Source organism: Hemiscyllium ocellatum, chromosome 19 (genome assembly GCF_020745735.1).
Source record: "Hemiscyllium ocellatum isolate sHemOce1 chromosome 19, sHemOce1.pat.X.cur, whole genome shotgun sequence".
Taxonomy (NCBI): domain Eukaryota; kingdom Metazoa; phylum Chordata; class Chondrichthyes; order Orectolobiformes; family Hemiscylliidae; genus Hemiscyllium; species Hemiscyllium ocellatum.
The window spans coordinates 24,376,053-24,619,845 of record NC_083419.1 but is presented as its reverse complement, the minus strand read 5'-3'; the positions used below and the strand labels follow the sequence as shown (position 1 = coordinate 24,619,845).

The 243,793-nt window shown below is 39.0% G+C and overlaps 1 protein-coding gene across 1 annotated transcript; it reads left to right on the top strand.

The window, feature by feature from the left end:
* Window positions 1–2,742: 2,742 nt before the first annotated feature.
* Window positions 2,743–186,558, top strand: LOC132824664 (protein O-mannosyl-transferase TMTC2-like). The gene is made up of 12 exons (XM_060839302.1): window positions 2,743–3,099; window positions 68,816–69,386; window positions 117,804–118,632; window positions 118,738–118,852; window positions 141,508–141,593; window positions 142,533–142,717; window positions 152,847–152,925; window positions 154,902–155,023; window positions 159,314–159,395; window positions 166,551–166,665; window positions 176,543–176,606; window positions 184,547–186,558. Exons 1-12 carry the CDS (start codon window positions 3,017–3,019, stop codon window positions 184,730–184,732), a joined length of 2,517 nt encoding a protein of 838 aa, XP_060695285.1. The 5' UTR covers window positions 2,743–3,016; the 3' UTR covers window positions 184,733–186,558.
* The last annotated feature ends 57,235 nt before the right edge of the window (window positions 186,559–243,793 follow it).

The window sequence follows — 243,793 nt, the reverse complement described above, 5'->3', positions numbered from 1 at the left end:
GTTCAAGAAAAAGCAAACACACATTCTGAAAGATTGTCTGTTTCCTTTGTTATTTCCTGTTTTTGATGCTTTCCTGATGTTTAACACACACGCAGATCCTCGGTTAGCATGCATTCCTAATGTTTCTCACAGTTCACCCGTCAGTTAAGAAAGGGACCAGGAAGGGGAAATGTTTGCGTAGTTTAAAAAAAAACCCTTTGAAGTTTTAATTCCGGAGTTAGAAATGGTCAGCAGGCGAGAACCATTAGTCTTTTAAGTAATCCCAACGGAGAACATAAGAAAGATGTATCCCAACACCTCGTTGCTGGGTTGTATAGGGTAGAGCAGGTGTAACTTGTGTGTGTGTGTGTGACATGTAATCCTTAGGCACCACCAGAATGATTTCTCATTATGACTTCGGAGTCAATCCACCGAAGCGTCTTGGTAAACTTTGAATGACGGGGAGAAATACGTCGAATATTGTAAGCCAGAGACGTTTCCAGGTATTTTTCTCCATAGATGCTGCTATATATGCTAAGCAGCTCCAGCACATTACTTGCTTTCTTTGCAGACACTTTCCAAGGACACTGTATTAAGGGATTCCGTTACTGCAGTTGGCTGGTCAGCTGGTTTGTGATGTGGATTAATGCCAACACCGTGGGTTCAATTCCTACATTGGATGAGCTCACCAGGAAGAATTCTCCCCTCACCTGCGGCGTGGTAACCGTCAGGTTCAATCGCTATCAGTCGTCCCTCTCACTCTCTAGTGGGAGAGCAGCCCTATGATCCGGTAGGACCATAGTGACTTTACATTTCCTACTGTCGCAGTACTGATAGAAAAAAACAATTTTGCGAATGATAGGGATCGAAATTAAATAAGAGAAGCTTCTAGCAAAGCTCTACACGTCTACCCGCATCTGAAGTGAGAGAATAAAAATTAACCTTCCAGTTGGTGACCGTTCACTAATTGATGAAAAATATTGCGTTTTATAATGGATGAGTTCTAACGTTTATGATTAAGACAGTGAGTTAGAATGTTAGAATTAAGTATATAATCAATAAGTGTGAATATACTTATATGAGCATTCGGAAAACAATATCTCGCTGAATCTACATGCACACCAATGGAGTGTTATGGTACAATGGGAGTGTCCTTCCGGGAGGCTAAAGGTTCGAGTTGCACCTATCATGAAAGTGGAACATAACAAAAACGGTACCTTGGGGGGAAAAATACGTGGGAGACTGGGTTAATGTTCGGATTTAAGATACACAATCCCAATTTATTATTCCACTTTCGTTGTCTGTTACCATCTGTTACTGTTGGTTTCGACATTTCTGGCTCGTGCTTGCAAATTGGGCGATGCGTTCTCTTAGCAGAGTTGTATGCATATTTATAAAGAAAATGTAAATAAAAAGATATAATTGGAATCGAAGTAATTCCAAGAAGGCTGACTGGCCTGGTTCCTGGGGTGAAGGGATTATCCTCTGAGGCTGGGCCTGTATCCATTGTTCAGAAGAATGAGAAGTGACTTTATTGATCCTGGGAGAATGTTTACTCCAGTGGGGGAGACTAGAATTTAGAGACACAGTTTAAAAATGAGTCTCTCTTTCAGATGGGAAGGAGGAGATTTTCTTCTTTGAGTGTTGATAGTGTGCGTGCGAAGTTCTCTTTCCCGGCAAGTGGTGAAGGCTGTACTATTGAATTTACTCGAGACAGAGGTTTTTGATAGATAAAGGAATATGGGCTGTGGGGAAGGATAGGCAGGAACATGAGATTGAGATCACAACCAGATCAGTCATAATCTTATTGAATATTGGAGCGACCTCAAAGGGCTAAATGGCCTAACCTGACTTCTAAATCGATATATTCCTAAAGGCCTTACAATTTCTTTATATTGATGAAAACTTCAGCCCACAGCTCGAGATCTGCAATTCTGACTAACTCCAAGAAGAGAGTAGCAGAGATGATCTGTTTCTGGATTAGTGGTGCTGGATTAGTGGTGCTGGAAGAGCACAGCAGTTCAGGCAGCATCCCGTGTCAAGTCCCACATTTTCTGCTTTAACTGTGACAAACCACCTATCCCTTCGTTTTAACCTGATACTGCCTAAGTATGTTCAGGGTACGTTCATAAACTCCCTTTTGATGCTCATTTTAATAATATCGGGCTCAGTTATTCAGTTAATAATCAGGTTTTATCTTGCCCAGTGCACACGACAGACGGAAGTCTGCAAAGGGACACCCTCGAAGAAACAGATCGCAGATGCTGACGTGTGCTGAACTGCGGGCCGACAGTTGGGGCCATTCATCAACTGCAAATAATTGATGGTCCAGGGAAGCGTGTCCTTGCAAAAGCCGAATGAGCGGAGAATCTCTAACTCTCTTCGACAGCATCGCATCAAGAGTTAAGGCTGGGGCATGGCCTGAATCTCACGTTGTCGCATCTTACTGAGAGAATAGACCCTTTGGCAGGTTAAAGCGCTGCAATTTCATATGGAGAGGAAGGGATTTTTTTTATCCCCCCCGCCCTCGGAGCTAATGCACACGGTGCAGGTGCAGTGTTGTTGAGTGACAGTAGCACAGAGAGTCAGGACGGAGCAGAAGCTGCAGCGGAGCTGCCTGTCTGAAACTGAAATGAAACTGACAGGGGCGGGAGGAGGGGCAGGAGGGGGCGGGGCTATACGCATGCGCCCTATTGCCTGCGGGGGTCCCCACACGCGGCTCCGCTCTTACAAGCAGCAACACACACACACACTCATTCACTGTTTGCAGCCTTTATATATTTATATCCACACACACACACATGAAAAAGCGGATTGCTAAATGTAGCGGAGCGATTGCACAGCGAGTCTACGTCCCGGGGCCACCAGCAGCACCTTGCGGTCTGCTGTGAGGTTACAGACTTAAAAAAGGGGGGCCAAAGGAAGAGGAAAAGCAAAACAACAGCTATATATATATATATATATATATAAACAGCCCGAGGATGCGGATCCATGCCGGCGAGGTGAACAGAGGAATCGATGCGATACTGAAGTAGACATGATTTCTGAATGTGTGTGCAGCGCGGTTGCTATTGCCCTATATCTGAACACACTGCGTGCTGACTTCTGTTACGATGACAGGTAGGTATTGTTCTCTCTTCATACTTTCTGACTGGTCACTTGAAAAACTGCCGCCAGCCTGGGCCGGGACAGTTCACGCTATCCTGGTCTGGATCGGGATGTGAAAGGGATTCCTCTCCCAGGGAAGGGGAATGAGACCGAGGTTGAGGAGAAAACTCTTGGTTGAGTCCCGAGAGTCTGCAGATGCCGTTCCCAGTGAAGCTGTGAAATCTGGACAGGGGGCGGCTGCGGGGGTGGGGTGGGGAGAGCGATAAGATAAAGATGGCCCATCCCTGTCACCCGGTTAGGAATCAAACTGCACTGGCTCCGAGGAGAGAATCCTCCTTTACATTTTTGCGTTCACTATGATGACGGAAATCCGCACACTTGCCGGCATTGTTTGACAAATTTAAAAGAGAAATAATTTCCATTTAAATGCATTTATTTTTTTAAAGTGGTGTGACCTGGTAAGCAAGGCGTCAGTTGTGTTGTCTAAGAAACTGTGAAGCCTTGTTTAAACCTAACAGTTTTGCTGGTGTTCCATTGGAGGAAACCGCAGTATTGTTGGAAATTGATTAAAAGCGTCCCCACTATTGTGAATCTTGAGTTGAATTCAGTTTCCGGTGACTTAATCTGATTACCATTTAGTGGCTGCCTAATTGGAATATATGTGAAACAATCACGCGTGGGTAAACTTCAGTGTCTAGGGTTTTCACGCTCTATTGAAATTAAACCGACCTAGACCTGACGGTACATTGACTTGATCGGCTCTCATCAGGCTACTCTGTGAGGTTGGTGCTGCAATGTTCCCTTAAACGGGGGGAAAGAACCGATATTCAGTCAAGTAGGGACATTTTCCCGTGCTTCAGTTTTTAGAGGATTCGTCTGAGAAAGAGAGAGAGAGAGAGAGGGTATGGAACTGACAAAAGTGAAACCATTGCCAACAGCGAACGATGCAGGCAGCTCCAGGCAGCAGCGTGTTGGCGTTGTTTACACTGAGCTGCTCAGAGATAGGCTCAACCCAAAGAAAATGATGGTCAGGGAGTTTACACTAAAATTATGTGGTCTTTGATAGGCTCATTTTATCACGTCGAGTAATAGAATAAATAAGCCTCTATTCTTGCCAAAGAAACCCATTATTGTCAAAACAGTGTGACCGTCTTCTCTGAGGAGAGAGGCACATCTTGAGTGATTAGAAATTGAAATGACTGGTATGTATCTATGGTCCACCGTTCGACTGTTGCAAACAATGGAGAATTTCTTCCAATTAGGTAATAAACCAGCAGGACCAGCTTGATGCACTGTAGTCCGACAGAGGTCAAATAGAAAGAACAGAAATGTCAGCTCGGGAGTTGGCCTGAACTTCGCCAAGTACAATAAGCACGTGTGTTTGAAGACAACAGTTCAGTATAACCCCATAGAATGGACTCACCCCAGTCGCCGGCGCTGGGGGAAGGGTGGTGGGTAGTGTGTGTGTGTGTGTGTGTGTGAGAGAGAGAGAGAGAGTTCATATACCAGGAGAGTGACTGGCCCTTCGCCAAACTCTCAGCATTTTGAAGACAAGGTGCAAAAATATGGGCCCGGGAACTACTGCGTGGGATCCTGACATATCACTTTAATGTTCAATTCTCTGCTGTTGTATTGGCGACATTGATGGGTTTGGAATAAATTAACACTTTTTACAATAACTCATTTAAAACCAAATGGGTTGACGGTTCCACTGAAATAGCAGAAAGAAGAATTTCAAAGCGGCAGTTAAGTGTTTGTCAGCCGGTATCCCATGGAGTCATTTCAGGACCATGATGTTTTGTCACTTAAGCTTTTGCTGTCAGTACCTCCTGCTGAATATTGTTTTGAATAAACAGTAGGGAAAGTCGGGCACTGGAAGTTTGGACTAAAAGTTAACTGACTTGTTTTCTGTAACTATTTTCGGAAGTTTTATAAAGATGACAGTTCAATTCAGGTTATCAGATACCTCCTGAGGAGTTCTCTTTTTAAGTGGGGAGGGGGGGGGGGATGGTGGGAGCTGTAATTTTCGTTAGCTAATTTAGTGTTCATCTAACAGTCAAGGGCAAGTGTAGAGATTTTCCCCAGAATATTTTTTCAGACTATGAAAGCTGCGTAAGTAATTTGTAAATAGAATATTGTCCTCGAGCTGACATTCAACAGACCTGTCAAACATTATGAAAAAAGTGAATATGATATATTATAATTGCTTCAAGTCTGTGCTCAAATTTATGACTTCGACTTAACAGTAGACCTTTGTAATTGGTATATTGTATGATACTCATTTGTACAGCCAGACTACAGACTGTTTTCCAGTAAAGGTAGACTGTTGTAATAAACCCTGAACTTTAGTTTTGTTGTTATGGAGTTTTTAATGGGCATTGCCAACTTACATGTGAAAGTGAAAGAGATGAATGGTCATATCTTATGCAGCACTGTTAATATTTCACCACAATTCTCTGATTAAATAATATTTCATAGTTCAAAAGATAATCTCTTACATCAGAGTAATACCTGATTTCATATAAAATGAATGCACTTGACAATATATCAATAAAGTATTAAGTTCTCGATTAACTTATAATAGTAATTTAGTCCTATGATTCAAAAGGTGAACATTGGAGAAAAATGCTTTAATTTACACTGGGTGAGACAATGGCCTAGGGATTACTGCTGGACTGTTAGTCCAGAGACCCAGGTAATGTTCTGGGGAGCTGGGTTCAAATCCTGCCAAGGCAGCTGGTGGAATTTGAATTCGATAAGCATCTGAAATTGAGAGCCTAATGATGACCATGAATCCATTGTTGATTGTCAGGGAAAAAAAAACATTCTGGTGTCACTAATGTCCTTTAGGGAAGGAAACTGCCATCCTTACCTGGTCTGGTATGTGACTCCAGACCCACAGCAATGTGGTTGACTCATAACAGTTAGGGATGGCCGAGTGAGTGATGCCCTCATCCCATGAATAAATGTAAAAAAGGTCTGTAGTCTCGCTGTACAAATGAGTATCGTACAATATGCTGACAACAAAGATATACTGTTAAGTCAAAGTCATGAATTTGAGCACAGAGAGAATTCTGCAATGTTTGAGGTGCCATCTTCCAGATGAAGTGTTTAACTGAGTCCCTGTTAGGTAGATATAAGTGGTCTCATGGCATTATTGTAAAAGAGAGCAGGGTGTTTTTCTGTTTTTAAGTTAATATTTATCCTTCAATCAATGCTTAAACAAAAGATGATTGGGTCATTGTCCATGAGTTTATTGTGCACAAATTTGCATTTGTGTTTATTACATTATAACAGTGAATGCATTTCAAAAACATTTTATTGACTACAAAGTGCTTTGATATATCAGTGATTGTGAAAAATGCCACGTAAATACAAGTCTTATTATGTTTAGTTTTATAAATGTTAAAAAATTAAATGCCACCAGATGTTCTATTTCAAGTGTTTGACAAGATTTAAGTATTGCCCAGAACAGTGGCAACCCTCTCCCCACCCTCACCCCCCACCACCCCACCCCCCACTATACCACCACCGCGGAATTTCGGATGACACTATATTGAAGCTACTATTCTTAAAATGTTATATGCATCTGGCATGTTCAAGTTATGCCATCAGTTGCATTTCATAATGCCTCACATTGAAATCAGTGACAAAGCAGCTTTACACTCATTGAATCACAATGAAATTCTGGGTCTGCTGCATATTACAAGTTACTTTGTCTTCAAATTTTTCATGCTGTGCATCTTTGAATATACATACCAATTTGTTCTTTTTGGGTTCATTGTGACAAGCATGGAGAATAGCATTGTGGAAACACTCAGAGCTTTGGTTTCCAGGCAGCTTTTTTAATGCACTGAGACAGGAGAAGGCTGTGGCTACATTTGAATTATACACAGGTGATGCAATGCACAGAATGGTGTGGATTTCACAGTCACTGTTGAAGCAATGTCACTTGTTGCTGACCTCAGGGAAAGCTGCCCACACAAAAAAAAACTAGTGACAATAGATTTTTCCTTGCCCAATGTTCATTGGAATCAAATGCAAAGTCAAGGGGGTTTCCAAATGATCAGCAATAGAGATGTCATTTTGTAGGGTAAGCAGACAATGACATTGAAGTAGTCTGATAGATAGTGTGCCAGGAAGTATAGTACACCGACTTATTTTCACTTTTGACTAAATTTTATTGTCTCAGAATTTGTCTTCTTAAGAAAGTAGTGGAGGCTGGGTCATTGAATATATAACTGGTTGATTCAGACAAGAAATTCTGGGGTTATGAAGTCATACATAGGAAAGTGGAGTCAAGATCAGAAACAATTCAGCCATGATCTTAATAAATGATTTTGCAGGCTTGATGGGCTAAACGGCCTATTTATGCTCCTGCGTCTTCTAATCTGTTCTGACTTTATAAAGAGCAAAGTAAATATATGAAAAAATAAACACACGATCATGGTAGTAACTGAAATTTCATGAACAAACTTTTTGAAAATTAAGCTGTGTGAACGTTTGATGTCATAATGGAGAAACCTGACATTCCATAAATATATAAATCACTTTTCACAATAGTTTTCAGAACTGTTCCAGAATAATTATGTACTAAGTATGCAGTTAAGACCCCAGTTATGATTCTTCAACAAGATGCATTGCTTTCAATTTGTTTTGACAGTGAGACAGATAGGGTAAGAAGGTAAAGTTTAATCAGTAATTACTACTTGATTGCGGTCTCGGATAGCCTTTAGCAGCACATCCAAGGGGAAAGTATTGAATCAGTGAAGTCAGCTTCTGGATATTTACATTTCTCTGTGCATGGGCAAATTTGCTTCAATTTCAGAGAAGTGTTTACAGCAAATACCGACAGTTTTGCTCTCATTACTGCCTCAAAATCCAACCTAGGCATATTTTTAGAGGACTGAAGCTATATTACAACTTGTGAGTAGCCCAACCAATCTCAAATGTCCTTGTCTTCCTCTTGGATTTTCAATGTTCTCAAGAGTCAGACTGGAATCTGATTGGAGAGCATTAAACTGCTGTGTTCACATTGATATATATCCAACACCCTTTGTAACAATGCTGAACTGATAGTATACTGGCATTGATAAATGCATAAGCTTTATTCTCTTTGTGTTGTAACCTAAAGCCCTCAATTGTAACCTCCTGATAGTTATTCAGAGTATTTTCCTTGTGTAAAGAACTAGTCTCTCTCAATTTGTGGATTAAGCGTGCAAATCTTGTACAACAATCAATCGTGTGCCCATCTCTTGAATTGATAACAGTCCAATTCTTCCCAAAATGCTATTGTTTGCCACAAAGTATTCAAGTTTGTACAGCCTTATCTATATATAATGCCATGGGCAATGTTTTAAATATATTGCGACTTGCAAATTAGGGGTAGTCAATTAACTTGCTGCTGTTGCCTGTAAAGAGCAAATCCTATAATCCTTCTTGTGAAAGACATTCAAATAATGGATTATATGTTTATTTCTTGCAATACTCAACAACTATCCTTGATTTCTGAATCAAGATACTGCTGAAAGTTCCAATCTCTGAAATCTAGGAGCTACATTTAACTTCCATCACATATATTATAAATTCAGTTATTGGATATAATCAAGACATAATAATTTAGCTGTGTAACAATCACAAGACTTCGAACAATGCTTTATTTGAAATATTTAAAAGACTTACATTCCCCTCTCAAAAGTCTATTCAAAATTATATTGAATAAGATTATTCAGAGACTATTTGGTGACACCTTGTTAACAAGTAAACTGTTCATGATTCCTTAACATTTAATTCTTGCTTTCAATTATGTATTTTTGCTCTGCTGGCATGGTAGATTGAATTCTTTTCAGATTAGACTTTATGAAATTAATCCGATCATTCGAGCATTTTGAATCAGGGCATATATTGAGTTGTATCAAGCTGCCTACGTGTTTGCATGCTGTAGTTAAGAGTTTGACTAGCATGGAAGAGCAGGTCAGATTCAACAACACGGCCATCTGATTTGTATGAATTTGTATCAAAGCCAACTTTAAATTAGAAGTATATATTGAGATGTCTATCAACAGTCTAACAGTGATACAGATTAATTGTCAGTATTTTAAGGCTGAGCTCAGCATGGAGCTGCAGATGAAAAAGTAGGCTTCTGAACTATACCAATATGCAATCATTGCTAGGTCACCACATTGTGAAGGCATTTGCGTTGTGTAAAGCAAGATAATACTTGGTTATTTGCAGATACATTTTAAGCTGTATTCCATGTGATCTTTGCTAATCTGCAGTAATTGAAATTGTTGATAAAAGAATTAAAGGATAACATTTCTAAAAAGGAGTATTATGATAACATAAAACCTCAACATTTCTTTATATAATTAAAAGAGTTGTCATATTTAATTGCCACCCATTTAAATTTAAAGTTGAAATCTGGAAATGTGGATATGCTAAAAATATCAGCAAGCTGACAGTGTAAACTCCTGTCTGTTCTAGTGACCTGTAGAGCAAATTATTAGAGAATTATTGCGTGTTGATGCAATATTTTGTTATTCTCAAGCAACAGTTTTTTAGAAGCTTATGTTAAGTGATTTGTTATGTTTCTTCTAGATCAGACATCTTGGTAATAACCTTGGTACTTTGAAGCAAACATTTCAGCCACCTACAGAAATTAGATGGGTGCTTTATCAATATTCCTATCAGCTGTGATAATACAAGTAGTAAATTTTGATATAATTAGAAAGATTTTGTTATTTTTCTCATTTTCCTTCCATTTGTGATGCTGTTTCTTCTCTGGTTTCCCAGATGCTAGTGAAGTCATGCTAAAACATTGACAACATTTTTTCATATTTAATGCAAATAAATAGCAAAGTCAGTGCATCATTTCCTTTTAAAATTGCCCAACTGAATAGAGGATTAGCAAAATTTGAGAGGTTAGGGATATTTAATACTTAATCAACTGTAATGAATCCAGAGCTGTTGTTTGCTATTGTGCCCAATAAGCAACTTCTATGGTTGAACAAACCATTTAGTATATTGTAAATTCTTGATAATAACTACACTCCATTTCCAAAATATGTGAGAAAAATGGTCATGCATCTCACATTAGTCTGCCTTCCCTCTAAACTTGGAATTACTTTTAACATCTCTTTAGAAGTAGACAATATGATGTTTTTAATTAAGATCTCACTTCTTAAGGCAAGGGCTCAGCAATCTCTTTAGCCCAAATATTTTTCAAGCAATCACTTGTGAGAATAATTGGAAATTCCAGCAGGAAAAGTCCATTGAAGAATATATTAAACAGCTCAAGAAGTCTTTTTGATAGTTACGTTACTAATTGAGAACCACACATGTATTAAGAGCTGTTGGTAATATCATTTAGGAAGGCTGATAAAAGACAGGATGTAACAAATTATGTGTTCAGAATCATTTCTTTTAAGCTATTTGCAGACGCAAAGTTTATTTATATGAATTAAAAAGATATCTATTATTGGGCACATCAAAGGAACAATTATCTGAATCAAAATGTGCGTAATTCTATTCTTAACTCTTCCAATATCACATGTGGTTGGATTTGAAAACAATGATTTTAAAAACCTGAGTAAAATTTGGTTGGTTGAAGTATATAATTATATTTCAACACAGCATTACAACAAAGTTACAGCCAATTTTTTCAGTATAACCAAGGCCACTGGTAGCCACTTTTCATGGAAAAATGCATGGAATGCAATCCCTAAACACTGGTAAAAAATTTGGAATTCTCCATAATACAAACTGAATATAATTTACTGAATGACAGTAATTCAATGGATGGAAACGTGAATGCCTACCCCAAAACACCACTTAAAATCCCAGAATCTATCTAACAAAAAGGAACTTTGATTTATTCAGTCAATGTATTGTAGTAACCCTTTTCCATAATTATTCCACTCAAGGTATAGAGAAAGACAACTGGAAAGAGACTGCTTGTTCTCAGCTGTTCTTTACAGACCTAATGATTTTAACTGATGTTCCCAGGTGGATTGTTTGGATTCTGGAATAAAATCCACTGGCAATTGCTTTTGAAACAGTGGAACAGAGTAATGGGGATACAGTAGCACGGTAGTGCTCCAAAGAACTTGATGTTCATCAAATCGAGTGTATGATTGGTTGTTGAGCTCAATTATCCTTGCACTATCATAGATTAGCTCCTCAAGCCCACTTGTTAAGAGGACAAGCTTTTTCTAAAATCTAATTGAACAGGATGTGATTTATACACCTGCCACATTTATAGTTAAGGAAAGTATTTTGCTTCTGTGAATTATTGATAAAAATGAACTTGGCATGACAGTAGTGTTTTTAATCAAGAATCATCTTATATTCAGACAACTTCTATTATTCATTGGGTCTTAAAGTTAAGAATGTTAATGCTGGATAGGAGCAATCCTAGTTTAAGTGCGACCCAGATATATTCAAAAGAAGTTTCTAAGTTTCTGTCATATTATGTTATTACTGTACTGTGTAAATGTTCTAATTTTGTCCATTCTTGCACTACTTTTTTCTTAGGGCACAGTAAAACTACTAAAGTGACATGGAATGGATCCCCTTTCAGTCTGCTGTGGATTGGGAGCTCATTTACGTGAGCTCATTTGCCCTCTCCAGCAGGGGTAAAATGTCCTGTATCATTATTTTGATATGGAATAGGAAGTCTTCTCTAGTGTCCTGGATGATATTTATCTCTCAAAAGAACCTAAGAACAGGTTATCTGGCCACTATCATATTGCTGTTTGTGTGCCTTTCCTGTGCAGAAATTGGATGTCCATTCTCCAACATTATAACAATTGATGAGTTTTCAAAAATACTTTATTTGCTATAAAATACTTCAATGTGTCTTGAGATCCTGAACTCAAATTTTTATGAATATGTTTTTCTTTTACAAATAGACCTACAGAAAGTCCTCTGTGAAGTAATGAAATAGGAAATATGTGAAGGCTAAACATCTTCCACACTTTGATCAGTAATGTGGAGCTGGTAGATAAACCCCAGTTGGAAAACAAAACGTTAAAATGGACTCATCTGCTTTTGTTCCATAGATTATTATGTACGGACTTAGTAAAGAATTATTCATTTTGTGGAGGTATCCTAAAAATCAATTTAAGTTGTGATACTAAGCGATCATAATGCGCTACATGTAGGAAGAAATTGCAACGAGAAAATCCAGGCTGTTTCAGGCTTTTGTTTCATATATTTTAGCTTTCAACACTCAAGTTCCAAATTAAAAACAATGCAGACATTTCCATTCCCTTTTACTTGGCCTTAGTCTCAATGAGGAAAGGGCCATAACTTTCAGATGTGAATCCATCAACTATTGAGGTGATGGTTGGAGCCAGGGTATTGAATACATCGATGGGTGTGGTGCTCAGGTCCACTTCTGGGTCCAGTGCATCCTGAGAATCAGATACGAATGTGGTTCTACAGTTAAATTTCAACTGAAGACATTACAGTAAGATTAACATTGGTGCACCTTCTGAAAGACAGCCTTTTTATTGACTGTGGGTAGTGAAATTCTTGGACAGCCTAATAGTACGTGTGTGTTGCTGCTTGTCAGAGCTCATCTGCCGGAGAGTCTAGGATTAGTTGTCATACTTTCAGGATAAGGAGCCAACCATTTAGTGGGATGTGGAGCTAAGGAGATGACTATGAAGTTTCCGAATCTTTGCGGCTCTCTATTGCAGAGGCTTATGGATACTCAGTCATTAACTGCATTCAAGTTTGAGATTGATTGTGTTTTGGGAATTAAGTGAATCAAGAATGGGACAGCAGAGTAAAAGAAAAGATGGGCTTGCATTTATAGAGCATCTTTCAAAGTTAGCAAATATCCCAAACTGTTTTGCAACCATTGAGGAACAATCATTATTGTAATGTAGGAAATAGAGTAGACTGCTTGTACACAGCATACAACACAGCAATGATGATCAGATAATCTGTTGTTGCTTGAGGGATAAGTAATGAATATTTATTATCCCAGAACACCAGGTATATACTTCAGTGGTTCTTTTATGCCCACCAAGAGACACCTCCAATAGTATAGCAACACTGAATTTAATTATGTGTCCAAATTTTGGTTAGGAATTAAACCATCAACATTTTGACTTGGAGGTAATTGCATTACTAACTGAGCAACAGCTGATGCCCTAATTGAGTTGGTTAAGGTAGAAGATCAACTTTGATGTCATTGAATGGTGGAGAAGGGTCAAGTAGCTAAACGGCCTAGGCCTACTCCAAATTTGTATGTTTTCAAATCCCAGTTTATGTGAGCTGCTGGTCACCAATATTTGCCCAAATTGGTTTCACTTATACCCTTAACAATTGCATCATCCCAATTTACAAAATAATGAATATTTTGCCAAGAGAAAAGCACAAGAACGACTAAGTTAGGGCTAAGTTAATCAGACTTTCTTATGTGTACTTTAGCACATTTGACAATGTCAAAGAACACTTTTTTCTCTTTCAATGGAGATGTGACAAAGATTTTGAAATGCTCTATACTGTCGATATATTTGTACAAGAATGATGATTTAAAGAGAATTTACAGTGCTAAGGCTCACAACTTGACAATGAAAATTGATGCAATTTTGGCGTGATTAAAGTTTTAAACTTCATTATTACCTTACACAGCAATTTGCATTGTGTTTGTTCCTATCAGCTTTGCATTTTACACTTGCTGACTGCATATCAAGTCATTATATGGTTGCTCTCTCATTGGAGAGACACAACTGATGGTGATTTAACCAGAGGGCCACCATGTCTCAGGTGAGGGGAGAGGTTGAGAGTTCTTCATTGCAACCTTAGCTGGTGTGGAGATTGAACCCATGTTGTTGGTATCACACTGCTTCACAAATCAACCATCCAGTCAACTGAATTAAAGCAACCCCCAACCATTAGCACAAATGAACTGGAATTAAATGTAGTTCACACTATGGTTTCATTGTATAATTGTGTTTCTCCACACGATTAACTCCTGATGCATCTTTAATTTGTTAAAACAAAGTGAAGTGATTCAACCTGATGGCAAGAGTTAAAATTTCCAATCTTCTATATTGTGATTTTCATTTAGGCATTGGTAAAACCAGAATTTAAGAAGGAATCCTATTGCTGTGAGTGATGCTAGGTGCAGTGATGGAAGTAAAAGTGATTAGTAGAGGAAAATAAAATGTCTACTTATAGGATACCTTTAAGTGAAATAACTAAATTAAATTATATTTGTTTTGTTGGCTAAAGGAAAATTTTTAGGATGGAAGGCATTGTTCTTGATTTAATTTCATACCCATTGTATTTATAATGTAATGCAGTTAAAAGGATGAGGGCAAAGGAGTTTGAAAGCAGAAGATTAAAGGTGTTGGAAAAAGCTCACACCTGCACAATCTGGCATAACTTGCACCATCGTGGTTAATTGGCCAGCGAGTTTTATTTTGATGGTTGAATAAAATTAAGGTAACTTTAGAATTATGTTGGAGCCTGCAACTGCCAATCTACCACTGTATCATATTTTACAGCACAGAAGTGGACCATTCAGCCCAACTAGTTGATGTTATCCTGTATGTTGCACATGAGCCCCTTCCATTTTCTTAAACTTAAACAAAACATATCTTTCTACTTCTGTCTCCTTTATACATTAATCTAATATTCCCTTAGAGCATTGTATTCTGTTACATTGGATAAGAAAGAATGGATATTTTACCAGCATCAAAACATATTATACGGAATCCAGATAATGAACATGTGAATGATAGAGACTGGTTCTTCAAGTGGGCTGTCCATTTTGAGGTCCAAGCCTTTCAAAAACATTTTTGCAAGTGCTCCATTGTATACTACCAACTGGGTAGTGGGTAGGTAGATTTGAGGTTGACGATATTGTAAACCTTGGGATGGGTGGATTGGAAGATGAAAGGGAGAATCTGAGCTAGATATATCCCATAATTCTTTGACTACTTAGCTGTTTTGATCTCTTTGACTGTTCTACCAGGTTTTACTGAGGAAAGACAGCATGGTGCAAAATACTATTGTTAAACTTGCATTGACATCCTGTGTATGGACCTTGTTGTACATAGATTCGCAAGGTTCCCATCTGCTTATACTTACTTATCTTTATATTTTGTTATATAATTACTTAGATTACTATTACATTATATATATAGTTGACTGTTAGTCTGACAAGCAGGTTGATTATCAACTGAATGCACAGACAGTAAGATGGGTACCTTTCATTCCAGAGTTTCACATATTGTATTGTTATTTAGCTGTCTCAAAGGTATATTGGCTGGCTGCAATCTGTGCAATAATGCAGCATTCACATTTTTCTCCTTGAAGATAGGAAATGAGTTCTGATCAATATAAGCAAGGATATATGTCAATCTTTATACATTGAGATAAGGTTTTGATTGACGTACTACATGACCGGATCAAGTCCTTATATAATTACTAATTTTGTTGAGAATGTTGGATGATCTGCGCTGTAAACAATATTGTAGTATCTTTTCACAAACTCACGTATTTGAACAAAGAAAAAAGAAATCCAAAGCTTTGTCCTGATTCAAGTTGGGTTAAGTGTCCGTATGCAAGTTGATCATGCTCTGGCACTATTTTCTCCATTTTTTTCAAAAATGCATTACACACATGTGGTTGAATGGTCAGAGAATGTGATAAGAGAAATATGTGGATCTGTCTTACAAACATACTGGGAAGGATAAACCATTGCTTTGTGGAGTGGCTCATAGATTTGAAATAATTGCCTGAAAATCTTATCAAATAGCTTTGCATTTAATATTTCTTTGTTTCACTGTATGTGTTGTTTATTCTGCAATATCACTAGATTGAGAATAATGAGGAGAGGAATATTCTATTTCCTTCACACATCTTGGAAGATGCGGTGTGGGGACTACTCTTGCATAAAATTTGTTGAGGAACACCAAACAAGAGAAAATGATAGTTAATATACCAGCAATTATTGCTGCGGTCATAACTTTGATTTTTCTCACAAAAGGAAATCTGGTGAAATTGTCAGTCACCAGGTGTCTCCAACTGCTTGGTACTGGACTGACAAGTCAGTCTTGATTCTTTTGCTCATGTACTGGAGTAGGAATTGAATCCAGAAGCTTTTGCTTCACAGATGAGAGTATTACCAACTAATCATGAGTTGACAAATTTTGATTAAAATCTCTAACACGGTTTTAAATAAGAAACCTAAATTAGGTACAAAAGTTCCTCATTTCCTTTTTTTTATAAAAAAAGTTTTCAATGTATTTGAATGTTTGTTATCATACATGTCTGCCAAGATGAGTACAGGAGGACTGTTTCTTCTACCTGTGCTACTTAGAATCATCTAACACAATAGGTGCATTAGTATTAACTCATTTTTTAGTCATTATTCTGCACCTCTGTGTCTCTGCTTTGTGCCACTCCAGACAGCTTGGCTGCATTGAGAAATCCTTACATAAACAATCACAAAATAAATTTCATATGTTTCGATTCTGTGGTGCAACATGTCAGTGTGCTAATGCAGTGTGGCACCAGGCTAGTTACTTGATTACTTTCTTGAACTAAACAGTTGAATTGATTTAATAATTTAAACGTGGATCATTGAGCTAACGCCATACACAAAATGAAGAAAGTACAGGCTATCATAGGATTTTAAAAATTTCAAAATTACAGAATCAAAATTCTACCTCTAATTTAGCACCTTAGACTGATTAATTATACAATGATTAATAGAGAAAGCTAAATATTCAGTAAGCTCAATAACCAAAGACATATATTTTTTGTCTCACTCCAGCTAGGTATTGTTTGACTTTTGGGACTTTAAATTTATCACCGATTTTGCCACTCATGCAGTCATTTGGAGACCTTTACGTTAGGCGTGTGGCACACGTTAGTGCTTAGCTTTATGTTTAGCAGCTACATCATTTGTACGGCACAGTGGCGGCACGGTGGCACAGTGGTTGGCACTGCTGCCTCTCAGCGCCAGAGACCCGGGTTCAATTCCCGCCTCAGGCGACTGACTGTGTGGAGTTTGCACGTTCTCCCTGTGTCTGCATGGGTTTCCACCAGGTGCTCCAGTTTCCTCCCACAGTCACAAAGATGTGCAGGTCAGGGGAATTGGCCATGCTAAATTGCCCGTAGTATTAGGTGAAGGGGTGAATGTAAGGGTATGGGTGGGTTTCGCTTTGGCGGGTCGGTGTGGACTTGTTGGGCTGAAGGGCCTGTTTCCTCACTGTAAGTAATCTAATCTAATAAGCATTTATTAGTTTAAGTGACATTATCATGGCAAACAGTCTTCGTCAGCAATTACTCGCTAATGAGTATAACTGACAACCTAAGAAATTCCATATCACTGGTCATGAGCCTGATGCTAGAGCTGCATCTCTGACAAAAGCTTTGGAAAGTATCTCCAAAACGTGAATGTGGTCCTTGGCCTTAAGAGCATCGGCGTTCCTTTTCCATACTTCCTCTTGCCTGCAGATGTTCTTGAAGAATTGTGTCCCTTTGTAGAGGAGTCTCCTCCAAGTCAGTTTCTTTTGAATGAGGTTCTCCCATTCATTGACATCTATGTTGCAATTCTTGAGGGACACCTTCAGGGAGGTACTTCCTTAGTCCTCATCTCATTTGAGTACATTCCTTAAGTTGGGTGAAGAAGATTTGCTTTGGCAGTTGGAATTCAAACATCCTAAGAGTGTGGCTGGTCTAGGGTTGGTTTCAGATGATCATGGCCTCCACTAGTGTTATTAGCTACTCCAAGGATGCTGAGGTTAGTACACCTGTCCTCCCAGCTCTCAAAGTCTTAAAGGGATTCTGCTTCGACCTAAAATTAAGGTTAATTATGCTGAGATTTTTGTTTTGTTACTGAGCAATTTGTGCAATTTGTGCAATTGCATCTGTGCAATTTGTTTTGTCCCATTCATGAGGAATTTGTCTTGCACTATCATCTGTCTTCAATATTTCTGCATATAAGCATCCTCAATCTAGAATTGCGGCACCATAAGTACAATTAGATTAATATTGTTTCTCCAGTGGTAATGGAACTTTGGCCTTACTGTACTTTTAATAATCACATAAAATATTAATGGTATCTTATTAAAAGGCCACAAAATCAAATTTTTCAATAGCTAAATCTATGTAATGACATTATAACATGTTGCAACCAAGTTTTTAAATAATTATTGTTGTTAGTGTCTTGCATGTGAAATACATACATGAAGTCTGCATTCTAATTGTTTCCATGGAAAGTGCTCATCATAGCATTAAGACTATTATTCCATATGGTGTCTAGACAGTAATTGCATAAAGTCCTTCGTGATTTTCTTTCCCCCCATTTTAGACACAGCATTTTGGATATTCTGTATTGCTTTTGGAAGTTCTCTCAAAGAAATGATCAGAAAACCTATGTTCTTCCTACATACCCTTGATTAGAGCTTAATGCTGCAACTACCACAATGACGATATTTGGTCATTTAAGTTAGGAATTGATATGCTGGAGGAAACATATACTCTTATGGTTTTGGAGGTTGATTTATTTTCAAATGCATTTCTGTACAGGCAGAGGGGGTTGCAAATTATGGGTATCATTTTGCATAAAAATATAAGTTAGACTTGTGCGTTTTATGAAAATTTTTGTATAATTTTGAACAAAGCTGTCAAAACAGATCTGTTCACTTCTTTACAGTCAGGTCCTGCTGATGCCACAATCAAAAGTAAATCAGGCTTCTTACCAAATCAACTGATTGCACTGATTCTTTAAAGAACACCATTTCCTCAAACCCACCATCTGCAGATTGGAAAGCTTGTGGTTTTACAAAAGACTAGAGTTGGTCTTCGTTTGAAATTTCGAGCAGGCTGCTGATGGTGTCATGACTTTTTTTTAAATCAAGAAAGTACATGTACACTCACTGCATTAAAATAGAATATCAAAACACTATGAGATGAATTGCAAAAAAAAAATTATTGTTTAATTCCAAATCAGGGTCAATTCAAGTTAACTATCTCCTCACACGCCATAAAGGCCAACTGCCTTTGGGACAGTGACTTAAAAACCTTGATGTTCATTGTATATTCTTTGATTTTCAGATACTGAGGCTCGTGATTATTGTTTATGGCATTAGCATTAAATATTTCTATTATGTTATTTTCCATGATGTTTTAATGCAGATATTAGCCTGTTAAGATGAAATAACTCAGTATCTCTCTTTAAAATAACAAAGGTAAAAGATATATAAACTAAAGATCTAAAATATGTATTCACTATTATCACTGATGGTAATATCCACTCATAACTATGTGAAGAAGCATTGAATAAAGTGGTTGCTCAACTCATCAGGCAAGTTTCTTCCGTAGATAATCTAAACCTATTCTAAAATGGAATCTACGCAGTCCATCAAAACCACTCAGTTAAACACTTTACTACATCTGTCAAACGGCTTTAATGAGATTTGAGCTGATTACTGAGGTGATTCTTAGGTCTCTGTAAAATATTATTGTGCTTTGGTTCTTCATTACAATGCATCATCATCTGCTCTGCTAATTAACAGCTCAGACCTAAGAATATTGTGATTTGTAAAAGGAATTCATTACTTTCGATAATTTATTATAACTGTATTTCACTTTCTAAGTTTGGAGTTATCCTTTAAAAACTCAATTTGCTCTACTTGTTTATGCAAGTACTTCTCCAAGAGATTTTTTTTAATCTTCAAGAAGTTTGAGCTCTGTTAGCAGGAGGCTAAGTCCAATTTTCACCACTGTACATGCTATTTTGAGAAGGTTTGCTTGGTCTAATTTTGTTTTATAAAGCACAAAATCATTCAGACAAATTAACTTCTGATGGAGTCCACCAAGCTAAGAGAAGGCCTTTAAGAGAATTCTTCCCAGTTCCAGGGTTATTTTGCAATAAAATAGTGGCTCGATGGCATCATTAACAAAGCCTTCAAATGATCGAATTGAACCCTTAGGAACCATTGTTCTGGTGCTTGAACAAAAACAGAAAATAGAAATTGTTGGAAAGTTCAGCAGGTCTGGCCGCATCTGCGGAGAGAAATCAGAATTAATGTTTTGGGTTGAGTGACTCTTCCTCAGAACGCTTCACATCAGCCATTCAAATGTTTACTCGATTTACTTTACACTGCCTTCAATACTAGAACACTAAATAAAAGAAAGCATAGTACTGCAGATGTTGAGTTTTTCCAGCAATTTCTATTTTTGATGTTGATTGAAGTCTGCATTGCCTGAGTTACATCTACCTGATCATTTTAAGCCATTTTCATCGGACTTGATACATGCACTGCGAAAAACAAATAGCCCAGAGTATGTCCATCCCCATGATTGATTTATATAGTGCCTTTTGTCTAAGAAAGTCTTCTGTACCTTACAGAGGAGAGAATGCACTTAGCTGTGGTAGAACTATTAGGAGACTTGACCAATAACAAGTTTGAAAAGATAGGTTTTAATAATGCTACTAAAAGTGAGACAAAAATATAATTGAAGCAAAGTTACAGGAGTGGCCATTCACCCATTTGAACATCCTTTACGTACAAGGTCTGATCTATAACTCAACTTCATTTTATTTCTATTGCACCATGCCCCTTGATGGCCTTATTGAAATACTTCCATTGAACTCAATGTTGATCATTTTGACAAGCTCACTGATCATATCCGTTTTAATGAAGAGAATTTCAGATTTTCATTACCCTCTGGGTGAAAAAAGTGCTTCCTCATTTGACTGCTGAGTAGCTAACCTAAATTTGAAGACTATTGCCCTTTGCCCTAGTGCACACTCTCTCACCAGAGATACTGAGAAATTGTGATTATTTCATTTCAAACACCATATTTAGATCACCGCTTATAAATTCACAAAAATATAAATTAACTTGATGCAATCTAACCTCATAACCTCTTTAAGCCTTTCTAATAGTCGAATTAATTTCTGCTGTGCTCCCTTGAAAAGGCAAATTATCTTTCCTGAAATTCACTGCCCAACACTAAATGCAATACTCCACATGCGACTTGATCAGAACCAAAGCAAAAGGATTTGTTATAAATAAAAGGACTGCATTTGCTGATATCTGAACTAAAAACAGAAATTGTTGGAGAAACTCAGTGGGTCTGACTGCATCTGTGGAGAGAAAGTAGAGTTAATGTTTTGAGTCCAAGTAAAAGAATCTGAACTAGTTCTACAGAAAGGTCACTGGACGCAAAATGTTAATTCTGTTTCCTCATCACAGGTGCAGAATCGAAAACTGTTGTGCTGGAAAAGCACACCAAGTCAGGCAGCATCTGAGGAGCAGGGAACCGATGTGTCAGGCATAAGCCCTTCATCAGGATGCTGCCTGACTTGCTGTGCTTTTCCAGTGCCACACTTTTCGACTTTGATCTCCAGCATCTGCTGTCTTCACTGCCTCCTCTTCACAGATGCAGCCAGCCCAATGAGTATCTCCAGCAATTTCAGTGCTATTTCAAAAGTATTTGAGGAGAAGTTTCAGAGCGTGGGATAAGATGATTGAAATTTTTTCTCGTTGATGGGAGAGCAAGAAGGGTGGAGAGAGGGGGAGAATGATGGAGCAGGGAAATAGATCCAACAGGGCATCAAATTTGAAAATCTGCCAGTTTAGCTGGAATGTAGGGATAAAGGAGTTTGTAAAGATAGGAAGAGCCAGGTTATAGACATGCTTGGCAGCTCGGACAAAACATGGATTTCTGTGTCTAATTATGTAAAGAATGTTGCATTTTAAAACTTGTGTGGTTTCTATTAAATACTGTACCATCCTGGGGCAAAATTGTGAATTGTGGGCATACAACCCTATTCCCTCATGAAAATTTCAATACAGGGACCAATGTGCTGCACTCACGCATGCAGCTGTTCTGTGCCTGTGTTTGACCAAGACTAGCAGCTGGCTTTTGGATGGTGTGCTACCCCCTGCCATCTCCATGCCTATGGGCATATTGCAAATCATCTGGATTGAAAAATAATTTCAGACAATCTGAATCATAAGCCTGCTTAATGATGCTCAGTAGGAAATAAAGCCTTGAAAGATTGTTAAAGAAGTCTGGAAATCATTATTAGCCAATCAAGCAACAGTAGTTATTTCTTATTAGAGAATAATAGTGGCTCACATAAAAAAAGGAACTCAGAAACATTTTAAAGATATATACGTAGTCACAGAAAGGGTAGGGCTAAAGACGGTTCAAAGAGATCAGCTGCAAAGGCAGAACGGTTGAGATGCTAAATAGTTACATTGTATTTATCTTCACTAGAAAAGAAGATGTTAGTAATGTCGCTGTAAAAGAGGAAACGGTAGTGGAACTGCATAGAATAAAACAAATTAAGAGGATGTATTGTCACTTTTCAATGTAGAACTTCTCCAGATGGGATGCATCTGAGGCTGTTGTGAGAAGTAAGTATGGGAATTGTGACTTGCAGGCTTCCAATCCTGCTTGGATAATGCAGTGGTGTTGCAGGCTTGGAGAATTGCAAGCATTATATCCCTGTTGGAAAAAGAGGAAGACAGTTAAGGGACATAACTGCATGTAAGTCAAGCATTAACATTAGAACAGCAATCTGTTGCATAATGAATTAACAGTTGGACATATGTGGGCTTGTTAAAGACAACTAATATTTGACTAACTGATTAAGTTCTTTTGTAAAATAGAGAGTTGATGAGGGCAGTCTTTATGGAAGTTTCAAAGTCATTTGACAAGGAATGACATAATGCACTTCTTCACAAAATTAAAGCCCATGGGTGGAATCTTCTCATTCTGGGGGTGGAGAGCCTGAGGTGGGTTGGAAACCTAGTTAGATGAGATGGTGGTATCTCAGAATCTCACCACCTTCCTGCCTTTACTAGACATTAGGGTCAAGGTAGACCTTCCCACCCCAAAGCCAAGTGAGCCCCTTTAGTGGCCAAAATAAATTGAATTGAATTGAATTTATTGTCATGTGTACCGAGGCACAGTGAAAAGCTTTGTCTTGCGAGCAATGCGTGCATATCACTTAGTTAAGTAGCATAGATAAGTAAATAATAAGTAAACAGCGGCAGAAACAAAAACACAGGTAAAGGCGTATGTTAAGAGTTTGTGAGTCCAATCAGTATTCTCACAACAGTAGGATAGAAACTGTTTTGAAACCGACTGGTGCGTGTGTTCAGGCTTCAGTACCTTCTCCCTGATGGTAATGGTTGTAGGGTGGGATGGATCTTTGAGAATGCTGGCGACCTTTCCTTGACGGTGGGCCTGGTAGATGGATTCTTTCGATGGGAGATTGGCCTTTGTGATTGTCTGGGCCGAGTTCACCACTCTGTGTAACCGTCTTCAAACTTGAATTGTACTTTTGCCATACCAGGTAGTGATACATCCAAACAGAATGCTCTCGATGGTGCACCTATAAAAGTTAGCAAGGGTATTTGCCATCATGCCAAGTTTTCTCAGCTGCCTGAAGAAGAAGAGATGTTGTTTGGCCTTTGTAACCAATATGTCCACATGAAGAGTCCACAAAAGCTTATTGCTGATCACCACTCCCAGAACTTGACACTCTCCATTTGTTCCATCACTACGCTGTTAATGTGTAGGGGTGGCATGAGTAACGTACCGCCGAAAGTCAATAATGAGTTCCTTGGTTTTGCCAGCATTGAGAGCTAGGTTGTTCTCAGTGCATCATTTTTTCAGGTCTTCCACCTCCTGTCTGTAGTCTGTTTCATTGCCGTCTGAGATTTCATTAACGATGGTGCTCTATTTTGGTCCAAACTATGGTCTCTAGTTTGGATCGGTATTGGTCCTTGGCCGTCTAAAAGGCTCTGTGAAGGTCCTTGGATTCCTTATATTTGAGTGGGTCTCCTGATCTGAAGGCCTCAAGCCTGGTTTTTAGCAGGTTCCGTATGCCCTGATTCATCCAGGGTTTCCTGCTGGGGAACACCCAGATTGACTTCCTTGGTATGCAGTCCTCCACACACTTGCTGATAAAGTCTGTGACGGTGGTGGCGTACTCATCCAAGGTACCTGTGGACTGTTTGAACATGGCCCAGTCAGCTGATTCCAGACAGCACCGGAGTTGATCCTCTGCCTTATTCAACCAGCACTGGACCTCTATTCACGAGGGGGTCTCCTGCTTGAGCTTTTGCCTGTAGAAGAAACACAGCATTGTGGTTGGAGTTCCCAAAATGAGGGCGGGGATGGAGCAGTAGGCATCTTTCACAGTGGTATAGCAGTGGTCTAAAATGTAAATAATATTAAGTGAAGGATGAGAACATGTCAGCCCACCTGGCTGTAAGCCAATGTGGCTGAGCTATCAATTTTAGGGCTGGTTCCTCAATCTGCATGAATTCCTTCACACCATTGAGGGACTGGATGTAGGGAAGGGATGGTGGCTGCTTCATGCCATTCCCCTGCCTTGACCTGCTACTCATTGATCTCCTTTTCTCTCCTCACCTAACCCCAGAATCCCATTCCCAAACTAAAAGCATTTACCTGAGGATCTGATTCCTGGGTTTTGGATGTCCTTCTGGCAGTAAGCATGACCCTCACAGGGGTGCTGCCGAGTGTGAGATTTGCTGGCGTCAAATTGGCTGGCAGTTCTCGATAGAAGGCATTTCCACTTCTGGGGTCTGTTCCCTGCTGCTATCTAAACTGTCTAACTGAAGGATGCTGTGGCAGTAGTTGCTGTAAAAATCAGGCCTTGCCACCTTTTCAACAAATGTGTGATATACCCAATGACTCCATAAGATCCCAGCCCACAGAACCAAAGAGATTACTGCTGAACAATTGTCTTAGGAACAGAAAGCAGACAGGAGTTGTGAATGGTTGTTTCTCAGTCTGGAGGAAGAATACAGAAGTGTTCTTTGAGGATCAGTGTTAGAACCACAGTTCTTTTTGATCTCCATAATGACCCGGATCCAGGCATACAAGACTTATATTTAAAGTTGGCAGATGACCTGGAATTCAGAAATGTGTAAATGTTGTCAAGGGTAGTCACTATATTCAGGAGCATATAGACTGGAGAAATGGGCACGTGGCAGATCAAATTGAATGCAGAATATAGGACAAATCCAGAAAGACTAAATGAATTGAGGACAAGAGAGACCTGGAATTCTGTGCACACAAATGTTTGAAGGTGACAGAACAAGTTGCGAAGGCTGTTCCACAAAGAAACACATGGCTGAATCTTATGTTGCTTTGGCTCAGCTGCAGTTGTGTTGAGAGTTTTTTGAGGATTTTTTTGCTGCAAAGCCTGATGCATTTTCTCATTGTAACTTACAAAACTAGCCTCATTAACCAGCTACTCTGAAATTAAGGTATTCGGCTCATCTGATCTGTCCCCATCGTTTTTGCACACCATTCCCTGAACAATTTGCTACCGTGATAATATTGTGAAATCGACTGCCTTCCTTGGTACTGGAGCCATGTTTGAACCAGACAACCATTGGGTAGAGCTGCCACTGCACAGTACAAAACAATTGCGCTGGATCTGGGATACAAGGGGAATCTGGTGCCTCACATTATAGTTAAGAAGCTGGACTCCCTGCTGGATAGGGTGGTACACAACTGGGATGTACTTTTCCCTCAAAACCAGCAGTGGAGGTCATGGCACCAGGTCATGCCAACTTGGTTTAAGGTTGCCTGGGTAGGTGTTGTCTCACGTTGTCTGAAAGAAAGCTCAGCAATGTAGGAAGAAGCTTAAAGATCTCCTTGACTCTGCCAGTGTAAGTGCAGTCACCTTCTCTCTGATACCTCACACTCAGCTTACCCACATGCCACCAAGGTTCATGCTCTACCACTCTCAGTAATGCCAGCAACATCATCCCGCTCTGGCTCTCACCTCCCCAAACCACGATGCCATTACCCCACATGACTTTTGTGTGGTCTCTCTGGACACCTTCCCACCAACAGGTAACAGGTGTGCCATACGCTTTAATTTCTCATAATACCTACTTCTCTTTCATTCCAATAGGAAACAGCCCAAAATAAGGCAGAAAGAGTTAAGCCCACCATTTGACTACTCACCATTCAGCTCCTTACCCCTTTTGTCAAGATCATTCTGACACTGACTGTGTGCGTGGCTGACTGACAGTGTCCATACATCTGAACTGGTGTCAGAGGCTAGCCTTGACTTACTGTGCTGTGAATCTTTGAGCAAAGATTATCTCCCTTGACTTAACCAAGGCCTTCTAACAACCATGACAAGCTTTCTGGGAGTTTCTGTCATGTGAACAAACAGGAGATAATAGAGTTGTTCTCCTTAGAACGGAGAAGACAAAGAGCCAATTGTATAGAGGTATTAAGAATTATGAATTGGACTAATAGCACAAATAGGGAGAAAATGTTTCCAGTGGCAGAAAAGGAGATAACCAGAGGATTTAAGATGATTGGCCAAAAAAACACCAGCAAATGTGATAAAACAATATTTAAAGCAATTTTATTTTGATTTGAATTCATGGTCTGAAAAAATTGTCGAAACCGATTCAATAGTAACATTCAAAATAGAATTGGATAAGGACTTGAAATAAAATATTTGCATGACTATGGAGAAAGAACAGGGCATTTATTGTAGTGCTACCAAAAAGGTCAGCACAAATACAGTGGACTAATGAAACAAAAACAGAAATGGCTGGAAATGCTCAACAGGTCTGGCAGCATCTATGGAGAGAAATCAGAGTTAATGTTACAGGTCCAGTGACCCTTCCTCAGAACTGATGGTAGCTAGGAAAACTGAAAACAACAAATGCTGGAGATCACATCGGGTCAGACAGCATCCATGGAGAGCGAGCAAGCTAACATTTGAAAGCATTGGTTTTTATGTAGAAGATAGAGTGGGGGGGAGGAGTTAAGGAGTCAGTGATAGATGGAGATAGGACCCAAGCAGAGAGCAGAACAGTTGAACTGACAGAGGAGTGGGACAACACTTTTCATTTGAGGGATTGAGAAAAGCTATGGTGTACAAAAACTGAAATTTTGTCGAGGTTGCAGTGCAAGGCTTGTGTTATTTTATTGTAGGGATAACTACAAAAATTGAGAGTCAGATAAAGCAGAACAAATATCGTGTTCTTCAAAAATATAGCTCCTAAAATGAACCATGTACATAAATAGAGCCATCAATGAACAGATTAATCTTATGGAGTGGCTAAAGACGGTACAGCTTTTATTTCTATTGAATACTGCAGCAAATTAATCTTAATTTCGACTGCACAGCATAAATTGATTCAAACAAATGCAGTGCCTCATTCCTAGGTTGTCAGGTCAAGTTACTGCCTGAATCTTAATAAATTGGCATTGCATGTCTCTCTTTAAGCCGCAAGCGCAATCATCCTGGTCAAAGAGAGAGAGAAAAAGAGAGTTGCAGTGCATAAAATATGAATCTTCTACAGGATCAAATGAAAAGCACATAATAAAGCTTATTTTAACATGTTTGTGAATTACTTCCTGGTAATTCATTATTAAAGGTCATACATGCTGAGTGTAATATCCCAGTTGTCATATGCAGAAACCTGCAGGACCCACATGTCTATTTTCACAAAAACTGGGAGAAAAATGTTATTCTTCAAAAATCCCCAAATTCATGACTGAAAGCATATATTTCAAATATGTAATTTCTGGAAAGGCAATTTTGATAGAGTCAAACTGTAAGTGGCAACCAAGCAGGCCAGAGTTTAATTGTGATACTTAGTAATTCTTAGGCAGCTACCAAATTACTTAACCATATAATATTAAAGTTTGGTATAGTGTTAAGCAGCTGAAGAAAATGTATAATACTGAGCAGATAAAAGACAGTTTGCTAAATTGAGAGCAACATGTCAAGTTCAAAGAATAACAAGAATGACAGTATGTTTCAAATCTAGCCAGAGCTGTCTCTCCCACTCTTCAACAAACTGGCAAATGGCCCAGAAGAAGGTCCCTGCTTCAGTAAAAGCACAAAAGCAAGAAATGATGATTACTGTTAAACAGTTCATGCACAATATTTATGCAAATGAGGGAAGATTATAAAAGCTATAAATAAAAAAAAAACCTTGGCACAGTGTGGTATCTGCAACTGTCTGGCTGGTGAGGTTACTAGAAGTTTAAAAAAGCAGGATTATGCACATTGTTTTATATGCTGTATATCACGATCTTGATGGGAGTAAATAAAACACAATCAGAAGGAATTTCCATGAACCATGTGTCTTAATCCTTCATTGTTCTTGTGGGTGGAATCTTACAGGAGTCTGGTTGACATGGACTATGGTGAAACGTGTGACAGAAATCAGATTAGAAATCTGGTGGGGCCCGCCTTATTGTCAAGGTCATTTCACTCCATCCTTTCTGCTTTTTTGCAAGTGAAATAGCGAGATTCTTGCTAGGCAATGGTGAGAGGATGCCAGTTGATGGGGGTTAACACTTGCTAGCAGCTAGCATCGAAAGGCTGTACAAGGGACACTGTGCACAGGACAGGCAGCCAGCTTGTAGAGTAGACAACGCTATGCCTCAGGCATATAAGCAAAATACTGCGGACATTGGATATCTGAAGCACACTGATATGACTTTTGTTTGGAACTGAAGAAAAGCCATACTGGTCTGAAAACATTAGCTCTCTTTCAAGCTTCAAAGATGATGTCAGTCCTAAGTTTCTCCACCCCTTCAATAAAGGCAAAATACTCCAGATGCTCGAAATCTGAAATCAGTAAGAGAATGTTGGAGAAACTCAGCAGGTCTGGCAGCACTTGGGGTGAGAGAAACAGAGTTAACATTCTGAGTCTAGTATGACTCTTCTTCAGAACAGAAACTAAGAATTCTTACGGAAATAATCCTCACTAAGTCTATAAAGGCAGCCAGAAGTCAGTAAGTCAAGGGCAGCCTCTGGTATGACTCCAGGGGATTGGCGCATTTACACTGGTGCCTGGTTCACTTACGCCCTTTAGGGAAGGAAACTGCATTCGTTACCTAGCCTGGCCTACATGTGACTCCAAATCCACAGCAATGTGGTTGTCTCTTAACTGCTTTCTCGGCAATTAGGGATGGTCAACAAATGCTGCAAAGCCTCTGCCGGACAGCTCTTTGACAGCTGTAGCTTTGTGCATAGAGTAAGCCAAACACTGGGATGTTGAACAAGGAGGGACAAAGGTTTCACTATCCCATGTGCACACATTGCTTTCTCTGCTTCCAGATGGTACAGTAGGCTCTCAGCTGAGAGTTCCATCCATGGAGGCTTGCCTGTGGCAATGACATGCTGCTGCTTGGTGTGAAGGTGTATTTTACACCTATACACAGAAACTAACAAGAACCAGGAGTGCAGTCAAGGTTCTCCTCCTGTCACCATGCACTTGGTCTTGAGGATCGGTGCTGTGGTAATGCTCTGCAGGTGTGTGCAGCTTTCCAGAGAGCTGTGCATGACTCTCAATGGCAGCTGCCAGCCTGTCCATGGAGGCATCCAGATGGTCGCAGAATTCCCTACACTGATGTAGCTTCTGGACAATGAAGACCATTGCATCCCAGATACCTGTTTGCTGCTATTGTTCCTCCCTGTGTTTATGGATGGTGTCCTTGATTGCTGATACCACAGAGTCCTCTCCTGTCTGTGCTGAGCAGGTGCCCGCTCTCTGGCCAGTGGCCTACGGCCTTTCTTCCTCAGCCAGCGGCAGAACTGTCACGGTGAGATGCCACTAGAAAATGGATCCATGCTCCTATGTCTATGGTTTCTCAACAACAGTATAAGCCAGTTGTTTACCACTCTTTTAGGTGTTAAATGTTTTAATAATTTCCTTTGTTAAAAACGATTTGACAGTTCCTCCCACCACTCCACGTCAAATTGTGCCTTGGATTTGTTTTAAAATGAAGCCTTTTGTTGCTTTTGTTTCAGATTTCCAGCAATCACAATACTTTGTTTTTGTACTCATAAAGTGTTCATCAATGAGTAGAAAAGCTCGAGTTCAGGTCTCAAGATGCTTCACTTTAAATCTAAATTAAAACATTACTGCTTATCAACTTTGTATTCCAGCATTCACTATTGCATGAAGGGTTCACACCAGGCACACAGTCACTCTTCTATGCATTCACCTTCAGTTTACTTTGATGCCTAATCTGCTCAGATGATAATATGCTCCAATCAGAGGAGAAAAGATGTGACCCTCGATGTTTCCATGGAAGTGGCTCTGTGGTTCATTCTGGTTGGTGCCTATACAGTGTAGCAGAAATAACAATTAGCCTGACTACAAGCAACATTAATTATCTTTAACTGAATACAGAAAATGATGAAGTCATTCTTTTCATAGGTAGTGGGTCAGATAACTAGCAACCTGAAAATCAAACCACTTAACCTTTGAATTGATTAGAAAGGGACTGTGTTGTGTCAGTTATTTACTTATTGAATGTATTTTTATTTAGGGAATGATTTCACAGATACAAAGACAGATCCCAGCTGTCAGTGTTGTATATGAATGAGTTGAAAGGCTCCATTCCAAGGTTCCTGACTGATACCATGAACTTGAATCCTTGGGCTTTTAGCTCTTCTATTAGCGTCAATAATTTGGCAACTGATTTTAAGTGACTTTGCTTTCAGCAGGCAGCCCACCCCATTGGGCCATGTTTAATGTTAAGCCTGAAAGTTAAGTGATAATAATATGGACACATAGGATTAAGTTTTAAAAATTAATTTTATTTTTACAAGGTTGTTCTTGGTTTAATCCAGCTGAAAATGTTTTAATGTGAACTAAAAGGTGAAATCTTTTGGGTTCACCTGTAGTTTTTTAAAAAAAGGTAGGCAGTTGAATTTCTGGTAGGAGAAAATTCCATTTCTTGATGGCAGGTTAAAAAGTTTTCTCAAATTTTAGTAAACTTACAAACAGGTCAGCTTTAGCACTCATTAGCGTGCACCAAGTACTCACTAACACCCCAGCCAAACACAATCTGGTTTGCTAAAAATGGGAAATACGATATAGATGAGGCATATACTTTCCTATATTCAAGACAAGGCCCTTCAGAGAATGTGTGGTGCAAGTGGGAGAGGTCCCAGATCTGTTTGCATGTGTTACTGTATTGTATAGAACAATTTAATTTTCCAATAGTTTTGCACTGGGGGAAAGCACTCATTGCAGAATTACAGTAAATAAGCTCTTTCAGTTTCCAGCCATGTCCTGTGCAGGAGCATTCCCAGGATCATGTTTATAGAAGTTAAGGAAACGGAGATGAATCTATTTTGCGGTCATATATTCCAAGATTGTCAGGTAACAGCTCATGAAAACCACCAAGAGACAGATTGTGTTCATTGTCATATTGGTGGAAAATGATACAAAGATCAAGGCTACAAAAATCTTACACATGACAGCAGCAGGAAGGAGCAAACCAATCATGAGACATGGTGATTCCGCCTCACCATGTAGAGCTGGTTATAGGATAGAGATGTGCCAAAACTCTCAAGACTAGATAAATGCCAAAAAGTAGCTTATTTATATCAAGATCTCAGATGGCAAACAAATATTTCATTCCTGATACTTTTTCACAGGTCAGTGCTTGCATGCCTGGTGTTTCACCCTTTTAACCCAGCAGCTGTATTAACTTCACTAAGTTAAAAATCACACAACACTAGGTTACAGCTCAACAAGCTTATTTGGAAGCACTAGCTTTCAGCACCGCTCCTTATAGGTACCTATAATCTGGTGTTGTGTGATTTTTAACTTTGTCCACCCCAAATCCACACTGGCACTTCCACATCATAATTTCACTAAGGTTAAGACAAAGTAGGTAGTGGTGAAAAAGCGATGAATGATGACAGTACAGCCAGAGACACAAAGCTCAGGATTTGCAGCTGTAGCTGGGCAAACAGTGCATGAGGTAGAGAACCAGAGTATTTCATGTGTTCGAGCAGATTACTGGAAGAGGGGGTACCAAAGGCATTCTATTTGCCTGCAAATGAGTTGATGTCAATGGCAGAGGCACCTTTGCATGACAAAAGAAGCCATCCAAAGCAGTCAGCTACATCTGCTCCTGTTGCAGGCGAATCTACAGGCTTGGGAAACAGTGCTGTGTTTGTGGCACTGAAGATCACAACTGCAATGAACACCCTCAAAACTGGCTCCTTTCAAACCTCAACTAGTGGCATATGTGGTACCTCCCAACTGGCAGCTGTCAGGTGAGCTTGGGAGTTCACTGATGTCTTCCACAGGAAAGCAATACAATTTGTCCAATTCACTAGAACCAAGGGATCAGAGTTGTTGGATTTGCTGGGTTCCCTCAGACACAAGGGGCCTTTGACCATCACATGTGATATTCAGAGCTTCAAGGCATCATCCAGCCAAGTTCCTGATTAGGAAAGGAATACAGTCCCACTTGTGACCACAGACAACAATTTCTGCAGGTGTTCATTTGCTATCGAGGGAGCTGCACTGCTGCGTACATTCTACACAACAGCCAGCTTCCTTGAATGTCTTCTCTCCCCCCAACGACATCTCAAGCTAGCCAATGCATACAACTGGTATCCCTGAAAGCATGCCAGTGCACCTGCCAGTCAGCTTCCAGAAGCTATGTCCCTCCCAGAGGACAGCAGTGAATGAGAGCCTCATGCATTGCTCTACATGATGTGCATGTGAGCATCTAGTGCAATCAGCACCTCTCAAAGAAGTGTACAAAAATAACATAAATAGGTAGAAGCGTTAACAGATTGGCCCACTGGGGTATCTGCATAGTTGCAAGTGCAACCTCCTTTGCTTTAACTTGGTGGAGGCAATATTATTTGCAGAAAGGAAGTAGTAAGATAGGGCAGAGATGATGATTCCTGGGTCACTCCATCCTGTCAATGCACAATGCTACTCCTGTTACCCCTTGTGGGGATGGGAAACTGAGTGGGAGATCAAGTTCGCTCAACCTCCTCTCACCTAGCTAATGAATGGATGCATCCATGGTTTAAATGATAGAGTGAAAATCCTTGCTCATATCCAACAGGTATTGATCAGCCTGCTGGATCTGGCTGTTTATAATGGTTGTCCATGGAAGTGATCATTTGCTTGCATGCCAGAGTGATGACTTCAGATCAAATTTGGACAAAAGACTCTTCCTTTCACTCTAGTTGGTGCATGATCTCTGTCATCTCTCCCAGATGTTCTCCTGCACACCTCTGCACCTTCATCAGCTCATAAATGCCAAGTTCAGGGGCTTATCATCACCCGTTCTCCAGCAGTCCTCCAAGAGTCAGATATCTCTGCTGTTTGTTCCTCATGTAGCTTTGGACTTATGTCAGTTCCATGCTCACCAGAATATGACTCTGAGTCTACTGTAGATTGATTGTCCACTATGGTGATTGTCTCTATGCTCTGAAATGTGAGAGAGAAAGCCCTGCTGGTGTATCCTCTGAGCCTCACATCTCATTCAGAGACATGGTGCATATTGCTGAAAGTGATTGGCCTGGGAACTAGGACTCTTCTTGGTCCTGGTTTAAATCAAAGATTGCAAAGAAAACATAAAGATTTGTTAAATTCATGAATCCCCACCATTAACCAAGGTTATATTAAAGTGCTGATACTTAATGTGCAGCTAGGTGTAGCTGTGTGGAGGCTTTCTCAGAGATGGCTGCAGGTGTCAAGTCTCCCTTCAGAACAGAGAATGTGTTGCTGGAAAGGCGCAGCAGGTCAGGCAGCATCCAAGGAGCAGGAGAATCAACGTTTCGGGCATGAGCCCTTCTTCAGGAATGAGGAAAGTGTGTCCAGCAGGCTAAGATAAAAGGTAGGGAGGAGGGACTTGGGGGAGGGGCTTTGGAAATGCGATAGGTGGAAGGAGTCAAGGTGAGGGTGATAGGCCGGAGTGGGGGTAGGGGTGGAGACGTCAGAAGAAGGTTGCAGGTTAGGAGGGCGGTGCTGAGTTCGAGGGATTTGACTGAGACAAGGTGGGGGGAGGGGAAATGAGGAAACTGGAGAAATCTGAGTTCATCCCTTGTGGTTGGAGGGTTCCTAGGCGGAAGATGAGGCGCTCTTCCTCCAGCTGTCGTGTTGCCATGGTCTGGCGATGGAGGAGTCCAAAGACCTGCATGTCCTTGGTGGAGTGGGAGGGGGAGTTGAAGTGTTGAGCCACGGGGTGGTTGGGTTGGTTGATCCGGGTGTCCCAGAGATGTTCTCTGAATCGTTCCGCAAGTAGGCGGCCTATCTCCCCAATATAGAGGAGGTCACATCAGGTGCAGCGGATGCAGTAAATGATATGTGTGGAGGTGCAGGTGAATTTGTGGCGGATATGGAAGGATTCCTTGGGGCCTTGGAGGGAAGTAAGGGGGGAGGTGTGGGCGCAAGGTTTGCATTTCTTGTGGTTGCAGGGGAAGGTGCCGGGAGTGGAGGTTGGGTTGGTGGGGGTGTGGACCTGACGAGGGAGTCATGGAGGGAGTGGTCTTTTCGGAACGCTGATAGGGGAGGGGAGAGAAATATATCTCTGGTGGCGGGGTTCCCAAGGTTATGGAGCCTTATATGAGGTATCCCTACCCCTGTTACTCCTTACTAAAATAAAACAAAGAACTGCGGTAGCTAGAGATCTGATCAAAAACAGAAATTGTTGGTGAAACTCAGCAGGTTTGCTAATATATGTGGGAACAGAACCTAGTTAATATTTCGAGCCTGGGAACTTTCTCACTGGTTGTGATGTTGTTCTCCTGCAAAGAGAGAAGCATTAACAGACTCCAGCAGAAGTACATAGTTACTTTGCCTGCATTGACAGAAGTAGATGTCAATCCTCAAAGCTGTGATCATCTGTGTATTTTACGAGTAAGAAAGGTATGATCTGGGAGTAGTTAGGAGTTAAATGGTTTGATTAATAGGAGGTTCATTATCATCAAAGAGCTTGTGCTAATGAAAGCAAATAAAGCACTTTATCAGATGTTTGCCTGAGATACCTGTGGGGTGTTTATTCAATGTCACGTTTTCATGGTGGTGTCCTTGTCCCACACAAGCCTTTGGTGAAATGCCATTATACATGATCCATATTCTTCTAGTTGTGAGCAAAGGTCAATGAGTTGGTATTGTGTGAGTTGTTGAGTGTGTAGCTTGTTTGTATTTTAAGCGTAAACCCAGACATATGCTTAAGAATCAGTATCTCTGTGCTAGTAGTGCTGCAGTGGTAGCTACAATGAAGTTATAGACATTGATTGCATAGAAGGTATCTGTTGAATTGCCTGGCATCCACTCTTGTGTGTGCTGCTTATGTACAATGGCATTTATATGAGCATGAAGCATTGAATAGACAGTGGTACACCCTGTTACAGTGCAACAAGATCACAGGGCTTTTTGTATCACTGTCTTGAACCTCTCAGTATACTGACCTCCTCAGCTGCCTGTCTTATTGTTAGCGGGATAACATCTTGTTGTGACCTCTAGGGAAAATAACTTCCCTTCTTTCCTGGACAGCCTTTGGGAGAACTTCGAGAGAGATGTTGCTGAACAGTGACGTTGTTCTTTGTCAGGTCTCTGACATGGGTGGCATTGATGAGCAGAAGTTACGTGATGCTCCTGGTTCCAGACAGTGAAACTCAAACCCAGATGAACTTCCTGCCTGCCTTTCCATAAAATTTGCTGTTTTATCTGCACGTGAACATTTAAAAGGCTGGGAAGAACATAATTGTGTGAGAAAACCCGCCTTTGCTCTGAGTAGAAGTACTTCCCATCCTTCAGCCCACACCAAGACTTAGTGTCTAAAAGAAAAGAGGAGAAAGCAAGGACTGCAGATGCTGGAGATCAGAGCTGAAAATGTGTTGCTGGAAAAGCAACCTCCTTCCTTGACCTCCACCTTGACCTCCTTCCACCTATCGCATCTCCAACGCCCCTCCCCCAAGTCCCTCCTCCCTACCTTTTATCTTAGCCTGCTGGACACACTTTCCTCATTCCTGAAGAAGGGCTTATGCCCGAAATGTCGATTCTCCTGCTCTTTGGATGCTGCCTGACCTGCTTGCGCTTTTCCAGCACCACATTTTCAGCTCTAAAAGAAAGGACCCTGTTAAAGATTCCAGATTTTATCTGATTCCCTTTCACAGTGAATAATGTTGCAGACTATCTTCTCTTGAAAGATTTACTTCCAACCAAAAATTCTGAGTACAGTATACTACTTCTCATAGGTATCTATTGTTTTGAAAAACAATAGAAACTTTACGCAGCAAAAATAGAAAAAAAATCTTTTATAAGTTTAAAACCTAATTTTACTCATTTGTGTACCTGATGTTGAGCTTTGTAAAATTGAACCAAAAACCAGCTGATGGTATTGATCAGATTAACAATGCGATCACGTTTTCAGATGAATGGAATGAGTGGCTGTGTGGGACATGAGTTGAGTTCTTTGTTTCTCCCAGGACAGACTGCAGTCAGCTGTGGGTTCTGGAAATCACACTAGATGGAATCAGAGACAGAATCTCAATCCATATCCACTTATTTCATTTCATTTCTAGCTGGATGATGGTTAGCAGCATAATTAGCACCAGATCGAGAATCAATACAAAGAGAAAATCACTGACAGAAACTGATGCCTTTGGTTAGTGAAGCAGGAGTTGATCAGAGACTACCAGCAGTGCTTTCTGTCACTTGTGATGACGATGGTCACTGATCATTCTATGGGCAGGTGCTAGCCATCACCATTTGTAATGAAATGGTAATAACATCCACGGGACAATGATCAGAAGGTCTGCCGAATGATGTAAAGCTGCGGATTATGGATAACCTACAGTATTTGGTGTCATTTCATTATTAATTTAATAGATTGAGGTCACTTAAATTGCCAGACCAATGAGTAATTTGCATCAGTTCTGTTCTATATGCAATCTTTAAACGCTCAGTACCTCTCATTACATGTATCGCTACTCTGTAATGTCACTTGGAAAAAGTAAAATGTGAAAAGATAATTTATGATTGAACTCTTGCAACTATAGAGCCACATAACAAAGTAGATTCTATGGGTTGGATTTTATGTGCTCTCCATTGATCTTCAAACCCGCCAGTGAAGCAATGTAAAATATAGTCCTAAATAATCATTGTAGTTCTGAACTGAGCAGCGGTTGTGTACTGTTTAAAGGCAGTCTCCGGTGGCAAAGCTTGTAGATAGGGAATCATTTTTTCACAGTAAGGCTGATTTCTTAACAAAATAAATGTAATTCCAAACAAATCTGTCATAAAGTAAAAGAGCCTTTTTATAAGGCTGTCTTTCTGGTCTAATGTTGAAAGCATGAGATGTATAGGGAATTTCTATCAGCTGGGAGATACTATATGAACCAATGTATTTCCAAATCTGGAGAATCTGCAAGATGATCATGCATGTGGCTCCAAGCTTCAGTTACGGATTAACATTGGCATGGGTCTGACAGCAGGTTGTACTTCTGCTTTGTTAATCAGTAAATCCAGCTGGAAAAGGGAAAACAAAATAACGAGTAGAAGTGCACTGAATTATAACACTGCAAATTTTGCAAAGCAGAAATTAAAATCAAAAATGCTGAAATTACTCAACAAAGCAGGCAATTTCTGTGTAGTCAAAAACAAAGTTGACATGTCAGGTCATAACATGTATAGAGAGTTGTTCAGTTTTTTTATAATCTTGAACCTTTTCTATTGTATTTGTTTCTTATAAATCAAAATAAATGTTAGCCTGGATTTTATGGTCATCTTAAAATGACACTGTTTGCTATGGACTTCAAAGAAAGCTACTCCCAAATATCTAGAAATCCTATGGCATAAGTTTCCACTTCCGTAAAAATAGTTTGAATTTGGTGAGAAGTCGAGGAAATCTTAAGACATCTAAGTCCAGTGATATTATCAAGCAGAAGAAGTAGCCAATCATATTGAAATATTTTCATAAAAATGCACTGCAAGTTCTTTACTTTTCCATTTCATTTTACACAAGACAAAATAAATGATTGTGGCACACTTTGGAACTAAGGCAGATGTTATAATATCATAAAGAAAGTTCAATAAATTAACTATAATAATTTTTAATTTTTTTATCAACATAGAGAAATTTAAAAATTCTAAAATATGAAATTAATTCTTTGAAGCCAGAAAGGTTGTTTTGTGATAATTATGAATGTAGTACACCATTAAAATCCAGTTAACCTTCTTCCAACAAGGTATAATTTTTTAAGAGATTTCAAAGCAGGACTAATAGTTTATATTACAATAGAGCACACAGAAAGGTTCAAGGAAATCAGGCAGAGTCAACATTATTTCATGATAGTGAAATTATGTTTAACCAATTTATTGGAGTTCTTTGAGGTAGCAACATGTGCTGTGGAAAAAGGGGAACTTATGTGTATGCTGTACTTAGATTTCCAGAAGACAATTGATAAGGTGCCGCATCAGAGATTAATGGACGAAATAAAAATTCATCATGTAGGAGATAACCTATCGAGTTTGTAGAATATTGCCTGGCTAACAGGAAACAGAGAGTGGGAATATATGTGTTATTTTCAGGCTGGCAAGATGAAACCTGTAGTGTGCCACAAGCCTCAGCCCTTTACAACTTCTATAAATGACTTAGATGAAGGGGCCAACACACACACACACACACACACACACACACACCTGAATTGCTGCCAATTCCAAAATGTGCTGGCAGTTTGGCCATCATTGTTACTGCAATATTCAAGTCAATATCACTGCAAGTGACAGATGGGCTTTATTTTCTACTGCACCAGAGGGATATTTTTATGGTACTCTAGGCACCAGGAGTTTACATCTGAGAGATGCTTCATTAATTCCAATGAAGTATGGGTACTTTGTGCTTTGAACAATATTCTGAAGGACTTATTGGAGTTTGCATCAAAATTATGGCATCCACTTTTCTCTCTGGAAACTAGTATCCTTTTTTCTGTATCTTTAAAATCTAGTTCTGTGGTGCTATAAAGTATGAGAAATGACAGCGCACTATAAATTTCCTATGGTTTAAATCCTGGGCAGGCAATGGTTTGTTCAGCAGCTGGTGAGAGTTTGGATGGCATGGTGTAATAATGGTTGGTGAGATGACAGTACATCTAATTCATTTCCGTGCTTCATCTCATCTTAACATAGTTTCTATATTACACTTGAATTCTTCCGTTTCCGTTTTTGACAGACACCCATTTGTTCACTATTTTCATTGTTAATTTGACTGTCTCCAGTTCTAGTTGAATTGTGTTATTTTTTCTTAATTTCATTGATTTCCCTGCCCTGAAATTAGTGTTCCATTGCATTGACTGGCTGACAATTGGAAACCTAGGCAAAATGTTCCTTAAGAGAATGGAAGAGGGTTGGGCAAGTTGGTTAGCTGTGAGTAAGATAATAAGAATGTTCTAAAGTCTTATAGTATAGAAACAGACACTAAGGCTCACCGTGTCTATGCCAAGCAATGAAGAGCAAACTGTACAAATACCATTTACGTGGACTTGGTCCATACTCCACCTAAAATGATCTGCACTCTTACCAGTGCAATCATGACCTTCTGATAATGTGGTCATCAGAACTGAACACAGTATACCATCTGCTGCTAACCAATGTTTTATAAAGGTTCAATGAGAATTCCTTGCTCCTATATTTTATGCCCTGTCTAATGGAGGCAAGCATTCCATATGCCTTTTCCATCACCCTGAATACCTGTGCTGACATCTTCAGGAATCTATGGACTTTCACACCAAAGTCCCTCTGTTCCTCAGTACTCCCAAATGGCCTACTATTAACTATATATATTAGACTTCCCAAAATGCATCACCTTGCATTTATTGGAATTAAACTCCATCTTCCATTGCTCTGACCAATTTACCAGCTGATCAATACTTACTAATTATACCTTTTACATTCACACCCAAATAATTAATATATACACCAAACAGCAAGAGTCCCAGCATTGATTCCTGTGTACACCACTGGTCACCACTGGTCCGATTACAAAAGAACCCTCCACAATCATCCTTTGCCTCCTTTTCACAAGCCAATTTTTGATCCAGTTTGCCAACTTGCATTAGATTCCATGGGCTCTCACATTTTCGACCAGCCTTCCATGTGGGACCTTGTCAAAAGCCTTACTTAAGTCCATGTAAATCATATCAACTGCACTACTGTCATCAATGTATTTAGTCACCTAGAAAGGGTTCAGAAAAGATTTATAAGGATATTGCCAGGGTTGGAGGACTTGAGTTATAGGGAGAGGCTGAACAGGCGGCACGGTGGCACAGTGGTTAGCACTGCTGCCTCACAGCGCCAGGGACCTGGGTTCAATTCCCGCCTCAGGTGACTGACTGTGTGGAGTTTGCACGTTCTCCCTGTGTCTGTGTGGGTTTCCTCTGGGTGGTCCGGTTTCCTCCCACAGTCCAAAGATGTGCGGGTCAGGTGAATTGGCCATGCTAAATTTCCCGTAGTGTTAGGTAAGGGGTATATGTAGGGGTATGGGTGGGTTGCGCTTCGGCAGGTAGGTGTGGACTTGTTGGGCCGAAGGGCCTGTTTCCACACTGTAAGTAATCTAATCTAATCTAATCTAATCTAAGGCTGGGGCTGTTTTCTCTAGAGCATTGGAGGCTGAGGGGGGACCTTATAGAGGTTTACAAAACTATGAGGGGAATGGATAGGGTAAATAGACAAAGTCTTTTCCCTAGGGTGGGGGAATCCAGAACTAGACGACATAGGTTTAGGGTTCAGAGGGAAAGATATTAAAGATACCTGAGGGGCAACCTTTTCACTCAGAGGGTGGTACGTGTATGGAATGAGCTGTCAGAGGAAGTGGTGGAGGCTGGTGCAATTGCAACATTTAAAAGGCATTTGGATGGGTATATGATTAGGAAGGGTTTGTAGGGATGTGGGCCGGGTGCTGGCAGGTGGGACTAGATTGGGTTGGGATATCTGATCGGCATGGACGGATTGGTCCGAAAGGTCTGTTTCCATGCTGTTCATCTCTACGACTCTATGACTCTAAATCAATCAGACAGGATCTGCCTCCAACAAATCCATGATGACTATCTCTGATCAATCCCTGCCTTTCCACATGTTGTTTGATCTTGTCGCTTGGAATTTTTTTCCAATACGTTCCCTATCACTGATGTCAGACTAACTGGTCTGTAATTCCCTGCTGCCCTTCTTAAACAAAAGAACCACATTAGCTAACCTTCAGTCATCTGCATCTTCACCTGTGGAAAGCCAAGTATAAAATATCCCTGCCAGCCTATAGCAGCTTGGGATACATCTCATAGAGACAAATGAAAAATGCAGATGTTAGAATCCAAGGTAGACACAGAGGAGGATGGTAGATCACAGCAAGCCAGGCATGATTAGGAGGTGGAGAAGTCAATGTTTTGGGTATAATCCTTCTTTAGGGCAGTCCAATGTCCTGCCCGCTAAAACATCAAATACTGACTCCTTGGGGTTGATGTTGATAAAAAAGCTACGAGACATGTAGAACAAAAATAGGCATTTAACATAACTACAAAAAGAAATGGAAAGGGAGAAAAGGGGGAAAACGTGGAACTGAAACAAACTATGGCCCAGATGTTTGTTTCCCAAATGGGTGTGCAGAGTTGGCACAATACCTGACTCTCCAAATTCAACTTGTGAACAACTTCCCCAGAAGCTTCCTCAGGACTTTTGTTTGGGGAATGAATGTTAACTAAAATTGGGCCTGCTGTCCCTGGAAATAATGCAGAGCCATCCACAGGGCTGCTTCCAATGCATCTCCTCCTGAGTGAGGGACAAAGTTTCCTGCATCTCCCACAGGGTCTCCTACCATCTTGTCCCACTCGACCAGCATGTTCTCCATCAGCTGCTCGAAATTGGCATCCTCAGCACCGTTCTGGGAGCCTCACTGACAATGGACACATTGCAGTCCATCAGTGACCCGACTCCTCCTCCACACATACACACACACACCAAATAAGTTTCTGTTTTAAAAAAATGATATCAAGAATAAATATCTTGACAGCATAAACTAATCAATGTTAGTTGGTACTCATATGTACAATTCAAATACAATGGAAAATATAAAGAGAGTGCCTCTGTTTGTAATACAAGAGAGATTTGACTGGGATCACTCCTGTTCAGGGTCTGATGTCAATCTGCACAGAAAGTTTACCCCTTGCAATCCATTGTTTAAATAACTGGGATGTTATGTGAATCCTGAAACTAATTATAAGTACAAAACTTGCGTTTTGTAGAAACATTACATTCAAAATTTCCTTTGTGTCCACATATTAGTGATTCAGCACATATTTCAATTTAAAACTTACTCTCTGGGGTAGCTTGCTGAGGCAAACATGAACTGGATCAGTTCAAAGCTTTTTTGCAGCTTTTCTAGGGGTGACTTGAATTAGCAACATTATTTTGTGCAGGCCCTTGACCTCAACTTCAGCAAGCTGACCTCTGTTGTTTTGGACTTATCTGATGCTAATTAGGTATCCAGTGTTTTCATTTCTCCACATTAGTGGGTTCTGAAAAGTGGTGGCTGATCAAACCACATTGGTAGCCTTTTATTTAAAAAAAAAAGGAAGCTTATACAACAATGCTGAAAAAGTAAGAAAACCACAATATGGTTACGTTCGATGGCTCAACCATGAGTTATTTCAAGAATGTTATATTTGCTTCAGTGTCTACAGATTTCATTCATTGATGATACATGAATTGAGTTAAACTCAGTTATGTTAATGATACCACCTACCCTGTTAGCCATAATCGATTTAACCTTTATCCCTCATTCCTTGACCTAATAATTCATTTACCTCTTCAGTTGAAAATGACTTGGCAAGCTTTGTATATTTTCAACCTTGATTTCTTTGTTACAGCTGATGTCAGCTGGATAAAAGATTTCAAATATAGCTTCCAACAGAAATCAAGAAATTGGAGTTATCATAGTTGCTGGATTATTTAAGTCTGAGAATTGGAGTGTAATAATATGGAGTCTTCCCAGGTCAGTGTGGGGCTATGGCAAGAGATTCTGGGAGAATCATGTAAGGTGAACAGCACAGTCACCTCATGAATGTCTTTGTGTTATGTCACCCAGTGCTCTCTCAACAAATTTGCCTGCGGCTCCTGCATCTGCTTGTGTATTTTTTTGGAATCTCTAATTGTTGACACCATGGGGTCCTGCCCTGCTTGGGGCTGAGTAGGTGCCTGGTTGACAGCATTCCAATGAGCATTTCTTTCTCCACCAGATGTGGAAATATGGCAGTGACCAGAAGATGCTAAGATACTAATTTTTTTTGTATCTTTATAGATACTAATCTAGCTAAGATATGGAGAGATAATCGTGCAGGGCAGTTCCGCAATGTCAGTACGTAACAGTGTGCAACAGCATTTTATATGTTGGGCTCTCTGGGAGTGGTTGATACTTTTGGCATGCCAAAATGGAAGAGAGAAATGCCGTAGTGGTGGAGTAAGTAGATAATGAGTCGAGCTTGGAATGATTGCGCAGGAAGGCAAAGGAGGTGGTGTAACTTAGTAAAGGATACAATCAGTGCTGCTGTAAGAAATGATATCAGTACTGGAGTGCCAGACATAAAATGAGTCTGGGGAGAGATAAGAAATAAAAAGTCCTTTACAGAAATAGTAAAGATTAAAGATGAGAAGAAGTTAAAATATAGATGAGAAGTTACTTCTTACAAATGGTCGTGGATCTGTGGAATTCTCTACTTCAGAGTCTGTGAGGCAGAGTCAGAGAGTCATAGAGATGTCCAGCATGGAAACAGACCCTTCGGTCCAACTTATTTATGCTGACCAGATATCCCAACCCATCTAGTCCCACCAGCCAGCACCTGGCGCATATCCCTCCAAACCCTTCCTAGTCATATACCCATCCAAATGTCTTTTAAATGTTGCAATTGTACCAGCCTCCATCACTTCCTCTGACAGCTCATTCCATACACGTATCACCCTTTGAGGGAAAAAGTTGCCCCTTAGGTCTCTTTTACATCTTTCCCCTCTCACCCTGAACCTATGCCCTCTAGTTCTGAACTCCCCCACCCCAGGGAAAAGACTTTGTCTATTTACCCTATCCATGCCCCTCATGATTTTATAAACTTCTATAAGGTCACCCCTCAGCCTCCGACGCTCCAGGGAAAACTGCCCTAGCCTGTTCAACCTCTCTCTACAGCTCAAATTTTCCAACACTGGCAACATCCTTATAAGTCTTTTCTGAACCCTTTCAAGTTTCACAACAGGAAGGAGAACAGAATTGCATGCAATATTCCAACAGTGGCCTAACCAATGTTCTGTACAGCCGCAACATGACCTCCCAACTCCTGTACTCAATACTCGATAAAGAAAAACATACCAAACGCCTTCTTCACTATCCTATCTATCTGCAACTCCACTTTCAAGGAACTATGAACTTGCACCCCAAGGACTCTATGTTCAGCAATGCTCCCTAGTACCTTATCATAAGCGTATAAGTTCTGCTAAGATTTGCTTTCCCAAAATGCAGCATCTCACATTTACCTAAATTAAACTCCATCTGCCACTTCTTAGCCCATTGGCCCATCTGATCAAGATCCCAATGTAATCTGAGGTAACCTTCTTCGCTGTCCACTACACCTCCAATTTTGATGTCACCTGCAAACTTACTAACTATACCGCTCACATCCAAATCGTTTATATAAATGATGAAAAGTAATGGACCCAGCACCAATCATTGTGGAACTCCACTGGTCACGGGCCTCCAGTCTGAAAAACAACTCTCTACCACCACCTTCTGATTTCTTTGAGCGAGTTCTGTATCCAAATGGCTAGTTCTCCCTGTATTCCATGAGTTCTGACCTTGCAAACCAGTGTCCCATGGGGAACCTTGTCGAATGCCTTATGGAAGTCCATATAGGTTTAATCTACCGCTCTGCCCTCATCAATCTTCTTTGTTACTTCTTCAGAAAACTCAATCAAATTTGTGAGACATGATTTCCCACACACAAATCCATATTGACTATCCCTAATTAGTCCTTGCCTTTCCAAATATATGTACATCCTATCCCTCAGGATTCCCTCCTACCACCGACTTTAGGCTCACTGATCTATAGTTCCCTGGCTCGTCTTATCACCTTTCTTAAACAGTGGCACAATGATAGCCAACCTCCAGTATTCCAGCACCTCACCTGTGACTATCGATGATATAAATATCTTAGTAATAGGCCCAGCAATCACTTCTCTAGCTTCCCACAGAGTTCTAGTTCTGATCTGTTCCGAGGGATTTATCCACTTTTATGCATTTCAAGACATCCAGCACTTGCTCCTCTGTAATATGGACATTGTTCAAGATGTCACCATCCATTTCCCTACATTCTATATCTTCCATGTCCTTTTCCACAGTAAATGCTGATACAAAATGCTGGGACACTGAGTAAACTCAAGGAGGAGATGGACAAAGTTTTAATTAGTTGTGAGGTGAAGGCTTATGGAGAATGGGCAGGAAGCTGGTGTTGAAGCCAAAATGACATCAGCCATTATTGTATTAAATGGTGGTGCAATGAATTGATTTTATCTGTTCTGTTGCTGATCTAGGGTACTATATTCAACAGATGTGTTTATCTGTGTAGTAATTGTGAACGAAGGCAGCTTCCTTTTATCTCAAGGGGCTGAATTGCCGACTTCCTATATTCTAAAACTTGCTAAGTCTTGCCAAAAGAAATGCTCCATGAAACTAGATGAAAAAAACCAAAATATTGTAAGATTCAGCTCATGCTTAGCCTTTCTTGACTGCTCCTATCTGTTGATGGGTTTAACAGGGACAGCCTGTACAGCCTCCTTTTCCAGGAAGACCTGGGTCATTTTCCTTCCTCTCCCTTCCTCTCCCATATTTCATATTTTGTGCAATGTACGCAGTGTATATGTGGGAATAATTACTATCTTTGGCTTCTAATGCCTTCCTTCCAGTTTGTAAAGCAGGATTTGGTGTCTCAACACAGACTTCTATGTTCTTTACAAATAAACATGTGCTTCCTGGCTGTTATTTAAGAACCACACCAGCTGGTTGAAAATGAGTTTATTTTATCTGTTGTGATGCTGATCTAGGGTACTCTATTTAACAGATGTGTTTATCTGTGTAGTGATTGTGAATGATGGCAGCTTCCTTTTATCAAGAGCCTTTTAGGGTGGAAAGCTGGTGTAAAATTCTTCTCCTCTGAATTGCCATCCAGTCAATGAGTACCTCTGAATTTAGATTCTAGAAATGCTTAAAATGTCACAGGTACCTACCTCATTTTCAAACACTTCCCACCTCGTTTATGTTGGCTTTTTGCTACCAGGGACAGATATGTTATGGGTAGGAGGCAGGTAAACATAACATGAAAAGAGTTGAAGGGCATAGGTTAAGATTAAGGTTACCTTGCTTTGGGAGTAATCCTTTTTTCCCAGTTCCAACTGATTGTGCACCATATGCTTATAAAGTCCACTCCAGTTGTTGGTTAAGGAGAAGGTGTTTTAATTGTAACAAACCAGGAATTCTATGCCAAGAGTTGCACTTGAGTGGCTTGAGTGTTCACCTGTGTGTACCCAAAATCTTCACCTTGGTTTAGATCACAGCCAACCTTTAATACTTTGGGCTTCTTAATGAGCAAATATACAGTGATTTAGTCAGAATTTGCTGAAACAAAGGCGTTGGTTCTAAACCCCTACTGTGCACAAACATTAAACAACTAAAGCGTTGCATTTATTTATGTTTTCCATCATTCTCCCACGCTAAGGGATGACATCACCCATTAATAGTGTGTGTGGGGACAGCTCAGTCTCCTGTGTAATGAGTAAGTTGCTTCATGTTTTGTTTTGTACAAATTCATGGTTGGCGGGAACTGGGTTGAGCTACACATGTCTCCTTTAGAGAAGAAAGATGCCACAAACATTTTAGAGAAGGGTGTGAGCACTTTAAAACAAAATTTAAGGATTACAATTAAATCAGCAGTAAACTGTCCTCATTTGAGTGTGATCATTTTGCCAGTAGTCTGTAAGGCCAGTCAGCCGTGAAATAGATTGAGTGAATTGCCAAGCATATCCATACAGAAAGAAACGTAGTACATCTATGTATATTTTCCATCGGTCATCAAGAGCGAAGATGACATCATACATGAGCACTGGAAGGGGATAGCACATTCCCTTGTGACACCTGTGTATTCCTATTTGTAATCTGGTGGAAAATTACCCATTATTTTAAAACATGTACTGGCCATTGTGTAACAATTAATGTTGACTTGTACTCATTATAATAAGATATACATTAGTTTGAATTTAACTGTTTAAAAACATGACAGCTATAATGTGTTCTTATTTGGTTTATGCTAAACTTTTATGAGTATGCAGTAAGACTGAGCTAGAGTTGTGTATTTCCAGGACAAACAACTCTGTTCACATAGGAAACTTCCAAATTCAATAGGCTGTCATTATAATCTGCTTTAACCACCATATCAGATGGAGGGGAATCAGTGCTTTTTATAGTGTTCCTGTGTTATGACTAACAAAGATGGGGTTAGGAAGAACTCCTACTTTACATCAGTGCAAATACCATCTAAAAGTCTAACCAATTTCCATTGCTGTGGAATCATCTGCAACTTTCTATTATTTCATTCATGTGGTAAAGTCAAACATGAGAAACCAAGCCAAGAAATAAAATACAGGATTGCCTGCTAAACATTGATGTTCCTGTTGGAAGCCCTTTATTTTAAATGATTATTGTGCCCTCCACAACACAGCAAGCTATTATTTCAGCATGTATTGCATATTAATGTTGCCACCAATTATCAGCATAAATTATTCTTTGATCAAGAAAAGTAACTTCAAAGCAAAGGCATCTTTACTATGCCCATTAGGTGTAATTTCTTAAGCTGGTGGTACCTGTGGGGAATCTGGTCCTCCAGCAGTCTACATCAAAAAATGTGATTTCCCAACATGTGAATGAAAGGCAAAGTTCCTGGCAGTATGAATTAATATATCTTAATTTGGAAATCTGTGGTGTCCATTTCACCACCTGACTCCCCAAAGTTTGCCCACTATCTACCAGGCATAAATCAAAAGTATGATGGAATACTTCCCCTTTGTCAAGATGAATATAGCTATAATATGCTCCAGAAGCTTAATACCATCCAGTAAAAGCAGCCCCTGTGTCTGTGTGCTATGTACCATCTTAAACTCCTTCAACTACAAGCACATTGTGGTTGCAGTGTATGCATGAACATGATGTGCTGCAGCAACTTGCCAAGGCTCCTTTCCCATACCTGTAATCTCCATTGTCAGAAAAAACGTGTGTCAGATACATGGAAATGTTGTCAATAATACCCAATACATCTAGAAAGTATGTTGCTGTTTCTTCACTATCACTGGATCAAAATTCTGGTACTCTCCGCATAGTAGTTCAGTAGGTGCACCCACACCTCATAGACTTTAGCAGTTCCAACAGGTGAATGATGACCAGCTCTAAAAGATGACAGCCAGGTTATATGAAAAAATAATGAAAAGCTTTGGCCTCCTACATTGTCATATGAATTCTTATGAAGTCAGCCAGCTTTATGTCTTTTTATACCATGTTTCATTTCACTGTTGATTTTCTGCCCTTAGTCGTTCTCTCAGTGAAATGTCTTCTGCTGGAGAACATAGGTGACAACAACAGCTTGGAAGCTAAGGTTCAAGATGTCATTCCTCATTTGGGAATGTGGATAGTTTGCTTTTTGATACCCATGCCTGTGGACTTGTAATTGGTTCCTCACTTTTACTTATCACATCTCCATCGCCCCTCCCCCAAGTCCCTCCTCCCTACCTTTTATCTTAGCCTGCCTGGCACACTCTCCTCATTCCTGATGAAGGGCTCTGGCCTGAAACCTCGAATTTCCTGTTCCATGGATGCTGCCTAACCTGCTGTACTTTAACCAGCAACACATTTTCAGCTCCTCACTTATCATGTTGTCCAAAACCATTGTCATCAATCCACTCCTGAAGAAAATTGCCCCAATGCTTCTTTCCTCACTTTGGCATCTCATTTCTGATCCACATTTCCTTTCAAGACCTTTTTATACATTGTTACTGACTAAATATTTCTCCCAATCCCTGTTTGAGTTCCTTCAGTGAGCTTGCCATTCCTTCCACAGCTTTGAAAATGTCCTAGCAAAGTGATAAAATAAATTCCCTGAATATCCTTATTCTTCTTGATTCATCTTCAATCTCTGACATTGCAACACATGATATGCTCCTTAAATGCCTTTAATTCATTGTCTAGTTCAATGGAATTGACCCAATTTTAGTTTCACACTGACACATCAGGTTGAAGCATTCCATCTCAAATAAACACTTCTCTTTCCACTTCCCTGCATTGTAAAAGTAATCCCCTTTCCCATTTCCTTTCAACATCTACATGATACTCTTTGGAAAAATCATCTCCAAAAGTCTTGGTTAAGTAGATCATTGGTTTGCCCCTTCATCAATCCTCAACTGATTCTTGTGGTATCACAAGCAATCATGGATGAAACCACAACTTTCTTCAGCTAAGTCATTTGGAAGTAATTATCATTGGTTACGAAGGTGCACTCTCTATCTTGATTACCACTAACAGACACCAATGCAAGCTACGAAGTAGCATACTGTAATTTCTTTCCTAACACACTCTTTCATTTCGTTGCTTAATCCCTTCTTAAAATCGATTTATTTAACCATTAATATGGTTTCTGTCTCATCAACTCAATTACTCCATTGCGTTTTTGGTCAGCTTCCCATCCTCTTTATACTCCACGTATCCAATTATTTGCTCTCCATATCCTACCTTAAAACTTATTCTGTTTGTACAACACCCCTGTCTTTAGTGATCAGATTTGGCTTCCGGTATGCTGACGCCTTAAATTTAATACTTCTATTTTTATCTTTAAATACTTCTATGCCCTTGCTATTCTCATGGGCTGAATTATACACTGAGGGACCCCACTTGGGGATGAGGTCCTTAATTAGGCATTAATTGTCCAGAGGCCTCAACCCACCCTATCATTCTCCACTTGTAACATTGTGGTGTGATGGATAAAGGTGATTTGTTATTTGATTTGATTTACTATTGTCACATGTACCTAATTACAGAGAAAGGTTTTGTTTTGCATGCATTACAGGCAGATCATAATGTACAATGACACAAAGATCGTAGGGTGATTGAACAGAGTGAAGAATACAAAGTTACAGCTGTAAAGAAGGTGTACAAAAAGCAAGATGAACAGGAGATTTGAAATTTGAGAGGTCCATTCAGAAGTCTGATATCATCAGGGAAGAAGCTATTCTTGAAACTTTTGGTACTTGTGTTTAAACCTTTGTATCTTCTGCCTGGTAGAAAGGGTGCAAGAGATTATAACTGGGTCGGAGGGGGCTTTGATGATTTTGGCTGCCTTTCCATGATAATGAGAAGTCCAGATTTAATCAATGGTTGGAAAGTTGGCTGTGTTCACAACTTTATGTGGATTTTTGTGATCCTAAGTGGAGCAGTTGCTATTTCAAACATGATGCACCGAGATAGAATACTTTCAATGGTGCATCTGTGAAAGTTAATGAGAGTCCTTATGGACATGCTGAATTTCCTTAGCCTCCTGACCATCGCATCAACATGGGTGGACCAGGACAGATTGTCGGTGATTGTCACTCCTAAGAACTTGATGCTCTCTACCATCTCCATTTCAGCCCTGTTGATATGGATATTGGTGTGTCTTCCTTCTTGCTTCCTGAAGTTGATGATCAGCTCTTTAGTTTTGCTGACATTGAGGGAGAGATTGTTATTTTTGCGCTATGTTGTCAGCTGTGGCAATGAGCCTATAAAATTTAAGGCGTCTGCAAATCATAGTGTGATCCAATAACATTCCATCTGTGAGGAATATAACATGGTGAAAGCATGGATGCGATGCCCTAATCTTTAGTTAGATATAAGACGTAGGAGCATATGTAGGCCATTCAGCTCATCAAGTCTGCTTTGACATTCAGTGAAATCTTGGCTGATCTGACAATCCTCAACTCCACTTCCCTACCATTTCCCCATAACCCTTTATTCTGTTGCTGATTAAAAATATGTCAATCTCAAGTTTGAATATACTTTTTCTTTCAATTTGTTACTGTCCTTAATTGGTTTATCCCTTTTCTAGAAACCTTCTTCATCACTAGGATTTATCTTTGCTATGAGTCATGAGCTATTTTGCTAAATGTCTGCCATTGTTCCTTAAAGACTTTCTGCTAAACACGTCTCTTAGACCATTTTAGCCAACACTGACCTTATTCCTTACTTATTTTTAACACTGTTATGTTATTTCTCACTCTCAAACTGAATGCTTAATTCTGAAATGTGGTGCTGGAAAAACACAGCAGGCCAGGCAGCTTCCGATGAGCAGGAGAATCGACGTTTCGGGCATAAGCCCTTCTTCAGGAATGCCTGAAACGTCGATTCTCCTGCTCCTCGGATGCTGCCTGGCTTGCTGTGTTTTTCCAGCACCACATTTTTCAACTCTAGTCTCCAGCATCTGCAGTCCTCACTGTCTCCTGAATGCTTAATTCGACCAAGTTATGGCAGTTTCATAGGGAATCTTGGACTTTGAGATCATTTCTTAAATCTGCCACAGTAAACGTTGCCAGATCCAAAAAAACCTGATCGCTGGTAGGATCCAGGATATATTTTCTAGGTAACTGTCTCAAATACATTCAATGAACTTTTCTTTTCAGCTACCTCTGTCAAGATGATTTTCCCAATCAACATGAAGATTAAGGTTAACACCATCTTCTCAAGGGCAATTACAGATGGGCAAAGAATGCTGGCCAGAATCTGATGGATTGAGATAAAGACAGGAAAATGAATTTGAGAATAATCAGACCAGCCAGGGTCACATTGAATGGCAGAGTAGACTTGATAGATTGAATGGCCTACATCTGTTCCTATGTCTCATGGTCATATAATATTTCTGTTTAATATCTTAAAATGCATTTTACTACCTTAATACCTTTCATTACACTAAAGGTGCCATATAAATAAACATTTTGGTTCTCTGGGTTTGTGGTTATTTTGTCAGCAGACAAAGTGATGTTTGCATTGCTCTCATTCATTTACTTTACAAATAAATTGGTTAAGCAGACATTGAAGTTTATGACATTATAAAATATATCAGTTTGCTGATATGAATTAGGCGTTATTGTTAACTCTAATATCTACAAAATCAAATGTAAATTTTCCAGTTAAATACAAGATTTATGCCAGGATGAACATCTGCTTATTAAAACAAAGTGACAGCCAATTGACAAGATTTTTGAAACACTTCATGCAATTCTGTCTTAGTTTTGTTTCTTTATTGAATATACTGCATCTGGCACTGCCTGAGTTTAATGATAAATAGGGTGAAGTTTCACTAGTTCCTTGGAGTCATAGAATGATACAGCATAGAAAGAGGCCATTACCCCATTGCGCCTATATATCAACTCTTTAAAAGCACAATCCAATTAGTTCCATTCCTCTGCCGTTTCCCTAAAGTCCTGCAAATGTTTCCCCCTCAAGTAAATAACCAATTCCCTTTAAAAGGTATCATTGTACCTGCTTCCATTACACTTTCAGGCAGTGCATTCAAGGTCATAGTAACTCACTGTGTAAAAAGAACTCCTCATCTTGCCTCAGGTTCTTTTGCTAATTACCTAAATCTGTGTCATTTAGCTACTGACCCTTCAACTGCTGAAAACAGTTTCTCCTTATTTATGCTGTCAAAACCTTTCATGAGTTGAGTTCATGTAGCTCCATTGCATATACTGTTTCCCAAAGCTTTTTATTTGTACTCTCTTTAAAATCCAACTCCAAAGGCAAGACTGTGCTTCCCATGATCCCAAACATGACCTTCTTTGCAAAGTATCTGTAGTGAGCCAGGACTCAGAGTGCAACAGAATGTGCATGACAAGAAATTTGTTGAGATGTTAACAGAAAGACTTTAAGCTTCAGCTGGAGTTTTCTGTAAGTTTTGCACTGAAAGACAAGAAATGAATTCAGAATAGAAATCGGTCACAGTATTTTTTGATGAACGTTGTGCATCTGAAACATTGATCCAGATTTTGATTTTGAAATGATATTGAAACTGTCACATTTGCCGTCTCTCCATACAAAACCTCTGGCAAACTCACATGAACAGTATGTGGAAATCTGGAAATTTCTGTCAGGCCAACTTCTTTTCCATAAGGTATATAGTTACAATCATCACAGGTACAATCAGCATGTGATTCAGTAATTTGATGTGAACTTCAAATTCTACACTTTTTTTTCTGAAAAATACTAAAAATGTAACACCTTGTTGAATTAAATAAACCTGAATTTTAAGTCATAATTATCAAAGCACAACCACTCTGAATCTGAAAATCTAATTTATGAAATCTGGAGTGCCATTCCCTCAATAAACATCTCATAGACTTTCAACATCTTAGAAGATATTTATTTAAAATTAATAGTACTTTGGTTTCTACATTAATCCTATATGTACATCACAGTCTTTATTTCACAGTCTGTAAATTGGTTAAAATGTGAATGACAATGAGTGGCTTTTCTTTCTTCATTTTCTTTCAGAGAGAAGTCATCAATGGCTGTTCATCCTCTTGATGGATGCCAGAGATTCCACATAGCTATATCAGAATGAAATTCATGTTGTAATAGCGGAAAACAGGATCCTATTGTTTGCTCAGGTTTAATGGCAGTTTTCTTCAAGGTCAATTGCATGGTCCTTTTAACCACTGTTGTTAAAGTCGAAGCAGTTGATTTGTCCTGCTACCTCAGGTATCAGCTATGGCTCAGTATTAACATCTTGCCTCTGAACCAGAGGATTATGGGTTAAAACCATATTTCAGAGACTAAATAGACACATCATTATTGAAGGATTGCCTCACTGTTGAAATTACTGTCTGTTGGATGCAGTCTTACAAATGGCCAATATTTGTTTCTTATCTAATATCACAAATACCATCCCTGGCCTTCCAAACCCCAGATTATCTTGCTGATATTTTTGGCAGTTTTACAAATTGGTGGTTGATTTGCACCTTAAATAATACTGAGGTCTGTTAGCCTCACTTTTATGTTAATGAGTAGATCTGGGCTATTATCATTAGAAGCTTGTATTTTTCCTGTTATTAATTGGCATCTTCAACTCCAAGTCCCAATATAATTTAATTCAAGTCCTTTCTGCAGAGCTCAGCTCTATGGGCTTCCTAAAACACAAATTCCTTCAAATAATGTAAACTAAAGATTACAGCAATAGGCTGATCCAAACAGCAAGGAAATGCCATTAAACACAAGTGATTATGGCAATTGAAAAGTTATCATTGGCTTGAAACTGCATTAACAGTAACATGTTGCCAAGTTGAACTCTTAAATTATACTACATGTGTTTTCCTTCATAGCAGATAAACATTGTAAGTTTGGCATGTGATGTTTTTTAAAAGTTTGAATTAGGACGGAACAATCTGACAATATAAAATCCAAAAGCCTCTTAAAAGGAATTGTTACCATAAATGCTGATTTTGTGCTGCAGAAGCACAATGAATGATTCAAAATGGGATATACAGAGTCGTTGGAGCACCTAAATATCACCACTTGGATAGTTAAGTCTAGAAACTGAAAACAACCCTGTTATTCAGGCAGCACCAACGTTCTGTAAACAAACACCAATGGTGAAAAATCCTCAAATTAAATTGCATAAATATGTTATTCTGTTTTTGCATAAAATTAATGTTCCAGAGTTGCTCATCTGATATTTCACATATTATATCTGCCTTGTGCTTCTCAGCTGCTTTAGTTTTGCTTGTGAACAATTGATGCTTGCTTGATATGGATCCATATCATCAGTGGTAATTCATTCAATACTTTGGCTGAGAGACAAAATTCAATAGTTCCAGGAACAGATGTGAGATTGTGATGTTCAATTAATCTGTGCTTGTTGATTCCAGTGTTGGACATAAATTCATACTCCTGTTAAATTGCATGATTACTGTGCACGGCCAGTGCTGAACATGCTGTGGAGTGCCTGCACACCTCAGCAGGGGCTCACATTTGTGTGAGACTAAAACTACTTACATCTAATCTGCACTACATAAAGCTGACCTGCCTCTCTTAAAAGGGAGGTGCGTTGAGGCTGGAACAGGTGCTGAAACTGCTTGTGGAAGAGAATCTGAACAGCATAAGTGAATTATGCCGCTGCAGGGAGAGACTGTTTTCAAAGGTTCTTATTGCATTAGATGCCTTGTTGAAGAAAGGAAAAAGACTGTTATTCTCTCCCCTGGGGTGGCAGCAATATCCATGCCATATTGCCATTCCAACTGAACTTTTGCAAGTTTCCTTCAGAACTACCATCAGTTCTGTCCTTGCCCTGCTCTGAAGTTGCAGTTTTGGCTACAGCAGTGAATCACAATAAAGAACAAGGGGTAATTGTCCTTATACACGCTAATGCCAGGAAAGCCAGAAAAAGCTTTGGGCTTGTGGGGATTTTCAATTTTCCTGATATGAAGCTTGAGAATAGAAATTCCACTCCGCAAGATATATTCTTCACTATTTAATGGAATTCTCCGATCTGCTATTTCAAATGTACCAGAACAAGATCCCCAAGCCTCTCATATAATTGGAAAACAGTTTGACCATGACAAAGTATGACTGGATAAGGTACGCTGTGTGTCAATCAAATCTCAGGAGTAACACCATTACTTTTGTTTTTGCTGTTTTGTATCCATCAAGTTGTTTGAAAGATGATATGCTTTAATTTGTAATCAACTCTGACCCACAAAAATATAAACACACATATAATCACTTATAAAATCTGTTTAGAGAATTAGTGTGTTTTATTATCCTATCTTTGAAACTATATGTTGGTTTTCCTTTTCCTTCCTGGAATTTCAGTGTTGTTGACATGTTGACATTCGTGGCTCATCTCTAATTATCATCAAGAAGGTGATATTGAGTCACCTCTGTAATTCATTGTTTTTGTGCAGTTTGATACAATTGAATGGTTTACTATAACATTTTAATGGACAGTGAACAGTTAGCCACACTGCCATGGATTTGGAGTCATGTATTGGCCAGATCAGTAAAGGATGGCAGCTTTTCTCTTGTGAACCAGAAGGGTTTTTTAGAATAAGTCAATAGCTTAGTGATCATTATTAATGTGACTGGCACTTTAATACAGATCTTTTAATTCATTAAATTAGCTGCCACACCTTTTTAAGTAAATAAAGATGTGTTTGATTAACTATCTCCAAGAACCGATTCTGGGTTTCACCAGTAAACTATTTGTCAGTTTGACCTCTTTTGCATTTTGTCATGACTATAGGTGAGAACTCCAAAGTATAGTGGTCATTTTCAGCCTTTAATTCCAAAATATACATTTTTAAAAGAGGACTGTGGGTGTAAAAATACTCTTGCATAGGATTGATGGGACGTACCACCTAAAGCTGTCATCGAGACAAAGAAAAAACTCTTGTGACCACAAAAATAATGAGAGATAATGATCTCTTGCTCAACAACAAACCATCCCCTGCAGTTATGTCTGACTGCAGACAGAGTTTGTATTTTTTCCTTTTAAGGTCAAAATTAAAAGGTCAGATGTTTCTCCACTGGAGGACTAGTTGGACTGAACATCTACATGTGTACCTGTCTGTGCTCAAGTGTTAGCATCCAGTGAAGGTCACAGTAATAAAAAATGACTAATTGTCACCCCTGTATTGCAGGTAAAGATTTTTTTTCACTTTGTATTCTGCAAGTCAGCTAGCTAGCAGGACTACAGAAAGGAGACTGAGTGCAGTAAAACAATTTTTAAAAAGATTCAGGACAAAGGAACTTCAATAAGCCTTTAACACCAAGAATCTCAAAACACAGCTGTTCATTTACCAACTTCAATCTAATCAGTATCCTGCAATGAATGGCCACAACATTCAGTTATTGACTCTCTGTATTACTTCATAGATAATTTTAAAAAAACTTTTACGTTTTTGGAATCTCGTTTTATTTTTAACCTCTGCATTTTTGTGTTTCTTCTGATATGTAGTAATAAATACATCAATTCTTGTTATTTGATTCACACCTGGTTAACTTAGCTCCTTGGATCTGGAAGGAAGACATCCAGAAGGGAAGGGATTTTCTCTAAATTAACTTTGTTGCAACCAACTGATGGGATAGTTGAATAAAATGGCTGGCTGAGCAAAGGTGAGTCAATTCACCCCTGTTCACCCAGGAGCTTTACACTTAGGGATATCCTGTCTGGACTTATAATGAATTGAGGAACCATGTGTTGGATCTAGCTGTATCAATTGGAAGCAATTTATTTAGCCTTATGGCCTTTTTCAGATTTGTTTGACAGGTTTGTGCTGATTGTGATAAAAGTCAGAAAAGTCTTACATCACAAACTATGAAATTCAACTCTGGATCTGGTGTAAAATGGCTGGTTTTGGAGCTAGCAGATTTTCTATTCTATTGGGGTTGATTTTACATGTCTTTGTCAGGTGAGAAATTAATGACACTGGGTCGGCCATTCATTTTACACACTGCCTTATTTTTTTTCCCATTAAGAAATCAAATCAGTTGATGTACAAAATCAATTAAATGGAATGGAACTAGAATGGAGCCAAGATGTGTTAAATGAAGTGAGACAACAGTTACTATGTTAGCCAATATGGGCAAGGCCATGACAAGTTCAGCCATAAAATCAGTTTTATCTATTTATATAGGTACATTTCTCCTTGAAACCCAGAGCTGGATTTTCTGAGGAATGGCAATCACATTCTGATTGCTGCACTGTTCCTTTCTCACATTAAGAAAGAGTTCTGCATTTCTGATAGCTGATTTCAATCATAGTTCCTTCAAAAGCGTGGACTGGACTTTAAATCTGACAGGTTACTTGTTGTCAGGATAGCTGAGGGAATTCAAACCACACCTTTTTTCCACAGCACTCGTTGCCTATTATTCTGTGATTTAATGTCTGGCATCACAGACAGCCATTTTAGCAGCTCCTGTCAAAGGGTAAGGAAAGGTACGTGTGAGGTTACGTGTCAGGAGAGTAGGGTTGATATAGCGTGGTGCTGGAAAAAGCACAGCAGGTCAGCCAGCAACTGAAGAGTAGGAGAGTCAACGTTTCGAGTATAACCCTTCTTTGAAGAAGAGTCATGCCTGAAACATCGACGCGCTTGCTCCCCGGATGCTTCCTGATCTCGTGTGCTTTTTCTACTGCCATGTTTCATCAACTCTGATTCTCTAGTATCTGCAGTCTTCACTTTCTCCTAGGAGGGTAGGGTGCCAGGTGGGTAACGGGTAGGGTGCTAGGTGGGAAGGCTGTCACATAAATAGAGTGCCAGGTAGCTAGCATGTAGAAGGAAGGTGTTCTAGTGACAGAGTGTGTAGCGAAGGGTGGGCAAGGAATATTGGGTCAACAGGGGCTGATGTGTTGGATCTTTTGTGAGTGGGAAGGAGTTTTGAGTCTTTGCTGCTGCTGTACCTGGAAGGGTGGTGGATAATGAATCCCTGGGAGATGAAGGGTTGTTAGATCCTGGCGATGTTGGGTCAAGAGAGGAGAGCGTAGGTTTTCTGTTTCAGAGGGAAAGGAGTGTTTTGGGTCAGGAGGTGGTGGTGTTGTTGCATCCTGGGGGAGTCAGTGTTGTCAGGACTTAAGGAGGTGGAGAGTTATTAATTCCTGGGGAGAGAGGGGTTGTCATGTCCTGGAGGAAAAGGAGGCTGTCAAGCACTGGGGAGAGAGGGAGACAGGTGTTGGGTCCCGGGAGGAGAAGAGCAGATGTCAGTTCATGGGGATAGAGTGGAGTTTCAAGCCTGGTGGCAGGATGGGGGGGTGTCAGCTCCCAGTGTCAGGTTAGGATCTAGACAGTATCAGGTGCTCAAGATGTATAATTAGGGTATAGATGGTATGTTTGAGGTTGAGAATCATAGACCCCATACAGTGTGGAAGCAGGCCATTCAGCCCAGAGATTCCATACTGATCCTCCAAAGAGCATCCCACTCAGACCCACCCATTACCCTATCCTTGTAACCCTGCATTTCCCACGGCCAACCTTCCTAGCCTGCTCATCCCTGGACACTATGGGCAATTTAGCATGGCCAATCCACCTATCTTGCATATCTTTGGACTGTGGGAGGAAACAGGAGCATCCAGAAGAAACTGATGTAGGCACAGGGAGAATATGCAAACTCCACACTGTTGCCCAGGTGGTATCAACCCAGCTCCCTGCTATTGTCAGGCAGCAATGCTGTCCTGAATTTAATTTAATAGTTACCCTGGAGTTGCATTAGGTTTTAAATGTTCAATCTTTTCCTAGCTAACTGTGGATTTAACTGAATCAGAACTCTCCTAATTCTCTGACTCATTTGGACACTTTCAGAGGGTTCAAGGCTTGGTTCCAGGCTCATTGGAATCTTCAATTTCCCTAATGCCCTTTAGTATCTTCTGCACCATGGATTCCACCATGTTCTAGTGCACAACGCACATCTATGCTGCCAAAATGTCTATCTAGTCATCAAAAAACCTGGGCATAAAATTGAGCTACGATCACTGTATCTTTATTTGTGTAATCAACAACAATGGAAAGGAAATATTTACACTTCTCCTGACATTGAATTTTTCACAGGTAATCTTGCATTCACTGGGAGATACATTAACAATGCATAGTTAGCTTAGGTTCTACAATAACCATCAACAAAAGCAGATATGACCTGATTTTTGGGATGCGTTCTGAGTCCACGAAATGACAAATTGCCAACCAATTGCAGGAGGGGAAGAATATTCCAGTAGAAATATGTTTCTCTCACATTCATGTAATTTTTTAAAAAATAAGCTGATCCAGAAATTACTGTGGATGTAATGGAAAATAATTGAGTAGGAAGAATTTGCTTGATGAAAGCTGAATTATCATTTATGTACACAAAAGCTCCATGACTGAGCCAAAATATTTCCAGAAGACTGACATATTATTGGCAGAGTGATAATTAATTCATATATACTTGTAAAATACATCTTGTAAAGAAATGCAGAAATACAAGCTTGAGGCACAAATGGGCCTGGAGCCAAGTGGCACAGAATTTGATAGGGACTGTGCTCACCTTGTGATCCTTAAGGAAAATGTTAATAATTAACAGTGGGATGGCCAATGTCTCATTGGTGCAGTGCTTATCTCATATCTAAATTTTTGAATTTTTTTATGGCTAACATGAGTGGATTTTTAAAACAAGCACAAGGCTATTTAAATGTGCAAATTTGTAATCTAACACCTGTTCCACATCCCCACTGGGAAAACAAAATATCAGTAAATGTTAGGGCAGTTGTGGGACCTATCTCACCAAGGATCCTACTGAAACTCTTTGGTTGTCAAATCCAAGTAATTATTGCATTTTCTTTTGTAACAAAATCATATCATAGAGCCAGGAAGAGCAAGAGTGCTCTCATTACCCCCACAGAACTCATGATTAATCAAAGGAAAGAATCACAACATTGAAATGAATTGTGCTGGTCACACTAGTAATCCATTTTGCAGTATACACATTGAGTTGGACCAGTATATGCTCCTCACAGGTTTTACTGGCTTTGCCTTTGGAGAAGTCTTCCTTTCTTGTTGCTGGAATGATAGAAGGACCAATACTGAATACTGACATCAATCTTCTGAACTCGATGTGTTTGAACTCTGGTCAAGTCAAATCTTGAATTCATGTTGCTTTAAATACTTGACCCAGAATGGCTTATCACAGGAATCTTTTATCAAAATGGATTTGTGTGCCAGATCTTAAATGCACCCAGAAATATTGTCTGATATTGCAATATAGGTAGTGATTTCCAAAAGAGAAAAACAGACAATTGGACCAGAAATAGGCCATTTGGTCCTGTGAGTCTGCTCTGCCATTCAATGTGATCAAGGCTAATCATCCAATTCAGCACCATATTCCCACTTTCGCTCCATACCCTCTGATCTCTTTAACTCTATGAACTATATCTGCTCCTTCTTGAAAATATTCAATGTTTTGGCCTCAAATGTGTTTGTTGGCAGAGAATTCCACAGGCTTACCACTCGCTGGTTGAAAAGATTTCTCTTCATCTCAGTTGTAAATGGCTGACCCCATAATTTTAAACTAAAGAAATTGAAAGAACTGTGGATGTTGTAATTCAGAAACAACAACAAAAAAGAGGTTTCTGGAAAATCTCAGCAGGTTTGGGAGCAACTGTGAACAGAAATCAAAGTTAACATTTTGTGTCCGGTGACCCTTCCTCAGACAGATAGGGGCTAGGAAAATGTTGGTTTATATGCAGAAGATTGGGTGGGGGGAAAGGGTAAGTAGTTAGGAGTGGACCCTAATCATTACACATATTGGAAAATTAATTTTCACATCAACGTCTCATGTTTCAACAAACATATTCTGTGACACACTGCTTATTTACACATTAGCTTTGGTTCAACTCTACAATTTTTTCACTGGATCAGAAGATCATATGTTTAAATCTCAGTTAAGAATCTAGAGCACATAATCTGAGCTGGTACTTCCCTGCAGTAAGAAGGGAGAATGAGATGTCCTCTGAATAAGAAGTGACATGTGAATATTATGTGATAAAGAGTGAGTCTTCTCACATAGTTCTGGCTGGCAGTCATCTTTCAATCAACAAAAACAGATTACCGACTCACGTATCTTATTATTATTTTTTGGGTCTTTGCTGTACTTTGAAACATTCATTCATGGGATGTGTGTCACTGGTAAGCCAGACTTCATTGCCCATCCCTAGATGCCCCTGGGAAGGTGGTGGTAAGCTGATTTTTTTAAACCGTTGCAGTCATGTGCTCCTGGTAGACAGACAATGTCATGAAGGAGGGAGTTTCATGCTTTTGACATTCAGGATGGTGATTGGCTTGGGAGGAATGTGCAAATGGTGGCATGTTAAGGTCTCTGCCATCCTTGATGGGTTTGGAAAAAGATATCTAAAGAACCTTAGCGGATTTCTGCAGTATATGTTACACTGTGGCTACTGTGTGTTGGTGGCCATGGGCATGAATGTTTATGGATGTGATGCCAATCAAGTGAACCACTTTGTCCTGGATGATGTCAAGTTTCCAACAACTAAGGACACAATCTTGATTTGTGCCGTGTAGATGGTGGTTGGGCTATGTTTAATCAGGAGGTGAGTTACTCTTCACAGGACTCCTTGCTTCTGATCTATTCTTGTAGTTGCAGTATTTATATGACTAGTTCAGTTCAGTTTCCGATTAATGGTAACCCCAGAATGTAATAGTGGAGGATTCAATAATACTATTGAATGTGAAGTGGCAGTGGTTAGATTCACTCTTGTTGGAAATGGTCTTAACTTGGCACTTAGGCAGTGTGAATGTTATTTGCCACTTATCAGGTGAAACCAAGATTTGTTGCATATGGATGTGGAATGTTTCAGTGTCTGAGTAATCATGAATAGTGCTGAAATTGTGTAATCATCAGCAAATATCCCCATTTCTGTTTTAATAATGGAAGGAAGATCATTGATGAAGCAATTGAAGATGGTTAGGCTGAGAACATTAGCGTGAGGGACACCTGCAGAGTTGCCCTGGAGTAGAAATGATTGACTTCTAACAATCACAAGCATCTTCCTTTGTGCCAGTTATGACTCTAAAGAACAGAGAATTTTCATCTTGATTGTCATTGATTCTGATTTTGTCAGAACTTCTCCACGCCACACTTGGTCAAATGCGGCCTTAATATCAAGGACAGTCATTTTCACATCATCTCTGAAATTTTGCTCTTTCATCCATGATTGAACTGCAATGATGCCAGTAGATGAATGGCTCTGGTAGTACTGAAACTGAGCATTAGTGAGCAGGTTTTTGTTAAGCAAGTACTACTTGATAACACTGTTGATTGCGTATTCAGTTTACTTTATTGGTGATTGAGACTAGACTGACTGGGAGATAATTGATCAGGTTTGATTTGTCCTTACCTGGACAATTTTCCACATTGTCAGGTGATGCCAGTGTTGTAACTATACTGGAACAACTTGGCTAAGGGAGTGGTAAGTTCTGGAGAACAAGCCTTCAGCATTATGGCCGGAATGTTGTCAGGACCCATAGCCTTTGAAGTATTCAATGTATTCAGCTGCTTCTTGATATCACATGGAGATAGTTGAATTGACTGGAGACTGGGATCTGAGATTATGAGGATTTCTGGAAGTGGCTGAGAGGGAGCATCCACTCAGCACTTCTGACTAAAGGTTGTTGTAAATATTCCAGCCTTATCTTTTACACTGATCTGCTGGGCTTCCCGATCATTGAGGATGGGGCTATTTGTGGATTCTCCTTTTCTAATAAATTGTTTAATGTCCAACACTACTGAAGACTTGATGTGGCAAGACGACAGAGTTTAGATCTGACCTGTTGGTTGTGAACTCGCGCAGCTCTGTCTATCATTTGCTGCTTATGCTATTTGGCATGTGAGTAGTCCTGTTTTGTAGCTCCACATAGTTGGCACCTCATTTTTAGTTATGCTTTGTACTGCACCTAGCATGATTTCTTGCACTCTCCATTGAAGCAGTGTTAATTCTCTGGCTTGTTGGTAATGGGAGATGTGCTAGGCCAAGAGATTGCAGGTCGCATTCAAGTATAATTCTTCTGCTGATTGCCTAAAGTGCCTCATGGAACCCAGTATTCAGATGCCAGATCTATTCAAAGCCTGTCCCATTTAGCACAGTGATGGTGTCACGCAACTTGATGTAAGATATTCTCAATATCAAAACAGCACTTCATCTTCTCAAGGAATATGTACTGGTCACTCTTACCAATACCGTCATGGACAAATGCATCCACAGGAGGCAGACTGATGAAGCTGATGTCAAGTGTGTTGATTCATGACCACATGATGCAGATCCAGTCTCGCAGCAATGTCCTTTTGAACATGACAAGCTCAGTCAGTAGTGCCAAACCACTTGTGGTAATTGGCAGTGAAAACCACCATCCAGAGTACATTTTGGGCACTTGCTACTTTCAGTACATGGTAATCAGCACGTAGTTTCCTTGCCATTGTTTAATCTGATGCCACAAGATTTCCTGGGATCTGAAGTTTGAGGACTCCCAGGATAACGCCCTCCCAACCAAATACCATTGCACTGCCACTTCTACTGGGATTGTCCCACCAGGGGGACAGCAAGATTTGGATATGGTGATAGAGCTGTCAGAGACATTGTGTGTAAGGTATAATTGTGTAAGTATGATTATGCCTGGTTGTTGCTTGACTAGCCTATATACCCTTCAAATTTTGGCACTGGTGTTCAGATTTTGGTAACTTGGATTTTGCAGGGTTGTCAAGGCTGAGTTTACCATTGTCGTTTCCAGTGCTTTAGACAATGCCAGGTCAAATGTTTGGCTTCATTCCTTTTTTAAGACCTTTAAGCGGTTGAAACAAATGAAAGGCTTTCTAGGCACTTCCATGGTCAATTAAGAATCAGCCACATTGTTGTGGTCCTGGAGTCACATGTAGGTCTGACCAGGTAGGACTGGCAGTTTTCATTCCCTAAAGAACATTAATGAACTTAAAATGTGAAATGGCTGCTAGAATTTCTCAACATTAGAAAAGAGATTACTTTAAAATAACTTTATTGATAGTCATTTATTGGAGCATTTGTTAAGTCGTAAGTCTGCTGTGCCCTATATCCCCTTTCTAAATGTAATAAATATGCCTTACTTGTAAAGATGTGTGATATTTATATTTCACACCATGAAAGCTTTTGGAACTGCTTTGAGGCTTTTAAAATTATTATTTCAAAGTGCCTTTTCGTATCTAAGTTTATATTATTATCATTTCCTCCTCAGTTCTTGATGCTAAACGTAAGACCTGAATAAAACTAGCTTTTTAAGTGAGGGAAACAAACTAATTTCAAATGTCCCTACCCATGGATATATATCTCTAGTTCATCTATGGTAATTACTGCCTTAGAAAATAGTGTACAATGTTGAAATACTTTCCAGTTTGAGTGAAGGAAAATAATCAGAGCACCAGTCACATTATACTCTAAAAACCTAGTTGCAATATTAATTGGACGACAAATATAGTTAGTTTGAAAGAAAGAAGCAGTTGGCTGACCCATCCTCTCAGGAATGATTCACACTGCAATTAGTCCACTCCTTAAATGGCAAGGATGAAAATTAGGTTTCTTAACTGGGGAAAATATACATTGAAATATTGAAAATTAGATGTTTCGAGACATTAGCCTATTTTTCAATGCTGATTGCAAAGTGTTTTACTATGTCGTAGAAAACGCCACTGTAATATATAGCTGCCAACTTATAATTGTACACAATATTTTCAGGCTGTCATCACACATTGCTACAGCACTACATCTTATTATAAATCTTGATTAGACATGTCTATGATGTAAATAAAGCACTAACAGAATTTTGAGGAACCAATAAGTAAATGATACTGTATTGTTTGCACCAGCATTGAGTAGCCTAAGAATGAATCATTAACAACTGCAAGCACTCAAAACCTCTTATTTGCCTCTAACCTATCTGTGCCCTCTCTATCATCCCCACAACTTGATCCTTAAAGTCATACCTTTGGTCCACTGAGTGGCCAGAATTGCAGTGTTCAAAGTTCAACACCAGCAACCAAAATGAGACTCCTCTTGCTCTCCAGAAGGCTGCCAACATGAAAATCTATCCAAACTCTGGCCATTTATCTGACTGCTGATTGAAGGAACTTGTTGTGAACTGCATGTCAACTAATACAAGTTATCTATTATTTCACACATTGAAAGGAAATAATCTATATGACACACATTGTGGATTCTCCTACTATTTTCTTTCCATTGTCCACAAAACTTTCTTGTGTGATTTAAGTCAGGCGACTAACTGTGTGGAGTTTGCACATTCTCCCTGTGTCTGCATGGGTTTCCTCTGGGTGCTCCGGTTTCCTCCCACAGTCCAAAAATATGCAGGTTAGGTGAATTGGCCATGCTAAATTGCCTGTAGCTTTAGGTGAATGGGGTAAATGTAGGAGAATGGGTCTGGGTGGGTTGCGCTTCAGCGGGTCGGTGTGGACTTGTTGGGCTGAAGGGCCTGTTTCTAACTGTAAGTAATCTAATCTAAAAAAAAGTAACAAATCATATTTATATTAATCTGACAACATTTAAAAAGTATTGCTAATCTATCAATGCTACTCAAACATGGCTAAATATTTTCATTACACCCCTCCAGAGCAGGTGGGACTTGAACCTGGGCCTCCAGATTCAAAGGTTGAGACATTATCACTGCAGAGAGAAAGTGAGGTCTGCAGATGCTGGAGATCAGAGCTGAAAATGTGTTGCTGGAAAAGCGTAGCAGGTCAGGCAGCATCCAAGGGGCAGGAGATTCGACGTTTCGGGCATAAGCAAGAAGGGCTTATGCCCGAAACGTCGAATCTCCTGCTCCTTGGATGCTGCCTGACCTGCTGCGCTTTTCCAGCAACACATTTTCAGCACATTATCACTGCACCTTTAAATTACTGAAATGTAGCTCAATACTTTTAACCAGCTTGGTCAGAGATGGTACTATGTACCTGAGAGCAGATGGGACTTGGCCAGGGCTTCCTAGCTTTGGTGTAAGGCAATCCCTTTGCACTGCAAGAAACTCTCAAATGTAACTATTGTACTCTATAACTCAATTATAAAGCCCATAGACATTTCTAATCAACCTGTTCAGAGACATTGTTGCATGCTTCAGGAGTAGGTAGGACTTGAACCAGGGAACTATTAGCTCAGCACTGGGCATTACCATTGCACACCTTCAGTCCCTCAGATGTAGCTATATATTTTCTAATAAACACATTCAGAGATACTTTTACACCCCCCTACCCAAAATAGTTGGAACCTTGGATTCCTGGCTCATTGTCAGGGTCGCTACCGCTATATTACAAAAGCTCTCAATAGTTTAGCAGTCCATCACCTTAACCACTCCAGCACTTTGTCATGTTCAAATGCCATTAGATATTTTCTGATTGACCTGATGAGAGATGTTATTACAGGCTGCTGGAGCAGGTGGACCTGGACCTTGGTCTCCTGACTCAGAAGTCAGGGCATTACCACTGCTCCACAGGAATCCTTTCAAACGTAGTTAAAATTAACAGAGAAAATGGATTGCCTGTGGTCTAAGCTTCGGATTTAAATCTCTTTACAATCCACCAGTTCGTTATTTTGTTCAATGAACCATTCTTTGATTTCAGTTTAATTTACCTTGTTTTAAGCCATCACTTTACATTCTTTGCTCTAATTTCCTTCTTTTAATTTTTTCAATAGTTTTTGAAATTTTCTGGGTCTCATATTTTAATGCCTTTTTATAGTATATTTAATGTAGCAAATATCCCAACTTTCATTTAAAAATTGGGCACTGAGCTAAAGAAGGAGACAATAAGACAGGTACAAAAAGCAATGTCTTTAATAAGGAAAGAGCAATGAAGAGGCAAAGAGAATTGTTGGGGAAATTCTAGAGCTCAAGGTCTGTGCAACTGTAGGTATGTCACCTGTTGTGCTGTGAAGGAGGGGCAAATCAGCAAAGGTTTGGAGAAACATTGGGCTCTGAGAGCAGGTAAGTTATACGTGGGGGCAGGATTAACTTTGGTTTTCAGCACCTGTCCTAGTGTTGGCTCAGTGCCATTTCTAATATGACCATTGAGATATGTTACATTAAACCTGCTATAAAACATTAAAATGTGAATACAAGAAATTTTCAGAAACTAACATAATTAAAAAATGAGAGCAAAGAGCATAAAAGTAATAGCTTAAAATAAGGGAAATTAAAATGGTAATATTGATGAAAAAAGTACACACTAATATAACACAATAATGAAGTAATAGATTTAAATTGGAAGCTATGGTCACATGTAATTTATTTTTCTCTGTTAATTTTAACTACTTTTGAAGGAACTCCTGTAAAATCCCTATCTCTGTGTAAGGAGTCCACTTGTTCCAGAAGGGTGTCATAACATCTCTGATCTGGTTGATTGGGAAATATCTAATTACATTTGAATTTGACGAGGAGGCCCAGCAGTTAAGGTGATGGAATACTAATCCATTGAGTGCTCCTGTGGTGCAGTGTTAGTGTCTCTATGTCTGAGCCAAGTGGCCTGGGTCTAAGTCCCAATTGCCCCAGAGGTATACCATATTATCTCTGAACAGGTTGACTAGAAAATATCTAACTACCTTTGAGTAACATTGATTGAGGCTTCGGTGGATGAGGAGAAAACATAGATCAGTGAGCATAGGATTGATAACAAAATTTGGAGATTTCAAGTTAATGGAGAGAGAAAAATAGGAGGCTAGTGATGAAAGGATTGGAATAATTGAGTTTGAAGGTAACATAAACATAGAACTTTGTATCAGCTCCTCTGTTATTCAGGAAACTTCCCCAAACATATCCATGTTTGATCATAATGGTATACTAATCGATTTCCATTCATTTTAACCCACAAGGTATAAAAAAATAATAACTGTTCATGATTTTTACATATGAATAGTCTTAAGTATATTGTCAAGAAAAACAGCATTGACCAGGGCTCAGATGTAGAGCATTTCCTTATCTTTAAGAAGAGAAATATGTTGTAATACAAAAGCAGTTAAAAATCTTGGAATAATAAGGATTAAGTAGATTTGCATGAGTTCTCAATTTCATCCGAATGAAAGGGAAAGCTTAATGTTATGGAGCCTTCACTAAATTATCACGTTCCCATACTGGTGAGTTAGAGACCAAAAGGTGTATTAGGTGATCTCTATAAAGCAACATGGAATGTGATTAGGTGGTTGTTATCAAATTTCTATCATCTGCATTAACAAAAAACCTGTCTTGTATGAAGTCATTAATTTTATTTTTATCTTTTCTTCCAGCCGAGCCATTAAAGCCAACCAGGATCTACTTCCAGAAACACCTTGGGCGAATATCTTTTACAATGACTTTTGGGGAACCCTCCTTACACACAGTGGGAGCCACAAGTCCTACCGCCCACTTTGTACACTTTCCTTCCGTTTTAACTGTGCCTTTGGTGGTATGGATCCCTGGGGATATCATTGTGTCAATGTGCTTTTGCACAGTGCAGTCACTGGTCTCTTTACAAACTTCTCGCGGGTGTTATTTGGCGATGGCTATTGGACTTTTATTGCAGGACTACTGTTTGCTGCACACCCTATTCACACTGAAGCAGTGGCAGGAATTGTAGGCCGAGCAGATGTTGGAGCTGGGCTCTTTTTCCTCCTGTCCTTAATGTGTTACATTCGGCACTGTGGGTGCAGGGGACATTCTCTGAGGAGCTGGGCCTGGTTATTTGGAAGCTTCATGTGTGCTGCCTGCAGTATGCTCTGGAAGGAGCAAGGAGTAACTGTTCTGGCTATTTCCGCTGTCTATGATGTATTTATAGATCGCAGGCTCAAATTTTACCAACTCATCTCATTGATTCACAAGGTAAGCCACTTCAGAATATTTCAGCAATTAGTGACCAAAAATGAACAGGGTAACTGTGAATAACAGGGAGCCTTACTCACTGACAGTGCATATCAGTAGCCAGGTATGGGCTGCCTGTGATTTGCTGACAGGAAGTATGTATTAAATTATTTATCCTGTGTTTCTTGTGCTCCCATGTAGATGCTGATAACAATTATGTAAAGTTCCTTCCACTTTTCTTGTTTTTAGCAGTCACATTTGAGTGCATCCTTCCCCGTTTATGCACTTGGTGTCAAAGCTGATAGAACCCACACCAAGGATTGGTATTATGCTGATGGCAGTTTAGATTAGATTACTTACAGTGTGGAAACAGGCCCTTCGGCCCAACAAGTCCACACCGACCCGCCGAAGCGCAACCCACCCATACCCTTACATTTACCCCTTACCTAACACTACGGGCAATTTAGCATGGCTAATTCACCTAACCCGCACATCTTTGGACTGTGGGAGGAAACCGGAGCACCCGGAGGAAACCCACGCAGACACGGGGAGAACGTGCAAACTCCGCACAGTCAGTCGCCTGAGTCGGGAATTGAACCCGGGTCTCAGGCGCTGTGAGGCAGCAGAGCTAACCACTGTGCCACCGTGCCGCCCACTCATACATCATTAAAATGTTTAGATACATCATTAAAATGGAACAGTGGACTAAACTGGAAATTGCCCCTCCCTTGTACTTTATCATTAGCCACATTCTTCCCCCCACCCCCTCCCCCCACCCCAGCAAGTGCAATGATCCATTTTGATACAGTCTTGATTCTTGTTCAATTTAAAGGAACAAAAGTGATAGCAAACAGAAATGATTCATGGTTTTCACAACATTTGATATGGTAGTGTAGAACTGACTGGCTGACAGTGGCTTGTGTTGGATTTGGCAGTGCCATTGTTTTATCCATAAATATTTATACACAGCTTTGGTTAAGGCAATATTTCTGTGTTTTAGCCACAAGATAGGAACTGATAACTGATTCTCAAAACATGCCTTAGAAAATTCAATGTTGACTATCACCAATTTCTTCCCTCCCTTCAGCCAATGGTGTTTTGTCTTTGTTGGTGCAAATCATGAAACGTGCATTGCTAATTACTGCTCCAATAACTGCTACATATATGCAAATCTTAATAATGTGGGTTCGGTGGTCATCACAGGTCAAGTTCACAGTCATGTCTTGGACAAATTTTAACTCCTGCACCAGCGTATCACTATAATTAGATCCAAAAACATAAATTTCTGGAAAAGCTCAGCAGTTCTGGTACCATTAAGAGAGAAAACTAGAGTTAGACGATTGGGCACAGGCTAGCAATCAAACCTGGGAATTTCTTTGTTCATTTGCATTTAAATCTACTTATACAAATGGAGAAGTATAAAACATAGGAACATAGGAAATACTAGACAAACAAAAATGATGTTCGTCTACTGTCCTTTACTGTCCTGGAACTTGCATGACACAATAATGTTGGAGTTGTTGAATAAACACAACAATCAAACTTTATCAAATAACTCAACAATGGAGATGAGGAAAAACACTAACAACTTTGATATAAAGTCACATTTTCTCTCCCAAGGTACTATATTCAGTTACATTTGAATAATATTTATACAATATTTTCATGCAACATCAAGCATAATTATAGTCTATGGTAGCATTTGACATTTTTAAATGTCTGTATTTGACTTCTAATATGGACACCAGGTCCAAGAAAGCAAGATATTTTCTTTTATTTGTTCATAGGATGTGAGTGTTGCTGACTGAGCCAGCATTTATTGTCTATCCCTAATTAATTGTCATTTAAGATTCAACCATCTCTGGGTCTGGTGTCATGTGTAGGCCAGACCAGGTATGGATGGCAAATCTCTTTCCCTAAAGGTCATGAGTGAACCAGATAGGTTTTACAACAATCAACAATGGTTCTTGTTTTTAATTTCAGGAATTTGTTGAGTTCAAACTTCACCATCAGCCATTGTAGGTTTCGAACTCATATCCTCTGACATCAATTTAGGATTCAGGATTACAGAGGCAGCCCCATGATGACACATTTTTCCATGGATGACATAATGGATTATTAAAATCCACATTTTAAGTAGTAATTATAAATTTTGATCCATTCCAACAAGGGACATAAATGTGATTTTGTAATGTTTTAAATACACCTAATATTTTGGTATTGAATGATTGGTGAGATCATAAAGCAAAAATCTATATGTTCTGGAGTAAAGTTAAAAATTTGGTCTTATGTACATGTTTGTAATACTCCATACAATTCAACTAAATGGTGAATAATGTTTGTAAGCCATACTTTTATTTGCATGTCATTGTGTCACCATGATGCATCAGTCAACTAAAATGACAAAAGCATTGCAGAGAAATGAACTGAATCAACTTCAGCTAAAACATCAGACACAGTAGAAGAATGATAAAGATGATTTTGTTTTGTACATCAATGTATATTTTAATTCTTTCAAATTTGTGTTTAAGTATAACAGAGCTAATATGGATTTCAGAATTGGGACAGTAATGTTCATTGTGAATGAAATCTGTGGTCTTTATGATAGTTTAGTAAGTTTGTTAATTGAGTGACTGAATCACATATAGAAGGAAGGCTTGCATGCCTGTTGGTCTGTAGCATTAGATGGTTTTAGCAGGAATTGTTGACAGTCTGTTTTAAAGTTTGGTTGATGTACACAGCTCTTTTATTGGCCCGGGCCACAAATAGCCAAGCAACTGCAAACTCATCATAGACCTAGGTTGGCTTGGCATCCTTTTGCCTGTTGGGTGGCATCATGTCCATGTTGATTAGTGGGAATGTTGACTTGATTTAACTTGTAATGAATAACCTGTAGAGGGGTGAATAATGGGCACAAGAAGGAGGTTATGCAAAAAGCAAGAGCCTATGGAACTAGAATATCTGCGGCTAGCAGTCTCAATGTTCTCATTTAAAACCAACAACTTAAAAAGCTTAGGTTAGGCAACAATTGATAAGTATTAGAACTGTGTGCATACATACAACAATACCTCCCCACCCCACTGTCTCACAACACACACACACATACACACAAATTGAGCCATTCAGAAAGCAGAAACTATAAGCCAGTTAGCTTAACATCTGTCGTAGGAAAAATGTTAGTAGAAATAATTAATAATGAAGTAATAAGAACAGGAGTAGGCCATTCAGCCTCTTGCGCCTATTCCACTATTCAATGGGGTCATGGCTGTTCTGTGGCCTAACTCCACATCCCTGCCTTTGACTCATATCCCTTAATACTCTTGCTTAACAAATGTTTATCTATCCCAGATTTAAAATTAATAACTGATTCAACGTTCTTTTGTGGAAGAGAAACATTTACCATCCTTATTGCAAAGAACTGCTTCCTATCATCCCTCCTGAATGGTCTGGCCCTGATTTTTATGACTATGCCCCTAGTTCTAGAATCGCCAAACAATGGAAATAGTTTATTTATCCCGTCATTTCCTGTTAATATCTTGAATATTTCAATCATGTAACCTCTTAACTTTCTAAATTCTTGAGAAAACAGGCCCAAGTTGAATGATTTCTCCTAATAATTTAACCCCTGAGTATCATACTTATAAACCTGCATTGTATGCTCTCCAAAGACATCATATCCTTCTTAAGGTGTGGAGCCCAGATCTGCTGTCAGTACTCCAACCAGGGTTTTGAATAACTGCAGTATGACTGCTGCATCCTTGTATTCCAGTCTTCTAGATATAAAGGAGAAAGTGAGGACTGCAGATGCTGGAGATCAGAGCTGAAAAATGTGTTGCTGGAAAAGTGCAGCAGGTCAGGCAGCATCCAAGGAGCAGGAGAATCAATGATTCTCTTGCTCCTTGGATGCTGCTTGACCTGCTGCACTTTTCCAGCAACACATTTTTCAGTTCTAGATCTAAAGGCCAACTTTCCATTAGCTTTCTTGATTATTTTCTGCACCCATTCGTGACATTTTAAAGACCTATACACCTGAGCCCCCAAATCCTTTTAGACATTCATTGTATTTAACTTCACACCATCTAGAGAGTACCTGATCTATCTTTTTTTTAGTCTAAAAGGGAGAACATCACACTTACTTACATTGAACTCCATCTGCCACTATTTTGCCAGGACGGCACTTAAATGTATTCAAGGTAATCAAGCAATGTCAACGTGGCTTTGTAGAAGGAAGTCATATTTGCTCAATCTATTGGAACTCTTTGAGGAAGTAACATGCTGTGGATAAAGGGGAATTGATGGATGCACTGCACTTAGATTTCCAGATGGCATTTGATAAAGTGCCATCTGGCACAGTGGTTAGTACTGCTGCCTCCCAGCACCAGAGACCCGGGTTGAATTCCCGCCTCAGGCAACTGTCAGTGTGGAGTTTGCACATTCTCCCCGTGTCTGCATGGGTTTCCTTTGAGTGCTCCGGTTTCCTCCCACACTCCAAAAATGTGCAGGTTAGGTGAATTGGTCATGCTAAATTGGCCGTAGTGTTAGGTGAAGGGGTAAATGTAGGAGAATGGGTCTGAGTGGGTTGCTTTTTGGAAGGTCGGTGTAGACTTGTTGGGCCGATGGTCCTGTTTCCACACTGTAAGTAATCTAACCTAATCAAGGTTATTGCGGAAAATAGAAACAGGTGGTGTAGGGGACACCATTTTGCAATGGAGAGAGGATTAACTAGTGAACAAGAAACACAGTAGGCTTAACAGACTCATTTTCTGTTTTACAAGCTGTAACAAGCAGAATGCCACAGGAGTTAGTACTGGGCTGTCAATTTTTAACAGTTTATATAAATGCCTTGAGTGATGTGGCTACTAAATTTTCTGATGATACAAAGATATCTAGGAAAGTAATTTATAAAGAGAGCTTAAGGACAGTTAGAAAGGAAAATTATAGGTTACGTGCGTGAGCAAATATCTGGCAAATGGAGTATAATGTGTGAAAATATTGAATTGTCCATTTTTGGCAGGAAGAATAACAAAAAAGTATAATATCTTAATGTATAGAGGGCTCTGCAGAGCTCTGAGATGCAGAGGGATCTGGGTGACCTGGTGCATAAATCACAAAATGTAAGTATGTAGGCACACCAATAATTAGGCGAAGTTCAGTTCTCTTGTCATGTTGCATTACTGTCAAATACAGTGGGATGCTTTGACACAATGAAAGATTTCTCCCTTCGGACCTTCAGCAGCCTGAGTAATGACTGGCACAGAGATTAAATGGATCCCACTCTTCAATCTGTTTCCCCCTCCAATCCCCATAAGTGAATAGGAAACTTGCCTCCAAATCAATTAAGGGGATACCCCTGTAAAGGTCTGAACTCTAACCAGCTTCTCACTGCAGCTGAATTTCTGATGCCAAATGGATCTGGCTCTCATTTATGGTTCTATGGCAAAAGTTCAACTTGCTATCTGGTCTAATGACACTTTTCACCTGCTAGTCCATTTTCTTGGCGGTTGTAGCATTTCTTGAGGATGTCCAAATATATTTCAAATGCAACCGATGCTTTCTGACTCCATGACCCTTACATGTGGGAAGTTTTAGATTCTTATAACCCTCTGGATGCAAATAATTTTCTGTGACTCCACTCGAAGCCTTCTGCCAATTCTTTAAATCCATGCTCTAAATTACTGACCTGTCCGCTTCCTGAAGAAGGGCTCATGCCCAAAACGTCGATTCTCCTGCTGCTCCTTGGATGCTGCCTGACCTGCTGCGCTTTTCCAGCAACACATTTTCAGCACTAGCGAAATAAGCTCATTCTATCTATTTTATCTAGGTTGTTCATAATTTAAATTCTTCAATAAAATCTCCCTTCAACCTGCTGTATTCTGAAGAAAAAAACATCAGCCTTTTCAATTTTTTTCAGTGATTATGCCTGATAAAATGTAATTGTAGTAAATGCTATCCTGCAATAAACATTTGTGTTGCATTTGAACAGTGCTTCTTCTGTACATACTGTACAGTGGTGTAACCTTTATCTTTTTAATTTCAAAATATACATTATTCATAAGAAAAATCTTTGAATGCATAGTTACTGAAGCACTTTGGTTCTGTATAGTAGCATATGAAGTAACAAACAAACATTCGAGTTTGACTCTACCCAACAAACAACATTAAGGCATTTCTTAATTGCAAAAGGCTATATTTACATGTATTTAAGGTACTGAGAGTGTCGGAAAACTGAACAGACTTCTGTGGAGGGGCTTCTTTCCTTTACTCCGCACTCGGGCCGGTGTCTGGGGTTCGTCAATTACTGTGGTGGTCTCTCTCCAGGAGGCTCTGAAACATAAAAGACCCGGAATGCTACACGAGGGCAACTCCGCTGGAGAGAGAGCGCTGAACCGAACTCACTGTTTATAGCCTGACCAGCGAGTTGGAACTTATCTCCACACAGTAATCACGACTGCCTCCAATGTCTGAGCGATTCCCTCTCTTCTTGGTGGGACAACGGCCATCTGGTACCTACCCATTCAGGCAGTACCCCCAAGAGAGAGAAAGAGGGAGATCAAACTGCTTATCCTGGTCAGAAATCCTCCTTGAGTGGGCGGTTCCAATCTCCCGGATCACCCTTCGGTCCTTGACACTGGGGTCTGTTGTGAACTCAGCCAGAATTGGTGTATGCAGAGGGAAGCACAGATGGACTCAAACTTGAGTTCAAAATTACCAGTGAACTTTATTACAAATAAAAAAAATCAACTTGCCCAATCCATACAATACTTTGATGAAACTTATGCTCTATTCTATGATATAAAATATAAGAAAACTGGAGCGGACACAACGTAAATCTTTAAGCTTACACAATTTACAAGGTGCTTATACTTTAAGAATTACACAGCTAGCCTCCCTCCATTCCTTACCAACTGCTCCATCGTACGCGTGTCCCAGGTCTGAAAAGGGCTCTTACAGTCTCAGAGGCACTTGTTGCTTGTCCAGTGGGTCTCCGTCTCTGCCTTGGATGTTGTTGCGGACTGCTGATTTTTTTTTCTCTACTGAAGGTTGAGACAGGGTCGATGTCTTCAGCTCCAAAGGATTGTCCAAAGAGTGAAAGGTAAAAGAGCCCCGATAGCTGGCCCTGCTGCCCCCCCCCACCTTTACCCATGCGATTTCAAAGGTCCTGCCGGCCCCCCAGCTAATTCCGTTTCACAAAGCATCTCCGGTAATTGTTGGGGACGGATTAATCTCATCTTTTGTGGAAACAAAAGGGTCGATACTGTCCCAAATTTACTTAACTGAAATTTTGATAACTTCATGGAGCCTCCCAACTGTTTTCAGATTAGAGTAAATCGTTATCCCATTAACTAGATAAGGCTCCATTGTTCGCAGTTTTGGGGTTCATTACCATTTCTATGTCTGTCCCTTGATACGATGTCTGGCGGGTGCCATTTTGTTGGTCCTGTTATCTCATATCTCTGAGGATCTGTCCCTAGAAGAAGGTGTGTCCTTATTCTGGAAGGTCTGCTGGGAATGCCTGTCTGCACAGATGCCAGATTGACCAGTTTTTCACAACAGGCCATTTTCTTTCAGTCGTTCCTTTTAAAACTGGGGATTGCCCTGAAACTGCTCCATCTCCAGTTAACTTTGGCAGAAAGACCTCAGGTAGTGGTCTTTCCCCACTGTGCCTTGGCCCCAAGCTTTAGTGCGTCCTTCAACAAGGAGTCTTGGACCTTGGAACATTCCAGTCTGCAACATTCAGTTGGGGTTAACTCCTTGCTCTGGAAAACCAACATGTTTTGGGCAGATCAAAGAGTGTCTTTCACCAGGTTGATGGTCTTCCAGGTGCAGTCACTTATTGTCTCGATATGTGTCATGGGGAACAGACCTTACAGCACAGTTTCTCTATCACCAGTCACTAGATAGACCTAAGACAAAGCAAAGTCAAAGGAGGCTTGGTACCAACAAACAACCTCAAAGAGCTCTTACCAACACCATAGACATGTAAAGGTGGCAAACACAAAAAGGTAGCAGGAGTGATCATTTGGGAAAATACTACATGTCCAACAGTGTATCTTTCATAGAGCCATCATATCCATGTGGATCATTAATCATCCAACTATTCAAATCCCATATTCTAGCATTTGGCCTATAGCCTTATATGCTATTGCCATTTCAAGTGTTCATCTGAATAATTTTAAATTGAAGGTTCCCAATTCTACCACCACTTTAATCAGTGAGTTCGGGATGACCACGACCCTCTGAGTGAATTTTTCTCCCAAAATGTCCCCCTAGACTTCCCGTTCTTTACTTTAAAATTGAGTCCCCTGGTTTTTGACCCCTGTACTAAAGGCAAAAGTTTATCCTTATTTCCTCTGTCTATACCCTTCAGAACTTTGTACACCATAATCAGGTCACCCCCTCAACCTTCTATGCTATTTAGCCTTGTTTCATAGTTGAATCACTTCAGCCCACACAAGATCCTGGTGAACCACTTCTGCACCTTTGCTCATGCAATCACATCCTTCCTATGGTATGGTGACCAGAACTGCACACATTACTCCAGCTGTGGCCTAACAAATGTTATATACAGCTCCATCATAATTGCCATGCTATCACTAATAAAGGCAAAAATTCCATATTCCTTCTTAACCATCATATCTACTTGTCCTATTGTCCTCAAGTGTTTTTGGACGTGTCCATTAAAGTTTCTCTAATCCTCTTTACTTTTGAGGGTCCCACCATTCAGTATGCACTCCCTTTCCTCATATCCTGCAGGATTAATTCCATTTGCTACAGCTCAGCCCATCTGAGCTCCCCATCTACATCACCCTGGAGTCTAAGGTTTTAGTCTTTGCTATTTATCGCATCACTAATCTTCGTGTCATATGAGAATTTACTGATCATACCTCCTATATTTGCATCTAAGTCATTAATATACACAACAAACAGCAAAGGCTTCAGCACCAAACCCTGTGATATGCCACTGGACACATGCTTCTAATCATAAAACTTCCTTCAGCAATCATCCTCTGCTTCATGGCACTTAGTCAATTTTGTAACTGATTTTGCTAAATTGCCCTGGATCCGATCGGTTCTTAGCTTCTTAACCGGTCTGCCATGCAAGACTTTGACAAAATCTTTACTGAAGTACATGTAGATGGTATCAACTACAAAACTATCATTTACACAACAACTCACCTTCTCAAAAAATTCAAACTTATTAGACATGATCTCTCCCTTACAAAGCCAAGCTGACTATCCTTGATCCAGCCTTGTCTCTCTAAGTAGAGGTTACGTGTCCCTCAGAAATGTTTCCAATACTTTCTCTACCACAGATGTTAGACTTATTGATCTGTAGGTTCCTGGTTTTTCCCTATCACACTTCTTAAATAATGTATCATGTTTGCTGTCCTCCAGTCCTCTGGTAGCCTTCGTGGTTAGAGAGGATTTAAAAATGAATGTCAGCGGCCCTACAATTTCCTCTCTTGCGTTTCATACTATCTCGGGATGCATCTCATCTGGGCCAAGGGATTCACTTTCAAGCATACCAAAACTATGAATACCTCTCCCTCTCAATGCTAATTTGTTCAAGTATAACACAGTCCACCTCCTCCCTGATTGCTAAATCTACAATGTTCTTCTCAACAATGAATACAGATGCAGAAGATTCATTTAAAGCCTTAGCTATGTCATCTGGCTCCATTCACAGATAGCCACTTTGGTCTCTCATGGAACCTAGTCATTTCTTTGTTATTAATTTACTTCAAACATATTTATAAAACACCATTGCATTTGTCTTAATGTTACCTGTCAGTGTTTTTTCATGTCCTCTGTTTGTTCTCCTAATTTCTTTCATAAGCAACCTCCTATGTTTATTCCTAATCCAATCTTGCATATCCCTTGACAGCTAGAGTTCTCTGGGTTTGTTGACCCCACCCTTCACCTTTATGGGAACATGCTGACCCTGTATTCTCACTATGACCTTTTGAATGTCTCCCACTGCTCTGATGTGAATTCACATGCAAGTAGCTGCTCCCAGTTCACTTTGGCTAGATCTCTCATATTTTGTCAACATCAACCTTCCCCCAGTTCAGAACCTTTCTTCCTGATCTACCTTTGTCCTTATCTATAATTACTTTGAACCTTAATAAATTATGATCACAATCAACAAAATGCTCCCCTACATCTACATCTACCACTTGCCTGACATTGTTCTTTAAGATTAGGTCCTGTACCTCTCTTTACATACTGGTTTTAAAAAGTCTCCTGGACTCATTTTAGGAATTCTGCTCCTCCTAAGCCTTTCATACTTTTGTTTATACTGGGGGAAGTTGAAATCTTGTACAATTAATACTCTTATTATTTTCTGTAGTATAGCACTAGATTGTCAGCAGTGACTTTTGGGCAGAGGTCCTACAGTGGGGCTTGAACCCACACCTCTGGACTTAGTGTGCAACCAACTGAGCCACAACTCTCAGCGGAAGTCAGCTGTTACATTATTAGAAGTTGATCCAGCATACCTGGTGCATCGTGTATCCACAATCAAATACGTTTATGCCAAATTTATATTGATGACAGGATATCTGAATTATTGGTTGAAAGAAAAATCCTATAGTGTTGCAGCTGGAGACGATAGGATGTGTTAATCCAATGTGGCTTGGTGTACTAATGGAGTATACTGCAGAGGTCTACGAAAGTCTCCATTAATCAAACCAGCTGCACGTGTCCGTCTGTCAAACCAAGGAAAGACTAATTTAGGTATCTTTGCAAATAGTGCTTTCGTCCAGCTCTTTTTTTTTGAGTATTTTAGTGAAGGCAGGAAATGGAGTTGCCAAAGGGCACAGCTGACCATGCCAGACATTTTGTAAACACATGGCAGAAATGCAAAGGTCTAAACATTAAAAAAAAAGGGCAGGAAAGGGTGCCCTTTGGAAGCCAAGGAACACATGCATGACTTTAAAAGGAATGGTAGCAACCTTTTTGACTGAAATATCCTCATCTTGGAATATTTTAAGAATATGTGATCATACATCTATCGAAACTAAAATTGCAATTAATCACTACAAGGATTGTTTGCAAGGCACACAGTTTGAGAAATATTATTAATCTATATTGTTTCAATAGCACAAGCTAAACCAGATGGATTGAAGGCAAGAACTATTAATATAACAGCAATTTGGCCAGCACAACAAAATCAACAGTTCTGCATTAGCGTTTGGGTTTTGTAAGAAAAGAAAACACCGCTGAAATTGGTCAGCTTTTTTTTTGAAAATAAAATTACAAATGACGGTATCACTGTTTTTCAACAGCTTAGACTAATCAAACATTCAGATGAAAGGCTGTGAACTCAATGAAAAGGCTCTCATGCCTAAAATGGAGATGCATTGTCAATTTGAATTTTGCTGGTTCTCAAACACTGTGCAGCCTTGACGGGTCTGAGACAAAGGCTTATGCAGCATTTAATAAGAAGCATGTTAACAATGCTTTCTTCAAGGGAGTGAGAAAACAGCTTTAATGTATGATTTGAATTTTTATTATTTTCTAGAAAGGAAGGGGGTGTGGGGGAAGGTGGGGGGCAAAATATGGTAACCAGATGGCATTTCTATGCTCTAGTTGTCTGATAATAGCTCCTGTCAGCAAGTGATAAGCTGGAAACACATTTTGTTCCCTGTTTGCTTTTGCAGCCACACCTGCTCCTCAGCAACATGTAGACAGGTTTACAGTTATTTCAGCCATCAGTCAGCTTTGTTTTATATTTACAATAAAGAGTCCTCCAAATACCTTCAGTGTTTTGCTTGTAACAGCATAACTTTCCAATATATTACACGTCTGAGGTTTTCTCATTTTCCATGCTGAGTGAAGTCAAACTATACCTGTATTGAACTGGATTATTAGTGCAAGGAACGTGACAGATGCAAAGTTACATCTCTTTATCATCTTCTAAGGTTTTGTAGGTAATTCAAATTGGTTGTTTTTTTAGGGGCTGTATTTATAGGGGCAGCAATGTTTAGCAACATGGAGTTCTATTGCCCACTTTGCATGTCTGCATTTTTTTTATTCATTCATGGAATATGAGCACTTTTGGCTGTGACAACATTTATTGCCTATCTCAAAGTGGCCTTGAGAAGTTCATGGTGAGCTGCCTACTTGAGCCATTACAGTCCATTAGATGTATGTACATCCACAACATTATGGAAAGAATTCCAGGATTTTGATACTGAAAGAATACTGGTAAATTTCCAAGTCAGAATAGTACGTGGCTTGGAAGGGAACTTGCACTCAAGTATCTGTTGCTTCTAAATGGTTGTGGTTGTAGGTTCAGAAAGTACCATCTTAGCAATTTTGGTGAAAGTGAGGTTGAGTATTATCAGACCAATCATGATCTCATTAAATTCAGAACAGACACAATGGGCTGAATTACTTATGTATTATGGTCATCCAGAAAAGTGGGGAGTACTTCCTCACATTTCCGAGTTGTGCCTTGTGGACAGGCTTTGGGGAGTCAGGGAGTGAGTTACTTGCTGCATGCTTTCTAGCCTCTGACCTATTACACTATAGCTGGCTAGGAAGGAATGCTATGTATAGGACCTTGGCTACTTGTTGTTCCCTAGGTGTAGCTGGGAGTATTCACTTTCTTGAATTACTGAAAGGAATCCATTTAACACTTACTAGTTTCCATGTTGGCCAACAAGAATGCTTTAAAATATGTCTTCGTACTAGCAAGAGATGAACTCAAGGAATGAGTTTTCAATTATTTGGATTAATGCAAATTGTTACATGACTTCTGAATGGCTGTCATAGTTGTAGTGATGACCATTCCAGATCATTTCACAGGAATGACAGTAACTCATGTTTTTAGATTTATTTCACAGCAGTGGGTTGGGAGGTCTTTGATGGGGCACAAAACTCATAACAGTGGTTTGACCACGTCATATAGCATACAAATTTCCTTTACATTGACTTTAAAGAAAAGGAAATTTGCATAATGCATATAACAGGAACCTTATCCACCAACCCCTGCATTGTGCTATAGCTGAAATAAAATTTCATCTTCAATTTTTTCTGTTCCAATTCCCAGCACAAATTAATTTCTATCAGGTCACTTAGATGGTTCAAACTGGTTTAAAAGTGATTTCTCATTTACACTCAGAACAATTGCTTGCAGCTTTAAAGCAGCTATCTGCAGTTTCTTTTTAACACTCAAAATGGCCATGTCATTGTGATGACAATATTGAATGAGATGAAGTGGGAAATTAGCCATGTCAGCACAAGGAGGGTTTACATTAGTAGGTTCATCGCAATGATTTTACAGAATCTGTTATTAATTATCCTGTACTCTTAAAGCAAGCAGCTTATAGTTCTTAAATTTACATCTAGTTTTAGTCAACAGCAAGCAACAAGATTTTATGGATTAGGAACAAAAGACGAACAATCATTCCACATTGATTGTAACTACTAGTGCTCTTTGCATTAAACAGAAGTCATTTAGAGCCTCCAAGTTTACCTTTAATTTAACTACATTTGACATTTCTGGAAGTAGAATTGCTGTTGGTAATCTGTCACAATCAACAACGTACAATTATTAAAACAATTCATTAATTAAAGCTGGTCATGCCAGAAAAGCAGACTGACCATTTTGAATGTGACTGTATTGAATAGATTGTGACTTTGTATTGCAGCTCACCTACAACTTGACCTGATTTGTCAGGTAATCCGCATGCTAGTGACATGCACAATTGTCATTTTATTGCATCTGTCAATCTTTGGTTCAGAAACTAGTTAGGACAGTGAGATTTCCTAACTCCTTTTAAACTTATCATTGGCAATATTGGCAAATTAATACTTTATAAATCTATTTTATGTGTCTGTGTGTCTTCTGTGAATGTTTTATTGCATTAATATGCTCGAAACGTCGAATTCTCTATTCCTGAGATGCTGCCTAACCTGCTGTGCTTTGACCAGCAACACATTTGCAGCTGTGACCAAATCAGTAACAAACGTTAGAACGTAATGTGAATATATATGAATCGTTTGTCCATTAATATTATCAAGAACACTTTCTAACCTGCCATGATTTATTTTTCTGGAAAAATGTTGAAAAGACAGTGGTAAGTATAGACAATATAATTTTAACTTCCGCCATCTAATTGTTATACAGGAGAGCTTTCATGGACTAAGATGGTTTTTAAAAAGGAAGAAACATGGACCTAAACTTGAACACAGATTGAGGCAAGTTTTGTGAAACCCATGTGGAATAAGTGAAGCCATTTGCACTGTAGCTACAATTTTTATCTAAATGTGTTGAAACCAAGCAATTGAGACAGTGTCAGGAGATTCAGGTTTCCTGTTTACTTCACATACAGAACCATAAAAATGATCTGAGTTGCTGATGCTGAGAAATCTTCCATCTGCTGTCATGACCTGTCTCTCACAACTACCTTGCCTTAAACTGGTGAGATGCATGAAAAATCGCATTTGCTCTCTCACTGTTCACTCACCCAATGTAACTAAGGGTGGGACCTCAAACCTACAGTGACCTCTTCCCTCTGGGCATTGACAAATTGTTGCCATGCATCATAATCAATCACCAAAGTCGTGCCAACATTTTCAGAGTATTATTTATTAACTTTTCCTTCTTAGGCAGTCTCTCAAGAGCAAGGGTGATCTTCCAATGAGAATTGTGAATCATGAAGTGACTAAACAGTCAAATGCTGAATTTGTTGTTGGAAATGCTTACATTTTTACACACACTTTCCTCTGTTTACATTTTGACACCTCTGCAGATGCTTTTTCCCCCATTTGTGTGTTCTTGGGCAAGAGATTCCTTTCGGTCAGGGATATTGCATTTTCTTAAGTACGCTTTGAGGATGTCCTTGAAGAATATTTTTCTCCCACCCTTGCCATCATACAGCACAGAGTAAACAGCTGGTTTTAGAAGGAGAAAGTAAGGACTGTAGATGCTGGAGACTTTCTGAGGAGCAGGAGAATCGACGTTTTGGGCATAAGCCCTTCTTCAGCTGGTTTTAGAAGCATTGTATCAAGTGTATGGGTGATGTGGCCTGCCCAACACAACTGTTTTACTGTATCTAGCGCTTTGATGCTGGGGGTTTTGGCCTGTGAGAGGGTACTGATATGGAGTGCTTTACCTACCAGTGAATGTGCATAATTTTGTTAAGCCATAATTGGTGATGTGTTTCAAGATATTTGTGATGTGTGCTGGATATTGTCAATGTCTCTAATGCTTACAGGAGGGCAGGTAACACTATGTATGGTAGACTGTGAGCATTTTGCTAAATTTGAGATGTCTGCTATCAAATATTTGTGCCTTAAACAGCCTAACGCTGCTGTGGCACATTGAAGGTCACGTTGAATTTCATTGTTGATGTCTGTCCTCACTGAAAGGAGGCTCCTCAGGCATCAGAATTGATCTATATTGTCTTGCTGCACAACAGACAGTGCTGCCTAAGTGGAGTAGACCGGTAGAGAAAGTTTGTCTTTCAGATATTTAGCTCAAGTCCCATTCTCACATATGCTTCTGTGAATAATTCAATAATGGTTTGGAACTTGACCTCTGAATGTGTACACCTGCAATTTGATGACAGAGGATGGGGTAATCTTGATTCTGGACTGGAGGCAGAATCTTGCTTGTTCTGTGTTGAAGCCTCCTGGGTAGAGTGGAATATAGCAGCAAAGAAGACGGAGAAGAGTATTGTTTCAAAGACTTGCTTGACCCCAGATTGCATACATATTGGACGTGCAGTGCATCTATTGGTGAGGTTCACAGCTTGCATGTTGTTATGCGGCATTTAGAGTGTAGTGACAAATTTCTGTGTACAGCCAAGTTTGAGGACAATGCTTCATAATCTCATTTGTGATGTTAAGGAAGGTCATGTTTAAAAATTACTGCTGTTCTCTGCACTTTTTTGGACTTGTCTTGTTGTGAAGAGGCCCACTGTATCTCTTGATGGACAGAATCTTCATTGTGACCCCAGTGGGAGCTGACTGATGGTTAATTTACTATCGAGTAGAAAAATAATGATATTCAGTTACAAAAGATATGGAAAACAAAATTGCTACTTCAACTTCAGTAACTTCAAAATTGCTACTTCAACTTCAATTTGAAAAGTCAAATTGCTTTCCAATACAGACAAAGAAAGAAAATTGCAATAGCAAGCAATAAAAAAGGAAAATGGAATTCCAAACTTTATTACGAGAGAAATTGAACATATCAATTATATAAGGCACCGATGAGGCCATATCTTAAACCTGTGCATTTATGGAAGGAAGGATATACATACATTGGAGGCAATTCAGGGGAGGTTTACCAGATCAATGCATGGAAAGGGTGGATTTTCTTATGTGGAATGGCTGAGCAGAATGGGATTGCTTACATTTTAGTTTAGAAGAGAGAAATATATAATGAAATATGTAAGAGTCTGAACTTGACAAGATCTCATCAACATGGATGTGGAAAGGGTGTTTCCACTTGTGGGTTAGTCCAGAACTAGAATACATTACTTTAAAATTAGCAATTGCTTTTTAGGACAGAGATGAGGAGAAATCATTTCAGTTAGAGGGTTGTGCAACTTTGGAACTCTTTCCTTCAGAAGGTGATGGAGCTGGAGTCCTTTAATAATTTTAAGGCAGAGATAAATGTTCTTGTTAGAGACAGGAATCAAAAGTTATTGGGAGCAGAAGGCAATGTGGAATTCAAAACATCAATAGATCATCCATCATTGTATTGAATGGCAGAGCAGACTCATGATACCAAATGATCTATTTCTGCTCCTAATTTGTATGTTCACGTGTTCAAAAACAATGTCCTTTATCTCAATAACTAGCTGCAATTCATAAACGCCTTCTTAATTTGAAATGTTAAAAAAAAGTATCTAGTTATTACAGTATACCTCTCCGAATGTGCTTGTGGAGTGAAGGATTTCTGGATCATCATTTTATATCACACACATCATGCCTGTAGGAGATAATGTGATTTCATATTGTAGGTGGTAGGCAGCTGCCAGGTAATGGTACCACAATTTAAAACAAGTTTAGAGCTGGGTTATCTGGGAATAAGGCATAACTTTTTTGAGACAAAGCATGAAATCAATATTCAAAGTGTCCTGTGCTTTCGTAACTGTTTAATGAGGGATATCTTTATTAACAATCTTTAGGCTTACGCACCTACTGATCAAAACACTTAATTCTGATTTCAACTTTAACAGAAGGAGAGAAAAATGCTGATATTGAAAATATTTTCTGAACTGATTATTTTAGCCCGAATCAGTTATCCTAGCTATGATAGGAAATTTACAGTTGATCCTATAATTCCCCAATTGTAAATACATATTTGGTATGGCAATTAGACAGTCATTTTGAAAATAATTTTCCAAATTTTATATCTACAGTATGGTAATGTGCAAGAAAAATGAAGTAATTGTATTTACAAAATTCTTTGTCACATAATAAATATTCAAATTAATGTTAAATTAATGACTGCATATTTTTATAAATTTATAAGTGTAATGGAAACCATCTAATTAAAGGTGAAACTTACAAATAATTTCACTGCCACTCATTTGCAATTGGAGGATGACCTACAATAAAGAAGCTTCTGGCAGATGGATGAGGAGAATCTATTGTAATATACATAAAAAATAAAGAAGTTCATCGACCAGGAATGAATGTATAGCTGACACTTTATAATTTTTTTTATGCATCTTAGAGCAACACCATGGATGTATGAATTTCATTCACACTGTCACTTTCAGTCTAAGTACTATCATATATCACTACACTGCAATGCTCGGGGAAAGTGTAAGAAATAATTAGATTTGCTCAAAATGATAAGAGTAATGGAATTGTATCGCAATAACATGCTATCACTGAACATCAGAGTTTGCAAAGATCCATTCTTCACTTACAGTTCTAAATTAAAAATGGGTGGATCTCATTATTTGATTATTGATTTAATAAGAAAACAGGTCATGCTAAAGGAATATTTTTGATTTGTTGGAAATGCCCTGTAGATTTATAATCATGTCTACAGAATTTTCATTCATGAGTTTGTAAATTGGCACTAACAGTTAAATATTTAGCTTTCTTTTCAGATTCCTGAACCATACAGAATGGTATTTTACTCTCAGGTTACCTTTGAATTATGTTTTTGTTTGTTAATTAACAATGACAACTATGTTCTAAAGAACGGTCACTGGACTCAAAATGTTACTGCTGCTTTATCTCCAAGTTTCTGTCAGACCTTCTGAGTTTTACCAGCAATTTCTGTTTTTGTAACCCCTTAACACTGTTGGCTTTTGGGAGTTATTACAGAATTGCCTCTTTTTAGTGTAATCTATTTTAGGATTTTAAAGTGATTGAAGGAATTGATAGAATTGATGGAAATGTTCTCTTCTGATATGAAATTTGAAAAACTACTTTTCGCATCTAATCGCGAAGTGCCCTACCAAGTGCGGTATTATAAGGAACAAGGGGGAGTAGCATTGAAATTAGAGCTAAATAATTCAGGCATGGTATCAGAAAGCAATTCTTCACACGAGGAATTGTGAAACTCTCTGGAACTCTCTCTCCTCCTGTTAAAACTTAGTCAATTGAAAATTTCACAGATAAGATTGATTGACTTGTATTAATCAAATGTATTCTGGGTCGTGGGACCAAAGTGGATAAATGGAGTGAAAACTCAAACCACTCATTACCTAACGGAATGACAGAACAGTCTTGAGGTGCTAACTGGCCTCCTTCTGTTCATTAATCCATTCCTTTGTCCCTAGGCCTCACAGTTCTCCTCCAAAGAAATGGCCTCTATAAATAAACTTTCTGAGGTCAGTTATTAGCTTTAGTCAAAGTTCAAAATCACACAACACCGCGTTATAGTCCAACAGGTTTATTTGGAAGCACTAGCTTTCAGAGTGCTACTCCTTCATCACAACCACCTGATGAAGGAGATGTGCTTTGAAAGTTAGTGTTTCCAAATAAATCTGTTGGACTATAACCTGGTGTGTGATTTTTTTTAAACTTTGTCCACCCCAGTCCAACACTAGCACCTCCAAGTCACAGCTTTAGTCAAGGAACCATTTGAATTTAAAATTGATAACCTGGGAATTTGGCATAGGCACAAACCCACTTTAATGTTAATTAACAGCATGAAGACAACTTTAACACATTGAGTGACAATTATTGCAACAATCACTCACGTCATTCATGAGTAAACATCTCATGAATGTAAAACTTTCTTCGATATTTTGCAATGTACTGGAGAATGAAATGGACAGATGAACAAAATTGCAGGCAACAAAGGGAACGTTTGAAGACACGAAGTGTAATAATGGAGATTTGAAAGTGATGTACAAAAGAAGCAAAGATGATGGGGCACAAAAGCTCTTTCACTCAGCAAGTAGTTAGGGTAAGGAATAAGTTCCTGGAAGTGTGGTGGAGGCAGATTCAATTAAGGCATTCAAGACCACATCGGATAATTACTTGGATGGAAATAGTATGGAAGAATAAGGGGAATACGCAGGAGATTGACACTAACTAATGATTCTTGCATGAACAGCTGGTATAGGCATGAGGGGCTGATTGGCTTCCTCCTGCATTGTAATTATTTTGTATTTGTGAGTTGCTAGAAGTGGAATTTTGAGAAGACTGGTGTATGACTGCTAAAGGAGCAGTAACAGAGTGGAAGGAACAAGGAAACGAGGAGTAGATAGTTAAATACCATTTAGGTCTGGCATACAATGCCTGACTCAGTAGTGGAAGCACATTCAGTGATAGCTCTCAAAAGGGCCTAGTCGGAGGGAAAAAAAAATAAAGCTGTGAGATAGAACATATAAGAACTCTGTATTGGGATTAATTGAATAGCTGTACTTTAAAATCTAGCTCAGATGTGGCATACATTGTTTCCTTCTGCGTTGAATGATATTATGATCTAACTCAAGTTTGGGAATTGATTTAAGCCCTTAGAAAACATTAACAATATGAATAGCTGGATTCCATATGAATGACAGCTTGATGGAAATGCTCAGCAGCACATCAAAAGGCTGTCTTATCAGACACACAACAGCATTTCAGAGAGATGAGCACAGAGTTTATTAAAACAGCTACATTGTTTAACCTTTGGAGAGAAACTTGTTATTGTTTCTTTTATATTAATAGCATTCTACCAAATCATAATAATTTATTCTTGAAACATATGAGATTCTTAAAGAGCTTGATAGGGTGGATGTGGCGGGGTTGTTTGCCCTTGGGAAAGTCGAGGACCAAAGAGCATAATCTCCGAGTATGGGGATGCCCATTTAAGACAGAGGTGGGGAGGAATTTCTTCTCTCAGAGGGTGCTAATTCTTTACAACAAAAGGCTGTAGAGGCTAGATCATTATTTACAATCAAGGTTGGGATAGATAAGTTTAATCAGCAAGGGCATCAACGGTTATGAAGAATAAGTAAAAACGATGACTGCAGATGCTGGAAACCAGATTCTGGATTAGTGGTGCTGGAAAAGCACAGTAGTTCAGGCAGCATCCGAGGATCAGTAAAATCGACGTTTCGGGCAAAAGCCCTTCATCAGGACCTCGGTTATGAAGAATAGGCAGGAAAGTGAAGTTGAGGATTTATCAGATTTCATTGAAAGGTACAGCAAACCTGATGGGCCAGTTGGTCTACTTCTGCTCCTACTTCTTCTCGACTTATGGTCTTAATTGCAAAACTGTAATGTCACCCAGGCTATCGGGTTGAATAGGGGGTTTTGAGCTTACTTTAATCATCTATGGTTGTATGTTTCTGAGTTCTCATCTTGGACCTGGCAACGTATGTTGTCTTGAGTTAGTGAAGGGTGGCAGCTAAACCAAATAGATCTGAACCTTAATCTTTGAAATGTATGAATTGTTTCCCTGATAAAACAATATATTGCTATATTTTGCAGACCAGAAAATTCCCAGCTCCCGTGCTGCATTACTAGATTGTAGTTACAACAGTACTGGGAATGTTACTATTAGGGAAGGAAATTGGCCCCAGTTTTTATTCCTGATGACTTGCCAGCAAGCCCCAGGTTTGAATGTGTGCACATGACACAAGTATGGAATTGAGTAAGAATGTCATGTGCAACAGTCAAGTAATATAATGAAGTAAATCTTCAAGATTCACATTAAAATAATGCTTATGTAAGTGAAACATTTTGAGGGTGATCTATATCTGTGGAACAGCAAGGAGTTAACACGTCCAGAAAGTAATGGAGAAGAATGAAAGAGAAACTCAGTAAGGAAGTATCATCAGCAATAATGAAAAGTCCTATATGTATATATGTGATGTTACTCCTTTTGTAAATTTGCAGACCGTGAATTACAATTGACACAAACCAATTAAATCCAAGACGCTTATTGAAAATCTTAGATATAACAAGTTGTATTAGATCATAGAATTGCTTTTCAGATTGTTATTGCAAGATGATTATGTTAGGCTGATCTTTGAGCAGAATTGGTAAAGATCAACGAGGCAAAAGTGAGGACTGCAGATGCTGGAAACCAGAGTTTAGATCAGAGTAGTGCTGGAAAAGCACAGAAGATCAGGCAGCAGCTGAGGAGCTGGAATATCGACATTTCGGGCAAAAGCCCTTCATCAAGAATGTTGAAGGGCTTTTGCCCGAAACATCGATTTTGCTGTTCCTCGGATGTTGCCTGACCTGCTGTGCTTTTCCAGCACCACTCTGATTTAAACCCCGCAGTATTGGTTAAGTAGAGTGGAGGAGGACATAGATCTGGCTGAGAGTGCTTTAATCTTGTGGCACCTCAGATGAGTCTGGGTTGTTGTGATGTTATAGACGCACTGCTGGTTCTGGAGGATGAGGAGGTTCTGCAGTGGCACCACAAGAAGGATCTCCAGGTCCCTGCCCATTAAATAGGCATTGATTTCCCCTGTCTGCCATGTTAGGACAAATGTCAGGAACAGTGTGGGCAGCTGGTGCACAATAGACTTAAAGATGGTGCAGGTGCAAGCGTTGCTGTTGAAATGTGAGATATCCACTGAATAGCGAGTTGTTCTGGGAACAGTGGGACAGAAATCAGATCCGAGAGATGCTATTGGGATGGAGTCGGCAATTAATGAGGAGGATTCAGTAAGGTAGGGCGAGAGAACCTACAAGGCTTCACAGCAGCAAAGCCTCCAAATAGCTGGATGCAACTCAGACTTAGCCAAAAATATTCAGCCCTCTGTCTTCCTTCCAGGATGCTATCCATCTTCTGTCTTTCTTGTGATCTCCTGTTAATATTTATCTTTCATTTTTCTCTTCTTGAGTGATCCCCTTTACAACACTTTCAGGGATTTCGATAAAGAACATTTTTTCAAAACACTGTTTTTAAAATACACAATCCTCTTGTGGTTGGTGGTTGTACGATCAATTGTTGTTTGGGGAGCATATTATCAAATTGTCTTCCACTGTTTTAACTACAATCAGTTTTGCTACTCTTGTCTATTCTATTTCCATTCAAACTGTTTTAGTCAATGCAGCAGTATCATTGCAATTAAGAGGTATCAATGCAATTAACAAGTAATGCACCTGTCCAATTGCCACATAACAATGCTCTGAACTCATAGCCAGTCGGTTAACCCTTCCTTCCATGTACACCTCCTGAAATAATGTTGATGATAATGAGGAACTCACCAAGCCTCCTTCAACTGCAGCGTTCAAACCTGCGACCTCTATCAACTACAAGGAGAAGAGCAGCAGATTCACGGAAATCATCATCTGCAAGTTCGTCTACAAGCCACATGCCATCCTGATTTGGAACTAAATCACTGTTCCTTTATTGTAGCTGGGTCAAAATCCAGAAACTCCCTTCTTAACAGCACTGTGAGTTTTCTTCAACCCTGAGGATTGCAGTGGCTCAAGAAGACAGTTTACATTCTCCAGGACAATTTGGATGGGCACTACTCACAGCTCATGAGCAAACGCATATGTTGCATTTTACACAAGAAATTAAAACACAGCAAGTTCATAAAACATTCTGTGAAAGCTATTGATGGTACAACATCTATAAATAAAACAAATTTAAATATTTCTGAAAACGTTTAACTTCAAATTGTAGACGAACTTGCACAATGACTGCACTCTACCAGCACAATAAATGATTGCTCACATTTACTGAAATCAATAGGTTGTTATGGATTTCTGCCTTGTTTTACCTTTAAGTATTATTCCAGTTGGTTCCTGATAAAACATATAAATAATTAACCAATATTTTATGCTTGAATCAGACAACTATTTCTCCGAACACAGCTGTAATGATAAAATAATTGATATGTTCTTCATTTTAATTCCCACTTTCTTTGTACTGACAACTTTCCATATCCTCCCTTCCCTTGCCACCACGCTATTTGTTTGATCAGATAATAGGGATTGTTCTGTAGCTTTCAGTGATATTTTTCACTGTGCATGCAGCAATGTCAGACTACAGTTAGCGATTACTCAGTGACCTAGTTGGATGTGTTTTAAAGATACTCCCACACTAGATAGAACATTCAACTCATTTTCTGACGTTTGCTTCCACATTTTTAATTAAGTTTTGGAACTGGTTGCTTATGCCAATGGTTTACAAACATCTGTGTGAAAGAGCTTTTGCAATTATTGGAATTCTTGTCAATATGCCGGCCAATTTTCCAAAAGCGCTCTCATATTTTTACACATGTACACCCACAGACGATATGTGCTGCGACGTCAACAAATATTCAAGTAAATAGAACCCAAAATTCCTGAAATCCAGACAGACAGAAATTTCATAAACTCAAATATCAGGGATCCATGAAACTCTGAGTGAAAATTTGTAGTTAATTGTTAGCAATGGGCATAACTGCAGGATCATGGGTATTTATTATTTTAACTTCCTGTATGGATTGTTTGGCAGGCCAGCGCAAACTAAGTTAAGGCCCAAGTTTTAAAATGATAATATACACAAGCAACTCACAGAGTGCACTGCATCAAAACATGTCAACAAATATATCATTTGTTCACTGAAATGGTATTGCTAGCATTTCAAGAGATTTTTGGCAAATTTGGAAAGTTGTTTAAGTCATTTTTTAAAGAATCCCCATAGTATGGAAACAGGCCATTTGGCCCAACAAATCCACACCAACTCCCTGTAGATAATCCCATCCAGACCTATTACCCTACATTTTCTTTGACTAATGCATGTAGCCTACACACTATGGGCAATTTAGCATGACCAGTTCACCTAACCTGCATATCTTTGGATTGTGGAAGAAAGAGGAGCAAACCCACGCAGAAACAGGCAGAATGTTCAAATTCCACACAGGCATTTGTTCGAGACTGGAATCGAACACCCATCCCTGGAGCAGTGCTAACAACTGAGCCACCCTAAAGCAAAGGCAGACACACACATTACAAGTGTAAATCCGCAACTTTCAAATTGTGGCGACAAACCTGATTAGTATGGGGTTTGACCCAATGACCATTGGCATTATTAGCGCCGTGCTTTAACCATCTGAGCTAACCAATCAACGCTAAATGTAGGTACGTGGTTACTCTAATAATTTGATTGGAAATAACTAATGGTCCATACTTGGGTGGTCTTGAACGACCAACCTTTTAGTTTACAACTGGATACCGACCCGTTGAGCCACAGAAACTTGTAAAAGGACATTAGTGAGTCACATGGGTTTTTACAGCTATCAGCATTGCACTCTTAATCCCACATTTTTATAGATGATGTGATGGGATTCAAACCCACACCCCCAAGCATTACATTAGTCTCTAGATGAATAGCCCTGTGATAATACCACTGAACCATTGCCTCCCCTAAACTGTGCTTACCTTTCCTTGGTGAACTGAGCCTCATTTTCACTTACAGAGAAACATACAGATATATCCCTCCAGCAGCGACCCAGGCTTCCTCTTGGATTTCACCCACTTGTCTGATATTGTCCCATTTCAGACTCTGGTGATAGCAAACTGTTCCTTTGGATAATAGATACAGCAGGTGTACAAGAACTTACAGAGGCCCCAGTGAGATTTGAACTCACAATCCTAGTTTAGGGGGCCAGTACTCTAACTGCTGACTTTCAGAGCCACTAACAAATAATGTTTTAAAAATAAGTCTCTCTCATGTTTGGAGAGTAAAAAATGTCATTTATGCTGAACTGTTTTGGTTTGGATGTGATGCAGTCCTGTCTTTCAAAGGGCAATAATGTCAATAACACTTCATTGTGAATTCACAGACAAATGTAAAAGGTTTATCCCTCTTTTACAGGAAGGTCGTTGCCCCCTCAAAATCCCGCAGTTTGTTTTTCAAACGCATTTCATATTACAGAATTGAAACTTTTAAAGGAAGTCATTCACTTTTCAAAAAAATTTTGTATAGACAACTGGGACTAGTTAGTCAAAAAGAATAATGGGAAGTTGTTATAGCCTTGCTTTATGAATATGGATGATGCTTTTTCTTAGAATTAGGCCTAATGATGGGCAGCTGCCTGTTTGTCAGCAGGAAACTGAAGATCAGAAGTTCAGTCTTTAGGGTGTTGCTACAATCTGTGTCCTTCAGTTGACCTAAAATCCTTAATTTTCAAGGACCGTAACAGTTACTCTCAGTTCTGGCGAGTGTTTCAGCTGTTAACTGATTTTCTCACATTTTTGCAGGTTCTTGGGATATGTCAGTGCATGAGTTGAAATGTTGATTGTATTTCTGTGCAAGGAAAGAGATATTTTATCGAAACTCAACAGCAAGAACTTGGCAATGGGACAGACTGATAAGTATGATTGGTACAATGTTTAGCCACTCCTTGTTGCATTTTCCAGGTATCTGAAATGAAAATAAATTCCATCTAATACTTATGGAGTGTTGCATGCAGTTCTGGTCTCCCTCCTCTCGAAAGGATGTTATGAAACTTGAAAGGGTTCAGAAAAGATTTACAAGGATGTTGCCAGGGTTGGAGGATTTGAGCTATAGGGAGAGGCTGAATAGGCTGGGGCTGTTTTCCCTGGAGTGTCGGAGGCTGTGGGGTGACCTTATAGAAGTTTGTATAATCATGAGGGGCATGGATAGAATAAATATAAAAGGTCTTTTCCCTGGGTTGGGAATAGGTTTTGGGTGAGAGGGGAAAATTTTAAAAGGGACCTAAGCAGCAATTTTTTCACACAGAGGGTGGTGTGTGTATGGAATGAGTTGCCAGATGAAAGTGGTGGAGGCTGGTAACAATTACAACACTTAAAAGGCATCTGGATGGGTATATGAAGAAGAAGGAATTAGAGAGATATGGACTAGATTAGGTTAGGATATCTGGGCGGCATGGATAAGTTGGACCGAAGGGTCTGCTTCCATGCTGTACATCTCTATGACTCTAAGTCTAGAAAGTGCTATAAATGCTGTTTTGTTTTTTGAACTGGCTAAGCATCTGATGCACATGAACCTTGTTACAATTTTTGAAAATCATCCAACCTAGGGTGGGGGGCATAGATTTAAGGGGTGAGGGGAAAGATTTAAAAAGGACCAGAGGGGCAACTTTTTCACACAGAGCATAACGCATGTATGGAAGAGCAGGTGATGAAAGTAGATGCAATTACAACATTTAAAAGGAATCTTCATGGGTGTATGAATAAGACGAATTTAGAGGGATATTGGCCAAATGCTGGCAAATGGGACTAGGCCAGGTTGAGGTATCTGGTTGGCACAGATGAGTTGGATTGAAGGGTCTGTTTCCCTGCTGTATGACTCTATGACACTAACCAAGTATTGAGAAAGCTGTAGACATAGGCTCTGATTGCACCATATAGAGCACCCACTGACTCCATGGAGGGAGTATCACACTTCTGCATGGAGAGAGTTTTGACATTGATGTATATGATCCCAGATCTATTGCCCTTTGGTATGCAAAGGGATACTGCTTGTACTTAATTAGCTCATTGCATTGTCTTGTTACACAGAGATTTGATTTATCCAACTGGGATTCCCTTTTGCTGCATAGACTTGCAGAGTTAACAGAACTGTTTGTGAATAATATTGCAACCTCACCTCAATGACAGTACTACCGCAGGTCTTCTTAATCAACAACTGGCTGAGATAATGTTCCAAATATGTGTCACTTATAATAACTTCTGTGGGTTTTTGAGAAGATTTATAGCTCAGGCTGAGGTTCTGGATGTATGTTTGCTCGCTGAATTGGAAGGTTCATTTTCAGACATTTTCAGACTAGGTAACATCATCAGTGAGCCTTCGGTGAAGCACTGGTTTTAGTGACCCACTTTGTAATACATCTAGAACTTTTCTGGACTTGAGTTCGATGTATTGTGGAAATGCCTGGATTGTTTTTTTAAAAAATCAATGAGTTGACAATTGGATTTTTAAACAAAACGACAGTTCTTGGAAATCACATGGTTTTAGATTGGCTGGTCTTGGTTGCTTGAACTCACTTCAGGGAAAACACCTGACTATTTTACAAGAGGATTGTACTACTATTTTGTTTGGACAGAATCTTCAGGATTAGAATTTGTTGTGAAACCTTCAGTTGTTTATTTATGCAGTTCTGAAGAAGCCTTGTTGGACTCGAAATGTTAACTCTCTTTTCTTTCCACAGATGCTGCCAGACCTACAATAATACAATATACAATACAATACAGCACAAGAATATGCCCTTCAGCTCACCAAGCCTGCGCCAATTTCTAATCCTTATTAAACCTACTACTTACTGCCCATACATGGTTTTTATTCCCCTGTTTGCCTCCCTGCGCTTCTCCTGCAAAGTTTCCTCCTCCCATCTTGAACCTGTGCCCTCTTATAGTTGACTATTCCACCCTGGGAAAAAGCCTCTGACTATCCGCCCTATTTTTGCCTCTCATAACTCTGTAGACCTCTATTAGGTCGTCTCTCAGCCTCTGTTTTTCCAGTGAAAGCAATCCAAGTTTATCCAACTTCTCTTAACTAGAGCTTTCCAGACCACACAACATGCTGGTAAACCTTTTCTGCACCCTCTCCAAAGCATCCACTTCCTTCTGGTTGTGTGGTGACCAGAACCATATGCAATAGTCTAATGTGGCCTAACAAAAGTTTGAAACTGTAACATAACTTTTATATTCGATGCCCTGGCTAATGAAAGTAAGCATGTTGTATGCCTTCTAGACCACCTTATCCACCTGTGTTGCTGTTTTCAGGGATCTGTGGACCTGCATGTTCAGATCCCTCTGTATATCAATGCTCCTAAAGGTTCTGCCATTCATAGTTTTAATTTGCACTTGAAGTTGATCTTCCTGCTGCATTTCTCCAGCATTTTCGGTTTTTGGTTGTTTTAGATTTTGTGTTTAACTTGTCAGTTGAGGAAGTTGTATCAGCTTGTATCTCCTGTTTCTGAAATGCAATTTCTGTGAGATCAGGGTGAAATCTGGAAGACTGAAAGAACTATTTAACATTATATTTCCTGATCAAACTGAGTCTGCTAAGATCTAAGAGATAAATGCATGATTTGTGATTTGATCGCACATGCAAGGCCACCCAGATTGACAGAATTCAGAACATTCCATTTTCCCTTCAAGAGTAACCACCAATGGCCAGAAATTGTTTCTTAAAAGTGAAACTTTGGAGAGAGAAATCTATTTTATGTCCTTTACCTGAAGTGTATGTGTGTTTGTTTCTGTGCTTTATATTTCATAGAGGGGTAATTATTTTCACGTTACAAGTTTTGTGTATTCACAAATGCTGCATCTTCATTAAATAGGTTTAGTTTTGTAATTAAACAACAACTTTGTAATTATTAAACCAATCCAGTTGATGAATTTTTTCATTCTAAATTTAATATAGAGAAAGCGTACAATTGATTATATTAGGACTCAGGTAAAATATTTTAATTCTATGCTGCAACCTGTGGAGCAGGTGACTGGAGTAACAGTGCACTCCTTCCATCTCAGTTGTAACAGTAGGGATTAATGATTCATCTGAAGAGGAATGACTCAGTTCCAGTATTTTGTTGCCAGTTGTTTTAAAGTTTACTTGACCACAAAAGAACTGTTTATTCCTTTCCATCCCTCTAAGGGGGTGGGGATGCGTGATATGTGTGGTAAGTTTTATTAAAATGTCTTTTAACATTATTTCAATTGTTAAACCACTTATTAGAGGTCTTTATCTGCAATGTAAAGGTCAGAAAATAAATTCCAATGCAATGTACAACGCAAGCAGCACTTGTAGAGAATGCAATTTTATTTTTCTATTATATAACATTCTACACAAATATAGTCGTACAACGGATTAATGTTCATAAAACTTGTAAGCAGGCACCAGGATCACAGGATTAACCCACGTCTCTGCTTAACTTAGAAGCAACACATAGCCAGCATGCTAAATGACAACATGCCTCAGCAGTGCATTCTACACCAGACAGCCAGGCGATAAAGGATAAAAGTAGAGCCTAATCTTTAATCCAGGCGTGCACCTCCTAACCCAACAACCACAACTTCAGTCTGCCTCTATGTATAGGAGCCCAAGAGAATCCCAGTTAATGCCCACCATCTGAATACAATTAAATGCTTAATCTCTGTTCAGTTAACAGATTCACTTCTCTCTTTAAACAAAAGTTAGTTTTATATGTGCGACCAAAATTTTGCATAAAGACCCAAAAGCCTCCATATTCTGTACAAAACATTATATGGTGAGACATCCTTCCTTTCGGATAATGGCAGAATATCTACATGTGTATTTTGTTTTGTAATATGTGCTAATGTTTGCTGGTTTGAATCTATCCATTTAATTTTAGATATTTTATTTTGAATTTGTTTAATGCCAATAAGATTAATCCTCAATCATTTCTCATTCACACTCTTCTGTGAGTGTACATCATCCTATTGCAAACAATTATCTACGTGATATTCATTAGGAATACTTGCAGGATGCCAGTGTATGGAGTGTCACTTAAAAGTTATTTGACAGATTAAATCTTATACCCAATTTCTTTTGCAAAAAAAAGTGCTTGAGCAGTCAGTGTACTGTGAGCGCAAGCAAAGGACATTCTCCCTTATCCCTTAAAACATATGGTTCAATCAACTGTACTAGAACATTACTATGCAAAATGCAAAGCATTTATTCAAATTTATTTGTCCTTAAAAATTCTTAATTCAAGTTGTTTCATCTTAGCACTTAACTCCAACACATCGAAAACAGCATCTGGTCAAGTCTGAATGCATAACCAGTTTGACTGATCAATTAAACTCAACAAATAGTTTGTCTCTTTTATTGGGCTTAACATCATCTTTGAGTGACATAGCACAATTACCTGGGATGGGAACAATACTTTGTAATTAGGACTGTTGATTTATCCAGACCGACTCTGCTTTGTATCTGAGTCAGCATATTTAAAAGTCTCAGAAGTTTGTCTTCCAAAAGTGAATTCTGCTGTAATATTGTTAATAATACATTTCTCAAATGTTGCAGTACTATCCATAAGAAATCAACAACATACTTCATAAAGATACTCAAAAATTTCCTTTATGATGCAAACAAAATACTGTAGGAAGACATTTAGTTGAACTCAATCTATCTTCAACAAAACTCAATGGAAAACACACCTCAGAAGCATTATTAATGGCATTGTTTAATTGCCATAGCCTTCCTTTTGAATCTGATAGCTCTTTAGATTGAGCCAGAGTTAGTTATTTCTGAAAAGTATAGTCCTCCAGTAACATTGCTTTTATGCTGCTTTATTAACATTTCCATGAATAAGTTTCCAAAGCAAAAAATTCCGTATTACCTTTTTATCTGGGGGAGAGCCTACTATAACTTCGAGTAAAAAATGAGGTCTGCAGATGCTGGAGATCACAGCTGCAAATGTGTTGCTGGTCAAAGCACAGCAGGTTAGGCAGCATCTCAGGAACAGAGAATTCGACGTTTCGAGCATAAGCCCTTCATCATTTGCAGCCTACTATAACTTGCCCACTTACCCTTCAAAATTCTGAGCTATTAGCCTTGAGTTACAAATCCTCTCTGCAAGTTCTATCCTTTCATAGAAATCTACCTATTTGAAGAATCTATCTCTGTGACAGTTATTTCACTGTGTAAACTGTCCAAGCTATAGTCTAAAATTTCACTTATAAGTCTGCAGTAAATAATTTAAGACCATAGCATATAGGAGGAGAATTAGGTCATTCGGTCCATCAAGTCTGCTGCACCATCAATCATGGCTGATATGTTTCTTAACTCCATTCTCCTGCATTCTACCCATAACCCTTGATCCCCTTAAAATCAAGAACTATCTATCTCTGCCTTAAATACACACAATGCAGCAATGAGTACCATAGATTCACCGCCCATTGGCTGATGAAATTCCTCCTTGTTGCATTTCTAAAAGTTTGTTGCTTCACACTGAGGCTGTGCTCTCCGGTCTGAGTTTCTCTTGCTAGTGGAAACATCTTCTTCACATTCACTCTATTCCAGCCTCTCACTATTCTGGAAGTTTCAAACAGATCCCACCTCATCCTTCCAAACACCATCGAGTACAGACCCAGAGTCCTCAACTGCTCCTCATGTGACATGCCCTTCATTCACAGGATTGTTCTTGTAAAGTTCTTCTAAACCTCTTTAAGGCACGCACATCCTTCTTTAGAAAAGGGGCCCAAAACTGCTAACAATATGTCAAATGTGTGATACTTTTTACTATACTATTATCAGAGATTCTGTCTCCACTTTGTGAAAGTTTTTGTTACAACAGTTACTTCCAGCCTCATTATCTAACTGGCAGTACCTGCACTGTCCATTCATATTCTTCTCTCTCACACCCCATTTTGCCAGTCAGTGTATCTCACTTCTTGGCTTTTTTTCTGAAAATTCAACTCGCATTTAAAATTAGCAGCAGCTTTTCCTGCATGCAAAATTTTTCCATCTCTTCATTTACTGGACCCCTGTGGAAATATATGTCATTCCAGCAGCCACTCCAGGCAATCGGCCAGTAGATGTGATAACTCTGTTTGTCATAATCACTCACGTTATGACAATTCAGCTCTTGATCTATGATGTTCTGTTCTTCAGTATCCTCATCACAAATGACATAAACACGAAATGTAAAAGATGGGGGTTATTCCTATCACTGCTCAGAGACAGAGATTTTGAATTTAGTTCTGATTAATGATAAGAAATGTGTCCAAAGAGTTTGAATGGCATGTTTGATTAGAAGAGACTCGCTATTATGTCTATTACTTTGCTAGAGCCTTTTCAATCTCAATGGTCTTCTTTTTCATAAAATATAGAATTTGGTGAACTGAAATCTCTTTTAAAATATCAAATATGATACTTACATGTTTTACAAATTTTCTTTTTGATATTAGCCTTGATAAAGTCTCTCTACCTACAAAGCACACCCGGACACCCGGACCAACCAACCCAACCACTCCGTGGCTCAACACTTCAACTCCCCCTCCCACTCCGCCAAGGACATGCAGGTCCTTGGATTCCATCATCGCCAGGCCATAGCAACAGGACGGCTGGAGGAAGAGCACCTCATCTTCCGCCTAGGAACCCTCCAACCACAAGGGATGAACTCAGATTTCTCCAGTTTCCTCATTTCCCCTCCCCCCACCCTGTCTCAGTCAAATCCCTCGAACTCAGCACCGCCTTCCTAACCTGCAATCCTCTTCCTGACCTCTCCGCCCCCACCCCCACTCCGGCCTATCACCCTCACCTTGACCTCCTTCCACCTATCGCATTTCCAACACCCCTCCCCAAAGTCTCTCCTCTTAGCCTGCTGGACACACTTTCCTCATTCCTGAAGAAGTGCTCATGCCTGAAACGTCGATTCTCCTGTTCCTTGGATGCTGCCTGACCTGCTGCGCTTTTCCAGCAACACATTTTCAACTCTGATCTCCAGCATCCGCAGTCCTCACTTTCTCCTCCAATCCAACGCAGTGATCAATATTCAGTCTGGTTGATCAACTAAAATTTTATGCAGCCTTTCATTGATCACAATACGATTCCTTTAATAAAGACCATAGTAAAAGGACACCCAGCCTCTATACTAATGCCCATGTTATTTATGTTTTCATACGTACTTTGAACTTATCATTGGCAAAATCAATTCCAGTGTTTGTCAAAAAACTTGCTGATGTCCCAAACCATTCCCTTTCTATTTCTCCAGAGTCTTGTACAATATAATCCATTTGTCCTGACTATGTATTAGTGTGAAATATCAAATATATTAACTGGATCAATAAAATGTAGGATGAAAATATGTCTGCTTTTGATCTTTAGATCCAGGATAACTACTTAATTAAAGCCATGTGTCAATGGAAAGATTGCAATGGTATGTAGTGGCATCCTGTCATACAGATTACAGATTTCGCTTCTCACTAATCTTTTCTATTGGCAATATGAACTCTTCAACAACCAAGTTGCTGATATGGTTAGGGTTAGGATTTGCAGGATTTGTTTAACGTCTTAAATAGGATGAACGTTGTCCTTATGCCTTTAAAACAATTTGTTTTTTTTTCTTATTCTTATCACTTGATGCCATTAATATCTGGCAGACCTTCAGAAAGAAAAAAAATAACAGGTTTTATTAAGAAGCTATAATGTACTGACTAGGTACATTGCAGAACATCTGATTTCCACAAATTATTTATTGTGCCATGTTAAGTTTCATTTATGTCTTTTCTATTATTCTTTAAAGATGGATATCTCAGTAGAAATTCTATCAGCAAAATGACTTCTTCAAGCAGATCTAAAGCAAGTAACACTTTTATTTTCTTTAACCTTGCATAAATTCTCATTATTTAATTAATCAAGGGAAAAGTTTGACCAATTTATCTACATTGTTAAAATACAAGCACCATCTAATTTTGTAGAATTGAAGGATTCAAGTGTCTAACACTTCTGCCACAGTAATAAAACTCCTTGTGACCAATATAGTTGATTCCAATTCAGCATTGTCTTCTTCCCATTCATCAGAGTTCTTTTCATCTTGTGATATTTCAAGGACTTTGTCTCTTCACATTGAGTAACTCACTGCAAAATTAGACTTTGAGTCATTCCTGAAGTACCTATCAACTCTTGTTTTTAGTATGAATTCAGCTGTTTTGTTGTTGCAACTTTGTCATTAGCTGTAATAGCTTTTAAAGATGTTTTCAGCCTGATTCTGTCTGTCTTTAATCTTTCTGCTGCATTGATGCTTGTGTTCAGTTTCTGGCCAGTTAATTGTTGCCAGATTTTGAAGGTTTTCTATTCTTTGAGTCACAGATTGCCCCGCACTTTCCAATCTCTTGTACAACCAGAAGGAGCAAGTTGTGACAGTAGTGGCTGCCTTCCCTTACCCCCATGGAAAAAGCCAAGCTCACTATAATTGGAATGGATGTACAACCATATGAACAAACAGCAGGAGTGAGCCATTTGGCTCCTCGGGCCTGTTCTGCCATTTAATAAGATTATGGCTGATCTGATTGCAACCTCAAATCCACATTCTTTCATAGCTTTGTTAACCTTTCATCTCCAGGTTTAGCTAGAATCTAGTATTTAAGGACTCTGTCTCCACCAGCTACACAAGTAGAGCATTTATGATCCCCGTCAACGAAGAAAATGGTCTGATCTGTTTTAAATGGGCAGACCCTTATTTTAAAACAGCAAGCCTTAGTTTACTGAGGCAATGGCCAACAACGGAGTGAAAAACAAATGACAGTATTGTTATAGATAATCCTTCTCCTCACATTCCACTTCCCTGTCATTCCATAATCTCTTCTGGTTTACAAACAGTCAATGGTGTCACTTCTTGCTTCTTCACTTTTCTCCCCAAAACTATCCTGCTACCTCATTGGGTAGTAATGGAAGAACAAGGAGACAGTGATGATGTGGTGCCACTGTCACTTGAGCTCACACTCATAATTATCAACTGAAATTCTTACACTGTGCATAATTTACAGAATAGCGTACAGGTAGGATCTGCATGTGGTGAGACACCTGGCTTGAGTGTCCTATGGGAAAGGAGGCCAGCACAGCTAGTGCTCTTTCCAGGTTTCACATGGGTTTTGCTGAGAGAACACAGATGAACGTTTTAATGAGACAGACCATGAATGAAGGTTATGGTGTATGCACAATGAACCGCTCAATGTATTGAAAGGCCTGCCAAAACCTGCAATGAATATCAAGGCACATGCCACCCTTGCATAGAGCTTTGCATAGAGCTTAGCACCTGTTCTTTCCAGCCTATGGTGGCACAGTCATCACCACATTTGTGGATCCTATCGTGATAAAAGCATCTCATGTCCAACGTCTCAGCTTTCACCGAATCACAAAGAGAAGCTGAGCAACCTTTGATTGTTTCAGTTGGAGCTTAGATTGTTGCTTGTGTGGTGGACACTAGTGCAGAAAGGGGCTTGTAGACTTTTACAGCAGTACAGTGATCTGTTTTCCAAAGGTTTCTTGGATTGCTTAGGTACTAAAGTTCTGAGGAATGGTCACTGAATTTGAAACGTTAACTCTGATTTTTCTTCACAGATGCTGCCAGATGTGCTGAGCATTTCCAACAACTTGCATTTTTGTTGCTTGGGTATTACTCTAGGGGATAGCCAGTGACTCCAATGATCTGTCCTCTCTCAAGGTGACAGTATTGAGCCCCTCCCTGAGTACTGCCACTCTGCCAGTACCTCAGATGTCATCTGTCTGCCAGTCAACCCAGCTTGCTACTGCCAATGTAGAAATGATGTGGGTCAAAGCTGGCCAGAGATGCTCAAGGTCATTTTGCAAAGCTAGTTACAATCTCTTCCACTGAGGGGTGGCATGATGGCTAAGTAGTTAGTACTGCTGCCTCACAGCACCAGGGTCCCAGGTTCGATTCTGGCCTCGGGCGACTGTCTGGGTGGAGTTTGCAAATTCTCCCCGTGTCTGCGTGCATTCCCTCCGGGTGCTCCGGTTTCCTCCCACAGTCCAAAGATGTTAGGTGAATTGGCCTTGCTAAATTGTCCATATTGCTAGGTGCTTCATTCAGAGGTAAGTGGGTTTGGGTGGGTTACTCTTTGGAGAGTCGGTGTGGACTGGTTGAGCCGAGGGGCCAGTTTCCACACTGTAGAGAGTTGAATCTAATCTACTTATGATGGATGCTCACTCGGCACCCACAAAAGCCTTCACCAATATGCCACCTGTCTCGACTCACACTAATTAAGTGTGCACACATTGTAGACACCACTTGGAACTCATAGGCCATGTGTTACACCCAAAAACCTGGTAGTATACAGCCAAACATTGCACTGCTTGTATTTCAAAGATGTGTCTTGAATCATATGAAATCATTTTTACAACACCAAAGTGTTTTCCTCCAGTTATATTACAGTTTTCTTTAATTTTTCAAAAGTATCATGCACTGCAGAAGAGCATGCTTATTTGCTTGCTGTAGTTTGGTGAGATACTGAGGCGTTTGTTTCCCCACAGCTTTCAGACACAAATCAATAACATATGCTCTGAATGCTTGCAAAATATCACATTGTTGAAACAAACCCAAATTTAAATTGATCAGAACCAAAACTGGGCTCCCTGATGCAACAGCAGGTGATAAATATTCTGACAGTATTGACAATAAACCATTCCATGTAGCATGACTCTGTCTTGTGTCTCGTGCCATGATTACTGGCAAAGTACAACTTCAGAACTACATATTAGTCGAATCCTTCACTGACACAAATGAACATTAGCAATTCCCACATTTATGAGGTATTAAAGTGCTCCTGTGTGCTCAATATACTTTAAAGGTGTAGGCCCTGTTTCTCATTAGTGCACGGAAGCGACTTATTGCTCTGTATACCCAGAGACTTCTGTGTTTATGCTACACCCTTATATGCCACTGCAAACCTACAGTATACAGATCTGGTAGAGGTTGTTTGACAATGCAATAAGGCATAATATTGAATACTTTTTGTGTGGTACCGAAATATATGATGGAAATTGGTGTGTGTGTGTGTTCAAATGTTAAAATGAACAGTGATTTTGTGTAGCTTTTGTGGCTGTTTTATTGATACTGGCTGACAGTTGTACTGTGCAATGTAATTATGTTGCAGCAAAATAACTCTTTGGACCCAATTCTAAACAGCAGACAGCAAATTTGCGATTCTACACTTCGCTCGGTTTTAATTGGATGTGCAACTTAAAGGCAGATGAACCCTAATTAGGATCCGAATATTGGCAACCAATACAAAGTTTTTGGTTCAAGTGCACTCTTTTCTTTAACTGTTTGAATTGAATGCATCTTCATGTGTGCACAACATGACATGAGTGATATGGATAGAAAACAAGAATAACATCTTTTGCATAGGCATTGAACAGACCTCTGAAGTCAACACTGATTTCAAAACCACTGCTCTTATGTTTTCGTACAGCAAAAATGAGTTACATTCTAGTGTTATCATTTAAACCTACTCAACTCCACCTCTGTTTTGTCATTTGTCCCAATACCATGGCCTTTTCAACATGCACCATTTCCATGAGTCTCCCTGTCACAGACTTTACAGTTTGTTCTTACCTTCTTCCACTGGCCACGTCTCAGCCTCCACCTGAAATTGTTTTAACGTATAATAGAATCCATTGTATTAACTCAGATGTTGGACTTTGAGTATAACCTGCACTTTTTGTTTATATTTCAGGTTTCCGGCCTCCCTACTTTATTTTGCTTTTGTGTAAGCATTATTTGTTTTACGTTGAACTGTTTGTCCTAAAATGAGGATTTTTTTTTAATCAGTCATGGGGTATGGATAAGGCTGGCATTTATTGGCCATCCTGAGTTTCTTTTGAGAAGGTGTTGGTGAGCTGTCTTCCTGAGCCATTGCAATCCATTTGGTATATTTATACACACAACACCATTAGACAGAGAGTTCCAGGATTTTGAGCCAGTGACTCAAGAAATGATATGTTTCCATGATGAATAGCTTGGAGGGAAACTTGGAGAGGAACCTTGTGGTGTTCTCACATAATTTTCACCCTTGCCTGTCTAGATGGAAGTAGTCACAGGTTTGGAAGGTGCTGTGTAAAGAGCCTTGATGAATTTCTGCAGTGCACCTTGGGTATGGTACACACTGAGGTTACTGTACATCAGTGCTGGGGGGTATGAATGTTTGTGGATGTGATGCCAATCAAATGGGCAGCTTTATGCTCGATGGTGCCAAGCTTCTTGAGTGTTATTGGATCAGCACTCATCCTGACGAGTGGGGAGTATTCAATCATACTCCTGACATGTGCTTTGTAGATGGTGGACAGGCTTTGTGTAGTAAGGAGGTGAGTTATTCTTTGCAGGATTCCTTGCCTCTGACCTGCTCTTTTAGCAACTATTATTTATATGGCTAATCCAGTTCATTTTTTGGTCAATGGTAATCCCCAGGATGTTGATAATGGGGTATTCAGTGAAGGTCATACCATTGAATGTGGAGGGATAATGTTTAGAATCTCTTTTGTTGGAATGTTAGTGTCTGGCACTTGTACAGCATGTATGATACTTTTCAGTTGTCAGTCCAAACTTGGATGTTGTCAGGTCTTGCTGTATTTAGAGGTACTTCAGTATCTGAGGAGACACAGATGCTGCTGAATATTGTGTAATCATTAACGAGCATCTCCACTTCTGACCTTATGATAGAGGGAACATCATCAATGAAGCAGTTGAAGTTGGAGCTCAGACAAAGAGCTTCTAAAGAAATCATTAAGCAACATCATTGTTGCATGCCCTGAGCCATGATCAGAAAACTGAGAAAATTCCTAATGAAAATCCTCAGCCGTTTCAAAATGAGATGTCATAAATACTAAGGTGATTCCTAGTAAATAATTTTATTTCCAAATTCAAGTAACTAGGAAATACTGTCGTTGCTTCACTCTGAACACTTTCTAATGTCATTTAAGTCCTTCATAAATAGTCTATGAATTATGAAAATCTTAAGCAATTAGCATCAGAATAACAAATAGGAAAGAAAGTTGATTATATCAAGAATAATGGGAAGGTAGTGGCATAGTAGTAATGTTAGTCAACTAACAATCCAGTACACCAGGCAATGTTCTGGGGACATGAGTTCCCACCGAGCCACAGGGAGGAAATTTGAATTCAATTAAAAAGAAAACTGGAATGGAGAGTTGGCCTAATGGTGACCAAGTAACCACTATAGCTTATTGTTTTTTTAAAAAAAACACACACATCTAGTTCACTAATATCCTTTGGTGGAGGAAATCTGCCATCCTTAACTGGTGTGGCCTACATGTGAATCAGGAGCACAGAAATGTGGTTGACTCTCAATTGCCCTCTGGGCATTTAGGGATGGGTAATAAATGTGGGCCTAGCCAGTGGCATGAACATCTTATGAGCCAAGTTGAATTTCCAATGACATATCGGTGTCATTACTAAGATTGTCCATTTCTACTTCTGTATATAATCAGACTCCGCGCAGTCTCTGAAACCATAATCCATGCCTCTTTGGTGTTAGGCACAATTATTCTGAAGCTTTTCTTCTTGACTGCCCACTTTCTACCATGCAAAAGTATTAGGTGATTCAAACTTCTGCTGCTTATAACTGTATCATTGTACCAGGTCATATTCACTTATTGCCCTTCCAATGTTATCGTTGGAAGATCTGTATGAATTCCTCATTAAAAGCACTCCTTTTTAAAATTCTTATCCTGGTTTTCTAACATCTCCAATCCTTCAACCATGCCTATTCATGTAATCCACTCAAGCCTCTCAGACCTACAAGATGTCTTTGTTTCTATCCTTCTCCCCCCTTGAGAATCCCAATTTTAATTCCTCTACTATTGATGATCATGCTTTAGCTATCTTGGCTTGAGCACTAGAATTTCCTTGCTGGACAACCTTACCTCTCTATCTCTCTTGTTTTTAAAGATGCTACTTAAAACCCAAGTCCTGAACTAAGCATTTGGTCATTTGACTTAATGTTCCCATTTGTGGCTTATCATCAAATTTTCCTTTTTAATGCTGCTGTGTTTTTTCTGTATTAAAGGAGCTATATAAATCCAAGTTATTAATAAATGTACATGAAAATGGACAATTTAATTGTGTATCATGCCACACATTTTGATATTAATTTAATACATTCATGGGCTGTGAGAATTGTTGATTACACATTTATTGCCATCCCAAATTCCCCTCGAACTGCGGCAGTCTATGTGATGTAAGGACACCCACAGTGTTATTAGGGAAGGAGTTTCATGATTTTGACCCAGCAGCAATGAAGAAACAACAATCATAGTTCCAAGTCAGGATGGCTTGGAGGAGATCTTGCAGGTAGTGGACTTCTCATGTATGTGCTGCCCTGGTCCACCTAGGTTGTAAAGATTGCAGGTTTAGAAGTTGCAGTCAAAGATGCCTTGGTGGGTACATTGTGCAGATAGTACACATTGCTTTCACCATGCATTAATGGCAGAGGAGTGAATGTTGAAACTTGTAGATAGAACATATGGCTGTATAATTATGTCATGTGGCTACCTGTTATAAGCAAATATTTTGTAATGAATATTTAGCAGCAACTGGAAGAATAATTAACATAGTGCATGAGATGAACTAGACATAGATTTGAATTAAGCGGACACCATAATGAAGCTGTATACACTGTGCAAGCTGGCTTCATCACTCATCATCCTGTAGCAATCTTTAAGTATGCAAACCCAAGGATTATTGTGAGTCCTCGTTAAAGAGCGTATTAGTAAAGTAATATATTTGCAAATATTTTCCAAATATCCTACTTAAAATTCCTTTCATTAATTTGCTGTGCTGTGCACATCTTGCTTCTTTTCACCAAAAGTAACATTCAAACAAAGCTAAAAGCCAATTTCAATTATCAGATGAAGAAGGTTGCAGTTTCCATCACATTATTGTGGACATGGTAGAAGTTGGTATTCAAGTCAATCAGTGGAGTGTATTATGAGACTTGCCAGCTTTCAGCAGGGCTGCTAATTGAGGACAGCTGCATATGGAACAAATTGCACATAGAGCTGTCAGCCTCAAACAGAATATTTGTGTTCAAAGTTGGGGTAGGTGTGGGTGTCTTTCTGTCTGTTCTCTCATCTATGGGAGGGAAGCCTGGACTTGGACTTAATGAAATGCAATAAGAAAAAAGCACGACAATGCACAGAGATGGACAAAACTTGCAGATAAAAAAATTTTTACAGATCTCTGTTTTCACAATGTAAAACTAGCAAGCATTTGGCATTGTGCTCCTATCCCTATCCATCTTAGCTTATCAAAAATCAGCCATGCAAGGTCACCTATGTCAGAACCTGATTTAAATGGTGCTGAAAGTGAAGTCCTGATGTTGTCATTAGAACACATAGCAATTTTATCTGTGGGTCATTGAAAGCTCTGAGACTTTGCAGTCAATCAGCTGGCAGCAGACAGCCTCCAGGTAACATAGGAGGCTCAGTTGAATATTCTTATTTTACGTTTTTAAGGTTCATTGTGGGCAATCAGGGCCTTATATGTGACAAGATATTTTCCTGACAGCCTGGACTCCTATATATTATCAACATTTGCTAATGTGTTTCACCATTCCTACTGGAGCATCCTACTAAGATCCAGGAGTTATAATCTCTGAGCCCCCATGTTTGGTGGAACTAAATGGTTCACCCTACTGTTTCAGTCTCAAATTCACATTTCAGGTTAAATTGAGATCAAATTTCCAAAACAAGCAATTTAATTGGAATGTTGTTAATGTTTTCAGAGCCAGCATAAATTTGATTTGTAGTAAAACTTTCTTTTCCTACCTTGCTTTTTTTTGTTATCTTGTGCATATGCTTTCTCATTGTTTCATTGTGTTGTAAAAGGACTGAGTAAAAGCCTTTTATTTGGAACACTGAACAATGAGCAAGTTTTCGAGCCAACTCTTCATTCACCATACAAGCCTCCGCGCATTTGACACTAGTGACACATGGACAGAGGTAGCTTTAGAATGAGTTGTCAAAAAAGAAAGAAAGTGAAGTATATTTGCAGTTAACTTCTGCTTTTGGAAAAGCTAATTACTTTGCTAAAACGATTGCTAAATGTGTTTCTTGTCCTTAGAGCACTTTTATTTTCTCGCCCCCCCAGCTCCAAGGACAACTACTTCAGGAGGATGTTGTTTGAAAAATGGCCAAGGAATTTGCATCACTTACTTCTTGAAAGTGAAAGAATCAATTCTTAGGGCCAGTTTCAAGCTGCTGATCAAATATTATATTCTTGTTCTTTTTTATGACAGATTTCCTTCAGAATTTTGAAAATGTTTGTATATATTTGGAAGCATTCTCTTTTTAGATCTAATGTATCTTGGAAGGTACGTTTTCATGCAAAAACAATATAATGCTGGATTGCTTCATGCTTACAATGATTTGACTGAAATATAATGCCTACTGGGAACCAGTAAACCTCTTATTTTGTACTAAACAGGATTAAAGTTAGTGCTGGCATTCAAAAGCTTTCCATATATTAATAACGGAAGGAGGAGGGGAGGTAAGGTCAGGTTGAGTTTCTAGTCAGATCCCCTGGAGGTTCAGTAATTGAACTGTTTAGATTCTTAGCCACCAATAATTTGCTCTTAACATGAACTGGGTATCAGTGCCCAGGATTTGCTGACTGGGGAATTTTTTGCATTCTTCTCAATGTGTTGATCTGTTGTAGATTCAACAGTTAATCAGAGAGCTGCAGTTTCCGTAAATAGCTTACTTAGTCACATTTTCCACTGAGTTAAGCTAGTAATACATGTGGTGAGAGTCTTAAATTGAAATGTCCTTGTCAAGTAGACAACTGAGAACAAATTTTCACCATTTCATTGTTGTTTACTTTAGGATTGAAACTGTACAAAAGCAATTTTCAATGGATTTCAAAACTCAACTGTTTTTTCTTAGGAAAATTTCATATCACAATTGTTATTGTTTGAAGTTTTATATTGGGATATGAGTAACAGTGGCAAGACTGATTCGATGCCTTTTCTGAGTTTTACTCAGAAAGTGGTGATGGACTTTCTCCTTGAACTATGGTAGTTATATAAATACCTTCATATGATTTTGTGTCAGGAATATTTGCGTATTAGTCAGCAATGATGCAGAATTGGTAATACTTGTCCGACTCAGGTTGGTCTGTACATTAGTGATATTGATGCTCATATACTCTAAATGGCAAAGGTTGCAGGGGAGAGAGATGTTGCTAGAGTAGTCATGGTTAGTAGCTGGAGTACATTTTACTGCAACAAAAATGTACTAATGATGAAGCAGGTAGAATGGGAGAGCAAGGATGTTGATCTAGCAAACTGCTAGGTATCTTTGATGAAACTATTTTTCTTGAGTTTTGTTGTGATTTCACCCATTGAGTATTCTGTCACACTCTTGACTTGAATGTTGTAGGTGGTGGATCAGTAGGCGAGATATGTTACACAGAGTACCCAGCCACTTCTTGTCCTCATGTGGTTAGAAAGGCAGATCGATTTAATAATGATCTTAAATATGTTGATGGTGGGGTCTCTATGGTACAAGTGCAGGATAAAAACTAGACATTCTCTTTTCCAAGATGGTTGTTACCTAGTTATGTAAGTAATGTGGCTGTTATTTGGCAGCTGTTAGCCTAAATCAAGATGTTGTCCAGGTCATGTTGAAGACTGACAAATTTTGCTTCATTATCACTGAAGTTCTGAATGGAACTGAACTCTAGAGTCATCAGCAATCAGCCCTCTCCTAACCTTATTCAGATGATTGAACCTAATGAAAATGGTTGAATAATTCCCTTGAGGAATTCCTGGATGTGATAAATTGTCTTCAACAGGCATAATTGTATTCCATTTGTATCAGCTGAAGCTGCAGTCACCAGACATTTGTTCCCTTAAAACTTAGCTTCAGTTTTGCTAAAGCTCCTAGGGTATTACACGTGGCTTGATTATGTCTCGGTATGAAGCACAATTATTCTGAACTCTTATCTGGAAATTCAAGTCTTGGAGTCATGCTGGATCAAGCTTGTGGTGAGACCTAGAGCTAAGTACTTCTGGCTAGAATTCATATTGTGCATTATGGCCAAGCTTGTAAGGAGATGTCACTTGATAACATTATTGTTGATTTTCTCCATATTTTTACTGATGATCAAGAGGATTATGGTACTGTCTGATACCTTTTGGAACTTTTTGTTACTAGAATAGTTTACTGTGATCTCAGGCTGCAGAGTGGGGATGATGTCAAGTGTACTGAATTGGCTTTGCAGTGACATTCATAATGATGGGTGACTTAGGAAAGATTTGTATAAGATTCTGTACTTCAGTCTTGTTACTTGCATTCTCTGTGTTGGGCTGCACTTCTAACTAAAAAGATAAAAGGAATCCAGTAGTATGTAGTAGTATCAAAAGGCAGCCAATGAGATAACACACAATAGAATATTAGAGAGGTTAGGATTCATCAGACTTTGGACAATATATTAGCATGATTTAGGGATTGTATAATGAATGAAAATTAGGGGGTAGAAATAGTTGGATACTTTTCCATATGGAAACATATAACTAATGGAGAGGTGGTTGATCCTTAGTTTTTTACAACCTATATTGAGGTGGCAGATTACTATATCCAAACTTGCTGAAAAACAAAACTAGCTGGAAGAGTAGATTTTCATGAGGATATGAAGACACTGCAAAGGAATATCAAAACATTAATTGGGTGAGCAAGAAGCTGGCTGAAGAAGTACATGGTGGTGTGGTATAAAATTATCCACTTTGGAGGGAAGAATGGAAAAGCAGTAATTTTTTAAAAGGTGAAATGACTTATAAAGGTTGATATTCAGACAAACTTGTAGATCCTTTAATGTGAATTACAGGAAGTTAATAGTAAATACAGGCAGTAAGAAGAAATTATAGTTTTTTTTAATTGAAAGTGATTTGGATGTAAGAATATGAAAGCTCTACCACAGTTGTAGAGTTTTGGTTCGTCCACACTTAGAGTATTTTGCAGTAATCGTGTTTATATCTGTCTATATCTGAAATAACTGCTATCCCATCATCAAGTCACTCTTTATTTACTTGTACACAGTACACTGGCTGTGGCCAGCCAGCTCAGTCAGTTCCCCAAGTGAGGAAACTCTGAATCGCTTGTTTATATCAGTCAACCAGGGTTCCTTGATTGGCCCAAGTTAAAACTCATTCAAAGATTGCATAGTCAATAGGATCTACCTGGATCTAATCACTGTAGTATCAAAGGAAGGATATATTTGCTTCCAAGGCGTGAAAGGAAGGTTTACTAGATTGATTCCTAACAGCTTACTGATGAACAGACTGTGCTTGACAGGACGTTGAGAAGAAGAAGAAGTGACCTCTTGTGAAACATTTAAAATCTTTGAGATCTGACAGGGTGGAGACTCAGACACCTTGTCCATGCTCACAAGGTTTAGATTGATGAATTGTAGTTTTAGAGTAATAGATTTGACTGAGATTCAGAGACTTGTGAATCTTTAGAATTCTGTACCTCAGAGGATTGTTAATGTTCAGTTGTTCGGTTTATTGTAAACTGGGATTGACATATTTTTGCATGCTTAGGGGATAGGGTTGGAAAGTGGAATTGATGTGGATGATAGCGCATTTTGATCGACTGAGATCTACTCCTGTATAAATCTTATGTTCTTATAGCTAAACTCTGTTTGTAGAGATGGAATGAAAAGCAAGGATGTGGAATTTGGCTGCAATGCACATATTTGGTTTTGTTTATTCCAAAACCAACCTAGCATATCAAAATGAGAGCCAAATTGAAAATATAAAACTTATTCATATCTTTGTGGGAGTTTGCAATCGAAGCAAGTGTGGAAAAGATTCAAGTTTACTCAGCCCCAAACACATTTTTAAGCTCAGCCCCAAAATGACCAGGGTTTGGTCTGGGTCTGCCCTTGCCTTGTCAAATTATTTAATTTCAGTTTTATATGGCATTTTGTTTTGGTTTTACATTTGACCTTTATGTAGCCAGACATGCTGGTGATGGTTTTGATGTACAAGAGGAAATTATTATATGTATTTGTGAACGTTCCAAGTACAAACTGTACGTGACAAATCACTTCCTTAGTGCTCACACAACTGAAAGCAGTGACATTTCAATTAACTGAAACAGAAAAAAAAACTTGAAGGAAATGGGATATCATTGGATGAGTTGAAAAAAATGCTCATATGATCAAAAATGGAGATGAGAAGATCAAACCTACACATCCGTGATACCCACTACAGATAATGCTTTTGAGTATGGAGAGATTAAAAAGAGCTGAAATGGAACTGAATGAATATTAATTAGTTGTGTGTTCTTAAAATAAATTTTTTTGCAATTTGAACAGTTCAAATTTCTACCAACTCCTTAAAGACATTTCTTAGTATATACAAGTTTGCAGCAGAAATCCTTATCTGATTTTGATACGTGTATATACATAAAATGTCTCTAGCACAAGTCAAGGTCACATTAACTTCTCATTTCTGTTTTTCATGTTGACAAAGCTGACCTAGATTTACTTTAACAAGGTAATTATTCCAACTAAAAATTGCCAACCCCTGAAAGATATTGTCTGCATTGTTTTCAGATGAAGGATTTGTGTTTGTTCCAGTTACTTTGGCCATTCATACAGCTGGAACAGACCAGCTTCGTGGGAAATCCAGGATTATGTCTATGGTACTATAAAACCAGTGTCCCTCTTCCCATGAGAATGTTGCAGAAACCTGTACCATTTCAAGGGAAACCAATCCATCCCTGCTCCCACTCAATATATAAAATTAAACTTTCTAATCAAAAGAATAATCATTTATAATCTTCTGGTGAAGTATGTACATCTGGATTATAAACAGTACAGGCAGAATGTGATAGTTGTGTTCCTTTGCGACACTGTTTCGTGCAAAAATCACGCAATACAAACATCGCTTAAACTGTTGGTGATCTAATTGCATTATAGCCAACACACACTTTAAACATTTGCACCTTAGAAACAGTGTTCCCTACTCACCCAGTCATGTTACAGCCAATTTGCATTAACCAAAGGACATTTCATAGCAGAACTGCCTGTATTGCACAACTGAAAAGTGTGCAACTGTTATCAATCTCACAGAATTATAAAGGGCAACTAATTATTGCTATTGCTTAATGATGAATATCATTGCAGAAAACACCAATGAGAGAGGTTTGATATTTTCAGTAACTGGAACATTGAGGCTGAAATTGGTCTTGAACACTTGTGCAAAATGGATAATACATTTACCAGCTCTTTTTACATTCTCTCCAAAATAATCTAATATTCTTTTCCACTCATAGAATCGAAAATCAGCTAGTCTGTCAATTTGCTATTATTCTCTTTGTGTTGCTGTCCAAAACTAGTTTCACACCTCTAATTCTTCCTGTACATATTTACTTTTCTGACACAGACATACATCACAGGATTGATGCAGCATCTTGACTTTCTCGTTTGCAAGCAGCAACATTGAAATAATGGTGGTTGAAATTACTGCAGGAAAAAAAAGGCAAAATGTGCCATCAGAACTTTCGATTGAGATGGGTATTTATGCAGGTTCCTTTTAATATTGGTCAAAATATCAACCAGACGAACAATTGCTTACAACATGATACACCAAGGATTTCCATCCCTGTTTATATGTTATTCTTCACAAATTGCTTTTAAAGCATAGACATTTCTAAAAGTCTTTGGAATGGGACTGCTTTTTTGAAAACTCTCTTCTGTGGAAAATCAATTTTTAAAATTATAAATCAGTGTTTACGATATCAAAAATTAAGAGGAGAAGGTTAGAGTCTCCCTCCATTAGTACTATATGGGGGCAGCCAAATTTAAAATAGTTAACTTCTTCAAATGCATTTCTGCTTGAGCACGATTTTCTGGCAGCCAATATCTATGAAGTTGTACATAATTAACTACATCTATGTCATCAAACAGCACCAGGTACAATTTACAGGGATACAAACTACATAAAATTAAGTGCATGGCTGTACAGGTATTTGTTGAATGTAAGTGAAGGCTGTTCCATTTCATTCTTATTCTTCTTCATTTTATTTGCTATTTTCTTTTATCTGAAGTGGATAGTGGAGTAATGAAACATTAATTTATGCTCTTCTAGTATTTTCATTTTTCATTTCTAATTTTCTGTATTTGTTGTGCTGTTTTTCTCTTTTCTTTAATGTATTTAGTTTAGTATTTTAAAGACATAGTCTCTTCGATGTTTTACTATCCTCTTGTTAAATTTTTCAGTCCTGCACAGCTTCTAACTGCTTTCACAATAGCACAAACATGATTTTGCTGAACCATAATGTAAATAAAATAAGGCATTACTGTGTAGCAGCAGAAGTTAGGTTATGCATCCACCAACATCTGCATATTAAAAAGAATTTAGTGGAAGCCCTTTTATCACCATTAACATATACTTTAAAGTTTGCATTGTTTTCTTTTCTGAGACTTGCAAAAATTATATGAATAGTACTTGTGAGTCATTGATTTATTGATCTTCTCAGTGAATATTTTTCTTTTTCTTTCTTTTTAGAGGCAAGTCACTTCCCTTTTGATACGAGTGGGACTGCTGGCTGTCTGGGGTGCCACTTTACTGGGACTTCGCTTATACTGGATGGGTAACAAACCACCAAGCTTCTCCAATTCTGACAACCCCACGGCAGATGCGGACAGTCTGCTTACACGAACTTTGACCTTTAATTATTTGCCAGCAGCAAATTTTTGGCTACTGTTATGCCCTGACACTATGAGCTTTGATTGGTCAATGGACGCTGTGCCATTGATAAGAACGATCAATGATTTGAGAAACCTTCACACTTTAGCATTCCTTGCTGGATTTCTGCTCCTCATCTACATCAGCCTGAAGAGCTCTCCAAAAGACAGAGTTTGCAATGGGAAAACAATGATGAATGGCAAACAGAATACAAATGGGCACAGCTGCCACTCAGCCATGGAGCATGGGAACAATGAACAGGGTTTTTATTTTGTAGCAAGAACTGACCACTTTGTAAAGAATGATTTAATTCAGGGACAACCACTTCCAAAAGCTCAGAACATTGTCATTTTCTCTTTATCACTCCTAATAGTGCCATTCCTGCCTGCTACTAACCTTTTCTTTTATGTCGGTTTCGTAATAGCAGAGCGAATCCTGTACATTCCAAGCATGGGTTTCTGTTTACTAGTAACATTGGGCATAAGGACCCTCTCTCTCAGAACGAAGAAGAGAGTCTTTAAGAATTTGGTTTTATATGCAGCTGCTGCTTTAGTCGTTTTGTATGGATTGAAAACCGTAATAAGGAACAGAGACTGGCATGATGAGGAAATGTTATATAGATCAGGGATAAAAGTGAATCCTGCTAAAGGTAAACAATTCTGACTTCAAAATGTGAAACTCAGTGTTAAGATGATAAGTCATATTTAAATGGATTCCAGCACCAACATGAACAACTGCTTTCTCTTCCTGGCAGCGTGGGGTAACCTCGGGAATGTTCTGAAAAGCCAAGGCAAAGTTTTGGAAGCTGAAAAGGCCTATAGAAATGCCTTGTACTATCGCAGCAACATGGCTGATATGCTTTATAATTTGTAAGTATGCATGACTCAACTGCTGGCCTTATTCCTAACCAGGTCAATTATAAAACTTGCAATGAATGGCACTATTGATCTGTTTGTGTGACACAGATATTGTCTACTGGTACAATGAATCGCTATAGCAGTGTTTTAATTAATCCTGTTTCCCGGCCCCTCAGACAGCAGCATTTCTTTGTTGCATTCTTAAATAGGAAAAAGTTTTCCTCATTTCATTAGTTTTTAAAATCTCAAATACTGTTTGATTTCTTGCACATGGATGTTAATGGTTTAAGTTATGTTGCGAATGATTGTGTAATCTGTGCAAGTATATAGGTAATTGGCATTATACTACAAAGAAATTTGATGAAAGATATGGAATATTCTGAAAATATATGGAGTAAATATTGGGGATTATCTTTTTTTTTGGAAGTGATAGTTGTGCTCCTTACTGAAGTAAGTATATTTCAGCTTCAGAAATGATCGAATACTCCTTGTTCTATACTTTAAAATCAGACTAATTTGTGTTATGGGATCCGTTCATCAAAATCATGCAGAGACAATAAAATGCAATTTATTTGTGCCAATGCAAATATGGTTACCTTTCAAATTTCACTTTCAACTAGATTGAAGGATGCTGTATTGTACAACAGGATAATCAGCATCCGAGAGACCTCATAATTCGCTTGCAAAAAAACCTTTCCCTTGGATGGTGGTTTATGTGTTGTACAATGTTGTGGTTTTGGTCCTTATGCCAAATCTACCTTCTGACCTATTGGAGGCACACACACATGATGCGAATGTAGAGAAAATAAATCTAAAACTGGTCTTTTATTGAATTCTGCTAGAGAACATAATTTTACAAGCCAACATTCATTTTCCATTATGGCAATTCCTTCTGTTTTCAATTTTATATGAAGATGTGAACAGCCACAAGCAAATAATCATATTTTAGCTTTTGTAAAGAAGACATTAGCTGCAATACGTTTGATGCTTATACCAAAAAGAGTCGATGGCTTTTTGTGTAATAACTTAGCTAAAAAGGATCATCATAAGAAAGTGAGCTTGTCTTCAAAGTGTGACACTTGAACTTATTTACTGTGGTTTTCTGTAGTTTATTTGTTGTAGGCAAGGCTGATTCTCAAATAAGTTTAACAGTGTCCCATACTGGTCAATCAGAGACCGGCAGCCTTTAATGACCACCATTTAATGCCTAATCTTCAATGATCTAATAGCTCAAAAGTTTTCCTTTGCTTCCCTTGGAGGAAGGGCATGGGGGGTGTCAAGGGGGTTGAGGTTCGTGATGGGGATCAAACACAAGATGAAGAGTTGGCTTTGAAAATCACATTTTGCCCCATATCAATGTCTCTACATTGCTGCAGATGGGGTAAATGAAGGCTTTCAAATTACTTCTGAATGAGTCTACCATGGGGAACCTTATCAAATGCCTTGCTGAAGTTTGCTATACCACTTCTCCCTTGTACGGGCACTGATGAATTGAATTCTTTGAGATGTCATTAATTGACTATTTAAGGGCTTTAATTACTGGCAAGATTAAAAAGAATCACCATTGGACAATCAGCATTTAATTGATGAGCTGACAAAAAGGGCCAAACATTTCTTTGAGACCAACCTGCTCAATTATTTCCTCTTCTCATCAGCGCTCTCATCATCTCCAGGGACAGAAAATTCTGCCCATAGCTTGTATGTATCCATGCATACAAGAAAAGTGAAATCTTCCACCTGTTAAAATGAGTTTGATTAATATTATTTCAGAATAAAAAGAGGCACAATTCAAGCACCACAAAATGGTAGGCTTAGGTCAATTGCAAGGTCAAAATTTTCAAAAACTCAAACCTGAACCCATCCACCTCAGGCTATGTAAATGTCATTAAAACAGCAAGCTTTTCTCTCATTAGAGAGATGACTGGTGGTTAGTTTGACTTGAGTGTCACCAAGCTTAAAACAAGGGATATGGTTGAGAAGACATGGTGTTGGTGTCATTTTGTATTGCAAAATGGCTGCCCAGCCAGTTAGAACATAGAACATAGAACAGTACAGCACAGAACAGGCCCTTCAGCCCACGATGTTGTGCCGACCACTGATCCTCATGTATGTACCCTCAAATTTCTGTGCCCATATGCATGTCCAGGAGTCTCTTAAATGTCCCCAATGACCCTGCCTCCACAACTGCTGCTGGCAACTCATTCCATGCTCTCACAACTGTCTGTGTAAAGAACCCGTCTCTGACATCCCCTCTATACTTTCCTCCAACCAGCTTAAAAGTATGACCTCTCATGTTAGTCATTTCTGCACTGGGAAATAGTCTCTGGCTATCGACTCTATCTATGCCTCTAATTATCTTGTATACCTCAATTAGGTCCCCTCTCCTCCTCTTCTCCAATGAAAAAAGTCCGAGCTCAGTCAACCTCTCCTCATAAGATAAGCCCCCAGTCCAGGCAGCATCCTGGTAAATCTCCTCTGAACCCTCTCTAAAGCATCCACATCTTTCTTATAATAAGGTGACCAGAACTGGACGCAGTATTCCAAGTGCGGTCTAACCAAAGTTTTATAGAGCTGCAACAAGATCTCACGGCTCTTAAACTCAATACCCTTGTTAATGAAAGCCAAAACACCATATGCTTTCTTAACAACCCTGTCCACTTGGGTGGCCATTTTAAGGGATCTATGTACCTGCACCCCAAGATCCCTCTGTTCCTCCACACTGCCAAGAATCCTATCCTTAATCCTGTACTTAGCTTTCAAATTCAACCTTCCAAAATGCATCACCTTGCATTTATCCAGGTTGAACTCCATCTGCCACCTCTCAGCCCATCTCTGCATCCTGTCAATGTCCCGCTGCAGCCTACAACAGCCCTCTACACTGTCAACGACACCTCCAACCTTTGTCATCTGAAAACTTGCTGACCCATCCTTCAATCCCCTCATCCAAGTCGTTAATAAAAATTACAAACAATAGAGGCTCAAGGACAGAGCCCTGTGGAACACTACTCACCACAGACTTCCAGGCAGAATATTTTCCTTCTACTACACTCGCTGTCTTCTGTTGGCCAGCCAATTCTGTATCCAGACAGCTATGTTCTCCTGTATCCCATTCCTCCTGACCTTCTGACTGAGCCTACCATGGGGAACCTTATCAAATGCCTTGCTGAAGTCCATATACACCACATCCACAGCTCGAGCCTCATCAACTTTTCTAGTCACATCCTCAAAGAACTCGATAAGGTTTGTGAGGCATGACCTACACCTCACAAAGCCGTGTTGACTGCATTTAATCAAGCCATGCTCTTCCAGATGGTCATAAATCCTATCCCTCAGAATCCTTTCTAACACCTTGCAGACAACAGACGTGAGACTTACTGATCTGTAATTGCCTGGGATTTCCCTATTTCCTTTCTTGAAGCGAAGAATTACATTTGCCTCTCTCCAGTCCTCAGGTACGACTCCAGTGGAGAGCAAGGATGAAAAGATCTTCGCAAGTGGTGAAGCAATTGCATTTCTCATTTCCCAAAGCAGCTGAGGACAAATCTGGTCCGGGTCTGGCGACTTGTCAATCCTAATGTTTGACAAAATTTTCAGCACATCAGCTTCCTCTATCTCTATCCATTTCAGCATGCACATCTGCTCTTCAAAGGTTTCGTTCACTACAAAGTTCATTTCTTACGTAAAGACAGAACCAAAAAACTCATTTAGGGCTACCCCTACCTCCTCAGACTCCATACACAAATTCCCTATGCTATCCCTGATCGGTCCTACTCTTTCTTTGACCATTCTCTTATTCCTCACATAAGTGTAAAATGCCTTTGTGTTCTCCCTAATCCGTTCTGCCAAGCCTTTCTCGTGCCCCCTCCTGGCTCTCCTCAGACCATTTTTAAGCTCCTTCCTCGTCTGCCTGTAATCCTGTAGAGCTGAGCTTGACCCTAGCTTCCTCCACCTTATGTAAGCTACCTTTTTCCTTTTGATGAGAAGCTCCACTGCTCTCGTCATCCAAGGTTCCTTTATCTTACCACTTCTTGCCTGTCTCAGAGGGACATATTTATTCATCACTTGCAACAACTGTTCCTTAAACAGTCTCCACATGTCTATAGTAAACCTAACTGACCAATCCATGAGTGACCAATTAATGTATGACCATGAGATGGATTAGTTATTTATATATCAGACTGTGTATCTCAGATTTTGTATGATATCTTCCTCTGTGCTTGGGAAAATCTGACCTCCACAATTTCAAAGCTCACTAACTGCACATCTGTTATATGTGATGTAAAATGGACAGCATGGTGGTTCTGTGGTTAACTGATGCCTCACAATACCAGGGATCTGGGTTCAATTTAAACTTTAGGTGACTGCCTGTGTGGAACGTGCACATTCGCCCTTTGTCTGTGAGGCTTTCTGCCCGGTGCTACGGTTTCTTCGCACAGTTTGAAGATTTGCAGGTTAGTGGATTGCCCATGCTAAATTGCCCAGAGTATCCAGGGGTGTGCAAGCTAGGTGCGTTAACCATGGCAAATGTGGGGTTACGAGGATAGGGTGGAGAGCTGTTCGGAGTGTTAGTGGAGACTCGATGGACACTTTCCACACCGTAGGGATACTATAATTCTAAATACCATGTCTGTCTTTTAATGTGAGAGTCAGCTTTGTAATGCAGTTTGCGAGGCATGTTGAAGAACATAAGGAGAGTGCTTATAGAGGTAGGAAGATCAGAAGTTTCTTCTCAATTCTCCAATAAAGTATCTCAGCACCTAAATAGTGTATAATATTTCATTAATATTCTTCACATGTCGTCCCTCTCACCTTCCCATCTTGTCATCTCAAATCACCCATGCTACCCCTATGTTTTCTATATATCCTCTATGTGCCCTCAGGTCACCTATGATACTTCTATGTCTCCATATCACCTGTAGCCACTCAGCTGATCTTCAGATTTCATGCATTATTTTAGGTTGCTTACAAAATATAATCTTCTCACCATCAAATAAAACCTCCATATCATTGATAATGAAAAATAAAACTGCTGCCATGTGTAAACTGCTAGCTTGTTTCAATAGATCAGAAAGACAATAAAGGAACAATCAATTATTCGGTCTTTTTGAAATATCATTCATTTTCAGGTGAATGGGATATGTACCATGCTGAAATCCAATTGTACTTGGCCATACATTGATAGTGGCCACATTTGCCCCACATAAAGACTACCATGTTGGAAAGAAAATACAGAAAGTCTTTAGTTCAATTTCAAAACAGAATGCTTGTACAAAGTATGAGAGTCGATGGTTAGATATTTTTCAAATATCAAACCTAGACTTTTTCTGTATTGGCCAGAACCATTTAAATCACAAGAGCAAAGATTACTGCACAGCTAAAGGTATTTTGTAAAATATTCCAATGCAATGTGGTGCCTTTATTGGAAAAGCCTGCAATTCAAGTGAACAAAAACACAAGGCTGGTCAGTGTAAGGGTCAATTTACCTTCTAAAGACAGATCCCTTTGATGAATTGCTGCAATAAAATACATCTGTGTTACAATACAGTACATAATCATGACATTTCAGGGTGTGAAAGCACTTTGCACATACCTTTTCAGAATGTTCCAGACACCTCAGTAGGTTTTCCAGTTTCTTCACAACTCTCAAATCTGATATGTTTTTGGAAAGCTTCCAAAGCCCACACCAGCAGGTAAAAAAATTGATATTTGTTTCCTATTTAATCACAGTCAGGATGGGTGTTTGGCATTCCCAACATAAAAATAACATAAAAATTAAATGAAAATTATAATTCCACAGAAACAGTTGTGTTGAAGTTCACATGCCAAATTATATCTCTGCAACCAGATGAAAATTAAGCACCTTAAAACTCTTTTAAAGTTGAATCCGGCTGGCAGGATTCCCTGGGCTTCAGAAAACCAGAACCTAAGTGGAAGTGAGGATTGCTGATTCAGCTGTTAAGCACTTGTCTCCCATATCCAACTACTGCTTCAGCTCCTTTCCCTGTGATTTGACTTACCCCTTGCTATGACTTCCTGACTTTTCTTTCTAATGCTTCCTCCACCCATTCTGATCTCACCATCTTTTGTGCTTATCAACTGTGGCCTCCAATCTTCATTTCATTTGGATTCCTGAACTGCAAATCAGTACAATCCCCATTCTTGCCCAGTGTTCCACCTTGACCCCCCCCACTACCACATTACTGCTGAGCTACCAAATGTTGGGACTGGCTCAAAACAGTTATAGAGTCATGGAGATGTACAGCACGAAAACAGACTCTTCAGTCTAACTCATCCATGCCAATCAGATATCCTAATCTCACCCAGTCCAATTTGTCAGCACTTGCCCCATACCCCTCTCAACCCTTCCTATTGATATACCCATCCAGATGCCTTTTAAACGTTGCAATTGTACCAGTCTCTACCACTTCCTCTGGTAGATCATTCCACATATGCACCACCCTTTCCATGGAAAAAGCTGCCTCTTGGGTCCATTTTAAATCTTTCCCCTGTCACCCTAAACCAATACCTTCTAGTTCTGGATTTTCCTCACTACAGGGAAAAGACTTTGTATATTTATTCTATCCATTCCCCTCATGATTTTATAAACTTCTGTAAGGCCACCCCTCAGCCTCCAACATTCCAGGGAAAACAGCTCCAGCCTATTCAGCTTCTCCCTATAGCTCAAATCTTCCAACCTTGGCAACATCCTTGTAAAACTTTTCTGAACCCTTTCAAGTTTCACAACATCCTACCGATTAGGAGGGAGACCAGAATTACATACAATATCCAATCAGAATGCATGTGAATATATTCGCACAACAGTGATCATTTTTGTGCCTCAATGCCAATGTTAATCATTTACATGTCTTTGCATCGACTGGACATATCCAATATTGTAGCTTTTTACAATTTCTCCTGGAAATGAAAATAAAGAGGTTGTCACATGCATGGGGCCCTACTATCAGAACAAAATTCTCTATTCAAACCATATTCCCACCTTAAAAGGGAATGCATCTGTTTTGAATATTTCTCTCGCTCTTTTTTATGTTATGTAATGGGCATTACTGATTCTTAGTTGAGGAAATTCAATTGTGATTGTAAAGAATATGCAAAGAAGTACACATGCAACTTAACTTTTTAAAAAATGTAAACAGTAATGTTCGACATAATTGCTGTTGTTTTCTTAAAGGAAACTTTTACTGTGCTCTGGTGCTCAAATGACATCATGTTCTATTCATGAGCTGTGGAAACTCGTAACAGATTGTAGTTCTTCTCAAAAAAAACTCTCTGCATTCCATTGTTTCCTTAGTGAATGGAGGCAGGATTAACATTGAAGGAGCTGCAGAAAAATCTAATAAGAAACTGCATAGCGTACATGAAAAGCTAACTTTGTCAGTGGAAGGTGTAATAATTACAACTTTCAATGGCTGATAGGATTCTAATCACAATACCATTTAATAAGAAGAATTGCGAAAGCATTAACCATATTTACACAATACTTTGGCTCCATATTGAATCATGAGCTTGCCAATGAAACCACGAGAACTGTTTTCATTATTTGTTGCTTTTAATTTATGGAATAATTTTAATAATTAAACAGAATTATGTATTGTTTACTGCACAGAAACAGACCATCCCACAATTCATCAAACCTTATTCGCATATCCCTCTGTTTCTTTCACCTTCAGGAATTTATACAGCTTACCCTTGCTCTATCCATGTCTTTTTTTGTCCTTTTTTTCCTTTCATGGGATGTGAGCATTGCTGGCAAGACAAAAATTTGTTGCCAATTCCTAATTATCTCTAAATTGCTAGGCCACATCACAGCCCATTTAAGAGTAAATCATATTGCTAAGGATCAGGAGTCACATGTAGACCAGACTGGATAAGGATACAAGATTTCCTTCCCAAAGGATATTAGGACTCAAGGTAAATTTTTACAATAATCCAGTCTAGTCCAGATTTATTAACTTAATCAAACTTCCTATAGCTGCCATGGTGAGATTGTGAACCCGTGTCCTCAGATCATTAGACACTGGTCTCTGGATTACTGATGATGGGCTTCTACCCAAAACATCAATTTTCCTGCTCCTCGGATGCTGCCTGACCTGCTGTGCTTTTCTAGAACCACTCTAATCTTGACTCTGGTTTACTAGTCCACTGTTATTATAGTTGAAAATGTGTTGCTGGAAAAGCGCAGCAGGTCAGGCAGCATCCAAGGAACAGGAAATTTGACGTTTCGGGCATAAGCCCTTCATCAGGAATGATTCCTGATGAAGGGCTTATGCCCGAAACGTCGAATTTCCTGTTCCTTGGATGCTGCCTGACCTGCTGCGCTTTTCCACCAACACACTTTCAGCTCTGATCTCCAGCATCTGCAGACCTCACTTTCTCCACTGTTATTATAGTTACAACGCCATCTCTCACGATATTCTAAACACTAAGTTACTCATCGTGCTCAACAGAGCTAAGCAATTAGCCAGCCTGTCTGATCAAAACTGCAGTCCTACCACATCCAGTCATGAATGATATTAGTAAGTGTTCAAAGTTTGTGCGAAGATTTGTAGCTCGGGTGCTTGTTGTAGTGGTTCTGTTCGCCGAGCTGGAAGTTTTTGTTGCAAACGTTTCGTCCCCTGGCTAGGAGACATCATCAGTGCTCTGGAGCCTCCTGCGAAGCTTCGCAGGAGGCTCCAGAGCACTGATGATGTCTCCTAGCCAGGGGACGAAACGTTTGCAACAAAAACTTCCAGCTCGGCAAACAGAACCACTACTACATGATATTAGTACAGAAAAGGAAAAGGAAGTTGAATGAAAATCCCAATCTTCATAATGACAAAACCCAGCACTTAAGTGCAAAAGACAAAGCTGAAGCATTTTCAAGCAACTTTAGCCAGATGTGCTGAGTAGATTATCTCTCTTGGGCTACTTCTGAGGCCCCTGTCATCAACATCTTCAGCTGATTTGATTCACTGCATGTGAAATCCAAAACAGCTGACTGTACCAGATAGAGCAAAGGCTATGGACTGTACCAACAATCTGTAATATACAAGTCCTGAACACTTGTGTTCTAGAACTAACTGTGTTTTCACATCAATACCGCTTGTCTTTAGAACTGGAAAGATGCCCATGCCCCTCCACTTCATAAAAAAGCAGAACAATATCATTCTGGCCAATTACTGCCTATTAGCTTCCTCTCAATTATTGACAAAGGTATGGAAGTGAGCATTAACAATGCTGACAAGCAGCAATAACCAAGAACATGTACGTCTGTTGCTCAGCTTACGTTCTGCCAAGACGATTCGGCTCCAAGCCTCAATATCTTGTTGATTCAAATACAGACAATAGTGTTAAATTGTATAAGTGATACAAGAATGACTGCCCTGGACAAAAAGTAATAAGACATTGCAGAGCTCTATGAATATTGAAATCAGGAGGAAATCTCCCCATTGGTTGGAATCATAATCTGTACAAAGAAAGATGATCAGTTGTTGGAGGCCAGTCATAGCAATCCCAGGATATCGCTTTTGGAATTTATTTGGATAGTGTCCCAGAACCAACTATATTCAACTGCTTTATCAATGATCTTCCCACTGTAAGCTCAGAAATGTGATCCTTGCTGATGACTTGGGCAAGTAGGCTTCAGCTGATAAATGAAAACCAACAATCAAATCACACATATACCAAGTGATAAACTCCCATGACTGAATTCCACCACCGTGAATATCCGAGGGTTACCGTTGACCAGAGATTTGCCTAGACCAGCCATGTGGTGACAAGTGGAGATGAATAGCTGAGGGTACTTCCTTACCCTCCAATGCCTTTCCAAAATTTACCAAGTTCAATTCAGAAGTGTGATGATATGATTTCTACTTGCCTGAACGAGTGCAGCTTGGATAACAATTAAGAAGTTGAACACCATCCATGTCAAAACAGCCTGTTTGATTGGTGTCCCATGCACCACATTGAGCATTCACTTCCTTCACCAACAGTCCATTGTGCCCACAGAGTACACCATCTACAGGATACATTGCAGTAACTCACCAAGGTTTCTTTCACCTGTCAAAATTGTGACTTCTGCCATCTGGAAGGACAATGGAAGCAAGCTGTGGAACATCATAGAGTCATTGAGTCACAGAGATGTACAGCACAGAAACAGACCCTTTGTCCTCCTAGTCCATGCCAACCAGATTTCCCAAACTAATCTAGTCCCATTTGCCAGTACATATCCCTCCAAACCCTTCCTATTCATATACTCATCCAGCTGCCTTTTAAATGTTGCAATTGTACTAGCCTCCACCACTTCCTCTGGCAGCTCATTCCATACACGTATCACCCTCTGCGGGAAGTAGTTGCCCCTTCAAACTCTTTTATACCTTTCCCCTCTCACCTTAAACCTATGTCCTCTAGTTCTGGACTCCCCCACCCCAGGGAAAAGACTTTGTCTATTTATCCTATCCATGCACCTCATGATTTTATAAACCTCTATAAAGTCATCCCTCAGCCTTCAACACTCCAGGAAAAATAGCCCCAGCTATTCAATCTCTCCGTATAGCTCAAATCCTGCAACCCTGGCAACATCCTTGTAAATCTTTTCTGAATCTGTTCAAATTTCACAACATTCTTCCAATAGGAAGAACAGAATAGCCTGCAATATTCCAAAAGTGGCCTAACCTGCACAGCCGCAACATGCCCTCCCTACGCCGATACTCAATGCTCTGACCAATAAAGGAAAGCATACCAAACGCCTTCTTCACTATCCTATCTACCTGCGACTCCACTTTCAAGGAGCTATGAAGGCCTCTCCAAGGTCTCTTTGTTCAGCAACACTCCCCAGGACCTTACCATTAAGTGTATAAGTCCTGCTAAGATTTGCTTTCTCAAAATGCAGCACCTAGCATTTATTTAAATTAAACTCCATCTGCCACTTCTCAGTCCGTTGGTCCATCTGATCAAGATCCCTTTGTACTCTGAGGTAAACTTTTTCACTGTCAACTACACCTCCAATTTCGTGTCATCTGCAAACGTATTAACTATACCTCTTATGCTCACATTCAAATCATTTATATAAATGACAAAATGTAGTGGACCCAGCACAGATCCTTGTGGCATTCCACTAGTCACAGGCCTCCAGTCTGAAAAACAACCCTTCACCACCACCCTCTGTCTTCTACTTTTGAGCCAGTTCTGTATCCAAATGGCTAGTTCTCCCTGTATTCCATGAGGTCTAACCTTGCTAACCAGTCTCCCATGGGAAACCTTGTCAAATACCTTACTGAAGTCCATATAGATCATATCTACTGCTCTGCCCTCATCAATCCTGTTTGTTACTTCTTCAAAAAATGTAATCAAGTTCCTGAGACATGATTTCCCATGCACAAATCCGTGCTGACTATCCCTAATCAGTCCTTGTCTTTCCAAAAATATGCAAATCCTGTCCCTTAGGATTCCCTCCAACAATTTGCCCGCCACTGACGTCAGGCTCACTGGTCTATAGTTCCCTGGCTTTTCCTTACCATCTTTTTTAAAAAGTGGCACCTCGTTAGCCAATCTCCAGTCTTCCAGCAACTTACCTGTGACTGTCAATGATGCAAATACCTCAGCAAGAAGCCCAGCAATCACTTGCCTAGCTTCCAACAGAGTTCTAGGGTACACCTGATCAGGTCCTGGGGATTTATCCACTTTATGTGTTTCAAGATATCAAGCACTTGCTCCTCCATGTCACTATCTATTTCTCCACATTCTATATCTTCCATGTCCTTCTCCACAGTAAACACTAATGCAAAATACTCATTTAGTATCTACCCCATCTCCAGCAACTCCACGCAAGGCTGCCCTGCTGATCTTTGAGCGGCCCAATTCTCTCCCTAGTTACCCTTTTGTCCTTATTGTATTTAGATTCTCCTTAACCCTATTTGCCAAAGCTACCTCATGTCCCTTTTTTGGCCTTCTGATTTCTCTTTTAAGTATATTCCTATTGCCTTTCTAATCTTCTTAATAATTCACTCGATCTCTCCTGTCTATACCTGACATATGCTTCTTTCTTTGTTCATAAGCAAACCCTCAATTTCTCAAGTTATCCAGCACTCCCTACACCTGCTTGCCTTTCCTTTCACCTTAGCAGAAATATACTGTCTCTGGACTCTCATTATCTCATTTCTGAACAGCTGTTCCTTTATTTGTGAACATCTGTCCCCAAACAGCTTTTGAAAGTTCTTGCCTAATACAGGCAAAATTGACCTTTAGAACTTCCACTTTTCGATCTGGTCTATCCTTTTCCATCACTATTTTAAAACGAATAGAATTATGGTCACTGGCTCCAAAGTGCTCCCCCACTGACACCTCAGTCACCTGCCCTGCCTTATTTTCAAAGAGTAGGTCACATTTTGCACCTTCTATAGTAGGTACATTCACATATTGAATCAGAAAATTTTATGTTACACGCTTAACAAATTCCTCTCCATCTAAACCCTTAACAGTATGACAGTCCCAGTCTACGTTTGGAAAGTTAAAATCCTCTACTATAACCACCCTATTATTCTTACAGATAACTGAAATCTCCTTACAAATTTGTTACTCAGTTTCCCACTGACTATTAGGGGGTCTATAATACAACCCCAAAAAGATGGTCATCCCTGTCTTATTTCTCAGTACTACTGAAATAACTTCCTTGCATGTATTTCTGGGTATATCCTCCCGAAGTACAGTTGTAATGCCATCCCTTCTCAAAAATGCCACTCCCCCTCCTCCCTTGCCTCCCTTTATATTCTTCCTATAGCATTTGTATCCTGGAACCTGAAGCTGCCAGTACTATCCATGAGCCACGTTTTTATAATTGCCATGAATTCCCAGTCCCATGTTCGTAACCATTCCCTGAGTTCATCTGCCTTCCCTGTTAGGCCTCTTGCATTTAAATTAATGCAGTTTAATTTTTCAGTCTTACCTTGTTCTCTGCTTTGACCCTGCCTGCTCTGACTGTTTGTTTGACTCGCTTCTTTTCTCAACTGTACCAGTCTCAGATTGATCTCTTTCCTCAGAATCTCCCTAGGTCCCACGACCCCCCTCCTTACTGTTTTAAATCCTCCTGAGCAGCTCTAGCAAATCTCCCTACCAGTATATTAAGTACCTTTACAATTCATGTGAAATGCATCCTTCTTGTACAGATCACTTCAACCCCAGAAGAGATTCCAATAATCCAAAAATGTGAAGCCTTCTCCCATATACCAACTCCTCAGCCATGCATTCATCTGCTCTATCCTCCTATTCCAACCCTCACTGGCTTGTAGCACCGAGAGTAATCCAAATATTAGTACCCTCAAGGCACTCCTTTTTAAAATTCCTGCCTCGCTTTCTGTATTCTCCCTTCAGAATCTTATCCTTTCCCCTTCCTGTGTCATTGTTACCAATGTGTACAATGACCTCCTGCTGGCCCCTCTCCCCTTTGAAAATACTCTGCACCCTCTCTGAGACATCCTTGATCCTGGCACCAGGGAGGCAATGCACTATTCTGATTTTTTTGCTGCTGGCCGCAGAAACATCTGACTGTACCTATGACTAGAAAGTGCCCTAAAACAATTGATCGCATTGTATGGGATGTACCCCTCCTTACATTAGAATCTGTCTTGATACCAGAAACATGGATATTCATGCTACATTCCTCTGAAAGTCCATCACACACTATATTTTCCAAAGATGGGGGTAGTCACAGAATACTCCTGTACTCCTGCCTGACTCTCCTACCTTTCTTGGACTGAACCTGACTGTGCCTGCGGCTTTTCTCCATTTCTATAACTGCCATCCATCACAACGCCTAGCTCTTCTAAATTCCTCATTGCCTCTAACTGTCGCTCCAACTGATCTATTCGATCTGACAGGATTCACAACCATCGATATTTATTGCAGATATAATCCTCAGTAACCCTTAAATGCTCTCGAAACTCTGACATCAACGAGATTGATGGTCACAGGTGAGGTGCCGGAAGACTGGAGGTTGGCAAATGTGGTGCCACTGTTTAAGAAGGGCGGTAAAGACCGGTGAGCCTGACCTCGGTGGTGGGCAAGTTGTTGGAGGGAATCCTGAGGGACAGGATGTACATGTATTTGGAAAGGCAAGGACTGATTTGGGATAGTCAACATGGCTTTGTGCATGGGAAATCATGTCTCACAAACTTGATTGAGTTTTTTGAAGAAGTAACAAAGAAGGTTGATGAGGGCAAAGCAGTAGACGTGATCTATATGGACTTCAGTAAAGCGTTCGACAAAGTTCCCCATGGGAGACTGATTAGCAAGGTTAGACCTCATGAAATACAGGGAGAACTAGCCATTTGGATACAGAACTGGCTCAAAGGTAGAAGACAGAGGGTGGTGGAGGAGGGTAGTTTTTCAGACTGGAGGCCTGTGACTAGTGGAATGCCACAAGGATCAGTGCTGGGCCCTCTACTTTTTGCATTTACATAAATGATTTGGATACGGGCATAAGAGGTACAGTTAATAAGTTTGCAGATGACACCAAAATTGGAGGTGTAGTGGACAGCGAAGAGGGTTACCTCAGATTACAACAGGATCTGGACCAGATGGGCCAATGGGCTGAGGAGTGGCAGATGGAGTTTAATTCAGATAAATGTGAGGTGCTGAATTTTGGGAAAGCAACTGTTATCAGGACTTATACACTTAATGGTAAGGTCCTAGGGCGTGTTGCTGAACAAAGAGACCTTGGAATGCAGGTTCATAGCTCCTTGAAAGTGGAGTCGCAGGTAGATAGGATAGTGAAGAAGGCATTTGGTATGCTTTCTTTTATTGGTCAGAGTATTGAATACAGAAGTTGGGAGGTCATGTTGCGGCTGTACAGGACATTGGTTAGGCCACTGTTGGAATATTGCGTACAATTCTGGTCTCCTTCCTATTGGAAAGATGTTGTAAAACTTGAAAGGGTTCAGAAAATATTTACAAGGATGTTGCCAGGGTTGGAGGATCTGAGCTACAGGGAGAGGCTGAACAGGCTGCGGCTGTTTTCCCTGCAGCATCGGAGACTGAGGGGTGACCTTATAGAGGTTCACAAAATTATGAGGGGCATGGATAGGATAAATAGACAAAGTCTTTTCCCTAGGGACTGGGAGTCCAGAACTAGAGGGCATAGGTTTAGGGTGAGAAGGGAATTACAAAAGAGATCTAAGGGGCAATGTTTTCACGCAGAGGGTGGTGCACGTATGGAATGAGCTGCCAGAGGATGTGGTGGAGGCTGGTACAATTGCAACAGTTAAGAGACATTTGGATGGGTATATGAAAGGAAGGGTTTGGAGGGATATGGGCCGAGTGCTGGCAGACGGGACTAGATTGAGTTGGGATATCTGGTTGGCATGGACGAGTTGGACTGAAGGGTCTGTTTCCATGCTGTACATCTCTATGACTCTGACTCTAAGAGCATAACACTCTACTGAAGACCATTTTGCTCCTTCCGACCGACAGACCCAGAAAAGAGCACCATTTTATTGCTGTACGAAACACTGCTCCAGGCCAACTTAATACTTATAGCTTATATTTTTAAATCTTCATGTCACATAACAGTCTTGACTGAAAAGCGAAACATCACTTTTTCATAATTATCTGTGTTAAAATGCTGGAACTTCTTCCCCAACAGCACTTTGGTTTATTTGCATTAAATGGACTATAGCAGTTCATCACTACCACTTCAATTCATTAGGTGTGATAATTAGGAGCTTATCTTGCCACATCCCATGAAGATATGAAGAAAGGTATAGTATTGTAACAGACAATAAGAGCTTCAGGCAATATTCGTCTGGAATTTTTTTTAAAAATGTTACACTTTATTGTAGACTTTTACTGCTATTATGCAATAGTACAGGAATATTTATTTATGTTTAAATTACTAGAATAACATATATTTATTTCGAATGATAATTTGTCTATAGATGATTTAATTTTTTTTCCAATGTGATAACATGTTAATGTGAGGAACACAGATGTAGTGCAAATTTGCATAATCATTTGAACATATTGTCTGGTGCCTTAACGATTTCAATAACTTGTTTCAACAATCATTAATATATTAGAACTGCCAAAATAATTTACTGGCATAGTTTTCCATACATGAAAAATGACATATCAGATTCATACAAAGAAAACTCTGTCTATATATTCTCTGTCTGTCAACAGTAACTCTTCAGAATATAGACACTTTTCATCTGTGTGGAGTACTGACACTGCTTTTGGTAAATCCTTACCTCTCTTTATGTAGACATTTCTTTGCTCTCTGTCTATGAACACTCATTCTTTTTTCTGTATGGACACTCCTGCCTTACTGACTTCAGACACTTTCATTTGTGTCTGTGAACACTCATCCCACTGCCTATAAATACCACTTGCCTTCCTGCATCTGTCATTGTTGACTTTGTGAATTCACCATTCACTACTTGTAAACCCACAATTTTATAATCTGCATTAGTCATTTCTTTGACTTTGGGTTCCAAGTTGACAAAGGCAACTCTTCCAGATCATGAAGTTGTACACAGTTATCCAGCTATATGTTTCTTTAGTAGACATATTGAAATGTGACATTATGGGTTAAATATGTTAGTCTGTGATCTTCATGTTTTTGAGCAGTTAAGCATTTTTAAAGGGGGTTTCATGTTGCTGGGGCATTCATACAGCAGCTTTTATACAAATGGACGTACACACACTAATTTAGATTTTAGTTTGCAGTGACATCAGTATACCTTGTGGTTTGCAGAAGACAAATCAACCCAAAAAAAAACTGAACGATTCAATTCTTTCATGTCAGTATAAATAATGAGAGTTAAATACACAGATCCCATATTATAAACACTCCCCAACTTTAAACATTGTAATAATTTAACATGACAATCGTCAGCCCATGCTGCCTTTCGTCCTTTAAATGATTTCACTGGATGTAGTTTCTACATTTCTCAACAAAGTAATTTTTTTCAAAAAGAATGCACAACTCACTGCCTGTATTAAAACACAATGTTGTGCATGTGCAATTTAAAAAAACCTCTTCTTTAAAGTTCTTGTTACGAAGCATCACAGAATGTCCGACAGAAAGAAAAGCAAAAATGTGAAAGTACAGAAATGCAGACCTATTTACTGTAGCTTTCTTTGCATCCCCTTCCCCCAACTCTTTTTCCTGAAGTTTTCAGCAGGAAGCTTTTCAGCAGTTGAGGGAAATATTTAGATTTACTTTTAGGAGAAGCAATTTGAACATGAAAAAAATGTGGAGTGAAATTTATATAGCACCTTATTATATCTTTCAGAAACACTCTAAGACCTTTGATAGAAAATTAATTATTTTCACTTGTGAAACACAGCAAACATTTTACACATCTTAGGCAGTATCTTAAGAATTTGCAACTGACTTTTATTGCCAATATACCAGTTGGTGTGATCTTCCAGGAGGTTGCCTCCTTATTGGCCAAACACCTTTCAATTACGAGAACAGTAGGCATATTCCTGTGTCTGCAGTTTTGGAAGAATGGCAGCCCTATTGGCAGATGTAGTTGTTACCTGTGTAGGAGGGGACCACAGTCCCAGGCCACTGGTATGGAGGAGCAACTTTGCAACAGTTTGGCCTGAGGATATGTCTACGTTGCAGCACCAAACAGTGGTGACTTGGGAATGTGTTGCTGTCACCAATCCTTTTTCTATGCTGAGTCTAAGGGTCTGTTTATTTAACACTGATGGAAGGTGCACCACCATTGTCTTAATGAAAGTCTTTCATAGTATGTAGTTTAGGCGAAAGTGAGGACTGCAGATGCTGGAGATCAGCATCAAGATTAGAGTGGTGCTGGAGAAGCACAGCAGGTCAGGCAGCATCTGAGGAGCAGGATGCTGCCTGACCTGCTAATATGCAGTTTATTGCATTATAACAATAAGAACAAGATACATTGACCAGTCAGTCCAAGGATGACACCTTTGTCTCCATTAGAACATTTTATTAGTTTGCTTTCTTTCCAGCAAAAATGTGTGAAACTATGACAATCCATGACATCATCAGATTGGGTGAAATGTAATGCAACTTGAACAGTAAATTTTCCCTACTATTATCATTATGGGAGCTATGCAGCAAGTTCGGTAGTTCTTGATGCTTCTACCCAACCTCATGATCCTCTGTTTTTGGTTGAGAGACAGATGCTGTTCAGAAAAATGGAATAATTCCTTGTTCATCTCCAAACCATGCAACACTTTAAAAAAATATTCAACTTAACCACTGAAATAGGCAGAAAGACCTTTGATTTAATGTATTACCTAAAGCATTCCCTTGAACATTTCAGGATTAAGCATTACAGCATGGGTCAAACTTGCACATGCACATCATTCCTTCAAGGGATTAGTGGGGGCCCCTTTGAAAAAGCAAGTATTTGATTTTTTAAAGGATTCTGTTACATCTATTACTTTCGATGCAATTGGGGAAGTATCCTGAGCGGGCAAGTTGGCAGTGCTGAGAAAATGCTGGGTCAGTGGTGTTGGGAATTGGGGTGGGTGAGGGAAGATGTGCAGGCAGTAGTGCAAATGGTAGATATGGGCTTTGCTTGGGGTGAGTCCAGTAGCAGAATTAGAGTAGGTATGATGTAGCAGAGAGAAGATAGTAAGACTTAAGTGGAGTAGAGAAGATCATTGACCATCTTCCTACAATGCTGGGCATTTCATCTGATGGCTAGGACTATGGGCATCTTCAGGCCATGCTGGCATGCTCATGTATTCTAGTGTTATGGTCACCACTCCTAGTCCTGAAGAAGAGGACGTCCTGTCTCTGCACTACCTCATCCAGCAGAACTTCTAAGATTCTGCCTGTAAATTGAGATTTCAGTTTCCCAATATCTGCCATGTCAGTGGCAAATGTCAGGAACAATGCAGACAATATTTGTCTAGATGCACAACTTAAGTTTAGAGAAGACATGGTCACACAGGATGTTAGTGAACTCCTGTGTATCGGCTGATTGGAGAGTTGTTTCCAGAACAATATGTGAAAAGATGGGGCCAGAATTGGATGTGAAATTAATAGGCCTTATGACAGCATTCCCTCCAAAAGTCTCAATGCAACTTCGACTTAGCCAAAACAAAATGTAAATTCAACCCATGATTTGTAGAGAAGCATGAAAAATTCCATTCCCTATTATAGATGTATTCAAATCCTTAAAGGGAAGTAATAAGGCTGGTCAATTTCAAACAATGCCTTGGATGCAATGAACCTATCTGGCTCAAATGTTTGATGACCAAGCTTGTCACTGAAGCTAACTTGTCTCCAACCTATCTTTGCTAGATCTGTCATCTTGGAGCTGCTTTGATCCCAGAAAGACTATCAGATTTCCCATTCCTGCAAGGAATAATAGTCATGAGTCGCTAATAGAACTAACAAGCATGTGTTTCAGCTCTCAGTAATAAATCTGCAGTTACTAGGAATTCCACCTGCTGGCATGTTGAGCAACTTAACTAATCACTAACGTATGTGTACATTCATAACATTGTTCTGACCAGAGATTATACTCTAGCGATGGGGAATTCTATAGTAATGCCCAAATGGCAGCAAAAGAGATATTCTAAGTTTTTTGCTGTTAAGAAGTTATATATTTCATGTACATTCTTTCTTTAAAAAAAAAGGACGCTTGCCATGTATTAAAATGAAAGTTATCAAACACAGAAAGAGCAAGTACACTACTTCCAGGGATGTCCAGTAATTATCAGAACAAAGGCAAGCTCATCAACTTTTGGAATACAACACTCCTTACATTATGTGAACCTTGTAGTCAAGAGAACACAAATGGTTAGTAGATGTAGTGCTACCTCAGGCAGTTCTGGACAAAGGACACTATCAAATCCCATTCAGTGACTTCATGCAAATTATTTCATAGAAGTTTGCTATAAAATTCAATGTTTTCTAACAAAGGGAAATCAAATTCAACTTATTAGCTTAGTGCCTTACTTAACTAATATTAATTGATATTAATTAACTGACTCCCATTCTGATATAACTTGGTAGATTTGTCTTTTATTGATCAGTCTGTTTGCAACAACAGAAGAGAAAGTAGCTCCACACTTGCTAAATACCTGCCTCTGATCACAATATTTCTGAAAAGTCTGATTTTTGGAAAGAAACCTGTGCTTCAGCAGAGGAGTGAACCAATTCCTAGTTTACAAGTGTTACACGGTCACAAGCAGTCCAACTGATTCAGAGCCTGTATATGGATACTTCTAAACACAGCTAATTGGAAGAATTTTACCTGGACATTGATTTCCAGGTATTTATTTCATGAGAACTAATTCTGATGGTTTTGATCTTAAGCAATTTGCCACTTGTAACTCCTCTTTTTTTTTTCCTTTTTTTTCTTCCTTGCATGATTCTGTGTATAAATGTGTATCACAAACAATTCTACTAGGTTTTAAATGCAATAATAAACACTACTTTGTAACAACCCTAAAGATTTTTTGTGAATCATTTTAAGTTGCTCTTCACAAGGGATGTTTATTAAGAACATCTTTTCAAAGAGAAAAGAAAATAAGAAACAAAAATAAAAAAATACACTGTTACACATGAAAGAAGCGAACAGAGTAATTCAGTTAATCTCTCCCTCTTGTCTATTACACTCAATTAGAGGTATAAAGTTTCAACATCATCTGGTTTCTCAGAAACTCTTAGCATTCACCTGTACCTGTATTTTGGTTTTTGCTGCTGTTTACCTATTATTTACTTATCTATGCTATTTAACTCTGTGATCTGCCTGTATTGCTCGCAAGACAAAGCTTTTCGCTGTGCCTTGGTGCACGTGACAATAAATTCAATTCAATTCAATGCAATCCTTTACTTCAAACTATGGCAGAGACAAAAGACAAAATATTACCCTATAGTTGATGGATATCTACAATAGAAAATGAGCATGCCAGAACCATTTAGAGATAAGTCAGAATCTGTGAAGAGGCAAGTAACTTGATATCTCTGGTGTAGGATGTTTATCCACTGGAACATTGCCAATCACTTGTTTGACATTTACATGCATTGTTCTCAAACTAGTTCTCCAGGTTATGATGCTGGGTGCTGATTTTGCATGTCTGTTTTCTCATCGGTTTGGTGATGGACACCTGCCTTTAAAGTTAAAAAAGACCTCCACTGAGTAGATTGGAACATGTCAACTAACTTGATGTTCACATTAGCTGAAAATGTGTTGCTGGAAAAGCGCAGCAGTTCAGGCAGCATCCAAGGAACAGGAGTTTCGACGTTTCGGGCATAAGCCCTTCTTCAGGCTTATGCCCGAAACGTTGAATCTCCTGTTCCTTGGATGCTGCCTGACCTGCTGCGCTTTTCCAGCAACACATTTTCAGCTCCGATCTCCAGCATCTGCAGACCTTACTTTCTCCTTGATGTTCACATTATCCAGGTCCAAATCAATGTACCTGTTTTACAGGATGTTGGTTGCTTAGTTAAAGTCCTTGTGAGTGACTTTGATAAACTGACTCCCATTCTGTAAAACTGAATAGCAGGATAGTATAAGTTGAAAGCTTACTTCCAGCAACTGTTTCCTACTTTTGATACAAATGCACTTGACAGCTTGATTCCGGAACTTGCACATGAGCTAGAGGAAGCCTGGTTATTGCATGCACAAGAGTTTTGAACTTTTTTATTTTTAATAATTAATGCATTGTGTATTGCTATATTAGTTTGAAAATTGAATAAACTTTAAGATAACAGATTAGGTTTATTTCATATCAGCATTGGTCATGTTGCTGTGTGAATGAGATTACCACAGGATGAGGTAAAGATAACTGCAATAACAATGAGATGACCCAGTCATTTTGATGCTAATTGACAAATCTGGCAGATGAATGTTAATCTGTAAATAAAACAGATATTATAGCAACAAAATATTGGTATTGACCAGTAGAAATCATGTTATAGGAATGAGGATGCCCACATATTGTAGGATGATTTGAACTCTTATAAGAACGATCTGTACTAAAATGACAATGGCTATTTATTTTTTCCCACTTTCAAGGCTTTCTCAACCATCAATAAATTTGTTACAAGGTATAATATAAAAATAGTTAACTTTCTTTAGCTACTCTGGATCCGGATTATTGGTGCTAGATTCTCCTGTTCGTGTCTGCAATAGGCATAATCTATGTTGCTCCCTGTTTAGTGTAAATCTCAATGAAGATCCTGTCTAGTTGCAGTTAGAATCTCATTTTGCCTGAATTGCACCTGTACAAAAACAGTGGGACAAGTGAATATCAAAGGAAGAGGGAAACAGATAACAATTCTGAGGCCTGTGCTACTGAAGACAAATGCACATCCGTATGACTTTGGACATTGCTGACAATTATGACCTTGCACCACAGGGACATGTGGACTAACATGACACAGGAACAGTAAGAAGAATCAGCTTTCCAACTCTCCTGAGATAAACCTTTGCAAAGATCATTAGGCACTGTTGCTGAGTTTGATAACCCCAGGTTGATAAAACAACACCCTGCTGTTGTCAGTTTTGTACTGGACCAGGAATATTTTCTTTGTACGTATTTTGGTGGTAGTCCTTCTTTTAATCCTGCCCTTCTCCAAGTGATGCATTCATTCCCTAAGTATTCTGTTAATCATAAATGACTTGATCTTCGTACCAACTATTTCTCCAATTTTTTTTATTTATCAGAGGGCTGCTTCTACAGGAAAATGACCGGTTCTCAGAGGCCTTACATTACTATAAATTGGCAATTGGTAGCAGGCCTACCCTGGCATGTAAGTAACCACCTATCGCTGTTGAAAACATTAACAGACTTTTGCATTTGAAAATAGCTAATGAGCTGTATTGTTTAACAAAACAGCCATGCTATCCAGATTTAGGGCATTAATTTAAAACAAACCAAATGTAAGTTGGTCAACACTCATTATGATGAACCAATTAATGTGTCAGTATTGTAATTTATGGTTATTCCTCTTTGCAGTAATAGCGATGAAAGCTTGATTTCACAACAGTGATGAAAGCCTGATTTTGCTCCAGTTTCTGCTCTTGTAGCTGAAAATAGTTTTTGCTGTCAGTTTTTTTTTATATATGGGAATAGTTCTGGGGCACTAATTTTCTGATTTTTAACTCTTCCATGTGTTCCTGCTGAAAATTCCACACTGCACTCAAAACAACGCAAGGCCAGGCATTTTAAATGGAGGGGCTTAATTATTTTAAGATATTTATTCCATCTGATGGTTAATAGCACCAGGGTACATTGTACACCAGTTGGCTGTGCCACACCTCTCAGTGCAGTGAAGAGTTTGAGCCACGAACATTACAGAAGCAAGACTTCCCTAGAAAGAGGATAGTAGCTTTGGTAAATCCAGGAATTAGATTACTTACCCATCTGTTTTGGGAAACAGCAGTTCTTCGATGTACATAAGCACAAGATAATAATGTAAATATTTTCCCAGTCTTAAACATGATTTGTAAATCAGGTCTACAGGTTGCCCAGACATTTCAGATGTTCAACATAATTCTGAGTGCTCCAATAATTGAGCCTTTTATGTGTACATTGATATTCTCGTAATCAATGGTACCTTTGCCAGTGCTTGGTAAAAGAAATTCTAATTTAGTGAAATTTAGTGAAAAATGTCAATTGGTATGTGCAAGCATAGAGAACAGAATGTTTTTGTTAAATTTCTGACAGCTATTTACTCCTTTTCTTGCAGCTGCCTATCTGAACACTGGGATTATTTTAATGAACCAGGGCAAGTTAGAAGAGGCCAAGAGAACCTTTGTTATATGTGCTGACATCTCAGACGAAAACCTCAAAGACCCTCATACCCACAGGAGTTCAGTAACGAGCTGCTTATACAATTTAGGCAAACTCCTACATGAACAAGGACAGCATGAGGTAGGAATAGATTAAAAGTACAGTGGTAACAGTGAACATGAAAGGTATGTTCCAAGAGGAACAGGCCATTCAATCATTCAAGACTATTCAATCATTGAAGAAGAAAATGGCTGAATTATGTTTGGAATATTATAGGTCACTGACTGATATGGTCTATAGTGAGGAATCTGGGAGAATCACATGAAATGTCCAGTGAGGTCTTTCTCAATGTCGGGATAACTCGCTGTATTTTATGACTAAGTTACAGAAGTCGTGTGGAGATTCTTGCTGGGCAGCAGTGAGATACGTATTAACAGGGATTATTGCTTGTTATTGGCCTCATTAACTGTACATCTTGCCTCGTTAATATATAGCTTCCTATCGTACCAGTTGCAGCAAGGAAAACAGATGCTGAGAACTCCTGAGATGAAAATCAAAGCGGGATACCTGGCACTTTCAGCTTGCTGCTTGCTCCGCCATCTTGGATACCCAGCAGCGACAGATCAGGGCACGCTTCAGGGCTGCAATCACCCCACGTTCTTGGAAGCTGGCAATCAACACATGCCAGCCTCTGTAATACCTTTCCAATTCACTTGCCAAATGCTTCAGCATTTGAAAGTTGTGCAATACAACTGCAAGAACATTTCACATGCAGGGGCAAATATTGGTCTGCCCTACCATTCGTTCTGGCACTTTCTGCCTTTTTAGGAGCTTTCTGGAAAAAGAGAAAAGGGAAGAATTGAATCTGATAAGAATGGGTGGCACAGCTGCTAGTACTAGTGTTGATCTGAGAAAGGTGTTAAGGTGTCCTGAACAAGTGAATAGACATTGCAGTGGCCATTCAGGGTTAGGAGAGCAGGGTGTTGGCTGGGTGAGAATGAATGAGGGAACAGTTGGCATATAATGGTCAGAAGCAAAAAGGGGACGTGAGATAGCTTTGGCAAAAAGGGGTAAAGATAATCAAAAAGCGTTTTTATAAATACAATAAAGACAAAAGAGCAACTAGGGAGAGAGTAGGACCTCTCAAGGATCAGCAAGGCAGCCCGATGTATGGAACCACAGGAGATGGGGGAGATATTAAATGAGTATTTTGCAACAATGTTTACTATGGAGAAGGAAGTGGAAGATATAAAACATGGGGAAATAGATGATGACATCTTGAAAAATGTCCATGTTATAGAGGAGGAGGTGCTGGAAGTCTTCAAATGCATAAAAGTGGATAAATCACCAGGACCTGATTAGGTGTACCCTAAAACTCTGCGAGAAGCTCCATTTCGCCATCCTATTTTGGATCCTTTAGGTACCTGCCTGTAAAGCAAGTTACCAATTTCCCCTTAACTGCCAAGTCTGGGGCAAAGTCATGGACTTTGCAGAGCAAGTTTGGGCTGACAGTGCTTGCCTGGGTCCACAGGATGGCGTAAATGCAAGTGATATTGGTTGTCTCAAGGATAGCTGAGCAGTGACGAGTTCTTCTGCTTATGGTGAATGGCTTAGCATCAGTCAAGAGGGACGCCATAGGGGTGGGTTCTTGGATAAGGAACACGCTTGGGCCAATAACATAAGAAAACTTGAGAGGCCTAACTGAGAAAGACTCATGATGATACTTAATGAATTGTACACTTAGACAAAAAAAATAAAATTCAGCCTTATATTTTAATTTTATCATTGCCTGAAATATTTAAATGTATCACTCAAACTCACACATACGGTGGAATCTTCAGCATATTGAGGACGTCCGCTTGAAGGTAGAAATGGCATTTAATTAGGCAGTGTGTTGGTCTACACCAACCTTACCACCTCAAGACTTAGCTCTGAGTAAGAAGGCCCATGGTCAAAATTTCCACTCCACTGTCAATTAAAACTCTTAAGTTGCTAATCAGGAACCATTTGAGGACCTTGGCCCACATTGCAAGGACCCACACGGCTTGAGATGGGCATGTCAATATGCTGTTTTCCTGGTAGCTGCTACCCTGTGGCGAGCTTACCACTTTGCATGAGGGGTGACTATCCTTGAACAAATACACTCAGTTCCTGATTGAGGGACTAGAAATTGGGGAGGATGCCAACTGGAAATTATATGCCAGCCCCCTGTTTCCAGTCATTCTGACCCCTCTCTTCTTGACTCCCAACTTGAGAAATCTGATTCCTCCCTACTTTTGGTATCATTTATTTTGTCCTGTGTCCTTGGTGATCCTCGGAATCTGATAGATACAGCCACAGCTTCCTCCATGATGTTGCTGAGTGCAAAGTGTGCCTGACTTCTCTTTTGGCAGGTATCGCAGGGCAGGGCTTTCACTCCCTGAACAGCCACTGGTGGCCTTCCCTGGGAGATGTAGAGAAAATCTGGGATTCAGGGAGAGCTTGCCAATTGGCTAGAAAGTTGGCTTGACATTAGGAGACAGAAGCTGGTGGTGGAATGTGGTTTTTTTTCAGACTGGAAGCCTGCAGCATGTGGTGTTCTGCAGGGATCAGTGCTGGGTCCATTGTTGTTTGTCATTTTTATAAATGATTTGGATGAAAATATAGGAAGAAATGCTAGTAATTTCGTGGATGACACCACAACTGATGGTATAGTCGCCATGAGGAAAGTTATCTAAGATTGCAAAAGGATTTTGATCAATTTGACCAATAGGATAAGGATTGCAGATGGAGCTTAATTTAGATGAATGCGAGGTGTTGCAATTTGGTAAGACAAGCAAGAGCAGGACTTGCACAGTAAATGTAGGGCTCTAAGAAGTGTTACAGAACAGAGAGACCTTGTGATTGAGGTACATAGTTCATTAAAAGTTGTGTAACAGCTCAACACAGCTAGACCGAAGCTGTTTGGAATGCTTGCCTTAATTTCTCAGACCGTGGAGTTTAAGAATTGGGATGTCATGTTGCAATTATATGGAATGTTGCTGAGGCCACTTTTTAGAGTACTGTGTATACCTCTGGTCGCCCTGCTATAGGAAGGATATTATTCAATTAGAAAAGATGCAGAAAATATTTACAAATTTGTTACCAGGATTGGAGTAATAAGGAGAGACTGGATAAACTGGGACTTTTTTCACTGGAGCGTAGGTTGTTGAGGGATGACCTTATAAATGTTTATAAAGTCATGAGGGGTAGAGATAAGGTGAATAACAAGGTGTTGTTTTCCCCTGAGGCAAAGGGATTCAAAACTAGAGGGGGTAATTCTAAGGTGATAGGAGAAAGATTTGAAAGGGACCTGAGGGGTGACTTTTTCACACAAATATCCCACAGAGGGTGGTTCATATGTGGAATGAACTGCAAGAGGAAGTGGTAGATGCATCTGCAGTTACAATATTTAAGAGACATTTGGAAAGGAAAAGGTTTAGAAGGATATGGGCCAAGTGCAGACAAATGGGATTAATTTAGTTTGAGAATCTTAGTTGGCATGGGTGAGTTGGACTGAAGGGTCTGTTACTGCGCTGTATGATGCTATGACTTCCATGGGCTTTGTAGCCAGGACTCAAGATCTCCAACACTTCAATAAGATTTTGGCCCATAATTGGCACAATTAATCTTTTTTAATTATATGCCAGATGTCAGTTTGAAATCCAGGTTCATTTGGTCCAATTGCAAAATATTAAAGCACCACAGCTTTAAAAATTATAAAATATTTATTAATATGAAGATTTTATATTTTCAATTTAGATAAGGAGCCAATAGTGTTCATAAAACATTCTCATGAAATAAGTTTTGTTTCCTAAGAGATGTAACCAATTACCAATTTTTTGGCCTGAAGTCTGACACCAAAATTCATGGTACAGCATGGAATGTGCATGGAGGAATATGTCTAATATTTGTCTAGAGCAGACCTTTTGATGGTGAATGCCACAAAAAGTTATTGAAGATGTATAGCTTACTGGCAATCTTCGTGGATGCTACAGAGATCATCCCTTCTCAACCCAAAAAAACAAATTGCTGTCATAACCTGCTCGAGTCAGCATTAAAGTTACAACTTGGCTGATTAGCCTGACCTTTCACCTATTCCAAGATTGTTAAAGTAACTATGTAATTCGATATCAATGGAATGGTTACTCGTGTATGATTATTCCAATACTTTGGATGGAGATTTAACAAGGAGAGCAAGCTAATAAATTTTAAAAAAAGAGTGCCAGGATTTATGCAGATGGTTAACTTCCAAATGTTATGTGTCACATTAACTATTGAGTGATTTTCTTTCTACTCTAACATTTTTCAATAATGTAAATGTATCAAAGAATTTTACTTGTTGGGTGGGCATTGACTTTTATATTACACACAGAACTCTGCTATGCTTGAGGAAAATAGCTGGCAGCTAGCAGTACAGTTTTTTTTCTACTGGCTTGCACTGATTAAAGCAAATATTTGTCTCAAACTGGTATCTCTTGTGCCTTGCTCTCCTGTGTTATGCAATGTCTGTCTCCTATGTTGCAGCAGGATTCAATTCCTGAGCTTATCTGGATTATCCTGCATAAATATCTTTAAGCAATCAATCAAAAATTAAATACACAGTTAAGGAAGCAGTGGATAAAGTTTCAGTGCCTTTACTGAAGGTATCACTACACAGCATTTCAACTGAGAAGTAATAGTTACATGCTGACAAAAATTATTGGGGAGTGGGGGGGGGAAGGTTCATCATTGTAAAAGGGGTCCAATTGGTCCATCATCTCACTTCAGAAACAGTCTTTCTTAGCTGCACACCCTGGCTCTTTAAGCAATGCTTTGTTAGTTCCTTATCATCAAGTACCATCCAATTTCATTTTAAAATTATTTATGGAATCAGCTTCCACACTTTTTCAGTTAGAATGCTCTGGTTCTTTTGCCAATGATTTCAAAAACCTGGAGACTGCACAGATCTTGATAACTGATGGGTGAGACCTGGATTTCGGGTGAGACCAGGCCCCATTTTTGAGAGCTTTTGCTGATGGGGAAAGGAGGTTAGGGCACAATTCACTTATCAATAAATTTGATCAGGGTCATTTGAATTCAGCGCTACATTCAAATAATCTTTGTTTTCACAAGGGCCTTAACTCGGAGTCACACAACTTTAGGGCAGCATCTGATTTACATCTTGGGTTGGTAGGCCCAACTTCAGCCTGCACTCTCCACTCTGGAGAAGAAATCAGGTCTGATGAGGCAGTTTCTTCCAAAGCAGATACAGCAAGCTGGAATATTTTGGAGTCATGCAGGGCAGATAAGGTCCAATGTATTAAATCTGTCAATAAGAGTTAAAAAAATCTTTCTTGCAGTAGCTGTTGACATTGCATTATGGGACTGTTTGCTCTAACGTTAACATTTGGCTGCTGTCCACAGCTTATAATCATTGCAGCAAAGGATATGGGAGTAGGAACTTCTAAGTTCATAGTTTAATTGACCAAAAGATATTATTAAAGGATTTGCTGCATTTGACAGGTGATGAGATGTAAGCAGTGAGGGCCTAAAAATTAGGGAAACAACTTTGATGAAGTCCCAAAGAATGAAACTGTGCACTTTAAACAGCCCACCTCCACCAACAGCAACCCCTGTGGCAATTTCTGATGTGTGTCTAGGATCAGCCGACCCAACTATATCCCTCACCTGCCACCTATGTGTCACAACCAGGACTGGTGAGAATCTTTCTCTCAAGACAGGTGTGACAAACTGGGAGCATTCTTGAATTGTGCTATTTGTCACAGGACCAAAATTCTGCTCTTAAATTTGTGATGTCTGACTATTGAACCATTTGCCAATGGATATACTGTTCCGCTATCTCCTCCATCAATGCTTCTTTCAACTTTGAAGTCCTTGATTTCATTATCTCTTAAACTTCTCTGTACCAAGGAGAATAATCAAACATATTGTGCACAATTTTAAGCTCCAGGAAAGATGGTCAGAGAAAACATAAAGGAGGGAAAGTTTTGCAGAGAGGGTTTATTGGATTGTTATCAGGACTGATAAACTAGAGTTATGAAGAGTTGGAAAAGTTAAGATTGCTAATATGGAACCTTTCATGCAACAATGGCCTACTAGGAACTTAGTCTGTAATATTCACCTCAGGAATAATGCTAGCCCAGCGGCTTTTGCTGTGCAGAGGTGTATTGATTTCCAGTCAACTGGAGCTGGATGGGATGCCAGTTAGGAGTTGGCAGCTTACTGCTTAAATTCAACTGAAATGCGAATTTCAAAATGATCCAGGTTTCCCAACTGATGACTTGGTGCTCATTGAGGACAAAATTAAAAATAATCTTTCAACCCTCCTGATAATTCATCATTTCCCATTTGAGTAAATTCAATATTCAAACCCTGGTTTAGGTATGAATCTGTGATTCAAACATTATGTCTGACTATTGAATGAATTTACAGCTTATAATTTTCAACTATCTCACCTGTCTTTAAGCTGACCTTTCACCCTCTATAGCTTGACTTGATCCAAATCTCCAATGTCGATGTCTCAGCATGCTGTAGGTCCACCTACACATCACCACATGTGCTTGTTAACTTGTCTTTGCTTCAGCAGTGTATTTAATTTAAAATGTTTGAGCTGTGTGTTGTCTATATGGGCTTTCACCTTCTTAGTTCTGCAATCTGTTCCAGCTCTACAACAGTTAAAGAACACTGCATTCCTGAAAATCTGATCTTTTACACATTCACCAATTATTTCACTCCACCCATTGGCAGCTGGGCATTCAGCAGTCAATGGATCATAAAATCAGAAGCATTCAGAGCAGGAATAAGCCATCTGGTCCATCGAGCCTGCTCCACTTAACAATGAGATCATGGCAGGTCTTTATATGGCCATTGCTCCACTATTCTGCCTCTTTCCCGTAATCCATAACTCTCTCATGAAATATCTACCTAACACAGTATCGAACATATTCAATGACCTAATCGCCGCTGCTGTCTGCGGAAGTGCATTTCAAAGATGAATGACTCTCTGAGAGAAGAAATCTAGGTTCTCAGATTTTATTCTGGCCCTAAACCTCTGTACCTCTCCATCTCACATCTGCCCAGTTATAGTCCTTATGGGCAGTGAAAACCAAACTAACCATGTTTATTATTTTATTCCAAAATTACTAAATTACCTTTAAGATTTCACTTTTTGTAAATTTTATCTTCACACAAATCAGCTCAAATGCAAATTACACCTGAATTAATAAGCAAATATGATAAAATTTCAAATAAAAAGCTAACTTTGACATAAAAAATGCACAATGGTATCCCTTCTTCAGCTGACAGTATGACAGTACTTAGCTACATGGTTCCACAATATGCTGTTTCCGAGGGTAGGTCAAGAGTCTATTTCCATCTTTAAATTTCATCTCTGATATTATCATCAGCAACGTGGCCTTTCCCTTGGTTCATGTCAGTGGTGTAGCTTTCCAAAGTTGCTTTTCAATCAACTATTTGGTTAATGGTGTGGTCACTTCTGGAAAAACACGCAGCATTTTAGTGTCTTGCAGCTATGCAAACAAATTTCCAGATTTTAGACCATTTTAGCCAGACTCACATGATACTTCCAATAGCTCCTGGCACTTCCAGGGAGGCAGTGGGATACTCTTAATGTTCTCGGGACATAGATTCAAATCCCACCATAGTAGCTGGTCACAATTCAATTAAAAATCTGGAGTAAAACTCTAGCCCAACAGTAACTGTGTGATCGCTGTTCCTCATTGAAAAAAACATCTAGTTTGCTAATATTCTCTAGGGAAGGAAATCTACTGCTTTTTATCTGGTCTATATATAACTCTGAATCCACAGCAACATGGTTGCTTCTTAACTTACCTCTGGGCAATTTACGATCGGTAGATATTTTGGCCTAGCCTGAGATGCCGATAACCTATAAATGGCCTTTTTAAAAAGTCATGCCAAACAGAACAGAGGAAGGGTCACTCGGCCTGAAACGATAACTCTGATTTCTGTTCTGTCTTCCTTTTTCCTTAACTGGGAATTCTTCCCCTCTTGTGTTAGATAGATGTCTTTGACTGCATCCAGCCTTTTCCCACAACTCTGCTTTCACCCCTTCTGTGGTTGCAGAACTACAAGGGGATCCTCTGTATTCTCATCAACTAACTCAGCTGCCTCAGATATAAATAATATTCCTTCATTGTTGCCAAATTCCCTCATGTATCATTTTAGTAATATGAAGGGATCGGTCCCATTAGGACACACTGATCTATTCCTCGATCCAGCCAAACACATTGGATACCTTTTGTACAAATACGGGAAATACAACACTTGCTTTTTCATCTCTCTGTCCTCATCCTCCAAAGCCCTGGATGTTACTTTCAGGTAAAAGCATGATTAACATGGCTTTCTTTCAATTTATTTATTGCTCACAATGCAACCTATTCTACACTGCTCTTCCGTTTCTGTTTTTATTTCATATTTCTATCTGTAGTTCTTGTGTTTTTATAACACTAGATCTCAATAGAAATGAAATTGGCAGATGTACAATAGGAGACTAATGAGTGATCAGAATCTCTATACAAAATGTTGCTTTTTTGAGCTTGTTAATTACTTTTTTCCACAGTACGTTCATCATACAGAATGCTAAGAATTATCTTCTCCTTACACAAATAATTAATGGTCTTTAAAGGAGAGGTAGTTCAAGTTCAAGCACAATGTACATTCCCACAGCACAGGACGAAAAATTCCAGAGCTACCCGAATGCTGAAAGTAGTAGAAATGGACATGAAACAGAAAACGATGTGCTTAAGTTAGAAGTGACATGGATAACACAATTGCAAACCAGGCTGGTTTAAAAAAAAATTCATGAGATGGGGCATGTATTACCCATCCCTAGTTGCTCCTAGTTGCTCCTCAGAAGGTGATGGTGTGCTGCTTTCTTGAACCACTGCAGTTCATTTGGGGTGGGTGGACTCACGTTGCCTTCGGGAGAGAGTTCCAGGATTTTGGCCTAGCAACATTTGAAGGAACAGCAGTGTAATTCCAATTCAGGGCGGTGAGTGGCTTGGAGAGAAACTCGCATGTGCTGGTATTCCCATGCCTCGTTTTCTTCTAGATTGTAGTGATTGTGTGTTTGGAACATATAAGTTTCAGAGGGGAGTTGACATATTAAATAAGAGAAGTAAAGAGAGTATAATAAAAAGCGGACTGCAGCGGTCAAATTGGCAGCTGACTAGAACTTTCTCAAGGGCAACTAGGGACAGGCAATAAATGCTGGCTAGTCAGCAAAGCCCACATCCCAAAATGAATTTTTAAAAAAAGAGACTGGCAACTTAAAATAAAAGGAAATTCAAAAATCTTCTTTCGGCATATCAATAGCAAAGTAACAAGAAGATGGGCTAATGGTCGGATACTTGGTAGTGTGGATGAGCAGAGGGATCTTGGTGTCCATGTACACAGATCTCTGAAAGTTGCAACCCAAGTAAATAGTGCTGTGAACTGGCTTTTATTGATAGAGGAATTGAGTTTCGGAGTCCTGAGGTCACGTTGCAGTTGTATAAGACTCTGGTGCGGCCGCATCTGGAGTATTGTGTGCAGTTTTGGTCGCCATACTATAGGAAGGATATGGAGGCACTGGAATGGGTGCAGAGGAGGTTTACCAGGATGTGGTATGGTAGGAAGATCATATGAGGAAAGGCTGAGCCACTTGGGGCTGTTTTCATTGGAGAAAAGAAGGTTTAGGGGTGACTTGATAGAGGTGTACAAGATGATTAGGGGTTTAGATAGGGTTGATCATGAGAACCTTTTTCCACGTATGGAGTCAGTATTACGAGGGGGCATAGCTTTAAATTAAGGGGTGGTAGGTATAGGACAGATGTTAGGGGTAGATTCTTTACTCAGCGAGTCGTGAGTTCATGGAATGCCCTGCCAGTAACAGTGGTGAAATCTCCCTCTTTATGGGCATTTAAACGGGCATTGGATAGGCATATGGAAGAAAGTGGGCTCGTGTAGGTTAGGTGGGCTTGGATCGGCGCAACATCGAGGGCCGAAGGGACTGTACTGCACTGTATTTTTCTATGTTTCTATGTTCTAACGATTGGAGCTGATTACAGAAAAGAAAAATGTGATTTCTGCATGGTAGAAAGGAGTATGGCTGAGATATTAAATTAATGCTTTGCATCTCTCTGTTGAAAACAAAAAGGACTTGTATTTTCATAGAATTTTAATTTTTAATAAAATTTGAATTACAAATCACTGTTTCTTTTCGATGTAGGATGCATTAGTTGTTTATAAGGAAGCAATACAGAAGATGCCAAAACAGTTTGCACCACAGAGCTTATACAACATGATGGGTGAGTGTACCAACACATGTCTTGCAATCATGCTGCCACATGTAAAGAAGTGTGTTTGTGTTTTATAATGGTATGTTTGGCCCAATGGGTCTGTAATAATGTCATCTTTTTAATCAAATACTGTAAAGCAGCTCTTCTGAATTAACTAGCCCAGTAATTATATATCATCTTGTGGAACTGGCTCCAGTCAAAAGCTTCATATAAACACTAAGCTGATGGATCTTTCAATCAAAATTAAGCTCAAAGTCATAAGTTGGGTAATTTAAAAAATGATAGTGTAGTCATACAACATATGATGCTTATGAAGTGAAAATTAATTCTTGTTATATTAGTCAAAGTACCACATTAAAAGTGCTTGTTAAACAGAAACTTAAGTTGATCCTGTGTTGGAGACATGTGGTGGTACAAGTACCACTGCAGACACATTACTGCTTGCTCAAAGTTGCAATCTACAAATGCGCTTATTACAGTCAGAAGATGAGTCAAAGTACATTGTAAACTTATTATCATGTCAGGGTGCTTATATTATTGTACCATAATGTGTTACCTTAAGCTATTCAATTTTGTTTGAGTGGGGATAAACAAAAAACAAATAATAGTAAGATGTTAAATTTGCTATTGTGATGAATATCTCCCTAGTCAAGCTTAGATGAAACACTAAATTATGAATACTCTATGGGATTGAAAATATAGTATGAGCATCTCCAATGCTTAAAAACAAATGTTATGGGCTGGATTTTCTGAGGAGTAGCAATCTCTTACGGATTGCCAATCCAGCCCTTTTTAACAAAAGAAGAGAGCTCTGCATTGCTGAAAACAGATTCCACTCAATGTTCCATCAGAAATATGCAACTGTACTTCCATTCTGAGAGATGTTCCATAATGCAGAACTGTCAATGAAGTCAGAGGAAGGGTGATCAGGCAGGGTCTGGCAGCAAGGAGATCGAGTTAGTTCCAATTGGCAATGGTTGTGCGAGGGGGGGGGGGGGGGGGGGGGGGGTGGAGTGGGGGGGGGGAGGAGAAGTGGGAGGTGTCAGGGGTTAGGTCCAATATCAGGGGTGGTGGTTCAGGAGTTGGTCAGGGCAGGGGTGTTAGCTTCCTGACTTGAGTCTTGGGTCCTATGTCAGGTCTTGGGGTGGGGTAACTTGGCGGCTGGTGTGTTGGATCCCCGGGTATTATCCAGTCAGGGTCTGGGGTCTGTAAATAGTTTGGAGAGGTGTAGATGGGCATGTACCAGGAGATGCAATATGAAATCATTTAAATACTTATTCTGGAGTTAGACTACTCATTTAATAGTGCAACATCTCTTCAACAACTATTTCACTGAATTTCATTGGAACCCTCCAAAATCTCTAATTTAATTCAAAATGCTTGGAGAGTTCCAGGCTTTGAGGAATTACCCAGAGAAAAATTCAAATTCCTGGGCTATTCCATCAGAGTCTGCTACGATGAAGGATTCTACAAGCTCTCCATACGCACCTCCCATATACACTAGAATAATGACAGTCTGGCCAATGGAAAATCCGAGCTAACATGCCTGTAGATCTTAACTTGGAACCAATCCTTAAATATCCATTACTATTGTCTCCCTGCTCAGGGTTACATTGTTTCCTCAGGAATGTGATATTAGATTAATGCTATTTTTCTGAGGATGCTGGCCTCCTACCTGTTACAATATATTATTCTTTGGGTTGAATAATGTTTTGGAGGAGTACTGTTGCTGGTGACATGCTTCATTTCTATTTCCAGTCAGCACGGTTGAATTCCAAAAGGTCATTACTCAAACTGGACATCAAAGTACTGTATGCTGGGCTTCTCTGTTGTGTGGAATCTGTCCATTTGTTAACTTGTCATATTATAACGAAGCACAGGAGTTGGACATATTTAAACGATTTTCCTTGGTATTCTTGCGCTATGAGAGAGTATCATTAAAGATACATATTGTTGTGAGCTTTGACCTTCATCTGTACCCACAGGTGAGGCATACATGAGACTGAACAAACTGACGGAGGCTGAGTACTGGTACCTGGAGTCCCTGCATTCCAAGCCTGATCATATCCCTGCCCATCTCACGTATGGAAAGCTTTTGGCACTCACTGTGAGTTCATTGTATTGTCTTTTTCATGCTCTTTACACAACTTGTATTACACAAGTGGTCCCTTGTGAAATGATGCATTCACAAAAGCAAGTCATTAGATCTTAGCACTTACCTTCATAATTTAATATTGAACCATGAGTTATTTAAACTTTTCACACTTTCAGCACATTTTTTTTAACTTGAAAGATGTTCAATATGCTTCTCAAGCAAATTTGATCAATACAAGACCATATTTTTTTCTGACATGTTATAATTATTGTTTTAATTTATTGAACATAATTTGTTGAATAGCAATATGTCTGATTTGTCATATTGCTACAAAAAGTAATTATTATGACCAGCATTTTCCCAATGTTTAATGCAGCAGGCACATTTGGGTGCTAACTCTATTGACTTTAAGATCATGCTGACAGACATTGAAGGAAATTGGTGCACTCCGTTTGTAAGTCCCACTTCATCAGATTTACAAAAATAATGTATGAACCTTCTGTGATGCTAATGTGCTTTGCCCATCTGACAATTGTATCCTACTACCAGGGCAAGTCACTCTGGAATTACTTCAGTTGATTTGACTACTAAACTCCACTGGGAATGTAAGTGTTAGGCTTTTGTAAATAGATACAACAATTTCAATGTGCTTCAGTTTCAACAGCAACATGGCTGTTATATTGAAATTAGTTGTATTCTGCTTCTTATGCTACATTTCACATGACTGGTGATTGATCTTTTTAAGTATTTTTATGCCAGCAGCTCAGATTTCCCAATTTGTTTGAGAAACAAAATCTCCTCAGGTTTTGAGAATGCTCATAATTCTTGTAAATGCAATTGCTCTTTCCAGATATGGGAATAGATTTTTGCAGCAAACAGGTATTTTCATTGTTTATTTTATTTTTGTTTTCTACCTTTTTTATATTCCGTATTTATTTGGCACCAATGCCTGCCAGAATATTTCCTTTATTGACTTGGATTATGTCAGGACTGGGTGCCTAATCATATTCTTCAAATGTAATTGAACAATGAAGTGATTATCTGAAGCTTTCCAACTTGAATACTCTTCATATTTGTGCGTTTGATGCACTGTTTCACTTCACTTTCTGGAGACACTATTTTTGTGAAACCTCTGTTCAATTTGCATATCTCCTAGACTCATGTCAACATTAAATCATGATTAGTCAGAGTAACACATGATTAAAGGAACAAAATGAGCATGTCTGCTTTTCCTCTACAGCTATATTGAATGACCCATTTTCATGAGGCAATATACCCAGTAAAACACTGAAAATAGTAAAATCTTGTTTCAACAGTGGTAGACAAATTGATGTAACATTCAATGATGGGATCTTGAATCTATGTATATAAATAGATGTTCATGTACTCTGTTATGTGATATCAGTCCCCTTGCTGCAGAAGTCTTATCCAGAAAATAATTTCATAGGGACTCAATTGGGAATCATATATGCTCAGGTATTTTAAAAAGTAAGTTTTATCTGGTGAAAGAAAATAAACATATTTTGAAACAGTGCTGTTTATAATCCCAGGATGTCCAAAGGCTCTTCACAGCCAATGAAGCACTTTTAAGATGGAGTCACTGTTGTCATTCAATGACAATAATTTGTGAACAGTGAAGACAATAAGGCAACTAACAAAATCTTTCTTTTGTTTGAGGGATAACTGTTGTTACGGCTATAGAAGGAATATGCACTGCAAATTGTGCTGTGGAATCTTTTGCATCCACCTGAGAGGGCACACACACTTTCTCATCTGAAAGTCAGGTTGACAAAATGTTAAATGGCTTCTGCTACAACAATGAGTAATAACTATGATGCTCGTACCAGCAATCCAGAGATATGACTTCATTGCTTCGTTTATTAATTTGCTTTGGTCCAAGTCATTCCAGACTTCAATTCACTATTTCCTGTGAAAACTACACATCCATTAAAAGCCACATGTATCCTTATTACACTGATATATATCAGTAAAAGGAGGATCCATGTTTTAATTGGTGTTTGATTACTTATCCACTTAAATTAATTAGGACTGAACTGCAAAATTACAACATTAGGCATTGCAATTCATTGCAGCATCCTGGGCATATAAGACACAAAATTGTTTTAAATGAAGTCAATCTCACTTGAATCTTGAACACAAATCTGCAGGTGTGGATGACAAGAATTTGTCACTAAAATTGAAATGTCAGTTTGTATATATCATACTGCCACAGTGAGACACGATGGGATGAGGACTTCTTTTTGCTGATGTGGGAGTTGACCTTATTGCATGTACTATTGCAACATATTTCCATCATATAACAAGAATTTCTTTTGATCTAGAAACTATTTTTCAATTTTCCGTTTTTCACATTTTGCTTATATACTAAATAGAATTAATGTTGAGTGTTTTATCAGACAAAATGTGCTTGGGCTTACCAGTCAGTCAAATTCTACCTAATACTGATTTATGATTGTACATGCCGATTGTATAGTTTAGTCTGTTTATAGCTCTGCCATGTAAAATAAATGACAATGTGTGCTGGGCAAATCCATCAATACGATGCAGTGGAACTTATGTAAATGCATAACATTTAAACAAATGGAAAGTTAGGCAGTATTACGTAAATGTTTACATTACAGATCATTTTACTATGCAATAATTAATGATCTCAACTTTACTATAATTAACATTGTTAAGGAAACAGCATTTCATTTGCAATTGAAGTGACTAAGCATGTGGTTTTCATACGGATCTTTCTGCCTCTGTCTTTCCTCTACTGTTTATCTTGTTTATCGATGTTTCTGCCTGTATGAGAATTGCACACTGACTGGTTTACTTTCACTCCTTGAGTAATGGGAGATCTGGATGAATAATTGTCTCTTTGGGCTGGCTGGGTTTTTCCTTGAAATTTTAGCCGACATATAAAATATTTTGAAGCAAACAATAACACTACAGCAGCTTTACTATTGCTCTAGAAGTTTGTCAAACTAATTTTGTGAAGACAATACTCCTTTACGAAGAAACTATCCTTTAAAAAAATTCTTCAATGTTTGCAGCTCACCGTATACACATTATATTGCTTTGTTTCTTTGTAACATTTTCCCCCATTTCACACACAATATCCTGAACTAAAAAAAACAATGCTTACTTCCCAAGCATCTTGAATTGGTTAGATGACAGTGACAACCGTGGACTAAGCCTCCTGTTTCATTTCCTTTGAGGCAACCATCCAACCTAAATTGACAGGATGATCAGAATTCATGCTGTGCAAGGAATTGTGAAGCATGTTGATTCTTCAAGATGTGGAACAGCATGGAAAATGAACTTTCTGTAAACTTTTCCCATTGATATTCATTTGACCATTTAATGGTTATAAGTTATACCATTAATATTCATTTTACTGTGTAACAGTTATAAGTTATACCATTAATATTCATTTTACTGTGTACAGTTATAAGTTATACCATTGATATTCATTTTACTGTGTAATGGTTATAAGTGTCCTCATTCGGAAGGTTGTATCCTCAGCCTGCTAGTTACAGTGAGATGTTGGAATTCGACAATTGGGACACGTAGGTTTGAGCGCGCATGTTTCAGAATTTTATTTAAAATATTATCAGTACTGGACAAATTCTGGTTAAGGCATGAATAACCACATAAACAACATTTATCAACTATTGTTATATTTTGTACAGATTGATGTTGAAATGAGAACATATGACACTTGTCTATTCATTGCAGCAGAGGAGATTGAGGGGATGGGGGGTGTACATGATTGAGATGTATAAATTTAAGGGGCATTGACAGGAAGGAACTTTCCCCTCAATGGAAGGAGCAATGAAGAAGAGGCATTGGTTTAAGGAGAGCGGCAGGAAGTTCAGAGGGGATGTGAGGAAAACACTTTCATTCAGAGGGTGGTGGGAACTTACTGCCTGTATAGGTGGTAGAGACAGAAACCCTCATAACATTTAAGAAGTATTTAGATGCCAAGCCACAGAAGGTTATGGTCCAACTGCTGGAAAATGGGATTAGAATAGTTAGCCAGTTGTTTTTGACTACCACAGACTCAATGGGCATAATGGTGCTTTTTTTGTTGCTGTAGAGCTCTATGGCTATATATTACATAAGATATTATTTAACCATTCATAAATTAACAAATTTATGACAGTTTAGAATCTGCTCATTTCATGCAATGAAATAGTTTTGTCAGAATTTTTGCTTTGCTGACCCACAACTTATGGTGAAAACTATGAGATATTAAAGCCTTTTCTCAAATAAGATTTATTTGTTAATTCACAGGGGCGTAAGGAAGAAGCTGAAAAGTATTTCTTGCGATCTATCCAGCTTGATCCCACAAAAGGAAACTGCTATATGCATTATGGTGAGTTAACTTTTATTTAAAGTGTTTAACTTGGACCTAGCTTTAGAACAAATCTTGTATAACATGACACATTATCATAGAATGTCACAAACCATTTCACAGTCGATTAATTAACTTGTAGTGTAATTAACTTGTATTTTTTTTTGTAACAATAACTCATGCACAACACAGTTCCACAAACAACAGTAAATGAACAGTCAGTGTGTGTTAGTTGTGTTGATTGAAGGATAAATTAAAGGGACCTGGATTTATAATACCTTCTCAATTTCTGTTTCACCGTGGGCGGCACGGTGGCACAGTGGTTAGCACTGCTGCCTCACAGCGCCTGAGACCCGGGTTCAATTCCCGACTCAGGCGACTAACTGTGTGGAGTTTGCACGTTCTCCCCGTGTCTGCGTGGGTTTCCTCCCACAGTCCAAAGATGTGTGGGTCAGGTGAATTGGCCATGCTAAATTGCCCGTAGTGTTAGGTAAGGGGTAAATGTAGGGGTATGGGTGGGTTGCGCTTCGGCGGGTCAGTGTGGACTTGTTGGGCCAAAGGGCCTGTTTCCACACTGTAAGTAATCTAATCTAATCACTTTCAGCTAAAAGCCACAAAATAGTGGAAGTTTGATTTTTTTTTTGCAGATCATCCATTTCCTCTTCACTCTGTGCAGCTGATCTTAAGAACCCATGCCTTGAGACTCATTTCTGTTCTCATCACCCTTTTTGAGGCTCCATCTTCTAATCCATACAGCACAGTGTTTCACACAACACATCGTGCAAGTTCCTTTTTCAAGTCTTCCATTCTTCTGTTGACCAGTTGTAGAATGGAAGGTTGCTTGCCTTCTGTAGATGTCAGTACTGCCATTCCCATTTGTGGTCAATTTTGATCCCAGACATTTAAATCAATCTACATGAATGGCTCCAAGATGTCCAAAAGAAATTTACAGCCACATCTCTGTCCACATCAAACCATCCCTAATTAGTTATTTAATCATTGCTTTTTATTAAATGAGTTGTCCAATCACATTTAACACCATCACTGAAAGTTTTATTTTCTTACCAATAACTGTAATCAGGAAATAATTCTTCCTTGAGGTGTGCTACATTTCTCTTTACATCCTCTGATCCTGTAATCAAATCGAAAATAAAGAGCCCATTTATATCTGCATTTGCTATATTAAATATTTTTTAGGATTACATCATTGTTCTGGTCAATTATATCCCTGCGTTGAAAGATAAATTGAACTCTTAGTCTTTTTTCATTACTAAGATATCTCAATGTCCCTTGTTTATTTTTGAAATTTCTTGATTGTATTGATACCCTTTCTGGGTTATTGGGCAGAACTATGTTCAAAGGTCTGTATAGGAGTCAAACAACTTGTTTAAATTTTGCACTCGAGAAGAAATCCAAAACTTAAGGCTTGTACATTGACTCTGATTTATGGATTGGAAGGAAAGTGTTTAGAAATGAAAATATACATGCTTATAAAGTGTGGAATTGGCATGGGGCGTGAACAATGGCAAAGAAGTTGGGAAAATATGGCAAGAATGGAAAAATCAGATTTTTGATGTTGAGAAAACAAAATTACATTTTTCCATTTAGGACTTAAGCAATAAGTTCAGGATTAGTGAGTTTTGAGAAGATTTGTAGCTCAGGTTGAGGTTATGGATGTAAGTTTGCTTGCTGAGCTGGAAGGTTCGTTTTCAGATGTTTCATCACCATACTAGGTAACATCATCAGTGAGCTTCTGGTGAAGCACTGATGGTATGGCCTGCTTTTTATTTATGTGTTTAGCTTTCCTTGGGTTGGGGATGCCATTTCCTGTGGTGATGTAATTTCTGGTGGTGATGTCATTTCTGGTTCTTTTTCTCAGGGGGTGATAAATGGAATCCAAGTCAATGGTTTGTTGATAGAGTTCCAGTTGGAGTGCCATGCTTCTAGGAATTCTCATGCATGTCTCTGTTTGGCTTGTCCTAGGTTCAGGATCTTGCTAACACACTGTGACTACCTTGTTTCCATGCATTTGCATTTCATTATTACATGCCTCACTTCTATGAGCTCCCAATTGTCTTCTCCTTACTCAAGAAACTAGATTGTGCCTATACCTGACATGAAATTTGGAAAGTTTACTGGATAGCAGAAGCTCACCTCTTGCTTCTCTGAACATTCAGACAAATCTGTCTTCACACAATCTCTTTTCATGCTTCATGAACAATGCCATCCGCCATCTAATGGGAGTTCATAAGCCTTGGTGAACTGAGTATGCAGTGGCAGACTTAGAGTGAGTGACTGGTGGCCATATGAATGTGAAGTAACAGAGAATATGGAGTGCTTACCTTTGTGGAGTGCAGAAGATCATTGCTGATTGATCTGCACTTTACACTGCTGGGCATTGTGTCTCACTTGGAAGGCTGCACTGACCAGTCTGCTATCTCATCGAGGCTAGCTAACTCTGGTTGCTTGGCTTCGTTTGCTGGTCAGCAAGGAAAAGAATGACCCACCTCTCCACCATGCTGTCCATCAGCACCATGATGTCTTGAACTGCAAAGCAGAGAGTTAACTTAGCTTTCTGGACCTTTTCCTTGGGAAAGCACTGGAACACTTCAAGGTGAGGGGAAGTTCCTGGCTTGTAGCACCTAGAGTGACCTGCAGATAGGTATTGGTGGCATGCACATCTTAAATTCCTGGCAAAAGTGAGCATTGTATCCTCTCCTGTCACATGATTCCACGAGATAGACACATTGTTTAATCAATGAGATAACGAACAGAAGACTGCATGAGGAAAGTCAATATGAGCCATGACAGACTGACCACCAGGAATCTCACTCGAGGAAACATTTTGCCAAAAATTACACACATTCATCCCACAGTATTAAAAAAAATAATAAAATTCATCTTGCAATTTGGTGACATTATGCTTATATCTTTTAAAACTCATTCATGAAATGTGGATGTTGCTGGCAAGGTTAGCATTGATTTCTGAACCATAACTGAGATTAAACAAGTGGTGTTAAGTCATCTTTCTGAATTGCTATTCTCTTTGTGGTGCAGGTACAATAACTGTGTTGTTAGTCAGAAAGCTCCAGGATTTAACCCAGCAGGAATGAAATGACTGTGACCTATTTTATTTATTTATTGATGAGTCTGCTAAATGAAATGTTATGTTTAAAAATAAATTTCCAACTTCTTCATGATCAAAATTTGCAAGTTAGAATTTTGTCTGTAAAATCTTTTTTACCATTTCATGTATTATTGTTTGCAGTGTGATTATATTTAGACATAGTTGGTCTTCTCAGAGACCATAAAATGAAAAGACCATAAGATATTGGAACAGGGGTGGGCCATTTGGCCCCTCGAGCATATTCCGTTACTGAGTAACATCATGGTTGATCTGAAATTTCTTGCATCCTTTTCTGTCTTTTCCTCAGAACTTGATTTCCTATCTGATAAAGAATTTATCTTTCTCTGCCTTAAATATGTACAAGGACACTGGACCCACAGCTCTCTGTTTGAGGCAAAAAAAACCTGCAGACACTGGAATCCAAAATAGATAGGCAGGAGACAGGCAGCATTAGTAAGTGGAGAAGTTGATGTTTCAGGAATAACCCTTCTTCAGAACTTGGGATGGGTGTAAGGGGAGCTGCCGATAGAGGGTGTGGCAGTGGCAGGGTGATGAAGTGGAATAGATGAACACAGGCAGGGGCTATGACGGGGTTAGTCAATGGGAGGAATGAATCTGGTAGGTGGCTGGGAGGGGTGGAAGGGAGGGGAAGGGGCTGGGAAGGGAGTCAGAGGATGGGAAGGGAGATTATTTGCAATTGGAGAAATTAATGTTGAGTCCTCCATGCTGTAGACTGCCCAGGCAGAAGGTGAGGTATTGCTCCTCCAATTTGTAGTTTGGTTCATTGTGGCAATGGAGGAGGCCAAGGATGGTCATGTCAGAAAGGGAGTCAGAAAGGGAATTAAAATGGGCAGTGACTGGGAAGCCTAGTCGGATTCTGCGGGCCTGGCTGAGATGCTTGGTGAACCATTCCCTGAGTTTGCAATCAGTCTTCCTGATCGGAAGTCGACCACATTGGGAGCACCGGATGCAATAAACTAGGTTGGAAGAGATGCAAGTGAATCTATGTCTCACCTGAAAGGACGGTTTAGCACACTGGGTAGAGGTGAGGGGAGTGGTGCACCAGCAGGTTTTGCATATTTTCTGGTTGCAGCGGAAGGTACCTGGGGGTTCGGGGAGGGGAGGGCGGGCACTGGTAGGGAGAGTGGTGCAAACTAAGGACTGTTGAAGGGAACTTTCCTTGCGGAAGGCAGAGAGGGGTGGGGAGGGGAAGATGTTCTTGATGGTGGGGTACAGCATGTGCCCTGTCAAGCTTTATATGTAACATGGGATAACATTGCTCTTATATCAAATGCTGTTCACTATGTCCTAATTATGAAATGCAGTTCATTACACTGCAGTGAGGTCAAGCCACTTTTGGCTACTCTGTGTATCCATTAATAGTGAGGTCTGAATTGAAGTCATTTAAGCATTTTAAATCATTAATGACGTATACCCTGAGATCCAGAATCCGATGTAAGATATAGTATGGTGGCTCAGTAGTTAGCACTGCTACCTTACAGTGCCAGGGACCTGTGTTTAAATTCATCCTTGGGTGACTGTATGCAAATTTCACATTTCTACCTGTGTTTGCATGTGCTTCCTCCCACAATCCAAAGATGTGCAGGTTAGGTGGATTGACCATGGTGTCCAGGGATGTGTAGGTTAGAGGGATTGAAATTTGGAAATGCAGCGACCAGGTGGGACGATCAGTGTGGACTCAATGGGCTGAATGGCCTGCTTCCACCTTGTAGGAATTCTATGAAAATAGTAGTGACTTTCCTTTAAATGATATCAAAAATAATAAAGTATAATCAATTTAGTTTATTTTAGTACTTCAAAATAAATCAAATTGTAAAGATCACATCTGTGTTCATAAATTAAGTAGAGTTGAATTGAAGGACATTCAACATGCAACACATGGTCATAAATTCAGCTGAGAAATTCCAACTGAAAAACATATTTGGTCTAAAAGATTGTGATTTTCAAAAGAGCCTGATCACTGTTTAAATAGAAACTGGAATATCTATAAATTTTATTTTTTGTCTTTCCAACTGAATTTGAATTTTATTATAAACTAATTAGGCACAGCATGTTCTATAGGTGTTGCCACTGCCAGTTTGCTTTTCTGTTAATTCAATGTAACAGAATGAACCTCATTCAAAATAACTCGCAGCAGATTTAAAGCATGAGAGTGAACAAAAAAATCTCTCCTGCATTTTATCCACTAATCAAACTGCCTCATGGCCTTGAAGTGACACTATTGACCATTAGAAGACACATTCTTAATGCATTTGTGTCATATTTTGACTTTTTCCATCTGAGATATTAATCCTATTCATGCTAAAATTGGCGACATAAGATTTTGAGTTTACTGAAATAATAGAGTGAAATATTTCACAACAACATCAGTTTTTAGCTCTTTCGTTGCTATTTTATGTAATTGCACAGCCTGAATATTTTAAATGACCTGATATTATAAATAAGAAAAAAATTGGCGGAGATGGTAGCACAGTAATACAGTTGGAATGTTGACCTTGACAAGTATCGGCAAATGTTGTTAAAAACCCATCTGGACATTAATGTCCTTTAAGGAAGGAATTCTGCCGTCCTTAATTGGTCTGGGTTACTTGTGAGGCCCACAACAATGTGGTTAACTCTTAAGTTCCCTCCAACAATGATTTTAAAAGCCAAACAACTTAAATACAATTAGAGAATAGATAACAAGTACCTACCTTGTCAGTGATGCCCATGTCTCATGAAAGGATAAAGTAAATATTTTCTATAGCACTTTTCATGATCTCAGTACATCTGAAAATACTATATAGACAAAAAACATTCATCATTACTGTGATGTGAAAATGCAGTAGTCAGTTTGTAAACAGCAGGATTTTAGGTTTTAGTGGTGTTGGTTGAGATAAATGTTGTCCAGGATACCAAGGAGAATTCTCTTGCTTTCCTTCACAACTGTGCTATGGCATCCTTCAGGACCTCGTTCAGTTTAAAATGTATCTGAAAGTCAACACTGCTGACAATGCAGCATTCCCATACAGATTATGTCCCATCCCTGGAGTGGACTTGAACACACAGCCCTCTGCCTCAATGCAAGTGTACATTGAACCAAGGTTGGTGTCTCTCCAAATTTAGTGTTCAAAGGTCATTTTCAGTCTCATATTAGTGGAAGTGAAATCAATTTAATAGCTAGATAAAAGCCAGATTTCATACATTAAAATTAAATACTGATCATTAGTTTAAAAAAAAACTCAAAAGCAACAGGGAGCTAAACATAAATAACTAAATTGTACTGTCCCAAATTTTGAGATCATTTTCAATATGTTTTTCTCTAAAGTTGTTAATCTTATGTTGAAATTTACTAATGCTATTGACATGGTAAAATTGTGGCAGACTTACATTTACTAGTCAGCCCAGAATTTTATAGTGTTATTAACAAAACATTTCTGCACCGATTTACTATGAATTCCTGTGCAGCATTTTTACTTCAAACAGCTTTTGTATACTGTTCAGGTGCTTAGGAGGTCTTCAGGGCTGTTACTAATTGTATTTTTTATATCCTAAAGAAAAGACACAAAACATTGCAAAACATTGTCAACAGCATTTTTCAGATTATTTGATTGCTTTTCTTAGACAGACAATTTAATATTAAAATATTAGCCATCCTTTATGTAGTGGCTTCTGTGTTGTGTCAGAAAGCTGTGAAAGTGTACACTGCTGTTAAAATCCACTGTATTAAAATTAACTTTTTTCAAATGCTTTCTGTGGAGAAAATAGCCTTAAGATTTGGAATCATGACAGCTGGCTTGGATTCCCTGGTTCTGTTTCTTGCCATCTTTTGACTAGTAAGTGGCAGATGGAGGTGTTGTTTCTTGCAAGCCAAATAGGAAGCCCCCAGGAAACCGTGGAGTACCAACATGGCTAGATCTTTGTCAGGTTATGGAAAGCTCTGACCCCAGATAGATAGATTGAAGATTGAAAAGAAGTTGGCACTGTTGATTCTAAGAGCCTTGCTTTGTTCCTAAATAAAGTACTTGCATTTTTATGTTTTCTCCCAGGTCAGTTTCTGTTAGAGGAATCTCGTCTGATGGAAGCTGCTCAGATGGCAGAGAGAGCAGCTGAACTGGACAGCACAGAATTTGATGTTGTCTTTAATGCAGCCCACATGCTCAGGTTAGTTTTTTCTTACTAATGGATTGCATCACGAAATACGTTTTGAATTAGCCTGTTGGATACTATGGATCCTGTTATCTGACATAATTTGGAGGGAAAATAAGCTTATTTTATAAAAGAAGAAAGAATTAAGGGCTAATATTTCAATGTGGCAGACTTTCAAATTCATTTAAAAAAGCAGCAGCATCATGCAGTAACTTTGTATCCCTCTGTGCCTAATTTAACTTGGACGTCTTGTATGCTAAAGCATTTTTTAGAAAAACATACATACTTGATCTATGTGACCTTGTATAGAGCTCTGAAGGGCAGGTTGTAGTAAGTGCTTTGCTGGCATGAAGTATTTGGAGAAAGGAAATGATACACTATATACTTTTACAGCTAGTCTGTCTTCTGATGAAGTTCACTTGTAAATGACCAGTGTAACTTTTTTTGCAATGTGTATAAGCTTTCACTGGGAGTCATAAGTGGAAGAGAAAAAAACACAATTGGAAACAATTGCATCCCTTACAAATATTGGCTTCATATGGAGAAAATCATTTCACAAATGACAATATGCAGGTAATCCAGAAAAGTGTGGCCCATAATTTGAGTCAATTCTTTCTCCTGGGGCAACAGGCCAACATTAACTGCTGCATTAATTCTTGGTACAATTACATTTAGACTTTGAGGAATAAAAGGAATAACAATTTTTGCTAAAGTAAAATAAAGAATTGATCAGCATTTAACAGAGAAATGCAGGTTTACTTTTAAGCTTGTAACATTCATAATTGCTGCCTTGACCTGACTGGGGAAGTAACTTTTTATGGAATACAATGTCAGATTTCACTTAGGTTTTCTTGTATATGTCTTCACTCATTGTATTAAATTCAAAAGAATGCACTCATCTTAGATAGTGTTCTGGAATAAACAAAAATAGTACACATCTCACCTGATTTAAATGGTCTCATCTGAGCTTAGTTAGCTAAACCTCACAAAAAGGCTTAAAATTAACAGGAGATTCAACAAGGAGAGACATTTTGTCTGTCTGAGGAGTCTAGAATTGAGGACCATTGTCTTAGGATATGGTTCAGAGGTTTATTAATCTTTGGATCTTGGTGGCTCAATTGATGAGAATATGCAAGGCTAAGATTGATAGAGTTTTTTCAGACACTCATTGGAGAATATGGGAATAGAACAGGAAAGTGAAAATAAGAGAGAAGAATAGCCATAATCTTATTGAATGGCGAAGCAGGCTCGAGGGACCATTTGACTTCCTCCTGCTTTGATTTCTTATGCTACATGAAAACAGGCCTCAGCATGTAAAGCGGACACCTTGACTGTTGCCAGAATGGGTACTGCATATGCTGGAGATTAGAGTCAAGATTAGAGTGGTGCTGGAAAAGCACGTAAGGTCAGGCAGCATCTGAAGAGAAGGAAAATCGACTTTTCGGGCAAAAGCCCTTCATCAGGAAACTGCTTTGGATGCTGTCTGACCTGCTGTGCTTTTCCAGCACCACTCTAATCTTGACCTAATCATTGCTGAGCTGTATCTGGTTCAGGCAGCAAATGGCAAAACTCCATGCTTGGACATTCATCCCTTTTACACTCATCATATTCACTTTGTACCTAATTTAAATAATTTGCAAAGTATTCCATTTATCATTATTACAATGCATAGTACACACAGATACTGTAGGATTTCATTCATTTTTACCTTCAATCAAAGTTTAAAAAACCTTAGAAGAGTTAACACATACTCACATTGCTTAGGCAGTTGTGAAAAGGAGTATTTGATTTGATTTTCAGTTCCTGGGTGAAAGATTACAATTAATGGTAAATAGGTTAGTGCAAATAAGTGCAATTGAATAGCACACAAAAAATGTGCTTCACTTTAATTCCAATTTGAATAGTGTTAATTTTCCAATAGAATGTAACTTCAGATTCATAATTATTGTTCACTAAATGTTACATGGAAAGTGTTATAGTTGATAATTTAGCAGTATAACATCGAACAATATGACATTAAGAAGTAATCTTTTTGGTTTCTTGAATAATTGACTAAATGCTCAGCTAAAGATTTATATTGTTATCATCAGCCACTTCTGTGAAAAATTCATGCTAAGGCCAACTGACCCCCTATCCAATCATTAATGACTCTACGCAATGAACTGAGGATGAGGCAATCAGAACAGTTTCTCATAGTCTCTGGAATATCACAACAAAGTCAGGATGTAAACGTATTGAATTGACATCACCTTATAGAGGTGCTGGTGTCGGATTGGGGTGGACAAAGTCACAAGCCACACAACATCAGGTTATAATCCAACAAGTTTATTTAAAATCACAAGCTTTTGGACTGTTGCTTCTGTGTCAGATGAAGTACACTTGACTTCTGATTATATCATCTTAGACTGGAGAACTTATCATCAATATTATTGTGAGCATACTCTGTGCTTCATAAGTACAAATACATGTTAGCCTGAAGCTTAGGACTGTATCTTTATGTTTGCTGATGTTGAGGGAGATCAAGGAGAAATGATTATTTTCAGAAATTAAAATCATTTGACATGAATGTTAAAAGTATCAGAATTTGAAAATAAACTTGAGGTGAGATCATTCTGTGACTATTGTAAAAGTTTAGATTATAGCTGTAATGAAAACAGTATATCTTTGCTTTGAAGCTTCATTCATATGGCACTACACAGTTTTGGCTTCCATTTCAAAGTAAAATGGCACTAATTGGAGATCAAAGCCATGGGTAAGGATCAAGCCAAGTAAAAACTGTCTGAATGTGAGGCTTGAAGTCACATGTTTTTCTTGGCTTAATAAATTACTGCCCAAATTTCAAAGTGTTTTGCATTCTTGTACTGGCATATTCACACATGTGCATCTTTGATTGGAGGTGACTTTTATAGAGATGAATCATTGCATGAATCTGGTCCATTGATAATGTATTTACTTTGCAGTGAAAATGTAACATATGTCAGTTAAGATTAAAAAGTGCAGTTAACCTTGCTAAAATGGATGTAACGTGTTATTTTTGTTCCCAGTATATGAACTAGCTTGACAAGGTGATATTTAAATTCATGACTACTTGTTCTGAGATATTAAGGCTTAACTACATTGTAATGGAAGAGAAGACAGAGACTGTCAGTTTCTTGCTCTGATGGATATTAGTGAATAAGTTGGTTTTACTGCAAGCCAGTAACCTTTGCACTATTATTTTTAGTATAATCACAAAAATAAGCTAATTTGTGGAATTTAGATTCATAACTTGCTTCAATGAGATTTGAACTTATAACCCAGTTTGCTTTCCAGTAACCACAATGCTACTGTGTCTGCACTGATATTCTTTGCTCTCAAATTTGTCAGCTGTTTAATTCCAATCTTGGTCTCCATATTCTTTAATATGTCTCTTTTTCAAACAACTATTAATTTCTCTTTTGTGCTCTGCTTTAATGATGATTTTTGGCAGACAATTTAACATTGTAAGATGCCTGCTGTGCAAATAAATTTGTTTTGTGATTATGTTACATTTGCTGTCTGTCAGAACGTTTTAGCTGAGCACTCAAAACCCTTCATCACATTGAAAGACCTTTAACTAGTCAACCTCAAACTTCACAACACTAATGTTCAAAATGTTCATCAAAGCAGGATGATAGTACATGCACGTAAACAGACAAAGTGTGGTGAATGAGGGCTGGTGAACTACAAGCATGGATAGCAATGTGGGAATATGATGGCAGTGGCAAATCAGAGATGGGGCTTAAAACAGTGATGACTGGGCACTTAACTACAATGATTTATGCATTCAGTATAGATATAGAATGAACAGTGTGGCAATAATGCTTCGGAGATATATTGTTATATTGGAAAGAGAGAACGTCTTTGAGGGGCCAAGGGCAGAGTTGGGAAGACAAATTGTGGGCATTTCATAGGCCTTCAATTAGTGAGAACGAGAGGGAGAGAGAAAGAAATCTATAGGGGATTCTCAGATGTGCAATAACTGTAGACTGGTGGTACTGGAGTGTTTTAATCACCCAGATATTGATTGGAATTATGTTATAGGGTAAGGTAGGGGAGGGAAGGCTGGTGTAATCTCAGAACTGTGTTCAGTAAAACTTTCTTGATCAGAATGCTGTCAGTCCAACTGGAAAGGAGGGATTGCTAGGTCTGGTGTAGGAAAGTGATGTGGCTCAATCTACCAACCATCTATGGGGAAACTTTGGATAAGAGTGATCTTTGTAAAATGCAAGTTCTGTTGGCAGTTACAAAGGCAAATGTAATGTTAGAATTCATTTCAAGAGAGCTGGAATACAGATATGGATGCTGAGTCTGGATGAAGCTCTGATCAGACTGCATTTGGAATCTTGTAAGCAGTTTTGGGCCCTGGATCTAGGGCAGAATATGCTGGCACGGGAGGGTGTCCAGAGGAGGTTTACATGAATGATTCTGGGAATTAAGGGCTTGTCCTATGAGGAACAGTTGAGGACTCTGGGTCTGTACTTGATGGAATTTAGAAGAATGATGGGGTGATTCTCATTGAAACTTACAGAATACTGAGAGGTCTGCATTGAGTGGACGTGGAGAAGATGTTTCCACAATCAGGGGAGACTAGGACCCGAGGGCACAACATCAGAATGCAGGGATGAGCCTTTAGAACTGAGATGATGAGGAATTTCTTCAGCCTCATTCTACGCATATGTCTTATGGTCTTATCACTGTATATGAAACTTTAGATTGATAATAGAGATAAACAAGGAACAGTTAAATATAGAGTTTCTAAATTGGAAGAAGGCAAATCAAAGTGAAATGAGAAGGAACCTAAATTAAGTAAATGAGATTGATGAGAAAATCTGTAATGGATCAATCTGCGGTTTTTAAAGAGGAGATCCTTCAGGCTAGGTGCATTCCAACAAGGGTAAAAGGCAAGGGAGCTACAAACAAGGCTTCTTAAATATGGTGAAACAGAAAAGGAGGGTGCATCGAGCATGTCTTGTTGAGATTAGAGCCATGTTGAATACCATTGATTGACAGTGGAAGGAAAGATAAAAATAAGACTGAAAAAGAGAGATTATGAGAACAGAATGACAGTAAAATTAAAAGGGAACCCAAAAGTCCTATTACAGCATGAAAATAGGAAGAGTGTATTAATAGATGTATTGTACTACTGGGGACAAAAGAGACAAATATGTTTTCAGGGGCACAGAAAAGGGCTAGATTATTTAAACTTTTTTTTGTATTGGTATTTAATAAGCTAGACAATTTTGACAAAATATCAGTACAAGCAATGACAGTGCTGAATTGTGGAAAATGAAAGGAGAAGTTACTGGAAAGCTGGGTCTGCATACAGACAGCCACCTCGTCTGGATGGCTGTATCTCATTCTGCTAAAGGGGCTGGGATGGAAATAGCAGGAATAGCAGTTTAATTTTTCAAGCTTCCTTACAGATTGGTCAGGCACCAGAAGGTTGGAGAGTGATACCATTATACAAGAAAAGATGCAAGGACTGTCTTGACAATTACAGACCAATTAATTTATCATCAGTGGTGGACAAGACATTGAAATCTAGAAACAGGGAAGAATTTTCAGTCACATGGAGACATTTGAGTTAATTAACAAGAGCTAAATGGATTTGTAAAAGATAGATAATATTCAGGTAATCTAAATGAATACTTGGGTGAAGTTACAGTGAAGGATATTTACGGTGGATGTTCTCTGTCTGGATTTAAGAAAACATTCAACAAAGTACCAGATAAAAGGCTGATTAACAAAATTGAAGCTTATAGAATATGAGAGCCAGTACACAATTGGATAGGGGAAATTGGTTTAGATCAGAAAGTAGCATGTTGTCATAAATTGTTGTTTTTTTGAACTGGTAGAGCAGTGTTGGCAGCGGTGTTCCCTAAGGACCAGCATTTATTATCCATCCATAATTTCCCTTATTATATTGCTCAGCCGGGAGCTGCTTGGGTTCATTGGGCTGAATAAACTTCTTCTCCGCCGTCATTTCCGCCACCTCCAAACGGACCCCACCACCAGGGATATATTTCCCTCCCCTCCCCTATCAGCGTTCCGCAAAGACCACTCCCTTCGTGACTCCCTCGTCAGGTCCACACCCCCCACCAACCCAACCTCCACTCCTGGCACCTTCCCCTGCAACCGCAGGAAATGTAAAACTTGCGCCCACACCTGCTCCCTCACATCCCTCCAAGGCTCCAAGGGATCCTTCCATATCCGCCACAAGTTCACCTGTACCTCCACACACATCATCTATTGCATCCGCTGCACCCGATGTGGCCTCCACTACATTGGGGAGACGGGCCGCTTACTTGCGGAACGCTTCAGAGAACACCTCAGGGACACCCGGACCAACCAACCAAACCACCCCGTGGCTCAACACTTTAACTCTCCCTCCCACTCCACCGAGGACATGCAGGTCCTTGGACTCCTCCACCGGCAAAACATAACAACATGACGGTTGGAGGAAGAACGCCTCATCTTCCGCCTGGGAACCCTCCAACCACAAGGGATGAACTCGGATTTCTCCAGTTTCCTCATTTCCCCTCCCCCCACCTTGTCTCAGTCGGTTCCCTCAACTCAGCACCGCCCTCCTAACCTGCAATCTTCTTCCTAACCTCTCCGCCCCCACCCCACTCCGGCCTATCACCCTCACCTTGACCTCCTTCCACCTATCACATCTCCATCGTCCCTCCCCCAAGTCCCTCCTCCCTACCTTTTATCTTAACCTGCCTGCCACCCTCTCCTCATTCCTGATGAAGGGCTTATGCCCGAAACGTCGAATTTCCTATTCCTTGGATGCTGCCTGACCTGCTGTGCTTTAACCAGCAACGCATTTTCAACTGTAAACTTCTTCTCTGCCATAATTGGATCAATGATTCTTAGTTCTTGTACTACTTTTCATAACCATAAGATCTGATTCCAGTAAATCCATCATGAGTCAATGCCAATGCTTTTCTATCCTTCTACATGTGAGTTATTGTGGCACAATTAAGGTCTGGTTTAAATTCAATGTCATTTTGCATCCAGTTGTAAACTAAGCATTTTGTTTTTCTTTCTTTCAATGGCCTTAAACATGTGTACTGCAAATTCTAAATGTGCATTTCATGCATCTAGGTCACTCAGTTGTTTTTTTCTCCGTTTAACATCAAATAAATATTACTTTCTGCGTCCTTACTTCCAAATTAATCAATTTATACTTTCCTATGCTGAAATATTACCTACCTGTCTATCCTGCCTGTGGGTTTTTTTTACCAGTTTCTGTATGTCCCCTACACTCTTCTGACACAACCCCAATTTCAGCAAATTGCAACATTATTCCTACAATCCTTTGCTCTACTTCACTGCATACATACTGCAAGACACAACTCTAAAACTGACACTTTTTGTTGACCACTTAGAACACATTTTCATTCTAATAAACTTTCTTGTGCCACTTGTTGCTGCTTTCTCCCCACCAATCATCGTTTTTTGGACAACCAATGCGTTAGTTGGTAATTACAGCCTCACAGTGGCTCAGTGGTTAGCACTGCTGCCTCACAGCACCAGGGACCAGGCTTTGATTCCAGTCTCAGGAGACTCTCTGTGTGATGTTTTCACATTCTCCCCGTGTCTGTGTGGGTTTCCTCTGGGCGCTCCAGTTTCCTCCCGCAGTCCAAAGATGGCAGATTAGGTGGATTGGCCATGCTAAATTGTCCATAGTGTCCAGAGATGAGCAGGCTAGATGGGTTAGCCAAGGGCAATGCAGGAATGGGGTGGATCTAGGTGGGATGTTCTTCACAGGGTTGGTGTAGGCTGAATGGCCTGCTTCTAGCTGGAGGGATTCCATGAGGTAAAGTTTCTGTTGGTAAGTTTCACTTAGGTAAATGTTCAATTTGTCAGCTGGCTGTAAAATTGGCTCACAGAACAACTGCCCACTATAGGAACAAACTGATTTTCTTCTCTAGTTTTATGCCTGAGCAGTAAATTGTGTGTTCAGTAGCAGACTTTACTCAGTTGATAAAACTTTACTGTAAATATTTTAGTTGTATTTTCTTCTCTAAATGATCATTAATTATTTGCTATATTTCATCAGGCCAGCAAAAGACCTTGATCATAGGGTCTGAACTGTTAATAGCTCTCAATTGGGTATATTAAAGCCAGAAATATAACATTAATCTATTTTATTGTTCCAATAGATCTCTATTTGGCATCTAATATTATGAATAATAATATTGTTTCTCATATGGGACTTTTTCTTGGAACTGGAGTAACTGGCTAGTGTTGAAAGATTTTCTTCCATTGCTGTTCATCGATGTTCAGTTTCTCTATGAAACAGTAACAGAGACATTCAAAACTTTTGGCAGGAGACTGTTTGTGAGGTGAATGAGCACTATGACGCAAAGCACCTATAAATTTAATTATTTTCTTAATTTGTTTCTAAAAATTCTGTGAAATGCTGGAGAATTATGGAAATATATTCAGAGGGCATGACAAATGATGCTCGTCTTCTACCCTTCCTGCCAACTACTAAACACAATCTTCAACTTCAATTCATCAAACATAGTGGTGCCATAAATGTGGTCAAATGTTTAAACAAAGCTATGAAACAATCTAGTAACTGATAATATTCTCAGTCGGGCAGCGCATACTTTTTTTTGAAAACATTATGGTGTAAGTTACTTAGCCCAGAAAGGTTTCTATAGGTCCTAAATTGATGAGTCTTATTATCAGACTGATAATAGGCCTGCTATAACTTGGATTCGAAGTGAGAGAAAGATCAATCAAGGTTCCAACTCCTGATGCAAAAAGCAACACAATGCACTGCTGACAAAAGGAAAAAATACAGAAAATTATAGAAAGATCCAGAAGGTTTGGTAGTATCATTGGTGAGAGAAACAAAGTTAACATTTCAAATACAATGTCACCAATCTGAGTGAATGCCACTAAACCAGCTGTGTATTTACAGTATTTTTGGTTTTTATCCAACTCCCGGTCTACTCAATGGATCCTGCTGGAAGGTGAATGCAAATGCATAAATAGGAGGTGGTGGCATAGTTGCAATGTCACTGGCATTGTAATCCAGTAATCCCAAATTAATGGTGGGGTCGATGGTTCACATCCCAACATGAAGAAATTTGAATTCACTGATAATATCAAATTGAAAAAGAAGCTCAATAATAATGATGCTGTAAACACTCAATTGATGTAAAAACATACCCTGGTTCACTAAAGGGAAGGAAATATGCCTGGTCTGGTCTACATGTGACCCACAGCAATGTGCCCCTAAAATTTGACAACATTCTGGTCGATTAGGGATGGGCTATAAATGTTGGGCTAGTCAGTGACACCTGCAACCCTTGAATGAATTGAAAATGTATGACATGGGGGCAGAACCTAGCTTTGTTCTGATGCTCTGTACTTGTGTTAGCAGCCTAGGCCCATAAATGATCACCTGAAAAGTGTTGGCACCAAAGAATTAATTGTCAAAACTGCCTGAAATCAAAGAAGGAAGGAAAACAGTGAAAGGTGTATCAATGTTTAATGCTTTGAGCACTGTAGGTGTTTCTGGTATGCTGCTTAAAAGAACAATAGTGCAATAGAATTTGCACAAAATCTTTGCTGATACTTTGAATCATTAGGGTATTTTCATTTAAATGCAATTTAGAACACAGTAATTATATCTATAACAAGTAACAGTTTCAGGGAGATGTCCTTCATGTGGAAAGTACAATACCTGACTGGCTTTCCCATGGTATGTGATGCGTTTGCTGCACTGTCCTCCATGTTAAACATCTGGTAGCACTGTCAGCTCTACTATATGAAATGTAAACCGTTTTTATGACACGTGTCTGAAGTCAGATTTCATTTCATTTGAAAACTGTTTTTTGTTCATCAGACAAGCTGGCCTGAATGCAGCAGCTGAGAAACATTATGGATTGGCAGCAGGACTGCGACCCAACGTAAGTGAATACAGCCATAACCAGAACAGCGACATCCCATGATCAGTACAAACCTCTATATATTAGATCATCTGAAAACAATGCCCCACCCCTTCCCCATTAAATGCATTTAAAGTTGCGGTTACACAGCATTATGAGTTTGGGACCAGTGACACTGCCAGAAAGAACTGTTACATTGTTTGGCTGAGGAACTGTACTATTGAAGGACAGAACTCTGTGTATGTCTATAAGCATGTTCGACGCTCTTTCACCTGATAAAGACTTTATGTAAAAGGATATTTGTTTTCTCAATTTTGTTTTACAATAAGAATGTGGTACTTTTATAAAGTGTTCCAGCAGGTCTAACTTTTCTAATTTGCCTCAGCTCTGCTCTGAAGTATATTCCACATAATATTGAGCTCAGATGGTGTGAGAAAGCCTTTCTGAGGGGCCTCCTGATATTGAACTCCAGATTTAGATGTTGTCCTGTTGCTGGAGTCTTACTGTGACTTTCATGCTGATACACAGTGGAAACCGCACCCTAAATTCCTAAATCTCTGTTTCAACATTTCAGAACTATGTGGATACATATGAGAAATTCTCATGAGGAATGCTACATTGCAGAAAATAATATATTTCAAAGCATGATATTTTGCACTCTTTTTAATTGGATAGTCTAGATTACAAAGTGTGATAATATTTGCATTGACTACCCCTGTAGATACAGGAACTGTTGATAGGGAACCTGCGGTGAAAAGAATTAGAGTAATAGACTGCTAAATTAACAGTTTGCAAGAAATTATATTTAATTATGAACTTAACACATAACTCCAGAACTTATGAGGTAAAACTGCAGCTGTATAAACACTATACATTAATGCTGGAATGCAGTAAACAGATACACAATTAAATGTACTTTTATCTATAGTTAGAAGCCATTATTTTGTTCTGAACCACAAGCATTTGTTACATGTCAAGAAATGTTACAATACTTATTCAGTAAAAATCCTTATTCAGGGTTGATCTAAATAGTTCACATTGCTTTTAGACATCATCAATGGGAGGCAGTAAAAGACATTATTACAGAAAAATGGGTTTTCATGCATAAAACATTAACAACTGTGTAAGTCACGAGAAAATCTGTTATATCAGTGGTATTAGTAAGCTGAAGTGCTATTTATAATTTTGATCAGACTTATTTTCATGTTGCGATGTTTCACTTTGAGCCAACATGACAAAACAAGTATCACGGTAGGGTGCTTTTGTGATGATACTCAATCTACATTTTCAAAGGACATGCTTCTCTTGAAAGTTTTGCATGAGGACACTAAATAATTTTGATATGGATGGCATGGTATATTTGATGAAACGTATTATTATGAAATTTTGCTGAATATCAACTTCTTTACTAGTTCAATGAGCTTCCTCATGATTATTCAATTGAAACCATGTCCCATTACAGGTTACTCTGAAATTGGAAGTTCACCTAATGTCCTGGGTATATTTATGTAGAAATTGTACTTTCAAAATTTTTTTGTTGTTGGAAATTTTCAATATTGTTGGAAATTTTCAGGAATATAAATCCAATGAGAAAACCAACATCTAGTCTGTATATAATGGGTTGGCAAGTGGACTGTGACTGGTAGAGGCGTTGCCATGGGCAATGGTTAAATTAATGATGATTGACAGTTAACAGCCAGGCTTGTTTAAATTTTAAATTACCAGGTTCAGGGCCAACAGCTGCTCTGCCCTCTGAGGGTTACATCAATGCCAAATGATATGCTGATTCATTCATGTCCAGCTTTTCCAGCCTCTGATATACGTGCACCTTGGAGGTCTATGCAGCAATTGGTTTAGTTAGAGAGAATGCAAGTGAGGACAGTATGCTCAGAAATAGATCAGCAAATGTCTGTCACCTTGAGTTGAAACAGCCATAGTGTGCATGCATATTCTTCCTATCTTCCTATTAAAAATTTGACCTTGTATATTGACATATTCAGCTTTCAGTGTTGCAAGTGCACCACACTGCCAGCTTGACTGACAATCTTAAATTCTTTGCACACTCACGATTATCCAGCAGATGTTCTTCACTTTGCAGAATCACATCTAGTATTATATACCATGTTGCAAGATTTACAAATGTGTGCAAATTGGGTGTGGTCAGTACCTTGCTTTTTGCAATAGCCAAAGCAATATGTTGCTCATTATAATTCTCCAGTCTTTGGGATGTATGGCCTACATATTTAGCATCATACTGGCTGTAAAATTCATCTCCTACATTATACATTTGTGTAGTAGGCAGAGTGACTTGTTTAGCCTGATGGCAGCATCCTGCGTTTTTAGCAACACTCAAGTTCCTTACTCCCAAACAATTATTTTTATATTGTTAAGCAGCTCCCTCCATGTATTGAAAAAGTATTAATTGGTTTACCTCCAAGTTATGAGGTGAATTTGTGAGAAAAATGTTTCAAGAAATATTTGTCTTCCTCCAGGCTGTTACTCAATACTTGAACAGATGTCAGTCACATGCTAGCCTCTTAGCTTGATTAATGAATGTGGTTAGAATCAGGATAAAGCAGCTAGTTGCTGCTAGGAGGCTTTAGACTTTATTGCCTAAAATATTAGCAAGGCTGACATATTATGCTGAGGGCAAGTGTCCATCAAATTGCAAAATGAATTCAATGTGACCCATTGCAGACATTGAATTGCTGGCCATGGCTTCTTCCTCACTCATGAATATTGTGTCATGCATGGGCTTTAGTCAAGAAAGTTTTGATAGGAGTGGGCCTTTTTTAATTATTTACATTTTAGCTGTCAGTAGCATCTCATTTGTCTCTGAAGTCTGTTTAAACTTCCATCGTGTATATTTCATGAAAACAGCTGAATGTTGGTCATCTTAGCATTGGCCCAGTCCCAAAAACGAAGACTTGCGAAAGTCTTTCTTACCTTCAAATTTGATTTTTCTCCCCTCAGTTCCCTTCTTATTGAACTTTGTTCTTTTAAAATTCCATCATAAAAGAAATAATAAATTTACATTTGTTTGATATTTTAAATGCAGGCATGCTTCCCAATCAATAATTACTTTTGAAGTGTTACTGTTAAGCAAGTAAGCACAACGAGTTGCAGACAGCAAGGTCCCACATACAGCTATGGCTAAGCAAACAAAGTCTGTCTCAATAATATTGATGAGGATAAATGTAGCCAGGAAATTGAGTAAACTTTCTTGCTCTTGTTGAATACTAACTTTTTTTTAACTTTTTCACTTGTATTCTTCTTGCATTTTCCTTGTACTTTACTCATTTCTATTTTCACTGATTTATTGGCTTCTTTTATCCTTCATTTAAATTTTATACTCCCAATATCACCTACAAACCTGTCTATGATTCAATTTAGGTGGCTGTCTTTAGCTTAGTGGCAAAATGTTAGCCTCTAATGCAGAAGATCACTTCCCACTGGATCCTGAATATATAATCTGGGGTTACATCATACAGTATTGATGGATTATTACAGTTTTGGTGGTCCAACTTTTAGATAAGCCGTTAAATCAAGATCCCAATTTTCTCCCACAAAATATTTGAATTTGGCACTTATTGTCGTAAAACTGACCGTTTCCCATAAGCAAACTGCAGAATGGCAGAATAATGTCATAATAATGAGTTTTTCTGAAATAGTGAGAGGTTTACTCCACATTAAAACATCAGCTTGTATTTATATAGCACCATAACATTAGTAGAACATCCTAGGACACTACACAGCAACACTATCAAACATTAGAGTACTGATTACAGCTGACAAAATGTGACCAAAGCATAAACTACATCATTTTGCAACACTTGACATGTCTCACATGAATGATTCTAAAAGTTACAAAATAAGATTTAAAAACTGGGTGTATACACTGCAGTTATCCAGCGCTAATGTTGTAAGAAGATCCTTCGAGGAATGAGTAGTGAAGTTACAACAATTACTTGCATAGCATCGATTTTATATAAAGTACAGAGCCACACTAAAAGCAATGATGCACTGCAACAGAACAATGAAGGAACTAAAGAAACTAATATCAGAAGTTTTACTGTATTTCCTCTATGACTTTTTATGTAACTGTCTTTCTGTTGAGCATTCAACCTTTTCCCTGCAGTCTACATGCACATGATTTTGAACAGCTGCATTTGGAGAAACTGTTTCTCCAACATCTGCTAATTTACTTTCTCTTCTGTGCCTGAAAAAGAGCACTTTGAAGTTCTGTCTGAAATGCATTAAGCAAAAAGTTAAGTGTATTCTTACATTTTGTTTTTGTGATGCCTACATTGAATTCAGTACTTTTGAAATACCCTCCTTGTGCCTTTAATGCCATGACCCAGATAACATATGTGTGTTAATGGAAAACCAATGTATTTGTACTTTTTATCTGAAGTATTGTGACAAACCTTTGCTTCGCCCGTCAGAACTATGTGGGTAGTAAAATTTTTCACTGTAAATTGTTTCTATCCAATGTCATTTCATACAAACAATCACAGGATACTCAGTCTAGAGTTACACCTTCAGGCAAAGCACAAAAATTATAATAAAAAGGTCTGCATAGTTTGTAAATCTCTGTGGTCAGTGGAGCTTTGCAGACTGGAATCAGTTTGTTGCTATTCAAATTTGTTGAATATTATATCGTTTGTATTAACAGAGATGCCAAACATGGAATTCTGTGCATGCCAGACTGACAATTACCAGTTATTTTTGCATGACTCCGAACATTACATTGAGTAACAAATATAGAGCCAGATGGAGGTTGCCATACACTATACAGAAAGAATCAAAATCGTAATAAAAAAAGTTTTAGGTAGAACATGATTGATTTGACCACCCAGAAATGGACTTGGCCAAGGCTATCCGGCATTTGACTGTCAATCAGTAGCCGGAGGGACTTTCTGACCCTTGCACCTACAACAAATACAACTTAACAGTTGGTTAATAGTTTATTTACCAAATGGCACAAACACAACAGAATTTAATAGATTCACGTCATTAACATTGATCCTGTACAGCTAGAAATCAATTATGTTGTCTCATTATATTTGTGTATTCTAGTCCCAGTTTATATTTAGCTTGATTAGCTTGTGTAAACTAATGCCTAAAAAGTGTCACCCCCTGTCTAACCCCAGTTTCATTCTGAGGTTGGTTCTCTGTGTCTATAGCTGATATTATTTTGGGATGGACATAAAAAGAATCAAAAAAGACATTATCTGACAACAGATTCTAAGTTGACCCAATCATCTTGGATTTTACTTGTCTATATGATCATTGCATAGCAACAGCCTGATGATTAATTTACTGTGTTGTGGACCTCAAGCTGTTCATGAGTTTGGTATCTTTTCTTCAGTTAACATTGCATTTGTTTGCTCTTTAGCTGATTTTATAAAACATCTCATCCGCAGGATGTGAAGCAAGCCTTTTGATCATTTGACCATAAAAGCTGTAGGTGGTGTCATTTTTTTTATGTAAGTCTAGCAGTAGTGGATTATTGAACTCCAGCATTAATTATTGGTGGGGGTGAAAAGTTCCATAAGCTGCATTCAATAAAAAGCAATCTGTTTGAGAAACTTCAATATACATTTATTTCCCATTCTATTGCCCATTTGTCTTGTGACCTGCAAAGCATACAAACATAATGAAGGTGCCATATATCCTGAAGCAAATATAATGTCAGAGATTGTTTGCAAAGAAAATGAATGAGCAAATCAAGTTGAAAAGAAGGCTCTGTGAATTGTGTATGTGATCAACAGGGTTTCCTATTCAGTACTTGGAGGGTTAGGCATTCCTTTTGACAACTTGTCTTAGCCACTGAAGATGCATGGCAACAGAGGGGATAAAGATGAGAGAAATGTTTTTGGCTGGAGGTTGTCCCAGAAACAAAGATTTTTGTGAAACTGAAGACTAATGGTTGAAAACCAAGACAGTTGTGTGAATGTCTCAGATGTGGTCATATCCTTCTTCATAAACCAGCAGGAAATTTGGCTGCATACCAACTCTTCCTATCCTTTTTGACAATGAATAAATATGGTTCACCCAAGTATGTTAAATGAATGAAATTAGAAGCAACTTTACAGTTGTAACTCTCACCTCAGACTTCAAGTGCTGTCATACCACAGGACACTAAAAATAATAGGCACGGGTGTTACAGATGTTTGAAGTAACTTGCTATTTTTTAAAGAATGTCTTTGAATACAGATGCCTCCAAATGCAAATGATGAGGATTTTGGCAAAAGTAGCAGAAACACTCTTTATATGAAATTTCAATTTTCTGAGCTACACAATTATGTTGATATGAAGTTTGATAAAGCTGCCATCAGGGTTGTGCAGTCCACATGCCAATGTTTATCGATAACAAATAAGGTAACAAACCGGAACCATTCTTAGATGTTATACAATCTACTGCAGGTGATTCTTTCAGCCATATACAGTGGACACAAATTTTGAAGGAGTGGGAGAAATTCCTAATTTCTAATTCCTAATTGACCAAATAATTCCGAACTAACCTAACCCTAACCCTATCGCAGATCCTTCCTGTCTGCCTAGGTGCAGAAGCAGCCAAGATTGCCCTGCAGAACTAGTTTCCCTCACTACTATGATGACCTAGCTGAAAACTTTTGAATTTATCTTCTTTCAAACTTGTTAAGAGCTTTCTCCAGCTGTAGTACCATCTCTTTTAGTTAAATTATATTGCAGCCTATTGCTCCTGTCAGGCTGGAAGACCTATACTTGGCCTTCCAGTTTCCAAAGCCTGCTTACCCCTTCATTAAGCAGTTGGCCTGTTTCAAGGCTGCTGATGAGATGCCTTCGCTAAAGTCACTGCTGGGGAGTTTTTAGACCTTTGTTTCCAGCCCCTGGGCATTGTTCCTGTTCCTGTGTCTGGTAACAATGGGACCAACAAACAAACTAAGGAGCCACTCACACTGAAGAATTTTCTCAGGTGGCACACAAGAAAGTAAAAATGCTGATTCCACTTCACTTTTTTTATTAGTTTCACATACAGCAAAACCGATTGTGATCATGTATGTGGGATTAATATGAAAACTGAAAAAACATACATACAACATTCAAACAAACACTACTTTTAAGAAAGTGGAATTTTATCATTATAGACAAAATTGACATTCCACAATACACACATTAGTTTTTCAGGACAAGAGATCTTGTTCAGCAGTAATTAAGAACTTAGTACATTGTTAAATACCTAACTACACATTATTTCATATGGCCTAATCTTTCAAAAGGTTTTTACAGCAGCACCAGCAGCAAAATAAAATAATTCACGCTAATTATAAGTGATTTCAAAAGGTTTCCATCTGTCGGGAATTTAACCTAACACCATGTGCTACAGCAAAGAATTATATACAGCAATATCTGAATCTCTGTATTTATTAGCTCATGTGATGATGGTAGAAGTTGTTGTCAGTTTTACACTTTTAATTCTGGCATTTGCTAAATGTTTTGCCATCAATACAACAAATTCTATGGACTCAAACCTACCATAAAAATGAATCTATGTGCATTCAGCATTTATATTCACCTTTACTCTTCAATGGCTTGTACAACTTGCTGGTGTTTTACAAAATGAAATGCTGAATATAACAGCAGCTTAAGACATAAGACCATGCAGCATTGCACTTACAGTACAATCACTGGCTTTGACATTTCATAGTTTTATTCCCAGGGTCATTTTTGAAGTGCTGAGTTATTTTTAAAATAATATTTGTCTTAAATATGTGCTGTTTAAGAAAATACAGATCACTACCCTGGAGCCATTTAATTTTGAATTCTACACAATAGTATTTGAATTAAAAAGATCATAAACTGATCGGGTGAAGAATTGATTCATATAAGCAATTGTTCATATGACACCCTTCTCTGTATTCACTATTTTTTCAGTATGTCTGATTTCCCTCTAACTCCATTCTCTTTTCTGAAAGTACCCTGTAGCATTGATGAACCTGGGAGCCATTCTTCACCTGAATGGAAAACTGCATGAGGCTGAAGCTAATTACCTCAGAGCTCTTCAACTCAAGCCTGATGATACCATTACCCAGTCCAACCTTCGCAAACTGCGGAACATCATGGAGAAACAAGGCTTGAATGTGCAAAAAAAAAGACCTTAAACAAATAGACTATTGAAATATTAAACTAGAAGGAATCAGCAAAGGTCTGCAGGCCGTATATCTTTTAGTTGCTATCCTGGCAATGGCCTCCAGACTGACCACACTGGAGTTTGCAGAATCAATGGAAAGGCATTTGGTTACTATGGGATATGCCAGCTGCACTCACTGACTGAACATAGCCAGAAGCTCTTGCATCTTTCTAAGCAAGAGAGGGGGTGTTCCACATATTTCTCCAGCTATAATTTCCCTAATTGTTTAGAAGATTTAATCAAAAATGATTTTGTTCGAGATCTGAGCAGTTGTCCAAATGATTAGACTCTTGCCAACCACTTGGCATACTAGCCTTCAATAATATACCAAGGTCCAGATGAGCTGAAAGCAGAGAGGAGATCCCTATTTTTTAGGTAGGCCAATTGCTACATGCCTTTTGTTTCATCTGGGGCATTTGTGGGTACTGCCCTTTACAAAGTTAATACAAAGCTCCCAGACAGATGGAAAACTGGTATTGGCGGGGTTAAAGGTGGTGGATTTGACAGGTCTTTGCTTGAATTCTATTCTCTGATTTAACAAAAGCTTGGTCTCCCTTGGTTCTGTCTACCGGCAGATAATCAGAGCACTTAGTAAATCAGATTAGTGAATAATTAATACTTTTTGGATGATGATTAATATGGTTAACAAATTATTTTTCTCATTAAGAACATGTCAGTCTCAATCCACGCCACTGAAATACATTGCCTTGTTCACATAGTTGATGCTGAAAATATCCATCCACTCTGCATCTCTGAATAGCTGGTTACTTGTGCTATAACTGAACACTTAATTATGAGCAAGTTGCAGACAATGCACAGTGCCCATGGATTTTCCAAATTATTGAAGATTTTGAGTATAATAGCAGGTACCTCTCAAGGCTAATGTAACTGTGGAGGGTTCTGATAGTTATTGTACTGATAACCTATCAGAGCTTAAGGTCGAGTATTTGTAAAGTGTGCCCACGTCTGCAAAGGTATCTTTCGTGTTTGATATGTTACGTATCGTTCTGAAGTACTGTAAACAATTGTGCATAGACAACTTTGATGTTGATTTTCACAAAAATGATATTGGGCCATTTCATTGACTATGAGTTACTGTAATTAAAAGGGAAAGAGAAAGAAAACATTAAATTGTATCTCAATCTCCTGTAGCAATAGCAGAATACCTTTATAAAATGTTATTGAATTCAAATTCAATATTTGTTGGTACTTTACAGGTAAAAGGAAATAAATCAAGACCTGCATTTGTTCTACTAATATTTCTCTTTCAGTCTCTTTACATTTGTTATCATTCTAATAACTGAAGACATTCAGTTGATTTTACTGGCCATACTAGAGCAGATGTATTTTCATGACTTCTGAGTCACAACACAAAGCCATCACTTTGCATCCATACTTTTCTCATTTAAATCAAACAGCAGGGACTTTTTCTTCTTTTGTGTGATTGCGTGGCACAAGTGACTAATTGCTCTGACTTTGTTGGCATTGTGTTGTAGCAATGATTCATTCATGGGTCTGTCCAAGAGTTAAGGGTGAAACCTAAGCCATGCAGGGGGAGAATTCCTCTCTTCCCAGCCAATGCTTTCAGGTTCTGAGAAAAGCTGATAATTATTACATTTGTGTTGCTGCTCAGGGATTGCATACAGTGGAGTAATTCCAGATGGTGCTAAAGAGCACAGGGCGTGTTTACTAAATTAAAAGTTTTATTTTTTGAAATTGTTCTATTTGTATAAATTATCCAAATTTGTAGATGTGTTTCCTTTTGTATAACGACTGTGTACATGCCAACACACAAGCTTACCCCAATAAAAAAAATGCAGTGATGGAAAGCGCGACTCACGAGTGTTTGTGGTTTTTATAATTATACTTCACAGCATACTGTTTGACAATATGCCTTACAACAAATGTTGCAAAGAAAAAAAGAAATACCTAACATAATTAAGAAGAATAAGTATGGCTTCATTAAGTGAAAATCATGTGTGACAAATCTATTAGAATTTTTTGATAAGACACCACTCAGGATAGGTAAAGGGCAGCCATTAGATTAAGCATTTGAATTTCCAAAAGGTGTGTAATAAGATACCTGCACTTTGGCAGGATGAACACGATGTTATTTAAGTGGAGAAAGACTTGCAGAGAACTACAGCAAAGATGATCTTTGGGAGTTCTCATGCATGAATCACAAAAAAATAGCATTCAAATATAACAGGTAAGAGGTAAAGCAAATGGCCTTTTATTTCAAAGCAATTGCAATCTAAAAATAGGGTGGGCTTTCTAAAAAACACATGACATGAATAAGACAACACCTGGAATACTGTGAACATTTTTATATCACTTATCTAAAGAAAAAATGTACTGGACCAAAATAAAACCGAAGAGCTGTGGATGCTGGAAATCTGAAACAAAAAAACCCAGAAATTTCTGGAGAAACTTAGCAGGTCTGGCAGCATCTGTAGAGAGAAAGTATACTTAACATTTCAGGTCCAGTAATTGTTGTTCAGAACTGGAAGGACTGTGGAGGCAATGGCCTACTTGTGCTATTGCTAGATTATTCATCCAGACACTCAGCTAATGTTCTGAGGACCTGGGTTTGAATTCTGCCATGTCAGAAGATGAAGTTTGAATTCAATAATAATCTGAAATTAAGAATCTACTAATGACTATGAAACCATTGTCGATTTTTGGTAAAATCCATCTTGTTCACTAGTGTCCTTCAGGGAAGGAAATCTGCCATCCTCCCTTCGCCTGGCTTACATGTGACTTCAGAACCACAGCAACGTGGTTGATATTCAACTGGCCTCTGTAATGAACTGAGCAAGCCACTCAGTTTAAAGGCAACAATGGATGGGCAATAAATGCTAGCCAATCAGTGAAGCCCATATGCCATGAATAAATTAAAAAAGAAATCACTGGACCAGAATCATTAACTCTGCTTTCTCTCCAACCTACTGAATTTCTGCAGCAATTTCAGTTTATGCTGTGAGGCATTGGAGGCAGTCCAGATAAAGTTTCCTAGGTTGATCTCAGGTTTGAGTAAAAAGTGAGATCTGCAGATTTGGCATGATTTTCTTCTGGAGATAGACTGAGAAGGGTGGGTTTGTACTCATAAGAGTATTGAAGAAAGAGAGGTAACCTTATGAAACAAATAAGATTCAAACAGACTAAAGATGTTATTTCCCTTGCAGGAATCTAGGACCAGGCAGTCCAATCTCAGAATAAAGGGTCACCCATTAAAGTAAGAGGTGGTAAATCTGTGGAGTTCTTTACTGCAGTGGCTGTAAAGACCGAGACGTTAAGTATGAGAGTTCTTTTTACTTAGAAAGGGAATCAAGGGTTATGGGAAACAGGCAGGAAAATGGAGTTGAGGATTATTAGATCAGCCATGATCTTATTGAACGGTGGATCAGATTTAATGTGCTGAATGGCCTACATCTGCTCCAAAGTTTTATGGTCTTATCATCCAAGAGTTACTGTCTAACATAAACAACCCCTGTTAACACTTTGGATCTGACATTTGGATAAATTATCGCATTATACTTTTCATTAAACTGCAATGTCGCAAAGCCAAGAGAAATGTTGGGCATTGTAGTTACCATTATTAAAAAAATACTATAAAAAAAAGTATATAATCTAACGATAAACAAGTGACACATTAATTCCTGACCAACGTACATGTGATATTAAAGACAAGTGTGTTGCTGTTGTCATTTATTCAACATTTTTAATATTTCTTAAGTTATGACATGTTTAAAATATCATTTGAAGTCAGCTTCTATTTGGATCTATCATAAACATTTACAGAAAAAATATTCCCATTGTTACTAAACCTGATCTGATACGATACAAAATGTAAGAATTTTAATTTATTTATTCTGTTAGGAAACCATTCCTTATACATTATAATTTTAATTTAGCAGAAATGTTTCAAACATCAGTCAAATTGTTGGAAAGTGTTCTATGGAAGACTTTACAACTGTTGATAATGTGACTTTCTGTTTCTTTTTAACATTTGAATAGTGTGTAAGTTGACATATCATAGTCATTTCCCACACACTCAAACACCACTCCGCTCAGAGGGGAGAATAAGAGACATAATATAGATGCCACACTATTGTGCCTGTAAGGGAAAATGCTCTGTGAATGGAATTAGATTTGACTGTACCCTGCTTTATATATGTGCATCAGTACATTTCCTTTCATGGGCAATGCGGGGACTTTGCATTAAGGTTTTGATTTTTCAGTGGAACCCACTAGAAAATCTCTGTGGGGACCTTATATAACACAATTAGATTTTATTTGTTCTTTACAGAATACTTCACAGAAAAGACTTGTGCTACACAGATGCTTTTCCATCTGCTAAAAGAACATTTGTGGCAAGGCAGCTGACTAGTAATATTAATTGGCTAATATGTATGACATTCCCTAATGGGCTAAAATGGTGCTGAGCACCATAAACTGTTATTGTATGTCCAGCAAATTTGCCTGAGAACATGCCAGAGCATGAAAAAAAATAATATATTTTGCTGTGAACTGTTGCCCTAAATATTTTGAGCAATTTCCTTTTAATGAAGCCATTGGATGAAATAAAAGAGATCTTGAAAAACATGTGAAGACACAGGTGTTACACATATGGGTTTCTTGGTTTAAAAAGCAGTGACACTTCTTTCCCTGGATCAAAGTCTTTGCTTAAATTAAATTACCCAATAATAAATTGAATTCTGTGGAAAGTTCTTTGAAATCTGTGATAGGTGCATTCCATTAGGCAACAATTTAAATGGACTAAGCAATTTCCTTGACACTTGTGCAGAACGAAAATGATCTGAGTTATAAATTATTTGACTGGATATTAAATTTATCTCAATAAAATGACACAATCCACTTTTCTTCACAACTAACTCTTTTTGCATGAAAGCAGACATTTGTATTTTAGTTTAGTTGTTTGATACACCATCGTTTCTTTCATGCATTTACTTGCATTAATTTCCGTAGCTGCCTTTCTGAATCATAATTACTAAATGCACTCAAAACACTACTTGAGTTCATAGTGGCAACTCTAATAAAGCGGCTACATAAAAAGATATGTTACATTTGTATCAAGTGTATTTGTGAGAGCCAAGCATTCCAGAAGAATGGTAAGAACATCTACATCAGAGTGAGGAGAAGATTAATTGGAAATAAATGCGTGTATTGAATACATTGCCCTAGTAATACTGAAAAACAAATTAAATGCTGTGCTGTTCCTCGTAATAATTGGTTCCACTTGCAATTCAACTGCCGCGATCATATTTCTTACTGATTAAAGATATATATTTATTGTTCATCCCAGATTAAATTAAAAACTCAAATTAATTTTCATTTTTATTTCCTGATTCTGTAAATGTTAGTGTTGCATTTTCATTCTTTTCTAAAACTATGGCTAGATCTATAATGCTTGACTGATGCTTCTGTTCTGCCTTTACCTACCTGTGGCTTTTTTTTTGTTAATTCTGTTATTCATGAAGATTCTGCTTTTTGTTTTCATTCCTAAATTGAAAATGGTTGGGATTTTTGCCTCAAAGAATGTTTTGAATTTCTTTTGTTGTTGATTTATAGGGAGTTAGGCTCAAGTCTAATAATAGCTTAGATAAGAATGTGTGATTTAGTGGCAGTAGCCCATGAGCCTGCTCCACCATTTAATAAAATCAAGGCTCACCTGAATAGTCCAGAATCCCACCTATTGTTGAAAACCTTTCACCTCCTCACTTATCAAGAATGTAATTACTTCTGCCTTAAAAATATTTAAAGACTCTGCTCCCACTGCCATTTGAGGAAGAGAGTTCCCATGACTCATAGCATATTTACTAATAGCTTCTAACTAACATCCACGCGAAGTTCAGTTAATTAGAGTGTAGTTTCCTGCTTTCTAACTCACTCCTTTTTTGGTATAAAGGTGCAACATTCGCAACATTTTTCAATCTAAAGGAACCTTCTCTGAATCTATTGCATGTTAGAAAATTAAAACCAGCCCATCAACTACCTACAGGTCAGTTATTTTTAGAGCCTTGGATGTATGGGATTGCCATCCTGCAGCTTCAACAATTTTCTCAGAACCAATTGCCAATGAATGTATTTTCTTCAGTTCCTTACTTCCTCTACATCCTTCTATTTCTCTCTTAGTTATATTTCTGAGATCTTATTTGTCTCCTCCAAAGCAATGATCAATGCAAAAGCTACCTGTTCAAATCTTCCACCATCTCCTTACTTTCCATCACTAATTCCTCAGATGTACCGTCTGTAAAATCAATACTCGCTTTCTTTTTAAATATCAAAAGAATCTCCTAATATCTGTTTTTATATTTCTAGTGAGCTTTCTCCCATACTCTATTTTTCCCCTCCTGATTAATCTTTTAATCAATCTTTGTTTTTTTTTTATAATTTGTCCCATTTTCTGACTAGCTTCCCATTTTGCACAACTGTATGCTTTTCCTTCAACTCTGATGCTATTTTATATAGCTAATCATCAATGGAATGTCATTCCCTTGGAATTTCCTTTCCAGTTGGAATGTATCTATCTCTGCATTCTGAATTGCTTACCTTAGAGTGACCATGCTATTCAGTGCTGAGGCTTCAACTTTTTATAATTTATATAAATGACTTGAGTGAAGTGACTAAAGATCCAGTTGCTAAATTTGCTGTTGACATAAAGATAAGCAGAAAACAAAGCTATAAAGAGACTACGAGGAAGCTACAGGAGGATACAGATGGGTTACATGTGTAGGCAAAGATCTGACAAATGGAGTATCATTTAGGGAAATATAAAATTGTCCATGTCGGTAGGATTTTTTTCTGGCACATAAAGATATTATCCACATGTTGAGAGATTGTAGAGCTTTGAGAGGGATTTAGGTGTACTAGTTCATGAATCTTGGAAAGTTAGTATGCACGTACAGTAAATATTTAGGAAAACTAAAAGAATATTAATTGCAAGGGGAATTGAATACAAAAGAAGGGATGTTATGTTTCATTAATATAGGGCACTTGCAAAACCACACTTAGAATGCTGTGTACATGTTTTGAGTTACCTTGTTTAGGATATATATAAATACATTACAAGCAGTTCAGAGGTTTATTAGACTAATACTTGGAATGGGTGGATTGTCGTCGGAGGACAGGCTAGACTTATATCTGCTAGGCTTTAGAAGAGTAAGAGGTCACTGGATTGAATTATACAAGATCCTTTGGACGCTTGACAGGGTGAGCATGGAAAAGACCTTTCCAGTCTTGAGAGAATCTAGAGCTGTGGACAAAATTTAAAAACAATAGATCACCTATATAAGACAGAGATGAGGAAAAGTTTTTGCTCTCAGAGCTGAATCTTTGGAAGTCTCTTCTTCAAAAGATAGTTGAAGCAGCACCGTTGAATGTTTTAAGTCAGAAGTAGGTAGATTTTTGATAAGCAAAGGAGTGCAAGATTATTCAGAATTCCTAGAAATGTGCCATGGTCTTAATATATAATGGAGTAGATTCAAGCAGTAAATGATTCACTCCTGTTCCTAATGTAATTGTATGGTCCCTAACAACATTCTGGCAACAATATTGAAGACGTGCTCCAGAGCTTGTCACACCCCTATGAAAACTGTTCCAGTATGGCTAAAACACTGGCACCTACCTAACAAAGTAGAAAATTGATCAGGTATACTTGGTACACCAAAAACAAGATAAATCCAAACTGGACAATTACTGCCCTGGCTGCCTATTCTTGATCATCAGTAAGGTGATGGAAGGTGTTATCAACAGTGCTATCAAGCAGCACTTGTTTAGGAAAAACCTACTCACTTGTGTTCAGTTTAGATTCCCATCAGGTGACTCAGCACCTGACCTAATTAAGACTTTAGTTAAGAAAACAGACCGAAGAACTAAATTCCAGAGGTGAGGTGAGACAACTGCAGTTGACAATAAGACCATATTTGACAGAGAATGAGCCCCAGAAAAATGGGAATCTATGAGAATCAGGGACAAGACTCTCCACCAACTAGAGCCATAAGTAGCATGAAGGAAGATGGGATTATGGTTGTTAAAGGGCAGTCCAGGAAATCTCTCTGCCAGTTCCTCAAAGCAGTCCCCTAGTCCCAACAAGTTGCTTCATCAATGATCTCTCTTTTGTAAGGTTATAAGTGGAGATGTTCGTTAATGATTGCACAATGTTCAGCACCATTTGCAACTCCTCAGATACCAAAGCAGTCCAGTCCAAATGTCCAAGAGCTGGGCGTATCTATGCTTGAGCTGACAAGTGGATAGCAACATTCCTGCTGCGCAAGTGTGAGGCAGTGGCCATCTCAACAAGAGTGAGTTTGACCATCAGCCCTTGACATTCAAGGACATTACCATCACGGAATCCCCTGCTATCAACAAAGTGGGGGTTCTGATTGGCAGAAACTGAAATGAACCTACCTTATAAATGCTATGGCTGCAAGACCAAGTCATGAGTAGGAGACCTGCAGTGAATAGTTCACTTGACTCCCTAAGCCTATTCAACATCTACAAGGCACAAGTCAGATGTGCAATGGAATGCTACCCATTTGTCTGGATGGGAGCGGGTCCAACAATACTCAGGAAGCTTGACACCATTTAAGAGAAAACCCCCCATCATATCCACAAATATTTAGTCACTCCAGTACTGACAATTGCTAGCAGCAATGTGTGTCAGCTACAAGATGCACTGCAACAACTCACCAAGGCTCCTTAGCATGTCCAAACCCATGGTCACTGCCATCTAGAAGAACAACAGCAGCAGGTACATGGGAACACCTCCACCTACAAGTTTCCTTCCAAGCCACATACCATTCCAACATGGAAATATATTGCTATTCCTCCAACGTCACTGGGTCAAAGTACTGGAACTCACTCCTTAACGCATTGTGGGTGTACCTTAACCAAATAACATGCATTGTTTCCAGAAGCAGATCACCACCATCCTCTCAAGGGCTATTGGGAATGGGCAATAAATGCTAGCCTGTCCAGTGACATCCACATCCCATGAATGAATAACAAAGTGCAAATAATGCTGACTGGTGGTATGTCAAGTGCAGTGGGGATCAAGAGAGTCACAATGACAGTGAAGGGAAATGGCCCAGAGGCAGAACAGCAGTTTGCCTCCACCCAGTACACTAATGTGTTTTCTTGTACATTAGAAGCACTGTACAGATTTAAAGTGTTATTTTATTCATTTTCATAATTATGCAAGTGATATAAAGAAGTCATTTTAATTGGTTTAAAATGCAAAGTAATTCCAGCATTTATTATATATGTGATGTGAATTCCAATTTGTTTAGACCAATAGGCTAATGTAGGTTAGAAATCCCTAAAGTACTGAAAGCTAACAGAACCGATGCTTGAAAGCTAGTTTAAGTGGAAGAAACAGATGGTTTCCAAGTTCTTGCATGTGAGTTCATGAAGATATGCAGGTCTTGTAATTATATGATTAAATTAAATAAGCATTGCTCCAAAACCACAAATAAAAGTGTACATCTATCTGGATGCCACATATTTCATGAGCTGACAGGTTTGGGAGTCCAGTCATTTGTGCTCAAAGACCTGAGTTCTGCTGTTACATGTTTAGGCAATGAACTGAGAAAAGGGTACCAGAGACAAACTATGTTTATTTAGTAAGTTGATTAGTCTACTTTACACACCAACAGCTCTCCAGCTTCCTGCCGTAAAGCTGCTGCCAGGAAGTACGCTCTTCATTAGATGCCGTCAGGTGCAGTGGATTTATGGACTTTTCAATCCCAACATGGCACTGTTGCTGAAAGACTGTACGTTTTGGAATGAATTGATTGTGGCAAAGCACCCAGACTGTTTGAGGAATCAATGCAATCAAGTTCTAGTGATCATGCAGATTAACTAGCAAGTTTTTGATGTGTAAAAAACAAAATCAGCATTAATCTTTTGGAATGAAATGTGTTAGGATCATTTCCTCAAATCAAGTATTGCATATTGGTCCCTTACATATGTATAAGACTCATAATGGGTCTTACTTCAAAATTATATGTGTATTTGATAATGTATCCTGGATTCTCAGCGATGCTCAAAAAAATTAACTGATTGAGCAGGGCAGACTACAATCATTCGGCTGGAGGCTGCAAGTTTCATTAACTCCAGGAGAGAAAGAATTTTACATTGAATTGGACCTAGGTTGGCAGTACACCCATCTTGCAACAACTTTCCTCCTCATTTCAAAGGCAAGCATTTCTGGTAAAATTGTACTGACATTATGAATGTCTCACTATAAGCAGTGAAATCACATTAAAAAATCTCTAGCTGCCTGTTTTTTTCAAATTTTCTGTTTAAAAACTAAATGAAGAGATTGGCATTATCAAATGATTGAATATCAGAGGCATATGCTGAGAGAATTGACCCTATAATGTCTCTGCTGAGAATGGCTGCAGTGTGGTTGCATTACTGGATTAGTATTCAAATACCAGACTAATGATTTGGAGAGAAGAATTTAAATCCTACTATGGAAATTAGAAAGTTGAAATTTTATTCAGTAAAATCAATGGAAGTTGAAAGTGAGGCATGCAACAAGAACAGTGATTATTAAATAACCAGTTTGTTGTTGAAACTGTCAGATTCACTAATGTCCTCGGGGAATGCAATCTGCAATTCTTACCCTGGCTAGCCTCTATGTGACTACAGACTAATTGCAATATGATTGACTCTAAAACTTTTGATTGTTCATTCAAATGACTAAGCAAGCCACACAGTTGTATTTAAGAAGGCAGATCACCCCCATCTTCTCAAGGGAAATTAAAAATGTGATTTTAAAATTACCAATGATGCCGCATCCCATCAATGAATAAAAATGTGACAAAACTCATGACTTATCCGACCCTTGACAGATAGCAAAAACCTTTATAAGCACATAAATAAATAAAATAATCTATAAAAACCTTTATAAGAACATAACTAAAAGAGATTAGCTAAGCTGAGTATTGCTGAAGTTTGGGATTAAAATTTGGAACATTGAAATTTCAAGAGACATTGCATCAATGATTTGCCTTGGTTATCATGGTGGAAGGCACTGAAACTATATCAATAGTATCAGGTAATAGAGAGATTATGAAAAGAAGGAATTTAAAGCAACCTCTATTGCCAGAGAAAACATATTGAGCAAACTATTGGGATTAAAGGCAAACAAGTCACCAGGCCTGATGGCCTACATCCCAAGGTCTAAGGGGAAGTGGCAACATAGATGAACTGATTACAACATTCCAAAATTCCCTGAAGGTTTCCAGTAGAATTGTAAAATGCTAAAGTTACACCCTCGTTCCAAAAGGGAGGGAGGTAGGAAGTAAAAAGGTATAGACTAGATAGCTTAACATCTGTCATTGGGAAATTGTTGGAATTTATTAAGAAGGATGTGTTCCCTTGCCATTTGGAATGTCAAAATGCAATCCATCAAAGTCAGCATGGTTTTATGAAGGATTAATCTAATCTTCTAGAGTTCTTCAAAGATGTAGTGAGTAAAGTGGATACAGAGGGTCATTTTGGTATAGTATGCCTGGACTCGAGAAGGTATTTGATAAGGTGCCACACAAAAAAGTTAAGTCAAAAGGTAAGTTTACATTGGAAAAGGGTAATATGCTAGCTTGGATACAGGATTGACTAATCAATAGAAGGCAGAGTCAGGATAAATGGATCTTTTTGCTGTTGGCAAGCTGAAACCAGTGGGGTGCGACAGAGTTTGGTTCTCATACACCAACTATATATAATGCATATTAATGATACAGGGACAGAATGTATTAACGCCAAATTTGCTGGTGACACTAAAATAGATGGGAAAGCAAGTTACAATAAAGAAGTAAGATGTTTACAAATGAATATGGATAGTTTAGGTGGATAGGCCAAAATTTGGCAGATGCAGTTTAATGTGGATAAGTGTGTGGCTACCCAGTTTGGTCAGAAAATTATCTAAATGGAGAGAAACTTCAGAGTACTTTGGTACAGAGTGCATGAATTGCAGAACAAAAAACAGGAACAAGATCTAATAAGGAGGGCAAATAGAATTTGGCATTTATGCTAATGAAATAGAATATAAAAGTAGGGAATCTGTTGAAACCACATCTGGAGTACTATGTACAGTTTGGACCCCTTCTTTGAGGAAAGATATAATTAATTGCATTGGAGGCAATTCAGAGAAGTTTCACTTGATTAATTCCAAAAGTGAAAGGCTTGTCTTGTGAAGAAAGATTGAACAATTTAAGTCTCTCCTCGTTTGAATTTAGAAGAATGAGAGATTTTTTGATGTATATAACATGTTAAGGATGCTGAAATAAGTATTGAATTATTTGTCAGTTTTTCCAAGGGTGGATGTAATAGAGTAGGTCATGTGAAAAGTAAATCAAACCTTTGAGCATAAGAAATACAGGTTAGATTTGGAAAAAATACATAGCTCTGGGAAGACCACACTTTTGTATTGGCTTTGCTATTGATTGTCTCCTCCTTTTAATAAACATTCTTATCATTTTTTTTGCATCAGTGAGACTATTTTATTCTTGAATAAAATCTAAAATCTTGAGAGAGCTAAAGATTTTTGATTGCCCCCACAGTTTCCTAGATTATTAAATATTGGGTGAGTAAAGGTTTATATCATCTCATGGGCATGAGCTCACTCATGACAGAGATTGCCTTTTTAATTGGAGAATCCCTTTCAAAAGAATTAGTAATCACAGTTTCTGAAGGAGAGTCATAATGGACTTGAAATGTTAACTCTGTTTCTCTCTCCATAGAGGTTGCCAGACCTGCTGAGTCTCTTTAGCACTTTCTATTTTTATATTAGTAATCATGGATCTTCCTCCACATCTAGATTATGTTAGGTAACACTCATAATACCTGGTGAACTTGTATTTTGCCAACTTTTCTTTGAGTTTAAATGCAATGCTTAAGTTTCTTCTCTGTCTGCCATTGACTTCCCTGGCTTGGGCATCTGTATTGGTGGGTTCAACTTTGCCTCAGTGCCTACATCTGGTTCATCTGCTGCTGTGTCATTATCACCATGTTTCTTTTGAACTCATGAAGAATTTCTGTCTTCCAGTACTCCCTTGGCAATCACACAGTTTTCATTTCCCTCCATGGCAATGATTGCGTAAGCCTTATGGTAAAGTGACGCATCCATCTTACTCAGGCTCCACATTGCAATATTCAGCATAACCATGACCCAACATTACATCAGCATATCTAGCTGTCCTTCTGTGATCTGCATAAAATTTTGCAGGACACTTTTACTCAATAGTTTGATCCTGAACATCTTGATCAACATTGATGTCCTTCAGTTTGAGCACCTTGTTCAATATTTTGCATCCAAATGGCACTCAGGTGCACAATTCCTCTTCATAGTATATAATGTTTCTCGTATGACACAAGTGTCATCAATGCTTCTTTCCATCGTTGATCTCAGCCTAAGCAATCCTTAACTATTTGTCCTATGATTGTTCCTTTCAAGCCACTTCCTCATTTTCTTGTGGTTGTTAAGGGGTTACTTTGTGTTGGTGAATGACTGTGACTTGATTAAAGTCAGAAAGTGTGGGTGGCATGGTGGCACAGTGGTTAGCACTGCTGCCTCACAGCGCCAGAGACCCAGGTTCAATTCCCACCTCAGGCGACTGACTGTGTGGAGTTTGCACGTGCTCCCTGTGTCTGCGTGGTTTCCTCCGGGTGCTCCGGTTTTCTCTGATAGTCCAAAGATGTGCGGGTCAGGTGAATTGGCCATGCTAAATTGCCCGGAGTGTAAGGGGTAAATGTCGGGGTATGGGTGGGTTGCGCTTTGGCGGGTCAGTGCGGACTTGTTGGGCCGAAGGGCCTGTTTCCACACTGTAAGCAATCTAATCAGAGTCTGCAAAGTAAGTTGGGGCCTTTTATCTGAATGCAGAACAACAGGTAGACCATGCCTTGCAAACATTTCAGTTAACAGAAATACTCTTTTTTTTTCTGTCACTCAATACCACATACTCATAATAAAAACTGTAACGTAGTCATGCATCAACATTGATATTGACTCTCCAGGTGGAAGTGGGCCTAAGAGCACAACAGCTCTGTCAAGCTATTGTCCAGCTGAGTATTGGTTCTGGTGGATCGGATTTGTTGATAAGCTGATCTTGGGACATATTTGATAAATTGCTCCCCATCTTGCTCTGTCCCTGGCTACTATATTATGGCTTGTAAGGTTTGCTTAGCACCAACCATTTCAAGTAACAGTCATGAGCTGGCATAATAAATCTAGGTCTGTTGCCTCTGAGAACACACTTCGTAATTATGCACAGGACATTCTGTATTGCAACGTTCACTTTGAATAGGCAGTTGTCCCAATTCCCAACTCGGATTCTTTGTCCAATGTCATCCAATTCTGGATCTTTGTCTGACTCTCTTTCAATCTTTCCAGTTGTAATTGCTGTGGGTGTAGTTTGAATTACCGCAAACCGCATGAATGTTTCAGCTTCCTTCTCCAGTGAAGATTTGTGTGTTTGATCCTTTCTCAGTAGTTGTGGCAGAGGATCAGGAATGTGCATTTTTCCAGCAATGTGAACCACTTTGTAGTTGTACTGCTGGAGTCTCAAAACCCATCTTTTAATTCAGGCACATGGTTTAGATCTGGGAGCATAAATCATCTCTAATTTCTTGTGATCTATCACTGATTCAAACTTGATGTCGAACAAGTATGCATGGAATGTTTCATGGGTCCATAGCAATTCTGTAGATGTTTTTTGTCTGAGAATATTGTCTCTCCATATGTGACAGAGGGCTGATTACAGAGGTAATGATTCTCAGGCTTTCAACATCTATTTGCACCAGCACTGCTCCCAGAACTACTGGACGAGTGTCTGCTAAAACACTTGTTGCTACATTCGTTGGTAGTATTCCAAGGTTCAAACAATATCTAGCCGTCTTTCAAAGTCGTCTTTTTGTGCTTCACCAAATCTGACTAATTAATTCTTTCTGCTTAATGTCCACAATAGATCAGAGTGGTGCTGGAAAAGCACAGCAGGTCAGGCAGCATCTGAGGAGCAGGGAAATCGATGTTTCGGGCAAAAGCCCTTCATCAGGAATTTGTAGGAATTGCATGGGATTTTGTACACTACGTTGGTTTTGCTCATGCTGGGTATCGGGTCCTTTGTCCTGGTGAGTTGGTCTGAGAGTGGCTGTTGGTTTGTGTGCTGTTATGAGTCCTAGTGGTCGTAGTAGTCTGGCCGTCAGTTCAGAAACGTTCTTGATGTATGGTAATGTGGCTAGTCCTTTGGGTTGTGGCATGTCCTCGTTCTGTTGTCTTTCCCTTAGGCGTCTGTTGATGAAATTGTGGGTATCCCTTTTTGGCGAATACATTGTAGAGGTATTCTTCTTCTTCTTTTTGCAGTTCAGGTGTGCTGCGGTGTGTTGTAGCCCTTTTGATCAGTGTCTTGATGCAACTTCTTTTGTGTGTGTTGGGGTGGTTGCTTTCATAGTTCAGGACTTGGTCTATGTGTGTGGCTTTCCTGTATACCTTTGTGGTGAATTCTCCATTTGGTGTTCTCTGTACCATCATGTTTAGGAATGGGAAAGCAGGTCCTGAACTACGAAAGCAACCACCCCAACACACACAAAAGAAGTTGCATCGAGACACTGTTCAAAAGGGCCACAACACACTGCAGCACACCAGAACTTCAAAAAGAGGAAGAAGAACACCTCTACAATGTATTCGCCAAAAACGGATACCACAGCAATTTCATCAACAGATGCCTAAGGGAAAGACAACGGAATGAGGATATGCCACAACCCAAAGAACTAGCCACGTTACCATACATCAAGAGCAATTCTGAACTGACAGCCAGACTACTACAACCACTAGGACTCATAACAGCACACAAACCAACAGCCACTCTCAGACAACAACTCACCAGGACAAAGGACCCGATACCCAGCATGAGCAAAACCATGCAAGGACTGCACAAAACACTACAATAGGACAAACAGGAAGACAGCTAACGATTTGTGTCCATGAACACCAACTAGCCGCAAAACGATACGACCAGCTATCCTTAGTAGCCACACACGCAGATGACAAGCGACATGAATTCGACTGGGACAACACGACAATTATAGGACAAGCCAAACAGAGAACAGCCAGGGAATTCCTACAGGCATGGCACTTATCCACAGATTCTTTCAACAAATACATCGACCTGGACCCAATATACCGACCACTGCAACGGATAGCTGGAACTGACACTCAGAAGCGGCAGAGACAAACCATTATAAATGCCGGAGGAAATAACACAGAAACGCTTCACATAAGGCTCCCAAGCACTGAGGATGTCACCTAGACAGGGGCCGAAATGTCTGCAACACACATTCCCAGCTCGGCAAAAAGAACCACAACAGTGAGTAACATTCTCTCATTGCAATTTTTATTCATCTGTCACATATCAACATAGAATCTTTTGCAGTTTAAACTGATTTTAAAAATTAGCATTCAAGCTGGCATTTCGATGGCTTGAGGATGCAATATATCTGATCTGTTAGTGACTTGCCTGTGTCGAATATTGCTTCCTTGTTGCATCATCTCATTGTTTAGAATGACGTGAGACTGTGGTGTTGAGACGAAGCTGCTCCTTTAACAAGGTTATGTTGTCCTTGGTTTTTCTTTTCAGAGAGATCACAAATGACACAGACTCCAAAAAGTCTAAGTTGAAAGGTTTTAGGGGCAGTTTGATTGTGCTATCAGATACTGCCTCAGGAAACAGGCTTTGTAGTTTTTGAAAAGAAACATTTGCACAATGGCCAGTTCTGCCAGCTCAGCTTTTTCCTGGTTTGGTTTGGTGTTAGCACAGTAGAGTTCTGAAGCTGCTGGACCCAAGAGAAGCAGGTCTATGCTGACCCTCTCTCTCTGACTTCTCTCCTGTAAGACCCTGTGTTTGATTTTAACTTTTGTGCCGAACTGTGTTTATGGGGATTGTTGCAAGTATTTGGAATAGCATCATTAAGTTAGGATGATCTGTTGGGTTTTTAGATAGGGTAAGTTGTTCAGTATTCTGTTCTCTTTTGTTTGTGTTTCGTTTGATAATCTTGTAAATAAATTTTGTTTTGTTTGAAACTAAGTGGCTTGACCAATTGCATCTGGAATATCCATCTTCCACCTGCTTACAACAACAATGAAAAAAGTTAGGGTCTAGGCTACTTGCTTGAAATATTTTGAGAAGGTCTGGCCTGGTCCATAACTGAGTTTCTTGAATCAGATGGTTTTGATCACAAATCCACCTTGACTCTCTCTGTTGGAGATCTGCTTGGTTACATGCTCCGTGAGATATAATTCCACATTTGACTAATGTGGTACCACGCTGCTTTCTGCCTTACTTTGTCCAAATCCTCTACTTACAGAAGCTGGATGAGTTGTACAGGAGAGTAGGGAGTTGTGTTCTTAGCTTCCTTCCAATTAAGAGTTCACAGAGAACCAAACATTCCTTGAGTGTTTTCTCTTGCTTTTTGTAAACCAATTCTGACACTGGAGGCATCTACAACCCAACAGACTGTGTAAATTCATATTTATCTCTTAGGTTTTGGTTTTGGGACCAGCCACGAATGCCAGCTTTTTAGTCTTGTCACCAGTATAACAACTTTTTTACTTAACATTGAGTCAATTTCCTGCTTTTCTTTTGGCAAGAATGAGTGAGAAACTATTCTGGATGTAAACAGAAATACTGGCTTCACTTCAGCACACAGAATTGTGTTCGAAGTTGATTTCAACTTTTCCAGTCCTCTGAACAATTAGGGAAATTCTGCTCTAAAATTTTTAGTTTGACCCTTTCAGCTTTCCAGTTCCTCCATTCTGCACATAGCTGTGTCAGTACAAGCTTTTTTGCTTAAATGTGAACAATCCTAGCTCCATATCATATAAAAGGTTTTGTTGACTAATTTTTAATTTTGTTTATGCATGGATTACATAAATTTGTTCTATGACCTCAAGCATTCAGCCTCTTGCTTTTTGTGGTTATATTTGCAATGGCTGAAAAGAATCTTCATTCAAGGACAATTCAGCATCCAAAATAATTAAAACCAATTCACCATTATCTAAAATAAAGCTTGTCTTATGTCTCTTGACAGAGATTTAAATCCAGCAATAACTTTCATTCAATCATTTGACCTTGCCTAGGAATGGTGTCTCTGCCTCACTGATATCTTTTATTTCTTGGTTCTTGCAATCACATAAGTGTTTGTCTCGTGGCTTGTTTTGTATAAGCTTTCTACAATGGCACACTGATGTAATGTGACCTTTCTATTTGCAAACATAGTTCTCTTTTAATTTTTGGGGACAATTTTTTCATATTGATACTTTTTTTCACCAGTAGCTGTTTGCTCAGGGAGTTGGTCTAAGCTCTTCATGCAACCCTTTTTTAGTACAGCCACAGTTTCACTTTTAAACTGCAACTAAACTGAGTTGGTCATTGATTGTATATTATTCTCCCAGCCACCTCAAATCATGGAACCATTTGGCTTTCTAACCTTCGCCTACCTGCTCCAATGAAAGGCTTTTGCTCTTCTCATCTTATCCCTCCACTGCAAGAACTCCAACAAAGTTTCATTCAAGATTCCACAACATTATTTTTCATTATTGATTCTTCTCTTAAGGTTCCATATTCATAATTTTGATCAACCTAGTATGCATCATTGACAAATATATCAATTTTTTTCTCTTGGTTTCTCGGTATATTTATTAAATTTTTGTTGGCTTGAGGGGCGGCACAGTGGCTCAGTGGTTAGCACTGCTGCCTCACACCACCAGGGTCTCAGGTTTGATTCCAGTCTCAGGTGACTGTCTATGTGGAGTTTGCACATTCTCCCTGGGTCTGTGTGGGTTTGCTCTGGTTTCCTCCCACAGTCCAAAAGATGTGCTGGCCAGGTGAATTGGCCATGCTAAATTGCTCATAGTGATAGGTGCACTAGTCAGAAGGAGGTGGATTACTCTTTGGAGGGGTAGGTTGGGCTGAAGGACCTGTTTCTACACTGTAGGGAATCTAATCTAATTATTAGGCATTGGATGATTTTATTATTGCTATTTGCAACATGTTCCTTGTCAATCCTTTGTCTGGCTAGTATGACATCTGCAAAACAACCCATTGCATAGTGCAGCGTACTGACCTCTTCTACAAATAGTTAATTTGTTTTTGTTTCTCTGCAGTGTTAAACATTTCTGCCATTTAAATTTTATTAACATAAAGCATTGAAGATTTTTGAAACAATCTGCATATTGTGCTTAGTATGTGTTAGTGTATCTTCAATTACATTCACTGATCATATGTGTGAAATTGCTGCCAGCTGAGCATTTTAACATTCAGCAACTGCTAGGTATAAGCACTACTAAAACACCTCAGTGCTGAAATCTAGCCAAAACAGGCATGTAATTGCAATCTTCCCCTTTAACCAGGATATGCCACCATTCATCTCCTTGGAAGAAGTTTATTTTATCTGTTATGTTCTTGATTTCATACCAAAGCAATGAAAAACTGAAGATTAGTGGCAGTACACAGCCATACCTTCGATGGTTTTCCTGAAATATAATGAACTGACATCCAAGAACATTTCTGATAACAGTCTACTTTTGATCTTGTCAGAACACTGTAATTTATACATCTGTGCTTTTTGTTCTTGATGTATTCCTTTACAAAACTTTTCACTGTCGGGTTGAGAAATAACATCTCATTACCGTCCACTGTTCTGGGTATTGTTTCTTGGTTAAACAGTTGGTAAAGACAATATATAATGTGGTATAATTATATGCATAAGCCACTTTCTTAGGAGAGGAGATAAAGGCATTTTTGATATGTATATGACATGTATGCATATCACATACTTTACAACCATTTGTTTTCAACTGCTTTTGTTACTAGATTAGATTACTTACAGTGTGAAAACAGGCCCTTCGGTCCAACAAGTCCACACCAACCCGCAACCCACCCGCTTACGTTTATCCCTGCACCTAACACTACAGGCAATTTAGCATGGCCAATTCACCTAACCTGCACATTTTTGGATTGTGGGAGGAAACCGGAGCACCCGGAGGAAACCCACACAGACACGGGGAGAACATGCAAACTCCAAAGAGAGTCGCCTGAGGCAGGAATTGAACCCGGGTCTCTGGCGCTATGAGGCAGCAGTGCTAACCACTGTGCCACCATGCCACCCACAAATCACTGAAATAAATCTCAAAATCTTTTTTGCATAATTTTTTAATAGATCACACCCACTCTAGGTGCTTTTCTAAGTTATCTACTTACCATGCGTGAAATGATACAAGCTGATTTTGTGGTTAATAGAAATACTGATGGCATTCACTTCAGAAAGCTAACAATGGGCCAGAGTACATTGCCAACAAACATAATTGTTGTTGACATGTATTCTAGGTCATTTCTTACCTGGGCTGTAATTGGAGGAACAAAATGCTCAGATGACCTGATCACAGGCTGGATGTTTGTTTGTGCCCAAAAGGAGCAAGTCAGACCACACAGAAAAGAAAAACTAGAAAACATTGATGAGGTACTTTTCTGAGATGTCTTCAGCATTTTCTTTAAGGACCATTGAGAAGGGATTATAGTTGATTAAATGTGGCAAAAAGGCAAATCTAGAGTCATTTGAAAGAAAGTAGATGAACTAATAGCACAAATTGAAGTAAATGGAAATGATCTTTTAGCCATTACGAAGACATGCTTACAAGGAGACCAGATCTGGAAACTTAAAGTTCAGGAATATTTGAGCTTTCAGAAAAAAAGACAGGATGAAAGGAAAAGATAATGGTATAGCACTGTCCGATGAAATAGATGAAATGAGGACAGTTATGAGAGATGATCTAGGCTCATATGATGTAGAGTCCATTTGATGAAAGTAAGGAACACCAGTGGAAAGAAGACCCTGGTGAAAGTGAAGTACAGACAACTAAACAGTAGCCACACTGTAGAAAAGGGTATAAATCAGCAGTTAATAGGACCATATAAAAGGAATATCACAGTAATTATGGGTGACTTTAATTTTCATGTTGATGGAGTCAATCAAGATAGAAAGGGGTGCTGCGATAACAAATTCATAGAGTGCATTAGGGGTAGTTTCCTCAAGCAATATATCATGGATCCAACATACCATTCTGGATCTGGTAATAGATAATGAGGCAGGGATAATAAATGACCTCTGAGTGAAAGAACTCTTTTGAAGGAGTGATCAGAACATGATAGAATCTAACATACAGTTTGACAGTGAAGAACTTGGGTCAGAAACAACTGTGCTTATCTTGCATAAAGGGAATTACAATGAAATGAGGGCAGACTTAACTAAGGTGGGTGAGGTAGACAGATTATCAAGAAAAACAGAAAGCAAGCAGTGATTAGATTTCAGGAGGCAATTCATGACTCTCAGCAAAAATATATCCCGTTAAAGAGGAAAGATTCTAAGAGAAGGATAAACCAACTATGGTTAACCAAGAAAGGTAAGGCGTGTATAAAATTGTAAGAAAAAACATACAAGGAGCAAACATTAGTGATATCCCCAAAGATTAGGATAAATTCAGAATTCAGCAAAGAAAGACTGAAAGGTAGTTAGAAGATAAACAATGAGATCAAACAAGAGAGGAATATAAAAACAAGCAGAAAGAGTTTCTTTAAAAATATAAAGAGGAAAAGAGATGAAGAAGTGAACGTAAGATCTTAGAAAATGAGTCTGGAAAGATAGCCTCATAGATCAAACAAATAGCAGAGGACTTAAACAGATATTTTGCAATGGAAGATACTTTGAATACCCTGTTAATACTGAACAATACAGGAATGAATTAGGTACATCACCATCACTAGAGAAACAACAGGTTTAGACAAATTAATGGGACTAAAGGCAGGTAAGTCCCTGGCTCTGAAGGCTTGCATTCCAGAACCCTGAAAGAAGTAGCTACAGAGATCATTGGAACATAAGAATAGGAGTAGGCCATTCAACCCTTCAAGCCTGTTCAACCATCCATTGAAATTGCGGCTGATCTGTGGCCTAAGTCCAATTATGTGCATTTGCTTCACAAAAAGTTTATCTCTGATTGAATATTAACAACTGATCCTGCATCCACTGTCATTTGTGAAAGAGATTTTCAAAAACCTACCACCCTTTGTAGACATCCTTCCTGACATTTCTCCTGAACCGTCTCCCCCTAATTCTGAAATCTCCAAACAGAGGATTTTCCAGTTAATTCCTTGCCATGTCTTTGCCTGTTAATACCTTTAAGATAGTGGATACATTGATTGTAATTTTCCAAAAATCCTTGGATTCTGGAGAAGTACCTTGGATTGAAAAACTGCCAATATGACACCATTATTCAAAAGGGATGAAGGCAAAAAAGACGTGACTATAAGCTGATTAACCTAACATCTATTGCTGGAAAAATTAAGGAAGAAGGAGCAACACATTTGGAAAATCATAAACCAGTCAGAGTCAGCATGTCTTTATGAAATGGAAATTGCATCTGACTGATGTATTTGAGTTTTTCAAGGAAGTCTCAATCAAAGTTAATGGAGGGCAACTTGTAGATTTGTTATATTTGGACTTCCAGAAGGTATTTAATAAGATATCTCACAAAATGGTCATAAGAGCCCATGGCTTTGGAAGTAGATTGGTTTATGCTGAGGTCTCCTCTATCACAGTTATTGTCCCCTGTACATCCTAGCATTCTGTCTCCAATTCCAATAATTAAATTTTCCAACTTGTCCAGTATAACAGTAGCCCCTCATAGCCTGCCTTGCCTTTCAGTGAATGGACCATCATGACTTACCCTGGTGCATCCCAGTGAACATGGAACGGCAGGCATGACTAATCAGTGATAGATGCATGACTGATTTCTGTGCAGATTCTTGACTGGCTTGCTTGAAATACCTGGTAAGTGGCCCTGAACTTGCAGGACTGATGTGACCCACTCCTGTAATGGAGTGATACATAAGCCTGACCCAGACTGTTACAAGTGTCTAACTGATCATGTGCAAGCCCCTGAAATGAGATTTGATGCTGCCTTGATGGATTGTGTCAATCCCTCCTGACTAATGAAACCTCTCCTTGACTTGATGGAGGATTACTCCCCCTAGACTGAGAAACATAGCTATTAGTTGAAGCTCAATCAGCATGTTTGCCATTTACATTCCTGGAATGTCCCATAGAAATGACATTGATAGTGCCATAGAGTAAGGTGTCCACTCCCCTGAATGATCACTGCTGCCAAACATAACAATTTTCCCAGATTTGTGACAGTGCTAAAAGGCAAGGCGAGACATGGCAGAAGTACTGTGAGGCCCTAAGTTCAGAATGAGGTAGCGAAACACAAAAACACAAGGCAAAGTAATGCAAGGCAGAGATGTTGTGAGCACCCAAGCAGGTACAATGTGTTTGAGCATTAAGAAATCAGGAAAAGAGCCCTGAATGCATCTACACTGATGATGAGACAAGCACTTGTCACCAGATAAGTCTTATAGCATTATTACATTGAAAGATGTCATTGAACTCTAGAATTGAATAGTAATGTGGTGAGATGTGGTGTGAGTCAGCAATATGGTTTGATGATGCTGTGTGGCAGATGCATGTACAATACCAACTGTTTTGGATGTGTGTAGGGGAAGGCTATGTAGAGATGTTGGGGAATGCTATCAAAGTTGGAAGTTTGAAAAGCAAGTAGTGAGTTGGAGCTGCTAGGTACCTGCTCAGACTTTCATGTCAAGAATTGCAGCCATCTACTTTCTCCCTACCACATGGGTGAATAGCAATTTGCAAATGAAATGAGATCAGAACAGGTGCTAATAAGGTGTTCATGCATGAAAATAATCCCGTCACTGCTCAGTAGTGAGATTGCAGTCTCACCAGTCAAACATTCAGATGGAAAGTGAATTTTCTTTTCATAGCTTCAAGAATCTATTTTTTCTGAACTCATCATATTTTTCTAATTGATTCATTGTTGCCGAAAGTTATCTGCTATATTGCTCAAACTGTTTTTCAAGACTGGGAAAAGTCCATCATTACTTTGTCAAGGGAAATGTAATTCTCCCACAAGAAATGGACTGCAGTGTTTTGAGATTTCGAGCTCATGACCATCTTCTTGATGGAACTAAGGAGGGGCGATAAATGCTGGCCCCACTAGCCACACCCACCTCCTATCAATTAATAAAAACAAAAACCATTGTAAGCTATGAGAAGAGGTTATGTCAAGCCACTTGATACGGTTAGTAAAAATCTTTAGGTTGTGGAAGATTAGAGTTGGGATTCACGGCCACAAGGTGAGTAAATAAGTGTCCAGGTGTGAAAGGTGTGTGAGTCAGGAAGCTGGCCTGATTGAGGTTTGGATGTGGTTTGAAGGGGTGGGTGTTGTGTGGCTTTTAATTGGTGGTGTGCTAAGGCAGTGTGGTTCACATGAGGAATCCATTTGGAAAGGTACTTGTCTCAGATCCTGTGAACTACCAGTGATGATTTTACGCCAAAGCTATCAAAGTAGTCTAGACAGGTAAATAAATTACTGAAAGTAAAAACAATTCTTGGTAACTACAGAACCAATATAACATGGGTTTTTACAATGGCTCTCTACCAATCAAAATGAATTATTTTACCTAGCCATAATCAAATGTATTTCATACAGCCCATGTGTACATTTTGACTAGAATTTATGAGTTGTGTTTTATGGTTTATGTCAGCCAACACTAAAAGTAAAATGTCAAAACTGCATGCATGGGGTTAACACGTGTTCAATTTTCAAATGTAACCATACAAAAATATGAATGTTCCTAAATAGCTACAAGGCTACTAATTATTTACCTGCTTCAAATGGAAGTTCAAAAGTACTGTTTGAATGGAATGGGTTAGATGACAGGGAGGAAAGAGATTAAATAGATTGTATATCTTTATCTGATGGACAATCAGAATTTCCGCATGGTTCAAGTCAAGATCACAATCTTTATGGCAGTTTCCATGCCTTTGTTTACATTTTCAAAAAGCTGAGACATGAAATTAGATATTCAAATAACACAACATAAAGAAAACACATTCAGAAAAATAACCTTTCTGCATCAAAGAGGGAAAATCCTTGCCTATATAACGATTCCCTGACAGCTAACTTTCCATAGGCTCCCAACAAAAAAAATCTTGAAAATGAATATGTGAAAACCTATTGTTAACGTCAGCATGTTGTTTTCAGTTTACTATTGCTAATCATTTGGGAAGTTCTTATATTTGTAATTTGATGTTGTTGATATTGCAGGAAGAATCTTTTCGGAGTGGACAGAGTCTAAAAGTCTGAAGGAATTAAATATAAGAATACACTGCAAATGCTATAAGAAGTTCCAAACTTAATGACTGTGTCAATTAGTTGATATCCAAAATCAGGCTATTACCATCATTCCTCATCAGTTCTTGGATAGCATTCTTCTCTCATCCACAGCAGAGATGTAATTTTCCACCTGATGCCCTGCCATTAAGTTGGCATTGCAATTTAATTGTTGGCTTCAAAACATTACGAATTTCCTTTCCATTGATCAAATATATTGGTTTCTGTAGCGGCCAATTGATCTCTGTTTGCTGTTTATTAAAAATAAATTTACTTGATTATCATTGAACTATTTTTCAAAGATGCTTGTTCTGTACAAGTTAGTTTCCATTTTCCAGACCTAATTTTCAAAGTAATTCATTCCATTTGAGCCACTTTGGTTCACCTCTGAGATGTGTTAACACACTACATAAATGTAAGGCTTACATTTCATTGCCCTTCAAATCCCATATCCTTAGCATCAGTTGATCCAAAGTTTTTTACTTTCACAATATTTCCCCAGCTCACATCAGTTATGAATGCTCTTCAGCAAGAGTCCCCAATTCGTTATGATCCATGGTGAGGAGGGAGAAACAGACTCCTTCTTAATTTACCCTCTGTTGATCACAACACATTAACCTATATCCCTTCCCTCTCAGATTCCTTTCCCAATTCCAATGTATTCATGTTTTAAAAGGAGACAATTTAACTAGGTTATTTTGGAATTAAAGAAAGAGTGAGTTTATTACTTTTTAGAGTACAAGGAAGAGCATCCATGATACCAACACTTGCAGATAAAAAGGGAAAACAAGTTTTTCTCTCTCATTATCGGAAGCAAGAAACAAGTCAAAAGCCACAGTTGAACAGGAAACTGGGCAACTCCTTTTGGCTAATCTGCGGGATCCAGAATCTCCAAATCAACTATTCCACAGCCAGAGGCAATGCAACCGGAATCAGCCAATAGCTACAACGTTCCATGATCCATACCACATGGACATATTATCTTTCTTTCATTTCTAATTTCTCCTCTGTGTGTATGTGCGTTGCATTTTCTTCACTTGTAACCTTCTCAGCGCTGTCTAAACCAGTAGCATTAAAACACCAGATGAACCAACACTAGAATACTAGACTAGCACACCAGCTCCAAAAGACTAACATAGGACTCCAGTATTAGAACACCAGAATATCAAACCAGCATGAGAGTATCAGAGTAGCACATGAGACTAGAATACCACCACAAGAACACCAGACTAATGAACCAACAGTAGAAAACAATGCTAGTAAATTAGCACTAGAATACCAGAACAATAAACTAAAATTACATTGTCACTACTAGAACACCAGACTAGTAAACCAAGACTAAATCACCAGCACTAGAATACCAGACTAGTAAACCAGTATTGAAATAGATGTGTAATAAACTAAGACTAGCACATCAGAACTAGAATACTAGCGCTAGAAGACCAGACTAACACACCAGCATTATATTAGCAGATTAACACAATGGCACAAGAACAGTAGATTAAGAAACCAGAACTAACGTGGCAGGCTTACAAAGCAGCACTAGAACACTAGATTAACTATCACCATTAGAATACCAGAACTAGAACACCAGACTAATGAACCATCACTAGAGTACCAGACTAACAAGCCAGCATGAGAGTACCAGAGTAACAAACCAGCATAAGAGTACCAGACTAGCACACCACCTCTAGAGTTCCAGCTAAATGCATCAGTACTAGAACATCTGACTAACAACTAGCACTAGAATACCAAATCCTAGAAATAAAAGTCTGAGCCAATATAGTTCAAAGTCCAAGTGGCTTCTGTCAATTCCCAGACCATATAATTGGAGGACCATTTCATGACCCAGCATTAGGAGGTGGCCCAGGATTTGGTATTCTAGTACAATTCTCATGCTGGTTTGTTAGTCTGATACTCTAGTAATGGTTCATTAGTCTGATGTTCTAGTTCTGGTATTGTTTCTGACAGGGAGTCCCGCAATACAAGCTAATCTCTGAGGACATAAGTTCAAATCCGATGATAGCCAAAATGAAAATTTAAATTCAGTTAATCAATTTGTATTTATAAAATAGTCTAATGGAGACCGTAAAACCATTTTTGATGGCTGGTTTAAAAAGTCCCATCTGATTTGTTTACACGCAAGGCCACAGAATGTACTCTGGTTGTGGAACTTCAATGTCCATCACCCTGAGCAGTTTGGTAGCATGACTACTGACTGAACTGCTCAAGCTTTAAAAGCTGTAGTTGCTAGACTGTGACTGCAGCAGGTTATGAGGGAGACATCAAGAGGGAAAACTATCCATGAATTTGTCCTCACCAGCCTACCTATCTGTCAGGAAAGTATTGGTAGGAGTGACCACCACACAGTCCTTGTGGAGACATAATCCAATCTTCACATTGAAGAAATATTCCATCATGTTCTATGGCACTGATTGATTTATAGCTTTTAACCATTTTTTTACGGCAAACTTCGATCAGAAGCATTCCCCTAATAAATTCTATCTGCTGGGTTAAAATTAGTCCATTTCACAAATGGTTAAATTTGGGGTCTGAAAAATTTGTATTACCATCCTACCATAGAAGAAGCTGCCCAAGAATGTAACAACTTTTCAAAAAGCCTGCTTGATTTTAATAAGCCTCAGCAATGCTATAAACATCCCAGATAGTCTCAGGGCCTGGGATTTTTCTCTTCAGGAAATATGCTTCCTCTTCCTCTCTGAAAGAAGTGAATAAGGTATTAGGGTTCTTCTCAGTTGTGACATAAAAACTTAAAATAAACAATTCATTAATTTTGCAATTTTATTAGCAGTAATTAAAAATCAATACATTTAATATCATATATAATACTATCCAGTTTGGTGTTAAATTTATGAATATTCAAGGAGTAGCTAAGAAATACATCTAAAAATATTAAATAATAAAATATTTAGAGTTTTATCTTAAATCAATGAGGAAGTATGGTATTTTTTCTTGGGGGGAAATACCTTTGAAAAATATTATCTCGGGGTTTCTAGTACTTCTAAAATTTCAATGGACAGGTTTTTTAATGTAATATTTTGACTCCTCCTGCTTTGCAACTGTGGGTGTCAACTGTCTATATATGTTCTGCCCACTTTGATGTTATACTGTATTAATTAATGTCATTTCTTAATTATTCAGTGAAGATTCCTTCATGAATTAACCTTTTCTGGTCTACTTATTTGTGATGCTTCATACTTTTTTCATCTCACTCTTCCTCTTTCAGTTGAAAAAAAACTTCATTAAGCATTTGTCGGAAAAGATGTTTCATTTCTCTGTGTTTTTGTGTGTCAGGTTACCCTGATTTCTAGTTGTATTTATGTGACAAGGAATGTTACCATTCCTTTTCGCTTGTTGCTTCCAGTATTTCTATCTAATTAATATTTTGCTTTGATGCATAAATGTGAAGTTAGCACGTGTCTTTCCAAGCTTCATTTTTGGTGATTAAACTATCATTTATATATTTTAGCTGTCTGTGCTGAGCACTAACTGAATTAATAACACATGTGTGCTGAGGCTAAGTAGCCTTTCCTGTGTATCCTTTTCGTTCTAGCTGCAGTGTGGCTGTTTCATAGTTAACTCCCACGTGAATCTTAATCTTTAAATATTTTTAATATGTATGTGTATTCTACATAATTAGTTATATTTATTTCTAAATCAAACCTAAATTTCAAACCAGATATTATTATACCATTACCACTGTGCTGAATTGCATAGATTTTAAACAGATTTAGCAACTCTTGAGTGAGGCACCGTGGACCATAAGCAGTGGTAGAATTTTATTCAATCACAATCTGTAATCCCAACATGGGACATATCCTTCACTTTACAGTTACCATTGGGATGCCTGGAGCCTCACCAAGTATGTCTAAAAATGGAGAAGCTATAACACAGGACTACATGCCAAGCAGTATTGAATAAGAATATAGTGATGAGAACATATTAATCTACGGTTATCTATTGAAATGACTATTAGGGTGACCCTTAGTTAGCCAATTGTATGTGACGTGGACTCCACTCACCCAACATAATCCTCCTCCCAGTTCAAATGATCACATTTTCAGAATTGTTATGTTTGTAAGGAAACACTTGCACATTTGATGCAATGTATCAATTCATTGATTGATCACAAAAAACGTTTATATATAATTGTTGGATAGAAGAACAATTTCAAAGTTCGCAGAAACATTAAAAGAACAGTTGAATGGAACTTTTATTAAGCAATGTCTACAGCAGGAACTGATTCATGAACAAGTGACTTCTCCAAAGCTTAGTAGTACATTATTTATGTCTGGCATCATTTCTTTAAAATGGTTACAAAGCACTAAAAAAGAGTATCACATTTCCACTGTGAAGATTTCATTTTCATTGTTGTCACATCAGATGGATGTGTTCATAGCAAAATGGCTGGAATTTTAATCAAACCCATTGGATTGGGATCAGATTGTCCACTTAAATTTCTATTTAATTTTCCTTCTCACTGGAGTTGATAATAAAACAAGATCAGAGAAACTATGAAAAGTAATTATATGCATCACCACAATAAGGAAAAATTTTCATCAGGCCCGGGTCTAAAATCTAAGCTGATATTTTGGTGAGTAACAAACCCTCTGTACTTTGTCAAATCTATGATTAAGATTTGTGATCTGCTTTTTCAAATGACAGTGCCATCTAGCAGCTTTTGTCTAATATAGTTAGTTCAAAATATACATGATTGTAATCAGAGGAAAATGCTATGCAATACAGAGATTTCATGATATCAAGCAGAATCAAGCTAATATACTAGTTTTGTTTCACTTGAAAATACAGATAAGTACAGATTGGGGGTGTGGCAGAAAGTACAGATTGGGGGTGTGGCATTGTTAGTCAAAGATAGTATTACAGCAGCTGAGATTACATTTGAGGACTTATCCACTGAGATAGTTTGGGATGAGATTAGAAACAGGAAAGGAGAAAACTTTCTATCAGCAACCAAATTGTTCCGGGGACGTAGAGGAAAGGAGAGCAAAGATGATTCTTAACAAGAGTGAGAGTAACAGGGTAGCTGTTATGGGGGACTTTAACTTCCACATTATTGACTGGGAATACTATAATTCAAGTAGTTTAGATGGATCAGTTTTTGTTCCATGTGTGCAGAAGGGTTTTCTGACACAGCATGTAGACAAGGGTCGATGCCATATTGGATTTGGTACTGGGGAACGAACTCGGCCAGGTGTTAGATTTGGAGGCAAGTGAGCACTTTTAGGAGAGTGACCATAATTTGGTTATGTTCACAATAGCAATGGGTGGGATAGGTTTATACTGCAGGGAAACAGGTATAACTGGGGAAAAGGCAATTATGATGTGATTAGGCAAGATTTAGGATGCATAGGATGGTGAAGGAAACTGCAGGGGATGGAAACTGTTGAAATATGGTGCTTGTTCAAGGAACAGCCACTATGCGTCCTTGATAAGTCTACAACTATTAGGCAGGGAGGTAGTTGGTGAGAGAGGGAGCTATGGTTTACTAAAGAAGTTGAAGCTCTTGTCAAGAAGAAGAGGAAGGCTTATGTGAGGATAAGGCATGAGAGGGGGCTTGAGAATTATAAGTGAGCCAGAAAAAGATCTAAAGAGAGGGCTAAGAAGAGCCAGGATGGGACATGAGAAGTTGTTGGTGGATAGGATCAAGGAAAACCTGAAGGCCTTCTATAGATACATCAGGAATAAGAGAATGACTAGAATAAGATTTGAACCAATCAAAGATAGTCGTGGAAAGTTATGTGTGGAATCTGAGGACATCGGGGAAGTGATTAATAAAAACTTTTCATCAGTATTCACATTGGAAAGGGCAATGTTAGTGAGAATATGGCACTACAGGCTACAGGATTAGATGGGGTAAAGGTTGACAAAGAGGAGGTTTAGCAATTTTGGAAGATCTGAAAATAGGTAAGACCCTGGGATCTCATTGGATTTATCCTCAGATTCTCTGGGCAGTCAGGGAGGAGCCTTTGGCTTTGATCTTTATATCATCACTGTCAACAGGGGTAGTGCCAGAAGACCGAAGGATAGCAAATGTTGATCCCTTGTTTAAGAAAGAGAGTCAGGACACCCTTGTAATTATATAAGCTTACCTGGGTTGTGGGTAAGATGTTGGAAAAGGTTATAAGAATTAGACAATAGACAATAGGTGCAGGAGTAGGCCATTCTGCCCTTCGAGCCTGCACCACCATTCAATGTGATCATGGCTGATCATCCTTAATCAGTATCCTGTTCCTGCCTTATCTCCATAACCCTTGATTCCACTATCCTTGAGAGCTCTATCCAACTCTTTCTTAAATGAATCCAGAGACTGGCCTCCACTGCCCTCTGGGGCAGAGCATTCCACACAGCCACCACTCTCCGGATGAAGAAGTTTCTCCTCATCGCTGTCCTAAATGGTCTACCCCGTATTTTTAAGCTGTGTCCTCTGGTTCGGCACTCACCCATCAGCGGAAACATGTTTCCTGCCTCCAGACTGTCCAATCCTTTAATAATCTTATATGTCTCAGTCATATCCCCTCTCAGACTTCTATGCTTAAGGGTATACAAGCCCAGTTGCTCCAGTCTTTCAGTGTAATGTAATCCCAGCATTTCAGGAATTGACCTCGTGAACCTCCGCTGCACTCCCTCAATAGCCAGAAAGTCTTTCCTCAAATTTGGAGACCAGAACTGCACACAGTACTCCAGGTGTGGTCTCACCAGGGCCCCGTACAGCTGCAGAAGAACCTCTTTGCTTCTATACTCAATCCCTCTTGTTATGAAGGCCTGCAAGCTATTAGCCTTCTTCACTACCTGCTGTACCTGCATGCTTACCTTCATTGACTGGTGTACAAGAACACCCAAATCTCTCTGTACTTCCCCTTAATCCCCCTTGATTCAATTTAGGTAGTAATCTGCCTTCCTGTTTTTGCCACCAAAATGGATAACCATACATTTATCCACATTAAACTGCATCTGCCATGCATCTGACCACTCACCTAACTTGTCCAGGTCACCCTGTAATCTCCTAACATCCCCCTCACATTTCACCCTGCCACCCAGCTTAGTATCATTGGCAAATTTGCTAATGTTCTTACTAATACCATCTTCTATATCATTAACATATATTATAAAAAGGTGCACTCCCAGTACTGATCCCTGCAGTACCCCACTGGTCACTGCCTGCCATTCCGAAATGGAGCCATTTATCATTACTCCTTGTTTCCTATCAGCCAACCAACTTTCAATCCAAGTTAGTACTTTTCCCCCAATACCATGCGCCCTAATTTTGCTCACTAACCTCCTATGTGGGACTTTATCAAAAGCTTTCTGAAAGTCCAGGTACACTACATCTACTGGATCTCCCTCGTCCATCTTCAGAGTTAAATCCTCAAAAAATTCCAGAAGATTAGTCAAGCATGATTTCCCCTTCATAAATCCATGCTGACTCTGACCTATCCTGTTACTACTATCCAGATGTGTCGTAATTTCATCCTTTAAAATAGACTCCAACATCTTTCCCACCACAGAGGTCAGACTAACTGGTCTATAATTTCCTGCTTTCTCTCTCCCACCTTTCTTAAAAATGGTATAACATTAGCCACCCTCCAATCCGCAGGAACTGATCCCGAATCTATCGAACTCTGGAAAATAATCACCAACGCATCCACGATTTCTCGAACCACCTCCTTCAGTACCGTGGGATGTAGACCATCAAGCCCCGGGGACTTATCAACCTTCAGACCTAACAGTCTCTCCAACACCAATTCCTGGCAAATATAAATTCCCTTCAGTTCAGTTTTATAATCAGAGAGAGCAAACATTGAAAGGCATGAGCTTGCTTTTGGTTTAAGAGAATCAAAAAATCATTTTTTTTCATGGAACCATCCATTGATGGAAAAGCTTTGGGTCCTATTTATAGAAGATCTGTCTGTGGTTAGATGTAAGAACAGTTTCTTCAGGAGAAAGAAAGTTTGGAATAGTTAGGTAATACGTCATCTCAGTGTCAGGGATTCAGTTTAAAAAATCCAGACCAGAAGTGTTTATTGAGAAACTTGAAGGGGTTATTTGAAATTAAGAAAATTTAAGCTCAGTTGTGTGAATAATCAAAAAAAGGTCCATCAAGTTCTCAAGGCCTGGAATTGAAAGAAACAAGTTCAGTCAAATCTACAGATGTGGTAGAGAGGGTTGTAGAGATCAGGTAATTGAGTGTATTTATGATAGAGATTGATAGTTTTTAGATTAGTAAGGGGATCAAGGGTAATGGGGAGAAAGCAGTAGAATGAGGTTGAAAAGCACATCAGCCATGATAAAACAGCAAGGTGGATACGATGGGGCAAATGGCCTAATTTTGCTTCTAGATGGTATTTGAGTACAGTAAAGTGATAGTATTGACACAGATAAAATGTGGTTTTATTTTTGAAATCCTTCAAATTGTATTATATGCAAATAGCTTGGTTTGCTCCATTTTATGTTAATTTCTGTGGGGAATATACTTCTATTTTATTGATAAAACAAAATCTGTAACATTGTAAGCTTACGTTGCAGTGATCGACTACTGTGTCAGATTTTTAAAAAAATGATCGATTCAGTCAGATTTCTGTTTTGGATCTGATTTTTCCAGTAGTAACATCAGCTGGGATCATAACAGTTGATCACAAAAAATAAGGGGGCATTAGACCAACAACGGAATGGAATAAATGAGGATAAAATAGAGATGTAAGTAATTTATGTAAATGGTGTAGAACTGTTGTCACAGGCATTATGAACTGATTGGCTACCATCTGTGCAGAAATTTAATTGAATATTCTGTATAACCAAGAAATTGAGAAATGAGCACAAACAAACCATCTTTTTCAGGTTTCTATGACTATAATAAATCTGTTATCTCATCCTAATTTTATTTATTTTTACAGCCTTACTCTTCAGGTGGTTGGAACAATGCCACACTTTCAAACATCTGTCACTTTAGTGCTAACGAAACTAAATAATGTTTAAATATTCAGTCTCTGGATAGTACCCTGAAAGATGCACCTTGGGACCCCTTAGAAGTCCCAGCATAATGATTACACGGTACTTGCTTGGGAGAGTTAAGCTTCTAATGGCACATCTCCAGTATCTGGAACCCTCTGAAAATATCTCAATTCTGAGTTAGAGCCTGAGACTTCTGAGATTTCCAAATTGATTAATGAAAACGTTAAAAGGTTTCCAAAGTGGACTAACTCTTGACTAGTTATAAACCTGGGCACTAATCACTCGCAATGACTCACTGTGGAGTCAGTGGAGGAGTAGGGCTTGTTATTTACAATCCAACGCTGCCCACAAAATGTTCAGATGATTAACTGTTAAATTAGTTACTCATACTGATCCCATCCTCCACCATTAATCTGACTCTCTGACACCTCATTCCCTCTCAGCACCCAATTACCCCCTGACATCAAAAACCCACCAGAAAATGAATCACAACCCCCACCAGTACCTGAAATCCCTACAACATTTAGCTCCATACCCTTACCCTGGCTCGCTATCCACAACCCTTACCCCAAAATACAATTCTGTGCCTCCCAAGTCTGACGCTTTAAGACCTGACCAACACTACCGTTTCATCCAATTAGCATCAAACTGTATCCCTCCACTCACTCAAATGCCACGCCACTCCTCACCTACCCACCACTCTCCTCATCACCCACCCATGTGCCACACTACTTTATCCATCAACCACCCTACACTCCTACCCATTACTCAGTTGTGTGTCAAAGTGGTTTTGGGATTATAAGCATTTTAATTACTGGAACACAGCAACTATTACTGTAAAAAGGGAATGCAGCTTATGTGAAGATTCATTGCAATGTTGCCTGCATGTTTTATTGACTGCATCTGTTGTGCTGGATCCTGCATGGGATATTAGGGCGGAAAATTTTTTCAAATGTACTACTGATTGATCTGGCTCAGAAATAGGGGTTCCAATCTATTTTAGAAGTGGAGGCCACTGTATAAGAGTGGCAGAAGGAGTTTAATTTAAATAAATGTGAGGTGCTGCATTTTGGAAAGGCCAATCAGGGCAGGAATTATACACTTAATGGTAAGGCCGCGGGAAGTGCTGCTGAACAAAGAGACCTTGGAGTGCAGGTTCATAGCTCCTTGAAAGTGGAGTCGCAGGTAGATAGGCTAGTGAAAAAGGTGTTTGGTATGCTTTCCTTTATTGGTCAAAGCATTAAGCATAGGAGTTGGGAGGTCATATTGCAGCTGCACAGGACATTGATTAGGCTACTTTTGGAGTATTGTGTGCAATTCTGGTCTCCTTCCTATTGGAAGGATGTTGCGAAACTTGAAAGAGATCAGAGAAGATTTACAAGGATGTTGCCAGGGTTGGAGGATTTGAGCTATAGGGAGAGGCTGAATAGGCTGGGGCTGTTTTCCCTAAAGTGTCAGAGGCTGAGGGATGACCTTATAGATGTTTATAAAATCATGAGGGGTATGGATAGAGGAAATAGACAAGGTCTTTTTCCCTGGGGTGGGGCAGTCCAGAACTAGAGGACATAGGTTTAGGGTGAGAGGGGAAAGATGTAAAAGAGACCAAATAGGCAATATTTTCACGCATACGCTGATGGTGTGTACGAAATGAGCTGCCAAAGGATGTGGTAGATGCTGGTAATATTACAATATTTAAAAGGCATCTGGATGGGTATATGAACTGGAAGCATTTAGAGGGATATGGGCCAAGTACTGGCAAACGGGACTGGATTAATTTAGGATATCTGGTCAGCTTGGACGAGTTGGCCCAAAGGGTCTGTTTCCGTGTAATACATCTTCTATGACTCTGTATAAGTCCCTTACTTCATTGAGGGGTACTTATTTTGGTGGATATGGTGGTGATTAAATTGTGCAGTTAATAAAACCCATTCATGCACAAGTGAAATAGAAACTCTCCACAGGACCTTGATAGACTTCACACCGTATCAGATGATTGAGCAGCTGTGTTTATGTTAAACTGTAGTGGAGCTCTGGATCCAATGGACTTTGGACATCAACTTATTCCCCATCTTTGCTGCAAGCTCATTCTTTTCATTGCCCTTGATCCATATTCAATGTAAACTGAAACCCTTGGGAGCTATAGCAAAGACTCACATTAGTTTTAATCTTTAATTCATGTTTCATCATTGTTTAGGGAAAACCCTTGGCTCTGAGCAATTTATGCTCAATGCACACTACTAATCTCTATGTCAGAAAAAAATTAATGAGGATAACTTTATCTTTAATTTTTCCAGTTGTGTATAGTAATTTCTATCAGTAATTACATTGTGGGTTTCATTGACATTCTTTCACTGCCAGTTCAAGAAATAATAGTACAAGCGATTAAATGAAATAGATAAACATTCTCTGATCCAACAGTTGTTATTTTGAAATTTATGTTGATTTACAGATCATCATCAATGCATGATTCAGGTTTTAATTTCCTGGAAATAGTGTGCAATGTGAAAAAAAAATGGTGGAGGATCTCTCAGAAAATGAACGGCTAAATGACTGCGTGACCGCTTCGCAGAACATTTACATTCTCCCTGAAAAAAAAAGACCCTGAGCTTCCAGTTGCCTACCACCCTGTTCCCTGGCCAACACCTCTGCCTCAGGCTTGCTACAGTGTTCCAGCAAAGCTCAGCGTAAGCTGGAAGAACAGCACCTCATTTTCTCTTGGGGACCCTGCTGCCCTCTGGACTCAATATCAAGTTTGGTAATTTTAAGGCCTGAACTCTCCCGAGCCCTAGCCCCCAACCCACACACGAGGCCTTGTTATCACATAGCCTACCATTACACACTACCTATTGTTAGCCACTAACAGTTTCCATTCACAGGTGTTCACTCTTCCAGCCAGATTGTTATCCACTCCTTTGTCTGTCCAATTGTTCTTCTCTCTCTTTGGGCTCTATCCTCACTTATCATTTACTCCTTACCCTTTCCCCCACCCTATCTTCTGCATATAAACTGATACTTTCCTAGCTACCATCAGTTCTGAGGAAGGGTCATTGGATCCGAAATGTTAACTCTGATTTCTCTTCACAGAAGCTGGCAGACCTGCTGAGCTATTCTAGTAACTTCTGTTTTTGTTAGTGAACGGCTGATGTCAGGTAGTAGAATCATTAGAAAGAAATAAATATATCTCTGAAATAGCTTCAGATTACTATCTAATTCAAACATTGCCTCCCTGCACTCAAATTGGACAAAATCAGATTTTTTTAAGTGTGCATGTAATGACGACAGTGATGCAAAATTAATTTTAGTATCAGATTTTCAAAGAATGCACATGGCGATGTATTCTTCCTTGTCAATTTGGTGGTCTAACTGTTAGTTTTGGGATGTTGTTCATGAGAACGCTTGCACTTTTTCAATCATAACACATATGTAATATTTCCAACATTGTGAGTATCTTGCATAGAAATCGAATCCAGATGCCATTGAACATTTCACGATATGGCGTCACCAATGTTGCACGCTATTGTCAGTAAATCATGTTGCAACTGTTAGATTCTCCAGATGGCAGCTTGAGAATTACAAGAACAAGTATATCATGGTTCTTTTAATATATTATTTTGAAAGATATCTGAAAGTAGCTAATTCAAAGAAGTGGAAGTAGAAATGGATAGAAACTGTACAATGCAAGCTGCATTATTCTGGTTGCTTGTGTTGTCTATGATTCTGTTGTGGGAGAGAATAACACTGTGGGAAGCAGACTGGATTCTTTCCTGTGCTTCTCCCTTGCAACATCCTTTTCCTAATTTATTTGCATTAAGTTGCATTTTATTATTGATCATTTCAATATGTTTCCATTCCAAGATGTTCTTGCATATTTGGTTTGATAGATGGTTTGATTCTGATATTTAGCCCGAGATGATGGTCTGAATTTTCCAGTCAGTGGAGATGGAACAGGATATATTATTCACTATGCGGCACTGCTCACAAATCTTTCAGATACTTTGACTGTCAAATTAATGTCAGAAATCCAGTGTTGTGGACTCGAAAAGTAATGTGTAGTGTGTGTAAACAGATTGAATTCAAGAATCCTCAATAAATCATATGGGGCTAAATCTTAACCTTTTTTTGGCTAAGTGAGAGCTGTGTTGAGCTTTTTGAAGGGAATCTTGTCTTGAAGCCCGGTGAGACTTTTTTGCTGCATCTACCAATCTTACTATAATGGCATCCCTCACATATGACTCGAGCCTCCTCTGACCATCCCCCATTCCTGGAACAACTAGCCACACACTGGATATCCAACATCCTAACATCTGACATATTTAAAATGGCCAGCCATTTCCAGTTATATTTTGCGTCAAGAGAAATGGCAAGTAATGGCGGGAACACAGCTTACAATGGATACCGTCAGCATGTGTCACTGCCTGGTGATCAAGTAGGGTATCCCAGAGCTTTCATGACCCCTTTTCCCTCACTCTACCCTACCAGTACATTTTACCCATCCTCACAAACATGGAGACACAGCACATCAACCTTTGATTCCAACTGTCCTCCCTGCACCCTGCACCCTGATATTGCATGTTAATAATACACTTCCTGCTTCTCTACGCTTCCACCGTGAAGGATATAGCACAGACAGGTATTTCTTTGGCCAGCAATGAAGAATGGGGTAATGTCTTCCTGGTGCCGGGATCAAGGATGTCTCAGAGAGGTTGCAGAATGTTCTCAAGGGGAAGAGTGACCAGCAGGAGGTCATTGTACACATTGGAACCAATGACAGAGGAAGGGAAAAGGATGAGATTCTGAAGGGAGAATATGGAGAGTTAGACAGTATTTAAAAAGGAGATCTTGAGGGTAGTAATATCTGGATTACTCCTGGTACTGCGAGCTAGTGAGGGTAGGAATAGGCAGATAGAGCAGATGAATGCATGGCTGAGGAGCTGATGTACGGGAGAAGGATTCACATTTTTGGATTATTGGAATTTCTTCTGGGGTAGAAATGTACAAAAAGGATGGATTGCACCTGAGTTGGAAGGGGACAAATATACTGGCAGGGAGATTTGCTAGAGCCACTCAGGAGGATTTAAACTAGTAAGATGGGAGTGGGACCCAGGGAGATAGTGAGGAAAGAGATCAACCTGAGACTGGTACAGTTGAGAAAAGAAGTGGATTAAATAGTCAGGGCAGGCAGGGACTAAGCAGAGAACAAGGCAGAACTGATAAAATAAACTGCATTTATTTCAATGCAAGAGACCTAACAGGGAAGGCAGATGAACTCAGGACATGGTTAGGAGCATGGGACTGGGATATCATAGCAATTACAGAAACATAGCTCAGGGATGGACAGAATGGGCAGCTTAATGTTCCAGGATACAAATGCTACAGGAAGGGTAGAAAGAGAGGCAAGAGAGGAGGGGGAGTGGTGTTTTTGATTAGGGATAGCATTACAGCAGTGCTGAGGGAGGATATTCGCTGAAATACATCCAGGGAGGTTATTTGGATTGAACTGAGAAATAAGAAAAGGATGATCATCTCATTGGGATTGTATTATAGACCCCCGAATAGTCAGTGGGAAATTGAGAAACATATTTGTAAGGAGGTCTCAATTAACTGTAAGAATAATAGGGTGGTTATGGTAGGAGATTTGAACTTTCTAAACATAGACTGGGAGTGCCATAGTGTTAAGGGTTTAGATGGAAAGGAATTTGTTAAGAGTGTACAAGAAAATTTTCTGATTTATTATGAGGATGTACCGAGAGAAGGTGCAAAATCTGACCTACTCTTGGGAAATAAGGCAGGGCAGGTGACTAAGGTGTCAGTGGGGGAGCACTTTAGAGAAAGCGACCATAATTCTACTAGTTTTAAAATAGTGATGGAAAAGGATAGACCAGATCTAAAAGTTGAAGTTCTAAATTTGAGGAAGGCTAATTTTGAGGGTATTAGGCAAGAACTTTCAAAAGCTAATTGTGCACAGATATTCACAGGTAAAGGGATAGCTGGAAAATGGGAAACCTTCAGAAATGAGATAACGAGTGTCCAGAGAACATACAATCCTGTTAGGGTGAAAGGAAAGGCTTGTGTGTGTAGGGAATGCTGGATGACTAAAGAAATTGAGAGTTTGGTTAAGAAAAAGAAGGAAACATGTATCAGGTACAGACAAGTTAGATTGAGTGAATCCGTAGAAGAGTATAAAGGCAGTGGGAATATACTTAAGGGGGAAATCAGGAGGGCAAAACGGGGATATGAGATAGCTTTGGCAAATGGAATTAAGGAGAATCCAAAAGGTTTTTGCAAAAACATTAAGGACAAAAGGGTAACTAGGTAGAGATTAGGGTCCCTCAAAGATCAGCAAGGCAGCCTTTATGTGAAGCAGCAGGAGATGGCTGATATACTAAACGAGAATTTTGCATCATTGTTTAATGTGGAAAAGGACATGGAAGATGTAGAATGTAGGGAAATAGATGATGACAGCTTGAAAAGTGGCCATATTACAGAGGAGGAAGTGCTGGATATCTTGAAACTCATAAAAGTGGATAAATCCCCAGGACCTGATCAGGTGCATCCCAAAACTCTGTGGGAAGCTAGGGAAATGTTTGCTGGGCCCCTTGCTGAGATATTTATATAATCGATAGTTACAAGTGTGGTGCCGGAAGGCTGGAGGTTGGTTAACATGGTACCACTACTTAAGAAGGATGGTAAGGACAAACCAGGGAACTATAGACCGGTGAGCCTAACATCGTTGGTGGGCAAGTTGTTGGAAGGAATCCTGAGGGACAGGATGTACATGTATTTTGAAAGGCAAGGACTGATTATGGATAGTCAACTTGGTTTTGTGCGTGGGAAATCATGTCTCACAAACTTGACTGAGTTTTTTGAAGAAGCAACAAAGAGGATTGATGAGGGCAGAGTGGTGGACGTGATCTATATGGACTTCAGTAAGGCGTTTGCCTCCCTTTCAATCCTTCCTGTAGCATTTGTATTCTCGAACATTAAGCTGCCAGTCCTGCCCATCCCTGAGCCATGTTTCCGTAATTGCTATGATATCCTAGTCTCATGTTCCTAACCATGCCCTGAGTTCATCTGCCTTCCCTGTTACGCACCTTGCATTGAAATAAATGCAGTTTAATTTATTAGTCCTATCTTGTGCCTGCCTGCCCTGACTGTTTGATTCACTTCTGTTCTCAGTTGTACCCGTCTCAGATCGATCTCTTTCCTCACTATCTCACTGGGTCCCTTCCCGCTCCCCCACCCCACCTTACTAGTTTAAATCCTTCCAAGCAGTTGTAGAAAATTTCCCTGCCAGTATATTAGTCCCCTTCCAATTTAGGTGCAATCCGTCCTTCTTGGAGATTGGTTTAGATCTCAGGGAATACAGGGAGAACTAACTATGTGGGTACAGAGTTCTCTCAAAGGTAGAAGACAGAGGAAGGTGGTGGAGGGTTGCTTTTCAGACCGGAGGCCTGTGACCAATGGAGTGCCACAAGGATCCAATGTTTTTTGTGATTTATACAAAGGATTTGGATGTGAGCATAAGGGGTATAGTTAGTAAGTTTGCTGATGACACCAAAATTGAAGGTGGAGTGGACAGCGAAGAAGTTTACCTCAGATTACAATGGGATCTTGATCTAACGTTAGGGGATTCTGTAGTCAGAGGTACAGATAGACGTTTCTGTGGCCAGCAGAGAAAAAGCAGAATGGTGTGTTGTTTCCCTGGTGCCAGGGTCAAGGATGTCTCAGAGAGGGTGCAGAATGTTCTCACAGAGGAGAGGGGCCAGCAGGAGGTCCTTGTCCACATTGGAACCAATGACATTGGAAAGGAAAAGGTTGATACTCTGAAAGGAATTACAGAGAGTTAGGCAAAAATGTAAAAAGAGGGTCCTCAAGGGTAGTAATATCTGGATTACTCCCAGTGCTACGAGCTAGTGAGGGCAGGAATAGGAGGATAGAGCAGATGAATGCATGGCTGAGGAGCTGGTGTATGAGCGAAGGATTCACATTTTTGGATCATTGGAATCTCTTTTGGGGTAGAAGTGACCTGTACAAGAAGGACAGATTGCACCTAAATTGGAAGGGGACTAATATACTGGCAGGGAAATTTTCTACAACTGCTTGGAAGGATTTAAACTAGTAAGGTGGGGTGGGGGAGCTGGAAGGGACCCAGGGAGATAGTGAGGAAAGAGATTGATCTGAGACGGGTACAACTGAGAACAGAAGTGAATCAAACAGTCAGGGCAGGCAGGCACAAGATAGGACTAATAAATTAAACTGCATTTATTTCAATGCAAGGGGCGTAACAGGGAAGGCAGATGAACTCAGGGCATGGTTAGGAACATGAGACTGGGATATCATAGCAATTACGGAAACATGGCTCAGGGATGGGCAGGACTGGCAGCTTAATGTTCGAGGATACAAATGCTACAGGAAGGATTGAAAGGGAGGCAAGAGAGGAGGGGTGGTGGCATTTTTGATAAGGGATAACATTACAGTTGTGCTGAGGGAAGATATTCTCGGAAATACATCCAGAGAAATTATTTGGGTGGAACTGAGAAATGAGAAAGGGATGATCACATTATTGGGATTCTATTATAGACCCCCCAATAGTCAGAGGGAAATTGAGAAACAAACTTGTAAGGAGATCTCAGCTATCTGTAAGAATAATAGGGTAGTTATGGTAGGGGATTTTAACTTTCCCAACATTGACTGGAACTGCCATAGTGTTAAAGGTTTAGATAGAGAGGCATTTCTAGTGTGTACAAGACAATGTTCTGATTCAGTATGTGGATGTACCGACTAGAAAAGGTGCAAAACTTGACCTACTCTTGGGTGACTGAGGTGTCAGGGGGGAGCACTTTGGGGCCAGCAACCATAATTCTATTTGTTTTAAAATAGTGATGGAAAAGGATAGACCAGATCTAAAAGTTGAAGTTCTAAATTGGAGAAAGGCCAATTTTGACGGTATTAGGCAAGAACGTTTGAAAGCTGATTGGAGGCAGATGTTCGCAGGTAAAGGGATGGCTGGAAAATAGGAAGCCTTCAGAAATGAGATAACAAGAATCCAGAGAAAGTATATTCCTGTCAGGGTGAAAGGGAAGGCTGGTAGGTATAGGGAATGCTGGATGACTAAAGAAATTGAGGGTTTGGTTAAGAAAAAGAAGGAAGCATATGTCAGGTATAGACAGGATAAATCGAGTGAATCCTTAGAAGAGTATAAAGAAAGTAGGAGCATACTTAAGAGGGAAATCAGGAGGGCACAACAGGGACATGAGATAGCTTTGGCAAATAGAATTAAGGAGAATCCAAAGGGTTTTTACAAATATATACAGGACAAAAGGGTAACTAGGGAGAGAATAGGGCCCCTCAAAGATCAGCAAGGCGGCCTTTGTGTGGAGCCACAGAAAATTGGGGAGACACTAAATGAATATTTTGCATCAGTATTTACTGTGGAAAAGGATATGGAAGGAATAGACAGTAGGGAAATAGATGGTGACATCTTGCAAAATGTCCATATTACAGAGGAGGAAATGCTGGATATCTTGAAACGGTTAAAGGTAGATAAATCCCCAGGACCTGATCAGGTGTACCCGAGAACTCTGTGGGAAGCTAGAGAAGTGATTGCTGGGCCTCTTGCTGAGATATTTGTATCATCAATAGTCACAGGTGAGATGCCGGAAGACTGGAGGTTGGCAAAGGTAGTGCCACTGTTTAAGAAAGGCCGTAAAGACAAGCCAGGGAACGATAGACTAGTGAACCTGACATCGGTGGTGGGCAGGTTGTTGGAGGGAATCCTGAGGGACAGGATGTACATGTATTTGGAAAGCAAGGACTGATTCGGATAGTCAACATGGCTTTGTGCGTGGGAAATCATGTCTCACAAACTTGATTGAGTTTTTTGAAGAAGTAACAAAGAAGATTGATGAGGGCGGAGCAGTAGATGTGATGTATATGGACTTCAGTAAGGCGTTCGACAAGGTTCCCCATGGGAGACTGATTAGCAAGGTTAGATCTCATGGAATACAGGGAGAACTAGCCATTTGGATAAAGAACTTGCTCGAAGGTAGAAGACAGAGGGTGGTGGTGGAGGGTTGTTTTTCAGACAGGAGGTCTGTGACCAGTAGAGTGCCACAAGGATCAATGCTGAGTCCTCTACTTTTTGTCATCTACATAAATGATTTGGAGGCGAGCATAAGAGGTACAGTTAGTAAGTTTGCAGATGACATTAAAATTGGAGGTGTAGTGGACAGCGAAGAGGGTTACCTCAGATTACAACAGGATCTGGACCAGATGGGCCAATGGGCTGAGAAGTGCAGATGGAATTTAATTCAGATAAATGCGAGGTGCTGCATTTTGGGAAAGCAAATCTTAGCAGGACTTATACGCTTAATGGTAAGGTCCTAGGGAGTGTTGCCGAACAAAGAGACCTTGGAGTGCAGGTTCATATCTCCTTGAAAGTGGAATCGCAGGTAGATAGGTTAGTGAAGAAGGCGTTTGGCATGATTTCCTTTATTGGTCAGAGTATTGAGTACAGGAGTTGGGAGGTCATGTTGTGGTTGTACAGGACATTGGTTAGGCCACTGTTGAAATATTGAGTGCAATTCTGGTCTCCTTCCTATCGGAAAGATGTTGTGAAGCTGGAAAGGGTTCAGAAAAGATTTACAAGGATGTTGCTAGGGTTGGAGGATCTGAGCTACAGGGAGAAGCTGAACAGGGTGGGGCTGTTTTCCTTGGAGCGTCAGAGGCTGAGGGATGACCTTATAGAGGCTTACAAAATTATGAGGGGCATGGATAGAATAAATAGACAAAGTCTTTTCCCTGGGGTCGGGGAGTCCAGAACTAGAGGGCATAGGTTTAGGGTGAGAGGGGAAAGATATAAAAGAGACCTAAGGGGCAACTTTTTCATGCAGAGGGTGGTACATGTATGGAATGAGCTGCCAGAGGATGTGGTGGAGGTTGGTACAATTGCAACATTTAAGAGGCATTTGGATGGGTATATGAATAGGAAGGGTTTGGAGAGATATGGGCTGGGTGCTGGCAGATGGGACTAGATTGGTTTGGGATATCTGGTCATCATGGAAGGGTTGGACCAAAGGGTCTGTTTCCATGCTGTACATCTCTATGACTCTATGACTCTAAATGGGCCAATGAGCTGAGAAGTGGCAGATGGAGCTTAATTTAGAAAAACGTGAGATGCTGCATTTTGGGAAAGCAAATCTTAACAGGACTTATGCACTTAATGGTAAGGTCCAAGGGAGAGTTACTGAGCAAAGAGACCTTTGAGTGTAGGTTCATAGCTTCTTGAAAATAGAGTCGCAGGTAGAAAGGACAGTGAAGAAGGCGTTTGATATGCTTTCGTTTATTGGTCAGAGTATTGAGTAAGGAGTTGGGAGGTCACGTTGCAGTTGTACATGACATTTGTTGTGCCACTTTTGGAATATTGCATGCAATTCTGGTCTCCTTTCGATTGGAAATATAAAGTGAAACTTGAAAGAGTTCAGAAAAGATTTACAAAGTTGTTGCCAAGGTTGCAGGATTTGAGCTGTAGGGAGAGGATGAATAGACTAGGGCGGTTTTCCCTGAAGCATCGGAGGCTGAGGTGTAACCTTATAGAGGTTTATACAATCATGAGGGGCATTTTAGATTCCCTCAGTGTGGAAGTAGTCCACACCGACCCTCCGAACATTAATCCACCCAGGCCCATTTCCCTCTGACTAATGCACCTAGCACTATGGGCAATTTAGCATAGCCAATTCACCTGACCTGCATATCTTTGGGAGGAAACTAGAGCACCCGGAGGAAACCCATGCAGACACAGGGAGAATGTGCAAACTCCACACAGACAGTCACCCAAGTCTGGAATCGAACATAGGACCCTGGTACGGTGAGGCAGCAGTGCTAACCACTGAGCCACTGTGCCAGCATAGTTAGGATAAATAGACAAAGTCTTTTCCCTGGAGTAGGGTAGTCAAGACCTAAAGGGCATGGATTTAGGGTGAGAGGGGGAAAGGTATAAAAAAAGACCTAAGGGGCAACCGTTTAATGCAGAAGGTGGTATGTGTATGGAATGAGATGCCAGAGGAAGTGGTGGAGGCTGATACAATTGCAACATTTAAAAGGCAACTGGATGGGTAGATTAATTGGAAGGTTTTGAAGGGATATCGGCCAGTTGCTGGCAGGTGGGACTAGATTGGGTTGGAATTTCTGGTCGGTATGGGCAACTTGGACCGAAGGGTCTGTTTCCGTTCTATACTTCTCTATGATTCTATGACTCTAACTGCACCCGGCCTGATGGTAAAAGGATCCTCTTACCAACAGCGCCCTCACTCCTGCCTGAATGCATTGAGACCTAGCTCCAACCTACTTTCAAACACGGTTATTCATTTGAGTACACATCCAATGGATTTGCTGCAATGGCAGCTGGCATATGCTGTTGGTGTTAAAGTGACATCTTAGTGTGGTATTCAGCAAGATGGATCCCCTCACCATCCAAATAAGTATGACAAGCAGCCTGTCTGTGTATCTGTGCAAAATAACACGTCAATACTCCATGGAAGTCCTGCAAGCATGCAGGTAGAGCATTAAGAGAGCAAGCAATCAGTCCAGTGGCGGAACAAATGGAAATTGTTTGAAAAGCTCAGCCGGTCACACAGCATCTGTTGAGAGAAATCAGAGTTAATGTTTCAGGCCCGGTGACCCTTCCTCAGAATTTCTTCCATTCTGAAGAAGTGTCACTAGACCTGAAATGTTAACTCTGATTTCTTTTCACAGATGCTGCCAGATCTGCTGAGCTTTGCTAGCAACTCCTGTTTTTGTTTCTGATTTACACTATTCACAAATCTTTTGATTTTTATTTCGCCCAGAGATGTAGCCTCATCCAACCTGTGAGCTGGGTGCCTTTATGTACGTACAAATTGTTCTTGTTTCTGAATCCTACGCTAGCTGCCAATGCATTCTGCAATGCAAGTCTGCGCTTCCAAAGTGGCCGCAAGTGGGTTGGAAAGGTACCATGATGATCATGTGAGATTGGCAAATGCTGGATGCCAATGATCATGTGTGACCATTGGTGCCTGTGGATCATGCCCTGAGATATTGTTTGGTTCTGAGCAGCATGGGCGCTCTTTATAGCCTGCTGTGAGTGGAAATCGCCAGGTACCCACTCTGACTTCCAGGACAAGAATTCTCAATGTCTGACTTGTCTAGTGCACTTGGTACAATAGGAATGTTGAAAAGGAGAGGAGCAGTGTTAATGAGATATTTAACAAACTGTAATATTCCTTAATTTCTTAATATCTGTGGAATTTGTTACTCCAAAGTGTGATGGATGCTGGGACAGTAAATTTAAGGAGGAGCTAGATAGATTTTTAATTGGTAATGGGTTGAAGGGATGTGGAGAGAAGGCAGGGAAATGGGAGTGAGGAGCATATCAGCCATGATCAAACAACGGAGTAGACTTGATGGGCTGAATAATCTAATTCTGCTTCGATATCTTATGAATTTATGAACTAATTGGCAACTTGCTGTTATTGGCTTAGAAGCACAATTCAACCCTCAGCTAAAGCACAGAAGATGTAATGATATACTCCTGACAACAAAATAGACCTCATGGGACTTTTCCTTTATTTATGTCCAAATCTTGTCATTGCCCACATTGCTCACACACCCGCAAGGTTCTGCCATTAGATCTAAATCAGGACATATAAACTCAGGAAGCACAAATTACTTTTAAATGATGCATGGGCAGTGAATAAAGATTGGTAAATAAGAGATAAATGATGTACAAAAAGAGCTAAAGAGATTATTTTTTAAAATTTGCAGAAAAAAAATCCAAACTTGTGAAATTGTATTTCCAGTGCAGAACTGAAATTTGCAAGTAATATAATGGTTTTCATTCCAAATATAACTTATACCTGCATGAAGCTTTTCTAACTTTCTAACATTTTCTATTATGTTAAATTATTAAGGCTTAATTACAGTAACTTCACATGCTTATTTTGATTTTAATGCTAAATGTGTCAATGACATCCTGTGGAGGACCAGGATAACTTGGACAGTAATTTCTTGATTCCTGCATTTAAATTTACAAGTACATTCAATATCTGGAGATTGGTGATCAACTTTCACTATATTATGTGAACAATTCGATGAATACAAAATTTGAGCCATTTATTAAACAGTAATGAAATGTCGAATTTGTTGAAATTTGTTTTAAGATGTATTTTTGTTCCAGTATTGCTTTCACTGTTAACCAGATGGTTCACTTTCAGTGTGCTTTTTGCTTTCCTGGAATATAAATTGGCATCGAATTAAACAGGGAAAAAAAAATCAGGTTCTGATGGGGATAATAACAAGCTTTCATGAAATATGTAGGGTAACTACAAGAGAAGCTTGATGTTTTTGACATCATAGCTAATCTGTGCTGATTGAAGAAAGGAAAAGACCACAGAGTTATTAATTCAAAATTTAAATAGAGAATGACTACAGAAAGAAACAGAACACAGGGATTTGGGAATCTTCATCCATGAGTCACAAAAAGTTGGCATCCAAGCTCAGCAGACATTGAAGGAAGCCCAGAAAAGTTTCATTAGGTTAATAAGAGTTATGCAGGTCTAAAGAGAAGCTGTTGGGTAGATTGAGTCTGTTCTTGTTGGAACATAGAAGAATGAGAAGTGACCTCAATGTGCAGGTGGATTGGAAAAATCAGATTGGTAGTGGATCCCGTGGAAAAATTTGTGGAATGTCTATGAGATGACGTTTTGGATCAGCTTGTGGTAGAGCCTACTTGAGAATAGGGTGTTCTGAATTTTTTGATTTATAATGAGCAGATTGATGAGGAAGCTAAAGGTGAAGGAAACCCTAGGGGGCAGTGACCATAAACTTCACCCTGCAGTTTGGGAGGGAGAGCTGGAATCAGATGTACTGATATTACAATTGAGTAAATGTAACAATAAAAACACAAGGGAGGAGCTGGCCAGAGTTGATTAGAAGGGGAAGCTAGCTGAAAAGATGGTGGACCAGCAATGGTGGGAGCTTCTGAGGATAATTTAAAGTCAAAAGTCATCCCAGGGAAGAAGAATCATGCAAAGGGGAGGATGAGGCACCCATGGCTGACAAGGGAAGTCAGCAACAGCATTAAAGGAAAAGAAAAATAATTAAACGTTGTGAAAATAAATGGAAACCAGAAGATTTGGAAGTCCTTAAAAATCAGCAGAGGACAACTAAAAAAAAAGAGAGGAGAAGGTGCAGGAAGTAAGATCAAAAAAAGATTGCAAGAGTATTTTTGGATATGCAAAAGGAAAGAGAGAGGCAAGAGTGCACTTTGGACTACTGGAAAGTAAGGCTGGAGAAGTAGCAATAGGGAACAAAGAAATGGTGGATGAACTGAATAGATACTTTGTGTCAATCTTCACAATGTAGACCTTCAAGGGAGTCAGGGACAGAGGTATATATAGTGGCAATCATGGAGATAATGCTGGGGAAGCCGAAAGATCTGGAGGTGGATAAGTAACTTGGACCAGATGGACAACACCACAGATATCTGAAGGAGATATCTGAGGAGATACTGGGGCATTGGCGCTGATTTTTCAGGAATCATTGGAGTCAATCCAAGATGACTGGAAAATCATTGATGTAATACTCCTGCTTAAGAAGGAAGGGAGGTAGAAGATGGGAAATAATAGGTCAGTTAGCCTGACCTCGGTTGTTGTTAAGGAGGAGATTGCAGATACTTGGAAGTGCATGGTAAAATAGGGCTGAGTCAGCATGGTTTCATCAAGGAGAAGTCATGCTTGACAAATCTGTTAGAATTCTTTGAGGAGTTAAGCAGCAATTTAGACAAAGATGAGGCAATGGATATGATGTATTTAGATTTCCAGAAGGCCTTTGACAAGATGCTGCACAAGAGGCCATTAAATAAGGTAAGAACCCATGGTGTTAGGGACAAGTAACTGGTATAGATAGAGGATTGGCTGACTGTCAGAAGGCAGCGAGTGGAAATAAAGAGGCTTTTTCAGCATGGTAACTAGCGGAGTTTGCAGGGGTCAGTCTGAAGACTACAATCATTCACGTGATATATTCACAATCTGGATGATAGTACTAAGGGCATTGTTACTAAATTTGCAGATGACACAAAGATAGGTGGAGGACAGGAAATATTGAGGAGGTGGGAAGGCTAAAAGAGTGGGTAAAGGAGTAACAGATGGGATACAATGTGAGAAAATGTGAAATTATGCACATTAATAAGAAGAACAGAGGTATAGACTATTTTCTAAACAGGGGAAAAGCTTCTGAAATCTGAAGCACAAAGGGAGTTGGAAGTCCTAGTTCAGGATTCTCTGAAGGTCAAAATGAAGGTTCAATTGGCAATTAGGAAGGCAAATACAATGTTGACATTCATTTCAAAAGGGCTAGAATACAAGAGCAGAGATGTACTGCTGAGGCTGCATTAGGCTTGGCGCAGACCGCATTTGGAATATTCTGAGCCCTGTATCTAAGGAAGGATGTGCTGACCTTGGAGAGAGTCTAGAGGAGGTTTACAAGAATGATCCCAGGGTTGAAGTGCTTGCCATATGAGGATCAGTGAAGATTCTGGGTTTGTATGCAATGGAGTTTAGCAGGATGAGGGGAGATCTGATTGAAACTTACAGAATTCTAAGAGGCCTCGATAGAGTGGATGTGGAGGACTTGCTTCCAGTAATAGGAGAGACTAGGACCCGAGGACACAGACTCAGAGTGAAAGGACAATCCTTTAGAATTGAGATGAGAAGGAATTACTTCAGTCAGAGGGTAGTGAATCTGTGGAACCTATTTCCAGAGAAGGTTTTGGAGGCCAAGTCATTGAGTGTATTTAAGACAGAGATAGATTGTTTCTTGCTTAGTAAGGGGATCAAGGGTTACATGGTGAAAACAAGAGAATGAGAAACATATCAGTCGTGATCAAACGGTGGAGCAAACTCAATGGGCCAAATGGTCTAATTCTGCTCCTATATTTATGGTCTTATAGATTTTAATAAATCAAACAGAACTTGACATGGTAGAAATCTTAAAGGGTGTTTCACTGTGGTGAAGAGTATAGGTCCAGAGGGAACTTCTCAAAATAAGATAACAAGATATCTCATATAAGATAGAGATGAGGAGGAATTTTTTTTTGAGTGTTGTGAACCTGTGGAATTCTTTACCACAGAAAGTTGTAGAGGCTGCATCAATAAGTATATTCAGTTGTAGGGTAGATTTTTAATCAATAAGGGAATCAAGGGTTATAGAGAAAAGGCAGGAAAGTGGAGTTGAGGGTTATTAGATCATCCATGTTCTCATTGAATGGCACAGCAGACTTGATGGGCTGAATAACCTACTTCTGCTCCTATGTTTCATGGTCACGCTGCAGTGTCTGATTTTTAAATCAAGTGCCTTTGACTGTGGCTGAAATGTCCAGCAAGATTTGCCAAAAAATATACCATGTTATTCTGCAATTTGTTTAGCAAATGTAGGTTCTTCAGTTTTCTGTGATGTTGATTCACCTAAACCTAACTTTACTCCCATCATAAAGAAATTTCAAGCTTTAAATTGTTTCTCATAAGTGCAAACTATTTCTGCGTTAGCAATCTATTATCATTCATTTACTTTGTTTTATTTCAGTATTTGCCCAAACCCACTTTCAAAGCTTCCTATTTGAAGAAAGACCATCAACTACTTTTTTTCACTGATTGCCTTAAATGCATATAAGAACTATAAATGTCAGCCTTATCGATCTCTTTTAATATGGAAATTTCATTAAACTGCTTTGCACTTGTGACTGAATAGCAGTTTTCAAGAGTGTTAATGTTTTATTATATTACGGTGAAAGAAAAAGAATTATCCCTAAAAAGTGTAGAATTTAAATATTTCCATGATGTTTCAGTCAACTACGAACTGCATGGATCAAATTCTGGTGACAAGCAATCTTTCAACAGCAGCCAATTGCATCCACTTAAAACTTGCAATGAGTTAGAAGTAAGAAGTAGATATTCAAGGAATGTTCTATGTCTTCAGCCCACATATTTGAAGCCTGAAGCTTCCCTATGAATAAATTTTGTAAGATTAGTAAATACAATGATTTTAAAAAATGTTGAAATTGTACAGTATTTTTGATTGTATTAATCTGAATGAATACTGCCCCAGGTTACATTTTGTGACAAGTAATGAATAGAAATTGCCAGCTGACCCGGTCAAATGCCTTTTTGTTATTCAAAGAAATTACAGGATATCTTACTCAGATTAATTACTATTATTATTGTACTTAATATCAAATAGTCAATAGCTTCTATTGACTGCCATCTCTTGATAAAGTGGCAGATCTAATGAAATAGTTTGACAACTATTATCTCTAGGCTTTTGACCAATATATTTTGAAATTAAAACCTTTTATTAATTAATTTTTTTAAAAAAATCATTCTACATTGGTGATTACAATAAGAGTGCTTCAACTATAGTCTTTTTATATACAACTCTACAAATATGTCAAGATGAACTATTAACTTGCCTTTCCTTCAATCAAAATCATGAGGTACATTATGAGGACCAGTTGTTCATTAACTTCAGTTCCTCCACCAAGATGGCTAATCAATAAACATAAAATAACACTACATCAGTACTTTGTGACATGTCCTAAGTAGAAGGACCATTGATAGATTGCCTCCTAAGAAAAAAAAGCAATGTTGTTTTGATCTTTTTGATGAATTTTGGACATTTTTAATCACTCAGTCTTGTGTTCTCCATGGCAACACCTAAGTCAATCAGGACCTACTTATCAATCATTCAACATCCTCTTCTTATGTAGCATGCTTAGTGTTATTCTCAGTCAGCTACTAATCCAGAGACCCACCAAATGTCATGGAGACCTCAGTTCAAATCTTACTATGGAATTTGAATTTGATTAAAAAAAAAGTTTCAGGCATTTAGAGTCTAATAATGTTTTTTGGGGAGAAAACATCAACTGCTGCATTGATTTCCTTTAGGGAAGGAAATCTGCTATCCTTACCTGGTCTGGCCTAAATATGACTCTCGACCCACAGCAATATAGTTGACTCTTATGATCCTCTAGTTTATTAGGACTGGGCAATGAATGTAGGCCTGGCCACTGATGTCTACCTCTTGTAAATTTAACAAAAAAATAGATTTTTGTTTCCTTTGGAATTCTTGCAATTATGTTCTGACGAGTGCAGGACAAAAACAAAATTATGCAGTTTATTTCAGCAATGTGCGCTATGCTTGTTGCAATTGCTACACTAACAAAATTTGGGTCTGACCCAGACTTACGATCCTTTTATAAATCTGGAGAATATCTCTATCTCCTGTAAGGAAAGTTTGTGACAGTTTTCTATTTTAATTTTTTTCCATTTATTTTCCCTTATTATTTAAGAAAAGAAATTATACATGGTAGGATATATTCTATGGTTGCTGTCAGCCTTCTGGAATATTATGTTTAACCTTGAGTAATGAATACCCATGGTGGACATCATAATTAAACTTAACATTGACGTCCTCCAATACCTATGGCCTTGTGCTTTTGTTCAAAGTTATCAGATACCAATCTAGAATGTTGTGATTAATTGTATGTCTGGGATTACCACCTCAGCTGAAATCAACTAACTGAATGCTTCAGCCTTCGTTTATGTATATGATCCAGTGAGGAATATATATTATATTTATCGTTGCACCATTGAGGAAGCAATGGGTGCAATTTGTGAGGACTTTTTTTGTGGTTAGTGGATTGAAGCTTAGCATCTACCTTTCAATTAACTTTATCAAAGTTTATGTATGTTTGGAAATAACTATCCTATATTTGATTCCAAAGCAGCCAAACGTGCCCACATAATATTCCTTTCTTGTTTCCCTCATGACCATTTAGTTAGCATCTGGGATAAATTTGATTTATGAACAAGGTGTCTTTAATTGGCAAGGGGATTTTACTTTGCCAACCTAACAGTTTGGGGATCAGTGTCAGACCTCTATTGTGGTTTAGATCAAGGAGACAGGAATGTGCTCTGGGGTGGTCATGTAGCCATCTTTCACTTTCTGCTGTATAAATTGTGTACAATTAATGGGGAAAGAAATAATCAATTTTAGATTAGAATCATGCAGGATGTGGTAGCATGTGAATTATTTGCCTTGGGCATGTGTATGTCCACTTCATAACCACAATCCTCTATTGGCATTTAGAGTTTGCACTGAATTATTAGAATGGTGCCTCACTCATGAGTGGAATTTGGGTACTGAAAGTTACTTCTTATCATTCTATGAAGTAAACTGCTAATAGTGCATAAAGAAATGTACGCATTTCTATATTGTGGATATTATAGTCATTTTGATTATATGCTCCTGAGTTTCAGGTTAGGCTCAATTTTAAACTCTCTGTTCTCCAAATCATCAGGTTATGATTTCAAGCATCATCAAAAGACATTAAGCCAGGCAGAGGAGTTTTCGTTTGAATGAGATGTCAAACTGAGGCCCAGCCTAACTGTGCCTGTGCCTTAAGCATATATTAAAAATGTCATGGCATTATTGAAAGGTAGGACATTTACTTTGTTCCTCAAACATTATTCCTCAACTGATGCCTGCATGCAGAAACTCGCAGTGTGAAAACTGGCTGCAGTGTCTGCCTGCAGAACAAGGGGGACTCCACTTGGTAAGGAATTCATTGTGTATGAAGTGCTTCAAGATGTTTCTGGGATTTGATGATGTGCTATATAAATGCAAGCTTTTTCTCCCTGTTATTTTTCCCTTAACAAATATGCACCTGGGACAGAAACATATTTTACAAGTTCCAGGTTCATGCTTTAATGCCCGTAGATGATTACTTTTAGATGAAAAGGAAGAGAATGACCTGCCTTATTTTTGCTTATACTTGATATGGTCTGCATCTGTACAGTGTATCTCCTCAATAGACATTTTTCTCTTTCCCCATTGTTGGAATTGGGCTGGAAACTTCTTCCTTACGATGGCTGTATTCAGTTTCTTGAAACCGTAGGTTATACTTAATTTGTCACGCAATCGTTTCTGTGAGATGTAATAAAACAGGAGGGATATCGATTGAGGTCCGATGTCACAGATTTAGAGTATTGTTCTTTAAGTATACGAATACCTCTCAAGGAACTAAAATCATAATTGTACATTTTATGAAAATGTAAACTTAGTACTCAGCATAGTAGCTAGAATTGGAGTTCTGGCTGTCTGAGTATGGAAATCAGTTGTTCAAAAGCCATCTGCACATTGCTGGTTGAAGGAGCCTCAAATAAGCCCTTTCTATTTTAATTTGGATGTCTCATGTGTGGTCCTTACAGATTGTAACCTTACTCCTGCATGTGAGGTCTGTGGTTCCCCCCTCTCTCTGACAGATGAGAAACCAGTCAGCAGTGAATGATACAGCTCATACAGCTTCTTTGCTGTCCTTCTTAGTTAAACATAATGGCGAATGCAATAATTGCAGGTTTCTTTCACTTTAATCAAATCTTCGTTATCACAAAGACAATCCTATCATACTCTTCATCATTGTTTTAGTCATTTACACTGGTGAGTATTACAGCTATTTAGTTTTCAGTTGGAGAACACTGGCAGATAATGTCATTGGACTTACTTTTGCAGTTGTATTCATAAAATCACAAATATTGAGTCAACAGATGTGTTTGCATCTATAATAATTTAAATGATGACAATAGAGTAGACAACATGTTGCAAAGTGCAGCTCAGCTTTGTTACCTGCTTCTGGTATAATGCTGCCCTTCTGTTAAAACCTTGCCCATGGATACATACTAGAAAGTAATCAATTCTATATCCAGTGTAACCTGCTATAAAGCAACAAAAGTGAACACACTGAGCTCTGGATAATACAGCAGGATCATTGTGTAGTTGCCTATACTTATATAATGGAAATAAATTTAACTTTTAGTGATGGCCCAAAAATGAATGATATTGTCTCATTTATCAGTTTTGAACTCTATTTGCTTTTCCTTTGCAGTGACAAGAAAGGCTAATTGAGTAGGCTATATTGGACAGATGATCTGGTGTTGTTGAAAGTTAATACTACCCTCATTAATGTGTCTAAATGACAGGATTATTAGCTGTGAGACAAAAACTTGCAGTTTTACTTATCATTAACTAAAATTAAACCTCCCCAAAATATTGCCGATATTGCAAGTTATGCTGATTATTTTTGAAAAATATACTGCATTAACAGGAACAATATTGAATCAATATATTTCTGCTCTGTCCATCAAAACATAATGAGCAACTGGAGAAGAAATGGAAAGATAGGGAGAAATTTATTAAAACATGAGTCCCTAGTACTTTTAATATATAGATCAAAGACCTTTATTGCGACAATTACAACATTATGCGTACAAGTTATAAGAATTTTGTTAAAGGGATTAAAAACAGTGGCCAAAAACATTTTTATATTAGTGAGCTTATTAAAATTGAAAAATATGTAGAAACTGCAGCATTGCAGGAGAAAAGAATACTGAGTGGACAGTCAATGATTACCATTTCCAGTCTAGACTGCTTAAGCAAAAATAAGAAATAAAGAACTTTACCATGACAGCCCTGCTCATTCTCACCAAGACTACTAAACATTGGCAGATGTCACTGATGAGATGTCAGACTGAAGACTCCAATCTTGTTTGGTGAACAAAACCCAATTTCAATGGAATTACCATTTGGTAATGAAAGACATCATATGGCTTTTCTCAATGTCTCCTCTTCTCTCTTAAAGGTGGTGGGTCAGTTGAGGGTATGGTTTCATGGGCAGCTGTAGCTATCCAGCACCTTTCATAAACATTTCACAAACAATGATGTTTGACACATGGGAGAAGGCCATCATAACCAAAAACATGTTACCCCAGCTACCGGCTTGCAGTTTTCAATGGAGGGTGTTGAATAATAATTAGGAATGGGAAACATGGTTGAAGTATTTCTTCTTTCTAACCTAGGAAGGCTAAAACAACTGCTAATGCTCCGAAATATGGCTGGAATGTAATCTGTCACTTTGATGAATTAAATTCTTCTGTTTTCAAGCATTAAGCCATTGCAAATGCCATCAGAGTGTTAGTGACATCTGTTATTGTTAGTAGTATTAGTATGAATGAGCAAGGCTGTCAGGGTAAAGTCCTATATCTCTTGCTTTTTGCTTAGTCAGTCTAGACTCTAAATTGTAATCATCCATTCAGTATGGTGTTTTCCCGTACTGTTGCAGTTTCTACATATTTTTCAATTTTAATAATCTTACTAACATACAAATGTGTTTGGCTGCTCTTATTAATCCCTTTAACAAAATGCTTAATCAAAACTATTATCACTTTCATGTCACCTTTAATCATGTTTTGGTATTTGCTAAGGTAGTCATTAATTTTTAGATGAAGCCAATTCCTTTGTTAAACTGGCTGTTGTTAACAGCATAGTGATTCATATATCCAAAATGAATTCTCAAGTTTGCACACATTAATAAATTTCTCTTAATGTGGCAGGCATTTACTTTTAATTAGTAAAACATAGAATAATTCTTTTAAAATTATTTTAGATTCCATGTTACAGGTGGTGTATTTCTAAATGGATCATTTTAGGTCATTGTGGACCTCTTATGATTTTTAAACTGAAATGCCTACCAGTTTGAATGTGTTCCTTTTTCACATGTTGCATGAGTGTAAGTTGGCAGGTGTAATGCAAGCACACATTACGTGTCAGAAAAGTACCATTCTCCACGTTTGTGAAGGCTGCAAAAGAGCAAGGTGACCTGGACATACATTTGATGGAGGAACTAGGCCAGAAATATTCAAGACAGCAATGTCTATATGTAACCCTTAAAGGTCTTGGAAGGTGCTACCAGAAAGATAGCTTGGGGTGGTAGATGGTGGAGAGATAGTGTCCTTGGATTAGTAATCCAGCAACCAGACTAATGTGTTTTGGATATGAGAGCATCAAATCATAGCCCTTGGTGGGAATGTGAATTCATTTGATACATTTGGAACATGAAGCTCATGTAAATATTGAATCCATGAAACTACCATTCATTGTCACTGAAACCCTTCTAGTATACTGATGTTCTTTAGGGAGGGAAATCTAATATCCTTGCTTGGTTTGGCCAATGTGTGACTCTTGAGCTAGAATGATGTTTTGAGTCTTAAGAGTCGACTGAAAAGGCAAGCCAGCCATTTAATTCAAAGTCAATAAGTAATGGGTGAAAAATTGACATTCTATGAAATAGTATTCTTTTTAAATGCCAGCCTCTTGAGATAATTTTCTGATTGGTGAAAGAGTATCTGCACTTTTATGAACTGTAATATTGTAATTATCTGACCCCTTAATTTGTGTTAGAGATAGATACAATTACAACAGTTAAAAGTCATTTGGACAGGTGTACGAATAGGAAAGGTTTAGATGAATATGGGCTAAATGCAGGCAAATGGGTCTAGTTTAGTTTGGGAAACCTGGTCAACATGAACAATTTGAACCAAAGTGTCTGTTTCCATGCTGTATGTGTCTATAACTCTATAACTCCAGAGCCTTAACTCTAAGTAATAATCCTATGGAGGGTCTCCTTTGCTCTTTATAACTGTTTATTTACAGTCACCTTCCTGATTTTGGAAGATCATTATTGTCAGGTTTGCTAAATAACTCAAACCTTCTTAACCAGGTGGTAGCTCAGCAGATAGCTTAGAGAAAGAAGAAACAGATGATCTAATTCAAATTATCACAGTAAGTTTT

Excerpts from the sequence above, each read along its gene's own strand:
- LOC132824664 (XM_060839302.1), top strand. The coding sequence starts at position 3,017 with ATGATTTCTGAATGTGTGTGCAGCGCGGTTGCTATTGCCCTATATCTG. Across the intron at positions 3,100-68,815 it reads GACTTCTGTTACGATGACAG|CCGAGCCATTAAAGCCAACC; the intron begins GTAGGTATTGTT and ends CTTTTCTTCCAG. Across the intron at positions 176,607-184,546 it reads CAGCAGGACTGCGACCCAAC|TACCCTGTAGCATTGATGAA; the intron begins GTAAGTGAATAC and ends CTTTTCTGAAAG.